We start from the raw sequence: 267,863 nt of genomic DNA, 5'->3' as shown, positions 1-267,863 counted from the left end.
ACACCGAAGCAAGACAGAGCATTTACAGCATTAAAATAGCACAAAACGCCCCAGAAAAACCAGCTACAGGCCTGAGGAGACAGACACAGAAAACTGAGAACGAGGAAATAGCTAACTTGCATTATAAATACATTTGTGCCCCCAAATTCCTGCCAACCCCAGCAGCTGAGAAGCCCCAAACTCTCTGCACCACCTCAGGGAGGCTCAGCCCAGCACAGCCTGGGGCAGCCTCCACAGGAAAGCTCCTGGCACAGGTGCTGGCCCTGGGGAGGGGCTCCCCCCCTCTAAGGAGCTCTGACTCGTGCCAGTGTTTCTTAGCACAGGGGACAATGGTTGGGGACAGCTGGCTGTGCAGCCTGGGCTCCGGGATTCCAGGGTTTCTTTCCCAAAGCAGGTCCCTCAGCAGCCTTGGTAACAACCCCCCCTTCCTCACCCTCCCTGCACCAGGAGCTGGGATCTGCACCATGGCACGAGCCAGAAGAGCCCTGGAGACTGACCCGGGGCTCTGGGGATGGAATAAATGGTGGGAAAAATGCAAAAGGCAGCAAATGACACACAGGCTGCTGCTTCAGAGTGAGGAACAACAGCTCCCACCACAAACCAGAGCTGCAGGGCTGAGGGGAAGGACTGCACCTCCCTGTAACGCCTGAGAGCATCCACTGGTGCTGAAAGCCTCACCAGAGCCTGTGGAAAGCCCTTGCCCTCAGCTTGGGGGCAGAGGCTTCCTCCTGGAGCAGCTCTGGGGGCTGATTTGCTCTTTTCTTCACTCACATCACTGCTGTTTCTGTGCTGAATCACTTGCCTGAGTGAATCTTTCTAAATTTCATGTGTGAGCACTCTGGGCTCTGTGAGACCCTGCTCTGGTGATCCCAGGATCCCTGGGGCTGGAAAAGACCTCCCCACCTTGTCCCCAGCCCAGAGCACTCAGGGCCACCTCCAGCCCTTGCTGGGACACCTGCAGGGATGGGCACTCCAAAGCTCCCTGGGCAGCCCCTGCCAAGGCCTGAGCTCCCTTTCCATGGGCAAATTCCTGCTGCTGCCCAAGCTGAGCCTCCCCTGGCCCAGCCTGAGGCCGTTCCCTCTCCTCCTGTCCCTGTTCCCCCCGGCTGTCCCCTCCTATCAGCAGAAAACAACCCTGTGCCTCCAACCCCTCACATGGAGATGCCACTGAGCAGATTCTTCCCCCACCCCCTTCTGACCCTCTGCCACCTCTGCTCCCTCCACAAGAAGAGTTCTGCCCCTCGAGGCCCAGGGCTGTGGCAGTTTCAGATGCCCTGCACTGTCCTGGCCGGGTTTCCTGCTCCTCGCCAGGGAATTTCTAATATCTGGTTTGTTTTTGGAACTGCTGATCACTGAACTGTGTTGTAACATTGTCAGAGCAGTGACAGCTTGTTCCTGAGAGATAATTGTCAGCCACCAGCCTGTCATCTTCCATCTGATGTGCTCTCCCCAGTGCATCGCTGTGTGTTCATCTCAGCTGCTTTTTCTCTGAGATCTGTTGTTTTATTGTTCCGTGACTCAGTCGTACCAGGTGTCACGTCCCACTCCTGTGTAGAAGGGAGCACCCAACAGTCAGAGGTGCCCACGGTCACCAAAGAACGGCAAAAGCCAGAAGGGTCCAAAAAACAAAGCTCACTAAGTCTTATTGTCCAACTCCACACCTGGTGTGGAAATGGGCGCATGTTCTGCCCCTACTTTGTAATAGTGGGAGCAATAAAAGAGTAAAACAAAAGAGGGAGGGAGGAGAGTGTGTAAGAGAGACTGGATAGCAAAGGAGACCAGTCCTGGCTCCAGCACTGATCCAAACAGGGTGGTCCTGGGGCACTGCCTGGGCTTGGGGGGGCATTTCTGTGGGTGAGTTTCCCCCATGGAGTTTCTTGCTCTTCATGTAAACGTGAGCATGTGCAGTCTGTCTTTCTGGGCCTTTCTGGAAATGGGTGAGGGCCTTCGGGGACCTTTGGTAGATCCCTCTCTGCTGGATCTACTCTCAGTGAGGAGTTCATGCCCACTCCTTGACCCCACTCCTGCCCTGGAGCTGTCCTTTGAGTTCTTCAGCCACCACAGCCCTGAACAGGGAACTTGGCCCCAAAACGTTGCTGCCCCAGAAAGGTGCTGTCCCTTCCCAGACAGGTCCTGGTCTAATCCTGGTTTATCTTTCCTGCTCCAGTGGACATCAGTAATCTGAGGCACAGCAATGCATTTATTCCCTTCTGCACCAGGGTCTCCTGCAGATTTTTACAGCTGGTCCTGGAGCCATTTAGCATCATCAGAAACTTGGTTGACTTGGTGTTCACCCAAACAAAAGTTGTTGAAAAGCAGAAATCATAGAATGAAAGGAGTGTTTGGTTGGCAGGGACATTAGAGCTCATCCAATTCCACCCCCTGCATGGGCATGGACATCTTCCACTGTCCCAGACTGCCCCCAGCCCTGTCCAGCCTGGCCTGGAACACTTCCAGGGATGGGCCTGGTCCATTTACCGGTGGTTCAGCCCTGTATTACATTTCCTGTGGCCTTTTCCTGCACAGACAGCGTGTTCATGGGTGTGCAGATCCCCCCATCTCCCCAAAAAACTTTCCAGGTTGTCCCATGTGATTGTCCAGACCTTGTCCTTGCAGGGGGAGCTTTGCTTGGGATGGTGCAGAGCACAGGGAATCTCTCCCTGTTGTCCTGCCTGCATCCCTGTGCACCCCCTTTCCTAAATTTGCTGCATTTTTCCACACCAGATGTTCACTCTTTGCTCTCTTTGTCACCTCCAAGCCATTTTTTGTCCCTCTCTGAGCTTGTATTTCCTTAACTGAGCATTCCAGAGTTGTTTGAGGTCTCCAGTGCCAGCCTGTGCCCATCTCTCACACACACATGGTCCCCTCTGTCCCACACGTGGTCCCCTCTGTCCCACACGTGGTCCCCTCTCCTGGTGAGTATTTCTCTGCACTGCCTCAGCGTGTTGAAGTCTTGGCTCTCTCCCTCAGCACAGAGTTTTGCTGTTCTCTGCATCCAACCTTGTTTGCACCACGCCACGAGGAGCACAAGAGCCATTGCCAGGGTCTGAAGGAAAGCTGCCTTCTCTGCTAAAGCTGTAAAAACAAACCCACAGGGCAAGTTCACAGAGAGCAAAGCTGCCACGGCTCCGTTCCCTGAGACCCTGCAAACTCAGGACAAAGCCTGTGGCCAGCAGTGGCCGTGCTCTGGCTCTGGGTTCAGTGTGCAGGAGCTGCCACAGCTCCCAGCCAGGCTGGGGACAGGATCCAGGAAGGATGGAAGGGTTTGGGTTGGGAGCGGTGCCTTGGGAAGGCTGAGCTGGACAGAGCTGGAGAATAGAGCAGAGATTTACTGAAAGGCCTTTAAGGATACACCTTGGGCAGGACAAGAGCCTGGCCAGGGCTGCACCCAAGATGGACCCAAAATGGACCCAAAATGATCACAAAATGGACACAAAATGCATGGCCGGTCACGAGGTCTCACACTTTTCTAAGTTTTGTTCCATTTGCACATTGGGGTTTCATTGTCCAATTCCAGCTGCAGGTGATGCAGTCCCATCCTTCTTGTTCTCTCCCTTCAGCCCCCCTTGTTTGTGCTTTGGGGCTGAACACTTGTCCCAGCTGTCCTTGGTGTGCAGCAGGAGAAGGATTTGTTTTGTGTCCCAGCTGTGTGCAGAGCTGAGTGAGCCTGAGTGTGAGCTCAGAGCTGCACCCTGGGCAGCACAGGGCCTGCAATACAGCAAAGATAAAACTGAAGGCATCAGCAGGGACCTTAAAACCCATCCAGTTCCACCCCTGCCATAGGCAGGGACACCTTTTTCTGGGAGAAAATGGAGTTCCAGGAAAGAAACAAACAAAAAATCACCTCGGTGTCTGTGTCAGGGGGACTCCCACCTGACTTGGGGAGGGTCAGTCCCTGAGGTTTTTGCTGACTGCAGCTCCCCGGGGGAGGCTGGAAGTGGCTTCAAGGCTGTTTGAGGGGGCTGAGAGGGTGGGAGTGCAGACTGGGGTTGTGGGGCACTGATCCTCCTCCTGCAGTGGAAACATTCCTGAACTGTTGTGTGGTGTGCTTAGAAAGCCAATCCCACCGATTCAAACACTCAGCTGAGTCACAGCAGCTCGTTTCTGTCATTAACCACAATTAGCAGGAATAAACCAGTGCCTCAGGACAGACTCTGCTGTTGCTGTGGCCCTGAGCAGACCTGTCCCACACAGTTTGGGTTAAATTTCATTATAATCGGTGCTTTTACTCCAGATGAGGACTATCTGAGCAGAAAGGAGAACTGGAGAAGGGCCTGGGGTGCTGGTGGGCGCCCCAGGGCACCGGGAGGCCTCGCAGGAGGGTGCCTGGGGTGGCTCTCGGGGGCAGCTGGGGCGATGTATTCCATCCACCCCTTCTCCACCACTGAGGAGCAGGGCCTGGAACACCTGCACCTCCCAAACCTGTGCTGTGCTGATCTCCAGGACTGCTGTGAGCAGCCTGCCCAAGACTCACAGATTCCTGAGAAGTTCTTCTCCCACTGCTGACGTCCTCACGGCCAACATCTGCTGCTGGTCCCATCACAGGAATCCAGCTGTGCACAGAGCAAAACTCGGGTCAGTCCTGGAGCACCAGGAAGCTGCAGGAGGCCAAATGTGACACCCCAGTCCTGGCACGAGCTGGGCTGGGTCAGTCGTGGTGGCACCAGCGGGTGGTGGAACCTCACAGCAGTGCTGGGGTCACAGCTCAGAAAGACAGCAGAAATTGTGTTACAAATGGAAGGGGAAGCTCCTCACCTGGTGCCAGCTGCAATATCTGCACAGACCTGGGTGATAAAACTCCTGAGAGCTGTGAATTCTCACAATGATCAGAGCCCCAGGCTGGGCCAGGGGAGGCTCAGCTTGGGCAGCAGCAGGAATTTGCCCATGGAAAGGGAGCTCAGGCCTTGGCAGGGGCTGCCCAGGGAGCTTTGGAGTGCCCATCCCTGCAGGTGTCCCAGCAAGGGCTGGAGGTGGCCCTGAGTGCTCTGGGCTGGGGACAAGGTGGGCACAGCTGGCACTGCCTGGGCTGGGAGGGCTTTTCCAGCCCCAGGGATTCTATTCTCTGATTCTCTGATTCTCTGATTCTCTGATTCTCTGATTCTCTGATTCTCTGATTCTGTGGTCTTTAAGGTCCCTTCCAATCCGGACCATTCCATGATTCCATGACTCTGTGTGCAATTTTTATGGTCAGATGTGGCTTTGTGCATCACACACCTAAAGTGGTTAATCTGGAGAAATGCCCATACCCTGAGTGATGTCACCACATAAATATTTGAACCAAACATAATTTCCTCCATTGATTTCCCTCCCACAGAAACGTCTAATGGAGAATGAGGCTGCGCCTGCTTTCTTTGCTAAAAAAAGAATGAATAAATACCTCAATAAAGTCTGAAATTCTGTAGCAGAGTGCTGGATATGCGCTGCTATTGTGCCAGGGATATCAGCAATTTCCATCAGTTAATTAGGGAGCAGCGCCCACAGGGATCAGGCAGGGGTTATCAGTGAGAACAGTTATTCTTGTGGGCACAAAGGGGAGTTAAAGATTAACCAGCAAAGCAAATGAGCTCCCAGAGATTGGCAGCTCTAAGGACCTGCTCTGTGGGTCTGCAGAGGAGCTGACAAGGGAGGGAGGTCCCAGCTCAGGTGGGATTCCTGCCTGATGGATCATCCCAGGCAGACTGGGTACGTTGTGAGACCACCACCAGACGGGTTTGCCATTGGTCTGCCTGGGGTCCCCGGGCACAAATGTAAAGAGAACCATGGAACCATGAAGAGTTTGGATGGCCAGAGACCTTATGGATCACCTCCTTCCACCCCTGCCATGGCAGGGACACCTCCCACTGTCCCAGGCTGCTCCAGCCCCAGGGTCCAGCCTGGCCTTGGGCACTGCCAGGGATGCAGGGGCAGCCACAGCTGCTCTGGGCACCCTGTGCCAGGGCCTGCCCACCCTGCCAGGGAACAATTCCTGATTCCCAAGAGCCCATCCAGCCCTGCCCTCTGGCACTGGGAGCCATTCCCTGCCTCCTGTCCCTCTGGGCTTTTGTAAATAGTTTCTCTCCATTTTGGAGGTGTTTTGCACCTTTACTGACTCTGTGATTCCTGGGGCAGGGGGTGGTGATATTTCCACCCCCAGACCTTCCCCAGGCCCGCAGATCCTGCCTCTGACAGAGGCTTCCCTCTGCTCCTCTGCAAAAGCCTTGAGGTGGATTTCCTCTGCAAAAGCTGTGCAGAGAGAACCTCTCACAGGGACTTGGCTTCTGGGCTGTCTCCCTGCTCCAGGAAAAGGAGGAATGTCACAAAAGGAAGAGGAACACAAGAAACAACCTTTGTGTGAAGTCCTGACATGGCACCAAGAGCCTCTGGGTGCATCTGGCATGGGGCAGCCTGTGTGACTGTGGAGATGGTTCCTCTCCTCGGTCACCTGGGCAGCCCCCACTGCAGGCTGAGGCCACAGGGTGATGGGGGCAGCAGGGATGGGAGCATCCTGCATCCACATCTGCATCTGCATCTTCATCTGTACCTGCATCTTCATCTCTATCTGCATCTGTATCTGCATCCTGCATCCACATCTGCATCTCTATCTGCACCTGTATCTGCATCCCACATCCACATCTGCATCCCACCTCCTTCACCCTGCATCCCACATCCACCTCCTGCATCTGCATTCTCCACACACAGCACCTGCCTCTTGCATCCTGCATCTGCCTCTGGGTTCTGCATCTCATCCCATCTCCTGCCTCTGCTTTTGCCTCCCTCACCCTGCAGCCACATCCTGCATCCCGCATCCCGCATTCCTCATCCCACACCCCCATCCCACACCCCCATCCCCGCTCCCCGTGCCTGTCCCCGCCCGTCCCGGCCCGTCCCGGTCCCTCCCGCCCGTCCCGGCCCGTCCCGGTCCCTCCCGCCCGCCCCGGCCCGTCCCGGTCCCTCCCGCCGCCCCGGCCCGTCCCGGTCCCTCCCGCCCGCCCCGGCCCGTCCCGGTCCCTCCCGCCGCCCCGGCCCGTCCCGGTCCCTCCCGCCGCCCCGGCCCGCAGCCCCGGCAGAGGGACCCATCGAGCCGCGCTCGCCGCCCGCAGCCCCGCGGGGCGGGCCCGGCCAGGGCAGCGCTGTGCGGGGTCCGGGCTGCGCTCCTGCCCTGCCAGGGCACCACGGCACCGGCCCTGCCCGTGCGGGTGTCCCGGGCTCCCCAGTTATCCTCGGGGCTCCCCAGTTGTTCCCGGGCTCCCCAGTTATCCTCGGGGCTCCCCAATTATCCTCGGGGTTCCCCAATTGTCCCCGGGCTCCCCAGTTATCCTCGGGGTTCCCCAGTTATCCTCGGGGCTCCCTAATTGTCCCCGGGCTCCCCAGTTATCCTCGGGGCTCCCCCGTTGTGGGGGATTGTGCCATGGCTAATTGTGCCTGACAGTTGTTTCCAGCAGGCTGGAAACAGCCAGAGCCAGGCAAAACTCTCCAGGTGAAGCAGAGACCAAACGAGGGAGGACAGAACTCGAGTAATTTTAAAGAGAAACCACCACTTCTGGTTAATGGCTGAACCCAGAAGTCACCCCACAGAGACCCCCCGGCAAACCCGGGACAGCTCTGCTGCCAGCTCCTTTGGGACACCAGCCAGGTGGCCCTGGCGTGACCCTGTGGGGTGAGCAGCCAGGTGTGGGGTGACCCTGTGGAGTGATCAGCCCTGTGGGGTGACCCTGTGGGGTGACCCTGTGGAGTGATCAGCCCTGTGGGGTGACCCTGTGGGGTGACCCTGTGGAGTGACCCTGTGGGGTGACCCTGTGGGGTGCCCAGCCCTGTGGGGTGACCCTGCCAGGGGCAGCCCCCTCGCCTCCGGGGCCCTCACCCACAGGAGGTGTGTGATGGTGGGGCCAGGCTGCACTCCCCAGGGGTGGCAAAGGGGCTGTCACAGAGAGCTGTGCCCTGTCCCCACAGCCACAGCAGTGGGGCTCATGGCCAGCACCAGCCAGCCCTGGCCCTCCTCAGGGTGCCCCGGACAGGACACCACCCTCACCCACTTGTTCAGCTCGCTGTGGGGACTCTGGAGGCCCAGAGCAGAGCAGAAGCCTGTGCAGACCCATGCCCAGACCCTCATTTGTCCCCTCGCCAGCTCCAGCACTGGGGTTTCCCATGTTCTGGTCTCCTCCCAGCCCAGCTGCTCATGGACTGACCTGGGCCCACACAAAGCTGCTGCCTTTAACATCTGAAGTTCCTCCAGCCCTGGGGAAGCTCTCTACCAGCCATCCCCCATGGCACACAGGGTGGAAGCAGGAGGAGAGAGCCATCCTCAGGCAGCAGGGTCTGACACAGCCAGTTAAAGCAGCACAGCTCCAGTGCAGCCTCGCCCTGAGACAGGAACAGTCAGGGTCATTTCTGATTGCCCTCAGCTCGTGCTGTGCCCCTTCTCTTGCTCCCGAGCCCTGCTGGGTGCTGCAGGGGCAGAGGGGCAGTGCCTTATCTCGGGCTCCTTTTGTGCCCCCGGTTCCCAGGGCACAGTGCTGGGCAGGGCACTCACAGCTGGGGCAGGGCTGGGGCTGCTGGAGCCCTGGGGGCTTCCTGTGCTAAAAGGTTCTAACCCTCCTGCAAGCACCACGTTTGACTTGAGACCTTGGGACAGACTCCCAGGTTTAACTGATGGCACAAGAGATGTAAGTGTGCAGTTTAAATAGCATTGTGTAATCTCACAAGGTGTAAAACCTGAATTTAAGATTTTAGTATATAGTAATACATGAGAAACAAGATAGAGGACTTTAAGCATTGTCTAAGTCCTTCTTCTTCAGCTTCTTCTTCCTTCTTCTTCTTCTTAATAAGTTTAAGTAGTTTTCTGTAATTAAGTAAAAAAGTCCGCATTGCAAGCCTTAGGTAGTCATTGTTAAGTCAATAGCATAAATAAGTGTCACTTTGTTATGAAGTAATTATCCCTTAAATAACCTTAGAAAAAGTTAAAAGCACTCCATTTTACCCCAGTTTCCCAGCTTGCTAGTTAGGCTCAGAGCTCACTGTAAATACTGTAAATAGATAAGATACAATAAACAACCAAGTCCAAACTCAATCCTTTGTTTCCCGTGTGTCTCTATCCCTACCTTGGCAGGGAAGAATAAAAGCCAAAAACCCATCCCAGCCACAAACCACAGAGAGATGAACTGGGTTAATCAGAGATGGGCCAAGCTGGGCAGGGAGGGGGCTCCCGGAGCAGTGGGGCTGGGACAGTGCAGAATGAGGGAATTTGGGGCAGGGATTTTTGGGGACAGGGTGCAGGTGCTTCCCACACCTGGCAAACACGAGTGCAGAGCCCTCCTCCCACGGGGGAGCAGCTGCCCTGAGCCTCAGCCTCGTGTTTGGGCCAAATCGAGCCTTGTAGTGCAGGGGCAGCTCTGCTCTGCCCCCTCTGCCTCTCAGCACACCTGGACCCCAGCCTAGCTTTTACCTCTGAGGGTGGATAAATCCCAGATCAGCAGAGCTCAGCACCAAACCCACACCCAGGACTGGGCATGGGCTTGGAGCGGCCAAACCCCAGCACCTCTGCTGGGAATCCCAGTCCCTGATGGGAGCAACAGGGTCTCACAGCAGGTGGGAGGTCCCAGGAGAACAAACCATGTCTGCCCCAGTCACTCCTGCTTTTCTTCTCCCTCCTGCCTTTAATCCTCAGTTTCCCTGCCTGAAAAAAGTGGATTTGCTGCTGTTGGTGTCAACAAAAAATTGTTTGTTCCTTTTGCCTCATCCCGAGGGTCTGTTGGTGCTTCTACATCCCCCAGAGGTCTGTGGTCCCCTGGCCACGAACCAGCACAGAGGTTGACCAGGAAGTTGCCACATTCCAAAGAGAAAGGGAAAAGTATTTGCTGGGGCAGTGCTGGTGCCTTCAAAGCCTCACTCAGGGCCTGTTGGGAAGGGACTTGGGAAAGACATGAGCTCCTGGGCTCACAGGAGATGCTGGGTGAATTTTGTGCCTTTCAGTCCCTGGAGCTCAGCCTGGACAGCCTCGTGCTTCCCAGCACAATCGCTTTATGCCGTGAAACCACCCTGACCCAAAAGCTCCCCAGTCCCAGGGGAGGATTGGGAGCACAGGAGGAGCTTGCCTGGAGCACACCTGGCTCAGCACCACCTCCCTGCCCTGGGCTGGGCTGGTCGGGAGGACGCTGCAGCCCCAGCCTGGCTGGGCATCGTTATCCAGTCAGGATGTGGGCAAGAGCCTGGCTAAGGCTGGACAGGGCTTGGAGCAGCCTGGGCTAGTGGAAGTGTCCCTGCCCACGGCAGCGGGGTGGAAAGGATGAGCCTTAAGGTCCCTTCCAACCCAAACCAGTCTGGGACTCCACAATTCCAAGATTCCAATTACAGAATGTTAAACATTTCAAGGAATTCTATTCATTCTGAGGAAGGCTTTATCATGCTGTGTCCTGGGTAGAAGCAAGACATGGGAGTGCAAACAGGCCCCTTTCCTGAAGGGGATCTGCCCCTGCCATGAATATTCCATGGCATTCGGGAGAGCAGCCACTCTGCCTCATGCCTCAGTTTCCCCACAGGGAGGTCTGCCTGTGGCCAGCACGGGGGTGGGGGGAGCAGGGGGGCCAGGGAGGATCGATCCCCTGGGAGCTGTTCTCCGGGTGGAGGAGGAGGAGAAGGTGTGAAATTCCCTCTCTTATGGAAACAGGAAAGGTTTCAACAGGAGCTGGCATCGGGCACAGGCCCTCTCCCCATGCTTGCAGCAGGGCAGCAGGAAGGAGGAGGGAGAGGGGCTGCACCTCGGGAAGGTCCCACCACCCCTTTGGGAATGCTCCCGAGCCTGCCACGGGCTCTGCCCCTCGGGCACAGGAGGGTCCCGAGCCCCTCACTGACACAGGAGTCCGCAGCCCGTGCTGGGGAGTGCCCTCCTGGTTCTGCTGGGAAAAACAAACCATAAATTTGAAAAGCTGGCTGTTTTCCCCGGCTGCCACTCTGGCTCAGCAGAAATGTTTTCTGCTGTGTCAGAGCATGACTCAGCAGAAAGGGGACACTGCCCTGGGGCCAGGGGCTGCCTTATCACTGCCCACAAGGCTCCTGTTTGTGCCATCCCGGTTATCAGCCCGTGCCCGGTGGGGCCAGGCCGGCACCGTGACTCAGCACCGGAGCCTGTGCACACTCATCCCACCAGTGTGTCCTGGGAGAGCCCACAAACATCCCCAAAACTGCAAAGAACAGGCTGGAGTGCTGGGCATGGGAGTGAGACCCCTCACCTCGACCTGAGCCTGCTCCTGACCCGGCCTCAGAGCCCCCTTTCTGCCTGGGTGTGTGAGGAGGAGCCCCAGCCAAAAGCACCCCCTGGGCTGGGCTGTGCCAGGGACGTGCCCTGACCCCATCCCAGCTCCGCTGCTCTTTGGGGGTTCTGCCCAGTGCCTGGTGCTGGGCAGAGCTGAGCAGGCAGAGCGAGGGACCCCAGGCCAGCCCTGACCCTGCTCCCTGCCCCAAGGTTCAGTGCCTCACCTGGGGCAGGGGGGAGCTTCCTCCAGCCCCCAAACAACCGCCCAGGCTCTGCAGAGGGATTTCCCCAGGTTCCACCCCATTTTCAGAGCCACTTGAAGAAGAGGCTGGTGCAGGTTGGGGTCAGATCTGGAGTCAGGTCAGGTCTGCCTTCCTGAAACCAGCCCCAACACAGGAACAGGTCTGGCTCCATCCATGGCCAGCTTTAAAGGCTGTAAGGGCAGAACAAGACCCTAAGAGATGTTCCTGACCCAGCTGGTCCCATGCCATGAGCAGGAGGAGAAAAGTCCTGGATGCCCCTGGAGCCTTCCTCGCACACAGGAAACCTTTGGTTGCCCCAGGACTGTGAGGTCTGGGACAGCTCTCGTGGTTCCCTGACAATGCTGGGACTTTTTGGGGAGATCTGTGATGCAGGGAACCTTCTGCAAAGCAGTGGGAGGCAGAGCCAGCTCAGCCCAGGGCAGGTGCAGTGCTGGGAGCATGGGTGACATCCCTCAGAGCTCACCTGGGCTGGGACAGAGGATGCTGGAGCCTCGCTGAGGGAGAGCAAGGCCCTTACTGAGGGGGCTGGGGTTTACCTGGCTGAGGTAAATAAACAATAAATAAATAAACAGCCTAAATAAACAACATTTGTTACCTGCTGTGCCCCCTCTGCTGCCAGCACAGGCACAGCCTGGCGCTGTTCAGGTGCTTTTCCCTCAGCACCCCTGGGCTCAGCCTGTGCAGAGCCCTGGGCTCGCTCAGCGGCCACAGGCAGGGGAGCTCTGGGGAGGGGAGAGCAGCCCAAGGCTACAGGAGCAGAGGGAAGGGCAGAATCCTCTCCTGTGTGAATCCTGCCTGTGGGCACCAGGCAGAGATGGAGGAGACCCTGAACCCCTGTGCTGTAACAGCTGTCACCCCCCTGAGAGAAAAACACGACAGGAAACCTCGGTGTGCCCCAGGGACAGGAGAGGAGAAGCTCCAGGGAGAGCTCAGAGCCCCTGGCAGGGCCTGAAGGGGCTCCAGGAGAGCTGCAGAGGGACTGGGGACAAGGGCTGCAGGGACAGGAGCCAGGGAATGGCTCCCAGTGCCAGAGGGCAGGGCTGGATGGGCTCTTGGGAATCAGGAATTGTTCCCTGGCAGGGTGGGCAGGCCCTGGCACAGGGTGCCCAGAGCAGCTGTGGCTGCCCCTGCATCCCTGGCAGTGCCCAAGGCCAGGCTGGACACTGGGGCTGGAGCAGCCTGGGACAGTGGGAGGTGTCCCTGCCATGGCAGGGGTGGCACTGGGGGAATTTCAAGGTCCCCTCCATGACTCCGTGGCAGCACTGCACTGGGGTGGCTGATGTGGTGACGGAGGTCTGTCCATCCGTCTGTCCCCGTGTCCGTGCAGCCCCTGGCGTGGCCCTGCCCGAGTCCAGGAGCCAGAGGTGCCACCGGGCCGGGCTTATCCCGGGCTGCAGGCGGGAGGGGCCGGCGCTGCCCGCGGCGATAGGGGGGCGGCAGGGCGGGGGTCCCGCTGATAGCCCGGGCCGTGCCGGGCCGTGCCGGGCTGTGCCGGGCCGTGCCGGGTGGGCCCCGGGCTCTGCGGGGCCGGGGCACGGGCACGGCTCTGATCCCTCTGCCGCCCTGGCCCCGCTGTCCTGCCCTCCCCTCCTGCCCCCCCCCGAGCTGTCCCCGTGTCCCCAGCCCAGGGCTGGGGCAGCCGCAGCCCCGGTCCCTCCCGTGCTGGGGGATGCAGCCCCAGCCGGGGCAGGGGAGAGCCGGCCGTGGGGGAAACCTGTGCCTAAGGGAGCTCGTCCTGCAGGCAGCTGGTCTGGAAAGGAAATGCTGCTTCTGCCCGTCTCTGCACGGTTCTGCCCGAGCTCTTGTGGTGGGAGATAACTCAGAAACAGTTTCACCAAAATTTAGCTTTCCCCAGACACCCTGGCTCTCATGCTCACTTTGTGTCCCTCATCTGTCACCACACTCAGCTCTGGGCACTGGGGTGGCTCTGGGCACATCCTGGTGGGTCCCTCTGCAGGGACACAGGGACAGGGGTGGACAGACAGCGTGGGGACAGGTGTCCTGCTGTGCCCAGCAGGTTCTTGGTGCACTTCTGCTGCATCCAGCCCCATCCCCAAGCAGTGTCCCCCGGGACCCACATTCCAGATTTCCTGTGAAATTAAAGCAATGCAGTGAAAGGCTCCAAGTCAATTAAAACGTGTTTGAATCAGAAGTGAGGCCCGTGTTGGGATTCTAGGGGTGACCCTGTGCAGAGCCCAAAGCTGGACCCAATGGTCCTTGCAGGTCCTTTTTCAGCAGGAATTTGCCCATGGAAAGGGAGCTCAGGCCTTGGCAGGGGCTGCCCAGGGAGCTTTGGAGTGCCCATCCCTGCAGGTGTCCCAGGAAGGGCTGGAGGTGGCCCTGAGTGCTCTGTGCTGGGGACAAGGTGGGCCTGGGGCACAGCTGGCACTGCCTGGGCTGGGAGGGCTTTTCCAGCCCCAGGGATCCTGGATTCTGTCCCTTTCAGCTCAGGATATTCCATGTTTCTATAATTACATGGCATGAAGGTCGAGCTGGAACAGTCAGAGCAAGGGGTGCTCCTCAGCTCTTGGAGTCAGACCTAAAAGATACCAAGGGTTAAATCTGGAGCCCGAAATGAGAGAATTTTGTTAGGGGCAGAGAGGAATTCCTTTTGCCTCCACTGTATTTCCCCTGATAGGTACAGCAGAGGAACAAATAGGAATGTCTGTGCTGAGAGCAGAGTGCCTGGGGCTGCAGGAAACAGCTCTCCTTGAGGGGATGACATCCAGCTCTCTGCTCTAAAATTCCAACCTGCCTGGAGTCTCCACTGTGGAGCCCCCACGCCTCTGCTGTCTGCGGTGTCTCCCAGTATCCCTGTCCCTTCCAGGGAAAAAACTGCATTTCCAGAAATTCTTTTCTACCAACCAGGCAGCAACCAGTCCCAGCCAGGGAAAGTTGTTCAAACCGTGCTGATTCAGACACACTCGTTGCTGCATTGCCCTGGATTCATCACTGACCACATCCTGAGTGGGTTTAGGGCAGCTGCTCTGCCCCTTTCCCTGAAGTCTGGGAGCATCTGGCTTTGCTCTGCTTCTCTGAGCACCCTGTGCCAGGGCCTGCCCACCCTGCCAGGGAACAATTCCTGATTCCCAAGCTCCCATCCAGCCCTGCCCTCTGGCACTGGGAGCCATTCCCTGGCTCCTGTCCCTGATCCCTTGTCCCATATTTTTCCAGGGGTTCTGATACCCCCTGCTGCCCCAAGCACCATCTGCAGGGTGTCTGCAGTAGCAGTGTGGTGGTGGGAAATCACCTGTGACCCCCATCCAACCCAAATGGGCCAGCGGGGACCTGTGGGGCAGGATGGGCTGGGGCTGATGGATAAATTCACAGGGTGGCTGCAAAAGGCCATTGCTGTGACAGACCCTCCCCATGCACAGGCCACAAGAGCCTAATCCGATTAAGTGGCTGATTCACCTGCTGTTACTGTGCCCATCTGAGGGGATTTAGAGGTTAAAGAGCTGCTGTGGGGATAAAACCAACCATTAAAGGGATCAATACAGGACAGCAGCATGGAATGGGCCTGTCTGAATGAAAATTACTTCTGCCTCTCTTCCTCCTATTTCCTCTGCCTTCCTCCTTCCCCCTCAGCTCTTTATGGCCATCATTAACCATCCATGAAAAGTCATCCTGCTCCCACACCAGCAAAACCAGACCCTGAGGGGTCACAGCGTGGGTCCAGGCCTGCAGGCTTCTCACCACAAGCCATGTCTCTCCTGTTTTCAACAGACTCCAGAAACCCAGCACTTATTAAGCACATTTAAAAAATAATATTAATGCTGTAGTTAATACTCTCCTTCAGCCTCTGTGTTTGATATTGTCCTGCCTGTCCCAGGCTCACCCTCCTGCTGCCCTGAGCCCTGAGCTTTTCCCTGCTGCTGGTGCAGATGCAGCAGGAAAGCATCATTATCTTTTCCCTTTTAAAGTTCAGCCTTGCGGAGCTGGAAATGAATCTCCTATCAGAGACGAGGCGAGGGCATTGCTAAGAACAGCCCCAGATGCAGCCTGGGTTTTAATTTCAATGCCAGGGAATTCAGGCTGCAGAGAAGCAATAAAAGCAGAGGCCACTGAGGCCATTTCTTGTCCTCCCCAGCTGGGGAGCAGCTGCCAGCCAGCGCTGCCCGGCTCACGTGATGGGAATGTCTGCCTGGGCATTTATTGCACACATTCACATATTCACACATTCCACTGCACTCTTTGTAGCTCTGTGGGATGAATTTGGACAGCTTCTGGAGCCCTGAGATCTCTTCAGGAGCCCGGGTGTGTCGTGTCTCTGCTCTGTAGGTGAGGAGCTCCTGCGGCCGGGCACCTGCGATACCTTTATCTGCCCCTCACAGCCCCACTGCCGGCTATCAGAGCCCGCCTGGCTGCTGGAAGGGCCTCTCCCACGGCCCAGAAAGGGAAAAAAAAAGAATAGTGTCTCATAGAACCCTGTGGTGAGGAGCTAAAATGTGACTACAGATGTAAATCCCCCAGCAGGATCACGGTGATGGGCTCGTGCCACTGTGTCTCCAGGGAGATCACAGAATGCCAGACTGGTTTGGGTTGGGAGGGACCTTAAAGCTCATCCAGTGCCACCCCTGCCATGGCAGGGACACCTCCCACTGTCCCAGGCTGCTCCAGCCCCAGTGTCCAGCCTGGCCTTGGGCACTGCCAGGGATGCAGGGGCAGCCACAGCTGCTCTGGGCACCCTGTGCCAGGGCCTGCCCACCCTGCCAGGGAACAATTCCTGATTCCCAAGATCCCATCTAGCCCTATGTCAATGTGAAGCCATTTCCCCTTGTCCTTTTTCTGCCTCCCCATGTAAAAAGTCCTCTCCAGCCTTCTCAGATCCCTAGACCAGTATCAGTCTGTGCTTGCAAGATTTCAGAGGTCTGGATGAGACTTGTTAAACTGCCCACAGACAGAGCCAAAGCCACAGATTCAAACAACCATGGAATGTTTTGGGCTGGATAATCACCCAGTTCCAGCTCCCTGCCATGGGCAGGGACACATCCTGACAGACCAGGCTGCTCCAAGCCCCCTCCAGCCTGGCCTGGAACAATTCCAGTGTCCATGGTTTTGTCTGGGTGCCTGACACCTCACTCATCCTGGCTGTGCCTGTCTGAGTGCGGGAGCACAGCTTCACTGCAGGCCTGGAAAGCAGGAAAACGCCTGTGCAGGTGACAGCCAGGGCCAAACAAAGCCTGCAGCCAGACCTGGTGGGGATGGATGTTGCTGATCAGGCTGTGACACGGCAGGGTCCTGCTGTCCTTGTGCAAGGCGTTGAATTCCCAGCAGGGAGAGACCACCGAAGGGTCCCACTGACACCCGTGGGCAGAGCAGAGGAGCCTGTCCGCAGCTGCAGCCCACCCTGGCATCCCACACAGGTAATCCTGGAATTAGGATTGCAGCTGGGGAGTGACCTCTGCTTCACTGGCACCATCCCTGCAGGTGTCCCAGCCAGGCTGCACAGGGCTGGGAGCAGCCTGGGGTAGTGGAAGGTGCCCTGTCCATGGCATGGATGAGCTTTAAAGCCCTTCCCAACCCAGACAATTCCCTGATCCTGAAGCCCCTCTGAGGGGCCTGTGCCTGTCGCAGGGATGGGTGGAATGTCCGTGCCTGTGGTGAACAGGCAGCAGGGCCCAAGCAGAGGGAGATAAGAGGGCCCTGAGCAGGCCTGTTAAGGGACTCACAGGGCTTTCCTCGAAGACCACACCTCAGTGCAGAGTGACCACACCTCAGTGCAGAGTGACCCCTGCCTGGCCAGCCCGAGCCCGGGACCCCCGCCCCGGCCGATGGCCCTGGGAGGGGCCGTGCCGGGGATAAAAGCGCGGCGGGCTCTGGGCTCAGCTCCGGCTCTGTTCCCCTGCAGCCCAGCCAGGCACAGCACCATGGTGCACTGGACAGCCGAGGAGAAGCAGCTCATCAGCGGCCTGTGGGGCAAGGTGAACGTGGAGGAATGCGGCGCCGAGGCCCTGGCCAGGTGGGTGAGCCCCGGAGCTGTCCCTGCCCGCGGGGCCGGGCTGTGCAGGAGGGTGACCCGCGTGTGTCTGCTGTGCCCCTTCTCTCCGCAGGCTGCTGATCGTCTACCCCTGGACACAGAGGTTCTTTGACAACTTCGGGAACCTGTCCAGCCCCACTGCCATCCTGGGCAACCCCAAGGTGCGTGCCCACGGCAAGAAGGTGCTCACCTCCTTCGGGGAGGCCATCAAGAACCTGGACAACCTCAAGGGCACCTACTCCAAGCTGTCCGAGCTGCACTGTGACAAGCTGCACGTGGACCCTGAGAACTTCAGGGTGAGCTGTCCTTGGAGCTTCACCCTCTGCCCCTCCTTCCTCAGACCCCCTCGGGGCCTGGGGGAGTTCAAACAGGCACCAATAACTTGTATTTCAGTTACCAAACAGGACGTGGCTGGCTGGAGAGGGAACTGGGGCAGGGGAAGGTTGGGAATTCGATAATGTGGGGTAATACCAGGCTCCAGGCTGCAAGCACAAAGTTGGTGACAACTCAGGGAGATGCTCTAAAACTCTGGGGACTTGTGCAGGCACAGCTGGAGAAAAGGAGCAGGATGTTGGCCTCTGCTCCAGCCTCTGTTTAAGCCTGGCTTTGGGGGTGTAGAAGGTGGACCCTCTGCTGAAGTAGGTGTGGGGCTTCCCAGCAGAAAAAGGAAAGGCAGAGAAATGTCTGGAGGCTGGAAGATGTGAGAGGAAGCAGGGATGGAGCAGCTGGATGGATTCAGGAGCACAGGACTCCTGTCCTGCAGCTGGCAGACCTTCCCTGGGGTCCCCTGGTCCCTGCTGACCTGAGCTCCCTCTTGCCTTCCCCCCTGCAGCTCCTGGGTGACATCCTGGTCATCGTCCTGGCCACGCACTTCACCAAGGACTTCACCCCTGCCTGCCAGGCCACGTGGCAGAAGCTGGTGGGGCTGGTGGCCCACGCCCTGGCCCGCAAGTACCACTAGAGCCTCGGGAGGCATCTGTGTCTGTGACAGGCAATAAAAACACATTTTCTGCAATTCTTTGTGTTCTGTGTCTCTGCGGCTGCCTGTGGGCCCTGGGGTATTGCAAGGATATAAATTTGTAGAGATTCACTGATTAGGCAGAAATTTACCCCTCCATAGTTTGCTGCTGATGTATTAAGTTGATCAAAAGCATTTTCTGCATCAGTGATGAAAACTGGTGCAGAGTTTGAAATCTGAAATGTGTAAGATCCCAAGAGCAGGGGATGAGAGCAGCTTTCAGACAGGATGGGTTAGAGCCTTTTTTGGCTCAGTGGAAGCACATCTTTTCACTGGAATTGAAAGATTCTATGTAAGCATCTCAGTTCATCAATGTTTTGTCCAGGAACAGCCTAAAAAGCGACAAGGAGAGACATGTTGGTATCTCAGAATGCTGACACCCTTGTTTTGCACGATTTAGGAATAAATATTTTGCCTTTCTCCTGATAGAGCAGGGATTTGCACTTAACCCCTCCATCCTGCACAGCCAGGCAGGCAAAGGTCCAGCCCTGCTGGCAGCACCGAGGGGCTGGGTGAAAAGAATTAGGAAACAGGGCCCAAATGTGAATCCATCTTCCCTGCAGCACAGCTTCTCCTTCCACCCAGAAAATGGGCATTTCAGCAGGATTGCAGGGGGTGGGACCACTATCAACATCCAGTTCCAGTTCAAACCCTGGAGTTTTCCAGCACACAAAGCTGGGTGGTGGGTGCACCCAGCAGCACCCCCAGGCCTGTTGGGGTGTCCAGGGCTGGTCCCAAACCAGCCCCAGAGCAGTGGCCGGGGACCTCAGCAGTGACTTTCCATCTCAGTGTCCACCTCTTGGTCATTCTGTGGCTCCTCTCCTATGGACACATCCCAGTGGTGATGGGGAGCACGTCCTGCTCTCTGGCCAGCTCCTGGAAGGTCCTGTTGCCCAGGGCTAGGGAGAGTGACAAGGCTGGGGTGCCTGTCTGGGTCACACACACACACAGAGGGTGTCCCACTCTCCCAGGGACAGTTGTCCCTCTCTGGTGTGACAGAGCAAGGGCACCACCACCAGCAGCCCACCCAACACAGGAACAGGTCAGGGGAGCAGAGCAGAGCCCTGGGTGGTGGCTGCCCCTGGACCCCTGGCAGTGCCCAAGGCCAGGCTGGACACTGGGGCTGGAGCAGCCTGGGACAGTGGGAGGTGTCCCTGCCATGGCAGGGCTGGCACTGGGTGGGCTCTGAGGTCCCTCCTAACCCAACCCTTCTGAGATTTTAAAACAGGAGCAAAGACACCCTCAGGACGTGCTGGCTTAAGACACACGGCCCTGCATGTCCTGGAGGAGAGCAGAGGTTGGCCTGGCTCCAGAGCAGAGCTGGGCACAGATGCCACGGCTGCTGATAAGGGCTCTGTAAAGCTTGGCGGGGACACTGCTGCAATCAGGGACCAAGAAACTCTGCTTGGGGCAGGAAGGCTCTCACTGGAGCTGCCTTTGGGATGGTTTGTCTCCAAAAGGGAAGGCTCTTGTCCATGGAAGGGGGGGAAACTGTGTGGCCAAGACTTGAGCAACCTGGTCTAGCAGAAGGTTCCCTGCCTAGGGCAGGGGGGTGGAATGAGATGATCTTGAAGATCCTTTCCAACCTAAACCATTCCACGATCCTGTGATTCCGGGAGCTGGGAGATCTTCCACCCACACCAGTGGGAAGAGCCAGCTGGAAGGAGGCTCGAAGGAAGGGTCCTGAGCATGGTGAAACCCACCCCAGGCTGAGAGCAGGGCCTGGTTTTCTGTCTGGGCCAGCTGGGGATAAGCTGTCAGGTGTTGCTGGGGTTGCACTGGGGGAAAGGAGACCTCCCTTTGACTCTGCAGACCACAAAGAGCTACAGAAATTGCCCCTGTTCAGCACACTGAGAGGATCATTTCCCCTCCCAGCCTGTGTCCCAGAGAGCTCCCTGAGCAGGCAATCCCTGTGCTGGGAGCTCAGCTCCCAAAACCTCCCAGCCAGGCTGCTGCCTCCAAGGCAGAAAGTGGGGAATTTTAAAACATACTTAAAATTAACTCTTTCTTATAAAAATGACTGAAGCACCAGGGCTGGGACTGTCTGGGCTGTGCTTGCCTTTGGTTTTTGCCAGGTCCCACAGGGCCCAGGAGTGCTCAGAGCTGTGCAGTCCTGCCCAGGCTGTCCCTGCCATCCTCCCTGGCCCTTGGGGGCTGTGTCACTGACGTGTCATGGACCAGGGGCCACAGCTGCAAACAGCCTCTGGCACAGCCCAGCACAGCAGACTTAAAATTTCTCCATGGCTCAATAATCTTCAAAGGCAGAAGCCCTTGGAATTCTTTCTCAGGGAGTTTAAACTCGTGTTTTTAGCTGCTAAGTGCTCTGGGGCACGGATGCAGCTGCTGGAGAGGCTCTCGGGATGCCCAGGGAAGCAGTGCCTGCCCTGCCAGTGTCCAAGGCCAGGCTGGAGAAACCGGGGACAGTGGAAGGTGGCAGGGGGTGGCACTGGATGGGCTTTAAGGTCTGGGATTCCATGATTCCATGTGCCCAGCACCCTGAGGGATTCCCCTGGCGGGAGGGGACACATGGATCCCCGGCAGGCTGGAGCCGTGGCGGCAGCCCCCCTGTGCCCGGGGCTGAGGTGATGCCTGTCCACTCCGAGGCTGAGGGGAGAGGGCCTCTCTCCCCCTTGGACAGCATCCAAGGGCGCTATCTTCCCCCGTGCAGCCCCGCTCCCTCCCCGGCCCCGAGCTGCGGCTCCGGGAGCTGAGATTAGGCCGGGCCGTGTATAAAAATCCCTGGGGCAGCCTCGGAGCCACGGCCTTGGCCTCGCTCAGGGCAGCCCGGAACCCCTCTGCCGACACCATGGTGAACTGGACAGCCGAGGAGAAGCAGCTCATCACCGGCCTCTGGGCCAAGGTCAACGTGGCCGAGTGCGGCGCCGAGGCCCTGGCCAGGTAGGTCCTGGCAGCTGCTCAGCTGCACCTGCACGGGGAAACCGCGGCAGTTCCACTGGGACACGGATCTGACTGTGTCTGTCTGTGCCCCTCCACCTCTCCGCAGGCTGCTGATCGTGTACCCCTGGACACAGAGGTTCTTCGCCTCCTTCGGGAACCTGTCCAGCCCCACTGCTGTCATCGGCAACCCCATGGTCCGTGCCCACGGCAAGAAGGTGCTCACCTCCTTCGGGGAGGCTGTCAAGAACCTGGACAGCATCAAGAAATGTTTTGCTCAGCTGAGCAAACTCCACTGCGACAAGCTGCACGTGGACCCCGAGAACTTCAGGGTGAGCCGCGCTCAGCTCCAGCCTTGGCTGGGCAGAGGGCCTGGGCTCTGGAGGTGCCTCAGGGGTCTCAGAGGGGTCTGACAGTCAGGGAGACCTCGAGAGAAACCCTGGGGCTGCCCTGGGCCTGTGCAGGGTAGGGCAGTGGAGGGGAAAGGAGAGCAGAGAGGCGTTATGGGGCTGGGATCTGGGAGAGGAGGCAGCCAGGCAGGTGAGGGGAGTGGGGAGAAATGCAGAGACAAATGTGTCTTGGTCAGAAGAAACATCGAGAGCAGGCAGAAGGGAAGGAACTGAGACAGGATTTAGGGGGAAGAGCTGAGCTTGGCTATGAGAGAGGGGTTAAACCAGAAGGGAAGAAAAGCACAGCCCCTTTGGCAGGAGGTTTCTGAGCCCAGGGACAGCCAGGGTGGGTAGGGATGGAAACCAAGGGGTAAATTCAGTAGAAGCTGAGGGAGGAGAGTGCACAGCAGGCAAAGGAAGGTGCTGGGGGGAGACCCAGCACCCCCAGGGATCCCGGTGCATGCCAGACCATAGGCTGTGCCTGGTGCCCTGCACAGGGCAGATAGAAATCTGAGATAAATCTGAGATAAATCTGAGGTAAATCTGCTCCTTGCTCTGCTGTGAACTCCCCAGAGACCCGAGTGGGGCGGTGGGGGGGGATGCGGGGGCAGCACCAGCTGACAGCTTCTTCTCCCTGCACTGCCAGCTCCTGGGTGACATCCTCATCATCGTCCTGGCTGCCAACTACGGCAAGGACTTCTCCCCCGCCTGCCAGGCTGCCTGGCAGAAGATGGTCCGTGCGGTGGCCCACGGGCTGGCCCACGAGTACCACTGAGCCTCCTGGAAGCTCCTGCCTGCAGACGCTCCCGGGGAATCCTCCCCGGCTCCTGCTGGCCTCTAATCAAATAAAGAACAGCTGCTCCAGCCACCAGGACATGTCTGGTTCCTTGTGGGAACGGGGAGGGAGGGACAGGGGGGACAGGGGAGGAAATGCTCTCAAACATGGGACAACACGAGCCACGACCTCGTTCATGCAAGTGAAACTTGTCTAAGGTGGAGATCCCGGGGGAATGTTCAGCACAAAACCCAAATAAACACTAAAAATTACCAACAGAAACACTCTGGCACTTTTTGGAGACATCAGGCAACATTGCTTGGTTTAAAGTTTTGAGACTGTCACAGAGCGAGTGGAGTGGAACTGCACAAAAATGTGCAGTGGGAGATGTGACAGGGAGATTGGGGCCATGGCTTGTAACTTCCTGCATGTGGGGTTTTGTTGGCTTGGGGGGGTTTTTAAGTCATTGTCATTCTTAGAGTAGCAAAGGCAGAATGTGACAGACACAACCATCAAGACTCAATTGTGTGGGGCCTGGAAGAACCTGGGGGTTGCATGGGGCGTGGGGCTCGTGTAAGGAGTGCCTGCCCATGGCAGGGGATGGGACTGGGTGAGGTGTGAGGTCCCTTCCAGCCCAAACCAGTCTGGGATTCTGTGATTCCATGGAACACCACAGTGTTGATTCCAGTGTTACCCCCCAGCCTGACCAGGGTCCTTTGGCCAAGCCCCCTCCTGCAGTGAGCAGGAACAAACACAAACACTTTGCTCCAAGGTGATCCAGACCCCTCAGGGCATTCCTGTGCCCCACGAGCTCCATCCCTGTGCCCTGCACCCCACCTCCAGCTGGGCACAGGAGCAGAAGAGCAGCCCCAGGAGACCCAGCTGCCTCTCCCACTTCTCAGGAACACCACTGATCATCCCTGGCTCAGGCACTGTCTCAGGCTGCACATCTGTGCAGATGTTTTTTCTTCCTGGAAAGGGTGCCCAGGCCTTGGCAGGGGCTGCCCAGGGAGCTTTGGAGTGCCCATCCCTGCAGGTGTCCCAGCAAGGGCTGGAGGTGGCCCTGAGTGCTCTGTGCTGGGGACAAGGTGGGCCTGGGGCACAGCTGGCACTGCCTGGGCTGGGAGGGCTTTTCCAATATCAGGGATCCTGGGATTCTGTGGGCTCCCAGTACTCCCAGTGTTCCCACCTCTCCTCATGCCCTGTGAGCCAACACCCTGCAGGCAGTTGGTTTGCCCTGGGTTTTAACATCTCCTTTCCAGCCATGCCTGAGCTTTGCCAAGAACTTCCTTGAGACAGGAGCTCCCTCTTGGCTGCAAGGCCTTGCTGTGGTTTTAGCAGTGTCATCCTGAGGTTAGTCAAACTCTTAAAGAGCTGATGGGAAGCAAAGGGAGAACCCAAAGCCCGACAGGTCCTGCAAGAAGAGGAGAAGGAGAAATTGGTGCATTCCGAGGGAGAATCCAAGAGCCCCAAGGCCACATCTCCTGCCTCAGGTGTTGGCACCATCCAAGGGCACCAGGGCTGGCACCTTCCCTGGGGAGCTGCTGCAGAGCTTCCCCGGAGCCGTGCTGGGGCTTTGCCTGGAGATAAAGCCACCCTCCAGCAGGGCTGGAAATCAAAGACAGGGAGGGCGTGTGTCCAGCCAAGCCCTGTGCTGCATCTGGGCACCCTGCCCTGGGGCCCCACCCTGATGCCGGGTCCCCTCCCCTGGGGTGCCGGGGCCCCCGGGGGCGGCCAATGGAGGGGTGCAGGGGGCAGGGGAGGGGCCCGGAGCAGGGGATAAAAGCGGGGCGGGCGAGCGGCTCCGCAGCGTGCCACCCTTCGGAGCAAAGCCCAGCGTTCCTCCGCAGCGCCGCAGCAGCCTCGCCGACACCATGGTGCAGTGGACAGCCGAGGAGAAGCAGCTCATCACCGGCCTCTGGGGCAAGGTCAACGTCGCCGAGTGCGGCGCCGAGGCCCTGGCCAGGTAGGTCCAGCTCCCGGGAGCCGCTCGGCTGCACCTGCACGGGGAAACCGCGGCAGTTCCACCAGAACGTCAATGTGACCGTGTCTGTGTCTCTCCGCAGGCTGCTGATCGTCTACCCCTGGACCCAGAGGTTCTTCGCCTCCTTCGGGAACCTGTCCAGCCCCACTGCCATCCTTGGCAACCCCAAGGTGCAAGCCCACGGCAAGAAGGTGCTCACCTCCTTCGGGGATGCCGTCAAGAACCTGGACAGCATCAAGAACACCTTTTCCCAGCTGTCCGAGCTGCACTGTGACAAGCTGCACGTGGACCCCGAGAACTTCAGGGTGAGCTTTGCCCCAACCTGCCCCTGCCCCTGATCCCACCAGGAGAGGGATTCACCAGGCAGGGCAGAGGGAGAGGGAGAGGGGCTGGGGTTGGCTGAGGGGGAGATGCAGAGGGACAGGGAGGGAAGGAGCCAGTGCAGCCTGGTGAGAAGGGGCTGTGTGGAGGGGCAGGGGAAGGCGGACAGGGATGGGAAGGGGAGGATGTGGTTTCAGTGAGAGAATGGAGGGGGAGAACAAAGTGAAAGCTGTTGTTGAGCAGGAAAAGGTTTGAGCCAAGGGGGAAGAGAAGGAGCAAGAGCAAAGTTTGGCACAGAGGAGAACAGAGAGATGAGTGAGGAGCAGGAGATCGCAGCTGGATGCCAAAAGCAAAAGAGGATCTACAGAGAGAAAACTGTGGCTGAGAGTATCTCAGTGGGGAATGAACCCCAGCATTTGTCCCTGGGCTGGGGCTGGCAGAAACCCTCCTGTGCCAGCATGAGCTCGTTGTTTGTTGCCAGAGTGCTCTGCAGGGCCAAGGGCTGGCTCCTGCTGTGCTGGGAGCTCAGCTGCGTCTTCTGCCTGAGAGAAACTCCAAAACCAAGCCAGAAGGGACATAGAGAAAATTAGTCCAAAAAAAACTCTGGGGAAGTTTTGGTTACTCTTCCCAAACAGTAGAAGAACCTGAACCTTCAGGGTAAGAGCAGAGACCGAGCTTGAGGTGCATCTTAAAAAGGACCTGGGGGAGGTTTTTAAGAGTGCAGATTTCCTGGAGGCTTCCCTGGGTGTGATGTGAGTGCTTGCGTGGGGACGTGCAGGGCATTGCTAACCCGAGGCTGCTCTTGTGCCCACAGCTCCTGGGTGACATCCTGATCATCGTCCTGGCCGCCCACTTCGGCAAGGACTTCTCCCCCGACTGCCAGGCCGCCTGGCAGAAGCTGGTGCGCGTGGTGGCCCACGCCCTGGCCCGCAAGTACCACTAGAGAGCCGCGGGGCCGCCCGCACGGCCAGCGCCTCTGACAGCCAAATAAAGCTCATCCTGTGAAGCTCCGTGCCTCTGTGTGTCCCTGCGGGCGTGGGGGGCGTGGGGGGCAGCTGGCCGGCTCCAGCAGGGTCGCGGGGAGCACCCCCTGCCTTTGTGCCGGGCGGTTCTGGTGGTTTGTGTGGGAGTTGCCTCTGGAAGTGGTGATTTCGGGATGCTGGGTTGATGAGGTCCTGCCACCCCCGGGGTCGCACACCGGGGACTTTGCACGGAGGAGCTACTCAGAATTTTAATGTAAAACCTGCGTGTCTGTCCTAGGGAAACTGAGAGGATTCATGTTTTTCTGGGGGAAGGATAAACAAATTGAAGACTTTAATCTACCCTGGCTCATCCCTGGCATAAAACCTGCCCAAAATCAGCTGAGTCACACAGGCCCAGCAGCCAGCTGGGTGGGGGCAGCTTTGAGATAAACATTTTGCTATCACGGCCTGTCCAGACTTTGTTTATTCACATCCCTCCCACCCTGCGCCGCCCACTCTGCAGTTTGGAGGGGCCTGATCCTGCCAAGAGCAGCGAGTTAATTTCCTGGATGTGAGTTTTGGGTGGGTTTAGGTGTCTGCAGAGCAGGACTCTCTCGGGTAGGGTTTGTTCTTGGCATGGGAAGCACATCTGAAGCGAGCGTGACGCGGCACAAGCCAGGCCTGGCTGCAGGGATGTGCTCACTCCTGAGGGAAAACGCTGGGCAAAGCTCTTCATGCCAGGGTTGCTGGCACCCAGGTTGCCCTGTGTCCTGTGTCTGCCTCACCCACATCTCTGGGCACCCCACTGCCTGCCCCTGGCCCACAGGAAGGTGTTAGGAGCCCCCTGTGACCCATAAATGCCCCCTCTCAGTCACGGCACCCAAGGGAAAAGGCATTTTGTTCCTGCTATCAAGGTGCACACTGAGAAGGAGAGAAGATGATTCTCAGCAAGTCCCAAAGGGTTTTTCTCCCTGCAGGGAGACTGGGCAGGCACAGAGTCACCAAACCCCCAAATATTTCAGGACTTTTCATTGGCCCCATGACAGATATGAATGGTTTCCTATGAACATGATTGTTCATGGACTTCAGGCAGAAATGAAGAAATGTTTGAATAAACAGATCTCCTCCTGCAGGTGGGGTGTCTGGGGGCAGGAAGGACAACAGAGCTGGAGAGGGACTGGGGACAAAGGATGGAGGGACAGGAGCCAGGGAATGGCTCCCAGTGCCAGAGGGCAGGGCTGGATGGGCTCTTGGGAATCAGGAATTGTTCCCTGGCAGGGTGGGCAGGCCCTGGCACAGGGTGCCCAGAGCAGCTGTGGCTGCCCCTGCATCCCTGGCAGTGCCCAAGGCCAGGCTGGACACTGGGGCTGGAGCAGCCTGGGACAGTGGGAGGTGTCCCTGCCATGGCAGGGGTGGCACTGGGTGGGCTCTGAGGTACCTCCCACCTCAAACCATTCTGGGATTTTCATGGTGGGCTCCAGGAGGAGAGCTGCCATCTCCCAGAGGAATCCAAGCACAGATCACAGCTGTGATTTCTATAATTGAACACTACTTCCCAATGTCTTTTCCTACCCATTTTGCCAAAGAGCAATCCTCCTCTCCTGAATTCTGCTCAGTCATTACTCTCTGCTGTTGTTGTGGACATTCCCTTCCTTTCTTTCCCAGGCAGCACATGTGCAGCTCATTCATCAAAGTTTTGTGATGCTGTGGCAGAGCAATCCATCATCCTGCTGGGGTGAACTGCCACCATTCCAGAGCTGCATGATGCAGTTCAGAGGGACTCAGGAGATTTCCATCTTTTCTAAATGAGACCTGAACCAAATTCTGCTGATTGCAACTCCCAGCATCTTTTAAAGGATTCTTATTCAAATGTTAGTCAGGAGCAGGTGAATCAGGGGACTATCAGGTGTAATTATTTTTATCTGGCCCTATCCCCACACTTATCAAAATTGCTGGAGCAGAAGAAGTCCCCAGTTCACTTCTTAGCACAAGCCAAAAATACTCTTTAAGCAGCTCTGTGCTGCCCCTGCCGGGGTTATTTTTCATGTATTTATAGGCACGGTTTTACACCTCCCAAGGGAATTCTGTCAGGAGTGGCAGCGTCATGGAGCATTTCAGGAGCCCGAGCTGGTGGGGTTGGATGCAGTCACAACATCGGCTGCCCCGGGGACGTGTCTGCTGGGATTGACACTGCAGGAAGGAGGGGGACTGACAGTGTACTGGCTCTGATGTTTAAAAGATGCTCCATCGCTTTTGAGAGGTAAATAAAGATGCTGCTTTCCCCGGGGACTGATTGGAAATTCCCGACTTGCCCAAGGAATCTGTGCTCCTGCAGGGACTATTTCAGGCAGTTTTTGGTGCCGTGTCACCTCTCAGAGGTATTTGGACAGAAAATCTCTTTGCCCGTGGCACAAAGGGATCCTTGCAGATTTCCTAGGATGTCTTTAATCCACACGGCCAGAGCAGGGACGGGACCAGCCCTGCTTGCTCCATTCCATGAGCCCCTTGTGCCGGGGCTGGCTGGGAACGGGATCGCGACTTTCCAGCCTCACTGCCACAATCTGGTGTCATGGCAACTGCAGAGTGCTGCAGAGCCCCTCAGAAACAGCAGGTGGATGTTAAAGATTCTTGATCCCACGGTGGCTTTGGAGAAAGGAAGGCTGGAAACCCCAAAGGGACTTGTCAGGGCTGATTTGCCTCCTCCTTCCTTTGTTCCACCCCCCTGCCTCCTCCCCGTTCTGTCAGTGCCCTTCTAGCCCAAATCCTGTGCAGCAGAGAGCCAGGCACGTGCAGGAATCACACTCCTGAGATGCTGCTGGGTTTCTTTCCCACCCCTCAGTCGTACCCCAGGTGCAGGAGTTCTCTGCCTGGCACAGCGGCCTCAGGACCAGACCCTTCTGCTGTTCCACTTTGCTGGCAGCGTTGTCATCGCGGCCCCCTCCACCTTCCTTTGCCCAGGTCAGGGGAGGGCTGCTGGGCAGACAGGACACCTCCTCCTTCTCCTCAGCCCTTCCCCAGCCCTCTCTCCACAAAGTTTTGCTCTGGGAACCCTTGACTCTAGTCAAGCATGAAGGAGAAGGGAGCACGAGGCTTTTGCAGTGAGTGAGTGACCAGAATCCCAGAACCGCTGAGGCTGGAAAATCCAGGGTCACAGAGCCCAGCCTGTGATGGATCCCCAGCTGGGCACGGCTGGAGGAGGTGACCTGTGACAGTTCTGGCTTCTTCTTCCCTGCCAAGGTCAGGGTGAATGACACACAGATAACGTAGGTGGATGTTTATTGTTTCTTGTTTACCAACTCACGAGCTGTGAGCTCTAAATAACGAGTTAGAGAATGCAGGTAAAATGGAGCACCTCTGACTCTTTCCAAGGTTATTTAAGCAATAATCACCCAATAACAAGGTGACATCTATATAATTTATACTTTTGACCCAATAATGACCACCCAAGGCCTGCAGTGCGGGCCTCTCTCACCCAGTTACAGAAAAACACCCAATCCCATGAAGAAGAATATGAAGAAGAAGGATGCAGACAACAACCAAAGTCCCTCATCTTGACTCACATGGCTGGAGGATGGGGCTTGTTCCCATTTTTACCCATTTTTACCAACACCACAGCAGTGGGTGATGCACAGAGTGAATGAAGCCACCGTCTTCTTTCTGTGGGATGTTGCAGAGGATGAGGATGCCTTGCTCGTCCGAGTTTGCACACTCAGATTCAAATAGTTAAATTATTTTCGTGCTGAAGGCCATTAGAGCATGCTGGAAAGCTGTCTGCTAATTTAACTTATCAAGCTAATTACTGAGCTGCTGAAGTGAGGAGTGGAGGTGCAGATGTCTGAGACGTGGGGCAGCTGAAAATACACCAATTCCATGTCTCCTGGCATGCTGATGAGTTTGGTCCCCAATTAAACAATGCCAAGTTCCCTGTTGACATAGACCAATTGAGTGTGAATTCCTTGAGTGCTGGGGGCTGGACAAGTTTAACTTCTCCCACACCAGCCCCTAAAAAGAGCAATGGGCAAGTCAGGAACCCATTAAATTCATCTCGAGGGGCATTTTGTAACTTGCTTTTAATTTTTTCCTTACAGCCCCAAAGGCCCCGTTCTGCACCCAAAGCTTGAGCCCTTTCTGTGATGATTTGTGAATTTTTATTCCACGGAGCACAGCATTTCCCGGGGGGCTGCAGGCTGGGGGTGCAGCCCTGGCTGACAGCTCTGTACGAGAGGAGCGCTGGGTCTGTGCACAGGCTGCCTGGTTTTCCTCACAGCTGCAGCTGCAGTAACAGCATTCCCGATAAGAATGATGGTTGCTGTGTATTTTCCCAATAAATATCGGCTGAACTGCCTGGCACTGGGAGCAGCTCTGGTTATAGCAGTGGCAGCAGCAGCTGGAGCAGTGAATGAACTCGGGAATGAAGGGGAACAAAAGTTCTGGGTTTGCCAAGGCCTTAGACCTGTAAGAGTGGTCTGTGCCCTCGGGGCCAGCGGAGGTGACAGATAAATTCTGGTGACTGCTGCTGTTCTGTAGCTCCTGGGAGCGCAGTTCCACAGTGCCTGTGCTGCACAGACACAAAACAGGAGACAACTGCAGCCTTTCCCCCTTTTCCTTCCTGAAGGCTGTGATGAGAGACAGCCAGGGGTGCAGGGGGGGACAGGGGGACCAGTGGAACCATGGAATAGTTTGGGCTGGGAGGGACCTTAAACTACTCTTGTTCTGGCCCCCTGCCACGGGCAGGGTCACGTTCTGGGCTCTGGAGCAGTCCCCACATCATGGATATCCCAAATCCCACAGCTAAATGCTTCTAATGAAATCCCTTTGTGGGGGAATGGGGGAAACTGGGGTTGCTGTAGAAGTCCTTTTGCTCTGCACTGACACCAGGGAGTGCATGGAGGGCACGGGGAACTCCCAGAGCTTGCACAGGACCCCAGGGCAGGCTCTGCACTGGTAACAGCTGTCCTCTGTGTTTTTGCAGGGGTGTTAAAACCTCAGTTCCACACAGAAATGTGCTCCCTTCTGCTGCAACCAGCTCTGTACAGCCCCCGAGCCCCCCGAGTGCCACCTGACTGTGGCTGGCAGGGCATCACTGGGGTCACACAGGGGTTTGGAGAGCACTCCTGCCCTCTCACCACCCTCACTGGGTGGTGGTGGGCGTGTGTAACTCATCTCTTGAGGTGGGAAACCTCATGAAGATCAGTCAAACCTGGTGCTCAACCCCAAGGCCCTGGGAAGGGTCTCAGCCTGTTGCTCATGCTCCTGGTGCAGCCTCTTTGTCCTGCCAGAGATGAAGCAGCAGATCCCACAGCAGATCCCACAGCAGATCCCACAGCAGATCCGGCAGCAAATCCTGCTCATCCTGCAAAAGATTTCACCCAGCTTGTAAAAGCAATCAGGACGTGCAGCAAAGCTTTGTGTTCCTGAGACAGCGGGATTGTGGAGTCCTGACTTGGCTGAAACAGCAGGAGGGAATTTCACCTTTGTGATCAGCTCCTGGCCAGGAGAAACCGAGTGAAAATCAGCCACTTTGAACTCCTGAAGATGAGCATGCTGGTGGAGCTGGAGGAGGTCTCTGGCTGATGAAGGGTGATGGGTTCCTTGCTGTGCTGGGCACAGGGAGCTCCCTGCTCACCTGGCAGTGGGATCCTGTGCTGGCTCTGCTGCTCCAGGAGGGAAAAGGACTGGGGAGGCAGAGGGGAAGCAGGCGGGCAGCTCACACAGATCCACCCCTGGCTGGAGAGAGCCCCCTGCTCCTTGCTCTGGCTTTCCCAGAGAGGAAGGGAGGAGCCCCCTGCACACACGGGCACCTGGGCACGGCCAGGTGATCCCTCACCTGCAGATCCGAGCGTGGAGCCGGTGCCTTGAGGAGGAGATTCCTGAACCCCTTCTGTGTGGGTGCTGCACAGCACATCCTCTCTGCTGGCAGGGAGCCTCATCCTCACTTTGGATCTATTTTTGTCCCTATTATTATTATTATTATTATAATTATTATTATTAATCATTTGCACCTCTATTTTCCTTCTTTCTGTGAAACCCCCTCAGGCTTGATGATGTTCTCCTTCTCTAGAAATGCCCTTGGCAGCAGAGGCCTGGGGGAAGCGCTTTGTGCCAGGCAGATTCTGCCTCTCGAGCCGAGCACAGCTGGGAGCCCGGGCAGTGCAGCCACGCCTTGCCAAGCACCCAGCAGCTTGTGGGTGCCAAAAAGCAGCACTGGGGACATCTGCCAGCCCAAGGGTGGCAGATTTTGCACCTGGATGTGCCTGGATGTACAATCTCGAGTGCTGTTTTCCAGCATGAATGAAGACAGCAATAACCACATCACCCTCTCCTGGCGGGGAGAGCTCTGGCAGCTCCCTGTGCTGCCCAGGAGCTCCTTCTGCACGCTGGGAAGAGATCTCAGTCCTACTCACCCACCCGAAAAATGGGCAGGAATTGTCCTTCCTGGTGGGTTTCTGGCCCCTCATCTGGGTGCAGATCCCTGCTCTGTAGGAAGCAGAGTCTCAGCTGGTTCTCAGGACCCACCGATCACATCATGGCACATCTGGCACTGCCAAGGGCAGTTTGTGTCACCCCTGCTCTGTCCTGGCTGGACAAATGCTGTGCACATCTCCCACTGACAAGAAAAAAGGGTCTGGGGGCAACAAGCTCCTGGTGACAAAATTCCTGAAAACGCTGGGTGCCCATCAAAGTGCTCAGGTTTGGCCTTATTCAGCAATGGGGCCGTTTGGCTGCCTTTGGATTTCAAAGCACCACCCCAGGGTTGTACACGGTGTCTGTGTCCCTGTGCTGGGCTCCGTGGCTCTGCCACCAGCACGTCCAGGCACCCACCCAGAGTGTCAGCACTGCCTGGGGTCCCTGCTGGCAGTCCCACCCCAGCCCTCCTGGAGGGATGGATGGATGGATGGATGGATGGATGGATGGATGGATGGATGGATGGAGGGATGGATGGAGGGATGGATGGATAGAGGGATGGATGTTGGCCATGAGGGAGCTCACATATTATTAATTACAATTAAAATAACACCACTTTTTGTGAAATCTACAGACACTGGTCATGTGTTGGCTCCTTCAGGCCCTGCAAGGCCACCCTGAGCTCAGCCCAGAGCTTCTCCTGCCCAGGCTGAGCAATGCCAGCTGTGCCAGCCTTTCCTGCCAGCAGAGCTGCTCCAGCCCTCTGCTCATCCTGGAGCCTCCTCTGGGCTCGCTCCAGCAGCTCCACGTCCTCCCTGTACTGGGAATTCCAGAGCTGGGGCAGCTCTGCAGGTGGGCTCTCACCTGAGCAGGGTGGAGTGTGTGCAGTCCATGGGGAGCAATGATCTCCCCATGACAGGTCACTCCAAATAACTGCAGCAGTGAGGATTCCTGATCTCTTTGGAAGGGTTTGTGTTCACACAGGACATTTGGAATCTGCTAGCACAGGATTGTGGCGGGTTTTGCCTTCTTTACAAAAACAAGGTTAATGCTTAAAATCAAATTTTACCATTTCCTTTCACAAGGATGGTCACTGTTCCCATCTGAACACCTTCCCATGGAATAATGGAATCATTTAGATTGGAAGAGACCTTTAAGTCATTGAGTTCCAAGCATAAGCCAAGGCCACCACAGACTCTTATCCCCAAGTACCCCTTCTTATGGGGCTTTTAAATGCCATCACACAGTCCAGGAATGCTCTTCATAAGGTGAAATCTGCAGCAGAAAGGTCTTTCAGAACTATTCAGCCTCGCAGTGAAAATCATTAGTCAGGAGAGGATTTTTTTTTTTAATTGTGAAAGGATTTTAGCAATGAGGAGTTTAACTCCTGGGAGGGGTGAACTCTGCATTCCCAGGGGTGTAGAAGTCAGACTGAATGTTTTTATGCCAAGTTCCATCACACAATTGAAGAAACCTCCTGGACAGTGATAACAAAGGACAGAATCAAGTGATTTCTGCATGAATGGATCTCCCAAACTCCGGGCAGGGAGGGAGGTTCCTCCCCGAATACTCACAGTGTTATCTCTGCTAAAATTACCCACAGCTGCAGTAAATTATGAGCACAGTTTGAGGCATATACAGAATCAAAAAGGTTGGAAAAGACCTTTGGAACAACCAAATCAAACCCATGTGGGTCAGGTTCCCTTGCCCTGGGAGGGGATGACCACCCTGTCCCAGAGGTTCTTTGTTCTCACCCCTCACACAGAGGGGTTCAGAGTGGGGCATGAGCAGGCTCGGATTGGCCACCATGGCAAGGACAGGGGGAGGAACCCCGGCCACTGGGAATTCCAGACTCTCTGTGCTCACAGGCTCTGACCCCCAGGCAAACTCTGCATTTCACCTGGGCCTGGAGAAGGCTCCAAAATTGAGTGACAGCACTGGGACTGTGGGGGTGCAGTTTGGATAGAAGGGTGTGAGATCACAGCGTGCAAAACTCAGAGTTTAAGGGGTTAGAACACAGCAATGGATAGAAAGCAAGGTGGAGGATTTAGGGCAGAGGCCAGTCCTGCTTTTCCACCTTCTCCTTCACGGCTCTGGGGGGTGTTTGGTAATTGGGTAGAAAAGTCCTCATTGTGGGCCAGGAGTGGTTGGGTATTGGGTTATAAGTAAAAATAATTGAGGTGTCATTTCGTAATTGGACAGTTTATCCTTAAAAGGCCTTGCAGAGAGAGATGGGGCTCCATTTTCAGTTTGTTGGCAGAAGTGCTGCAGCACTCAGGGTCTGTGAGACTGTAACAGAGATAAGGATTGATGAACATCTGAGCCCTGACAAGAAATACTGTCTGGAGCATTTAATCCTGACTCTAGCACAAAGAGGACAAACTCCACAGTGCCCAAAGCAGTGGGCGAGGGCTGCCTGGAGGGCAGGGGTGCAAAAGGCCAGGCTGACAGGGACGTGGGACGTGCAGGTGCTGAAGGCTTTCAGCTGGGCCTCTCTGCACAGGTCAGGCCCTGTCACCAGGAAAGCCACCACGAATGGCCCTGGTGTCCCTGCAGGCCACCCTCACCACAGGCTTTTCCCCCTGGGGTCTGAGGCAGCCCAGCTGGGCTCTGGTCCCTCTGCATGCAGAGACAGATGTGACACTGTGACCGTCCCAGCAGGGCACGGCCACCAGCAGGGCTGTGCTGGAAACCCCAGGGGTGCTCTGGGCTGGGGATCCCCCACACTCCAGGCACATTCCCGTGCTTCCCTTGGGGCTGTCAACATCCCGGGAATTGCGAGTCCTGGCAATTTTCTTCTTCACCTTCTTCCGGCAGCTGCCTCTATGGATGGTGCTCTGCCTGAAACTTCATTCTTCTGTGGAGAGCACAGGGACAGGGAGCACAGGGACAGGGAGCGCAGGGACAGGGAGCACAGGGACAGGGAGCGCAGGGACAGGGAGCACAGGGACAGGGAGCACAGGGACAGGGAGCGCAGGGACAGGGAGCGCAGGGACAGGGAGCACAGGGACAGGGAGCGCAGGGACAGGGAGCGCAGGGACAGGGAGCACAGGGACAGGGAGCACAGGGACAGGGAGCACAGCTCCCAGGCAGGCAGGGGTGATGGCACCAGAGCCCTTCCTGCAGAGCAGGGAATTGCTGCCCCAGCCCTCCATACGCACCCGCCTCCACAACTCCCGGGGGAACTCTGCTCTGCAGAGACCAGAGATGTTTTTCTGCCTGACACATCCATCCCAGCAGGGAGCTCTGCATCTCCCCCGCTACTTCAGGCGTAATTAGAGACAGAAGTCAGAGAAGGTGGCAGATTTTAACCCACTCAGTGCCCAGGGCCTCGCAAACAGGGCTGTGTTTACTGGTTTGTACCTGGTTTCTTCCAATATTTTGATTTGGAGTAAGAGCCACCAGAGAATTATAGAAGGGCTTGTGTTGGAGGGAACCTGATAGATCATTGAGTTCCAGTTGCCTGCCATGGGCAGGGACACCTTCCACTAGACCAGAATCCCAAAATCCCTGGGGCTGGAAAAGCCCTCCCAGGCCAGGCAGTGCCAGCTGTGCCCCAGGCCCACCTTGTCCCCAGCCCAGAGCACTCAGGGCCACCTCCAGCCCTTGCTGGGACACCTGCAGGGATGGGCACTCCAAAGCTCCCTGGGCAGCCCCTGCCAAGGCCTGAGCTCCCTTTCCATGGGCAAATTCCTGCTGCTGCCCAAGCTGAGCCTCCCCTGGCCCAGCCTGGGACACAGCTCTCCCTCTCTTCCTCTCTCCCTCTCTCCCTCTCTCCCTCTCTCCCTCTCTCCCTCTCTCCCTCCCCTCCCTCCCTCCCTTGTCTCAACCCTTCCCTTTTCAGTCAAGTGAACCCAACTGTTCCCAGTTAAGCTGGACCATCCCCACCTCTGGCCCTGGCCCTGCTCATGGAGGAGATGTGGGCTGGGTGTCCCCTTGGTCTGGTTGAGGTTTTCCTCCTGCTGCAGCAGGGGTGACCTGGGGCCTCAGCACTGGACATTCCAGAAGGAAAGTGGTTGCCACATTCATTGGCAAAGACAAGTGCCAAGCAAGCAGCCGTGTTCCAGCACGTTCTGTTCCCCAGCAAAGCAGCACTCCACGACTAAACTTTGGAAAACAAGATGCGAGTGAGTTTTTATCTACGCCCAGGAGAAATGCATCATGCCTTCCTGCTCCCAGACTCTATTAACTCTCTGAGAAATAAATGAGTAGGAAATACAACACAGCATTCCTGGGTGGTTCATTCATTTTTCTTTATTAATTTTTTTCTTGGCACAAAAGGAAAAGAAGGAACATATGGGAAATGGCAGGAGCCATTTGTCAGTGCCATGGCCACCTGGAAAGGGTTTAGACCCATAATGCTTCTGAAAAATTCATTCACATTTCCCAAATCACATCAGGCAGGTACAGATTGTTTTCATTTTTATGAAACTTTTTTACCCTTCTAAGATCTATTAAACCAGAATATGCCAAAAATGACAGGGAACAGGATTGCCTTGAAGTCCCAGAGGAGAACCTTTTGTAACTCACCTAAATGAAAGAATTTATTTTGAAATAAATTGGGGTTGAATTTAGCAGTGAAGGTTATACCGAGACTGAAGCTGTACAGGCACAGACTACAAAAATGAGGCGTTTTACTCTCAGCACTCGTTGGCACAGGGAAGAAACTGCACCAAACTCCACCAGATATTGCAGCCCTGGAGGCCCTGGCATTTTGGTGAGATCCCCCATCCAAAGCCATGGACAAGAGCCCCTGAGCACTTGGACCTGTCCCAGAGACACAGAGCACACAACGGGGCAGAACAAGACCACAGAGGTGGATGCTCTTCTCTGAAATGCATTTCTGCATCTGTAATGTCACTTCAGGCGGGTAATTATTTTACTGTAATTATTTTACTATAATTATTTTACTTACAGAATGATGCTATGTGCAAATTTTCTGGCAAAACTTCTGGAATGTGACTGTGCCCCACGTGAAAACAAAGAATTAAGTAAATCATCCCAAACCATCCAGCATTTGCTCTGCTCTGCCGCTGTCAGAGGTGAGAGGGGAACCAAGAGGTGCAACGTTGGGACATCTGTCTAAGTTTTCTGGGTCACTTTTCCCTTCTTGTGGAACATGACAGGTGGGGCTTGGACTCAGATGATTGCAGGCGTTTGTCCCTAAGTTTGGTGGGGGCAAACACTCTCGGAGGGAGTTTACAACCAGTTTTTGGTGGCAGCACCTCAGAGCACACAGAGGGGACAGTCCAGCACCAAAGACTCTGAGTGTAAGACAGGATGAGCAGAGCGAGGACACGGGGGGCAGCGGCCGAGCTCGGCTCAGCGGGGAGTTCTGTCAGTGACGTGGATCAAGCTCAGGATCCTCCTGTGGATCTGCTTGGTCCTCACCCCGTAGATGATGGGGTTGAGCACAGCGGGCACCAGGATGTAGACGTTGCCCATGATGACGTGGACCAGCGGAGCCAGGTCCTTCCCGAACCTGTGCACCACGGACAGCCCGATCAGGGGCACGTAGAAGGCCAGCACCACGCAGATGTGGGCGATGCAGGTGCTGAACACCTTGAGCCGCTCCCTCCAGGCCTCCAGGCGCAGCACGGCCTTGAGGATGAGGATGTAGGAGAGGCAGATGAGCACGGCGTCCAGCCCCATGACCAGCAGGATGGCCGTGAGCCCGTACACCACGCTGGGGGTGGTGTTGGCGCAGGCCAGGTTCATCACGTCCTGGTGCAGGCAGAAGGAGTGGGACAGCACGCGGGGGCCGCAGAAGGGCAGCGGCAGCAGGAGCAGGGGCAGCGGCAGGAAGAAGAGCACGCCGCGGGCCACGGCCAGCAGGCCGATCTTGGCCGTGGCGCCGGCGGTGAGCACCGCGGCGTGCCGCAGCGGGTGGCACACGGCCACGTAGCGGTCCACGGCCATGGCCAGCAGCACGGTGGACTCGACGGCCGAGAGCGCGTGGATGAGGAACATCTGCAGCAGGCAGGCGGCGAAGCTGATCTCCCGGCTGCCGAACCAGTAGAAGGAGAGGATGCGCGGCACGGTGGCGGTGGCCAGGGACAGGTCGATGGCGGCCAGCATGCAGAGGAAGAAGTACATGGGCGCGTGCAGGCTGGGCTCCAGGCGCACCACCAGCAGCACGGCGCCGTTGCCCGCCAGCGCCAGCACGTAGGCCGAGCACAGCGGGATGGCCATCCAGCACTGCGCCGCCTCCAGCCCCGGCAGGCTGGCCAGCAGGAAGGACGGGCTGAGCTCAGAGCTGTTGGAGAAGGGCATGGCCCCCACGGCCAGCGGCGCTCATGCTACGCCAGGGCGCTTCCTGCTGCAAGGGAAACACAAACGCCGCGGTTTACAAGGAGCCCTTTCCCATGGCTTGGGATCCCACGGGGCCGTTCCTGGGATTCTCAGGGCTGCCACGCTGATGCAGAGCTCCCCTCCCGGATTTTTACCCCGTTATGGCTCTCTGCAGTGACATATGCAGTGACAAAATGCTGACATTTGAGTCTGAACAGGAATCGCCTGAACTCTCTAAAAGGCAGAACACCATAAAATCAACCTTTTTGAATAATAAACCCGTCAGCTGAGCTTGTTTGCTTTTCTTTTTAAAGGACAAAATAAAAAACAATAACAAAAAAACCCAGCAGATTTTTAGTACTTTCTGTAATACTTCAGTGCTGCTTGATTTTTTCCATATGTGCCGTGCTGCCCTGTCAGAAATGTGCTCGGTGAGGCTGAAGCTGGCAGTGCTGCCTCCCACGACCCAGTCCTCCCCAGAACAGCTCACAGGCACACGCAGACAGGGATCTTTCGAATTTTTTGCACATACAAATTGGGTTTTCATCCTATGAAAAACGTATGGAAAAAACAGAATATCTGTAGCAAAAAATAATCAGATTATTCACCTTATTCTGTACGTGTAGATTTTCCAGGAGTGCCGTGATCCAAGGATAATCACCTGAAGATACATAAAAGGCTTTGCTTTAGGTGCCTTTCTATTTTCAGGCACCAGGCCAGTATCTGTGCTGGAACAAACCCACCGTCCCTCCTGCCCTGAATGGACAGCACAAGGTCAAGCACAACCTGAGCTTTCTGGTTGTTCCTTTCATGCCCAATCTGTGCAAATCAACGATGCAAAGTGGCTTTATGGCAAGCTCTGCAGGTTATTAATGGAGTTATTTTATAAGTAAATGTTGGGTTGTGAAACATGGGGTTCTTATTGCACATCTGTGGTGGAGGCCTAAAATAGCATCAGGCGTTATTCTCTGACGTGGGGCTTTTCCATCTTGGATGTATAACAAGTAGGACTCACATTGTAGCTTTTCATACCCGATTTACACACAGTGTGGGAGGACTGTTGCTGTCACTGTGCCCAAAATCTATTCCAGGGAGGATGCTGGCAGCCAAGCACTTCAATTAAGACACAAATGGAATGAACCTCAGTAATCACCAGCAGATACTGAGGCACCTCAGCTGCCAGCCCTGGCGGAATTACCTGAGCCTCACTGGAAAATTCCTGCCCTCCTGATCGTTTCCCTGAGGGAATGAGGTTGTGAGACAGGCACTGAAACAACCCCTGATGCTTCAGTTCATCTCTAATTCTCTGGCACCGATAAATGTACGCAGGTTTTCAGAAGTGGCTCAGGATTTGGGATTGCTGCTGGTGGGCAGAGCGGGTGCTGTGAGGGCCTGGATTTCTGTAGAGGTGGAAACTGGATCCATGCCTTTGAAACACCAGTAAATGAAGATTTATCTTCGTAGGGGGATCCAAGCAGCAGCCCCAGAAGTAAATCACAGAATCACAGAATCTCTGAGTTGGGAATCCAGGATCATTGAGTCCAACCTTTGACCAATCCCACCTCATCAAAGAACCATGGAACAGTTGGGGTTGGGACAAACCTTAAAGTTCATCCTCTCCCACCCCTGCCACGGCAGGGACACCTCCCACTGTCCCAGGCTGCTCCAGCCCCAGTGTCCAGCCTGGCCTTGGGCACTGCCAGGGATGCAGGGGCAGCCACAGCTGCTCTGGGCACCCTGTGCCAGGGCCTGCCCACCCTGCCAGGGAACAATTCCTGATTCCCAAGAGCCCATCCAGCCCTGGCCTCTGGCACTGGGAGCCATTCCCTGGCTCCTGTCCCTGCAGCCCTTGTCCCCAGTCCCTCTGCAGCTCTCCTGGAGCCCCTTCAGGCCCTGGCAGGGGCTCTGAGCTCTTCTGGAAGCCTTCTCCAGGCTGAACCACCCCAGCTCTTCTATCTTTCTTCTCCTCCTTTCTCCTTCTCTGCCTTCTCTCGCTTTCCCTTCCCCTTCCTCTCCCTCCCATACTTTATCTCTCCCTCTTTCATTCCCCCTCCACCCTGCTCTCCAGCTGTGCTGACAGATGTGCTGGTGAATCCCCCACACTTTTCCCTCCAACTCCCCCACAAACATTTTCTTACTGTAGCAGAGGCTCCTCGGCTTTTTGTTCCAGAGCCGTTTTGGAGAACAGCTTCAGCCAGGAAACACAGACATCCAAGGATGAACTCTGGAAGTTTTCAGAATGGGAGCAGACTCAGAATCTTCTCAGAATTCTCAATCATCAATTTCAGAATGCTGCAAGCCAGGCATCTCCACAGCAAAGCTCTTTTCTCCTGGATGCTGTTCCCTTCTGTTAATCTTCCCTGCAAGCCCCAGCTTAGATCAGAGCTTTTTGAGCAGAGCTCTCCCCTTCCCCAGTGCCAGTGGGAGCTGCTCCCCAGGCTGGGCTCCTTGGTGTTTCCCCCTGGGCAAGGGACACAGTGAGGCAATTAACACAACACAGAGCAAACCGTGGCCTGGGAATCCTCCCCTTAGGAATCTTCCCTGCCCTCTTTCTGCTTTTTTATGGAGCTGTTTCCGCATTATTTTTTTCTTTCAATTTTTTCTCTCCAGCTACTGCACATGTGGAGCAGAATTGAAAGTCTCTGATCTGGGCTGGTGAGGTGCTCCGTGCCAGGCCGTGCCAGGCCAGCTCAGGGGTGGATGCTGTCCCACTGCCTTTGCTGCTTCATCCTCCAAGGTAAGCACTGACTGTTGCTTCTTACTCTCCACTGCGCTCAAGACTGCCCAAAATGTGCTTTGAGGTCAACAGAACTTCAGCTCTGCAATTGGAGGAATGAAATATTTACAACTGGACGTGGCTCTGGTGTGGGTGACAAGGTGGGGCATCAGTCACAGGTCTGGGAGCACTTTCCCACCCCTAGTGGTTCTGTGATTCTGCTCTATGATTTTGGGACATTTCATTCTGTCCTTGTGAGGACACGAGCCAGGAGATCCATGAAACCTTTCTGCCTGCCTGGCTCAGACCCAGCCTCCAGCAGAGCAAGGAGCTGCTGGGACATGCTGCCATGTCCCACCTGTGGATGTCCCTGGAGATCTCCTCCCATCCCACTGAGGGGCACAGCCAGCACCAGCAGACCTCGGGGGGAAGGCAGCAGCACGTGGGGCTGTGTGTCAGGAAGTTCAGCCATTCCTACAGCGTTTTTGAACTCCCCCTTTGTTTTTGCCAGAGAGCTTCCAGCCCCACCAGCCCCCCAAGCCCATCCAGACACACACCTGACTCATACAGTCCTGCTCATCTGCAGCACACCCTGAAGACTTTAGGCAACTCCAACCTCATTTTTCTGCATCATACAGACAGATAAAACAACTTCCTCAAGTCTCACGACCTCTCACAACGAATAGATGGATTTTATTGCAGATGCTGCACATACATGACATTCAAGGCAGAACAATGACCGGGGCAATAATTAGACTGGGCAAGCTGGTAAGACTCAAAGACATCCAAAAGAGATGCACAAGGAGCTGTGTTCTCACTCTGGACACAAGGATGATGGTTTTTCAGAAGGGCTGAGAGTGCTCTGGGCCCCTCAGCAGGGCCTAAAGGGAAATGCTCTGTGCTCAGCTTGGATGTGTCATTAATCTCGGGGTGTCTGCAGGAAGGGGGGGAAGCACCATGCCAGGAGGACATAACACGAAAGTTCACAGCTCTGGGTTGGGGACAGCATCCCAGAGGATCTGCAGGTCTTTCCTCTGGCAGTCATCTGCAGGGATGGAGCACCAGGAGACCAGTCCACCAGCTCTGACTGGGAAACCAGGCCAAGAGCGCTGACCAAGGAACCAGCCCCAGAGGGACAGGGAACCCAGCCCCAGAGGTCTGACAGGGAACCCAGCCCCAGAGGTCTGACAGGGAACCCAGCCCCAGAGGTCTGACAGGGAATGCAGTCCCAAAGGTCTCACAGAGGACCCAGCCCCAGAGGTCTGGCAGGGGACCCAGCCCATCAGCACTGTGTGGCAGAACTGCTGCAGGAGTTCACCAGTCAGAGCCCCGCTTCCTGCAGAGCGCCCTGAGCAAAGCCTGGCGGATGTGGGTGGATTTTATGCTGTAGATAACGGGGTTGAGAGCCGGGGGAATGGTGAGGTAGGTGTAGGCCACCAAGGTGTTAACGAGGGGAGGAACGTTCTTTCCAAAGCGGTGGATCATGGACAGGCCGATCATGGGGATGAAGAACACGAGCACGGCGCAGATGTGGGAGACACAGGTGTTGAGGGCCTTCAGACACTCCTCCTTGGTGGTGAGGCTGACGACGGTCCTGATGATGAGGATGTAGGAGAGCACGATGAAGATGAAGTCCATCCCCACGGTGGATAAGAGAACGATCATGCCGTAGAAGACATTGACCTTTATGTCGGCGCAGGCCAGGTTCATGATGTCGGGGTGGAAGCAGAAGGAGTGGGACAGCTCCGTCCTGCCGCAGTAGGTCAGCCTCTTGAGCAGGAAGGGGATGGGCAGCAGCGACACCGTGCCCCTCAGCACGATGGCCAGGCCTATCTTCAGCACCGTGCTCCTGGTCAGGATGGCCGGGTGCCTCAGGGGGTGCGAGATGGCCACGAAGCGGTCGAAGGCCATGGCCAGCAGCACGGAGGACTCCATGAAGGACAGGATGTGGATGAAGTACATCTGGGCCAGGCAGGCGTCGAAGCCGATCCTGCGCGCGTTGAACCAGAGCAGGCCCAGCGTGGTGGGCAGGGTGCAGAGGGCCAGCCCCAGGTCCGTCAGCGCCAGCATGCACAGGAAGAAGTACATGGGCTCGTGCAGGCTGGGCGTCCTCCTGACGATGAACAGGATCCCGCAGTTCCCCAGCAGGGCGGTGAGGTACAGCGCACAGAAAGGGATGGAGAGCCAGGGGTGGAGGGCTTCCAGGCCTGGGATGCCCATCATGAGGAAAGCTGAAGGCTGATGGAAGGAGCCATTGAGTTCCCACGGGGTGTGTGAGTCATGCTCCATCCCAGCTCAGCTCTCACATGGCCTAGACCTAAAACAAACCAACAACACAGACTGCACGTAGCTGCACTCTCCGCTGCACAGAGGAGTGCACATCCCTCCACCTCCCCACCGGCCTCCGCAGGCATCCCTGTGCTCTTTGGGAACACTCACAGAGGGCTACACTCCTGTTTATCCGTTAAATCCTAACCTGAAGGAAAAGGACGGGCATTTTCTGTTGAAAAAGAGGGAAAATAAAACAGAAATACTTTAGAATGAAAGGGAAAACATTCCAGTGTTTCACAGTCGTCCCCAGATTCCAGAGTTTGAGATGCTCTGTGGAGTGAGCAAACGCCCTTTCCATGCTCATCCCAGCCATGACCAAGCTGCTAAGCCAAGGCTGCTTTTTAAGGCCAGCTGGAGATCAAAAGGCGTGAAAATTGTGAAAGTTTAGCCCTGACACTTCTTATTTAGGAAATCAGCACTGGAAACAAATGCAAAATTTGTTGGCACCGACACAGACTGCCCAGAGAAGCTGCTGCTACCCCCTCCCAGCAAGTGTTTAATGCCAGACTGGAGCAGCCTGGTCCAGTGGAAGGCAGCCCTGCCCATGGAGCTGTTGGAACAGGATGGTCTTTAAGGCCCTCCCAGTCCAAACCAGTCTGGGATTCCACAATTTCCAGCAGAACAGAAAATCAGCTACTCAGACCCTCCTGCTCTCAGCTCAGAAGATGGTTCCCAGGGCAAGGTGGATTTTCAGTGGTTCTCACACCCAAGCCCTGCTCATTTCACCACCTTCCTGCCAGGTGGAGGGGAATAAATGAGCAAAAGCCCACAGGGACACGGGCTGTGTGTGGTGCCTGGGACATCTGTTGGTAACAGGCAAACACAAGGCAGAGCACAAGATGTTCCAGGTTCAGAGCCCCGGGGAGATCCTGGGAAAGTCTCTGGGAATGAACTGGAGGGGAGGGGATGTGGTGGGTGTTTTACACAGGCAGGAGGGGAGGGAGGCGTGGCAGAAACCCAGCAGTGCCTGCTCTGGTGAGTTCTGCAGGGCCCAGTGAGACAGGCGGGGTGGAGAATGCCCTGGAACAGGAGATCCAGGAAAGAGGCTTGCTCAGCCCAGGGAAGAGAAGGTTTGCAGGGATCCAGCAGCAGCCTTGCCCTGCCTCCAAGGAGGCATCGAGGAGGCTGGACCAGGATCTTCTCAGCAGAGCATGGAAGAGGGATGGGAGGCAACGGGTGGAAGTTGAAATGAGGGAGGTTTAGACTGAATAAGATGAGCAATGTTTCCCATCAAGCATGGGAGCAGGTTGCACATCTCCATCCACAGAGGTTTTCAAGACCCAACTGGACAAAGCCATGAGAGCTCCCAGCTGGCCAGCATGAGGCAGATGTTCAGCCAGAGATGTTCAGAAGTCTCTCCCACATGAATTATCCAGTGAACCTCCGAGCCTGGCACAATCCAGTGTCCTACATTTCCTGTGGCAATGCTGGACAGGCTGACAGGGTCCCTGAGCCCCTCAGTGGCAGAGTGACCCGCTGGGTGGGTGGGGGAAAGCAGCAAATGCACAAGGCGAGTTAATTAAAGCAAAAAACTATTTGTGACTTCAGTCTTCCTGCACCATCCACGGGGTACAAAACTCAGGTCTCGGTGTGCCTGGGTCATGAGCCGGAGGGTTTGCTGTAACACAGCTATCTTTGAATAACAGACAATTCTTCCATGACGTATTTATTAGGTTCCTAATACGATTTTCTTCATTAGATTCTCAGCTTGAGAGTCTAATGCGACAATAAATCCTTAGCAAGGACACACATCTTACTGCTCCAGGGTAAAAGCAACACAGAGCTGATGGCACCTGGGGAGAACCCAGAGCCATTTGATTTTCTCCAGGCAGGGCAGAGCCCGTGCTGGTATCAGGATCACCCTGCTGGATGCTGAGGGGGCAATCTCAGCCCTTCCTCAGGAGAGCCTGGGCAGCACCCGGGGGCTTGGGCATGGGTGGGCAGCTGCTGCATCCCCCGAGGGCTCCACAGAGCCTGGCGGCACCAAGGGAACCTGCCCACAGGCACCTCTGCTCCTCGCTGCGGGCTCAGAGCTCCCCAAAGGTGAGAGCTGCCCCTTTCTGCCAATGCAACAGCATCTGGAGAGTGGGCAGGCCCTGGCACAGGGTGCCCAGAGCAGCTGTGGCTGCCCCTGCATCCCTGGCAGTGCCCAAGGCCAGGCTGGACACTGGGGCTGGAGCAGCCTGGGACAGTGGGAGGTGTCCCTGCCCATGGCACTGGATGGGCTTTAAGGTCCCTTCCTACCCAGACCATCCCACGATTCTGTGATCTGAGCAATGAAATCCATCTGCTGGCTCCTGCAATCACACACTCCTCAGTCACATCTGGGGCCTGGCTTAAAAACCTAAAAAATCTGAGTGTGTGCAGGGCTGTGTCCCTGAGCGCAGCTCCTGGCAGACATCTGGGACTCTCAAAGACACTGAGATTCAACAGTTTTCCAGGAATATGGAGGCGGACAAAGAGACTGTTAGAGCACCACGGAAAGAAGGGACTGGTGAGAACCCCCTGAGTCCATGGGAGATGCTTCACTTTTGAGGAAGCCTTCCCTCCAACCTGACTTTGTCCAACAGCAGCAACTCCCACCACAGTGCAACAGTTACTCAGAAATGGGATTTATTCACTCTGCTCCCCTCTGAGCTGCTCTGGTTTGCTGTGTGCCAGACACGTTACAGATGCAGATTCCACTCCCAGCCTGTTTTACCCCTCCATGTTCCATGTGTCTATGAGGGATAAATATAAATATATATAACGTATGAAATACAGAAACAACCCTTGTTGCTGTGCATTTGTATGTGAGTAGGTAACACAGAGCTCAACTTCCAGCACACGTGTCTGTCACAGAATCACAGAACCAGGCCAGGACAGACCTCCTGGCTGACTCTCATGGGATGGCAACTGCACCTTTCTCGCGCAGCCAAGCCCTGAGGAGGAAGCAAACCTCCCACTCCTGGAGGATGCCAGGGGAAAGCTTGGTGGCACCTGGGAGGTGCTGCTGAGCTGTCCTGCTGAGAGGTGTCTCTGCTCAGTGCCCGAGGTGTTCCTGCTCCCCAGGAGCAGCCCAGCCTGCCCGGGAGGAGAGGCAGCACCAGGGTGGAACCTCACCGAGGACACGGCGCCGTCCCTCCTCATCCCTTTAAAGCCACTTCCCGACTTTGTGACTGTGATGTGCACCAATAACTCAGTGCTGGGGTTTAAAGGGTTCAGCAGGGCCAGGAGCAGGGCTGGGAGCTGGGCTGGGGCTCAGGAATCTGCTCCTTCCCACGGAGGAGACGTTGCTGTTTTCATGTCGCTGCCCACCCAAGGAACCGAGCGGGGCTCAGCGAGGGGAGCAGGGTCAGCACAGGGACCCCGGGGTGCAGCCCCTACGGAGCCCAAGCGCCTGCTGGCACTGGGGACAGGACAGGACGGGCCAGCCCCGCAGCTGGGACAGTCCCCAGGGCTGGGAGAGCAGCTGGAGCTCACAGCAGGACACGGCACAGGGACACCACCCGAGATGGCAGCGGCCCCTGCACCTGCACAGCCCACCCACGGCCAGCACGGGACTGCCAGGGCCACCCTGGCACCCTGGCACCCAGGTCACCCTGGCACCCATGTCACTGTGCCACCAAAGAGTGCAGGGGACTGCCAGGGCCACACCTGGCACCCGTGTCACTGTGCCACCCTGGCACCCGTGTCACTCTGTCACCCTGGCACATGTGTCACTGTGCCACCCTGGCACCCAGGTCACTGTGCCCCCCTGGCACCCAGGTCACTGTGCCACCCTGGCACCCGTGTCACTGTGCTACCAAAGAGTGCAGGGGACTGCCAGGGCCACACCTGGCACCCATGTCACTGTCCCGCCCTGGCATCCCTGTCACTGTGCCACCCTGGCACCCGTGTCACTGTGCCACCCTGGCACCCAGGTCACTGTGCCCCCCTGGCACCCAGGTCACTGTGCCACCCTGGCACCCGTGTCACTGTGCTACCAAAGAGTGCAGGGGACTGCCAGGGCCACACCTGGCACCCGTGTCACTGTGTCACCCTGGCACCCGTATCACTGTGCCACCAAAGAGTGCAGGGGACCAGCACTGGGGTCACACCTGGCACCCAGGTCACTGGCACCCGTGTCACTGTCCCACCAAAGAGTTCAGGGGACTCCTGGGGCCACACCTGGCACCGGTGTCACTGTGCCACCCTGGCACCCGTGTCACTGTGCCACCAAAGGGGTTCAGGGGACCAGCACTAGGGTCACACCTTGCACCCTGGCACCTGTGTCACCGTGCCACCCTGGCGTCCCTGTCACTGTGCCACACTTGGCACTGTGTCACTGTCCCCCCAGAGGGTGCAGGGAGGAACCAGCACTGGGGTCACATCTGGCACCGTGTCACTGTGCCACACCTGGCACCCGTGTCACTGTGCCACTCTGGCACCTGTGTCACTGTCCCACCAAAAAAGTGCAGGGGACTGCCAGGGCCACACCTGGCACCCGTGTCACTGTCCCACACCTGGCACCGTGTCACTGTCCCACCAAAGTGTGCAGGGGACCAGCACTGGGTCACACCTGGCACCCTGGCACCTGTGTCACCGTGCCACCCTGGCGTCCCTGTGCCACACCTGGCACCGTGTCACTGTCCCCCCAGAGCTGTCTGCACTTACCGAGGGTGCGGGGGGCTCTGGGGCCGGAGCAGGAGCAGAGGGCGATCCCGTGCCAGTGTCTGTGCCCGTGTCTGTGTCTGTGCCGTGCCGAGCCGAGCCGTGTCTGTGCCGTGCCCTGCCCGTGCCGTGCCGTGCCGTGCCGTGTCCGGAGGGCAGCCCCTTTTAAGGCTGACCCTGCCCAGTCCCCCGGGAGCCGCGCAGCGCCGGCTCCCGTGCGCAAACAGCGGGAGGAGTGCGGGCGGTAAACGAGCACTTCCATTTATGCTGCTCTGCCAGCAGGCAGGATCCTCTCCCGATGGGTTATCGGTGACATGTTTATGGCTCCCGGTGATTTATGGCTGGCACTGCTACAGCCACAGCGCTGGCAATACACGTAATTTTTATTGGGAGGATAAATCTGTAGGGGAAATAATAAATTTTGTGAGAGGAGTGCTTGAAGCATCGCTCCGAGGGAATGACAGAGGGGAAGTTCTGGCTGTCTCCCCTTGACCAGTGAGACACGAAATGTTTAATTAAAATCATAATATATTGCACAATAAAAACAAATTGGATATCACAAAGGCAAACACGGCCCCAGTTGTCCCCTCGGGTGGCCCAGGAGCCATCTGTGTCAAGATGTCTTGTGGCAATAAGTTTAATTTGCCCCTCAGCCGTGGGGTGGAAACCAAATTTAATCACAATTCCTGTGCCTGAACCAGGCCAGGGACAGCAAATGGGTTTGTCTCACATGAGGTGTCTGTAGGAAATGCAGCCTCTGGCCCTAAAAGCCTTCGGCAGCTGTAAACCCATCCGTGCTGGGGCACTGCCCTCCGTGGGCACCAGGGAATTCACAGAATCCCGGGATCACTGAGGCTGGAGAAGCTGTCCAAGACCACTGAGTCTGTGCCTGAACCCCACCTTGTCCCCAGCCCAGGACACCGAGTGCCACATCCAGGCCTTCCTCAGACACCTCCAGGGATGGAGTCTGGTAAAGGTTTTCCCATGACAGGACAGGAGGAGAGGGAACGGCCTCAGGCTGGGCCAGGGGAGGCTCAGCTTGGGCAGCAGCAGGATTTGCCCATGGAAAGGGAGCTCAGGCCTTGGCAGGGGCTGCCCAGGGAGCTTTGGAGTGCCCATCCCTGCAGGTGTCCCAGCAAGGGCTGGAGGTGGCCCTGAGTGCTCTGGGCTGGGGACAAGGTGGGCCTGGGGCACAGCTGGCACTGCCTGGGCTGGGAGGGCTTTTCCAGCCCCAGGGATCCTGGGATCCTGGGATTCTGTGATTCCCTGGCCAGGCCTCCAGCCCTTTTCCTTCCCCCCCGGCCATCCCTTCCCACACTCCTCTCAGCACTGAGCCCTGAACTCTGCCCTGCAGAGTCAGTTTTGAGGGCTGGCTCAGCCTCAGGCCGTGGACGCTTCCAGCACAGGCTGCTGGTGCCAAGTGCCTGTGCCCAGCCCCCCTGGGCTCCTGGGAAAGCCCTTGGGGTTTTCTTAAAGATGGGAAAACAGCTGGGAGAGAGCTGCTCACCCCTCCCCACACACAGCAATGCCCACGGGCCTGGGAAAGGGAACTGGGCAGGGACCCAGCACGAGTGGCGTGGTGGGAGCACCAAGCAGGGAGACGCCCCTGTGGGGAGCTGGGTGTGGGCAACTCCTGGGGCACAAAGCAGAGGAGTTGTAAGATTTGGGGCATATCTGGCAAGGTGGAACTCTCTCACTGCAATAGGCGTGTGGGTGATTCCAGCAGCTGCGGCTGCCCCATCCCTGGAAGGGCTCACGGCCAGGCTGGAGCAGCCTGCTCCAGGGGAAACGGGGTGGGCTCCAAGGCTCCTCTCCAAGCAAACCTATCCCACTGAGTTCTGTTCTAATGAGCAAATTAAGAATCCTCCTCATGCCATCCCGCCACCAGGAGTGGCTATTAATGGCCACTTAGCAAGGTCATTTTCAGTTTATCATTCCCTTGGCACACGTCCCAGCATCTGGCAATCAATTCAGAGGCTTCCTGAGCCGGAGGCAGCACCTCAGCCATTGCGTTTCATAGGAAACAAAAAAATCTCTCACCTGTGGACTTGTCTGGTCATTTTACATATCCTGTGGGATCCCACCACATCCAGCAGTGATGAGCTCCATAATTCCCATATAAGCTCATTTTAAAAAGTACTTTTTGACTTGATCAAAATCATAGAAAGGTTTGTGCTGGCAGCAACCTCAAATACCTATTTATAAATATTCCTTACTATATCTTTAATATGCTGAAATTTTCATAGTGTGTTCTCCCTTTCCTGGTTCAAATACTGTGAGTGAAGCTGAATACTGATTCCATATGGATCATCTCCTTCCCATTTTTTTATCTTACAGACCTTTCCTGTATTGCTTTATTGTCTCTGCTCAGGGATGAAAATTCCTTTTCTGACAACCTCGATTTCTACAGGAGCTTCCTTAGAGTGGAGGCTGAATTGTTGTGGGTTCCTTCCAACCAACTCTTCTCCTTCTTCTCCTTCTCCTTCTCCTTCTCCTTCTCCTTCTCCTTCTCCTTCTCCTTCTCCTTCTCCTTCTCCTTCTCCTTCTCCTTCTCCTTCTCCTTCTCCTTCTCCTTCTCCTTCTCCTTCTCCTTCTCCTTCTCCTTCTCCTTCTCCTTCTCCTTCTCCTTCTCCTTCTCCTTCTCCTTCTCCTTCTCCTTCTCCTTCTCCTTCTCCTTCTCCTTCTCCTTCTCCTTCTCCTTCTCCTTCTCCTTCTCCTTCCCCTTCCCCTTTCCCTCTCTTGCCTTTCTGTTTTCTCGCTCTGCACAAGTCCCTGACAGGAGGGGACAGCCGGGGGGGTCGGGCTGTGCTCCAGGAACAGGGACAGGAGGAGAGGGAACGGCCTCAGGCTGGGCCAGGGGAGGCTCAGCTTGGGCAGCAGCAGGAATTTGCCCATGGAAAGGGAGCTCAGGCCTTGGCAGGGGCTGCCCAGGGAGCTTTGGAGTGCCCATCCCTGCAGGTGTCCCAGCAAGGGCTGGAGGTGGCCCTGAGTGCTCTGGGCTGGGGACAAGGTGGGCCTGGGGCACAGCTGGCACTGCCTGGGCTGGGAGGGCTTTTCCAGCTCCAGGGATTTTGGGATTCTGGGATTCATCATCTTCTGAACAACAGGGTGACTTCAACACTGACCAAGGAAGAAACAACAGAGGGAGATGCTCCACTGCAGCCCAGGCTCCTCTCTCGCAGCTGCAGCTCCTGCAGAGCTGAGGGCACTGGGGCAGCTCCAGGAGAGAAGTGGTGACTTCAGCTGAAAGCAGCACGAAGGTCCAGGCACAGCCCGGTGCCATCAGACAATTCCCTGAGCTGCCCCAGGCCCCCACAGCCCGTCCTGCTGAGGGAATGAGCTCCTCAGGGACAAACATTGACACAGTTAATGCCTGGCTGGGTCCATCAGGGAAATAACCTGACAGGGGGCTCAGAAAATGCAGAGGGCACAGGGAGTGAGGCCGCACAGGCAGCAGACTCCACTTGTAGTGTGCAGGATGGAAAATCAAACAGTGCCAGAGCCATCTGCAAACACTGGGGTTTGCTTGCCTGTATTGAACAGAGAGGGCAGAGAGGCTCAGAGGCACAGCCCGGTGTCACTGCCCGAAACACAGACCCGCAGCAGGCACGGCCCAAACCTCTGCCAGGCAGGACGGTGCTGCTGGCAGCTGCACATGGAAGAGACCTAAAGCTCTTAGGCAGTGTCCAGAGCAGGGACAGGGGATGGGGAAGGGTCTGCAGGGCCCCACGAGGTCACTGGGGCAGCTGAGCCTGGAGCAGCCTGAGGTCAGAGCTCCCCGGGGCTGCAGCTCCTCCCGAGGGCAGCGCAGGGACAGCTCCGGGCTCTGCTCCTGCCACAGGGACAGCACCAGGGAGCGCCTGCAGCTGGCCCAGCAGGGATTGGGGTTGGATTTTAGGGCAAGGCTCTTCCCCAGAGGTGCTGGCACTGCCCAGGCTCCCCAGGGACTGGGCACGGCCCTGAGGCTGCCACAGCTCCAGGAGCTTTTGGAATGCCCAGGGTGGGATTGTTGGGGGTCTGGGCAGGGACAGGGTGGATCCCTGTGGGTCCCTCCGGCTCAGGACACTCTGTGATTCTAAATAACAACAGGGAAGCAATAATTTCACCCTGATGGGGAGGGAATGTCAGGCAAAGCTGTGAAGCTGGGTGGTCCCAGAGCCCACTCCCCACACCCAGCTGGGCATTCCTGGACTCCTTCCCGAGGGGCTTCCTCACGCTCGTGCTTGTTCTTCCTCCAGCTCCCCACCCACAGCACAGCTCCAGCAGGAACAGCAGTACCTGTGGAGACACCTCTGCTCTGCCAAAGCAACAAAAAGGGTCCCTGAAGAGCCCACCTGGATTTCTGGTGCATTCCCAGGTGCCCAGAACGGGCCAGGTGGATCCAGGTGCTTGCCAGGGACAGGAGCAGTTCAGTCTCCTCTGCAGGAGGATTTCCTTCCTAGAAAGAATTGGTTTAAGGGTTTCCAGGTTGCCTGGCCACATCTGCATCAAGGAGGCAGGGTTGAGGTGCATGAGTGGTGCATGAATTTCACATTTTTCTTCACCCTGTTTCACAAAATTTAAAGACACCAAATTCTAGATATATAAAATTGTAGAATCCCAGACCCAGGAGGGACCCTAAATCCCACCCTGTTCCACCCCCTGCCATGGGCAGGGACACCTTCCACCAGACCAGGCTGCTCCAAGGCCTTTCCAACCCGGCCTGGAACACTTGCAGGGATATAACTCTGAAAAGGGTTAAAAGAGCCCATGTGTTTGATCTCCTCAGCAGATCTTATGTTCTGCAGTTTGAAGTAGTTTCATTCTCATGAGGCCAAATGTGTCCATTCTCCTTTATCACTCTGTTATAATGGGATTTTTGGAAAATATTGCACCAGGCATCTCACTAACAACGCAAGGAAATGAGGGCAGAGCTGTGAGGAGAGTCAGTAACAACATTATGCTGAAATTCTGCAATGATTTCTTCAAAATAAATCACTGGGATGTCATCAAACTGGTCAAAATTCAATCTGGCCAAACATTATCAGATGATTCTGCTTCCAGAAGGGACGGGAGAAAGATCCAGGGGAATTTATACGGGATACATCAGCAGCTGTGATGCTGAGTGACCTCAGAGCCTGTGCTGCCCATGGGGAGAGGGGTTTGTGTCATTATCACAGATCAGGGTCTCTGGGGGGACCCTGTGGCTCTGCACAACCCCTGACAGAGGGGACAGCCCAGGGAACAGGGACAGGAGCAGAGGGAACGGCCTCAGGCTGGGCCAGGGGAGGCTCAGCTTGGGCAGCAGCAGGAATTTGCCCATGGAAAGGGAGCTCAGGCCTTGGCAGGGGCTGCCCAGAGCAAAAGCTGAGGGTTTTCTTCTGCATGACCTAAAAAACTGTAAACACTTCCCATGGTCCCAGCCCTCAGGGGAAACCCGGGATCTGGGACGTGGGTTTGGGGTTAGGATTTGGATTCCTTGTTTGAACTGGCAGAGCATCTCAGCTCACCTTGGAGCAGGTGAGCTCCGCATCTTCAGGGATCACATCAAACCATCACCTCCTGCCACGGCACCTTGGTCCTCACAGGCAGCCCCAAATTTGGGACACTCAGTGCACATCTGGGGAAACTCAGAGGCTGCATTTTGGGGGATTTTTCTCATCTTTTGAAAAGCTCTATATCCCTTCATAGTGTCCCACATCGTGTACTTGAAACATCCAGCTCATCCTGGCCTCACTGATGACCTGCTGCATTCTCAGGGCTGAGATTACTGTATGAAATCTGTTCCCTGGAGCCAGGGGCTGCTCTGTCTGCTGATGGGGATGTGGAGGCATAAACAGAGGATTTTGTGTCCTCAGACTAGGTCAGAACATCAGTCCATGTCCAATTCCCCAGAGGAAGCAAACTCTCCCAACGACCTGTGACCGCCCTCAGGATCATGCCATTCATGTTGGATTACAGGAAAGTTCCCTGGACTTTCACAGGACAGTGAAATCCCAAGATACAGAAGCAGAGGAGCTCAGGGGCTGACCCTAAAACAATAAAAAGGACAAATATCTCAGTGGAATGCATCAGAGTGTCCCAGATCAGACCCTGGTTCAGAGTCAGTCTCCTTAACTTCTTTAACTCTTAGCACCCGTTTTTTGTGTCTTGCAGAGCAGAGGAAATTTTACTGGTAAGAAAACCCTGCTGCAGCAGAGACACTTCTCCCTCTCTGGGGAGAAAAACTCTTTCAAATCCATCAACACAAGCCCAGCTGAACCTCTGGTGGGGCTGTGTGGGGTCAGCTGATACCAAAGGAATGTCAGCCAGGGGACTAAAATGTGAGATTAGTACAAACCACAAATGTTGATCAGAAGAAGAATGAAGAGAGGCAGTGTCCTTTATTCATCATCATAAACAGGTTTGGGCTGGGAGGGACCCTAAATCCCACCCAGTGCCACCCCTGTCATGGCAGGGACACCTCCCACTGTCCCAGGCTGCTCCAGCCCCAGTGTCCAGCCTGGCCTTGGGCACTGCCAGGGATGCAGGGGCAGCCACAGCTGCTCTGGGCACCCTGTGCCAGGGCCTGCCCACCCTGCCAGGGAACAATTCCTGATTCCCAAGAGCCCATCCAGCCCTGCCCTCTGGCACTGGGAGCCATTCCCTGGCTCCTGTCCCTGCAGCCCTTGTCCCCAGTCCCTCTGCAGCTCTCCTGGAGCCCCTTCAGGCCCTGGCAGGGGCTCTGAGCTCTCCCTGGAGCTTCTCCTCTCCAGGGGAGCCCCCCCAGCTCTCCCAGCCTGGCTCCAGAGCAGAAGCTTCACATCCCTGTGAGCATCCAGGAGCTCCTGAGCCAACCCAGTGTGCTGGTGCTGGCGTGAGGGGGATGTTGACAGCTCAGACTGTTTGCTGGCAAAGTGGAATTTTGGGATGGCAAATACATGTGCAGGTCCAGGGCTGAGGAAATGCAGGTGGGGAAAGGCAGCGACAGCTGGAAAGCACTTGAAGAAAAACTGATCTGTCCATTATTGCTGTGGGCGCTGCTGTGGAAAGTCAAACAGAGCAAAGCAAACAGCGAGGGCTGGGAAGGCTCGAGGTGCTGTCAGTGATTAAATGGGGGCAGCGCAGGGCTGGGAGCTGGGAACAGCTGGGGAACAGCCAGGTTTGGGGGGAGCTGCCAGAGGGGAGCTGCCAGGGGGGAGGGAGGGAGGGCCCTGAGGGAGCACAGGGCATGACCCATGGCCTGGCTCATCCCACAGGGAGGGCAGCAGGGCCAGGAGGGGACTCTGCCCCTCTCCTCTGCCCTCATGAGACCCCACCTGCAGAGTACCCACCTTTGGGGCCCCAAAACAGGGACATGGAGGTGCTGGAGCCAGTCCAGAGGAGACATGGAGATGCTTCAAGAGGTGGTGCCTCTGCTCTGGAGCCAGGCTGGGAGAGCTGGGAGTGCTCACCTGGAGAGGAGAAGCTCCAGGGAGAGCTCAGAGCCCCTGCCAGGGCCTGAAGGGGCTCCAGGAGAGCTGCAGAGGGACTGGGGACAAGGGCTGCAGGGACAGGAGCCAGGGAATGGCTGCCAGTGCCAGAGGGCAGGGCTGGATGGGCTCTTGGGAATCAGGAATTGTTCCCTGGCAGGGTGGGCAGGCCCTGGCACAGGGTGCCCAGAGCAGCTGTGGCTGCCCCTGCATCCCTGGCAGTGCCCAAGGCCAGGCTGGACACTGGGGCTGGAGCAGCCTGGGACAGTGGGAGGTGTCCCTGCCATCGCAGGGGTGGCACTGGGTGAGATTTAAGGTCCCTTCCAACCCAACCCGGGATTCCCTGACTGTCATCAATGAAGGAAAAGCCAGAGTAGAGCAGCCTCAGGCCGAGGCTGTGCACAGACAACAAGGGACAGCAGTGGGACACTTAAGTGTCTTCCCCTGTTGCAGTCCCCTTTAAATACCCGAATTTTCAGGAGATTGGTGCTCAGCCCTTTGGGAGGCGCCCCAGAGGTTCTCAGCAGGGCAGACAAAGCAGGGCCCGGGGTTTGTGCCGGGGTAGGAGGAGAGGCGGGATGGAGCCGGAGATCAGCCGGGGTCGGGGCCGGCTGCTGCCCATGGCAGCACAGGGAGCACCCGGGGCTCCTGCAGGACAGGGAAGGGAGCACGGAGGGGCGGGATGGGGACAGGGACGGGTCCACGTTTGTGCTGAGCCGGGTGCGGTGGGACCAGAGGAGACAACCCCTCCCTCAGAGAGGAGAGAGCCCCACTGAGGGCGAGTCGGTGGCGATTCCTTCCCCTTTGCTTTCAGCTGGGCACAGTGGGTGATGTTTGAGGGAGCTTTATCAGCAAGACCTGCGGGTCAGGGATCCAAACCAGCCCCAAGGGAAGGAAAATGCCATTTGTACTTCTCAGCTCCAACAGGATTTAATGGAAAGGAGGAAATTCAGAGGCTCAAATAAGGGAAAACCTGAATCCCAGAATCCCCAAATCCCTGAGGCTGGCAAAGCCCTCCCAGGCCAGGCAGTGCCAGCTGTGCCCCAGGCCCACCTTGTCCCCAGCCCAGAGCACTCAGGGCCACCTCCAGCCCTTGCTGGGACACCTGCAGGGATGGGCACTCCAAAGCTCCCTGGGCAGCCCCTGCCAAGGCCTGAGCTCCCTTTCCATGGGCAAATTCCTGCTGCTGCCCAAGCTGAGCCTCCCCTGGCCCAGCCTGAGGCCGTTCCCTCTCCTCCTGTCCCTGTTCCTGGAGCGCAGCCCGACCCCCCCGGCTGTCCCCTCCTGTCAGGGACTTGTGCAGAGCCACAAGGTCCCCCTGAGCCTCCTTTTCTCCAGCCTCAGCCCCTTCCCAGCTCCCTCAGGAATTCTCCAGCCCCTTCCCAGCTCCCTCAGGAATTCTCCAGCCCCTTCCCACCTCCCTTCCCTGCCCTGGACACACTCCAGCCCCTCCAGGGCTCTTCTGCCTGGAGGAACACTGGACACTGAAGGTGAAATGATGAAATAATGATGAAATGATGAAATAATGATGAAATGATGAAATAAATGATGAAATGCTGAAATGCTGTCCCCCTGCCCTGTTGGGAAGCTCCCCTGCAGGTTCCAGCCTCTCTCTTGGGTGCTGGCAGCCCCTGCTGTCCTGGGCAGCCTCAGGAGGCAGCAGCTGCGATGCGCAGCGAGAGGAGGTGGGGGCAGCCCGGGGCATTTCCAGGGCAGTGCTCCTGCCAGGCTCTCTGCCAGTGCAGGTGCATTTAGAGCCTGTTACCACCTCCAGCTGAGCACTGCTGGTGCAGCAGCTCAGCCCAGCCCTCCCCACGGCTGCCAGGGGAGAGGTGTGGGGCTCTGATCAGCTGGGAGTGAACACTTCTGGCAAAACCAAGAGATCAGATTGATTAAAATTTGTCTCAGATGCCTCATAGAATCCCAGACTGGTTTGGGATGCAAAGGACCTCAGAGCCCACCCAGTGCCACCCCTGCCATGGCAGGGACACCTCCCACTGTCCCAGGCTGCTCCAGCCCCAGTGTCCAGCCTGGCCTTGGGCACTGCCAGGGATGCAGGGACAGCCACCACCTATTCAGGAACCACTTGAGGGAAGGGGGGAATTTGTAACTATTGACCAAGGAGGACTTTCAGGGTGCCTTTCCATCAGCACAGAATCAGCACAGGAAGGTTTGGAGGGACCACAGAGATGGCCCTGCCCCAAGCCCACCTGCAGATTCACCATCAAAAGGAAGATTTAGTAAAGAGATTTGCCCCCAGCACTTCCCTTACGCTCTGTTTGTTGCTTCTGCCAGGGACTCCTGTAAGTTCTGGTTTGAATGAAGCCCTCACAGAAACTTTCAGAGGAACACCACCCCTGCTTCCTGCACTGTCCCAGGTCATCCGGATACAGCACAGAGAGCACTACAGCTTAATTAGCAAAGCACTACGGGCTTAATTAGCACGGCTGGTTTGATAACCAGAATGACTTGGCAAGAGCAAACAGAGCTTGGAAGATTACAACAGATTGGATTCAGTCTGCTGACGGGAAAAGAAGATTGAATGAACTTCTCCAAACAAGATGTGTTGTAAAACGTATGAGTTTGTCTGTGTGATGTTTAACCTAATCATTGTAGTGAAAATCACTAGCCTTCCTAGAATGGTATATCAGCATTTGTAACCTCAGTAAAAACGGATTCTGATGGCTGAATCACCTTCCCGTGTCTCTATCCATCGTCACCAGGTGACAGCAGAGGACACGGGCAGGGCCAGCCCTGCTGCTCCCTTGACTGGAGCATTTCAGCACCCACAGACCCCGCGGGGCTGCCCTGGCACTCCCAGCCGTGTCTGTGTCCTCCAGGGCTGTGAGCACCTCGGGAATGCCCACAAGCTTTTCCTTGTCTTCTCTGAACCAACAGCGCCGTGCAAAAATGGGGGAAAATAGAGATTTGGGCCGTGGATGGGGAAAAAATAGCAAAAATGACGTAGGCAGGAAATTCACGGGTTTCCACCCTGCTCTGTGAAAATTTTGCGTTTGGGAAAGTGAAGTGATGCAGCCCTGGTGCCTTCCTGCCCTGGCTGCCCCCTGCAGCTCCTGGTTCACACCCGGGGAGAGTTTGGATCTGTGTATTTGCAAGTGTGTCTGTGTCACACTTAGAGAGAGAGAGACATACAGAGAGAGAGAGGGACTAAATACCAGGAAACGAGGGTAAGAGCAAGCCCCAAAAGGTTCCTAAAAAAAGAGCACAGACCAAGAAACCAGTCAAAGGATTCACAGAACCACCACGGAAACACAGAATGGTTTGGGTTGGAAGGGACCTCAAAGCTCATTTCCTTCCACCCCACCTACCGTGGTTACACCTTCTGATTCATAACCAGAAATGGTATTTGGTTTGGTGAGGTTTTTAGGGTTTTTTTGGTGGTGATTTTTTTTTTCTTATTTGATAATGTGATGGATTTCACACACAGGCAGTGAGTGATGGGTGCAGAGCTGGAGGGGGGTGTGGTGCTCCCATTGTCCAGGGCTGTGTGAGCCTCCAGCTGCCTGTTCCAAACCTCTGACAGGGCTGGGAGTGCTCCAGGCTGCCCCTGCATCCCTGGCAGTGCCCAAGGCCAGGCTGGACACTGGGGCTGGAGCAGCCTGGGACAGTGGGAGGTGTCCCTGCCATGGCATGGGTGGCACTGGGTGGGCTCTGAGGTTCCAAACCATTTTTGGATTCTATAATAAAACCAGGACAAGAGCAAATGGCCTCAGGCTGGGCCAGGGGAGGCTCAGCTTGGGCAGCAGCAGGAATTTGCCCATGGAAAGGGAGCTCAGGCCTTGGCAGGGGCTGCCCAGGGAGCTTTGGAGTGCCCATCCCTGCAGGTGTCCCAGCAAGGGCTGGAGGTGGCCCTGAGTGCTCTGGGCTGGGGACAAGGTGGGCCTGGGGCACAGCTGGCACTGCCTGGCCTGGGAGGGCTTTTCCAGCCCCAGGGATTCCAGAATCTGCACAGCTTTGGGCAGCTCCTGGCTCCACCTGTCCACATCACCATGGGCAACATCTACACCGTGGTGCCTCCTGTGCCCACCCCATCAGCTGTGGGGTGGGGACCGAGCAGATCCACACAGGAGGATCCTGAATCCAATTAAAGATTCCCGTTGGGCCAGGCCCAGCCCTTGGGGAGGTTTGGGGATGGGAAAGGTCCCTCAGCTGTCCCCGGGCACAGAGAGCTGGGATTTACAGAGAGCTGGGATTTACAGAGAGCTGGGATTTACAGAGAGCTGGGATTTACAGAGAGAGAGCTGGGATTTACAGAGAGCTGGGATTTACAGAGAGCTGGGATTTACAGCTGCTCACCCTGGAGCAAAGCTGTGCTGTGAACCAGCGCAGGGGCTGCAGCAGAGGGTGCAGCAAGGAGTGCAGCAAAGGCTGCATCAAAGGCTGCAACAAAGGCTGCAGCAGCCCAGCAGCTGACGGGTCTGTGGGGGCACTCCAAGCCTGTCAGGAGCCAGCACTCAGCTGGGCCGTGTTCCTTCCCTTGCAGCACATCCCAGTGCACCCCTGAGTCACACTCAGCACAAAACATTCATCTGCATTTGACCACGGTGTCATCTTTTTCTTGCATTTAATCTCTGAATATAATTTAGAAATTTGTTTTGGGGAGAAGCAGTAATCAATTGTAATAATACAAATAAATAATATTCTAAATTATAATTTAAATAAAATATTTAAAATAATTAATAAATTAAAAGATCAATCCTACTTTGTGGAAGTAGAAAGCTCAAGCACAAACCAAATCAAGAGCTTCATTTCCTGAATTAGGAACAAATTAACTCATTATCCACACAGCAAAATCATATTTGCAAACAGCAGCTCAAGATGCTTGTGGGGAAGTGTTTTGGGGGGGTTTGGCAAAGGAGGGGGTGCAGGGTGCCCAGGAGGGAGCTCTGGGCTGTCCTGTGCCAGGCACAGGTAGTTCCACACGGATCAGTAACAAATTCATCACAAAATCGTGGAATCATGGATTCCCAGAGTGGTTTGGGATGTGAGGGACCTCAGAGCCCCCCCAGTGCCCCCCTGCCATGGCAGGGACACCTCCCACTGTCCCAGGCTGCTCCAAGTGCCAGCCTGGCCTTGGGCACTGCCAGGGGTGGGGGATTGGGGTGTCTGTGTAAATGTATTTATTACAAAGGGCAGAAGATATCAACCAGAGCAGGAAGATCCCTGAGGGGTCTGCCCCCCGAAGGGCCCCACGTGAGCAGGTTCACCCCCAAGGAATGAATCCACACCGGATCTGTTCAGCTCATCACCTCATCTCAGGGCTCTCCTGTGATCCCTCAGACCCAGCACTCTGGGGAGAGGGAGCTTCATAGAGAGCCTCAAAACCACCCAGTCCCATCCTTTCCTGTATGAGCAAAGCTCAGTTCCTGCACAGCTAAATCGGGAACCTCCCACAGGTGTGAAAAATGACTATTTATATAATTTATTTATATATTACATATATCTAGTTAAATATGCTATTTGTATTTTTCCCTTCTTAACCACAGGCTCTGTGCTGGAGAAGGAGCTGCTGAGGACACCTTGGGGGAAGCAAACACAGATAAAAAACAAAACAAAACAAAACAAAAACAAAAACAAAAAAAACCACCAAAACACAAAACCCTGCTCCTCTCAGGGCAGCAGGGGCCACCTGGGTGTGGGGATTTCTTACCTGCTGGGCTGGGATGGCAAGAGCTGGATCAGGATTCAACAGTGGGAGATTTGCTCTCTGATACACCTTTTGTATCAGTACAGATTTATAAATATTCCACTTCTGCAGTTTCTTGTTCTAAGGCTTGGGGGAATTTAAGGAAGTAGGAACATTAAATCAGTGGAAATATTATGGATTTCATTATCTTCAGCCTGTCTCAGTGCTGCTGATTTGTATTTGATCTGTGAATCAGCTCTGCAGCAGCCCCACACATCAATAACTAATTCAGGCAACAGAAATTATGTCTAAGTCATAGGAGGACAAACACAACTGAAAAGACATTAAAAAAAATCAGTGTTCTCATGTTCTCTCGTCTCGAATTTGTGTTCTTCCCCATGAGCTGGGAGCTGGTCTCCCTCAAAATCCCCAAATCCCTGGGGCTGGAAAAGCCCTCCCAGCCCAGGCAGTGCCAGCTGTGCCCCAGGCCCACCTTGTCCCCAGCCCAGAGCACTCAGGGCCACCTCCAGCCCTTGCTGGGACACCTGCAGGGATGGGCACTCCAAAGCTCCCTGGGCAGCCCCTGCCAAGGCCTGAGCTCCCTTTCCATGGGCAAATTCCTGCTGCTGCCCAAGCTGAGCCTCCCCTGGCCCAGCCTGAGGCCGTTCCCTCTCCTCCTGTCCCTGTTCCTGGAGCACAGCCCGACCCCCCCGGCTGTCCCCTCCTGTCAGGGACTTGTGCAGAGCCACAAGGTCCCCCCTGAGCCTCCTTTTCTCCAGCCTCAGCCCCTTCCCAGCTCCCTCAGGAATTCTCCAGCCCCTTCCCAGCTCCCTCAGGAATTCTCCAGCCCCTTCCCACCTCCCTTCCCTGCCCTGGACACGCTCCAGCCCCTCCAGGGCTCTCCTGCAGGAGCCACAACTGGACACAGCCCTGGAGGTGTCACACAGTGCCAGCACAGGGGACAATCCCTGCCCTGGGCTGTGCCCACACTGGGGCTGGGACAGTCCAGATGCCATCGGCCTCTTGCCCACCTGGGCACTCCTGGTCACATCTGGGCACTCCTGGCCTCACATCCAGCCGCTGTCCCCAGCACCCCCAGGGCCATTTCAGCTTCCCAGCCCCTCTGCCCTGGCCTGCAGAGCTGCAGGGACCTGTGGTGACCTGAGGGCAGGACCCAGCTCTTGTCCTTGTTGCAGCCCCTGTGCTCTCAGGGCTGGAGGAAGGGGACAGAGCTCTGCCCTCGTGTAGGGATCAGGGGATGGCCCCGGGTTTAACTGGGCTGTCCCCTGAGCTCGGGCTGGGCAAGGGGAGCCCCTCCTGCAGGAAGGGGTGCCACGATCCAAGGGCTGGGGCTGGTGTCTGTGCCAGGGCCATGCTGGGGACGGGGCATGGCCCACAGCCACCCTGTCCCGTGGGGAGGGTCACAGCCGGGATGGTGACACAGAATGGTTTGGCTCCTCTTCCTCCCCCTCACTGAATGTCCCAGCAGCACCCCCCGAGCTGGGGTGACCTGCAGGCCCTCAGCTGCTCCCCAGCACTCACAATGAGCAGAAATGCAGCCTGTGAAGCTCAAACACGGGTGTTATTTACCCCCAGCTCCCTGGCAGCTGAATAACCTGAAGTTTCCCAGTTCTGCATGGGCTGACCCTGGCACTGAGCACTGCCAGGCTGCCAAGCAGGTTTGTGCTCACTGTAGCTGTGACCAGCTGAAATGTCACTGCTTTCACCTCAAATGTATTGAATGACTCAATTCCTTAACTTGGAAAGAGATGGGAGACATTTAAAGGGAACTGCTGCAGCACTGACGTGTCTGGGGTGCATTTTTGTTCCTCACGTGCTGCAAATTTGCACGTTCAGATCACAGAATTCCAAAAGGTTTGGGCTGGAAGGGACCTTAAATCCCACCCAGTGCCACCCCTGCCATGGCAGGGACACCTCCCACTGTCCCAGGCTGCTCCAGCCCCAGTGTCCAGCCTGGCCTTGGGCACTGCCAGGGATGCAGGGGCAGCCACAGCTGCTCTGGGCACCCTGTGCCAGGGCCTGCCCACCCTGCCAGGGAACAATTCCTGATTCTCAAGAGCCCATCCAGCCTTGCCCTCTGGCACTGGGAGCCATTCCCTGGCTCCTGTCCCTGCAGCCCTTGTCCCCAGTCCCTCTGCAGCTCTCCTGGAGCCCCTTCAGGCCCTGGTAGGGGCTCTGAGCTCTCTCTGGAGCTTCTCCTCTCCAGGTGAGCCCCCCCAGCTCTCCCAGCCTGGCTCCAGAGCAGGGGGGCTCCAGCCCTGGAGCAGCCCCGTGGCTCCTCTGGACTGGCTCCAGCACTTCCACATCTACCCAGGGTTAAAACATTCCCCTGTATAGACCCAGCATCTGTTTGGCATCTTGGTGCTGGGACAGACATCACCCACGCAGTGGGAGCAGTGCGTTTGTTTATCATTTCTCTTTCTGGCTGTCCCCAGGCAGCTGCTTCTCCCCCGAGATGATTCAGTCCCTCAAGTCCCAGCAGTGATTGGGGAGATAGATCAGCCTCCTTAAGACGCTCGGGTGTTTCCATGCAGGGCTTTGTGCAGGCTGAGGTGTTGCTTGTGGGAGAGAAGCAGCAGCTGCAGTGCTGTGGGTGCAGGCAGGAGCAGGTCCCACACCATCCTGGGTATGTCTGCTTTTACTGTTATCCTGGTGTTGGGGCAGCGTTTGTAAGTGCAGTGCCACGCTCTGAGCCAAGTTCAAACTTCAGCCAAATCAAGGTGGAGTATGGGAGGATCCCCCCAGAAAAGCTGTGGCAGCAGTGCCAATATGTCTGAGGGCTTTGGCTCTGATGGAGTTAGAGCTGCTTCATCGCCTCCAGACATCCCAGATTCAGTGGATTTGGTGGTCAAGACCTGCCAGTCACAAACCTGCAACCACCACTGGCTGCCTCATTTAGGTTAATTACAGCAGTGCTAATTGCCTGGCTCTTCCCTGGTTCTCTGCACCCCACACAAGCTGCAGACACGCAGTGTGACCTCTGCCAGTCCTGTCACCTGGGCTGACCTGCACTCCCTGCTCTGCTCCATCCTCCTGCTGGCACACATGGGAGTGGCACACACGACTGGGAAGAGAACTGCTGGGCAAAGTCCTGAGCTCTGCTGGGATACAGGCGTGCAGCAAGGGAAAACGCTGCCCTGGGTGCCTTGGGGTGAGTTCAGAGTTACAGCAGGGGGAGAGCCCGAACCCCCCTGGCTGCACCCACCTGCCAGGGAGCTGTGGAGAGCCAGAGGGTCCCCCTGAGCCTGCGGGAGCAGCTGCTCCAGGTGGGATCCTTCACACAGGGCTGGGACCTGGCACTGGACACCTCTGTGTGTGTGTGACCCTCCCTGAAGGAGAGTCAGTTTGGATGGGAGCTTGGGAATCAGGAATTGTTCCCTGGCAGGGTGGGCAGGCCCTGGCACAGGGTGCCCAGAGCAGCTGTGGCTGCCCCTGCATCCCTGGCAGTGCCCAAGGCCAGGCTGGACACTGGGGCTGGAGCAGCCTGGGACAGTGGGAGGGGTCCCTGCCATGGCAGGGGTGGCACTGGATGGGCTCTGAGGTCCCTCCAACCCAAACCTTTTGGAATTCTGTGATAAGGAAATAAGGCTGGAGCAGCACTGAGAACCAGAACACCCAGTAAAGCTGAGCCTGGCTGAGCAGCATTATTCAATAACCAGGAGGGCTTTGTTACCCAGGATGAAGAGCAGGACTGCTGCCCAGGGGATCAAGTACCTCAGAGAGGGAGGAGGGAGGGAGGAGCTGTTTCTTGCCAAGCTCAGGATTACAGGATCTCAGACATGTTTGCTCTTTCCAAACAAACAATTCTGGCACGAGACATTTCCTGCTGGAGTGGCTTGTGCCAGCTGCAGGGTCAAAGCTGCCAGGCTGGAAACAGAGTCCTCTGAGCAATAAACCATCATCAACACCATCGTCTGCGCAGCGTTGTCACAATATTGGCTGTGCAGTGCTCGGCCTCATGTGGCCAACAACGACTGAGCCAGGCTGAAAAACCTCTTGGTTTGTGTCCTTGACTGCAGCCAGGCTGAAAAACCTCTTGGTTTGTGTCCTTGACTGCAGCCAGGCTGAAAAACCTCTTGGTTTGTGTCTTTGACTGGAGCCAGGCTGAAAAACCTCTTGGTTTGTGTCCCTGACTGGAGCCAGGCTGAAAAATGTTTTGTTTCATGTTGTGGGGAGGACTCAAAGTGACTTAGAGGAGAGATTAAACAGTTCTGGGGTCAAGGAAGTCAAATGCCTGGAAAGCCGAGGGGATGAGGTCTGGCCCGTTGTTATTTCGGCTAAAGCAGAGGGTAGAAGTGCCTGAGAAAATTCCCTCCCATTCCCAAAGTGCCAGCAGCCTGGTTTAACCCTTCCATGTCAGCGCTCCCGTAAAACAGGACAAGACACAGCTCTTCCTGCTTCTGCCAGGGCTGGAGGGGACACGACACTGCTTTTCCTTTCTAACACAGGGGCAGGGGCCCCGTGGGTGGGGTGCCCACCCAGAGAGGGGCTCCAGCGAGGTGATTTGGGGTTGGGCTCCAGCAGGAACAGCCCCACAGCTGGCAGAGCTCCTTCATCGGGGCTCCAGGCCGGGGAAAGCCTCAGGCCAGGGAAAGCCTCAGGCCAGGGAAAGCCTCAGCCCGTGTGCAGGAGGTGCAGGAGCATCGGCTCTCACAGCAAACCTCCCTGGGCAGCACATGCTGAGGGTGCAGGGCACACCCCAGCTCCCAGGGAGGGTCAGACGGACACAGCAGCCCAGAACACGCTGTGGTTTCACCTGCACGGGTGAGCAGAGCCCTGCTGAGCTCACCCTCCCAGCGCTCTGGGTCTCCTTCTCCCACCTCAGGGTTTTATACTGGTGGAAAATGAATGTGCTCAGCCTTGAGCTTGTTCCTGCCAGACTGTGGAGGGGAGGGAGGGAGGCAGAGGCCAGTGGGATGGGAGGTGAGAAAGCCCCCCCGTGTTCAGGCTCAGACCGTGTGAGCTTGTGCCCTGCCAAGGACAGCTTGCTCTGCACTGGAAAGCTCCTGGTGGATGATCCTCCAGGCAATTTCTCCAGGTCAGTCTGGTGTGTCAGCAGGACCTGGAGTGTCAGCACTGCCTGGTCTTTGCTGCTTCCTGGGGAGAAGCAGCAGGAAAATTTTCAGCACAAATGCAGGTGTAGATCCTGCCCTCTACACTCAGACTCTCCTGTCCCTCCAGGACAGTTCTCTGGAGTTTCTATGTTACCTTCAAGCTTTTCCCATGTGAATAAACCTCAGAAATTGGTATTTTCCTCTGCCTGCCTGCCTTTGCAGGCTTCTGTCATGGGTGGGTGACAGAAGGAAGACAGAGCAGCAAAAGGGAATTCCATCATCACATTTAATGTCCCAGAGCACTGTTTTGCTCATCAAATTTGGAGCAATTTCCTGTGTTGGGCCCATTGAGAGAAGCCAGGGCTGGAAGCTGACCTTGCTCTCCTTGTTCTCTCCTCTTGCAGCTCATTTCAGGATGTCAGCTGAGCCCTGGCAAGCAACCAACAAAGGAATAAGCCCTTAACAAGCAACAGACTAAAAGTCCCTTGGTTATCCATGGTGGCACAATCTGAAACATCAACTTCTTCCCCTCACAGGAACCTCCTAGCCACAACAACCCCATTTATTCTGCATTTCTGACCCATTTCCCCTACCTGGTCGTCACAGAACCCCTGAATCCCTGATGTAGGGAAAGCCCTCCCAGCCCAGGCAGTGCCAGCTGTGCCCCAGGCCCACCTTGTCCCCAGCCCAGAGCACTCAGGGCCACCTCCAGCCCTTGCTGGGACACCTGCAGGGATGGGCACTCCAAAGTTCCCTGGGCAGCCCCTGCCAAGGCCTGAGCACCCTTTCCATGAAGAAGGGATGAGATTTACACACTGTAATAATTATGTGGAGTCCTGATTTGGCTCTTGCACTGATGCAGAGTCCCCATCTTGTCCCCCTGGTACCTCAGGACTCCAAATTGGGTGTGTATTTTTAAACATAAATGAAGATTCTCTAGAATGGCTTCTGATCCCTTCAACAGGAGCTTCTCCTCCTTCATCCTGGTGGGCGTCCCTGGCCTGGAAGCTTTCCACACCTGCCTGGGCGTCCTTTTCTTCTGCATCTATGTCCTTGCCATGGTAGGAAATGGGGCGGTTCTGCTGGTCCTGGGGCTGGACAAGGCCCTGCAGGCCCCCAGCCACCGCTTCCTGGCCATGCTGGCGGTCACCGACGTGGTCATGGCCACGTGCGTGGTCCCCAAGATGCTGGCGGTGCTCTGGCTGGGCTCCGCCGAGATTGGCTTCGTGGCCTGCTTCGCGCAGATGTTCCTGGTGCACTCGGCCACGGCGCAGGAGTCGGGCGTGCTGCTGGCCATGGCCGTGGACCGCTACGTGGCCGTGTGCCACCCTCTGAGGTACCACAGCCTGCTGACGGGCCGTGCCACCGTCGGCGTCGGCGTGGCCGCGGCGCTGCGGGCCGCGCTGGCCATGGCTCCGCTGGCGGCGCTGCTGGCGGCGCTGCCCTACTGCGGCCCGCGCGCGGTGCCGCACTCCTACTGCGAGCACATGGCCGTGGGCGGCCTGGCCTGCGCCGCGCCCGGCCCTGCCCGCCTCTACAGCGTGGCCTGGTCCTCCCTGACCGTGGGGGCGGACGCGGCGCTCATCGCCGCGTCCTACGGGCTGATCCTGAGGGCCGTGCGGGGGCAGCGCTCCTGCCGGAAGGCCCTGAGCACCTGCGGGTGCCACCTCTGCGTGGTGCTGCTGTTCTACGTGCCCGGCATCGTGTCCATCTATGCCCAGCAGTTCTCGGGTGCCGTGGCCGTGCACACGCAGGTGCTGCTGGCCGACCTGTACCTGACGGTGCCCGCCGTGCTGAACCCGCTGGTGTACAGCGCGAGGAGCCGGCAGATCCGCCGGGCCCTGCTCAGGGCGCTCCTCCCCGGGAGGGTCTGTGCCAGGGGCAGGCGCCCGTGGCTCTCCAGGCACGCTCATCTCGGCGAGGGCAGCCCCAGCTGCCTTCCCAGCGAGAGCAGGAGGTGAGCAGGGGCTGGGGCAGGGAGGACTGGCCGGCTTCAGTGAACCCCTGCTCCAAGACCAGAGTTATTTGGGACTGGGGGCAAGAGCACACACCAGCTCCTCTTTCCCTTCCTCCTCTCCGGGTGACACGGAGCAGCAAGAACCCCCCTCTGAGTTTAGAGACGTTCCCAGTGCCAGGACAGCCCTGTGATAATTTCAGGACTCCGGGTGCATTTGTGTCAGCACAAGGTCCTGATCCAAATGGAGAGATTTCTTCTGTGCTGTCTTCTTTAGTCCCCCTGGACTATCCCAGAGGTTCTCCTCTCTCACCTCTCTTGTATAAGAGGCTGAGAGGATCATGGATTGTGCCTGAGCTTTTCCAGGTTTCTGGGTGTTGATGGAAACTGAGCGTAGTCAAAACTGAGCTCTTCAGAGCCCTCTGTCCCAGCAGAGTCCCAGAACCACCATGGGTGTGAGGGTGGACGAGGAGCAGAGGGATGAGCTGGGGGCTGTATCCACTGGGAGCCCTGCACTGGCACAGGCTGCCAGGGAAGTGGTGGAATCACCATTCCTGGAAGTTCAAATAGCGTGTGGATGTGGCACGCGGGGATTTGTCAGTGGTGGGCTTGGCAGTGCTAGGGGAATGGCTGGATTTGATGGTCTGAGAGGGTGTTTCCAAACTTAATAACTCCGTGATTAATGTAAGGATTCCAAGGAAATCATCAGGGACGGGTGGTTTCCTCTGAAGCAAAGCAGCGGGACAAGTCCCATCCTGCCCAGACACATCTGGGGCAGAGCTCCACAGGGTCACCCCCAAAGTCACGGCATTGAAAGAGCTGGGTGCAGAATTCATTCCTCTGACCTCTTCTGGGTGTCCTGGAGCAACCTGGTGATGTCTGAGAGCCACCACGAGGAAAAGACCCTGCTGTGGCTGCCCTGGATCCCTGGCAGTGCCCAAGGCCAGGCTGGACACTGGGGCTGGAGCAGCCTGGCACAGTGGGAGGTGTCCCTGCCATGGCAGGGGTGGCACTGGGTGGGATTTAAGACCCCTTCCAGCCCAAACCAGTGTGTTCTGTGATTTTATGACGGTTCTGACAGCTCCCTTTGAGGTCTCTGAGTCACCCGGCTGTGCCATGTCCCGGGAGTGTCCCGGTGGCAGCTGCTCACCCGGAGCCGCGGGCAGGGGCAGCGCTGCTCGGGGTCCCTGGGGCTCACACCCCGACTGACGGAACCTCTCCCTCGGCAGAAAATGGAATCGCGTTTGTTTGGCAGCGGCTGTTTCCTGCAGCCCGCGTCGATTGCCGTCATTTAATTTGATTCCAGCCCTTTCCCTCTCTATTGACCAAATCACCTGTTACGTTCCTGGGCTTTGTGGTGGCTCTGACGTCGGGGTTACAATTGCAGCTCCTCACAGCAGTCCCTGTCCCCAGGGAACATCCCGGGAGTGCCCGCAGTCCCTGCGGGCCAGGGCTCCTGGAACTCCAAGCACCTCTGGAGATGCTTTTCCTCCCATGTAAATGATCCTGAACAGCCGCTCTGTTTGTTTTATATTTTAGCAGAGGGTGTTTAACGTCGTTCAAACCTGCCAGCCAAATAAATGACATTAAGAAATAAAGTTCTCTGATTGTCTTTCTCTCAGCGAGGCCGGGACCTGCCTCCTCCCTGCAGAGGACAGATCCCTTTGCTTTTATCTGACCTCTCCACTTAACAGCTTCCAACTCTTATCGGGTCACAGAGTCTTGACAAGGTGCAAAAATGAAGAGAGATACTGGAGCTGGTGAGTGGAGATGAGAAACCGCAGCACTCTGGGCCTTCAGTTTGTGTTAATTTTGTATCTTTTAATTTCTCAAGGGCTCTGCCATAGGGGTTCACTGGCCATGAGAAGGCAGGAGAGGGATGCCCCGGCCAGGAGGAGCAGACAGACAGACAGTGTTAGAGAGGAGGACAAGCAGGGGGTTGTAACCCTGAGGGGGATCAGCACGCGTGTGCCTGTCAACAGATGGACATTCTCCTCCACCTCTGCATGCCCACAAGCATGGACAGCCCAATTTCTTCCAGGCAAGAAAAGAGAAAAGAATGGGGAGAGGCTGTCCTGGGCACCAAAGGAGGAGTTTGGGGATTCCCAGGGAAGCAAGGAGGGAGGCAGCAGAAATAGAGAGGGATCATAAACCCATGAAATCACACAAGGTTTGGGTTGGAGGGACCTCAGAGCCCACCCAGTGCCACCCCTGCCATGGCAGGGACACCTCCCACTGTCCCAGGCTGCTCCAGCCCCAGGGTCCAGCCTGGCCTTGGGCACTGCCAGGGATGCAGGGGCAGCCACAGCTGCTCTGGGCACCCTGTGCCAGGGCCTGCCCACCCTGCCAGGGAACAATTCCTGCCCATTATTCCATCAGAATCTCTGCTCTGTTAATTTAAAGCTGTTCCCCCTTGTCCTGTCCCTGTGTGTCCATGGAATGCCCAAGTCTCTCCGGTACTGGAGAGCCCAGCACTGCACGCAGTAGTGCAGGTATGGCCCCTCCAGGGTGAGCAGAGGGGCAGGTTCCTGTCCCTGTCCCTGCTGGCACTGCTCCTCCTGGTGCTCCTGGCCAGCCTGCTGCCCCCAGGCCCCTCTCTGCCGGGCTGGTTTCCAGCACAGAACCTGTGCTGGTTCTGGGCTCGTTCCCCAGCCCTGGCAGGACTCTGCTCTCGTCCTGGCTGAACTCAGAGGTTCCTGTTGGCCCATTTCTCCATCCTGTCCCTCTGCACACCAGCACAGCCACCAGGTGAACCTGATGCCTCTGCAGATGCTTGGAAAGGCTGGTCCTGGCTGAGAAATCCCACTGGGGGTGGTCAGGATGTGTCCCCCGGTACTGTGACTCCACTGGGGGAGCTCCCACTGCCCGGCAGGGCTGAGCTCTGGGCAGTGAGGATCTGCTCCCTGCAGACCCAGCACCAGTGACAAACCAGCACTGGGGCAGCTGGGAAGTCTGGGGAACAGCAGTTCCCAGCACCATGGGAAAGTGGGCAGGGCCCCGGTGGCAGGTGCTCAGGATAGGGGTGACATGGGGCAGTGGTGACACTGAGACAGTGGTGACAGGGGGCAGAGGTGACACTGGGGCAGTGGTGACATGGGGCAGAGGTGACACTGGGGCAGTGGTGACAGGGGGCAGAGGTGACACAGGGCAGAGGTGACACTGGAGCAGTGGTGACAGGGGGGCAGCTCCTGGGTCTGGGTTCATCCAGCCCCAGGTTCCTCCATGAAGGAGCCCCGAGGAAAGAGGCCCTTTCCCATGTTTACCTGCAGAGGAGCCTGAGCCCAACAGGCACAACAGAGTAATGAGCCTCGGGACAATTCCAGCTGAGCCTCGGGACAATTCCAGCTGAGCCTCGGGACAATTCCAGCTGAGCCTCGGGGCAATTCCAGCTGAGCCTCGGGGCAATTCCAGCTCTAAGTCAGGCTCCCTTTCTAGTTTGGATCTCCTTTGGGTGAAGTGTTGAAAGCAAACAACAGCTCAGCCCTGCAGGTGCTGGGGCAGGGTGGGCAGGGGGGCACAGAGTCCCTGCCAGGGCGGGTTGGGGCAAGGGTGGCTTTGGGCAGTGACCCCGGTCCAGCCATGCAGGGAAGAGTCTCTGCTCCCTCCAAGCTGGGTGCAGAGTTGCAAAATTTGCAATGCCAGCATCCCTGAACCACCACGGCACCTCGAGATCATGGAATCACAGAAGGTTTGGGGTGGAAGGGACCTTAAAGCCATCCAGTCCCATCCCCTGCCATGGCAGGGACACCTTACGCTGTCCCTTGGCTGGGGACACTGGTTTGGCAGCAGCTCCCTGGGCAGTGCTGGGACAAACCCCTCAGGCACAGTGATGGCACACAGAGCCAGCAGTGGCGTGGCAGGAAGGAGCTGGGCGAGCAGGGACAAGTTCCAGGTTTCAGCAAGGCCAGCACTGCCTGCCTGGGGCCCAGGCTGGGCACAAGCCCCAGCTCCCCCCATCCTCCTGCCCAGAGCAGCCCAGAACCTGCACCACAGCCCGTACCCCCGGCCCAGGTCACTCACAATTAATGCTTATTTAATTACAGCTCAATTATTGCACTCCTGTAGTGTACAGCCTCCTTGGGACCTGCAGCACGAACGGTCCTGTTTGGCACCACCCAAACTCAGCTCCGGCGGTGGGGGCTCAGCCTTTCCCATTTACCGAGGCATTTTTAGCGCTAGAACTGCCTCAGCCCTGGGCTGGGTGTGGGGAGGGCGGCTCGGGCCTTCAGAGGAAAGCTCCTGCTTGGCTCCTGCTCTGGGCAGCAGCAGCGGGCCCGGGGAGCTGCAGGGATCTGCTCCCGCGGGATGGAGGGGAGGAGGGATGGACCTGGCAGCAGGAGGGGCTGGGGGCCCCCCCGGGACACGACGGGCACCGAGGGACTGTGAGGCACAAACACCGAGGGACAGCGGGGCACAAACACCGAGGGACAGCGAGGAACAAACACCGAGGGACAGCGGGGCACACACACACACCGAGGGACAGCGGGGCACACACACACCGATGGACAGCGGGGCACACACACACGCCGAGGGACAGCGGGGCACACACACACCGAGGGACAGCGGGGCACAAACACCGAGGGACAGCGGGGCACACACACACACCGAGAGACAGCGGGGCACACACACACACCGAGGGACAGTGGGGCACAAACACCGAGAGACAGCGGGGCACACACACACACCGAGGGACAGTGGGGCACAAACACCGAGAGACAGCGGGGCACACACACACACCGAGGGACAGCGGGGCACAAACACCGAGAGACAGCGGGGCACACACACACACCGAGGGACAGTGGGGCACAAACACCGAGGGACAGCGGGGCACACACACACACCGAGGGACAGCGGGGCACACACACACCGAGGGACAGCGGGGCACACACACACACCGAGACAGCGGGGCACAAACACCGAGGGACAGCGGGGCACACACACACACACCGAGGGACAGCGGGGCACAAACACCGAGGGACAGCGGGGCACACACACACACACCGAGGGACAGCGGGGCACACACACACACCGAGACAGCGGGGCACAAACACCGAGGGACAGCGGGGCACACACACACACACCGAGGGACAGCGGGGCACAAACACCGAGGGACAGCGGGGCACACACACACACACCGAGGGACAGCGGGGCACACACACCGAGAGACAGCGGGGCACACACACCGAGGGACAGTGGGGCACAAACACCGAGGGACAGCGGGGCACACACACACACCGAGGGACAGCGGGGCACAAACACCGAGGGACAGCGGGGCACACACACACACACCGAGAGACAGCGGGGCACACACACCGAGGGACAGCGGGGCACACACACACCGAGAGACAGCGGGGCACACACACACACACCGAGAGACAGCGGGGCACACACACCGAGGGACAGTGGGGCACAAACACCGAGGGACAGCGGGGCACACACACACACCGAGGGACAGCGGGGCACACACACACCGAGACAGCGGGGCACAAACACCGAGGGACAGCGGGGCACACACACTGAGGGACAGCGGGGCACACACACTGAGGGACAGCGGGGCACACACACACTGAGGGACAGCGGGGCACACACACACCGAGACAGCGGGGCACACACACACCGAGGGACAGCGGGGCACACACACTGAGGGACAGCGGGGCACAAACACCGAGGGACAGCGGGGCACACACACACCGAGGGACAGCGGGGCACACACACACACCGAGGGACAGCGGGGCACACACACACACCGAGGGACAGCGGGGCACACACGCCTCCCTCTGGAGAGGGCACGGGCAGGGAGGGGAGCAGAGGTGTCCCAGCGCAGAGCTGGGGGCTGGAAAGGAGTGAATTCCCGGAGGTTTGTCTGGGATGAGGCACCAGGGCCATCCCTCCATTGGCGCTGTTGGCGGGGACGGTCCCCAGCAGCCCGGCGGTCCCCGGGGAGCATCGGCGGTGACAGAGCCGTAAATTGGTCCCCGGGGGGCCGGCCGCAGCCGGCAGCTCTCGATGCTCCCGGGGCCAGAGCTGTAATTACCAGCCCGCTCGTTAGCGCTAATTGGACTCTCCCAGGAAGGGAACCTGATGGAAAAAACATAATAAACAAAGTTCATTTGCTTTTAACTTTGGCTTGTTAGGAGCCCGGGGAGAGGAGTGAGTCAGAGGGACGCGGGGCCGGGGAGGGGACGCCGCTGCCCCCGCCACCGTCACACGCCCCGAATGTCGGGCCAGGGCGGGGGACGGGCCCCGGGCCCCGGGCCCCGGCACGGTCCTGCCGGGGCAGCAGCAGGTCCCCGGGACAGCGCGGCGATGCCGAGCCCGGCTCCACGGCCGGCGGGCACCGGGTGGGCTCTGGGGTCGCACCCGACCCAAACCATTCCGTAATTCCGTGAACTCTTCTCCAGCAGCACTCGGGCCCTTCGGAGCTGCCGGGGCCTCTGCAAGGGGGGCTTCGGGGGGTGTCACTCGGAGGGACCACAGAGCCCAGAAGGCCGCCCTGCCCCGCTGGTGCTGGTGACGATGATGGTGATGATGCCGGTCGCACTGCCAGGTTGTCTGCGAAGGAACACAATCCATGGATGCCTTTCCCAGCCTCTTCCCTGTGCCGGGGCGCGCAGCAGCCGCGCCGGGCCGGGAGCACGGCGGTGACACCGCCACGGCACCGAGCGCGGACCGCAGGAGGCCCCTCCTGGCCAGAGGGCAGCACTGCCACCCACTGCAGAGCCAGCGCCTCGCTGGCACCCCCTACCACCTCCCCGCATTGCCATCCCCTGTCCCCCTGTGCCACTCCCCTGCCACCCCTGCACTGCCACCACGTCCCCACTCTCTGGCGTGGGCACAGGGGCATCAGGGTGGGTTTGAAAAGCAGGAGTCTGCCTAAGAACAGCTCTGACACTGCTTGGGAACAGCCCTGAGCATGGGATTGACCTTTTCTGACCCAAGTCAGAATCGTGGAATCACAGCAGAGTTTGGGTTGGGAGGGACCTCAGAGCCCATCCAGTGCCACCCCTGCCATGGCAGGGACACCTCCCACTGTCCCAGGCTGCTCCAGCCCCAGTGTCCAGCCTGGCCTTGGGCACTGCCAGGGATGCAGGGGCAGCCACAGCTGCTCTGGGCACCCTGTGCCAGGGCCTGCCCACCCTGCCAGGGAACAATTCCTGATTCCCAAGAGCCCATCCAGCCCTGCCCTCTGGCACTGGGAGCCATTCCCTGGCTCCTGTCCCTGCAGCCCTTGTCCCCAGTCCCTCTGCAGCTCTCCTGGAGCCCCTTCAGGCCCTGGCAGGGGCTCTGAGCTCTCCCTGGAGCTTCTCCTCTCCAGGGGAGCCCCCCCAGCACTCCCAGCCTGAGCTGATCCCCTGAGCTCTCCTGGCCTCGCTCAGGTGGGCTCTAGGCTGTGGCTCTCCTGTGGCAGGTCCCTGTGCCTTGGGGACACTCATGGCATGGAAGCAGCCAGGACAGGCTCTGTGGGGCTGTTTTTTGGGTCACTTTGCTCCCCCTGTTCATGGCTCTGGCCAGGATGAGCCCAGGATGAGACTTTGGAGTCTCCCAGCCTCTGGGGATAATCACAGGGACAAACCTGGATAAACACTCCCTGGTGTGCTCCTCCCTCCCCTGCCCGGCTGCCGAGGCTCTGAGGGATCCTGTGCTCCACACGGAGCAGAGGAAGCTGTGGAAAGGATGCAGGAGCAGCCTCAGCTTCCATGGAAACCCGGAGCAGCTCACAGGAATGCAGAATCCAGTGCCAGGCACGTCCCTGGAGGCCCCACACGGCGGGAGCTGGGAATGCAGAGGTGCCCGACCTGCTCTGGGGTGCAGGGGGAGCAACAGCAGAGACAGAGACTGTGGGGCACACCATGGGGATTGTGGAGGAGAACCCAGCCTGGTGGAGGGGAGAGGGTGTGACATGCACCCGAGCCTGGCACCCAAACTGGGAGATGCTGTCCAACCCAGCATGAAGCAGGCAGCAGGGGACAGGAGACCTTTGGGCCGGGGAAATCCTCCTCACCCGAACACCCCTGGGTGCTGGCAGAGCTCTCCAGCAGGATACAGCCAGAGCCCACCACCTCTGCTTGTTTTCCATTCTGGTGTTTCCTCTCAGGGGTGAGGCTGCAGCTCTTGGAGCTGGAGCACAAAGGGACAAACACCCAGAACTGGGGGCTTTGGGACCCTCCCTGTGCTGCGGGGCAGATCCAGCCCTGTGCTGGACACCTGGCCATGCACCTCTGGACAGGCACCTTTCCCAAATTCCCTGCCTTTGGGACTTGTTTGACACCACGTCCTCGCTGGGGGGGCCACACGGGCCGGCCCCTCTCTCCCTCTGTCCCTCTGTCCCTCTGGCCTCAGCAGTGGCCTCGGTGGCACTCGTTTGCCAGGGAGGGAACCCCACTGACCCGGGGCTGGTGCAGCCCTGGCACATCCCCGTTTCCAGATTTTGTGTCGGCTCCTCCTCATTGCACTCGGAGAATTGGGACAGAGGGAAATGGTCAGAGGCCAGGGCCCACAGCCACCGGTCACTGTTCCCAAAGGGCCTGAGGGTGCCTCTGCACCTGCTGGGAATGTCCAGCCTCTCAACCACAGCACTCACCCACACCCCTCCCTTTCTCTGCAGCAGTTTCACCTCTTCCGTCCCTTAATCAGAGTATTTGCTTTGGTTTATGTCAATTTTTAAGTATTTAATTATTTCCACAATATCTTTGGTCGGGTTCTCTTACTTGAGTCCTCCCCCTGCAGTCAGGAATTTTCCCCAGGGACTTTGGCTCTTTTGTTCTAATTGTATTAATGTCATAATTAGCCTCAGCCTGACTAACCCTAAGCACCCTCTGTGTGTAATGTGTGTCTGTGCTTATAAATCCCCTGCCAAATCAGGGCTGGATTTCTCCCAAGCCGCGCTCCTCTGTGACTCACGCAGTGAATCAGGGAATGGCAGGAGGTTTGGGAGGGGATGGGCTGGTTGGTGTCTCCAGGTTCTGTTTTCTGCAGGTCCTGGATTCACACCTGGCAATTCCCCCATCCCCTCACTGCAGCACAGCTTTGGGTGAACAGGGACCCAGCCAGGGACTCTCCTCCACCTCCTCAGACCCCTGACCCAAAATTTGGGGGGGCCCTGGGGAGACCTGGGCTGTCTCTCAGGTGCTGGAGCACTCCAGACTGGCTGCTCCTGCCTGACAGGTTTGCAGGGGCATCCCCAAGAGCCGGGAGCAGCCCCCGCGCAGAGCCTGCCCCCAGCTCAGCCTCAGCAAAACCATCCCAGGCCTCCCAGCACTGAATTCCCGCCAGGCATCTGAGCCTGGGCCAGAACTGATGAGCAGTTCCACGTCTCCACACCTCCAAGGTGCTGCTGTGCTTGGGGACGGGGTTTGTAGGGAAGCAGGAGGGAGCGGGAGACGAATATTAAACCCAAAGAGCTGCTCAGCAATATTTTATGCTTTTACTGAGTTTGATTTCAATGCCTATGGGAAAAAGAAAAAAATCCTGGGCAGTGCAAGGACTCCAGGGAATTAGTCTTCCCCCGGCATAAAAGCCTCATATTTTATGGAACAGAAATGAGTTCTGTGCAGACAGGGAGGTCTGGGAGCACCTTGCTCTATTTGCCAGCTGATATTTCTAAGTGTCTACAGAAAGTTGGGAGGACTGTGAAGTGATGCATAAAAAATTGTAATTTTTAAAATAGGAAAATAGATGGGAAAGGGCCTGGGAGTGGGGGGAGCTCCTTGTTTTCCTGCTGCATTGCGGCTGCAGAGTTAAGGATCTCCATTAGGCTTTGCTGCCATAAATTAAGAAGCATCAAACACACATGGATAAAGAGGCAAGGAAAAAGGCAGAGATCCACAGCTCCAAATCAGGGCTCTGAGAGAATTCCCAGGCAGAGCCCAGGGCTTCAGTGGTGGGGTGAAACCTGGGGCTGGGAGCCAGCAAGGGCTGCTCACACCCTGGAGCAGGAGGGGGTTCAGGTGACCTTGACAACAGGGCACAGCCCAAATCCACAGAGTGAAACCTGGCCAAAAGCAGGGGAATTCCAAACTTCGTGGGGAAAGCACGGATGCCAAGGGAAGAAGTCCCCCAGAGTGTCCCTCCCCTGAGGAGCTGAGGAGCAGGGTCCGTGGCAGCTCTTGGAATATCCCCTGGATCCTGGCTGCAGGCACACGATCCCAAGGCCGTGCTGGGCTGGGCTCAGCCAGAGGCTCCTGCCCGTGCCAGGTGTCCCTGGGGCTGCAGGGACAGGGTCCCATCAGCGTTCCCTTCCCTGCATCCCCCCATCCCCGGCCCCCAGCCCAGCCCGTGCTGCTGCCAGCAGAGGATCCCACGGGAGCTGGGCAGGATGGATGCTGTGGGCACGTCCTGACAGCCAGAGAGGTTCGTGTACGGGGCAGCCTCAGCTCTGGGACAGTTTCCCCAGGAATGGGTTGAAGCTGCCAGACAGGAGAGGTCCAGCCTTGGGAGCAGCACAAATACACAGAGATTCCCAATGCCACAGGCCTTAGAGGGAAAAACCTGGGAAAGGCTGCCCACGCTGGGAAAGGCTTCCCATGCTGGGAAAAGCTGCCCACGCTGGGAAAGGCTGTGTCCATCAGGTGCTGCCAGTGCGGATGGACAGCAGGAATTACCCTGCAGGTGCAGGTCTTGCTGCTCCCCCTCATCCGGAGGTGATGAAGTTCAAGGCTCCCATGGACACATCCCACACACCTGGAGATGGAATAACTCCCACCTTCCACAATTGTCCAGTTCTGGGTCCTGCAGGGGAGCCCCAGAGGGGCTGGAGCACATCCAGGGCAGGGACGGGAGCTGGGAAGGGGCTGGAGAATTCCTGAGGGAGCTGGGAAAGGGAATGGAGAATTCCTGAGGGAGCTGGGAAGGGGCTGGAGAATTCCTGAGGGAGCTGGGAAGGGTCTGGAGAATTCCTGAGGGAGCTGGGAAAGGGTGGGGAATTCCTGAGGGAGCTGGCAAAGGCAATGGAGAATTCCTGAGGGAGCTGGGAAAGGGAATGGAGAATTCCCGAGGGAGCTGGGAAGGGGCTGAGCCTGGAGAAAAGGAGGGGCAGCGCCCCCCGGCGGCCCCGCGCGGAGCTGCAGGACCGGCACCGGCACCGGGGCTCAGTGCTGGGAACAGAACCGGGACCGGGGTTCGTGAGCTCGGGACAAGGACCGGGACCGGGGTTCCTGTGTCCCCTTCGGGACCGGGGACGTTCAGATGTCCTTCCCTGCTGTCCCTCGGCCTGGAGAGGTTTCTGCGGGCAGGGGGTTCTGGCAAAGCACAACTTGCGAGGGCTCCCCCACCCGCAGCTCTGCTCCGGCATCTGTTTTGTTTAGATAAAAGATAAATCCCTCCCACAGCACTGGGAACCCTCTGCTGATGCCAGCTCCTTGCTGTTCTCCACAGATCCTCATCGTGTCCCAGCGTTTTCCTTTTCTCGGCTTTCCCAAGCCCGGGGTGGGCACCTGGGCAGGGCCGAGCTCCCGGGGCACCCGAGCAGCCCCCAGCTGTGGGCGGACCCCTGGCAGCTCCCTGTGCTCTGTCCTTCCCCCTGTGCTCTGTCCTTCCCCGAACCCTGCAGCTCCCTGTGCTCTGTCCTTCCCCCTGTGCTCTGTCCTTCCCTGAGCCCCGCAGCCCTGCACAGCCCGGCAGTGACACGGGGCCAGCCCCAGGGGACAGAGCTGCACCTGCCACCCCTGAGCGGCCCCTGCCCCTCCAGGGCCTTTGGAGTGACCAGACAAGCTGGCAGTGGCCTCCCCAGAAGCCGAACAGGTTGCTGACTGGAGGATGTGGTTGGCTGTCAGCTGTATTTACTGTTGTAGGCTTGCCTCAGGGGCTGCCTGAGGGGGGTCGGTGTGCTGGAAAAGGAATAAAGGGGAAAAGCTGATGGGATGGGAAATTCAGCCTCTGCCTCAATGTGCATGCACTGGCTCAGCTTCAAGGACCTGTTCCAGGTGGTGTTTGGAAGGGGCCTGCAAGAGAGATGGAGACTTTGGATAAGAGATGGAGAGATGGGACAAGGGGGAATGGCTCCCTGCCAGAGGGCAGGGCTGGATGGGCTCTTGGGAATCAGGAATTGTTCCCTGGCAGGGTGGGCAGGCCCTGGCACAGGGTGCCCAGAGCAGCTGTGGCTGCCCCTGCATCCCTGGCAGTGCCCGAGGCCAGGCTGGACACTGGGGCTGGAGCAGCCTGGGACAGTGGGAGGTGTCCCTGCCATGGCAGGGGTGGCACTGGGTGGGCTCTGAGGTCCTTTCCAAGTCAAAGGGCTCTGTGATTCTGTAGCAGTGTGAGCCCCAGTCCCTCTCCTGTCGGAGAGCAGCAGCTCCAGCTGGCAGTGAGAGTTTCTTGGTGTCACAGAGCAGAGGCGCTGCCCCGCCGGCCTGGCAGGCACAGAACCCCAGGCTCCCCTGCCTGGCACAGCCCAGAACACCATCAGCCTGCTTCTCCTGATTACCTGTAAGCTCCTGCACTCGGGGGAGGTGGGAGAGCTGGGCTTTGCTGGGGACCTGTCCCTGCACAGCTGCAGTGACATCCAGAGAGCCACGGGCAGCAGAGACCCCGGGCTGGTGTGGCACAGCCCTGAGCTCCTGGCGGTGCCGTGCAGGGAACCAGCCGCAGGTTTTGGTGCAGCTCTTGGCACAGGGCTCCCTCCACACCAAGAGCTGCAGCCGTAAGGGTGGCACAGCTCCCCTGGGGAGTGTCAGATGTAACCAACAGGGAAGTCGTGACACAGAGCCCCCAGAACAAGCAGTGGGGCATCGCCCCGTGTAATCATAGAGAGCTTTGGGCTGGGAGGGACCTTAAAACTCACCTCATTCCAATCCCGCTGCCATGGGTAGGAACACCTTCCCACATCCCTGGAGAGATGGAGGGGGGGAGAATTGAAAGGGTAAAAGTAAGTAGCGCGTGGGTTTTGATAATTTATTAATTAGAAATTAATTCCAAGGCTCCTGGAGGGGAGTCTCCGCAGCCCCTCTAGTAGATGTGCCTCCTTGTCACCAGCGGGCTGGCGAAGTGGACGTGGCGGGTGCGGCGGCGCTGCCTCTGCCGTGTCCACCAGTCCGCCACCGATTGCCTCAGGGAGGAGCAGAGCTGCAGGAGGCCACACCCTGCCTCCCTGCCGTGCTCCCTGGCCTCGGGCACCTGCTGCCGGGGCCTGGGCAGCGACAGAGATGCCCTGCCCCGAGCAGCGCTGGCGGTCCTGCCCCGCCCCGGCGGGCCGATGCTGCACCTTGGTGCCACGGGGACAAAAGTCTGCACTTCTCCGGGCGGGGGGAACCAGGCCATGGAGTTGCTGTCTTCCTCCAGTTCCAGGAAGCTTCTCCTGTCTCGTCTCTTGGACTTGGCTTTGTCCCTTTTGGCTGCGCTGGCCGTGCCCGCCTTGGGCCGCTCCTCCCCGGCGCCCCGCGGGGACTCTTTGCCCCCCAGCAGCCCCGGCTCCACGGGCCCCTCAGCCCTGCAGCCCCTCTGCATCCTCGGCCGCTGCGCCCGCTGCGCCTCCAGCTCCCTGTGCCCCTCGGAGAGCGCCTGGGAGGCTTGGATGAACCTCGGGTGAAGGCCTTGGGGCATCCCATGGCACCATCCCTGGAGCTCCAGGTCACCAGCACAGGCCGGTGAAGAGATTCCCCGGTGACTTTGGGGTCTCATTGGTGGGAATCCAACCCTGGTGGGGTGGCAGAGGCTGAGACTGTTGTCTGCCAGGACAGATTGTTGTGCCCAGCACTGTCTGCTCCTGTGGGGCCCCTTTTGTAGCCTGTGTGACATCATGGGACAGCCAGAGTCCTCTTTGTGACAGCCAGAAATCCCTTTGTGACACCCAGGAGCCCACGGGAGAACCCTCAGAGCCTTGGGCACAGGAGTGTGAGAAGAAACTTGGGAGATAATAGAAAGAAATTACAAAAAATTGGAAGGCAGAATACAAACAAGAAAAGAGAAAAGAAGTGATGTGATGGGGAGAGGCTGTCCTGGGCACAGCGACCACTAAAGGAGGGGTTTGGGATTCCAGGGAAGCAAGGAGGGAGGCAGCAGAAATGGAGAGGGATGGCCTTTGGAAGGAGGGGCAGCAAAGCAGGAGGTGACAAGGATGTCCTCAAGTCCTGCAGAGGAAAATGAGAAGGGTCAAAGCCCCACTAGAACTGAAGGTGCTTACTGATGTGAAAAACTTTGAAGCTTTTACAAATAATACCCTAGGGCTTGCTTTGGTTGGGATACTTGTTTTGTTTGTTCGTTTTTTCATTGCTGAGAGGAAATTTCATTGAGACGAAGAATGAGGAGAACCTGAGGTACCAAGGGATCAGCTCTGGGAGAGCCAGGCGGTGCCTGAGGAGCCGCTCCCTTCCAGGCCCGGGGCTGGGCTGGGCAGGGCCGGGGCGCTGCCGTGGCGGGCACAGCCGCGGCCGCTCGCACCGGAACGCTTTGCTCCCGCGGCTCCGCAGCGCCGGCGGCAGCGGGCTCAGCGCCGGCGGCAGCAGCACGGAGGGAGGCGGCGGCTGCACCAGGCTGCCAGGCAGCCCCCGAGCCGGGCACGGAGCTTGCCCAGGGCCCGGCCCGGCCCCGGGCCCCGCGCCCGGCCCGCGGGCAGCGCCTGCGGCGGCAGCACCGGGCCCCACCACGGGTCAGAGCTCGGGATGCTGAACGCCGGCCCCAGCGAGCTGCTGCTGCTGCTGCTGCCGCTGCCCTCCGAGCCCGCGGCCTCGGCGACCACCACGGCCCCGGGGATGAACCAGGCCATGGCCGTGCGGCCGCCGCCCTGCCCCGGCTCCGGGGAGCCGCCGCTGCCTCGGCCCGCGCCCTCCGCTGCCAACGCCGGGGCTGTGCCCGCCTCGGGCCGCTCGTCCCCGGCACAGCCCCGCGGGGACTCCCAGCCCCCCAGCAGCCCCGGCTCCGCGGGCACCCCCGCCCCGCAGCCCCTCCGCGTCCTCGGCCACTGCGCCAGCTGCGCCTCCAGCTCCTGGCGGTGCTCCTCGAAGAGCGCCCGGGAGTCCCGGCAGCTGCGGATGAACCTTGGGAAGCGCCTCCCGGAGCTCATGGAACCGCGTGGGAAGCTGCCCTGGCGGGCTGCAGCTGCCCAGCACCCACCCGTGTGCCCCTGGGGGGCCCCATGGCTCCACTTTGATAGCCTGGCTCGTGGGCATGTCCCCTTTGTCAAGTGGCACTCAGATGTCACACAGGGGTCTCTGCCTATCCTGTGATGTCACACAGGGGACTCTCGCTGCCCCACAGTGTCACAAAGGGGCTTCTGCCCCCCTGCTGGGGCATAAAAGGGACCATGGGACACCGTGACAGCACAGACTGGCATCACCAGAGCCTCTGCCCTCCAGCAGGGCTGGAGCCCCTTAACTGGGGCCCCACAGGTCACTGGGGAGCTTCCCCGGCCTGTGCAGGTGACAGGCACAGTGCCATGGGCTTCCTCGACATCCTCACCATGGGTGAGCTGGTGGCCATCACGATGGTGGTGCTGCAGCTCATCTTGGTCACTGTCGTGCTCCGGGACAAGTGTCTGTGGGTAGGTGGCCTCTGCTGTGCTGTGGGGCTGGGCCGTGTGGGTTTGGGCTGTTTGTGGCGTGCACGGCAGCGCGGAGCGTTCCGGAGCTGGTCTGGGCTCACCCGTCCGCGCCTCTTGCAGAGGATCCACCACAACTCAAAGCACCCGAGCCCAGCGAGAGGCCGGCAGCAGGGGCAGAGCGGCGTGGACAGGACACGGAGCTCAGCAGGCGTGGAACTGCCCCAGGGCAGCACCCCACGCGGTTCCATGAGCTCCGGGAGCCGCTTCCCAAGGTTCATCCGCAGCTGCCGGGACTCCCGGGCGCTCTTCGAGGAGCACCGCCAGGAGCTGGAGGCGCAGCTGGCGCAGTGGCCGAGGACGCGGAGGGGCTGCGGGGCGGGGGTGCCCGCGGAGCCGGGGCTGCTGGGGGGCCGGGAGTCCCCGCAGGGCTGTGCCGGGGAGGAGCAGCCTGAGGCGGGCGCAGCCCCGGCGTTGGCAGCGGAGGGCGCGGGCCGAGGCAGCGGCGGCTCCCCGGAGCCGGGGCAGGGCGGCAGCCGCACGGCCATGGCCTGGTTCATCCCCGGGGCCGTGGTGGTCGCCGAGGCCGCGGGCTCGGAGGGCAGCGGCAGCAGCAGCAGCAGCAGCTCGCTGGGGCCGGCGTTCAGCATCCCGAGCTCTGACCCGTGGTGGGGCCCGGTGCTGCCGCCGCAGGCGCTGCCCGCGGGCCGGGCACGGGGCCCGGGGCCGGGCCGGGCCCTGGGCAAGCTCCGTGCCCGGCTCGGGGGCTGCCTGGCAGCCTGGTGCAGCCGCCGCCTCCCTCCGTGCTGCTGCCGCCGGCGCTGAGCCCGCTGCCGCCGGCGCTGCGGAGCCGCGGGAGCGAAGCGTTCCGGTGCGAGCGGCCGCGGCTGTGCCCGCCACGGCAGCGCCCCGGCCCTGCCCAGCCCCGGGCCTGGAAGGGAGCGGCTCCTCAGGCACCGCCTGGCTCTCCCAGAGCTGATCCCTTGGTACCTCAGGTTCTCCTCATTCTTCGTCTCAATGAAATTTCCTCTCAGCAATGTAAAAGCAAACAAACAAAACAAGTATCCCAACCAAAGCAAGCCCTAGGGTATTATTTGTAAAAGCTTCAAAGTCTTTCACATCAGTAAGCACCTTCAGTTCTAGTGGGGCTTTGACCCTTGTCATTTTCCCCTGCAGGACTTGAGGACATCCTTGTCACCTCCTGCTTTGCTGCCCCTCCTTCCAAAGGCCATTCCTCTCTACTTCTGCTGCCTCCTTCCTTGCTTCCCTGGAATCCCAAACCCCTCCTTTAGTGGTCACTGTGCCCAGGACAGCCTCTCCCCATCACAACACCCACCAGTCCTGGAGAGTTTATTGTCACCCTTCCCTTCCCTTCCCTTCCCTTCCCTTCCCTTCCCTTCCCTTCCCTTCCCTTCCCTTCCCTTCCCTTCCCTTCCCTTCCCTTCCCTTCCCTTCCCTTCCCTTCCCTTCCCTTCCCTTCCCTTCCCTTCCCTTCCCTTCCCTTCCCTTCCCTTCCCTTCCCTTCCCTTCCCTTCCCTTCCCTTCCCTTCCCTTCCCTTCCCTTCCCTTCCCTTCCCTTCCCTTCCCTTCCCTTCCCTTCCCTTCCCTTCCCGACCCCGGGACCAGCCTGCCCTGTCCAGGGTGGGCAGCAGCTCCAGAGCTCCTGCTGGGCCCTGCCCTCTTTCCCGTGGGAAGCCCCACACCCCTCCCCACGGGGAGCCCCCATCAGGGGCCTGATCCCCTCATGCCTCCCTGGCCCGCCCTCACCCCGGGCAGCTCCCTTGTCGCGGGCAGCAGGAGAAGGACACACTTTCCTGGTGTGGTTAATAACTGGTTTATTTCCAGTTTCCTGGGTTTCTCGGGTGCAGGATGCTCAGGGGGCCGTGGGTGCCCGCTCTGGTGCAGCCGGACGGGGGCTGGGACCCCTCGGCCCCGCAGCTGGGGGGTCTCCCTGTCGGGCACCTCCTCCCCAGCGATGGTGCAGCTCCCGCCCTGCAGCTCCGGGGGGACCGGGGCCGTTTGTGCCACCCTCGCCGGGCACCGCAGCCAACGCCGTCCCTGGGGGTCGCCGTGCTGGGTCTGCAGAGCCGTCAGGCAGCGTTGCCCAGGACCAGCACGCTCATGAGGAAGACCATGAGGAAGAAGACCCACATGAAGAAGCGGTCCATCACCTTGGCCACCTTCTTCCACTCGCCGGTGCGGCGCTGGTTGGCGCGGTGGCGCCGGAAGCAGCCGGCGATGTAGCCCACGTTGCTCAGCAGGGCGTCGTGGTGGCACAGGCAGTGGTCCCAGGGGCAGCCCCGCGCCTCCGTGCCCACCCGCCCTTCCCCGGGGCTTTCCCCCGGTCCCCCGGCGTCCCCCACCCCTGCCCGCCCGCCCAGAGCCCGCTGGGGGCTCTTGCAGCTCTCGCCCACCTCGTAGACGCAGCAGAGCCGCGCCATGTGGTGCAGGATGAGGCGGCGAGCCCAGGGGGGCACGGGCCGCGCCCCCGGCCCGCAGTGGTGCACGTTCATGATGAAGATGGTGAGCGCGGTGGACGCCGTGATCATGGTCATGGTGGCGATGTAGTACTTCCCTGCGGGGGCAGCGGGCGCTGGCGGGGGGCACGGGGGGTCCTGAGCCCCACAGGGGCCCCGCTCCCCCCGTGCCACAGTCCCGAGCCCGGCCCCGGCACGGCCCGGCCCCGGCACGGGGCTCACCGATGAGCGGCACGCTCTCCGAGGGGGGCATGCTCTCGGCCACCAGCAGCTGGAACACGGTGAGGGCCAGCAGCACCGTCACCCCCAGCGACACCTTCTCCCCCGAGTCGGCCGGCAGGTAGAAGCCCAGGGGCGCCAGGAAGGAGACCATGATGCAGGGCAGGAGCAGGTTGAAGATGTAGAAGGAGGCGCGGCGGCGCAGGAGCAGGGTGTAGGTGACGTCGGGGTAGGGCTCGGAGCAGCAGCCGTAGGTGATGACGTTCCTGGTGGCCGGCATGCCCAGCACCTCCCACTCCACGTTCTCCACGAAGTCCGTCAGGTCCCCGGAGTCCAGCTGGTTGCGGAGGTCGATCTGGTTCCCGTTGTAGGTCCAGGAGCCGAAGGTGAGGCGGCAGCGCTGCCCGTCGAAGGGGAAGTAGGACACGTCCACCTTGCAGGAGCTCTTGGTGATGGCGGGCGAGTCCCACATGATGTGCCCGTCGGAGCGCAGCACCACGTTGGTCTCCATGGAGCCGCCGAAGTGCTCGTCGGCGCTGGGCGGGGAGGGGCGGCCGTGGGGCCACAGCCCCTCCCCGCGACACTCGCAGCCCCTGGCTGTCCCCTCGGCGGCGGGGGTCAGTCCCAGGCACACCGGGCTCCTGCCAGCACCCCCGCCCCCCATCCCCCTGCACCCCCCGCTCCAGGACCCTCCCTCTCGCACCCCAAGGCTGGCAGCAGCCCCCCAGCCCCGGCCGGCCCCTCGGCTCCGGGAGCAGCTGGGGGCCGAGCACAACGCACTTGTTGTAGAGGGTGATGTCGGGCCGCCAGACGTAGCTGCTGGGGATGCGGATGCTGTCGATGCCGCCGTACTCGTCCTTGTCCCAGGTGAGGTGGGCGTCCAGCCAGGTCTGGCGGACCCACAGGTAGGAGGTGAGCACCTGGTTCCTCTCGTCCTGCCGAGGGGAGAGGGCCGGTGTGGGGATCCCGGTGTCACCCCCGCTCCCCTCGGCCCCAGCCCGGCGGCCTCTCCCAGTGCCCCGCGGAGCTGAGCTGGATTCGAGGGGGTCGTGCTGCTTTTAGGGGGCAGCGGGGCTGTCTGCAAAGCGGTCTGGGCTGACTCGAGGGGGCTGGGCTGGTTTGGCGGGTTCCGGGCTGGTGTCAAGGGCAGCGCGGGGTGGAGCGGGAGCCGCTGCGGGAGCGGAGCAGGGTGCCGGGCCGTGCCCGGCGCTCACCATGTCGATGATCTGGGACAAGGTGACCCGGAGGGTGACGTTGAGCGCCCGGTCCGTGTCCTCCACGGGGCGCAGGGCGCTGGAGTAGTTGGCGAAGAGGTCGTGGAGCAGTTTGTAGGCTAACCTGCCCTGCGCCCCCCGGCAGCCTGGGGAGACCCGGAGCGGGGCCTTGGAGGGGCTGGGGCGCAGCCGGACCCCGCCCGAGGGATCCCCGGGCCGCGGCCGCGGGGTCCCTCCAGCAGCCGGCAGGGACAGGGAGCACGGCGGGACCCCCGTCCCTCCTCCCCGCCAGCCCGAGCCCCCTCCCCGGGATTCCCTGTGTGTGGGGGATGCTGCTCCGGGACCGGAGGGGCGTCCGCGCCCCTGGAGCCCCCCTGCTCACCCGGGGCCGGGAGGACGCCGGCGAGGCAGAGGGCGAGGCACAGGCGAGCTCCGGGCTCCATCCCGCCGCAGGTCCGGGGACACGGGGGGGCCGGGTGACGTCAGGGCGGGGACAGGGCGGGGGGGCACGGCCCTCGGCACCCACGGCGAGGGGTTACGGTGGGTGACCCCCGCGGGCCCCGGCTGGGAGGGGGCAGGGGCCAGGATGGGCTCCGGGTGCAGCCGAGCCCCTTGTTGGGTGGGTTTGGGAGGCGCTGGTGGCGGCCCCGCCGAGCCTGTCGGTGCCCGGCCCTGCCCCGACCCCGGGGACAGCGCGGGGGACACGGGGACACCGTGGCGGGCACGGGGACAGCGTGGCGGGGCAGGAGCCGAGGGCGGCCGGTGCAGCCCCGCAGTGGAGTGACCCCCGTGCGCAGCGAGGGACATCCCGCTCTCCGGGCTTAGGGGAGAGCAGGGAAGGGGAGAGGCGGATCATTCCCAGTGGGAAGAACATCCCGGGAGGCTGAGGGGCACGAGCCAGAGCAGCGAGGGGCAGCGGCGCCCAGCGCGGGGGTGCCGGAGCATCCCCCAGCTCCAGCCCCGGGGAATCCGCAGGCTCCTCTCCCCCGGCGCCTCCTGGCACCTTTCCCACGCCGAGCCCCGGCGGCAGATGCCGAGCGGTTTTGAGGCCGGAGGTTTTGTTTCCAGGCGGTGAATTATTCATCCCAGCCCGTCCCGCCCGGGCCGGAGCCGCCGGGGCCGCTCAGGCCCAATTACAGTAATGGAAGGAGGCGAAGCCGCAGTGACCCGGCCCCTGCACAGCCAGTGTCACCTGAACATGCCATCGGCCGGGACAGGGACACCTCCCACTGTCCCAGGCTGCTCCAGCCCCAGTGTCCAACCTGGCCTTGGGCACTGCCAGGGATGCAGGGGCAGCCACAGCTGCTCTGGGCACCCTGTGCCAGGGCCTGTGCCCACCCTGCCAGGGAACAATTCCTGATTCCCAAGAGCCCATCCAGCCCTGCCCTCTGGCACTGGGAGCCATTCCCTGTGCCCTGTCCCTGCAGCCCTTGTCCCCAGTCCCTCTGCAGCTCTCCTGGAATCACTCTAAGTACCAAAAGGCCATACATCTGTTTTATCTGGATTCCCCACAATCCATCCTGGAGACAAGAGACTTTTTCTCCCAAGATTCTGAAGGAGCCTCCCCTGATCCCCACTGAAGGCCAGGTGGGATTGTACCGGACACTCCTGGGCTGTCCTTTCCCCCCACCCACGCAGCCCAACCTCCCTGGGCTGACACAGCAAAGGACACACAGACCCACAAACCCAAACCCTGCCTTAAAAACCAAAGGAACCCAGGGGAGTACTATAAACATTTTATTTATTGTTTTCAAAAAGACAGGAAAATAATCTAGAGCATTTATTTATATTTTTTAGATAAAAACCTTTCGATACTCCTCATGCATGAAGACCTTCTGTGCGCGCGGGGCGGCGCCGGGGCAGGAGCGCGGGGAGCGAGCGGAGCCACGTCCCAAGGAGCAGCCCTGCCTCGGCTGCTGGTCCCGGAGCTAGTCCTGGCTCAGGCCAGGCTCAGGCCCGGCTCAGCGGTGGCTCAGGCCTGGCCCAGGCCCAGCTCAGCGCGGGTCAGTGCGCGGCCAGGGCCAGCTCGCGCAGGTAGGCCTGGGTGAGGCCGCGCAGCTCCTCCAGCGCGTAGTCCTCGGGCATGGGCAGGCGGCCGATGTGCGGGGCCAGCAGGCGCAGTGGCACGCGCGGCTCCGCGGGCTCGGGGCCCGCCTCGGTGCCCTGCTGCAGGCTCAGCACCGCCCGCAGCACGTTGGCCACGCGCTTGGCCATGTCTGCAAGAGAGGGACGGCGCTGTGCCTGTGCCGCTCCCGAGCGCCGCGCGGCAGAACCGCCACGGAGGGGTGGGACAGAGCCGAGGGACCGCGCTGTCCTCGCCCCGTTCCCTCCCTCAGCACAGCCCCACAGGGAAACAGCCTCAGGCTGGGCCAGGGGAGGTTTAGACCTTGGATACTGGGGACCCCAAAGGGTTGAGGAGGCTCAGGGTGGGGGTCCAGCTCTGCTCCCACGGAACAGGGACAGGAGGAGAGGGAACGGCCTCAGGCTGGGCCAGGGGAGGCTCAGCTTGGGCATTGAGAAAATTCCTTCCCAGATGGGGTTGTGGAACCCTGGCACAGCTGCCCAGGGAGGTGTTGGAATCCCCACCCCTGGAGGGATTTCACAGCTGTGCGGACATGACACTTGGGGACAGGGGTCAGTGGTGGCCTTGACAGTGCTGGGGAATGGCTGGACTCAGTCTGAAGGGTCTTTTCCAGCCTAAATGATTCTGTGAGTTTGGGATAAGGGGCAGCCCAGGGGCCAGCCAGGCCGGGCTGTCACATACCTGACTGTGCCAGGCGGTCCTTGGCGTTGTGGCACTGCAGCTGCTCTATCCTGTTGCACAGGGACGTCACTTTGGTGTGTAACCGCTCCAGCTCGTAGGTGGAAACATCCAGCTGGAGGCAAACAGCAGTCAGCTCCACAGGCAGAGCCAAACCCACCCACCCGGTGACACTACACCCAGACCTGCCTGAACTAACACCAGAGCAGGGCAAGGGAAGCCCGGACAGGAATCTGGGGGGATGGACAGACACTGCTGGGTTTGTCCCATCGCTTTCCCTTGTCACTGTCACACCCCCACAGAGCACACCTGCAGGGCACAGCCCACCCCTCGTGTGACAGCAGATGACAAAGCCCTGTTTCAGGGATGCCCCATGCTCTGTTTGAAGTGCCTGCCAAGGAGAAGCACCAGCTCCCCTCACCAGTCAGGCTCGGGGAGGGCAGCTGCCCTACCTGCTGAATCCTGTCCAGCATCTCATTCACACGGATGTAGTCGAGGTAGACCAGCCCCGCCAGCTCCCAGTCCTGGATGAGCGCGCTGCGCTCCGGAGGCGCCAGGTCTTCCAGGAATCCTTTCAAGTACTTGTAGTTCTCGTTGATAATTGCATCTGGAGACAACAGGAGTTAGAACAGAGGCCATCCCGACCCCACAGCAGGGACACCACAGATCAGGGAACAGAAGGCCACTGCTGCCTGTGTTCCCAGAGGCCCCTGTGCTCCGGGAAGGTGGGGCTGTGCAGCAGGGAAAGCACTGCCCTGCTTCCCTGCCTGCCCAGGAAAGGCACCATGCCAGGTATCCAGGGAGAGCTGGTTTGGAACTGCCAGGCCCTCTGTGCTAACTCTGCTGCTCCAAGCCCAGCCTGATCCCTGCACTAGCCACCCCAGGGCTTGGAATCATCAAGTCCCATGGGTTTGGGTTGGGAGGGACCTTCAATATCATTCAGTGCCAGCCCTCTCCACTTGCCCCAAGTCCCTCTGCAGCTCTCCCAGAGCCCCTTTAGGCCCTGGCAGGGGCTCTGAGCTCTCCCTGGAGCCTTCTCCCCTCCAAGTGAACACTCCCAACTCTCCCAGCCTGGCTCCAGAGGGGCTCCAGCCCTGGGATCCCACTCTGACTGCCCTGTGTACTGCTCAAAGGACAGGATGCACGAGGAGCAGCGAGACCCACCTGAGGCCAAGTGCCTGACAACCAGCTTGTGGCACTGGTTCCAGTGGCCAGCCTTGAAGAGGAACAGGGCCTCCTTGTGCTTGTCGCCCTCCATGCGGGCGCGGACGGCCTTGGCCTCGTGGATCCAGCGCGGGGGCACGCAGAGGCGCTGTGTCAGGAAGGCCTCCTTGGCCCACGACTCGGGCGTCTCGGCCAGGGCGCAGTGCCGGCCCAGCAGCTCCCGCACGGCCTTCTCGCGCCGCCTGGGGACACACGGGACCTGTCACTGCACCTCCTCACCACAGGGACACCTCTGCACGGAGCAGGGCACGGAACGAGACCGGCACCAGGGCTCCTCCCACCCCAAACCAGCCCGGGATTTTGGGATCTTCCCAAAGGGCACAAAGACCTCAATGTGCACAGCTCCATGTGGGAGAAGCCACTACCACCACAGCTCCTTGTAACTGACCCCGTGTTATTTCAAAGCCCAGAGCAGTCCCACAGGGTCACTCTCTGTGTGTCCAGCCCCAGGACAGTCCCACAGGGTCACTCATGGTGTGTCCAGCCCCAGAGCAGTCCCACAGGGTCACTCATGGTGTGTCCAGCCCCAGGGCAGCCCCACAGGGTCACTCATGGTGTGTCCAGCCCCAGGGCAGTCCCACAGGGTCACTCATGGTGTGTCCAGCCCCAGGACAGTCCCACAGGGTCACTCCCTGCCTGTCCAGCCCCAGAGCAGCCCCTCAGGGTCACTCTCTGTGTGTCCAGCCCCAGGGCAGTCCCACAGGGTCACTCATGGTGTGTCCAGCCCCAGGACAGTCCCACAGGGTCACTCATGATGTGTCCAGCCCTAGGACAGCCCCTCAGGGTCACTCTCTGTGTGTCCAGCCCCAGGACAGTCCCTCAGGGTCATTCCCTGCCTGTCCAGCCCCAGGACAGGCCCTCAGGGTCACTCACGGCGTGTCAGGCTCGTGCAGCATGACGAACACGGCCCATTCCCACAGCCCCTCGCTCTCCAGCTGGGCAGCGTAGCTGGTGTTGAGCACGCCCCAGCTCTGCTGGGACAGGTGGCAGTAGTTCAGGGCCCGCAGCACCTCCCACAGGTGCCAGCTGAGGCGGAAATCCAGCGGGTCAGACGTGACACTCCGGGGATCCAGCAGCTGGTCAAGGTCATAGGACCTGGAGAGGGAAGCTCTGGTAACTGAAAGGGCTGACTGTGCCCACAAAATCAAACCAAATCCCCTCCCTTCATCCCACCTCCACAGGGGGTTCAGTGGGGTGGTTCGGTTTTCTTTTTGAAGAAGAAAATAACGGTATTTACTGCTAAAACTCTTTTGAGAATTTTACCCACCCAGACTGTCACCCCCCTTTCCTCTGTACGTGCTCCCCTGCAGATTTCTCACTGCATCCAAAAAGGCAGCTACAGAGAAGCCTTCCCGGACTCTTCAGACACAGAAAGCACCCAAAGCCCCACAAATGTGCCCCAAAGCTTGAGGTTCCCCATCTCTACCATCCCCAGGTGTTTGACAGCACCTTCTGTCAGGAGTACATGTGGGGCTGACTCTGGACTGCTCTAAGCAGCTCAGGCTGATTTCATACCCCTGGTTGGTCACCTCAGGAAGTCACTGTCTGATCATGACTTTTCTAAATACTTACTGAACTCTTTGCCCACTTACCTGTCACTGTAAAGCTTCAACAAATGGAAGCAGACATCTCTCAGGGGCCTTCCTCCATTGTCATCTTCTTCAATGACACACCCAGAATCTTCCAGGTAAGGAGGCAGAGGACAACAGGCGTATTTTTCGAACTCTGAGGTGTTCTAGGGAGATAGTTTTAACAGTAAGTTTAAAGATAATGCTCTGAACAAAACCGAATTCCACAGCTCAGCAGCTCAGGAGAATCTTTCTGCTCCAAAGAAGGTGCAACCAACTGCACCTGCAGTTGGAACCTCCCCAGAACGATAGACCAACATGAAAAACCTGAACCCAAAATGCTTGGGCAGCTTCATGTCTCACACTCAGCTCTTAAAAACCCCTGCCTGGAGGTACAGCCAGCTCTCATACACACCCTGTATTCCTAAAGGATTTCATAGCTGGAAAACCATGTAGGCCTTGATGGAATGAGGCAGGTGCATCCCAGGGAGCCTTCTCTGTAGCTAAGCTGGTCTGGGCAGCCACGAGCAGCACTGAACACAGAGTCAGTCAGAACAATTAACTAAGAACTTCTGATACAGCTGGGCATTTAAAAGTGCTCAACACTATGCACACTAAATATTGAAGCAAACATCAGTGACAAATTTCCAGATTCGCTGCTGTGCTTAGGCTGCCTTGAGGATGGGGCTGAGCTGGCTTTAGTTAAATGATTAAACATGTTTTTCAGCAGAAGCCTTTGTCCTGCTGCACACAGAGCTGAGAGCTCTGCAGTAACACACAGGGCTCTGCATAATGCATGGAGCCACAGCGTGTGGGACAGTGTCTGGGGGGCACACACAGGGTGTGGGGCACCACGGGCTGCTGGACAAGTCAGCTGAGGATTAGCGACCCCATGAAATGAAAATGAAAACAGCCTGAAAAGGCCTTTCCTGCTGTTGGCCACTGTCCCTCTTCTTAATTTTGTCCAGCTCTCAAACAGCTGGACAAAACCTGGAAACACTCCATAAATGGGTTTTCCCCACAGAATTTATGATTCTATAGAAACACAGAATGGTTTGGGTTGGAAAGGACCTTAAAAGCGCATCCAGTTTCAACCCTTACCATAGGGACACCTTCTACTATCCCAGGTCACTGCAAGCCCCAGTGTCCAACCTGGCTTGGGATGCTTCCAGGCATGGGGCAGCCACAGCTTTGGGGCACCCTGTGCCAGGGCCTGCCCACCCTCCCAGGGAAACAATTCCTGCCCAATATCCCACCCAGCCCTGCCCTCTGGCAGTGGGAAGCCATTCCCTGTGTCCTGTACTCAATCCCACATTCAGCAATTCCTGGCCGCTCACAGGAGCCCCTGAAGGCTCCTCTGGGCAGGAGGGAGTGACCCACCTGAAAGGCCGACTCGTACATGGCCAGAGCCCTGGAGATGGAGGCCGTGGGGGGCAGCAGGTACCAGAGGTGCACGGCCACGCAGCGCTTCCAGTCCAGCAGCGAGCACACGTTGACAGTGATCCTCTCGGAGAGCTGCCACACCTGTGCCACACACCACGCTCAGCACAGGGCCCGGCGGGCAGCGGCAGCACTGCCAGAGCAGCCCCTCCCTGTGCTGTGTGGGACGGCTCTGAGGGGTGGGTGGGAGTGGGAACCCTGGGCACTGAGAATTTGAGGCTTTCTATGCTGACAGGCATTGACCCCCAAGAGAACATTACATCTGATCTGAGACCGTGGAGAAGGCTCCAAAATTGAGTGACAGCACTGGGATTGTGGGGGTGCAGTTTGGATAGAAGTGTGTGAGATCACAGGGTGCAAAACTTAAGAGTTTAAGGATTTAGTATATAGCAATATATATAAGGCAAGATGGAAGATTTAGGGTACAGGCTAAGTTCCTCTTTCACCTTCTTCATGGGTTTGGGTGGCGCATTGTAATCGGGTGAAAAAATCCACATTGCGGGCCAGGGGTGGTTGGTTATTGGGTTAAAAGTAGAAGTGATTTAGGTGACATCTCACAATTGGACAGTTTGTGCTTTAAAGCCCTTGTACATACAGAGTTAGAGGCATTTCCCACCCTGCTGGCTGAACTCCCAGCTGTGGGGCTGTGGCACAGGTCAGAGTCAGTGAACGCTGAGTCGGGACACACGGACTGCGTGTCCCGGCCCTGCAGCAGGAGGAGGTGACACGGGGAGCCCGGGTGCCCTTACCGGCTTGCCGGCGAGCAGCGCGAAGAGGCGCAGGCGCTCCTCGGGGATGAAGCGGTCGCTGTGCAGGCGGTGCCAGTCCACCAGCTGCAGCGTCAGCAGCTCCCGCACGGGCTGGCTCCCCGCCAGCTGCGACAGCAGCAGCGCCAGCCGGTGGTCACCTGCGGGGACACTCAGCCTGCACACCCCGCCCTCGGGCACAGCCTGCAGCCACGCCAGGCTCTGCCTGGGGAGGGATCCTAAAACCCAGCCCCTCCCAGCCCCTGCCACCAGGTCAGTTGCTCCAAGCCCCATCCGCTGGGGGATGGAACACTTCCAGGAACGGGGAGGCCACAACTCCAGTATTTCTTATGAAATAAACTACTCCATAAACACCTGGTATCACAGACAGGGATAAAACCTGCCAAAAGGCTCTGAAAATACACAGTTTTTAACCCAAATATAAAATGTCTGAAGTTCAATTAAAAAGATCATTCATTAAAAATTCAAAGGAGTGACTATGAAAACTCCCAGTTCCAAATGTACTCCAGCAGCACTGCCTAACTAGGGGTAGCTGGCAGAGCCAGAGTGAAGGGGACCAGGGAGTCCAGCAGCAGCCCCTACCCAATCTTCAGGTTGGACATTGGGGCTTGGAGCAACCTGGGATAATGGAAGGAGTCCCTACCCAAGTCTGGGCTCTAAAGTCCCTTCCAACCCAGCCCATTCCATGATTTTGTGGTCACTGACAAAGAACATTCCACATGCAGAACAGCCAGTGACTGTGAGCTCTCTAAGCTGAAACTCTTTTTTTACTCTCCTCAGGTAGGACAGATGTCCTCAGAGAAAACCAAGAGATTGGCAGCTTTCTGGACAACAACTTTGAAATTTCTTTTTAACCTCGTGCTGGGTCAAAGTGCTGTTTGTTTGGTAAAAAACAAAATCCCAAATCCTCTTACTATATCCCTTCTCCTCTACACAAAAGCTGTGATTTAGGAACCTTACAGAATCACAGAATATCCTGAGCTGGAAGGGACCCACAGGGACCATCCAGTCCCACACTGTCCCTGCCCAGACCCCCAACAGTCCCACCCTGGCAGCGCTGTCCAAAGGCTCCTGGAGCTGTGGCAGCCTCGGGGCCGTGCCCATTCCCCGGGGTCTCACCTGCCTGCTGTGCCAGCCTGCAGGCCTCGCCGATCCTCTTGCCCGTGAGGCAGCTGAAGACGGCCTCGACGTGGCCGCCGTGCCGGGACAGCGACACCTCGTCGTCGATGCGCGCGGCCGCCGTCTCCGACAGCCAGCGCGAGAAGGCCCTGCGCCGCTCCAGCGCCAGCACGTACTCGCTGGGCTCCTCCAGGCTGGCCTCCAGCTCCTTCAGCGTGCCCCAGATGGCCTCACACAACGTCCACGCCAGGCACCAGTGCTTCACAACCGCTGTGGGACACACACCCAGCATCAGGAGTGGAAGCACACAACTCAGACGGGCTCACGTGAGGATAACCCTGCAGGGCTCACTGTGACCCCCAGCCCAGCCCTGCAGGGCTCACTGTCCCCCCCCAGCCCTGCAGGGCTCACTGCCCCTCCCAGCCCAGCCCTGCAGGGCTCACTGTGACCCCCCAGCCCAGCCCTGCAGGGCTCACTGTGACCCCCAGCCCAGCCCTGCAGGGCTCACTGTGACCCCCAGCCCAGCCCTGCAGGGCTCACTGTGACCCCCAGCCCAGCCCTGCAGGGCTCACTGTCCCCCACAGCCCAGCCCTGCAGGGCTCACTGTGACCCCCCAGCCCCGCAGGGCTCACTGTGACCCCCAGCCCAGCCCTGCAGGGCTCACTGTGACCCCCCCAGCCCAGCCCTGCAGGGCTCACGGTGACCCCCAGCCCAGCCCTGCAGGGCTCACTGTGACCCCCCAGCCCTGCAGGGCTCACTGTCCCCCACAGCCCAGCCCCGCAGGGCTCACTGTCCCCCCCCGTGTTTGGCAGGGACTGCCCAGGGAGCTTTGGAGTGCCCATCCCTGGAGGTGTCCCAGGAAGGGCTGGAGGTGGCCCTGAGTGCTCTGGGCTGGGGACAAGGTGGGCTTGGGGCACAGCTGGCACTGCCTGGGCTGGGAGGGCTTTCCCAGCCTAAACCACTCTGTGAAAAGGGTCATTCCACACTCACTCTCTGCCATAGTGGGATCCTCAGATGCTTTCCTGGCCCAGTCAGCATAGTCATGGATAGCAGAAACTCCAGGGTTGGGGGCCAGGAGAGGACAGGCCTCATCCATGTGGACAGTGCTGTGCTTCAGCTTGATCTCCAGAGGGGTGAGATACAGCTCCTTGTCTCTGTCCATCTTCCATTGTTCCAAGCTCAATTTTTCCACGTGAACTTTGAAAGGGGATTCTGTGAGTCTGGAGGAAAAGAGGAGACAGACCAGGTAGCAAACATTCTGCAGGTTCTCCATGCAAGTGGAGCAGCTCATCCTGCAGCTTGTCCTAATTAACAGACAGCAAAACATGACCCAAGGCATGAAGATCCTGGGCAGAGTCTGGGATTTGGAGCCTAGCTTTGAGACCCTGAACAACCTGGGGCAGTGAAGTATCCCTGGCCACAGCAGTGGGCTGGAACAAGATGGTCTTTAAGACTCCAAACCCAACCCTTCTGTGATTTGGCGAATGAACCGTGACTCACTGAGCTCTGCAGAGGCAGCGTGCACACCTTCACCCCAGCACTTCACACATGCTGGAGAACATCCAGACAGGCTTCCCAGAGCACTTAAATGGTGGGACTGGGTTATATTCCAGTCTAGTTCAGGTATGCAGACCCTAAAGGCCCATGTGCTGCTGGATGCACAGGCGGTGTGAAGGTGTCTGGGAACTCAGAAGCTGAACAAGAACTCCCTCAGGTAGAGCAGATGTCCTCAGAGAGAACCAAGAGATTGGCAACCTTCTGGACAACTCTGAACTTTCTCTTTAGCCTTGTGTTGGGAGAAAGTGCTATTTGTTTGGTAAAAAAATCCACCAAAATCCTCTTACTATGCTATTCCAGGATTTGACAGGGATATTTTTGTGGAGAAGGGCCATGAAGGAGCTCTCCATGGCTAACACCACTCCTGCATGTCAGAAGAACAGCGACCTGCTGCCAGGATCCTGTCAGCCATGAAGAGTGAGCGTGTCACACCCACCCTGAAGGAAAGCACTACTCACGATTTGGGGGCAACGGGCGTTGGCAGGAAGCCGTATTCCACGGGCTCAAAGGGAGCATCCTCCACGTCACTCGAGCCGCTCAGCTGATCCCCACAATTGACCAGCGTCCAGTTGGGTCCCCAGCCAACGCGGAACGAGCGGCCCATGAAGAGTCCCATGTCCATCAGGAGCTTGCCCTTGCCGTAGGTGATGGACCTCTCCAGAGGGACCAGCCCGCGCTGCCGGCGCGCCCCGACCGTCTTTACCTGCACCTCGGGCACGGCGGCGGGCACGGTGAAGGCCGGGGCCAGCGGGGACGGCGCCGGCCACAGCGCGGCACTGGGGGGGCTGCCCAGCGTCCTCGGGGCCCTGGCGTCTGCCACGGCGGCGCCCGGCGCCTGGAAAAGGGCGCTGGCAAACTTGGACTGCAGCAGCCCGGCAGCTGACGGGGAGAAGCAGAAGGACGTGTCAGTGGAACGGCACCTGTGCTTCAGGGGACATCTCTGGCCTTGAAAGGGATTTCAGGAATTCTCAGAACAGCAGCAGCAAACGTTTGGATGGTGTGAGGGAACACGGAGCCAAGTGTGACTGTGAGCAGCGCTGAGTCCCACTGAACCCCAGCACTGCCCACAGGAACACACGGGGTGCTCCCAGGAACCCCACCCAAAGCGGGCCATTCCCAAAGGAGCCCCTAAGTTAAGGCTGGAATCAGGACATGAGAACAGAAGTGGGGTGTCACACGGAGCAGCAGGGCTCAGGCTGGCCCCACACACACCTCAGGTCTGTCCCTGTCAACTTCGTGGGCTTTGAATTGATTGACAGATCTGCATTGGTGGGTTTCCTCAATCAGGGAGCGCCCTCCTGGCTGCTCCCTGAGGCATTCCTCAATATTCCTCAATATCCTATTGAGTGGAAAGCACCGCGTAGTGGGTGCACTGCGTGTAAGGGGCCAGGTTTGGGCAGGGGCTGCCCTGTGCAGGTCTGGTGCCCACAGCAGACTGACCACAGGCCACCTCCAAACCAAGCTGCAAAGTTGGTGCCTCTGGGAGATCTAAAAAGGGGGGAAAACCCACTCAAGCAGGAAAAAAATAAAACCAAAAAGAAAGGAGTGAAAAGAGCAGTGCAAGCATCAGAGGAGGAGGTGAGGAGGAGCTCCAGGCACTGGAGCACTCACAGCCCTCAGGGCAGGGCTCATGCTGAAGCAGGGAATGAACAGAGGAGGAAGGAGTGGCAGGAGGAATTGCTGCAGACCCCAGGATTTTGCCTGCTCATGTTAAAATTCACCTTTGTTCACACAGTCTGTGGTATCTCCACCATACCTGAGTGTCTTTTCTGTCCTTGTGATTTTGAAATGGGAAGCCTCGGGGAGCAGATCTCTTGGGAAGTGTCCATCTTGATAACTGGCTTCCCAGGATAATCCAGGATCAAATCCAGGTCATCATCATCAGCAAGCAAGGAAGCTTTCATGATCTGAGGATGTGGGAAGCCAAGCCAGAACATCAGCAATGCCTCCCACAGCTCACTAAGCTCATGGAAACAGCTCTGCCCACCCCAAAAAACTCCTACAAGCAGCACATGACCAAACAACACAGCCATGCTGCAAACATTCCAAGGAACAGTGGAGGCACAGCTCAGGCTTCTCGCCTGACGGATGAGGTTCTACAACTACTTGTTCAATAGATGTAAAAAACTGTAAAAACCACTTGTACAATCAGAGCACAGGACTTGTGGGGGTGACATCCCACAATAATTCCGATCTATTAGATCTTAGCTCTGTCTGCTGTTTGTCAGCTTAAGGAATAACTTCCGGTCTATTCCTGTTACAGGTAGAAGTCCAAAAGTGTTCAAGGTTCTGTTCTTCCATAAAAATTACAAAGGGCTGAAGGAACAGGAGCCAGGGAATCGCTTCCCAGTGCCAGAGGGCAGGGCTGGATGGGATCTTGGGAATCAGGAATTGTTCCCTGGCAGGGTGGGCAGGCCCTGGCACAGGGTGCCCAGAGCAGCTGTGGCTGCCCCTGCATCCCTGGCAGTGCCCAAGGCCAGGCTGGAGCAGCCTGGGACAGTGGGAGGTGTCCCTGCCATGGCAGGGGTGGGATTGGATGAGCTCTATGGTTTTTCCCAATCCAAATCTTCAGTGGTACTGTGAAATAAAAGCATCAACACCAAGCCCCAAATCAAGACCAGTCACCCCAAAACATTTTTCCCTCCCAAGGCAGAAGGGGCCCAGTGCAGCTGCTGTGGTACCAGTTCAGCTCATCCCAGTGCCCACAAAGCAGAGCTCTGAAGGCTGAACTCTGGCTGTCAGGTGCTTCATGTCAGCACTGAGCTTTCCACGTGCGAGGCTTTCCCAGAACAGAGATGTGGCGTGTGAGCTCAATACCCCTCCACGGGATGCACTGATCGTTACAAGCCGGTGTGTAAACACCCTTGGGGAGGCAAATGCATCCTTGAGAAGTGCTCCACTCATTTCCCAGGGCCCCTCCTGGCGAGGGGACGGGCAGGACACTGACCTGCAGCACGTAGGGGTTGATGCCCTGGGTGGACGCGATGTGCGTGGACGCTGGCACTGCCTCCTGCTCCTCGGCCAGCTCCTCTGCCAGGGGCTCGTGGGCTGGCTCCTGGGTGATGTCTGCCATGTCACTGTCCAGCTCCACCACCCTGCCCAGCTGCTCCAGCTCCAGGGGCTGTGGATACAGAGGCCAGGTCACCCCCAGAGAGCACAGCTGGGCCAGGACAGCCGCAGCTCCCACCAGCACCCACGGGCGCTGCCGAGCACTCCTGGCTCTGCCAAGGTTCCACCCAAGGGCAGGGATGGACACACAGAACCTGCAGGGTGTCCATGCCAGGGAAGGAGCAGTCCCGGAGCAGCGGTGCCCTCCTGGAGTGTTCCCAGTTCTGCCATTCAGTTTAGGAAAGCGCTCTTCAGCTTGCCAGTTCTCATGTGCCCAGGCAGGGAGAGCTCCATGTGCCCTGCCTCCCTCCCCTCCCAAACCCATTCCCTGTGGCACAAACTCCAGTCACAGGCCTACATCCACAAAGAGCTGCATTTCACAGTTACTGTGAGGGTGGGCAGCCCTGGCACAGGGTGCCCAGAGCAGCTGTGGCTGCCCCTGCATCCCTGGCAGTGCCCAAGGCCAGGCTGGACACTGGGGCTGGAGCAGCCTGGGACAGTGGGAGGTGTCCCTGCCGTGGCAGGGGTGGCACTGGGTGGGCTCTGAGGTCCCTTCCATGGCTAACTGCTCACACGGGCTGTGCTCTGGCCCAGCTCGCTCTGTGGGACCTGAGCTCCCCTGCACTGGTTTGATTCCAGTTTAACTATCCCATGGCTCAGCTGTGTCCTGTGAAAGCCTCACGCTTCCAGCTTCCCAGAAAAACCACAGTGCAGGCCACTGAAGTGATGCAAAAACAGGAGCGAGGAAACCCAGGCAGGGAGGGTCCTGGGAATCCTGCTCAGGAATTAAGGAGCACATTCACAAGGCTGTGCTTAGCTCTGCAGATCCAGCCAGGATGAGGAGAAGGTGCTCAGCTGAGGTGAAGTCACCTGGGGGTCTGTAAGGACAGAACTGAGTGGCAGACACAGAATCTGAGCCTGGCCCCGCATGTGGAACAGATTTACAAGTCAAAATATGGTTACAAACACACAAGTTTCACTGCTCCCTTCATTGGGCCTTAATGCAGCAGGCTCCCTTGCAACATTAATAAATTCATTAATATTTAACTTAGGGAAGACAAAACAAAATCCAAGTCTAGATACTAAATGCTTCTTACAGCCCAAATAATAGTATTACCAGATGTGTTTGACACCGAGAGTTTAGGAAGTTTTAAACAATACTATGAGAGTTTTGGGAAACTAACTGATGTTTTTTGCTGATTTCAGAAATTAAAACCTAAGTTAATGTTATGCAAGTCAGAGAGGTTAATGAACCCGGAGGGGGTTTTGCTAAGTACAGTGGATTATGCAAGAATGTTTCAAAATACCAGAGATATTTCCAGTATTCCTGAGTGTTTAAAACCTCAGCTCCGGTCCCCCCAGACTGAACATGAAGGAGGGAGGGGAGCTGAAGTGATGCTGTTGGGCAGCCACGTGTGCAGCTCCAAATGCAAGTAATTAAGGATCTCCTCCAGCAGAGGCACGAATGAGTGGGTGTTAATTAGCTGAGGAGCAGGGAGAGCTGGAGCTGGCCTACACTACAGAATCCAGCCGAGCTGGCAGCGCCCAGCCTGTCCCAGCAGCAGGGTGTGCCCAGGGAGCAGTCGGTGCTTCTGGGGGCCCCTCTCACTGCCTGGGGAGCTCTGCTCTCCTGCCACACCGAGGGGCAGCAGAGACTCACAATGGGCACCAGGGGAAAGTTATGTGTTACAAACACAGAACTACTGAGGTTGGAAAAGCCTCTGAGCCCACCAAGGCCAACTGTCCCCCAGCACTGCCAGGGCCACCGCTGGGGACTGCACCCCAAGTGCCACATCCACAGGGCTGTGCAATCCCTCCAGGGAGGGACTGCACCACTGCCTTGGGCAACCTGTGCCAGGGCTGGACAGCCCTTTCCAGGATGAAATTTTCCCAATACCCAACCTTAATCTCCCCTGGCACAACTTGAGGCCATTTCCTGCTCCGCCCTCCTGTCAGGGAGCTGTGCAGAGCCACAGGGTCCCCCCTGAGCCTCCTCTTCTCCAGGCTGAGCCCCTTTCCCAACTCCCTCAGCCTCTCCTGGGGGCTCCAGCCCCTGGACACGCTCCAGCCCCTGCAGGGCTCTTTCCCAGAATTGGACACAGCCCTTGAGGTGTCACAGTGCTCAGCACAGGGGACAATCCCTGCCCTGGAGCTGTGCCCACACATGGCTGGGACAGCCCAGGGCCCACTGGCCTCTTTGCCCTCCTGGTATTCCCAGAGATTTGGATCAAACACTGCCTGTGGATCAAACACGCCTGTGTAAGATGGGCCCAGCACTGAGGATGTTTTGCAAAGGTTTAAAGCAGTCACATCCAACACAAATATGTTGACAAAGCCAGCATATAGCCAGCCTTACAAAAAGTATTGTTTTAATAAAAATAGAGCACATTCTTAGAATAGAAAGCAGACAGTCTTGCACACTAATGGTGGTAAAGGCAACTGAGTGCACAGCATCACTGTCCAGGCAGGCAGCACACGGCGGTGGCATTACGGGCGTGCATTTAATAGTCACAAAAACAAGGGTTCTTCCAGAAGAGGTGCAAATCTGCCAAACTCAGACTAGAATTCAAACAAGAAACAAGGGTTGAAAGCCTCCCCGCCCCATCCACAGGCTGAAATGTCAGGTGTCTCAAAGGAAAACAACACGCAGCCACTCAGGCAGAGTTGAGCAGAGTTTCTGCAAGGCTTCACTCTCCAGATTGCACGTTACTCCAACCACCCCCTTCCCAGGCACCAGCTATTCTCCAAATTCCACGTCATCAACCCTCTTTAGTCACTGTTCTCCTTCTACCTGAGCCGGGGGCGCTGGTTTGCCGTTCAGGGCCATCTGCTGGGGCAGCAGGTGCCCTGGGGGTGGCACAGGAGTGGTCTTTAACTTCTTGGTGTCCACTTTTGAAGGATGATCTTCCTCTTCCTCATCTGAATCTTGCAAGCCATACTTGGAAAAGTGTGCTACCTGTGTTAAGGAGAAAGACAAACATGTCACAGCTTGGAAATGACATTTCTGGAAGGCTCAAACACTGGGCAGGTGTAACTGTGCCCTATACAGATATCTTAACACCAGACTCTTGGGACACCTGCAACAAGTTCAGCCTCTCTATCTCAGGGTTGCTGTTCCCTGAGATTCTCCTTGGGGTTGCTGTTCCCTGAGGTAATCAGGTTTTTGAGCCTCTCTTGCCCAAAAGGTCTCACGCCGGAGCCAGAGCAGACAAGCTGAGTCTGCCAGTCCATGTTTCCAAGGTTGTTTATTCTTTCATTATCTCTCAGTTCTTTCTCAGCTCTGCCAGGCCTCCCTGGCAGGGTACATTATCTCAGTTCTTTCTCAGCTCTACAGGGCGTCCCCAGCAGACCAGGACACGCGGCAGGACTGGGGCGGGTCAGAAGGTCCTGGACCCTTTGTATCATTTCTCTGACCCAACCACCTTCCACAATGCACTTTTTATTTACAGAATCTTACCAATACTCACTACCTATGTTAACATGTCATTTCTACTCATTGGTCTCATCACAAGACCAATCCTTGTGATCCAACTCAGCAGAAAATGGGGGATGAAAACAAGAACAAGGAGGACAGGACCACTTCCCAATTCCTCCATCTTGCCTCTTCAAACCCATATACTAAAAATCCTAGATTCTACATTTACACTCTGTGATAAACTAACTACTGCTTATTTTGAATTCTCTTGGCTTGTGATTCTTCACACACTGTGGGCATTCACTCCCATGGCCAGGGATCAGAGGCAGTGTCCTCCTGGGCTCTGTGTGAGGCTGGCTGAGCCCCTTGTACAGATCCCAGACCCCCTGTCCAGGCTCCAAACCCTCCAGGGTAGCCAGAGGGATGTCCTGGACTCTGACATTTCTACAGACCAAAACCAGCTGCTCTAGGCAAGTCTGGGGTCACAGTTTCATCACAGAACTGCAGACTGGTTTGGACCCTAAAGCTCATTCATTCCAAGGGCAGGGGCACCTTCCATTAGTCCAGGGCCAAGCCCCATGCATGCCAACCCTGCACACTCCAGGAAGGAGAAGCTGCTCTGGTGAGGACAGTCCTTCAGACAGCAGCTGCAGTCAGCAATGCCCAGAGGCCGCAGCAGGGCAGGGGGCTCACCTTGAAGACCCAGGAGCCGGTCTCGGGGCGGTACTCCTTGAAGCGGGCGCCCTGCCGGCGCGACACGGCCTCCAGCCGGCCCTCGTAGTTCACCTCGGCCAGGCGCTCGGGGCTCTTGATCAGGCACCGCGACGTCTTGTCCGTGGGCCACACGCCGTCCAGGGTGACCTCTGCCCGCCTGCGGGGCACACACCGCCTCAGAGACACGGCCAGGGGCACGGCCCCGGCCACGGGAACTCCCAGGGGCTTTAATAAACCCAACTTGTGCTTCAGAAACCTGCACCCAACTCCTTAATGCTGTGAACTGAATGCAGCATTTGGATCTGTCTCCTGGTTGCAGCCTGCAGACTGCCAGGATTTTAAACGTCAATCTTATCTGACACTTACCTATTTAACCCTTCCCCGATGGGAGGCTTTTTCTCGTCATCAGGGTAAACAATAACTTCTTTTCTCCGGATATGTACAATCTCATCCAGGTTTAAGTTGGTTAGATTTACTTCTCCTTCAAAGTAAATTGATCCATAACCTGGCAAAAAACCACAAAAAGTCACAACTAAATTGCCTGTGAAAAGTGATGTACCAGAGAGCCCAAGTTCTGCTGTGCTCCTCCTGTCCCCACCCAGCCCTGTCCAGTGTCCCAAGCAAAGTGACACCTCCTTCCCCCCGAGGAAACTCTGGAGGAACATCATCAACTTTGACACCAGTAAAGGCTGGGAGAGCTGGGGGTGCTCACCTGGAGAGGAGAAGCTCCAGGGAGAGCTCAGAGCCCCTGGCAGGGCCTGAAGGGGCTCCAGGAGAGCTGCAGAGGGACTGGGGACAAGGGCTGGAGGGACAGGAGCCAGGGAATGGCTTCCAGTGCCAGAGGGCAGGGTCAGACAGGATATTAGGGTGGAATTCCTCCCTGTGAGGGTGGGGAGGCCCCAGAGCAGCTGTGGCTGCCCCTGGATCCCTGGCAATGTCCAGTGCCGGGCTGGACAGGGTTTGGAGCAGCCTGGGATGGCGGAAGGTGTTTCTGCCCATGGAATGAGATGAGCTTTAATACCCCTCCCAAGCCAAACCAGTCTGTGATACTGGGATTGACTGTATCCTGAAATCTGACAAACTTCAATGCAAACTGCTCCCAAGGCAAGGGCACTGGTGACAGTCAGTCTGAGGGTGTGGAACTCAGGGTCTGTAGCTCCAAGGTCCCCGGATCAGGGTGAAGGCCCAGCAGGGCCGGGGGTCTCACCCCTGCGGCCGATGGTGAAGTCTGTCACGATACATTCCTTCCTGTCGTTGGTCAGCCGGGCCAGCTCCTCCAGGGACGGGATGGTGTAGTAGCCAGCTCGAGTCAGAACAATCCCTGCAACACAATATTCCCTGAGAACAGGGCTGGCAGCAACGTACCGGCATTCCCAGACTGTCATCCCACTTCTTCTCCCAGCCTGAACAGCTGGGAGCCTCGGAGGAACTGAGAACCGGGGCACCCAAAGCCAACAGACACCAGAACTCCTCCATTCCACAGCCTCCAGAGCACATTTACACCAACTGCTCTGGCAGGTTCTGCCAGCCCAGGCACCCACCAGAGAGGAGCAGGTGTGCACGCAGGGAAGGCAGAAGGTGTGCAGGGAAGAGAAAAATTGCAAAAGCATCAACACTTGAAGGAAACACTGTCCCAACTTTAGTAGCCTGGGGCCTCAGGCACCAAAGACCAAACTGCAGCTTCTACACTTAACATGCTCCAATCCGTCTTCATCTATTAATTTGTCTAATCATCTTCCTATTTCCCAAAAGCATTTTTCATCTACAAAATGTCTTAAGCGACATTTCTCTTGCACATATCACCTGCCAGTTTCCTTACATGCCACTTAAGTAATACCTTAAGGATTAACAGATCTTTTCCCTTTACCTTCTCAAGTTTAAAAAACTCCAACACACATGATAAAATTAAATGCTGACTGACCCAGCAGATAAAATTTCTGCGCTAGGTAAGAAAAGCAAGACCTGTACTCTGGTGGAAGGAGGAGGAGGGCAGAAAGCAACAGCTGAGGCTGTCACGGAGCAGAGAACGGTGCAGGCTCACCTGCAGGGTGCCGCTGCTGCCCGGGCTCGGCCTCCTTGTCCCACTCCTCCTGCAGGGAGTCCTCCTGGAAGGAGGCGTCCTCGCTGCTGCCCTCCAGGCCGTTGCGCAGCGCCGCGCGCATGTTCAGCGCCACGATGGTGTCGTCCACGCCCGCGGGGGGCTTGTGCCCGCTGCCCTCCAGGGTCTGTGGAATGGGCTTGGCGATGGGGTTGGTGTAAAACCTGGTCACCTCGTGGGGCTCCTCCTCGTCCTCCCGCTCCCCGTCCTGCCTGTGGTTCTCCTCGGGAGGCACCGACAGGAAGAACCTGGGCAGAGGAGGGATAATGTGAATGATTTGCTTCCACGGGACTTACACCAACGTTCCTGTGCAGGGCCAGGGGCTGGGCTTGGATGACCCCTGGGGGTCCCTCACACTCAGAAGACTGTGATTCCATGATTAACATCCTGCTCCTTCCACACAAAGAGCAAACAGGACCACACAAACTGCAGTGCCAGTGATTATTCCCCTCCCCTCTGCCACTGAAGCTCCCACAAGCACAGTGGTGGGACTGGCACGATGCTGGGGCCTAAGGCACATTCCCTGTGCAGACCTCAGGCTGGAGAGGAGCCTCAAGAAGGGGTGTAACAGCAACCCCACAGCTCCAAACCCTCTGCCCACAGGGGCACAGCGACCTCACTCCCACAGCAACTCTTGGTTTAGTAGGTTTCAATAAAATAAACATGGTGAGCTGGGCAGGAGTATTTTTCCAGACTCTGATTAGAAGAAAACCAAGGCAAAAATCAGAGTTCAACTGAAATATGGCCACAGTTTCTTTAGAGGAGAGTGGAATTCTGGCTTTTGGGGGGAAGATGCAGCCTTAGAGGTTCCTCATTGTAATCTGTACAAAATACATATATAGCAAACAGAAATATGAGACATGAGGATCAGTGGAGCTCCCTTGCAATTCCCACATCACTGAGGACTGATCAGGAGAGGTTCTTCCCTCAGAGTCAGGTTTAGCTGACTCTCATTCCCCCAAGGAATGTCCAGGTTTCTTGCTACAGAGAAGGAAGAGAGACTCATCCCGAATAGAAGTCCCTGCCCTCTGACCCGGATTTTGGGTGGGGTGACCTGGCAGTGCCCACACAGGAAGAACACACGGTTAGGGCAGGAGGAAATGCATCTCCCAGGAGGTGAGCTGCTCGCAGTGAACAGGGAAGTGGCATGCTGAACAGAAGTGTCTGCTGTGCACAGGGATTCAGGGCCAGGCAGCAGCAGTGTGCCCTCCTGAGCACAGCGCCCGCAGGGGACGCGCTCACCTGTCCCCGTTCTCGGGGTACTCCGACGGCGACGCCAGGTCCTCGTTCTCCCGGCTCACGGGAGAGAACAGGTTACTGCTGCTCAGGTTCTTCAGAACCAGCTTCTTGATGCTCTTCCTAAAAACACACCAAGGAAGGGAAATTAGCATCTATCCACTGCCTAAGTATATATCTCATACTTCATTCAGATGCTCCAGGGACCAGGAACCAGCTCAAAGACCTGCTCCCACACCCAGGATGGATCAAGTCTCTCATAAGAGGCCCTAAAATTTTTTGGAATTCCATTCAAGGCTCTGGTTTATACAGAGGTGTAAAAAGCACGAGCTAGTGAAAGGCTCAAAGCCCAAGTTCAGCAAACCACACCAAATCAGCTTTTCTAGAAGCACAGAAGGTCTGGCCCACAGGCGCAGGTTCATTTTACTGCATGGTCACTTTATTCTTTTAGCTTTTTGTTTCCACTCAACTCCAAACCTTTCAAAACCCCCTTTCCATTGGACTGCCACTGATGTAACTAAAACTGAACCCAAAGCTTCACTCGGGCAGACCCACAATTTATTTTTCACAGAAACATCTGTGGATCTGAAATAGAACCAGGGCTAAAACCACCAGAAATGTGTCCCCATAGTAAGGGCATGAGCAAACTTGATGACACACCCAGTCAGGAGCAGGAAATATTACCCTGTGCAAGCTTTCCTTGTAAGAATTCCTGAATGACTTCATAGGAGCTTTGCTCCCATCATGGGCTGACCTCATTTTACAGCTTGTTTGGCTTCAAGAGTTCAAGCTGAACCATTTTACCTCCTCTACAGAAAACAGTTCTAGTGAAGTCTTACTGACAACTTGTTATTGTTGTTCCAATCTGACCAGGGCACGAAATCCTGAGATTTAGAGTAACACACAGGGATTTACAGAAGATTCACACAGACACAAAAGGCAGCTCACTTTGGCATGAAGGCTCCGTTGGACAGGGAGGGCTCGTCATCGTCCAGCCCGTCGAAGAGCTGGGACTTGGCCGAGCCGGCCGACTGCAGCGCCTTGGGGCGCACCCTGGTGGCAGGCCGGGGCGTCAGCTTGTAGTGCGTGGGCGTGGTGAGCGCCTTCTGCGCCGCCGGGTTGGTGGGCTTCAGCCTCTGCAACACAAACACGGACACCTGAAACCCCGGGGCAGAGCCTCAGGGTGCTCCAGCCCGGGGCCCTGAAAGGCAAACGGGGTGACAAGGGGAAGCAGTAAATGCACCCAGGTTAGAGGGCTCCATGCACAGCCCCAGCCCTGGGATCCATGTGCATTCCAGGATCCCAGCTGCCAGGCAGGACTCAGCCCCAGCCCCAGCCTGGATCCATGTGCATCCCTGGGCTCCAGCTGCCAGGCAAGACTCAGCTCCAGCCCCAGCCTGGATCCATGTGCATTCCAGGATCCCAGTTGTCAGGCAGGACTCAGCTCCAGCCCCAGCCTGGATCCATGTGCATTCCAGGATCCCAGCTGTCAGGCAGGACCCAGCCCCAGCCCCTGGAATGTGCACGGGGGCAGCAGCCACTTAGAACCTCTCCTAACACCTCTAAAACTCGGGAAGTGTTTGTTCTATCACTCTTTGAACAAAGCAACAGGTAAATGTTTCTCAGAGACTCTCAGAGGTGTCCTAAGCAAAGCACTGTAATTATTCCAGTCATTAACAACAATCCATTCCCAATCAGCAGCAGTGGGCACAGGAACTCCATAGCCAAGGCTGTGATGCAGGCAAAAGCAGGAAATCATGGAGTGGTTTGGGTTGGAAAGTCCCTTAAAGATCATGGGCAGGGAACTTTCCACTGCAATAAAACCAAGCACTTTGTGTCCTGGAGGGTAAAAAGCCACTGCAGCCCTGGGAGAGCACAGGGTGCTCACTGTGCATTGAAGGGTTGCACACAGAGCAGAGTCATTTCAGCTGCCACCCACCCTGAGGTCAGTGCTTACCTCCTCCTTCTTCTTGGGGTCTGACATGGGGTTTCTGAAGAGCGGCGAGTCCCCGAAGGGTGAGTAGGCCAGGCTGTTGAGGTGCTGCTGGAGCACAGCTTGCTGGGCCGCAGAGGCATTGGGGTCTGTCAGAGCTACAAAAGGAGCAGCACTTCAGTTTGAGAGATCTGGGACCAGAACCAGGGCAGGCAGAGACACAGCAGCTCTCAGAGCACCTCCTTCCTCCATCAGTGTGCAACCATATCCACTGAGCTCTCATGGGTGAAAGGCTGAGGGCACACAGAGCTACAGAGCAGTGGAAAGAGCCTGGCCTGCCAGAATATTCAACTAATGCAGCTGGCTTCTGGAAAGGTGTGCAGGGAAAATACTTCATGCAGAATTCTGACATTACTGCTATCACAACCATACAGATCTAGAGTCCCCTCTACAACGGATTTTAAATATTGTCTCTCTGTCTTAAAGCATTTCACTTTAAGTCCTGTTAAAATGCTCTGAGACTTCAGCTCATAAAACATTCAAGGCACCAAAAGCAGTTTAATTCTAATTCCAACAAAACCAGTGTGAATGTGGGCATTCCCAAAGAAAACAAAACCACTCTGAGAGCAACAGCTTACTGTCAGGGTCTGCAGGAGGGGAGCTGGAGACAGCTGGGCCTTTATCTGTCCCAATGGCACAGCATTCCTGTTAATAAAGGCCCCCTAGGCCTCTCCCATCTGGAATTACTGAAAAAGCCAATGCTGCACTTCCCTTGCTTTTTTGTGCACATCTATTCTTGCTGCCCCAAGTTCAATGATGGGAAATGTTACTAATCCTGAAGACAAAGCTCTAAAGTAAGTGCAATTATTGGGCATGCAAAGCAACTTGGAATTCTTTTAAAAATGTACACATAAGTAGCAAAAAAAGGGGTCATGAACACGGTCTGCACTGCGACTGAGAACAGCAGTGGCCTCCAGGAGATGCTCTGCCCTCCCAAACCCTTTGGGAGGGGTGTGCTCCTGTGCTCAGGCACAGGGGAACAGGGCAGCAGGCAGCAGGCTCATGGCACTCACCTACAGCAGGCTGAGGGGCCCCAAAGCCCAGGGTGGCTGTGGATGTGTTGAATCCTGGGGCTCCAAAGGCTCCTGTTCCCAGGGTTCCCCCCAGCTTTGGCTGGGTGTTTCCAAACAAGGACGTCTGTCCTGCCCCCAGAGCTGTGACAGGAGAGGTGACTGTCATTTACCACAGGACTGTGACACATTTGCAGGCACAACAAAGGATCAGCTCCTTATCAAACTGCAGAAAACACTCTGCATGCCCACAGATGCTGCAGGCACTCAAGCCTTGTGACCACAGCAGAGGCTCTGAGCACAGAGGACCTCACCAGCCCCACCAGTGCTGCCCAGTTCCTACCAGTCCACTGGGCACTGTGCTAAGAAGCTCCCCTTGGAGCTGCCCTGAGCCATCCTGGCTTGCAGCTAGAACATGCCCAGCCCTGCCCCAGGGCTGGAGCTGCCCAGAAACGAGCTGGGAAACTGCTTACCTGTTCCAAACCCTGTTCCTAGTCCAGTGCCCAGAGTCCCCGTCGCAGGCTTATTTCCAAACAAGCTATTTCCAGCAGTGTTGGCACCAAAACCTTCGACAACAGAACAAGCAGCTCATTGGAGATGAAATTAAAACCATGCATTTCAATAAATAAGCACCACAGAGTCCAAGAGCCCTGCCAAAGTCAAATTTCTCACTGTTTCCAGCAGCGCAGTTAAACTGGCAATCAGCAAGAAGGGACTTTACTGGTAATAAACACACTTTAGTTATGAACACAGCATCAAAGCAGCACAGAAAAATGCTGGTCTGCCTCCTTAAGCTTTTCAGTTTGTTACAAACTTCAAAGTTTCCCTGAAAGGCAGAGCTGACATGATGCTGCTCTATCTGGCAACACAGTGAAATGTGCTGGGGTTGAGTGCCTGGAGAGAAAAAACCTCATTTCATGGTGTTTATACCACACACTCGTTTCCCTGACCCTCACCACAAAGCAGGTGGGAGCTCAGATCTGCACAGCTCAAGGGCACGGCTGTAGCTGCAACAGGGCCACCCCACATCTGCCATGAGCTCAGTTCTGCTGCAGATGCTGACCCCATGCCACGCTTGGTTAGTACACAAAGCCAGGATTACACTGAAAAACTGCAGGTGTGCACCAACCCCCTGGAACCCGGCCCCATTCCTCCTATGAACTGCTCCACAGGCAAACCAAACCCACACTGCAAAGGCTGGGCTCCAACCAGCCCCAACAGCCTGGTGGGGCCACGGAGACCCTGACCAGCAGAACTGAAAATCAAAAGCACCTTCCCCACCCCTGGGAGGCTTCCCCAGGACTGCTCACCCATCAAACCCTGCTTGCCAAGGTGCTGCCCTGGTTCAGAGCACCAAGAACTGCACTGAGCTCGATTTGGGAGGGACCTAAGAGATCACCCAGTTCCCTCGAGTTCCCTGTCTATCCTGGCACACAGCAGGCTAAAGGCATGGCAGGCCCCACTGCCTTCAAATAACCAGCACAAAACAGAACTGCGGGAAAGGGATGGCAGGATCCCTCCTACTCACTCTGATACACTGTTCTGTTGCTCTGAAATCCAGAATTAAAAAGGCAGAAGAGATTTCAGAGTCCCATGAAAGAAGCTGCCAATTCATTCATCCCTACACATTCCTCCTGCTCAGTCACTCAGCCACCATCAGTTCTCACATCAGAGGCCACCAGGAACACACCACCAGTTCCTCAGGCCTTGGGTCCTCCACACCACCAAGGACAACAGCAGCCACCAGCTAAACTGGAGCTGACTCATTTCACCCTCACTGCGGTGCAGGATCTCCTGACACCTGCCCAAGCTGGGGATCTCTGGTTTTATTCCCATTCTCCCAGTGCTGCTGTGCCAACACCAGGTGTTCACAGCCCCCTAACAAACCCCTCTGCTCCCCAAATCTTTGGTTTCAGGAATTTTCAACCACAGAATTATACAATGGTTGGAGCTGTAAAGGACCTCTGGGTGTCCCCAGTGCAGCCCCTGCCCAGGCAGGGCCACCTGCAGCAGTGACACAGGAACGTGTCCAGGGGTTGGGATGTGTCCAGAGAGGGACACTCAGCCCCTCCCTGGGCAGCTGCCCCAGGGCTCTGCCCCTCCATGGAAGGAAGTTCTTCCTCAGGCTGGGCTGGAATTGTTGTGTTTTAGTTCCTGGCCATGGCTCCCTGTGCTGTCCCTGGCACCACTGGGAGAGTCTGGCACCACCCTGACAGCCTTGGAGAGATGGGATGGGATGGCTGGACACACTGAGGGGATATCTGCACACTGATGGGATGGGGTGGGATGGCTGCACACACTGCTGGGATGGGATGGGATAGCTGCACACACTGCTGGGATGGGATGGGATAGCTGCACACACTGCTGGGATGGGATGGGATAGCTGCACACACTGCTGGGATGGGGTGGGATAGCTGCACACACTGCTGGGATGGGGTGGGATAGCTGCACACACTGCTGGGATGGGGTGGGATAGCTGCACACACTGCTGGGATGGGGTGGGATAGCTGCACACACTGCTGGGATGGGGTGGGATAGCTGCACACACTGCTGGGATGGGGTGGGATAGCTGCACACACTGCTGGGATGGGGTGGGATAGCTGCACACACTGCTGGGATGGGGTGGGATGGCTGCACACACTGTAGTGGGATGGGATGGCTGCACACACTGTAGTGGGATGGGGTGGGATAGCTGCACACACTGCTGGGATGGGATGGGATAGCTGCACACACTGCTGGGATGGGATGGGATGGCTGCACACACTGTAGTGGGATGGGATGGCTGCACACACTGTAGTGGGATGGGGTGGGATAGCTGCACACACTGCTGGGATGGGGTGGGATAGCTGCACACACTGCTGGGATGGGGTGGGATAGCTGCACACACTGCTGGGATGGGGTGGGATAGCTGCACACACTGCTGGGATGGGATAGCTGCACACACAGGTGGGATGGGATGGGATAGCTGCACACACTGTAGTGGGATGGGATGGGATGGCTGCACACACTGTAGTGGGATGGGGTGGGATAGCTGCACACACTGCTGGGATGGGGTGGGATAGCTGCACACACTGCTGGGATGGGGTGGGATAGCTGCACACACTGTAGTGGGATGGGGTGGGATAGCTGCACACACTGTAGTGGGATGGGGTGGCTGCACACACTGCTGGGATGGGATGGGATAGCTGCACACACTGTAGTGGGATGGGATAGCTGCACACACTGCTGGGATGGGATGGGATAGCTGCACACACTGCTGGGATGGGATGGGATAGCTGCACACACTGGTGGGATGGGATGGGATAGCTGCACACACTGCTGGGATGGGATGGGATAGCTGCACACACTGCTGGGATGGGATGGGATAGCTGCACACACTGCGGTGGGATGGGATGGGATGGCTGCACACACTGCGGTGGGATGGGATGGGATAGCTGCACACACTGCTGGGATGGGATGGGATGGGATAGCTGCACACACTGCTGGGATGGGATGGGATAGCTGCACACACTGCTGGGATGGGATGGGATAGCTGCACACACTGCGGTGGGATGGGATGGGATGGCTGCACACACTGCGGTGGGATGGGATGGGATAGCTGCACACACTGCTGGGATGGGATGGGATGGGATAGCTGCACACACTGCTGGGATGGGATGGGATAGCTGCACACACTGTAGTGGGATGGGGTGGGATAGCTGCACACACTGCTGGGATGGGATGGGATAGCTGCACACACTGCTGGGATGGGATGGGATGGCTGCACACACTGCGGTGGGATGGGATGGGATAGCTGCACACACTGTAGTGGGATGGGATGGGATAGCTGCACACACTGCGGTGGGATGGGATGGGATAGCTGCACACACTGTAGTGGGATGGGGTAGCTGCACACACTGGTGGGATGGGATGGGATAGCTGCACACACTGCGGTGGGATGGGATGGGATAGCTGCACACACTGCTGGGATGGGATGGGATAGCTGCACACACTGGTGGATCCCTGCAGCAATAGGCAGCTGCTCACAGCTGCACATCACGAGTCTGACTGTAACAGACCCACTCTGGCTGACCTGGCCTGCTCTAGAAGCCCCCAGGGGAACAAAGACCTCAGCCCTGGGTGCAGACACATCACTGCCCACAGACCTGGGCAGTGCAGAGATTCCTGACCAACAGGCTTCCCAAACCCGGGAAATTCAATCTGGCTCTAAAGGAAGCCTGGAACAATCCAGCGGGTCACTGGCTGCTGCTCAGGACTCACAAGAGGTCTGTGCTGTGAGTCTCATCTCCAACCCACAGACCTCCTGTTCCAGATCCCCTCTCAGCCCTCCCTTCTCCAGACTGACCAGGCCCAGCTCCCACAGTCTCTCCTCACCAGAGATGCTCCAGACCCCAAATCATCTCTGTGCCCTTCCCTGGACCCTCTCCAGTAGCTCCCGGTCTTCCCTGAACTGTGGAGCCCAGAAGTGAACAGGACACTCCAGATGAGCCTCCCTGGAGCAGAGCAGAGGGGCAGGATCCCCTCCCTGACCTGCTGGGAATGCCCTTCCCAAAGCTCCCCAGGGTTCCAGGGGCTCTCCTGGCCATCCCAGGCTGAAAATTCTCCTAAGGACTCACCAAAACAGTGGCACTTGACTGTCTACTTCCCGAGTCAGGGAGCCCCACCAGGAGCAAAGGCACAACCCAGCACATTTCCCTGTGGCAGCACTGTTGCTCACCTGACAGTTCCAACTACAATACGTAGCTAGTACTCTGTGCAGTGTGTGGTACACACAGTACAGATCTAATGATTGAAACAACACTTTTTTCCCCTGTTCCCAAACTGGCAGGGTTTGTGGGGTTCCTAAACCCAGTGCAGGTTTGTTACCGAAGAGGCCCCCGCCCGTGGTGGTACCGAACGAGGGAGCGCTGGTCGTGGTGGCTCCAAATCCAGCAGGCTTGTTCCCAAACAGGGTCTGAAAGGAAAACAGCAGCAGGTTGGAAACCTGGGTTTGGAAACCGTGTGGAAACAATGCCACAGCAATTATATCCGTGTCTGGCTGCAGGCAAGGAAGCACAACTCAAGCCAAGCACAGCTGAGCCTGCCCAGCCCGCCCTCCCACAAGTGGGGGTTATCCCAAGCCCCCTGCAAGACCCCCAGAAGAGCTGTTAGGGTCAGACCCAAGGGCCTTAAGGGACTTGTCCAGTCTCAGTGATCCTGTGATTTCTGCCCTGCCAGAACCAAAATGACTGAATATCAAAAACCAAGGTTGGTTTTGGTCCATCACAGCTTACAACCTCTATCTCCAATCCTGTGCTGAGGCACCCCCAGGCACTGAGGACCTCAGCATCTCCTGCTGCTGTCATCACTCCACACATCACTTGTTAACAATTGACTCCACTACACCTGCCCATCCTCCAGTTCACAGCAAACCACCTGACTCTGGTACCTCAGACATCCTAATTCCAAGCTAACACACCTTCCTTGCTAACACAGCACCTACAACAGGGCTCAGCTCAGATTTCTCTTTACCACAAAGGCACACACATACCGAACCACCAACACCAAATCCTGTGTTGGCTTGTCCAAACAGGCCAGTTCCCGTTCCAAATCCAGTCCCAGCATTTGTATTGGCAGCTGTCCCAAAAAGGCCTCCAGGCTGCGAGGGCTGGGTGACCCCAAAGAGACCCTACAAACAGGAACCAGGTTAAGGTAATGCTCCCAGGCTTTTCCAAGTCCAGCACTGACAACAACAGATCCAACACACAAAATCAAGCAATAAAACAATGCTACATTTGCCCTCACGCTGCGGGAAGAGGAGGGGTGAAGAGCATTCCAGAAGCTTCAGTCCTTCTCCATGAAATTAGTTACAAAAAGGAAATGAAAAAAAAACAACAAAAATTTATGCACCAGGATTTAAAGGATATTGGAACTTCCTTGTTGCTTTGAGCAAGGGAGATGGAAAAGAAACATTTCACAGGGTTCTCTGGGAGAAGTCACAACAAATTCACAAAGAACACAGGACATCTGGAGCCAAAGCCTCCAGCTATATAACAAGTTACAACTACATAGAATCTTCCTGTCACAAAAGCCCACAAAGGTTGCTCATTCTTCACCAGAAAGCCCGGGATCTGAATTCCCATACAAGGTTAATCATGGATGACACCATCAGTGTGAAAATGATCAGAAGCACTGGAGTTGCTAGAGAGAGGCAGCTTGAGGAGGTGAGTGGGTACATGATTTGTGAGCAGCTGGCTGTTCTCCAGCTGTCAGCAACAAAGCTGCCTGCCAGGAGGTTCCTCACCCCACTGCACCCTGCCTTCACCACGCTGCGGAGGAATGGGAACACCCAGTCCTGCAGCCCCTGATCCCAGCCCTTACCATGGTGCTGGTGTTGGGCTGGCCCAGCGTGCTGGTGCCCCCGAAGGAGAAGCCGGTGTTCTGTGTGGTGGTGGCCTGGCCGAAGGGTTTGTTGAACAGGCTCGTGGTCTGCGACTGCTGCCCAAAGAGCCCCCCGGTGGTGCCAGTGCCGAAGCCGGTCGTACCTGGGACACCAACAGAGTGAGACCCCCAACCCAGCACATCCCACCTCAGCACTCACACAGGAAACAGTCACAGAATGTCCTGAGGGAAGGGACCCACAGGAACCATCCCGTTCCGCCCTGTCCCTGCCCAGACCCCCAACAATCCCACCCTGGCATCCCAAAGGCTCCTGGAGCTGTAGCAGCCTCAGGGCTGTGCCCATTCCCTGGGGAGCCTGAACAGTGCCAGCACCTCTGGGGAAGAGCCTTGCCCTGATCTCCAGCCTGAGACTGCCCTGGCCCAGCTGCAGCTGCTCCCTGGGTCCCATCTCTGCTCATCCAACAACACCTCCACTCCTAAAGCCTGGAGGATTTGGATCTGTTTACAGTCAAATTTCACAAACACAAATACCCATTATTAGAAAAAATCCTTCCCTGTGAGGGTGGGCAGGCCCTGGCACAGGGTGCCCAGAGCAGCTGTGGCTGCCCCTGCATCCCTGGCAGTGCCCAAGGCCAGGCTGGACACTGGGGTTGGAGCAGCCTGGGACAGTGGGAGGTGTCCCTGCCATGGCAGGAGTGGGATGGGATGAGCTTCAAGGTCCCTTCCAACCCAAATCATTCTGGAATTCTATGATGTATTTATTTTCAGTTTGCAAAACCTAATAAAAAACCAATTGCTGTTTGAAATTTCCCAAGGGAAAGCAAGAAAATAGATTCCTATGGCAAGGAGCTCCAGCAGTGAATGTCTGCAATGCAACCAGCACAACTCTGAGCTCACAGCAGTGTTTCAGCATTTTGCATCGCTGAGTTTTAAACGGAACAGAGTATTTGCACATGCACTCACAGGAACGCCAGGGCCAGGCAGTACTTACTGGTTCCAAAAGCAGTTTTATTCTGTCCATAGGAAAAGCCTGTATTGGTAGTAGAAGAGCCAAAAAGTCCCGTGGCTGTGCTGGACGTGGCAGTGGAAGAGCCAAACAAGCCAGCAGTCGCTCCTGCTCCCACAGGATTCGTGGGCCCTTTCCTATTTGCCTGGTAGTCTTCCAAGCGCAGTTCCTAAAGGAAAATCCAGCTCTTTTACATGGACAAGGGCAGGCAAGTGTCCTTCCCACACTCACACAGCACCTCAGCTTCACCAAGGTGAAGGCTCAAGAAAAGCTGCAACACCCACATTTTTAAAAGTAAGGACACCAAAAATGGGACACGCACATAGATACAGGTTTGGGCTTCAATTTGACATCCCAGACTTTTTCCAGATCTGTTTATAAACAATCTGTTTTGAAGGGTCAAGCAAAGCAGCCCAAACGGGAAGGCCTCAGGTTAAATCCTTGGGAACACCAGTTTATAACAAACAACTGAGCTCTGTCTGGGATCCTGCTGTTATCTCCACAGAGCAGGGCTGCTCCCAACAGGATCTCATGTCCCTGTGACAAGATGGAATTTCAGCTCCTCCAGACCTGCATTAAGCATTAAAACCCAACTGCAATTAACGTGGCGTTGCATTAACTGCTGTCCTTGACCACAGCCCCCGTGTGTGATGCAGACATGGAAGGCCCATCAGTATTTCCCATGAACAAGCACAGACATCTGTATCTGCGGGGCAGAGGGGCCTAGGGGAGGCTGTGGCCCTGCACTGACCTCCAGGGACTTGCTCTCGTACTCCTTCATGGCAGTGATGCACTGGTGCTTGGTGTTGATGTTGGTGCTCACGCCAGACTTCACCATGGTGTCGGTGCCGGTCGGGGGCTGCCGGGAGGGGAGGAAGGGGCACGTTAAACTCCAGACACACCTGGGAACACGGCCAGAACCCCTGCACATCCCGGGAAATCCACACCCAGCACAGAGCTGAGGCTCCGTGTGACTGCTCTGACCAGGTGAGACCTCACCTGCAGAGCTGCCTCCAGCCCTGGGCCCACAGCAGCAGGACCTGGAGCTGCTGGAGAGAGCCCGGAGGGGCCACGGGGCTGCTCCAGGGCTGAGCCCCTCTGGGGCCAGGCTGGGAGAGCTGGGGGTGCTCACCTGGAGAGGAGAAGCTCCAGGGAGAGCTCAGAGCCCCTGCCAGGGCCTGAAGGGGCTCCAGGAGAGCTGCACAGGGACTGGGGACAAGGGCTGCAGGGACAGGAGCCAGGGAATGGCTCCCAGTGCCAGAGGGCAGGGCTGGATGGGCTCTTGGGAATCGGGAATTGTTCCCTGGCAGGGTGGGCAGGCCCTGGCACAGGGTGCCCAGAGCAGCTGTGGCTGCCCCTGCATCCCTGGCAGTGCCCAAGGCCAGGCTGGACACTGGGGCTGGAGCAGCCTGGGACAGTGGGAGGGGTCCCTGCCATGGCAGGGGTGGCACTGGGTGGGCTGGGAGGTCCCTCCAACCCAAACCTTGTGTGAGTTCATGGTTTTATGATTCCACCATTATTTGTACAGCTGAGGCCTCACCCAGGCATGTTCAATGATGATCAACAGTGGAATTTGTGCCAGGAACACGCAAAACAACTCCCAGCAGTTTTGCTTTCGGTTTCACTTTAAAAGCAGTTTACTTCAGCTTCTGACACAAACCCTGCTGCTTTGCACGAATTTCACTCTCCCCTTTTTAGCAGTGCTATGAAAGCACAAATCAGCAGCACTGCACGAGCACAGGCAGCACCACAGCTCTACCCCAAAGCCTCAGTCTTACATCAGCTCAGTCCAGAAATGAAGGGGGGTGAGATCTACATGAACAAGTTTTTGGGGAAAGAGTCCCTCTTCCAGCAGGCCCCAGCCAGCCCAGCTCCTCAAGGCCTCTCTGCTGGGCCAGCTCCAGGTCCAACTGCCACAGAACTGGGCAGCAGTTACTGAATCCTGTCTTAAAGGGGACTCGTCCAGAGGCAGGACACCACTGCTCCCCTTCCAGGGCCCATTCCCAAAGCCAGGCTGGCTCAGGAGAGCTGTGCTGACTCTGACCCATCCCAGGATGTCTCTAAGGCTTTTGCTGCCAGCATTTGCCATGATCACCTTGAATTCCACAGCACTTCCTGGGAAGGCTCAGCTCTAAGAGCTCCTTTAGTCCTCCAGCGTTAGCACAGCTCTGAACCCAGCAAGCCTGAAATTCTCCAGTGCTGAGAAGGGACATTCCCAAATCATTTCAGAGCACTGGCACATGAACTCACTTCTTCACCTCAGTGACCAACACATCACACAAGCAACTGCAGAACTGAACGCCTCCCACAGTGACCGGGCTGGATTAGAAGAGAAAGCAGCACTCACATTAAATTTAATAGTCGTGCCAGTTGGGGCAGCAGTAAAGCTGGTTGGGCCAAAGAGAGAGCCAGATGTGCTCCCAAAGGGGTTGGAAGTGGTGTTGGTGGTCCCAAAGAGCCCTCCACTGCTGGTGCTCGTACCAAAGTCTGAAAAAGGCATAAAAAATAACATCAGTATTAAACCCAAAGTTTGAAACTTAAACCCTAATACCTTATTTGAATTAGAATAATTTGGTTTGAAAATGGAAAAAACATCTGGGAAAAATAATTTGACAGCAAAGCTGGAAGCTGATGGTGCTGCTAGTGCAGTTCTGTGCTGCAGAAGGGTCCCTAACTCAGCACCCCAGAAACACCAGACAAACCACAGCACCCAGATTCCTTCTACTCCCAACAAGTATGAGAAAAATTATACAGTGATTTTATAATAAAGACAATCAGTGAGGCTCCTTTTCTTTGTTCAGAAGGGGCTGGAAGCAGTTGCTTTTGCTTCATGAAATTACAGAGGAGTTTAGCAGCATTCCCTATCTCCTCCTGCCACAGACAAACCCAACTGTAACTCCTCTGCCACAGGATAAAAATCTAAAATCAAACAGCATCAAGACAGATTTCAGCATAAAAAACCCCAGCCAACCACCTTTGGCAATTTCTTTTAAAATTTAGGGCTGGAATCACAGCTACAGATTGAGGAGCACGTGGGCTCCTCCCTGGCTGCTGTGGGCACAGGGATGTCACTGCATCCACCAGGAGAAACCCCCCAGCCCCACCCTGACCCCTGTCCCCGCCCCCAGGGACATCCAGCTCCCGCTGCTCTCCCATCCAGCTGCACAGGGCAACCAGTTTCACTCACTGCCAAACCCAGCTGGTTTGTTCTGTGCAAAGGCATTATTCTGGGATGAGAAGAGGCTTCCACCAGTGCTGGTGGTTCCGAAGAGGCTGTTTGATGTCCCAGTGGATGTCCCAAACCCAAAGCCAGTGCTGGTGGAGGAGGTGGCCGGTTGGTTGAAGGTGGTCGACCCAAACAGCCCTCCTGCAGACAGAAACAGGCTGTTAATCCCTGACAACCTCCCCTGCTGGGGGCTTTGCAGGGTTCCCGTTGTTGAGGTTGGGGAGGGTGTTTGGCTATCTGCATTCCCCATTCCCAGGTTTGGGGCTCCCCAGAGGGTTGTTTGGCTGTTGCATTCCCCATTCCCGGGTTTGGCTGTCTGCGTCCCCCATTCCCGGGTTACGGGTCTCCCAGAGGGCGTTGGGCTGTCTGCACTCCCCATTCCCAGGTTAGGGGTTCCCCAGGGGACGTTTTGCTGTCTGCGTTCCCCGTTCCCAGGTTAGGGGTCCCCTGGAGGGTGTTTCGCTGTCTGTGTTCCCCATTCCCGTGTCTGGGCTCCCCGTGCCCGGGCAGTACCTGGCTTTGTCTGCACTCCCCATTCCCGTGTCTGGGCTCCCCGTGCCCGGGCAGTACCTGGCTTTGTCTGCGTGCTCCCGAACAGGCTGCCCGTGTTGTTGTTGGAGCCGAAGGCCGAGGTCCCGAAGGCTCCCCCGCTGCTCGTTCCAAAGCCGGCATCTGCGGGCAGAGCCTCGTGAGCGCCCCGGGCTGCAGCTCCACAGACACCCTCACAACACACAGCTCGTCCTTCCCAGCCCTCCCAACAGACCCCCTGCTCATTTGTTCCAGCCCCAAAGCACCCCAGCCACGCCAGCTTCCCTACACGCTCCGTTTGCCACTCCTCCTACAGAAGGAAGCTTCCACAGCAGACATGGACTCCTTCCTGGTTGTCTGCCCAACCAAAAAGCTTGGGGTGAAGCCTCAGGCTCCTGAACCTCGTCCATGCCAGCTGGAGCACCCAGTGGCTCCCCAATTCCATCCCACGAGGCACTACCACCTCCATGGGAATTTTCTGAGCTGTACTCCAAGAAAAGACACCTCATTAAAAACCACCTTGGATATTTTACTTACTTTGCCCAAAAGTTGAAGTTGTCCCAAAGCCGGTGCTGCCTCCGAACGGAGTTCCAAAGGATTTGTTAAACATTTTTGGGATATATCCGGTTTTCTTTCCAGACCTGGAAAGCAGAATTCAGGTTTTATTGAAAGCTCATGCTGGCAGGCTCATTTTCCATCTCCCTCATTGCCGAGGGCAGCAATCCCACCAGAATCCTGCAGCACCAACCGCATGGCACTGAGCAATTCCAAACCCTGCCAGAACCCCGGGGGGTTCAAGGACACCAACATTCCAGTGACACCACAGCTAAGGAGGTGTCACTGAACATCAGCATCCCTAAAAAAGGTGTCACCCTTAATTATGGCTGGAGTTCCTGCCCATCTCAGCCCGTGTCCCGGGCTGTGGCGATCCCATGGAATCTGGGGCGTTTCCAGGACTGATTCTCCTGTTCCACCCTCTTTGCCAACAGCCTCAAACAGGCCAGGGGGGATGCACTGCACAGGGGTGACAGGAGCCCGCACTGCCTCTGCTCCCCACGTCTGCCCTGCCAGCAGCTGTGTCCAGGGAGCTCTGCGGGCCCTGCTCCCTCTCCAGCCCAGGGTTTATTCACAGCACACTCCCTGCTGCCTCTCCTCAGCACAAACTCTGCTCCCACTCTGAGTTTGTCAACACATCCAGCACAATCCCACAGCTCCTCAGGCACCTGTCAGGGAACTGAGGGGTGTTTTCCTGCAGCTCCACCACTGAAAACTCCACATTAGCCAAAACACGGCAGATTAACAAAAAAACAAAACAAAACAAAACAACCACACCAGTACTACCCCCCAAAAAATTCACATTACCCCCAAAATGGCAGTACTAGCAACAACAAACTAGAACTAGCAAAACAAAACACCATATTAACCCAAAAATGTCACATTAGCAAAATTGCTGATGTTAAAAAACCCACAGTACTTCCCCCCAAAATGCCATGCTAATCAAAAAAAGGGTGTAATGATGCAGGAAAAGCCATAGTAGCCAGAAGAAAATGACAAAACTAATCAGAAAAATTACTAAAATAATGCTCTATCAACAAAAAAAAACTACTGTTACTGCACTCCCCTCCATATTGAGCAGGAAATGCAGGAATTCCCCCACATTCCCAGGAACTCCCTGGCAGCAGCAGCCACACAGAGCACTAAGCACAACTAAGAACATCAGCAATCCAAGAACAGCCCGCACCAGGAGCGTTCCCAAAGCCAACAATTCCAGCTCAGGCCAAAGCTGCCCTTTCCCTGTGCCCAGGTTTGGCAGCTCCCCCAGCCAAGGCAAGCTCACAGGGACTGGGCACTGCCTCCTGCAGTGAAATCTCCACATCCACCTGCCCATCCTTTCAACTGAAGCTTTTGTTTCCCCAACATCAACAGCACTTTCTGGGAATGGCCAATCCAGACTGGGAGCAGCCACAGCCTTCCACCATCCCTGAACAGCTGGAGACTAAATCAGCCCAGAACAACCAGCCCAACCCCACACAACCCTGACAGAAGAACTAAAACCATGATTTGTGTCACATCCAAATATTCCAACAGACACGCACCACAATTCTGCAGTGTTAAGGGTCTCCACACCTCCACACACAAATCCTTACAGGCTTCCTTCGTCGCAGGAAAAAGAATTTCAGTGAAATTCTGGTAAAAGCCAGGAAAAACTGCTCTGACAAACTCTCAGAGCTCCCCAAGCTGAGAGGGGCTCCTGGGAGAGCTCCTCTGGCACAGGGCAACATTGCACCCTGAGCCCTCCTCACCTTCTCCCATGGAATCCCTGAGCTGGAAAAGCCCTCCCAGGCCAGGCAGTGCCAGCTGTGCCCACCTTGTCCCCAGCCCAGAGCACTCAGGGCCACCTCCAGGTGACACCTGCAGGGATGGGCACTCCAAAGCTCCCTGGGCAGCCCCTGCCAAGGCCTGAGCACCCTTTCCATGAAGAAATTGCCCTTGGTGGCCAAGCTGAGCCTCCTATCAGGGAGTTATGACAGTGGTAAGGTCCACCCTGTGCCTCCTTTTCTCCAGGCTGAGCACCCAGCTCCCTCTCCATCAGGACCTGTCCCCAAACACACCTCCCCATTCCTATGGAATATTTTCAGCCATCTCCCTCTGCCCAAGTGACACTCTCCCTTTCAGGCCAGATAAAAATCACCTGCACTTTCCGGCTCTCCGATGTTGTGACTCTCAGCCTTATCTGGAAATTCACAAGTTCCTCATTTCCTGTGGTTCCTCTTTTCTAAGTCACTGCTCTCCCATTGTCCTGAGAACACTAAACGCCAAACTACCTAAGAAAAAACCTGAAGAGTTATTGTCTAAGAAAAAAGGAGTTATTTAAAAATGAAAGATTTCACTCTCCCACCACATGCATTTTGTTCACACCCACCCCTCCTTCCCTGCACCTCCAGGGCTGGGTCCAGTTGTGGCTCCTGCAGGAGAGCCCTGGAGGGGCTGGAGTGTGTCCAGGGCAGGGCAGGGAGCTGGGAAGGGGCTGGAGAATTCCTGAGGGAGCTGGGAAGGGGCTGGAGAATTCCTGAGGGAGCTGGGAAGGGGCTGGAGAATTCCTGAGGGAGCTGGGAAGGGGCTGGAGAATTCCTGAGGGAGCTGGGAAGGGGCTGAGGCTGGAGAAAAGGAGGCTCAGGGGGGACCTTGTGGCTCTGCACAAGTCCCTGACAGGAGGGGACAGCCGGGGGGGTCGGGCTGTGCTCCAGTAACAGGGACAGGAGGAGAGGGAACGGCCTCAGGCTGGGCCAGGGGAGGCTCAGCTTGGGCAGCAGCAGGAATTTGCCCATGGAGAGGGAGCTCAGGCCTTGGCAGGGGCTGCCCAGGGAGCTTTGGAGTGCCCATCCCTGCAGGTGTCCCAGCAAGGGCTGGAGGTGGCCCTGAGTGCTCTGGGCTGGGGACAAGGTGGGCCTGGGGCACAGCTGGCACTGCCTGGCCTGGGAGGGCTTTTCCAGCCTTACTGATTCTAGGGTTCTGTGAACTCAAGAGCTAGACAAGAATTAGTAAAACTCGAGAGTATTACACAACACCCCTCTCCCACTCGCTGCCCCCAGCTGAGGGGGGACCCCTCGCGCCAAAGGGCTCTAATTGAAGTTTAACAGCAACAGCACATAACGCCCCTAAAACCACCCAAAGAAACCCATGTCTTCAACATAACTTTAACTCACATGTAACCAGCCTAACTTTAAACTACGACTAATTACCACGACAGTAAATAACTCCCGGCCCCGGGGCCAGCCGGGCCGTTACCCGCATCCAGAGCCGCGTATCCCCCGCGGAAACACCCGGAATCTCCAACCGGACCCGCAGCGGGACAACCACAACGGCCTAAGAACCCCAAACGTGAGCAGGTACTCCCGAGACAGCCGGGGCAGGGCTGCCGAGAAATCCCGCCCGCCTTTCCGCCTCCCTCCGGCCTTTCCTCCGTCCCAGGGCCTCCCCGCGCTCCCCCCACCGCGGAGGACCCGGTCTCCCGGCACAAAAGGCCTGGCGGCGGCGGCGCCACAGCCGTGCCGGGCAGGCCGCGGTGCTCACCTCACGTACCGGGCAGGGCAGCCGTAGCAGGCCGCGGCGCTCAGCGCGGGTGCCGGGAAGCGCCGCTCGCAGCGGCCGGGCCGGGTCGGGCCCGCGGTGCCGCCGCCGCCTCACGGGGCCGCAGCTGCGTCACAGCCCGCGCGCGCACTCCCGGCCTCCCCCGCGCGCCGCTTCGACACCGCCTCGGCCCCGCCCCGCCCGTCGCGCTTCCGCCTCCCATTGGCTGCGCCCCTCTACCCTCGCCCTGAGCTCAACGCTGATTGGGCGAAGGGGGTGCCCCGCACTGAGCGCCCATTGGCCGGAGGAGCAGAGGAAGGGGCGGGGCTTATTGCCGCGGAAGGGTCCAGAACGGCCCGTGTCGCGGCCCCGCCCCGACATCCGGGGCGTTTGAGGAGGCGGGGCTTCTGCCGCGAGGACCAATCGTGTGTCGCGGCGCGCGGGAGCTGGGCCCCGCCTCTTAAAGGGGCCGCAGCGGGGTTGGGGGCGGGGGAAGAAGAGGAAGAGGTGGAAGAAAGGGAGGAAGAGGAGGAGGCGGAAAAGGCGGAGGAGGCGTGGTGGGGCTGCCGGGCCGGGACATGGAGCAGCGCGACGGGGGCTGAGCGGTGAGGGGCGTCTCGGGGGTCCGCACGGGGTTTAGGGGAGGGGGTCCCAGGGAGGGTCTCTGGGGGATGTGGGGTGCCTGAGGGGTCGCTCGCTGCGACAACCTGCGGGTCCTGGGCAGGGGGCACCTGCGGGGAGCTCGGGGGAGCGGCAGTGCCCGGGGAGGGGGCTCTGGGGGGCTCTAAGGGGGTGTGGGGTACCCGGGGCATGGCTCGGGGTGGTGCCGCCCCTCTCCTGCAGGACGGGGGGCATTCAACACGTGATACGAAGTGTTTGCCTTTTATTTGCACTCTTTTGGGGGAGGGAGGGCAGAGGCTGCGGGTTCCTGCTGTGGGTGTCCCCACGGCACAGGGAGCTGTGGCCGAGCCCCCCGAGGGAGGGCGAGGCTGTGGGGGGCTCCATGCCCGGGCCCCTTGGGGTTTGTTTCCTCGATGTCCCGGGGAGGGGAGCCTGGGCCGGCCGGGGACTCCCCTGCACACCCCGTCCCGCCCTTTGGAGCTTCCCTTTCTCTTTGCTTTTATCCTGAAATAATTCCCCCTCCGTGCCCAGCAGCGCGGATGGGCTGAGCTCTGCTCTCTGCGGCCCCCGGTGACCGGGTCCCGTCACCGGGTCCCTTCCCCCGCTGTGGGGCGGTCTGGCGCTGGCAGAGTGGCCGTGCTGCCCCGGGGCACTGCCCAGATGGCTCAGGGATTGTCCATAAATCGGATTTGTCCCGCAGCCGGGCGGTGCTGAGGTGGGGTCCGTGCCAGCCTGATCCCTCGGGGCTGAGGGGAGCCCTGGGCCGGGGGCACCCCTGTTCTGGGCGTCTGCCGGGCTCCAGGGGTGCCCGTCCCAGCCTGACAAGCCCCGGCTTCGTTGTTGTGTGGGGCTTCTGCTGCCCCGATCTGCAGCCGGGGTGCGTGGGGTCATGGCATGTCCTGAGCTGAGGGACCCACAGGGACTGCCCTGCCCAGACCCCCAATCCCACCCCGGGCATCCCAAAGGCTCCTGGAGCTCTGGGGCCGTGCCCATTCCCTGGGCAGTGCCAGCACCTCTGGGGAAGAGCCTTGCCCTGATCTCCAGCCTGAGCCTGCCCTGGCCCAGCTCCAGGCGGTGCTGCCCGTGCAGGGCCGGGAGTGGCGGGGCGAGAACGGGCTGTGGAGCCGGGCTGTGCCGTGCCGGGCTGTGTGGGAGCCGGGCTGTGCCGTGCCGGGCTGTGCCGTGCCGGGCTGTGCCGGAGCCGGGCTGTGCCGTGCCGGGCTGTGCCGTGCCGGGCTGTGCCGGAGCCGGGCTGTGCGGGAGCCGGGCTGTGCGGGAGCCGGGCTGTGCTGGGCTGTGCCGGAGCAGCCGCGGCTCCCGGCGGCGCCGACAGCTCTGGGCCGGCTGTGTCAGCGCTGCCCCGAGCGTAGGGAATGGTCTGGATGGATCCCACGGGACAGGGTTCACGTGCCCTTCCTGCCAGATCCCTCTGGAGGCTGCAGGGACCGGCCCTGCTCTGCCTCTGCTCCCTGCTGTCCGTGAGTCTGGAGGTTCCTGTGTCTCCACAATGGGATTTTCTCTGGCTGCCTGTCTGTGCTGCCCATCCCATGGCCGTGGGGTCACACGGGGTGTGGGACTGAGCCGTGTGTGTGGGGCTGAGCTGTGTGTCTGTGTGGGGCTGAGCCGTGTGTCTGTGTGGGGCTGAGCTGTGTGTCTGTGTGGGGTCACACGGGCTGTGGGGCTGAGCTGTGTGTCTGTGTGGGGTCACACGGGCTGTGTGGCTGAGCTGTGTGTCTGTGTGAGCTGAGCTGTGTGTCTGTGTGGGGTTACACAGGCTGTGGGGCTTAGCTGTGTGTCTGTGTGAGCTGAGCTGTGTGTCTGTGTGGGGCTGCACTGTGTGTCTGTGTGGGGCTGCACTGTGTGTCTGTGTGGGGCTGAGCTGTGTGTCTGTGTGGGGTCACAGGGGCTGTGGGGCTGAGCTGTGTGTCTGTGTGAGCTGAGCTGTGTGTCTGTATGGGGCTGAGCTGTGTGTCTGTGTGAGCTGAGCTGTGTGTCTGTATGGGGCTGCACTGTGTGTCTGTGTGGGGCTGAGCTGTGTGTCTGTGTGGGGTCACACAGGCTGTGGGGTCACATGGACTGTGTGAGCTGAGCTGTGTGTCTGTGTGGGGCTCCACTGTGTGTCTGTGTGAGCTGAGCTGTGTGTCTGTGTGGGGTCACACGGGCTGTGGGGCTGAGCTGTGTGTCTGTGTGGGGTCACACAGGCTATGGGGTCACACGGGCTGTGGGACTGAGCCGTGTGTGTGGGGCTGAGCTGTGTGTCTGTGTGGGGTCACACGGGCTGTGGGGATGAGATGTGTGTCTGTGTGGGGTCACACAGGCTATGGGGTCACACGGGCTGTGGGGCTGAGCTGTGTGTCTGTGTGGGGTCACACAGGCTATGGGGTCACACGGGCTGTGGGGATGAGCTGTGTGTCTGTGTGGGGTCACACAGGCTATGGGGTCACACGGGCTGTGGGGCTGAGCTGTGTGTCTGTGTGGGGTCACACGGGCTGTGGGGCTGAGCTGTGTGTCTGTGTGGGGTCACACAGGCTATGGGGTCACACGGGCTGTGGGACTGAGCCGTGTGTGTGGGGCTGAGCTGTGTGTCTGTGTGGGGTCACACAGGCTGTGGGGATGAGCTGTGTGTCTGTGTGGGGTCACACAGGCTGTGGGGCTGAGCTGTGTGTCTGTGTGGGGTCACACAGGCTATGGGGTCACACGGGCTGTGGGGCTGAGCCGTGTGTCTGTCCCTGCCCAGGGCTGTGTCATGCTGGACAGAATCCCAGAATCTCTGAGTTTCAAAAAGCCCCCCAGGTTCATCGAGCCCAGGCTGTGACTGGTCCCCACCTCGTCATCCTGCCCAGAGCAGGCCCGAGCACCCCAGTCAGGCATTGGTTTATCTATTTCCAGGTGTCCAAGATGTTGCAGGTCCCGCTACCGCTGGATCGGGACGGGATCCTGTTCCGGCTGCGTTTCACCACGCTGGCTCTCGGGACTGTGTTCTGCCCCCTCTTTGGCTTCCTCTTCTGTGTCATCTGGTCCCTGCTCTTCAACTTCCGTGAGACGACTGCGACGCACTGCGGGGTGAGAGACCCCCTGGGAAAGACCCGTATTCCTGAGGGGTGACAGAGCTCCTGTGTCCTCTGGGCTCCTCTCCCTCCTTCTGGGCTCTCTCTTTGCTCTCTTGGCCTCCTCTTCCTCCTCCTGGGCTCTTTGCTCTCCTGGCCTCCCTTCTCCTCTTGGGCTCCTATCCACCTCCTGGATTCCTCTCTCCTCTTCTGTCTCCTTCTGGGCTCCTCCCTGGGGCTTTCTGAGCTCCTCCCTGGGGCTTTCCCACCACAAGTGTTACAGGATCCAGAACAAGCTGCATTGTTCCATTGTCCTTGTGCTGCCTCAGGACTGGCAGCAGCAGGTTTGGCTTTGTGCTGGGACTGAAGGCAGTACAGGCTGCTCAGGCTGGTGTCCGGGCTGGGCACGCTGGGGGTTACTGCAGTGAGGAATAAAGGTGGGGAAGCTGAAGGGAAACGCATCGTCCTGGGGAGGGTTGGTCCAGAGCTGCTGCCCCCAGGTCTGCTGGAGTTCAGAGGAGCCACAGGAGTCTGGGCAGGGCGGGCCTGGAGCTCCATGCAGGATGAGATTGGGCTCCTCCCCAGGGCTTTCACCCAGCTGGATGAGCTGGGAGCTGGGAATGGAGGGCAGGAGTCATCTCACACCACACGTTTAGCAGGGCCTGGAGTGCCAGGAAATGGGGAATGGCTTGCAGTGCCAGAGGGCAGGGCTGGATGGGATCTTGGGAGTCAGGAATTGTTCCCTGGCAGGGTGGGCAGGCCCTGGCACAGGGTGCCCAGAGCAGCTGTGGCTGCCCCTGCATCCCTGGCAGTGCCCAAGGCCAGGCTGGACACTGGGGCTGGAGCAGCCTGGGACAGTGGGAGGTGTTCCCAAGCCTTAAGGTCCTTCCACCTGAGACCATTCTGGGATTCTGTGGACAACCAAGCGTGTAAAGGCAAGAAACCTTCGCAGGTTCCTGGGCAGGGCCCCCAGCACCCCGCGAGCTGCGTGGAGCCCCAGCAGGGCTGTGGGATCCGTGACCCGTGGGATGGGCCGGGGGCGCTGCCGCGATACATTCCCGAGCTTTGGGAGTAGGAATGAGCTCACTGGGGATTTAAAGGAAGGACAGTTTCTGTGCGAGGCTGTCCCCACTCACCCGTGTCCCCACAGGTGCCCAACTACCTGCCGTCCATCAGCGCGGCCATCGGCGGCGAGGCCCCGCAGCGCTACGTGTGGCGCCTGTGCATCGGCCTGCACTCGGCGCCGCGCCTGCTCGTGGCCCTGGCCTACTGGAACCACTACCAGAGCTGCCACTGCTCCCACCCCCGCTACCTGCGCCTCTGCCACCTCACCCTGCTGCTCAACCTGCTCGAGAACTTCGCCCTCCTCATCCTCACCTACGTGTCCTCCACCGAAAACTATGGTAGGTGTCACACCCTGCCTGGGCCCTGCCCCGCTGAGGCATTCCTGGGGCGCTGCTGTGCAATGAGACCTTTGCAGAGAAAAGGCAGCTAAAGACCCCCAGAGAGTCCACCAAAGTTAGTGGTGTAGAGGAATGATGTGCATGACATGCAGATAGCCGAGCTCTTCCTACAGTTCTTGTTGAAGCCGTGGGTTCAGGCTGGGGATGGAGCCTGCACCAGGCCTTGGCACTCGGTGCCCCCCGTGTGCCGAGTCCTGCTCTGGGGGAGAGGTGGGCAAGGTGGGTCAGAGCTTGTCCTGCTTCCCCTGCATCCCACACCTAGCCCGGGCTCTGGGCTGGCTCTGCTCCAGCTGCCCTCACACACCCTCCCCAGGAATTTCTGGGGGAAATTTCATGGCATCACAGAATGCCAGACTGGTTTGGATTGGGAAGGGACCTCAGAGCCCACCCAGTGCCATCCCTGCCACGGCAGGGACCCCTCCCACTGTCCCAGGCTGCTCCAGCCCCAGTGTCCAACCTGGCCTTGGGCAATGCCAGGGATGCAGGGGCAGCCACAGCTGCTCTGGGCACCCTGTGCCAGGGCCTGCCCACCCTGCCAGGGAACAATTCCTGATTCCCAAGAGCCCATCCAGCCCTGCCCTCTGGCACTGGGAGCCATTCCCTGCCTCCTGTCCCTGCAGCCCTTTTCCCCAGTCCCTCTGCAGCTCTCCTGGAGCCCCTTCAGGCCCTGGCAGGGGCTCTGAGCTCTCTCTGGAGCTTCTCCTCTCCAGGTGAGCACCCCCAGCTCTCCCAGCCTGGCTCCAGCCTTGTAGTAGTTTCTGGAAACAGAATCAGAGTTTTTCAGGTTAAATCCATGTCCAGAGCCCGGCCACGAAAGGCTGGCATGTGGTCTCATCTCAGAAGAACATAGGAGCCAGTGCTGATCTTCAGCTGCTGTTTCATCCTAAGATCTGGAGGAGGCACCAGGGATTAGCTGAGAGCACTGAGGTGCAGGAGCCAGCAAGGTGATGCTGTTGCAGTGGGAACAAACCCCGTGCTGGGATGTATCAGCAGGGCAGTGTTGAGTTGGCTTTGCCTGCACAGTGGGATGGTGATGGTGGATACTGTGTCCAGCTGTGGGCTGCAGAGGGACTTTGAACAAAGAATGCAGTGCCAGGAAATGGGGAATGGCTCCCAGTGCCAGAGGGCAGGGCTGGATGGGCTCTTGGGAATCAGGAATTGTTCCCTGGCAGGGTGGGCAGGCCCTGGCACAGGGTGCCCAGAGCAGCTGTGGCTGCCCCTGCATCCCTGGCAGTGCCCAAGGCCAGGCTGGACACTGGGGCTGGAGCAGCCTGGGACAGTGGGAGGTGTCCCTGCCGTGGCAGGGGTGGGATGAACAGGTTTTTAAGGTCCCTCCCAACCCAAAGTGTTCTGGGCTTCAGGGCTGTGGTGCTGTGAGCAGCATCCCAGGATCTTCCCCAGCCTTTGGGGTGAGGCTGTTCCGTGGTGGAGCCCAGAGACTGGGATGGCTCCTGCTGATGGAGGTCAGTGGTGTGGGACCTGTCCCTGCCCAGCTCACCCTCCCTGTCTCCTGCCAGCATTCCCTGTCCCCATGGCAAAGTGTCCCTGCCCCCCTTGTGGCAGGGTCTGCAGCCTGACCTGCCCCAGGGCTTCTCCAGCTTGTCTGCCTGGGCCCCTGCCCTTGGAAATCCTGGTGCTGCTTTGAGCTTTGGCTGCCTGGGCCAGCCTGGCCTGGCCCGGTGTGAGCCCTGGGAGGGCAGCCCGAGCTGTGGCTGTGCCAGGAGCTGGGGCTGACCCACTTCCTGGGATCCTCCTCCCAGACTAATCCCGGCTCTGGGGAAAGTTCCAGCCCTGAGCTGCCGTGCTCAGGTTAATCATCCCTGCAGGGCCCCCTCTGACCTCACTGCCCTGCTGGTACCTCCCTCCTGGCATGGACAGGGCAAGCAGGGACGGGCATTCCTGCTGCTCAGGTGCTTGGGAATTCAGCCCGAGGTTCAGTTTCTGGAGAAGGGCTGGGAAATCCTTTTCAGAGCAGCACTTATGAAGATCTCTCATCTGAAGGTGCAGGGGTTGTGTGGGGTTTGGGGCCTCGGGAGCAGCTCTGGCTTAGCCTTGCCCCAGCTGCTTTCCCAGCCTGATCCTGTACCTGGGCCAGTCCACAGCTGCACGAGGCAACCTCAGTGCTGCAGATGAGGCTGCTGATGTTGCTGATGGGCAGGTAGGTAATACAGGGGGCCAGAAGATGACTTTCCTGGATTTTGGACTGGCTCATTCTGCATGCCCCCTCCCCATGCCTCAGTTTCCCCATCTCTAGAACAACAGTGGCAATGCTGAGCTGCTCCCAAGGGTCCCTGAGTTTACAGCCGTGTGAAGTGATGGTCCCAGAGCACATGAACACCCTCCTGGCATTTTAGGATAAGTCTTCCAGGCCCTTTACCCCCTTCCAGGGGGCCCTGAGGCAGCACGAGCAGGTTATGGAGCTGTGCTGTGCCTGTCGCCTGCAGAGACCCCACTGGAGTCCCAGCATCACTGGGGTGCTGGGGCTCCCAGCAGAGCACAGAGCTTCCCAAACCCTGCCCCACGTTCCCCTTGTGCTCCTGGCTTGGATTGAACAGGAAACCTGTTGTTTGTCAATCCAGCAATCCACGAAAATGCCTTCATCGTGTTCATCGCATCGGCCCTGGGCCACATGCTGCTCACCTGCATCCTCTGGAGAATGACTAAGAAACACACAGTAAGTCCCGAGGTACAGACACTTTCCTTCCTTCTCTCTGCTGGGAGCTGGGAGGGGGCTCTGGGGCCATGCTGGGAGCTGGGGGGGGCTCTGGGGCCATGCTGGGAGCTGGGGGGGGGCTCTGGGCTGGCACTGGAGGGCTTTGGCTGTCCTTGCTTGTGAAATAACTCTGGGCAGGTGCTAAAGGAGCCAACAGCAGCAAGTGAAACAGGAGAAATCACCAAAATCCATTATTTGCCACAGCAAAGTGGGAAGGGAGAGTTTCATTTCCTGTTTTCTGGTTTTATCATTGAATCACAGAATGGTTTTGGTTGGGATGGGACCTTACAACCCATCCAGTCCATCCATTGCCATGGCAGGGACACCTCCCACTGTCCCAGGCTGCTCCAAACCCCATCCAGCCTGGCCTTGGGCACTGCCAGGGATGCAGGGGCAGCCACAGCTGCTCTGGGCACCCTGTGCCAGGGCTGCCCACCCTCCCAGGGAAGGATTTCCTCCCAGTATCTGATTGTTTTCATGTAGAGATCACATTGGAAAGCACTGTTGGCACTCCTGTGGATTGGAATTGCCCCTCCCTTCTCCATGCCTGTTTCTAAGCTGAAGTTGGCTTCCCTGTGCTGGGAATTGCTGCTCCTGCAAGCTGGGAGCAGCGGGCAGCAGGAGTTGTTCTCCCTTTGCTCCAGAATGCCTCTGAAGAGCAGGCTGGCTCTGGCTCTTTTTCTGGGGAGGGGTCAGGGGCTGCAGGGACTGGCTGGGGGGCAGCAGGTCTGGTGGAGGATCCAGCTAGGGGCTCCTGGCCCTGCTGCCGTGGTGCAGCTTCTGTGCCGTGCTGGTTTGTGGTGTGAGTCCTGGGCCATGGGCAGGACTCCCAGGTTTGTCCTGGGTTATGGGGCAGGTGGGCAGGACATCCAGGCTTGTCCTGGGTTATGGGGCAGGTGGGCAGGACATCCAGGTATGTCCTGCACTGTGGGCACTGACAGGGGACAGTGGGCACTGTGGGACATCCAGGTTTGTCCTGCACTGTGGGCACTGACAGGGGACAGTGGGCACTGCCGGGGGACATCCCGGTTTGGGGCTGTGTGGGACCTGCTCTGTGCCACGTGGCTCCTGCACGCTTGGCTTCACCTGTGGGTCTGGGCTCCTCTGTCCTTTCCCTTTGGGATGCTTCTCCCCAGCTGATCCCGGTGCAGCCCTGGTGGTCCCGGTGTTAAATGGGGAGGGGCCCCAGGCTGTGTTGCCCCAGGAAGGTGACAGTTTGCAGGGCAGAGCCCTTGGGAGCTGTGTGCCTGTGCCCCAGGGCTGGGGGCTGGCCCAAGGGACTGAGCAGGGCTGTAGGGCGGGTGCTGTGCCTGGGCCGTGTCCCAGCAGGATGAGTGCTGGGGGCCCAGCTCTGCAGGCCCAGCTCCTGCTCTGTCACTGCTCCTTGTCCTCCCCTTCGCCAGTTCACCGGGGCTGTCCCTGCTGCTTGCTCCAGAGACCTGGGAAAGAAGCTTCCAACAGTTTTAAGACCCCTTAGGAAAGGGACTTGTGGAGATGCTGAGGCTCTCCTCGCTCACTGGGAAGTGATCTGTTCCCTCTGGTGACACGGGAATAGTGTCACAGTCATTCCTTGGCAGCTTTCCCACGGCTTCCTTTATTTCTGTCATATTGTTCTGGCTTGCCTTTTTTCTGGGTGAGCCCTCCAAGGCCCCGGATCTCCTCCCATGCCACATCACCCACTGGGGCTGGTTCATCTCCCCTGCAGTGGGAGATGAGCTGAGACATCTCAAATCCTGCGCTCAGCTTTGGGCCCCTCAGGGCAAGAGAGACTTCGGGGGGCTGGAGCATGTCCAGGGAGGGGAATGGAGCTGGGGAAGGGCTGAAAGGGCTCAGCCTGGAGAAAAGGAGGCTCAGGAGGGACCTTCTAGCTCTGCACAGCTCCCTGACAGAAGAGGGCAGCTGGGGGGGTCGGGCTCTGCTCCCAGGGACAGGAGGAGAGGGAACGGCCTCAGGCTGGGCCAGGGGAGGTTCACATCGGATATTGGGAAAATTCCTTCCTAGAAAGGGCAGTGCAGCCCTGGGACAACTGCCCAGGACAGGGGTGGAGCCATTCCTGGAGGGATTTCACAGCTGTGTGGGTGTGACACTTGGGGACATGGGTGAATGGTGGCCTTGGCACTGCTGGGGAGCAGTTGGGCTCAGTGATCTCAGAGGGATTTTCCAGCCTCGTTGGTTCTGTGACTGCTCGAGGACTGGAGAAATGTGCACATCCCTGGGGGAAAGGGCAGGGCACATGGTGACACCTTGGCTGAGCATGCCACCACCTGGCACAGTGCCACCACTGCTCCCTCCTCCCATCCCGGAACAACCCTGCTGGTGCAGGGGAGCTGCCTTCGGGGCTGCGGGGTCCCCCCAAAGCTGGGGGTTTCCCCCAGGAGACAGGAGCCCTCCAGGGCCAGCCCTGAGGCCACGGGGGGGTGCTGTGTCCCTGTGCCAGCTCCAGTGTCCCTGTGCCAGCTCCGGTGTCCCCGCCAGCTTCGTGTGGCGCCACAGGATGGAGCTGTCACCCAGGGCAGGAGGGTGACGGATGAGGGAGGAGGAGGAGGAGGAAGGCGCCGCGGGGTGACACAGCTCCCAGACCGGCTGTGTCGGGGTGAAGGGGGCACAATGCTTGTCACACCACCAGGTGTCACCCCTGGCTAAGGGACTGCTGGTCCCCGCAACTGCCGTGTCCCCTGTCGGTGATGTGCACTGGGCTCCTGCCGTGAATCATTCTCACGGATCGCCCGGGCCGAGCGCCGTCTCCTGGGGCCTGTCCCACTCTCTGCCTGAAGTCCTCGGGCTCCAAGCCCTCTGCTCACGGCTGCTGCCCCTGGCAGGCTTGGCACAGTTCCTGTGGCACCCGCGGCTTGCTTGGCTCGGCAGGGCGGGACAGCGGGACACAGGCAGTGCCACTGCCACGTCCTTGCACATCCAAGGGCTTGGGCAGTGCCAGTGGCAGCCCTGCCACGTTCCTGGGGCTGTTCTATGCCAGGGCACAGCTTGATCCCCCGTGTGCATCACGGCACCTTGGGGCAGACTGGCTCGGTTTGTGTCCCTTGTTCACGTTTGCTGCCCGCAGCCCTGCAGCTGGCGATGGCAGGAGGGGACAGGCAAGGGATGGATCCGGTCCCACGGTGTTCCATACCTCCCTCCTCAGCAGAGGGTCCCCACAGGGTTCAGGTTCTCCAGGGCCAAACCTGGGACCATGTCCAGGACAAACTCCGTGTGGGGAGCTGGGGAGCTGGCTCTGTCTGGAGCAGGGAACTGGGGCGCTGTGCCTTCCCAGCCCCATGCCTGGCACCCCTTTTGGTGCTGCTGGAGGGGGTGAAGCTCCCCAGGGCTGGCAATGCAGCAGGGACAGGAATTGGTCTTGCAAAAGCTTCTCCTCCAGCAGGGCTCCTGTTGCAACTGCTGCTGTGCGAGGGCAGGAAGGTGCAGAGGAACTGGTTTGCAATGAGGAAGTACAGACGGTTACAGGGTGGCAAATGCTGAGAGAAGGGAAAAGAAGGCTCTGCAGGAGGGCAGAAACGAGAAAGCAGGAGACAGAAAAGGAGGGGAAAGGCAAAGCAGAGGAGAGAGATTCTGTAGAAAAGGGAAATGGAGCCTGGGAGCCTTCAGCTGTGGCTGATCACTGCACCCTGTGCTTGGCGCTTGGCCGTGGTGTGGCAGTGCCCACCTGGGCTGGCAGCTCTGCTCTTCCTGGCTGGCTGCTCACCCTTAAAACCCTCCTTCCCCCAGCCTTGAGGCACAGAGCTGGGCAGTGGGGCAGAGCAGTTTCACTTCTTGTTTGCAAACACATTTTTTCCCTCCAGCTCAGGGCTGGTGGCCTCAGCAGACACCAGTGTGGGCATGTGGTGGCCACCAGGCTGGCTGGCTCAGGCCCATCAGAGGAGGCTACAGAGCTGCTCTGAGGGCTGGAGCTCTGGAGTCAGGCTGGGAGAGCTGGGGGGGCTCACCTGGAGAGGAGAAGCTCCAGGGAGAGCTCAGAGCCCCTGCCAGGGCCTGAAGGGGCTCCAGGAGAGCTGCAGAGGGACTGGGGACAAGGGCTGCAGGGACAGGAGCCAGAGAATGGCTCCCAGTGCCAGAGGGCAGGGCTGGATGGGCTCTTGGGAATCAGGAATTGTTCCCTGGCAGGGTGGGCAGGCCCTGGCACAGGGTGCCCAGAGCAGCTGTGGCTGCCCCTGCATCCCTGGCAGTGCCCAAGGCCAGGCTGGACACTGGGGCTGGAGCAGCCTGGGACAGTGGGAGGTGTCCCTGCCGTGGCAGGGGTGGCAATGGGTGGGCTCTGAGCTCCCTTCCAGTCCATGCTGTGGCCAGTGGAGCTGGGTCTCCCTGGGCTGTGACCCACAGCATCGCACTCCCCGGGCATCCGCAGGGCTCAGGGGCTGAGCCCAGCCCAGGCTGCCGGCAGTGCAAAGGCACGGGGGGCTCTGGGACACAGCCCCCCTGTCCCCTGGGCCCAGCTGAGCCCCTGGAGCTGGAGCAGGGTGGCTGAGCCGTGCGAGCAGCAGGACCACAAGCGCCTTGGTGACCACGCGTGGTTTCACCCCAGCTCCTCGCAGCGCCCCTGGGAGCGCTGGCGGTGCCTCAGACAAGCCAAGCCCTCTATAAATAGCTGAGCTCTGCATGGGGCCCTTTGGCTCCGCGCTCTGCAGGGACCCGGAAACGCTCGAGGGGAGCTGGGGCTGGTGTGTGACACAGCCCTGCAGGGGCCACTTATCCCCAAAAGGGATGATGGCTCCGGGGCAGCAGCAGTGCCTGGGCGGTCCCTGCGCAGTGAGCTGCTGCCTTTTGAGTTAGGATCACTGTCCCCATCGGGAACTGGGGGTGGGCACAGTCCTTCTTCCTCTCTGTAGCAGTGGAAGAAGCAGGAAAAGCTCCTGTGCCTCCTGGCTGGTGGCTCACAGCAGCCACCCCTCAGAGCTGAGTTTGCAGGGCTTGGGGCTCCCCCAGGGTGGGGGAAGGAGACCCCCAGTGCCTTCTGTGGGAGCAGCACCCCAGAGTGTCCCCGGGGTGGCTGCTGCAGCCGCCTCTCCCCCTGCTCCTGCCTCACCTCGGCGTGCCGGGCAGTGTGTCTCAGCTGGCCCGCCAGCTGGGCACTAAATATAATCCCCCGTGCTTTTCTGGGCCAGACTCACCCGCGGCCACGGAGGGCTGGGGTGGCTGTGTGACACCGGGGGGCTTGCAGGGCCCCGGTCTGCCTTGCCAGGAGGAAGTTGGCAGCCACAGCTGTGCCAGCCCGGCAGCCCCAGCCAGGCCACGGGGGAGCCTGGCACCAGCTCAGCTTGGAGCACCCTGCCCTTGGGATTTTCTTATCCCCTTTTCCTCACAGGCAGACAGAGCTCGGTGGCTTCCTGCCAGGCTGCTTGGAGCTGCCAGCTCCTCTGCAGGGCTCTGACCTGGGGACTCCTGGTCCTGTCCAGGCTGAGCAATCCCAATTCTCCCAGTCTTTCCTCACAGCAGAGGTGCTCCATCCCTCTAACCTTGGTGCCACCCTCTGGCTCCCTGGGATGTTCCCAAGTGGGGGATCCCCACAAAGCAGGGGCAGTGCCTGGCACTGCTGAGCCCCGAGCAGGGCAGTGGGTGCAGCCCACACCAGTGAGGGGATGAGCAGCTCCTCTCCATCCTGCAGCTCCTGCAGCTCCCACCATGCTGCCCGCAGCGTGGGCTGGCCCTTGCCCTCCCTCCTGCAGCAGGGCAGGGGCAGCACAGCAGCCCCCACACCCCACTGTGGTCCCTATGCACCCCAGCAGTGCCTGGGCACCCTGCCCGTGCTCCCGCAGGGACCTTCTCCAGGTGCCAGCTTCCGAGCCAGCTCTGCTCAGCATCGTGGCACGTCACCTGTGCCACCTCCTGGGGACCTTGCCCTGTGATCCCCTGGCACTGGGCTGAGCCAGCCGTGCCGTGCCATTAGGGATTAACACCTAATTATCCGTGTGATAATCCTCGCCCAGACCGGGAGAGGGGGAGCTCAGGGGCACCCAGAGGTGCGGGGTCACTGTGCTGAGCCCAGGCTGGCTCCCACAGGGCCATCTCAGGGTCCCGCAGCAGGACGGGGGGTTGGAGCTGCATGACCGAACTGGCCTCTGCCCCAGTGCTCCCGGGAGGAGCCGCTGCCTGGTGGCCCCGGTGGATCCCTGTCGGTCCCGGTGGGTCCCTGGCGGCCCCGGCAGGGCTGCGTGGCCCCGGTGGATCCCTGTCGGTCCCGGTGGGTTCCTGGCGGCCCCGGCAGGGCTGCGTGGGCGCGGCGGGGCCGTGCCGGGCTCGGCGCTGCCGTTTGCCGTGGGAGCGCGGTGACAGCGCGGTGACAGCACGGTGGCAGCGGCTGTTCCGAGCCGCTTTTCCGGTGTGAAACTCGGGGCTCTGCCGCTCCCGGGGCCGCCGCCGCTGCTCCCAGCCGGGCTGCGCTGCCGCTGGCGCCGGGCCCGTCCGTGGCCGCGGGCAGGGCTAGCCCGGGCGCAGCGGGGCGACACCCGCGCGTCCCGCACCGTGGAGCGCCCGTCACTCCGTCCTTCCTCCCTGGGCTTTCCTCCCTGGCCGAGCCCCTGGCACGCGTTCCGGGGGTGATGGAAAGTGTGATGGGGCAATTTACATTTTCCTTGTTATCAGCGCTCCCTCAGAATGGAATCTTTGTCTCACGTGAAGCGTCGGGCCAGGGGGAAATTCCCCTCCCACGTGTAACAGCCCGGGCTGTCTGCGGCATCCCCAGCCCCTTCCGTGGGGCTGACCCCCCTTGCAGCCCCCTGCTCCAGGGCTCCCCTGCACCCTCCCTGGGCTCCAGACATGGCTTGGGGTTCCTCTGCCCCCCGGGCTGTGGGATCCTTACCCACGGCCCTCAGTGTGATGGGAGAAATAGAGGAAGGGACCTGGAGCTGGTTCCTGCTGTGGCTGCTGGGGGTCACTGCACCCACAGCCCCCAGCTTTGGGGTGCTGGGCAGTGGGTGGGGGAGCCCATCACAGGGGACAGGCCTGGCCCCTGGGGCGCACAAAGGCTGAGCTCTGGGGCACAGAAGCAGTGAGCTGGGGCTGTGGGGTTGCTGGCAGCATCCCCTTGCTCTGTTCTGCCCCGTCAGAGGTGGTGCTGGGGGGCAGGATGGGGCCCCTCCAGTGCCAGGGCGTGCTGGGCGAGCTCTCCAGCACACACCCGCCCCGGCTGCCGCCCCTTCATGTGGTTTCCTCCTCCCTGCTGCTGCTGTGGGTGAGGAGGTGCAGCACCCGGTGAATTCCTCATGCTTGGGGCCACCTGGGCCAGGGGATCTGCCTCTGGTAGAGCCTTGGCCCATCCTCGAGGAGTCCCCTGAGCACCCCAGCACTGGAGGCCCCATATTTGCTGGGACCCTGTGGTTCCCTCACTCCCTGTGTCTTCGTGTAGGTGTGAGCCCTGTGTGCCCCCGGGCACAGCCCTGCCAGAACCACCCCTGGGCCTGGCCTGGGGGGCTCTGCACAAGGAACCAGGGTGCAGAGACCCCAGGGCTGTGAGGGGCCAGGGCAGAGCTTCCCTGGGATGGGATGGGATGGGATGGGATGGGATGGGATGGGATGGGATGGGATGGGATGGGATGGGGATGGGGATGGGATGGGGATGGGGGTGGCTGCTCTGGCATTACCCAGCCCTTGGCCTCTTCCAGGAGCGCAAGTCATACAAGTGGAAGCAGCTGCTCTTCTTCTTCACCTTCATCACGTTTGCGTTCGCCGTGTGTGTTTACTTCCACCACAACTGGTACTGCGGCCCTGGAGGTGAGGGGGCTGCCTGGGGGCCATGTGGGGAGGGGGCTGGGTGGTCACACAGTCACTGAATCACGGGGTCGTTAAGGCTGGAAGAGATCCCTGGGATCAGCAAGTCCCAGCTGTGCCCCAGGCCCACCTTGTCCCCAGCCCAGAGCACTCAGGGCGACCTCCAGCCCTTCTGGGACACCTCCAGGGATGGGGACTCCAAAGCTCCCTGGGCAGCCCCTGCCAAGGCCTGAGCACCCTTTCCATGAAAAAATTTCTTCTGATATCCAAAAATTCTTCCTGATGTCTGACATCCTCCTAATGTGATGCCTTGCCTTCCAAATCCCAGCCCAGGGAAGCTCCAGGTGCACAGCCACCCTTCTTCCCTGGTGGGAGTCGAGCCCCCCAGCCCCTGCCCTGCTGCCCCAAACAGGTGGCCCAGAGACCCCCCAGCTCGCGGGGCAGATGCAGCTCCCCCTCACCCGCTGTGTTTCCCCCACAGTGTACACTGTCTTTGCCTTCCTGGAGTACCTGGTTGTCCTCTCCAACATGGCCTTCCACATGACTGCCTTCTGGGACTTTGGCAACAAGGAGCTGGTGGTGAGCTCGCTGCTGGAGGACAAGCACTTCTAGGCAGCCCCGCTGCGGGGGCTGCTGCCGTGCTGCTGGGCCGGGCTGTTTGCTGTGCAGCTGCTGCGAGATCGTGCCGAGAGCCAGGAGCGCCAGCTGCACCTGCAGCTCCTGCTGGGACCCCGTCCTGGCTGCTCCACGAGGGCAGGGAGGAGCAGGGTCCTGCTGCCTGTCGCTTTGGAGGATGCTCCAGGGAGAGCAGGATGCTGCTCCTGCTATCAGGGCACGGGGGTCCAGCCCTGCCCTGTCCTTTCTTGGCCCGGGGGGTCTCACAGTTCCTCCTTCAGGCTGGGGGTCTTGGGGCAGGTCCTCAAAAAGGGCTGGTGGCCTTTTGGGCTGGCTTCAGGCACTGGTGTCCCACTGGGCTGGGCCAGGGTCCTGGCCCATCTGTGCCTGAGTTCCCGGGAGGGAGCAGGAAGGTGCTGGGCTGTGCAGGGACTGCCTGGAGCAGGGTGGGAGTACACAGGACAGGGCAGGTGCTGGGAGCATCCACACCTCACTCCTGCCTGTCCCAGGAGCCTCCCCAGCAGCACAGGCTGCTCCAGGGGTGCTGTGCCATTCCAAGACGGTTTGAGGAGGAGGGGTGAGTGTGCTGGTGCTGGAGCTCTTTGCCCCAGTGTCCCCATGGATTCCCCTGTGCCATGGGGCCGGAGCTGGGAACCGCTGGGGTTCAGCACTGCCCCCAATGTGCAGCTCTGGCTGCTAGGGCACAGGGGACATGACTGGATGGCAGATGGGGGATACAGTGTCCCCAGGCTCCTCCTGCAATGCCCCTGGAAGGGGCAGCTGGAGCTCTCTTGATTTTGGGGAGGTCTGCACTTGCCAGGGCTCATCCCACCGCACGCTTGGCCAGGAAGGACCAGCGTGGGTCCCTCCCTGCCCTTCACCTGGGCACAGCCACCCCTGAGAGCCCCCTGGGATGTCCCACCGCTCCTCCCAGGGCTGGGCAGAGCCTCCTCCAGTGGGAGCTGGCAGAGCTGGGGCCGGGCTGGCTTCGAGCGGGTCCTGCCGCACGTGTCCATCGTCACTGTCCCCATCCATGGGCTCCATCCGTGTCCCTGCATGCGTGTGACGCGCTGCGCCGCAGCGCCTTGGCTTTGAAGTGGAAATAAAGCACCAAGTATTTTTGTGAGCTCTCGGCAAACTCCACAGCATTTCCACCTGGCCCAGCCTGGCACGGCCCTGGCACAGCCCGGGCAGGGCCGGAGCTGGAATGGGGTGCAGGACACGGACCCCGGGCACCGGGGCTGGAGTGTGGGAGGTGGATCCTGGGTGTAGGATCTGGGGTGCAAGGTGTGACCTCTGGGGTGTGGAATCCTGGAGCTGGGGCTCAGGATGCAGATCCCTGCAGGGTGTGGGTCACTGGGGCATGGAATGTGAAGCCTGGGTGCTGAGGTGCAGGCTGTGGATCACTGGGGTGTGGAATGTGGATCACTGGGGTGCAGGGTGTGGATCACTGGGGTGCAGGGTTTGGATCACTGGGGTGCAGGGTGTGGATCACTGGGGTGCAGGGTGTGGATCACTGGGATGCAGGATGTGGATCACTGGGGTGTGGGCTCTGCATCCTGGCTGTTGGGGCTGTGATGTGGGACGTGGCCCCTGGGTGCCGGATGAAGCCTGGGAAGGTTCAGCGAGGCTGGGAAGCTGCCAGGAGCCGGGCTGGAGGCGTGGGGCTGAGCCCACCCTGCAGCTGGCGGCCCCGCTCCCCGCCCAGCTCCAGGGACTGCTGACTGGGCTGTGGATCCTGCAGATCTTACAGATGCTGTGGGGCCAGGGGCTGGCACAGCCCCGGGGACAGAGCCTGGGGCTAGGAGGGCTGGGCTGGCACTGCCAGGGCAGGGGCAGGGCAGCTTCCAGGGGCTTGGTTCCCCCTGTCCCAGGCCATGGTGGGGCCCTGCCCTCGCTGCGGCCGCCCCGGGAGCAGCTGGGAGGGGAAGAGCCATGAGCTCATCCTGCTGTGCTGGGCCAGAGCAGGGCTGTGTCCTGCTTGTGTCATCATGGGGTCCCCTCCCCATCCCAGCACCCACTTCTACACCAAACCCCACTGGGGTGGCACCTCGCCAGCCCCACACTGCGAACAGGACATGACCCTGGAGATCCCCACAGGAGGAGCAGGACATGGCCATGGGGATCCTCACAGTGGGAGCAGGACATGGCCATGGAGATCCCCAGTGCAGGGCCAGGACATGGCCATGGAGATCCCCACAGGAGGAGCAGGACATGGCCATGGAGATCCCCACAGCAGGAGCAGGACATGGCCATGGAGATCCCCACAGCAGGAGCAGGACATGGCCATGGAGATCCCCACAGCAGGAGCAGGACATGGCCATGGAGATCCCCACAGCAGGAGCAGGACATGGCCATGGAGATCCCCACAGCAGGAGCAGGACATGGCCATGGAGATCCCCACAGCAGGAGCAGGACATGGCCATGGAGATCCCCACAGCAGGAGCAGGACATGGCCATGGGGATCTCCACAGTGGGACCAGGACATGGCCATGGAGATTCCACCTGGGCAGAGCAGGACAGGGCTGTTGGATGCCCATGGTGGGAGCAGGATTTGGTGCAGCCAGGACCCCCGAGCCCCTGGCCTTGCATTGCCCCTGGGGCCGTGTCCCGTCGCTGTGGGCTCCCCGGGTGGGGGTCTGGAGTGGCCAGGCTCTGCAGCAGCCTCGGGAGGCTCCTCGGGCACGGCCATGGGAGGGCTGGAGGCTGGAGCCCCCCAGCCCTGCTGCCCCCCAGCCCCGCTGCCCCCCAGCCCCGCTGCCCCCCAGCCCCACTGTCCCCAGCCCCACTGTCCCCAGCCCCACTGTCCCCAGCCCCTCTGCCCCCCAGTCCCGCTGTCCCCCAGCCCTGCTGCCCACGCCTGCCCCCAGCTCTGGCTGAAATGGCAGCAGGGAACAAAGGCGGCTTGTGGCGGGCACCGGGTCTCTGCCCTTCCTGCAGGAAGGCCCCGGGACCGGACAAGGGGCCCGTGTCCGGATCTGGCTGCCCTCCAGCACGTGCCGGGGGGGTGGCGAGGGGGTGGCGAGAGCGGCTGGGGATGCCACCCGTCCCTTGCTGCTGCCATCGGCAGCCACAGGACACGGGGACCCCCAGGACAGCCCTGGGCATGGCAACACAGGGCTCTGCCCTCCATCTGCCACCCCAGAGACGGGGCTGGGGTGGGTGGGGGCTGCCCAGGTGGGGACCCCACTCGTGTGCCAATTCCTGCAATGTCCCCATTCCCACATAGTGCAATGGCCCCATGGCCACCTCCTGCACTGTCCCTGTTCCTGTCCCTTACAATGTCCCCAAGCCCCCAGGTGTGAGCTCAGCTGGGCACAGAGATGGTGGGGTCAGGACTGGCCGTGGCAGGGACATCCCAAGCTTCCCCTGGCAGTTTCCCCTGGAAGAGAGCCCTGGCAGGCACCATGAGCACCCTCAGCTTTGCCCTGGCCCGGTGAGGGGTCCCAGCCCAGCTCGGGCTGGTGACACCCATGTCCCTCCAGGGAGTGTCCCTATGCCCAGGAAAGGTGGGTGCACATGGGAGAGCACAGGACACAGGGGTCTGGGCAGGTTTTTATTTAAGGAGAAGCAACCTCGGGGGCAGCTGGTTACAGGTGAGTCCTTCCCTGTGGAGCTCCAGCACCAGCCAGGGCAGGAACTCTCTCCTCTGGCCACACTGGCTCTGCCCTCAGCAGGGCTGCAGGTCCCTGGTGTGGGGGGACACCTCACCCCAAACACCTCCCAGGAGCCCTGGTTCCACCACCGGGATCCCAGGGTATCCCCGGGATCCCATGGGGCAGTGCCAGCAAGATGCTCCGGGCTGGGCGAGTGCCAGGGCTGGCACAGAGGGCTGGGGACCCCCTGTGCCCCAGCTGGTGCAGAGCGTGGAGGTGGCAGGTCCCCGTGGAGGGCTCGGGGTGACAGGTCCCAGCAGGGTGCTCAGGGCTGCGGTGGGGTTGGCCCACCCCGGGCACCCCCTTCTCAGGAAGCGTTGCTGTGCCGGGACGGCAGAGGCGGCACCAGAGAACGCTGACAGCCGGGGCGGGGTGGGGCGGCCCCGGTGCCCCCGGGGCGGGCACAGTTAGTGCAAACGAGGTCTGTATTATCAAAGCTGGAGGCTCGGGGGACACCGGGGTGGGTGGGGCAGGAGTGAGGGGGTGCCGGGGCAGGATCGTCTGTGGGCAGCCCCGTCACAAGAGCACACAGGGCCTCTTGGGCTTGGCCGGGGCGGGGTTGAGCACGGCCCTCACGGCCTCGGTGAACACATCCTTGATGCCCTCCTGGTTGAGCGCAGAGCACTCCAGGTACTTGACGGCGCGGATCTGCTTGGAGAGGCTGATGCCCTGCTGGGTGGTGATGGGCGCCTGGTTCTGCTCCTTGAGCCTCTTCATGGTCTCGGGGTTGTTCCTCAGATCCTTCTTGGTGCCGACGAGGAGGATGGGCACGCTGGGGCAGTGGTGGCACACCTCAGGGTACCACTTGTGCTTGACGTTCTCGTAGGAGGGCGGGCTGGCGATGGAGAAGCAGATGATGAAGACGTTGGTCTGGGGGTAGGAAAGCGTCCGCAGGCGGTCGTACTCCTCCTGGCCGGCCGTGTCCCACAGGTTTAGGTTAATAGTCCTGCCGTCCACCGTGTTCTGCGCGCTGTAGTTGTCGAACACGGTGGGGATGTACTCCTTGGGGAAGGCGTTGGTGGTGTAGCAGATGAGCAGGCAGGTCTTGCCCACCGCCCCGTCACCCACCACCACGCACTTGATGCTCTGCATCCCGGCGGTGCTGGCGTCCCTTCAGCAGCCTGTGGGAGGAGAAGAGGCTCAGGGAGGGGATGTTCCAGGGCTGGGTCACCGTGGTGCCCCCGCTGGGACACCCCGAGGCCGGAGGCTGCTCAGGGATCACACCCCCTTGGCTCACCCACCAACCCAGGGTGAGCTTCCCAGGCAGGCACATCCCCCCGACAGAGACCCCCGGTGGGGATCTGCCCCCCGTGACCCTGGGACACACAAGTGCCACCATGGCCAGTGTGCATGGGGACCGCATCGTCTCCATGGCTGCATCCTCGGCAGCCAGGCTGTGGCAGTGCCCTGTGTCATCCCGTGCCATCCCACGCTGTGCCCCCAGCCCGGAATGGGATGGAGGGCAGGGAGTAGGGAGCAGGGGCTTATCTGTGCTGTGGCAGCCCCTGGGCCGTCCCCATCTGTCCCAGCCCCGGTGCTGCCCACACCGAGCAGGGCCAGCGCTGGTTCTGGCGGGCGGGGGCCGGGCTGGCTGTGCTGGAGCGCGGCGCTGGCGCGGCCCCGGAGCCAGCGTCCGCTCCTGCAGCTGTGTTTATCCCCAGTCCCGGCGCGCGTTTTCCTTCCTCAGGTTCCCTCTGCAATTCCCATCAAGGGCCGCATCCTGCTCCCTTCCTGCTGCTGCCGGAGCCGGGCGCTGCCAGCCCTGCCCAGCCGAGGCGGGGGCGCCCCGCCGTGCTGGGCTGGGGCCGTGCCCACCCTGGGGCCGCAGCCCTTTCCCACCGGGCTCCCGGTGCCCAGCCATGGGATCACACCGGGAGGATGGGAACCCCACCGTGCCAGTGACGGCAGAGAAGCCGCAGTGTCCCGGGGTGCTGGGCTGGGGGTCCCCGTTCCCGGAGTCCCCCGAGGCTGCGGGGCTGGGGGTGGGGGCAGGGAGGGCGCCCCCGGCCCGAGCCGCAGCCACTCCCTGTCCCCTCGGATGGGGAAGTCGCTCTTCCTCTTCCCGCCCTGACACGCGGCTTCCTGCGGCCGGGGCTGTGCCGTGACCCCCGCCCTGCCTGCCCGCGCCCCGGGACACGCACCGGGGCCGCCAGCAACGCCCCGCAGCCGCCTCCGCCTCCCCGGGCAGCTTCAGCCTCCCCGGGCAGCCCCCTGCACATCCCTGGGGCGTGCACGGGGAGCAGCGGGGCCAGCACAGGCGGGCCCCGTCCCCACCCCCGCAGGAAGCCGCCTGCGGGTCCCAGGGGGACACAAACAGCCCCGGCCTTTGGCCTCCAGTTCGGGAGGTTTCCTCCAGCAGTTTCGGCAGCTGCTCAGCCGGGGCAGGCGCAGGCAGCGGCACCCCCTGGGCTGCGGGGCTCACACGGACACGGGGCCGGCCGGGGGACAAGGGACACACGGATGGCAGCAGGAACAGAGGAGTGATGGGGACAGGAGCAGAATCCAGACAGTGGGATCTGAGTCAAGGAGACCAGGACAGTGGGAGAAGGAACCGGAGCAGGAGGAGCTGGAGCGGGACGGGGGAAGGAAGTGGATCAGAGCAACGGGAGCAGGAGCAGAGGGAGAAGGAGCAGGGCAGAGGGAGGAACAGGGTCAGGGTCATGGGACCAGGATCAGGGCTCCAGGGTCAGGACTGTGGGAGACCGAGGTCCCTGCATGGGGCCACCCTCGGGCACGTGCACCTTCCACAGGGCTGTAAGTGCCACCCACGTCCCCTGTGCCCCTTCTGTCCTGCAGCCACCCCATCCCTTCGCCCAGGGCTCCCAGGGCAGCCCCTGGAGTGGGACACAGCTGCCCCTGTCACCCCAAGGCCCCATTTGGCCCATGTGACTCAGTCTGGGCCCCCAGCAGCCCTGAGCACCAGCCTGGCCCTGTGCCCATCCCACAGTGGGACACGGCACACACTGCTCATGCTGAGCCCAAACCCTCCAAACTGACTGTGGGCACCTCGGGATGAGCTGCACCTGGCAGGAACCATCCTCATCCTCACACTCATCCCCATCCCCATCCCCATCCTCATCCCAGCGCAGAGGAAACACTTGTGCCCATGAGAGCATCATCACCACGACACAGAGAGGAGGAGGGAAAGGAGGAGGAAGAGGATGAGGAGGAGGAAGATGATGAGGAGGAGGGGCTAGAGGCCAGGGGTCACTTCTCCAGCACCCCTGGGGTGTGGAGGCCCAGAGTGCCCCAGGTCTGTCAGCAGCACTCAGCAGACGTGGGCACACGCAGTGCCCATGCTGGGGCCGTGGCAGGACCCGAGGGCTCACACAGGAGTGCTTTGGCTCCTGCCAGCCCTGGCACTGCCAGCACTGGGTACGAGGTGCCTGTGGCACAGCGAGGGGACCTGCAGGCACGGCCCAGGCTCACAGGGCAAATGTCTCTCTGAGGAGGGGGCTTGGTGTTGGGCAGAGCCCCCGCAGCAGCCCCGAGTGTGTCTGGGTGCCAAGGAGGGGGTGTGGGTGCCAGGGGGCCCCGGCTCTGTCACGACCAAGGTTTGCAGCCACAGCCATCACATCATCACGGTCCTGATGGGTCCCCACTGCCCCTGGAGGATGAGGAGGGACCTGTGCCCTGCCTCCTGACCCGCTGGGCCCCCGTGTCCCCCAGCACGGGACAGGGGGTGGGCAGGAACCCTGCCAGAGGAGCCCCATTCCAGGGCAGGGCCAGGGGCTGCCCGGTGGCATCCTCGTGGTGATGCCACTGGAGATCACCCGTGTCCCCGCAGCCATGCTGGGGCTCCCGAGGGTCCTGCTGCCCTGGGGGCCAGCATGGGCCAGTCCGGGCACACTGGGTGGGTGCCCTGGCCCTGGTGTGCCCCCGCCGCCTGCTGCCAGCTCCGCTGCGGCACAAGGCTAGCTCTGTTCTCCCAGGAAATCCGCGGCCCGCAGCGCATTTAACCCCTTCTGGCCCGCGGGATGCCGGGGTCAAAGTGGCCCCCTGGGGCTGAGGGGACAGCCCGCAGGGACACAGCCCGTGGGGACACAGCCTGTGAGGTCACAGCCCGTGGGGACACTGCCTGTGAGGTCACAGCCCGCAGGGACACAGCCTGTGGGGACACAGCCTGTGAGGTCACAGCCCGCGGGGACATAGCCTGTGGGGGACACAGCCCGTGGGGACACAGCCTGTGAGGGACACAGCCCGTGGGGACACAGCCTGGGGGGACACAGCCCGTGGGGACATAGCCCGTGGGGACACCCGTCCCTTCCCAGCCCCATGGGAGGGGGCCCGGAAGGGAGGGTGGAGCACGGGGGCCGCACCGTGCCAGCCCCGGGGCCCCGGCCACGCTCCGCACCGCGGTGCCACCGGGGTGGCCTTTGGGGTGCTGGGAGAGGAGGGGGCGGCCAGGGGGACTCTGGGTGGCACACAGAGGTCCCCCCTCCCACCGCCACCCCCTGGCACGGGAAAAGCGACTCATCTCTTCGGCAGAAAAGGGAAGCAAAACCCTCTGCCAGCGCTCCCGGCCGGGGCAGCCCCCGGGGGTTTCCGCCGGGGAAGTGGAGCAGCCGCCCCCGAGAGCTGCCTGTGCCTGTCCCACGGCCCCCAAACCTGACCCAGCCTCCCTGAACCGGCCCTGCAGCCCTCCCCGCACCACGGCCGCCAGCACCTCACACCCACCCTGCGCCCCACCCTGCCCCGGGCACCCCTGGGACGTGCCCAGGCCCACCCAAGGCTGGGGGGCACCAGCCCCACTCCCCGGGGTCACTCCTCTCAGCACAGCAGTGTAACCCTGGCCCTGCTGCCAGCTCAGCAGCAGAAAGAGGAAATTAATAAAACTACTCAAATCTCCAGATCCCAAGCAGGACCCACGGGGATCCATGGCCATGGTGGGGACCCAGGGACCCCCCAGGGGCCCCTCAGCTCTGCCCCAGGCTCTGCCGTGACAGCTAAAATAACTTCCATGCTGAGTCGGAGGATTTTGATTTCCCTCATTTTCCAGCTGTCGTGACTAATTTCCTCATTTTATTTCCCTCCCAGGCCAGGTCCCTCTCTGCCTCTCGCCACGGCCACTCCCAGCCCTTGGCCTCTGCTCCAGGTGCTGCCAAAGCTCCACAGCTCCAGGGCTGGAGCTGGATCCAGGCCCCTCAAGGGGATGTGGTGACCCCCTGTGTGACCTGGCCACTGTTTCCAGCAACAGAGTGCTGGAAAGAGTGACATCAGGGGGAGCCTGGGAGGGAGGGAGGGAGGGAGGGATGGATGGAGGGATGGATGGATGGATGGATGGATGAAGGGGTGGAGGGATGGAGGGATGGATGGAGGGATGGATGATGGATGGATGGATGGAGGGATGGATGGAGGGATGCATGGATGCATGGATGGATGGATGGATGGATGGATGGATGGAGGGATGGATGGATGGATGGATGGATGGATGGATGGATGGATGGATGGATGGATGGATGGATGGATGGATGGATGGAGGGATGGATGGATGGAGCCAGGTAGGCCAGGCCAGGCTCCCTGGCCTCCAATGGAGCTGCTGGCAGGTCCCAGCAGCACGGCGCTGCTCCGGCACTGCTCTGGGCCATGGCCAAACCCAGCTCCCTTCCAGGCACGAGGGCACTGCCCACACCTGCACCCACGGCCAGCCCCGCCCGGCACCACCACAGCTGCCCACAGGTGCTCCCGGCGCCGCGGCCCCGGTGCCGGCCCCGTCCCACCACACTGCCACCACAGCCTGTCCCCAAGGGCCACAAACCGAACCTCAGTGCCTCAGTGGCTTCTCCTTCCCACGAGCCAAGCAGAGGAAGCCAGCAGCCCCCAACCCCAGCACCCATCCACACCCCCAACAGGCTCTAGGGGACCGTGGGTGTCCCCACGCTGACTGAGTGACCCAGTGACCCCGGGGGACAACCGGGGGGACCCCATGACAAGCACCCACCACAGGCACCCCTGCCACAGGGACAGCTCCGGCAGGTCCTGGCTGCTGCACGTGTGACAGCGCCTGCAAGGGCTGTGTGGGGTCAGTGCAGGGGGGCTCAGTGTGTCAGAGGAGGGGGGCCGGGGGGGGCCGGAGCAGTGCGGAGCAGTGCAGGGGGCCAGTGGGTCAGTGCAGGGGTAGAGAGGGTCAGTGCCGGGGGTCGGTGGGTCAATGCCGGGGGTCGGTGGGTCAGTGCCGGGGGTCGGTGGGTCAGTGCCGGGGGTCGGTGGGTCGGTGCGGGGGTAGAGGGGGTCAGTGCCGGGGGTCGGTGGCTCGGTGCGGGGCCGGCGGTCCCGCGGGCCGTGCGGCGCTCCCCGGTGTCAGCGCAGCCCCTGCAGCGCCGGGCCGGCGGCGCGGCGGGGGTGCGGCTGCAGATTCGGCGGGGCCGGGGGTCCCGCCGAGGGGGTCGGGCCGGGCCAGTTTCTGTCTCCGCTCTGTCCCGGCTGCTGCCGGCCCCGCTCCGGCCCCAAACTCCGCTCCTCCGGCCCCCCATGGCCCGTTATCCCCAGCTGTCCCGTTATCCCCGGCTGTCCCGTTATCCCTAACGGTTCCGTTACCCTCGGCGCTCCCCTTATCCCCGGAGCCCCGTTATCCCAGCCCCGCTCTCCCCGGAGCTCCGTTATCCCAGGCAGTCCCGTTATCCCCCGCTGTCCCGCTCCGGGCGGGTCCCGCTCCGGGCGGGTCCCGCTGCCGCCGCCCCCGCCCTGGCCCCGGCAGGCGGCTCCCCCCGCCCCCGACTGGACCCCGGCCCCGCGGGGACCCCCGGCCCCTCCGGTGCCCCCGGCCCCGCACTCACCCCGGGGCATGGCGCGGCGGCGGGCGCGGGGCCGGGGCGGCAGCGGCAGCAGCACGAAGAGCAGGACGAAGAGGAGGAGGAGGAGGAGGAAGTCTGCGGCCGCCTCCTCCACCGCCCCGGGCGGTCCCGCGGAGAAACTTCCCCCGCCGCGCCCGGCCCCCCGCGCCCGCCGCTTCCTTCCTCGGCCCCGGGCCGGGCAGCGCAGCCCCCGCGCCCTCCGCCACCGGCCCCGGCTGCGGGCGCCGGGACGCGGCTGCGAGCGGAGGCTGCGGCGGGTTCGGGGCAGGACCCCGGGACCGCCCCGGGCAGGGACCCGCAGCCCCCGGGGCCGGGGGGGAACACGGACCCTCCTCCTTCGCCGGCTGCCTGTGCCCCCCGCACCCCCATCCTTGAGCCCCCCACCCTTGAGCCCACCTCTGACCCCCCCACCCCGCCCCTGGCACTCATCCCTGACCCCCCCCTCAACCCCTGACACCCCCTGGGCCGGCCCGCCCCCGCTGGGGACAGGGCTGGGGACAGGGACACCCCGGCACGGCCCTGCCAGCCCGGCGGGACCGGAGCTTTGGGGGTGAGGGGGGTGACAAGGGAGGGGAACCACCCCCCTCGGGGCTACCTGGGGACTCGGGGCCGCCGGCGGGGGGCAGGGGACACCCCCTGCCCTCGGAGTGCCCCGGGGGGGCGTGAGGATGGGGTGACAGCACAGGGACACCAGCTGGCCCTGCGGGAACTGGGGCCACCCTGCTGCACCCCAAGGGGGAGTGGGGGGTCCCGGGGCCGCTGCGGGAGTGCCCCCCCGAGCTGAGTGCCCCCCCGAGCTGTGCTGTGTCAGGGCTGGAGCAGCCTGGGCACTGGGAGGGTCCCCCAAGGGTTTGGTCCCCCAGGTTGGGAGTCCCCATAAGGGCCAGGTTCCCCCAGGAGCACCCGCAGCCCGTGGGGGTCCCTGGGACTGGGGGGGCTTGTGGGGGTCGCCCAGGGATGGAGGGGAGGCAGTCCCTGGCAGTGAGCAGCCTGTCCCCATCCTTATCTCGGGGTCTGCAGGCGTGGGACCCCCACCCACACCCGGCACCTTCCCCAGTGGCAGGACAAGGACCAGAACTGGCACCCAGCAGAGAGGGGACAGAGGCCAGCCCCGTGTGACAGCCTGGGCAGCCCCCAGGCTGGGGGTCCCCACGAGGGGCCAGCCTGGGACCCCCAGCCCACAGTGGGGCACCAAGCTGGGAGGAGCCTGCTCCAGGGACAAGGGTGTCACTGCTGGGAGCACCCCGGCCGGAGTGGGACAGGCTGTGAGGAGTGGGACTGGATGTGAGGAGTGGGATGGGATGTGAGGAGTGGGATGGGATGTGAGGAGTGGGACGGGATGTGAGGAGTGGGACGGGATGTGACCTTTCTGTCCCCCCTGTGGGCTGCTGGCCTCTGGGCACTGGTGGCACCAGCCTGGCGGTGGCACCGGGAGCACGTGGCCCTGGAGGTGTCGCAGCTCCGGGAGGTGTTGAAATTTCCTCACTGCGAACAAGGACGCACGTGCTGGGACCTCAGGATGTCTCTGCCCAGAGAGCGGGGCGTGTGACATGTCGCGGTGTGTGCCGTGTCGTGGTGTGTGACACGGTGTGTGTGCCGTGTCGCGGTGTGTGTGCCGTGTCGCTGTGTGTGCCGTGTCGCTGTGTGTGCCGTGTCGCGGTGTGTGTGCCGTGTCGCGGTGTGTGTGCCGTGTCGCGGTGTGTGCCGTGTCGCGGTGTGTGTGTCGTGTCGCTGTGTGTGCCATGTCGCGGTGTGTGCCGTGTCGCGGTGTGTGACACGGTGTGTGTGCCGTGTCACGGTGTGTGTGCCGTGTCGCGGTGTGTGTGCCGTGTCGCGGTGTGTGCCGTGTCGCCGTGTGTCACACGCCACCCCGGCCATTCCCGCTGTGGCCGCCAGAGGTCGCTGCGGGCCTGCGCCGTGCGCGCGCGGGCGGTCGCGGGGGCGTGGGCACGCGCCCGCCCCGTTGGCTCCGCCCCCAGTGGGCGTGACCGGATTGCTCTTGGCCACGCCCCCGTCAGCGCGCGGCGGCGCCAGGGCCCGGTGCGTAGGGCGGCGCGCGGGGGGGGCGGACGAGACCACCGCGGCAGCGGGGGGGGGAGCGGGGCAGTCCAGGCACAGACAGAGCTGGGTTTTCCGGGCGGCACCGCTGCGAGAAGGCGGCGGAGGGACGGAGCGGGCCAGGGAGACGCTAGCGGAGGTGACGGAAGAAGGGCGATCCCGGCAGAGAGGCGAGAGGCCGGCGGGGTTATCCCGGGAAGAGACCACTGAGGACGGGGGGACTGGGGCTGTCCCGGGAGAGACCACTGCGGCGGGGGGGAGGCTGTGCTGGGAGAGACCACTGCGGGGCGGGGGGGCAGAGAGTTCCGGTAGCCGGTGAGCGGCCGCAGCTCGCGGCGGTGCCGGGTTAGCCGGGACGATCGCGGTAGCCGGGATAACCGGGATAACCGGGACACCCCGCGGCCCCGCAGCCGGTGCCGATGCCGAGGAGCAGCTGACGGCGGCGGGGACGCGGAAATGGAGCTGCGGCCGGGCCGAGCCGTGCGGGCGCTGTGCGGCCTCTTCCTCCTCCTCCTCCTCCTCCTGCAGCATCCCGGCCGCGCCGAGCGGGCCCCCGGCTCCCAGCTGGACGACTCTGCCATCGCAGGTGAGCCCCGGCCCGGCGCCCCTGCCCGCCCCGCTGGGCTCGGGCGCTGCCGGGGAAGGCCCTGGCAGCACCCCCGAGCTCCGTTTTGGGGCCGTTCCTCCGGGTTTCGGGCAAGAACTGCAGTGATCCCCGGCCCGGATCCGCTTCGGCACCTCGCGAAGACAGAAATAACCCGTGCGTGTTACTGCAGCGGGCTCCGGCTGTTTAGGTCAAAAGTTTTACATTTCAGCTCATTTAAGAGATTGCGCTCCTCTTCGTTAAGGCGCACCGACTGCGAGCGGTTCGCAGGATTTAAGAGTGTTAATGTTATTTCGCGTTGTTACGCTCTGGTAGCGGGGGGCTGGCAGGGAGCAGGGGATGGTGCCGGACATTCCGGGTTCAGCTGTTCTCTGAGGGCTCTCCCGGCTCTGGCACCCCAGAGCTGCTTCTTCCCCTGCGCTCCGGGGCCCGGCGGGTCCCACCTGAGGAGCGCGGGCGGCACAGCCCCGGGCACCGCTTCCCCCGTTCCCCCCTCCCGCACCCCCAAAGCCAGCTGCCCAGCCAAAAGGGCAGGAGAAGCCAGGGCCCCGCGGGTTTCCCCCGTGAGCCCGGCTGTGGCACCTCGGTGGGCTCCGTGTCCTTGTGGCAGAGCCCGAGGTCAGCGGGACCCGCCGGCAGTGCCGCCGTGTGCGGCCTCAGCCCCGGGGCGCGGGCGCAGCTCCGGGACGGCCGAGAGCCGGGCCCCGCTCCCGGGGCACCCCGAGCCCCGCTGCCGGGCCGGCCGAGCCCGGGGCAGCAGCCGAGGGTTCCTCGGGCCGGTGTGCGCGGGCCGGGCCAGGGGAAGGTGTGTTAGAGCCATGTTCGGGTGTCGGGGTGGAAGGCGCCGCAGCCGCGTCCTGGGCAGCGCTCGCTCCGTGCTTGGGGCGTGTTGGGCCCGGGCCGGGGAGCGGGCCCGGGGGCGGTGGGGTCGGCACAGCCGCGGGAGCTCGCTGTGTGCTGCTCCGGCCGGGCACGGGCTCTGGGACTGCCGGGCACGGGCTCTGGGACTGCCGGGCACGGGCTCTGGGACTCGCTGTGTGCTGTGTCCGGGACGAGGGGCTCCTCATCGCCTCTCCCCGTGCATCCAGTCTGCTCCACTAAGGAAACTGGATCTCTGCAGTCCTTCTGAAGCAAGGTTTGTGCCTCCAAGGAATTTCCATTGCGGTTATTTTTGGAGGCCCTGCAGAAGTGTGGCAGCCTGGGTGATTCAGCTGCTGGCTCTGCTCTTGGCCGCGGGCGGAGGCAGCCCCAGGGCCCGGCTCGCAGAAATTCCCCCCGGCACGGCTGTTCCTGCTGGACGGCTGCTTTGGGTCACTCTGGGCCGTGTTTTGGTTACTGCTGGCTTCCCAAGCCCGCGAGGGATTAATGACTGCCCACAGGTTGGAGCCCCGAAGGTGCAGGAGCGTGGTCAGGGAGGGATTTGTGTCCCCTGCCCGTGTCCCTTCCCCGGGCAGGCTCCCTGCCCTCTGCTGCCGCAGCTCCGCGTGTCCGCCGAGGTCTCCCGGCCCTTTGGTTGGAGCTCTTTGCGCTGTTGTTCCCGGCTCACAGCAGGGAATGTCCGCAGCCGGCACAGCAGACACTTTTCCTGGTGTTTTCCCTGGAAGCAGGAGGTGTTGGCTGCTCGCTGTGAGGCAGAGGTGAGTGCTGGACGCCGTTTTGAAAGTGAAAGCGCTCGGCTTTGACACATTTTCCATCGTGCAAAGGTGCTTCTCCTTTGTATTTTTGTTTTCATTAGGATGGCAGGATTTTAATGATGAAATGTTAGCACCGGAGAGGTTTTTCAGGTGATGCACGGAAGTGTTTGCAGAGAGCAGCAGCCTGAGCTGCAGCACTTGTTGTGCTGCTGAGGTTCCCCTGCACACTCAGGTTTTACAGAGCATTAGTGAATGATCCCGATTCCTGGGATAGATTTTTAAGCGAGAGTTTAAAACGGGTGGGTTTATCCGTGCAGGAAAAGCAGAGTTGGTGACTGAACCCTGGGGAAAACCGGATTTTCTCCTGGCTTTGACTCACTCAGAGGTGAATTGAGGCGCTAATCTTTGATCTCTAATCTTTTCCTGCCGATCAGGTTGAGCTTTGGTTCCAGTCGCAGCACAGGAGCCATTTCGCAGCACGGTGTGGGGTTTGGAGCCCAGGCCGGCAGGAGGGGCCCCGGCCTTGCCCCGGGCCAGGTTCGGATCCTGCCTGTCACAGGATGTGTGACCGGCCCCACCGTATTGTTTGCACCGCCCTGGTTATTTTTAGCCCGAATTTGTCAGGCTGCAGCCCGGCCCCGGGACCTTTTCACACCCCCTAAAAGGGGCAAACTGGACTTTCAGGGATTTTTTCCCCTCTTTCTGTTCATTTGCTGTAATCTGGCTGTTGCCCAAATCAGCTAGGTTTTGGTCCATTTTCTGGTTCTTATCAGAACATCCTCCAGGGTTGTGGCCAATGTTTTACACGAGTTTTATGTGGGCCATCAAAAATGTGACTCATTGTTTGGGTCAAAAACCTTAAATTTCATTCTAATTTAAAATACTAATCTTGCTCAGTTGACTCTTCCTCCTTAAATCACATCACCTGGAGGCAGTCTGTGGGATTTAGGGTTATTTTTATTTGATTGTTTGCCTTCTGTGCAGCCCCAACACTTCCAGGTGTGTTAGTAGGAGATCCAAGGAAAACTGACTGGAGAGGTGGGGGTTTGGATGGCTGGGGCTCATCCCTGGTTCCCTTCGTGGTGCCAGCTTCCACCTGCAGATCCAGACCCACCCCATCTGCAGTGTATATGGAGGTGCTGCCAGTCTGCATTGCCCTGAGCCTCGTTTAATTGTGTGTGGAATTCCTTCCTGTGGTCTGGCATCCACAGGGATGTGGGGCCCTGTTCTGGCACCCTGAGGCCAGTCAGGGATCGTGGCCTGGGTTTTCCCTGTTCCCTGCAGCAGTTCAGAGAGGGGCTCTGAACTGTGTGCTGGGATTGAGGCGTTTTTGGGTGATGTGGAGCTCCTGCCTCAGGGCGTGGCGAGGGCTGGGCTCTGGTGCGAGGCTGGCACAGGTTTGGCAGCTTTTCCTCTTTCCACAGCAGCTCCTCTTTTCTCTTCCTTTCTCCTTCTCCTGCCCTGTCTCCTGCTTCCCTGTTTTGATTCCTTGATCACAACATTTCTTGAGTCATCCTTGCTCTTGTCTAAGTGATAAAAAGCAAGTTTAAAAGCACCCTGATAGTGTCCAAAGCTGGAGGGCTGTGCTCAGGGCTATTCCTGCGTTTGCCTGGAGCACCTTGAGGTGCCCTTAAACCCAGGGAACATCCTGTGGGACAAAGTGACTGTGAGGAAGGGGGCTGCAGCCACAGGCTGCTGTCACTGATTCCAGAGGGGACAACGTGAATTTCTGGGTGAGGAGGCTGTGCCCAGGCCCTGTCTGTGCTTCCCATCCCAGGGCCTAGGGGTTCACTGGAAGGGAATCCTTCCCTGCTGCAAAACCTCTGCCTTGGGAAGTGATGGGTTTGGGCCTGAAGCTTGCAGTGAAGGCTTTTGGCATCTGAGGAGCTTCGGAAGATCAGTGGCGGCTCATCCTGCAGGCTGGGAACAGGCTGGGTCCCCATCCCTCCACGGGCCTGGCAGAGCTCATGGGACACAGCCAGCTTGCTTTGATAAAATGCCTTTGAAAGGAGAGTTTGCTGTTAAATTAATTCCTTTAAAGGGGTGCACGTTCATGAGTAGAAGTTGCACCTGTGAGTAGCAGCCTTGGGTTGGGCAAGGGAGGTGAAGCTGTTGTGAGAATGCTTGGAGAGCTCTGCCAGGAAACAGTCCAATGTTCTTCCCTAGCTCAGTTGGAAGCCCCAGTGGATTGCACAGCCTTGGCTTCCTTCGGGAATGAAACTCATCTCGAGGAATTGCCATTCTGAGAGGTGGAAAATTTGTGTTTTGGCAGCAAACTGGCCTCATGTGGAGGAGGAGGAGGAGCAGGGCCGACTGGGCAGCACTGGGGCTGCTGGGGAGCTCCTGGCTCCCTCCAGCTCATTCCCTTCCCTGCTTGGCCCAGAAACTTGGAGTAATGCTCAGCTGGATCACAGAGAGGATCTTAATTTAATTTCTTGTTAGATTTATTTATTTACTCCCTTGGAAAGCAGCTGTGTCCTGTGCCCCTCGGGTGGTCCCTTCCCCCAGGAGCGGTGCAGGGGGAGCTGCTGGGACACTGCCTGCCCTGGGGGGGCTGCAGGGAGCTCCAGACCAGGCTCTTGGGGTTGGCCTTTCCCACTGTGGGCCAGGGGTACACACATCCACCCGGGAAGTCCAGGGCAGCAGTCCTGCTGTCCTTTCCATCCTTTGCTCTCAGGAGGGGATGGAGCAGTAAATGTGTGAGGAAAGGAGCTCCTGACGTCTCTTGTGGTGCATCTGCAGGGTCTGAGGTGCTTTGGTGGTCCTGGAGCGGAGCCTTATCCCAAGAGGAGTGAGAAGGAAAAGCACTTTGTGTTTCTCTGGCCTGCTCAGTTGGTGTTTGGCTCGTGGGCTGCTCGGGCATGTTGGTACATATCAATTCCCTGTGGGAGATTTCTCCTCCTCTGGGTAGGGGCTGGAGGGACAGGTGAGTGTCTGGGACAGCCCGGGGGAGCTGAGGTGCCCTCCCGTGGTGTGTAGTTCATGATCTGCCTGGGATTGGGGGAGGGAAGGGAGATAAAAGGCCATCCTGGTATTTAGGGGCTGCCCAGGGAGCTTTGGAGTGCCCATCCCTGCAGGTGTCCCAGGAAGGGCTGGAGGTGGCCCTGAGTGCTCTGGGCTGGGGACAAGGTGGGCCTGGGGCACAGCTGGCACTGCCTGGGCTGGGAGGGCTTTTCCAGCCCCTAGGATCCTGGGATTCTGTGATTTGTTAGTAAAAATCCCTTTCTGCAAGCAGGTGGCTGAAAAGCAGCACTTTTCCCTGAGGCTGTCCCTGTCCTGCAGCTTGTCCCACTTGGAGGCTGTGCTGCTGGAAAGGGCTGGCAGTGGATCCTGTCCCTGGAGCTTCCCAGGGTCAGTGCCAGGCTTGGACACCCTTCGGTGCTGGGCTGTGCCCAGCCTGGCACTCTGCTCCCCAGAGCCCTAACTGCACAAACCCATTAGTGTTAAGAAAGCTGTTACCCTTCATTAATTAGCTTTGCTTTAAATCCAGAGAGGGAGAAATGATCTCCCGAGCTGGCAGAGCAAGCAGGAGAGTTGTGGCTCTCTCTGGGTAGCTCTGGCATTCCCACTGGAAAGGCCCTTTGGGACCAGGGTGGTTCCTGTTCCCGGCTGGTCCAGCTGTGTGGATCCCTGCCGTGGCTCCCTGCCGTGGCTCCCTGCCGTGGAGCCCAGCCATGGATCCCTGGAGGGGCAGGAACCTGCTGGAAGCAGGAGATGGGACCTTCACTTCACTGCTGTTGGGTGAAGGTCTGGGGACCCTCCGTGCCCCCAGCTGGAGGAGATTCCTTCACCCGCCTTGTGTCAGTCAGGTGCTACTGGCAAGAAATCCTTCCCTGGCAGGGTGGGCAGGCCCTGGCACAGGGTGCCCAGAGCAGCTGTGGCTGCCCCTGCATCCCTGGCAGTGCCCAAGGCCAGGCTGGACACTGGGGCTGGAGCAGCCTGGGACAGTGGGAGGTGTCCCTGCCATGGCAGGGGTGGGATGGGATGGACTTTAAGGTCCCTCCAACCCAAACCAGTGTTGGATGCTGTGAATAATGGGGGTTTGGCCCCTTTTCTGCCTGCTCCCTGTTAGCAGGTGCAGCCCTGGGAGCTGCTGCTTCTCCTTGTGCCTTCCAGACTGTCTTTGCTGTGGAATTTGGGGATGTTTCCTGTGGAGGCAGCGCTGTCGTGCTGAGTCGTCTGCTCTGCTCCCATGGCTGGTCCAAGCTGGGCTCTCTGGAACACTTTAATTTTCCCTCCCCCTCGTTTCCCCAGCCCCTGCAGCCGTGTCTGATTAATTTTCTGGCACCTCCGGAGCTCTGGTTCAGGTTTAGGAGCTGGTGCTGGCAGGGACAAAGGACTCTTTAATTAAAGCCATTGCTCTGTCACTCCTGCAGCACATGGGAGCCGTGAGGAGCTCCTGCCTCACGCTGTGCCTGTGCCATGGTCTCACCAGTCAGAGGAACAATTTCTCCCCAGTATTCCTCTAACTGTGCCCTCTGGCAGTGGGAGCCATTCCCTGTGTCCTGTCCCTCCATCTCTTGTCCCCAGTCCCTCTCCAGCCCTCCTGGAGCCCCTTTGGGCCCTGGCAGGGGCTCTGAGGTCTCTGCAGTAATCCTGAGGATACAATTCACGATCAGGAGCAATGGCAGGACTGTGCCCAGGAGCTTTTGCTGGCAGTGCTGGCCAAGGTCCCCGGCTCTGCAGTCGATGAAATCCTTCAGAGGAGCATGGGGAAGTCGTGAGGGAGCCGCGCGTGGTTCTGTCCCGGCCTGTCCCTGCCTGCTCCTTTTCCCTCCATGAAATAGTACCAGGATGTTTGTTTGTTTGGATTATGGACCTATTTTTAAGTAACCTATTTTTTCCACTTTGGAAAATGCATTAACTCCCTGTGTGGCATGGACATCTGTGGAGTCTGACTTTGGGAACCACCGAGTGCTCCTTGGAAGTCTCTCTCCAGCCTCAGTGGTTGCCTCTGGCACACAGAGGTATTTTTTGTATGTAAGTGTTTATCTTGCTGAACTTTGCTCCAAGGGCCATTTGCAGGATCCACAGAGGCACTTCCTTGGAAGTGCACTTTATCCCACCCAGGAGCTCTGCATGATCTCAGTGCCACCGTCCCTTTGCCTCCTCTGGGATCTGGAAATTGCTGATCCCAGCAGCTCTCAGACAGTGGAAGCAGCAGCAATGCAGTTGGAAACAGGGATGTTTGGTAACACACACACCTTTTGCAGGAAAAGACACTATTTTTGTAGCCCAGTGTTTGTTTTTCTCTGAAGGACGGAGTTTTAAGGTCAGTTTAATTCTTCTCTACAGCTTTAGAGCTCCAGTGCCGTAAATTCGGCTGTTCTGGAGGATAAAAACACAATAAACAGGAGAACTTGAGGAATGTTCCTCTCCGAGTTACAAAGGAACAGCTTGCCGGTTGGAACAGCCTGCCCCTTCCTAGGCAAGGGAGGCTTTGGATTGCAGGAAAGGGAGGAATAATTCAGGATTAAAGCTGCTAAGCAATGCATGTGTTTAGATGTGTGAGAGTGCCAAGACATAATTAATGGGTGAGTAAGCCAAAGGGGAAAAAAGTTATTTTTTTAACTGTATAGAGATGGATGGAGTATAGAAACTAATTTTTGGGGAACAGAAATAATTCTGGAAGTCAGCAGCTGTTGTTGTTCGGGGTGCCTGGGTGGGTTTGTTCCAGCGCTTGGCAGCTGGAAGGGGAAAATCCAGGTGTGGCACCTTGTGCTGGCCTGAAGGGCTGTGCTTGTCCCAGAGCAGCTCCAGGGCTGCAGGAGAGGTGAGGAGCCCTCCAGGCCAGGCAGGCTGTGCAGGGATGATTCCCCTTCCTCCTGTGTGTGATGGCTTTTCCCACCTGCTGGGGCCGAGCTCAGGGTTGCTCCTGAGGGAAGTGATCCCATCTCAGGCAGGGCAGATCCCCCTGGAGCTTCCCAGCTTCCTCCTCTGGATGGCATTTCTGGGGCTGGATCCCAGTCCAGGGACGGAGTGTTGATGGGGAAATGGCTGGTGAAAGGTCTGAGCATCTTGGAGCCTTTTGGGAAGGCGACAGCAGTTTGGTGTTCCTGGGCTTTCACAGTGGGGCTGGCCTGTAAACTGCAAATTTGAGGAGATGTTGGTTTCTTTTCAAACCTGGAAAGGATCAGGAAGGAGGTTCCCGTCCATGCCACGCTTTTGTCTGTGGGGTGTGTGGATGCAGGTGACTGCCTGGGGGCTCAGGTGGGTTTGTCCCCAGCAGGACTGGGGCACAGACACAGCACAGCTGCAGATGCTCCCGGGGCTTTGGGGTTGGATTGTGCCAGGCTCATCACAGCAGCCCCGTGCATCTCTGCCTTGTCCTGATTCCCAGGGTCTCAGACTTTTGTCTTCCCAGCTCGCTGCTGGAGCCCAGGCTGGCTCTGGCTGTGGGTGTCCCAGGTGTGAGGGACCCTCTGCTGTGGTGCTGGCACGATGAAGAGGTTCCTCATCTTCATCAGGGAGTGGCACTCCTGCAGCCGGGCCTGCTGAGGCAGGAGTCAGCTAACCAAGCTGTGTCCTGGGGGGCTCTGGATGAAAGAGGATATACCCCTAAAGTGTGGAACTGGGGAGTGTGGAAAATAGGTTGGAGATGCTGATGGATTTGTGGGAATGGTGGTGGGAGCACACCTGGCAGAGGGATCTCTTGGTGGGACAGGGATGGGGGCTGTCCCCATCCCATCCCGAGCACTGCCCTCCTGGCCTCTGGTCCTGCTGCTCTCAGAGGCTTCCCGTGGACCACACTGTTTCCTGGAGATTGGCACTCTGGAGATCTGTGTATCCTGGAGATACACAGGTTTTCCTGTTCATTTCATTTGCTGTATCATCAACAAAAAACGAGGGTGGAAAGGGATATTTGGGGGCATGAAGTGCTGTTCTTCCACACTGCAGGATGATTCCTAGAGAAGTTTTCCTGACAGGAATTGGTGTGAGAAGTGGGGTTGCTGGTTATTTTTTTCCCCATCTTTTATTTTTCCTCTTGGGAATGGAGAGAAAAACGCTTCATGCTTAAAGGGTGAGGCTGAACCCTTGGAGTTTGTCAGGGCAGGAGCCCTGATGGGAATGTCTGGCATTCCTGTGCCATCCTGAGATGGATATCTTCAAAGGTTTGCTGGATGGGGCAGAGCTCTCCCTGCCACCCCTCCCTTCCCAAGGGCTGGCCTGGGGGATGCTCCTTTGGCACTGACCCCTCTGGAGCTCCCTGTGCCCAGCAGCTGGGGACAGGGCTGGGGACAGGACAGGACAGAGCTGGGGACAGGACAGGGCTCGGGGCTGGGGACAGGACAGGGCTCGGGACAGGGACAGAGCTGGGGATAGGACAGAGCTCCACTCAGTGCTGGCCAGAGCCTCCCGCTTTGGAGAACTTGTCCAGCTGGTTTGTTTTTCATCCCGGGGCTATTTTCAGCTGCTCAGCCTAACAAGGTGAAATGGCTGAGATGCTTTCCTGCTCACTGGGACTCTGCTGGGGGGAGGTATCCTGCTATCCCTCTATCCTGCTATCCCCCTGTCCCAGCTCATCCCAGCAGGGTCTCTGCCGTACCTGTGGCTCTGTACTGTGTTGGCACCACTCAGGGTTCTGGAAGAGCCATTTGGGCTCTGCACAGGGAGCCCCAGTCCCAGCACTGTGAGGCCCTGGTGCCCTGCTGAGGCTGGGAACATGGGCAGGATGCAGGACAAAGCCGAGCTCCATGTGGGAGAAGCAGCAGGAAAGCCAGGGTCAGCACGGGCCTGCTGTGCCCGCAGGGATGGGGGATGTGCTGCTCTTGGGTCCTGCCAGGAGCAGTGGAATGGGGGTGGAGGTTGCCTGAGATGTAGGAAATGGGGGACATCTCACCCCACCTCATCCTTATTCCCTCTGAAAAGGTGTAGTGGGTTCATTCTTGTGGTTCCTTTGGGGTTGGGAGGAACTCAGCTGCTGTTCACTCAGGGAACTATTAAAGCAGACCCAAGTCTTGCTCTGTGCTTCACTCAGGTGGCTTCTTCAGCCTGTGCCATTCCCTGTGCTGGGAATGTGGCCTGCAGCCCCTCAGATTCCTCAGGGACTCTGCGTGTTTAACCCAGTGGTGCTGTGGGGTGAGGGAGTTCCAGGCTCCCAGGGCAGGATGGAAGTGCAGAGATCCCAGGGTGTGCAGGAGGTCACCTGGCAGGGCAGGGACTGAGGCCGTCCCAAGGGCAGCGAGGTGGCCCAGCCTGTGGCACATCCAGCGTTCCTGGGAGGGCTGGGGCTTCGCTGACACCTGCCCTGGCTCTGGCAGTGAATCGAGCACCTTCTGCATAAAGAAACACGAGAATGTGTGTTGGAAAGGAAGGAAAAAGGCTTTATTGTTCAGTAGTCTTTGTGTCAGCATTGGTAGAAATGCTTAGGAAGGCTTTGGTGCACAAGGTGAGAAAGGGCTGGGTTTGCTGGAGAGGATCATGGAATTATTTAAGTTGGAAAAGCCCTTGAGAGTTCAACTAAGCCCTGTCCCCAAGTGCCACAACCACAGGGTTGTTAAATCCCTGCAGGGGTGTGATTCCCTCCCTGCCCTGACAGCCTGGGCCACTTGTAATTAGTTTGGACAAGAATTTTCAGGGAAGCTGCAGGGAAGTTCTCTGTTTGCAGCAGAGGAGGGAGAAAAGCCCATGGCTCCTTTTCCCCTTTATGCTGCAGCCGGAATTTTTTCTGCCTGGAGGATATAGAATGTTTTTTTTTTCCTGATTAATGAGGTATTAAAAAAGATCCAGAGGAGTCTGGGCTCGTCTTTCTGAGTCACCTGTGTGTTTTTGTTAGGATTTGGCAGGGAGCTTCCCTGGTAGCCAGAGTTATCCCTTTGGTAAACACAGTCCTTCAGCGTGGCTGTGGCTGGTGCTGAATGCTGAGTCAGCCCAGCCCAAGTGACATAACCCAGAATTTCACACTCTGACAGGATTTTTGCATGCCAGTGTACCCAAGTGTTGCTGCTCAGACCCCGGGGCTGCTGCTTCTCCAATCCTGGAGGACCTGCAAGGAATTAGCCCTGAATAATGAGTTTAAAGAGAGATTTGGGTGAATGCTGAGCTCTTTGTCGATGGTTTGGTTTGCTGGTGCCTCCTTGGCTCTGGGAGTGGACAGGGGTTAGGAGGGATTTATCTGTGCCCTATCGATGACTAAACTTAGTCCTGCGTGTTCTGGCTGGGGGGAAGTGCTGCAGAGGTGACACTTCTGCTCTTGGGAAAGAAATACCACCAGTGCAGCCAGAGGCTGCTCCTGTGCTGGTGCTGGTCAGGAGAGTCGATAGAGAGAAACTCAACTTCCTTTTTTGGGTTTTGGGGATTTTTTTTTTTGAAGTCAGCTGATGTAGCCTGAAAGTACAAGACTGAAAAAGTAGCATTCATTTTTCCCTACAAATGTTTTTTTTCCCTCCACATGGAGTTGCCAAAACTCTGGGCAAATGAAGGTTCCAGCCAGGTGATCTGGGGACTGGGATTGGCAGGGATGGGCTCTGCTCTCCTCCAGCAGGAAGAGCAGCTCCAGCCCCAAAGCCCTGTTCCCTGGGCTGACCCCACAGCAGAGCTGCTCCAGCCTGGGGTCCCTGCACAGGGAGGACCTGGAGCTGCTGGGGAGATCCAGAGGGGCCACGGGGCTGCTCCAGGGCTGGAGCCCCTCTGGGGCCAGGCTGGGAGAGCTGGGGGGGCTCCCCTGGAGAGGAGAAGCTCCAGGGAGAGCTCAGAGCCCCTGCCAGGGCCTGAAGGGGCTCCAGGAGAGCTGCAGAGGGACTGGGGACAAGGGACAGAGGGACAGGAGGCAGGGAATGGCTCCCAGTGCCAGAGGGCAGGGCTGGATGGGCTCTTGGGAATCAGGAATTGTTCCCTGGCAGGGTGGGCAGGCCCTGGCACAGGGTGCCCAGAGCAGCTGTGGCTGCCCCTGCATCCCTGGCAGTGCCCAAGGCCAGGCTGGACACTGGGGCTGGAGCAGGGAGGACAGTGGGAGGTGTCCCTGCCATGGCAGGGGTGGCACTGGGTGCATTTCAGTGTCTCAAGAAGAGACCAGGTGCAGGATTTTTTGAATTTAACTTTTAAGCTGTTTATAACAATATAATGTTCTGTGAAGTCCTTTTTTTTTCAGTGAAAATATTTTTATGAAAATATTATTATTTTTATATGAAAAATATATGAAAATATTTTATTTTTAATTCACATACAGAAAGCTGCTGTTCTCAAGTTTGGTGGCTGATGTCATGCAGAAAGTCTTGGTCCCTCCCACATGTGTTTGGGAATAAGAATCTTTTCCAATAAGCCAAGGCCACTTTCTCTGATTTGAAGCCCAGCTCACTGTGCTGGTCTGTAATTACCCTCTGGTAAATGAAGTGTTCTGTGTTCCACGCAGCCACAGACACTGCGCTGGATTCCCGGGCTGGCCCCAAACCCTTGCAGGCTGCTGTTTGATCCAGCCGAGCTTTCTGTTCTGTGCTCTGCGTGCTCCACACTCCGAGCCTTTGCTCAGGGGGTTGCAAGTTCCAAGGCAGCTCCTGGTGAGAGCTGTCATTGCCAGGGCCCTGCTCCCATCGGGAATATTCCCAGTGCAGCGTGCCCAGGCCTGGGGATGGGAACAAGGAGGGGATCCTGCTCCCAGAGCCCCTCCCCAAGGCACTGAGCCGCCCTGTGAGCACACTCAGCTCTTCCCTTTGTGCCCAAGGCTGTGCCAGGTCCCTGAGGGGAGGGAGAACCATTGTAATCCCAAGGCAGGACTGGGATTCCTGTGCTGGGAATGGCTCCGTGAGCCCTGCTGGGGCTCAGCCATGCACAGAGCTCCCTCCCTCTGCCTCCGTGTGCTTGCAGGATTTATGGAGCCCTCGGGAAGGTGCCTGAGGAATTTATTTCTTTGCCCCTGCAGCGCTGCTCCGGGCACTGCCTGTGCCATGGATCCCTGCAGGGCCCACGGCTCTGCCCTCCCGTCAGCCATTCCCTACCCAGTGATTTATCCCTCCCAGAGAGACCCCGTGGGGCATTCTCCTACTGCAGGAGGGTGTGGGAGGGATCTGTTTGTTCAGCCCCTGCGGAGGGGTCAGAGCCAGCCCCTCTCCCTGGCTGCGTGCCCGGGTGCTCCAGGAGTCCCGGGGCATTGCAGAGCTCTGGGGCAGCAGCAGCAGGGTGGCACCAGGGCACGCCCTGGGGCTGGTGAAGGAGCACCACCCCACAGCCCTGGGGCAGGAAAAGGTGATTGTGCAGGGACCTGGGACGAGGCACAGAGGGCAGGGCTGGATGGGCTCTTGGGAATCAGGAATTGTTCCCTGGCAGGGTGGGCAGGCCCTGGCACAGGGTGCCCAGAGCAGCTGTGGCTGCCCCTGCATCCCTGGCAGTGCCCAAGGCCAGGCTGGACACTGGGGCTGGAGCAGCCTGGGACAGTGGGAGGTGTCCCTGCCATGGCAGGGGTGGCACTGGGTGGGCTTTAGGTCCCTCCCAACCCAAACCAGTCTGGGATTCCATGGCTGGGCTGTCACAGTCTGACTCCAGTGACTGGGATTTGGAAACTGCCCCTTTCCTGCCTCAGCTTCCCCTAAAACTGACTCCTCTGCACAGGGCTCAGAGCAAGGGCACATTCCAAACCCTGCAGTGCCTCTCAGCTGCCTGGGGGAAGCCACAGCTAAATCATGGTTTAGGAATGATGGGGAAAAGATCTTCTGGATGAGAACCCCAGATCTACTCAGATTTGAGGACTTTCTGGACAATCTACACTGTGTTCCCAGGTGACTCTGGACAGTCTCAGGGAGGGTTAAGCTGGGTTGAGCACGGGCAGTGGAGCAGCAGCTGTGGGGTGGCACTGGAGCTGGGCTCAGGAAAGGTTTGGGGGTTTCCTTCCTTGGGTTCTTGCTTACACAACGTCAGTTTAAATTCCTGAACTGCAACAGGGGTTGCATCATGCCAGAGCTCTTCCCTGTGTGTTGAGGATGAAGAGTAAGTTGTCCAAGGAGTTCCCAGCTTGTCTTTTGAATCCTCTTTCTTACTGCAAAGGGCTTCGAGATTTTTGGAAAGTGTGTTCAAGGAAGGAGCATCTGAGGTTTGGGATCACTCTGAAATCCCTGCTGTTCCTAAAGCACAAGTGGCCATGTGGGTCCTCACCCTGGTCCTCAGGGAAGCCAGGTGTGAGAGCTGCCTCTCCATGTGGGTTTTTCAGGCCAGGGGTGAGGTTTCAGGAGCTGCTGAGCTGGTGAAATTGCCACTTGTTGTCACTGGGAAGCATTCCTGCATTCCCTCCTTCCCTCCTTCCTTCCTTCCCACCTTCCCTCCTTCCCTCCATCTCTCCTCCCCTACTCCCTTCTCTCCTTCCTCCTTGACAGCACAAGAGGGAACGGCCTCAGGCTGTGCCAGGGGAGGCTCAGCTTGGGCAGCAGCAGGAATTTGCCCATGGAAAGGGAGCTCAGGCCTTGGCAGGGGCTGCCCAGGGAGCTTTGGAGTGCCCATCCCTGCAGGTGTCCCAGGAAGGGCTGGAGGTGGCCCTGAGTGCTCTGGGCTGGGGACAAGGTGGGCCTGGGGCACAGCTGGCACTGCCTGGGCTGGGAGGGCTTTGCCAGCCTCAGGGATATCCTGGGATTCCCTTCTGGCTCCTGTTCTCACTCCCAGTTTCATGGCCTAGAAGTGACATCTTGCATTTTGTGTCACCTTTTGCTGGCCCAGCACTGCTGGGACCCTGCTGGGATGAGGAGCCCTCAGGGTTCCAGTGCTGCTCTTGTTCTGTGTTTGTTCTAGAAAATTCCTCTTTCCCTGATCACCCTCAAAAAACAGCCACTTTAGGAGAGGTGGTTCTTATCTGAGGGGTGAATCTCCCCACTATCTACAAAAGTAGCATTTCCATCTTCCAGTGTAGCAAAGCATAAAATTCCCAATTTAATCCTGGTTCCACAGTGACTCATTTCAAGACTTTCTTTTTAAGTTGTTTTTTTAGTAACAACCTTTTCAGTGAGGCAGCTCCAGGCAGGCAGGGCTCATTCACTGCTGGCACGGCACTGCTCAGAGCTGGGGTGGGCTCCTTGTTTTCCCTCTGGATTAAGAAACAGCAGCTCTCACTTTGGGGCAGAAGGTTTAGAATTCAGGAGTACCTGCCTCGTACCAGCACGTTTGGGATCATTGCTGTTGGCCCATCCCATCCATGGATGATTTTTTCTATCTGAGGGAGCCACCTGCAGCTGGTCCAGGAGGGATTGGGGTTGGATTTTAGGGCAAGGCTCTTCCCCAGAGGTGCTGGCACTGCCCAGGCTCCCCAGGGAATGGGCACGGCCCCGAGGCTGCCACAGCTCCAGGAGCCTTTGGGATGCCCAGGGTGGGATTGTTGGGGGTCTGGGCAGGGACTGGGTGGGACTGGGTGGTCTCTGTGTGTCCCTCCAGCTCAGGATATTCTGTGATTCTCTCATTCCTCTGGCCCTGATGCAACCCAAAGTGTTCATGTGTGGCTGGCAAGGAAGGGAAAATATTTTACAACTGCTGTTTTCCTAGTGTGAATGATCTTTGCCTGCCAGAACAGGGATTTATTTTCAGTTGTGCCACTGGTGCTGCCCTGAATTGCTGCTTTTCACACTCTGCTGCCCTGTGTGCTGCGTGGTGTCCCCTGGCAGTGACTGGGCATGGGGAAAGGACGTACCTGGGGCTTGGGTGATCTTTATAGTGACACTCAGTGGAAAGAAGATGTGTGAGGTTTTCTGGGAAAGAGTCTTTTTCCTCCCCCTGTGTGAGTGGAGGTCGGGATTTTCCCTCGGGAGCAGTGTGACCACTGTCCTGCAGCCTGTCCTGCAGTGAGATTGTCTTTCTTTCTTCCTCACTGACCTGGAACCCCTTGTCCCTGTCACTTGTCCCAGGTGGATCTGATAGCATTCCATTGCTGAGGCACTGCACAGGCAGTGCCTGGCACATCCAGGATCCCGTTCTTCTTCCTGGGTTCCCAACTGTGGCTGTTTGGTGCCTGGAACAGAACAGGTCTGTGAGCACCAACAGTAACAAACCTTGGCTTTGTTGTGGACTTGTGTTATCCACAAGCTCCTTCCTCCTCTGCTCCTTTCCTCCCTGTTCTTCCCACGCCTTTGGCTTTCTCCTCCCTGTGCCAGGATCCACATCTGCCTTGGGTCCCCCTTTGCTGCTGCCCTGATCCTTGTGGGAAGGGATGATACAGGAGAGTGGCTTCACTTGAGTTTGGGGAGGTAGAGGATAACGGGATCACTGGGAAGGGTTTTTATTCACAGAGAAGTCAAGGTGATGGTTGCAGGCTGTTGTTGGGGTTGGATAATCGAGGTTAGGGTTTTCCTGCAGGATCAGCTGTAGGGGATGGGCAGTGCCTCGCCCTGGCAGGGCTTTGCCCTCTTGGAGTCCTGTTCTTCAGTGGAAGGGAAGGACTGTGCTGGGAAACCACGAGCTGGCTGCAGCAGGGCCATGTCCCAGGCGTGGGTGCTCTGGGAGCAGCCCATTCCTCCTGCCTGTAGGAAAGGCAGATTGTGCAGCGTGTGCCACAGCCAAGGCAGAGGCTGTTGTCACCCTGCTTCCTGCTCTCCGGGGCTCCTGTGAACATGGAAACCATCAGTTCTTGGCGAGACTCATGAGGGATAAATAAGGCCAGAATTGGGAGAAGCTGTCCTTGTACGGCAGCGTGGGAATGGTGCCGCTTCCCTTGGATTAATTATGCAGCAGCATGTCCAGGAAGGGAACAGGGGAGTCCTAGAGCTTGGGCTGCTGGGGAGGAAGGGGAGGAGGCCAGGAAATGCAGGGAATGGCCTTTGGAAGTTCACGCTGCTCTTGGGCACGGGGCGCCCTCAGCCATCCCGAGGCTGTGAAGGTGACACGGAGCCAGGCTGTGAGCCTGGAGTTTGGGGCAGCTCTGAGCTCCCCATCCTGGGCCTCCAGCTTGGAATGGACACGGAGCTGTGGGAACGAGCCCACAGGAGGCCATGGGGATGCTCCAAGAGCTGGAGCCAGGCTGGGAGAGCTGGGGGTGCTCACCTGGAGAGGAGAAGCTCCAGGGAGAGCTCAGAGCCCCTGCCAGGGCCTGAAAGGGCTCCAGGAGAGCTGCAGAGGGACTGGGGACAAGGGCTGCAGGGACAGGAGCCAGGGAATGGCTCCCACTGCCAAGACCATCTTGGATGGGGCTGGAGCAGCCTGGGACAGTGGGAGGTGTCCCTGTCCATGGCAGGGTGGCACTGGATGGGCTTTGAGGTTCCTCCCAACATGAGCCTTTCTGCCATTCTATGATTTCTCATAAATTCTGACAGCAAGGGGGGAATTCTGTACCTCTGTTACCTTGTCAGAGCTACCAGAATTGTTACTCGTGTATCCGAAGCTCTTGCTGCTCCAGGTGTTCCTTGCTGTGGGTATCACAGATCTGTGCCCAGAGCTGGCACTGGGAATGCCCGGCTTTGGGCAGGCAGTGCTGCAGGATTGGATCTGCCGGCTCTGGGCTGGCAGGATGGGACAGCAGGAATGTTGTGGGATTTTCTTTGACTTCTAAGCTTCCTTTGGCATCTTCAGTTTTTCACGCAGGGATGACTCACTCATCCATTATGTGGTTTCCTGACTTTCAGCAATTTCTCTTTCACTCACTGATGATGGGTTTGGATCCCAGCGTGTGGCATTCGGCGCCGTGGGCTGGGGCTGCCTGGAGCGGTGACTCACGGCCGGGACAGGCGCTCACAGGGGCTTGGAATCCTTCCCACCCTCACTGGGAACCTTTCAGAGTACACAGAGCAGCAGCTGTGGCTGCCCCTGCATCCCTGGCAGTGCCCAAGGCCAGGCTGGACACCGGGGCTGGAGCAGCCTGGGACAGTGGGAGGTGTCCCTGCCATGGCAGGGGTGAGACTCGATGATCCTTGAGCTTCTTCCCAACCCAAACTGTTTGGGGATTCTGTGAAAATTGCTGGAAAGCTGGTGTGGGCCATGGGATAATCCCGTGTCCTTGCAGAGTGGGAATAGTTGATCTTGGGTCCCTGGATCAGGTGCCACAGCATTGTCCAGTCCCATGGATTGCTCTGGTGCACAGCACTGCCAGGGCTCTGCAGAGCATTCCCAACACGTGGAATCACAGAATCCTGCAGTGGTTTGAGCTGGGAGGAATCACAGAGCTCATCTGAGCTCATCTCAGGGACACCTTCCACTGTCCCAGGTTGCTCCAAATCCCATCCTTGGACACTTTCAGGCATCCAGGGGCAGCCAGAGCTGCTCGGAGCCAAGGTCCCACCACCCCCACAGGGAAGAACTTCCCCCAGTCTCCAGTGTAACTCTGCTCTCTTAGTTTAAAACCCTTTCCCCGTGTCCTGTTACTCTCTGCCCCTCTCCCATCAGTTTTGTGGCTGCAGTTTTAATGATTCAGTTTTGTTCCCCGCAGTGGGGCAGGAACGTGTCAGCAGTCAGGTCACTTGGTTTATGGTTATGAAGTAACCCAATCTCCAGTTATTCCAGCTCCTCAGAACTTCCCTGCCCACGGGATATTTTGGCTGCCGCTGCTCCTCTGGAGAGGCCCTGACGTGGTATTTTGGAGCTGCCCGTGGGCAGAGCCGCTGTGCCTGTTGGGTGGTACCAGAACAAGCTCTGCTACCTTATTGTTCAGCAGAGAAGTGTCCCCCAGGCCTTGGGCCTGAGGGAGGCAAACACATCCCTCCAGAAGGAGATGGGCAAAGCTGGCACTTGGAGGGCAGAGCACCCCAGCCAGAGTGCCCAGATCTGCCCTGGGGAGGCTTGGGAGCCACAGGGAGGGTGGAGGCATTCCCAAAAACTGCTGGACGTGGGGTGCTTGTTCACAGATAGAGCGGATCATGTGTTGGGACAGCATGGGCAGGGGGAGGGCTGGGCACTGCCAGGACAGCAAATCCTGGCGTGGTGTGGCATGGTGGCATGTGTTCCCACTCCAACAGAAAAAGGCCGTGTGTTTGGGAGGGGGTGTGTGTGATTTGGGGGAGTTGTGTGTGTTTGGGGGTGTGTGTGTTTGGGGGGGTTGTGTGTGATTTGGCGGTGTGTGATTTGGGGGATTGTGTGTGTGATTTGGGGGATTGTGTGTGTGATTTGGGGGGTTGTGTGTGTGATTTGGGGGATTGTGTGTGTGATTTGGGGGATTGTGTGTGTGATTTGGGGGGGTTGTGTGTGTGATTTGGGGGATTGTGTGTGTGATTTGGGGGGGTTGTGTGTGTGATTTGGGGGGTTGTGTGTGTGATTTGGGGGATTGTGTGTGTGATTTGGGGGGTTGTGTGTGTGATTTGGGGGATTGTGTGTGTGATTTGGGGGATTGTGTGTGTGATTTGGGGGGTTGTGTGTGTGATTTGGGGGATTGTGTGTGTGATTTGGGGGGTTGTGTGTGTGATTTGGGGGGTTGTGTGTGTGGTTTGGGGATTGTGTGTGTGATTTGGGGGGTTGTGTGTGTTTTGGGGGTTGTGTGTGTTTTGGGGGTGTGCGTTGTTTTAATGGGGTGGAAAGAGTGAAGCACTTGAAGAAAAGGGTGACAAAGTTCTGATGGGGGTACTGGGTGGAAGGCAGGGATGAAAGGGCTGCTGCTGCTGCAGGGAAGGGATGTTTGGAGGCAATGGGCTGACATTAAATCAGTAAATTGGTGCATGGAGAGGATGAAAAAGGCTGATTGCACTCAGTAATGAGAGAATTGATGGTAGTAAGTAAGTGCTGAGCGTGTGCCAAGGGAAGGAGCCTATTTGGGGAAGGGATTTTAAGGTTTTAATTGAGTGCAAGTTCATGACTGTGCAATAACCTCACTTGGCTGCTTAATTCCTTCCCGTGGCTGTGTTCAGCTGTGCTGGTGCTGGGAGGCTCGTGGATCACAAAGGGCTTCCTGCTGCATCTCTGTGACCCTGTGTGGCTTTGTCATGCTGATCCTGAGACACCGGGGACTTCCAGAGCAGAGGAGACAGGATTGGCCCCAGGAACTGGGTACAGCCTCTTTCCCTGGGCACTCTTATTAAATGGTTTGTGAACATTTAGGGTTGAACCTTCCAGCAGAGACACCCCAGGGCGTTGGTGCTTCTTTCAAAGTCTCTCAGAGATCAAACAGTCCAACCTCTGCTTGGATTTACATTTTTTCTAGACTGTTTAATCTGAGTTGTTCAAGGGTTTGGTTTTTTACATCATGCAAGGTGCTCCCTTAGAGGAAGAAGGTCTCTTTGAACTCCTGCTACAATTTCCGTAGTCCTTGAAGGTTGGAGAAGGCTGGGGCTGGCTGGGGGTGGCACTGGATGGGCTTTAAGGTCCCTCCCAAGCCAAACCAGTGTGGGATTCCATGGAGTGGGAAACCGGCTGAGTGCAGTGGATCCCTGCTGTCCCAAGGGTGATGGGAACACAGGAGCAAGAGCACGGGAATAATTCCCAGTTGAGCAGATACTTGAGCTCTCTCCTTTGTCTGCTCTGAGCAAACTCCCTTCAGCTGCCAGGTTCTACATCCAAACCTGCCAGGAGAATCACTGTTGGAGTTCCCACTCTGTAAGGGAGGTGGGAACAGGGGTGAGGTCTGTGCTGGCCATGGAATCCCAGACTGGTGTGGGTTGGGAGGGACCTCAGAGGCCACCCAGTGCCACCCCTGCCACGGCAGGGACACCTCCCACTGTCCCAGGCTGTTCCAGCCCCAGTGTCCAGCCTGGCCTTGGGCACTGCCAGGGATGCAGGGGCAGCCACAGCTGCTCTGGGCACCCTGTGCCAGGGCCTGCCCACCCTGCCAGGGAACAATTCCTGATTCCCAAGAGCCCATCCAGCCCTGCCCTCTGGGATCCTGCCTGCCCGGAGCAAGGCTTGGTGCCCTGGCTCTGCACCTCGCAGGGAAGGAGTTTGCCAGGAGAGGAGGTCAAAAGGAACAGGAAAACGAGCATGTGCTAAAATCCTAATTCTGACTGATAAATCCATGTAAGTTTTTGAAGGAAAGTGTTTATTTGTGACTTCCAGCTGTGCTTGTGACTGAGTGTGGTGGGTTAGACCTGGAGCCTGACAGTTCTCTCTAGTAACCAAGCTGTACACTCAGAGTACTTTCCTGACAGTGGGAATGGCTGGGTACTCTCGGAGCTCCATCAGGCTCTGATTTTTTGGGAATCAGAGCTGGAAACCCGGGATTGTTACTGTGCCCTTTCACCCTTGCTCTCTGTGCTGCTGCTCTGCAGCCTTGCAAGATGTCAGGCTTCCCAGCTATTCCTTACCGCTGCAGAGGGAATGGAAGTCTCTGGATACATCCCTCACAGTTTAATGCCTTCGTTAAAATTCCTGAAGTTGTCCTTGGCATTTTGTAATTGAAACCCGGAGTTCCAGGGGAGGAACCCAGAGCACGGAAGTTCAACCGAGCCCTTGTTTACACGGGTGAAATATGTAAACAGTTCTTTTTCCCCAAATATAGGGCTTTTTGCCTTGGCTGCCCTCCCGGTGTTTATAAAAGCCAGTTATGTAAATGACAATTGTAATAATTAAGCTGCTGTTTAGTGCTGTCCCCACAGAGCTGCAGGGGCTGTTAACGAGCTTGGGGCATTATTGAAGATAATGGGACCTCGAAGAGGGAAATGAAGGGAAATTAAACAAACAAAATCCTCGTTAGAGAGAATCTCCCGTGAGAAAGGAAAGGCCTGCTGTAAAATGATGTTACCGGGGAGCTCTGGGATCGTCCCCTCCAGCCCTGCTCAGGCAGAGCCGCTGGTCCAGGGCCGTGTCCCGTTGAGTTTTGGGTGTCTCCATGGCTGGAGCCTCCACAGCTTCTCTGGGCAGCCTGTGCCAGCCGGGACCACCATAGGACACATCTTTGTCATCTGTCATAAAGCCACCCTGAACTGCCTCCCATGGCAGCTGAAAACGGCTTCACATTGCACCGGGGAGGTTCAGCCTGGAGATTGGGAAGAATTCCTGAATGGGAAATGTTGTCCAGCCCTGGCACAGGTGGAGTCACAGCCCTGGATGGATTTCACGGCCCTGTAGATGTGGCCCTTGGGGACATGGTCAGTGGTGGCCTTGGCAGTGCTGGGGAACAGCTGGACTCCAAGGGTGTCCAAGGGCTTTTCCAGCCTCAGTGTCTCCGTGAAATTCCAGCGCTGCTTTAGCACTTAGGCCTCGGTGTCCTTGGTGATCTGGGTGGTGGCACCTTGGGGGGCGAGGCTGCAAAGTGCCCGTGGTGGGGACAGCGAGCCCCGAGGGGTGGTGGAGGGGAGGGCGGCAGGAGGGACAGAAGGGAGGCAGGAGGGATGTGAGGGCGGCTGGAGGAATGTGTGCCCGGCCCGTGTTGATGTGCCCGGGTTAATGGCCCATCAAGGACACCCCTTGGAGGGACAAGGGACTCTTTGTTGTGCAGGGCAGATGCAGCCATGGAGCTGATAGTGGGGAGATAAAGAGCGGGCGGGGACCCACGAACAGCGGGATGGAGACAGGAGGTTCGGGGTGACTCAGAGAGGCGGGGTGGGAGGGGAGGTGCTGGTGTTGTTCCTCAGGCTCCAGGAGTCAGGGATGGGAGGTGCTGGTGTTGTTCCTCAGGGATCCAGGAGTCAGGGATGGGAGGTGCTGGTGTTGTTCCTCAGGGATCCAGGAGTCAGGGATGGGATGGGAGGTGCTGGTGTTGTTCCTCAGGGATCCAGGAGTCAGGGATGGGAGGTGCTGGTGTTGTTCCTCAGGCTCCAGGAGTCAGGGATGGGAGGTGCTGGTGTTGTTCCTCAGGGATCCAGGAGTCAGGGATGGGAGGGGAGGTGCTGGTGTTGTTCCTCAGGCTCCAGGAGTCAGGGATGGGAGGGGAGGTGCTGGTGTTGTTCCTCAGGCTCCAGGAGTCAGGGAGGGGATGGGAGGTGCTGGTGTTGTTCCTCAGGGCTCCAGGAGTCAGGGATGGGAGGTGCTGGTGTTGTTCCTCAGGCTCCAGGAGTCACGGCCCTGCTGAGGACTGGGCAGCAAGTGTCTCTTGGGGAAGCTGCTGCAGCAAAAATCAGGGCTGGATGGTCTGGAGAGGAAAATTTGCTTAAATAAAGCCAATTTTACGCTCATTTTGAGGCTTTTGTTTGCTGAAGGTGTGTTGTAATAGCCTGATTGCGGTATTCCAGGCCTGCTTGGACAGGGCTTGGAGCAGCCTGGGACAATGGAAGGTGTGGATGAGCTTTATGGTCCCTTCCCACCCAGAGGATGATTCTGTGCTATGATCTTTAGCCTTAATCTTCCATCAGTCTTAGGCAAAGTGGCCGGTTCTGGTCTTTGTTCCTTCCTTTGGGTATTCCTGCAGCCCGTGGAGATAACAGGGAGGGGATGAATAGCCTATCCTGGCTGCTGAAATTCAGGGACCATTCCCTTATCAGTTCAGGGTTGTCTGCTGATTAAATCACTCGTGCCCCATATTCAGGCTCTTTCTGGTCTTGATGAAAGCGCCAAATTCCTCCCTGAGTTTGGTTTAATTGCTCTTGATGGTGTGGTTGGTTATCAGCACCTGGCAGCACTTGAAACCTTTGTTTCATTGCTCTTGCTGCTGCTCTCAGTCAATCTTCATTCCTGCCATTTGTGCTGGAAGTTCCCAGGGGCTGTCCTTGGGTGGCAGGAAATGTGGGCGAGATCCCCTCAATCCTGACTCCCCCAGTACTTCATCCCTTCCATACTTCATCCCTTCCATACTTCATCCCTTCCATACTTCATCCCTTCAGGTCTCTTTCCCTGGGTGAACCCTTGGACAGACGTGAGCCAGGGCTCAGGAGTTCCGTGGTCAGGAGGGGGTTAATCTGAATAAACCCACTTTTACAATAACGGGACCTTCCCTTTCTGTAATCCAAACTTTGCTACAGCGTTGCAACAGCAACAGGCTCGGAACAAGACAACCATGTAATATTTTGGGAGATATCTTTTAGCCTGGCTTCATTTTTCCTTCTGGGGACGGGTCCAAGGACAGCATAAACTCCGAGACCATCTCGTGTCCCTGCCTCGGAGATAACGGGAGGAGCCAGCACAGAAAGGGCCAGCACAAAGTTCTGAGCCACCAGAAAACTCCTGCAGGGTGGGAGAGGAGCCCCAAACCTCGGGACACCCCATGTGCTCCCGAGGTCCGTGTGATTCCCTGTGCCTGGTACCACTGCCAGCACCCTTCAGCAGCTGGCCAGGGGCGGCCTGGGGGAGCAGACGGCCCTGGGGAAGGTTCCCAGTTCACTCACTGGTTTGGTCACCAGTTCACAGCGCTGCTGGACACCCCTGGCCACATGAGTTAGCATGGAATGAACTTCCCGAGGTTTGGGAGGCAGCAGGACACCAGTCCTGCCTCTGCAGGAGGCTTTGTCATTGTCCAGGTCCTCTTGTCAGTGGGAAGCCATTCCCTTGTCCCCAGTCCCTCCCCAGCTTTCCCGGGGCCCCTTTGGGCACTGCGAGGTCTCTCGGGTGTCTCTTCAGGTGAGCACCCCCAGCCCGTGCAGCACCTGCCCTGCCGCACTCCATGGCCTTGGCATGGTCCCAGCTCCCCGTCCTGCCCAGTCCCTCGGGATTGCCCATCCCTGGCTCTGGTGTCACCACCTGGCAGTGCCATGCACGGGCTGCATCAGCCCCGTTTGGTGCCTGCGTGGACTCGGGCACGCAGCAAAATGTAAAGTGTTGGTCTTGGAAAGCAGAAAATCCTGTGAAAAGCAGCCAGAAGAGCCCGTTCCATAATCAGGAAGGAGGGAAGGGCTTTAATTGACGTGTTTTATAAACACACAGCTCTTCCTCCCCAGTGCCAACTGCAGCAGCCTCCAAGGGAGACCTGGGGCTGGGGCCTGGGCAGGAGCCCGGCCCTGCTGGGAGAGCCCCGGTGGGGGTGTGGAGGGCAGGGTGAGGGGGCTGCCCTGCCCTGCCCTGCCCTGCCCCGGTGGGGGTGTGGAGGGCAGGGTGAGGGGCTGCCCTGCCCTGCCCTGCCCTGCCCCGGGGGGGGTGTGGAGGGCAGGGTGAGGGGGCTGCCCTGCCCCAGGAGGGGCTGCAGGGGTCACTGCTGCTCCCTGACTGCCGTGTTTGCCCCTGCAGAGTTCTGCCGCATCGACAAGGCCCTGTGCCACGACGAGGACGAGCAGCTCAGCTTCGAGGCCGTGCGCAACATCCACAAACAGATGGACGACGACGCCAACGGCAACGTGGACGTGGAGGAGAGCGACGAGGTCAGTCTGGGGCCGGGCCCTGCTGGGGGCTGCTCTCACCACCAGGCTGCTGTGGCCAGGGCCTGCAATTGGGCTTGGTGCCTCCTCAGCATCACAGGGGCAGCCACGTGTCACCTTGAGATGATCCAAGTGGTGTCCCAGCACTTCAGCACTGCTGGCTGGGGCTTTTCCTCACTGCTGGGGGTTTGTGGCCACTTCAGTGTTGCCCAGAGACGCTGTGGCTGCCCCTGGATCCCTGGCAGTGTCCAAAGCCAGGCTGTATGAGGCTTGGAGCAGCCTGGGATAGTGGAAGCTGTCCCTGCCCATGGAATTAAATGAGCTTTAATATCCCTCCCAAGCCAAACCATTGCATGATTTTATGTTTACTGCATTCTTCCATCAGCCAACTGAAGCAGTTTCAATCGTGTGTGCTCACTGCAAAAAAAGGAGCAGCGTTTTGTTGTGTCAGCCTTGGACATTTTAGCTGATAAAGGATTGAAGAGAAAGGAAGTTGTTCTTTGTGTACACAGGCACCAATGGAAATAAGAGTCTGCTGGGAAAGGGAAAGCTCTTTGTAGCATTGCCTCAGTTGTGGTGGGTGCTTGTTGGAGGTGAGGAAATCTGTCTTCTATGGAGAACTGGCAGCTAAACAGGGAAGTCAGTGTTGGAAGCTGAGAGGAAACGTGGGTGCAGGGATGTGTTGCCCCTCAGGTAGCTCTGCAGTCCCAGGTTACAGAATCCCAGACTGGTTTGGGCTGGAAGAGACCTAAAACCCATCCTGTGCCACCCTTCCCAGGGGCAGGGACACCTCCCACTGTCCCAGGCTGCTCCAAGCCTCATCCAGCCTTGCCTGGGACGCTGCCAGGGATGCAGGGGCAGCCACAGCTGCTCTTGCACATGCAGCCATCACAGTGTCCCTGTGGAGCAGTGACAGTCCCCAGGGACACGGAACAGGCCCTTGGTGCCGGGAGCTGCTGGTTTTGGGTGGCTGTTCCTGGCTTGCAGGGCTGTTCCCTCTGCCTCAGTCCCACTTGAGTGAGTAATGAGAACAATTGAAAAGTTTCCAGTTGCATTTCCTCCACCACATGAGGTGTTTCCCTGGAGGCAGTTCCCCGCACTGAGTGGCTGGAGCTGCAGCTCAGCCTCTCCCAGGGGCTGGGGCAGCCTGGGGCAGCCCATTTCAGCCCTTGTGTGCTGCTGCTTGGCATTGAATTAGGAATAAGCCTCTTTTCCTTCGGGTTGGGCAGAACTGGCAGTTTTATGTCTCTGAGCAAATCCTGCCCCCACTCCCCCTGGAATCACTGGGAGCAAAACACTGCTGGGGATGTGTGCTCCGAGCCTTGGCACTGAGACACTGCCAGGCTGGGAGGAATTCAATGGGTTTTTCCAAGAGGCTGCAGAATCACTGCCTTGGTGCTCTTAGAGCCACTCCTCAAACCCCTCTGAGCCGGATCGGAGCAGTGCTGAGCCCTGGCAGGGCTGCTCCTGCCCCAGCACCTCTGCTCTGCTCTCAGGAGGGCAGCAGGGCTTGAAAAGGGTCTGGAGCACGGGAGAGGGCTCAGCCTGCAGAAAAGGAGGCTCAGGGGGACCTTTTGGCTCTGCACAAGTCCCTGACAGGAGGGGACAGCCGGGGGGGTCGGGCTGTGCTCCAGGAACAGGGACAGGAGGAGAGGGAATGGCCTTAATTGAACCAGGGGGAGTTCAGGTTGGGTATTGGGAAAATTCCTCCTGGAAAAGGCTGTCCAGCCTGAGTGGGGCAGAGGGGCAGAATCCCAATCCTTTTCCTGCTGCCCCATGCTGAGGGATCAGCCCAGGGGCACAGGGATTTCAGCACTTGTGGCTGGGGAGTGTGGAGCTTTCCCCACCAACCTGCAGCTCCTTCTCCCCAGGGCTGCTCCCAATCCAGTCTCCCCCAGGCTGTGTTTGGGCTGGGATTGCCCCACCCAGAGGCACCTGCACTTGGATTGTTGCATTTACAGTTGGACTCAATGATTTGAAGTCTTTTCCAACCTCAGTGATTCCTTGTCCCTGGCATTCCATACATCAGTTGCTGCTTTACCTCTGCTAAGCTTTCATTGAAGTTGCATTAAGTTCACCTGTCAATAAGCTCTGGAGCCACGGAATGAGGTATTCCAGGAATTTCCCTCTCTGAGCCAGCTCCTGCTGGCTTCTCCCTGTCAAGGTTATCACTCTCCCGCACATGGACCCTGCAGTCAGGTTCAGCTCCGGGCTGTGGTGGGACAGCTGCTGGGGGATTATTGGGAAGAATGCAGGAGGCTCAAATTTAAACCTTTTACGGGGTTCATGGACTTCCAGGATGGCCTGGCGTGGGAGGGACTTCAAACCTCATCCAGCTCCACCACCTGCCATGGGCAGAGACACCTTCCATTATCTCAGACTGCTCTAAGCCTGGTCCAGCCTGGATTCGAACATTTCCAGGGATGGGCATTTTCCTGTTGGTTGAGAACTTTATATTTTCATTTATTATTTTGGCTCCTACCCTCTGGGGGTAAGTGATGGGAATATTTTGTTTGGACTGAAACCCCTGCCTGGGCAGAAGGGGGCACACAGACAATGCTGTTTTTAAAATAAAGTATGGGTGGAGTTTTGTCCCACAGCTTCGTGCTGCCCATAAGTCATCCTTGCAGTTTTCCTGCTGGGAAGTGAATTTTCAATGAAGTTTCAGATGACATCAGTGGCCTCGATTGAAGTGAAAGAACTGTCCCTCACGGGGAAATCTCCTAATTAGGGATCTATTCCTGTCCCCACGCTCACAGCCCGGGCAGCTCCGGCAGTTTGGGATGTGGGTTCCCGGTGCTGGCGGATGCTGCCAGCCTGGTTTCCTCAGGAAACAAGGTTTGTGTGGCTGCTCAGCCTTTCCCTGGCTCCTCCCGGTGCTGCTCCTGTGCCTGGGGTCAGTGTGGGGAAGGGGCCTTGGGGACAGGAGGTGTCTGTGGCTGTGCTGGAGTTGGCAGCTCAGGAGGGCTGAAGGTGGGGACACAGTGAGCCCGGGGCTGGCCCTTGGACCCGGCACAGCGCGAGCCGCTGCTCCGGAGGGAGGGAGAGAGGGTGGCACACATCCAGGGGTGTGGGAGGGATGGGAAGGTTTGAAAAATCACTCCAGTAGCTGGAGTTTCTGCAGATAAAAAATACACAAAACAGGGTTCAAGGAGAGTTTGGACAGTGTTCTCAGGCACAGAGTGGGATTGTTGGGGCTGTGCAGAGCCAGGACTTGGACTTGATGATCTTTTTGGGTCCCTTCCAACTCAGGAGATTCTCTGATTCTATGGAAAAAACCCACCAGAAAATCCCATTTTGGGGATCTGCTCATTTCTGAGTGTATCTTCAGCCAGCAAGTTCATCCCAGTCCCTCTGCAGCTCTCATGGAGAGGACCTTCAGGCCCTGGCAGGGGCTCTGAGCTCTCCCTGGAGCTTCTCCTCTCCAGGTGAGCACCCCCAGCTCTCCCAGCCTGGCTCCAGAGGGGCTCCAGCCCTGGAGAAGCCCCGTGGCTCCTCTGGATCTCTCCAGCAGCTCCAGGTGCTCCTGCTGTTGGTGCCCCAGAGCACCAAGATCAGCATTCCCAGGCTGAGCCTTCCCACTGTGATCCCAGCTCATGCTGTGTTTGTAGCAGTGGTTCTGGGCCTGTTGCTTTTGGCTGGTTTGGCCATGGTTTGTCTTTCCCTGAACTTGGTGGGGAGACTCAGGACTGGCTGAGTTTTCCTTCTGCCCTTGTGGATTCACAGCCTGGCTGTGTCTGCATGGGATCTTGGAGATGGTTCATGTGGGACCTTGGAAATGCTCTGGTCCACTCTCTGTCCAGGAGTCAGAGCTTTGGGCGTCTCCACGCCTGGGATCAGTGGGATCTTTAACCCCTGGAAGTGCTGCTTTTTAGTGGTTTGCAAGCAGGTCAGTACTCTGCACAGTGGCTCTGTGTTAAACCGGGCTTTGGAATAGTTGGGATAGTGGAAGGTGTCCCTGTCCGTGGCAGGGGTGGGACTGGGTGGTCTTTAAGGTCCTTCCCAACCCAAACCAGTCTGGGATTCCATGATTTTGTGTTTTCCCCAGAAGGTACTGGTGGCAAATGTGCTTTAAGGTCTCTTTGGGCTCTGGTGGGCTCAGCTCAGCTCCTCCAGCCCCATCCTATCGGGACATCCCCCCCAGCCCAGCTCCGTCCCCTCTGCCTAGTCCTTGGGATTTGTTTTGGCCATGATGAGTCCCAGGGAAGCTGAGGGATCACTTTTCCTTTCTGTGCTCCCGAGCTAAATTTACAGAGCAGCAGCTGATCCCGCTGCCGGGAGCTGGAGCGGGGCCGGTGACATCGGTGACATTGCCACACTCATGACGTCACCCGCCGGGGTGGGCACAGCTGGAGCCCCCAGGCCCTGCTGAAACCAGGCGTTCTCCCAAATTCCCCCTTGGTCCGAGTTTCCTGCCAGGCAGGAGGGGAAGAGGGGGAGCCCCAGGCTGGCACCCCCGGGATTTGCCTGCAGGGGATTTGCCTGCAGGGGATTTGCAGGGAGCCGGAATGTAAAGCTGCCCTGTCTGATGTTAGAACTGCACCTCCACATCTAAGGATGTTTACTGTGTGCACATAATCCTGCCACACATGGAAGAGCCCAAAGATGAAGCTGCCTGTGTGGGGATCATGTCCTGAGGGGCAGGAATTATCCTTTCACTTGGTTCCATCTGTGGGATGTGAGTGCTCCTCTGTCTGCTGGGGGATTTCACAGACTGGTTTAGGTTGAGAGGGACCTCAGAGCCCACCCAGTGCCACCCCTGCCATGGCAGGGACGCCTCCCACTGTCCCAGGCTGCTCCAGCCCCAGTGCCCAACCTGGCCTTGGGCACTGCCAGGGATGCAGGGGCAGCCACAGCTGCTCTGGGCGCCCTCTAAGTTAGGATACATATATTTATCTATATTTTTCAGTGGAACTGCCTCTCCTCCTGCCCATGGCATTTGTTCCAGCTTGGATTTGAAGGTGCAGATCAAATCCAGTATTATTTTTTGAGTTCTTACTCCAGTGACATAAGGCTGGTTCTGTTGTGCCACTTGAGTGAATTTTCAAGAATCACTTGAGTGATTCTGTAATTCGAATGAAAGTCTGGAACCCAAAGACCCAAGGTTCTGATTAATTATCCCTTCTCAGTGTTAAAATGAATTTAAGGTATTTACTTACTGAATATTTCCTGGCTGGTCTATAAAAGGTAGATGTGTATATCTTATATATCTAATAGATCCATTCTTTTAATTATTCAGATTTATTTTGATATCCCATCATAATTATTACTATTCAAAATTTTTTATACTCCTCATGTCCCTAAAAGATGAACGAAAGGCTAATCCTGTTGTTAATTCCTCTCCTAGTTCTTGAGGGAAGACTTGAATTACCATGACCCAGCCGTCAAGCACAGCACTTTCCATGGGGAAGACAAGCTCATCAGTGTGGAGGATCTCTGGAAGGCCTGGAAAACATCTGAAGGTAAAAAAGGGGGAAAAAGCCAAGAAATCCTTTCCCAAGAGTGCCAAAGTGTTTGGATTTCAGATGCCCTGGGCAGGATGCAGCTCTCAGGAGGAGTGTGCTGCTTTTCCTTCCTTGTAGCAGGCCTTGTGCTCTTCCTCTCCCTTTCTGAGGTGTGCATTCCCAGGATTTCCTCAGCCTTGGTGCTTCCAAACTGTTCATGGTGCACCTGAGCATGGCCACCAAAGTACCAGTTAGCATTTTGTACCTCTGCCCTAGAAATGTGGGTTAAACAGAGCCAAATGCTCTCCAGTTCCAGGTTCCCCTTCAAACACCCAGTTTCAGATGGAATTTTAATGGGGTGATAACATCCTAAATATTCACTAGAGCTGCCTGGGAGCTTTCCTGCAAGTTGTGTTTTCCTTAGGAGAAACTTTTTGAACCTGAACAGCTCCTTCACAGTGAAAAGCAGGGAGAATAAAATCCAGGGAGTGTCATCAGTAAGTCCATGTAGAAATAACTTGTAGCTGTTCCAAAATGCTATTATTCATCCCAGCACCCAGGGAAGTGATGGGAGTTCAGCCTTTGGTGAGAAACTTCCTGAAATGTGGGAATCTTGGAACAAACTTTTAAGGTTGGCAAGTGCTTCCCCAGTGCTTTCACTCAGAATTCCACAGATATTATTAATCCATTTTTTCCGTGCTCCTCATCTCTAAAAGAGGAGTTGTATCTACATCCATTCCTTGAAATGCTGGATATCGGTCTTCTAATCAGTTCATCAGCCATAGAAGTTTCAGTTTCTCATTTGTGTCCTGTTTGTATTTGGCTTTTCTGTATCAGCCCTTACATTCCTCTGGGTGGGCCGTGCTCTGTGTTTAGAGCTGTGGATCCAGCTGCAGGGGGGCAGCAGGAAGGGCTCCCTCCCATTCCTGGGCACTAAATGGGCACTGAGGGGCAGCATTTGCTGGATTGAAAGCACAGTGGGGCTGTGCAGGAGAAGGGAACGCTCCAGGGAGAGCTCAGAGCCCCTGCCAGGGCCTGAAGGGGCGCCAGGAGAGCTGCAGAGGGACTGGGGACAAGGGACAGAGGGACAGGAGCCAGGGAATGGCTCCCAGTGCCAGAGGGCAGGGCTGGATGGGCTCTTGGGAATCAGGAATTGTTCCCTGGCAGGGTGGGCAGGCCCTGGCACAGGGTGCCCAGAGCAGCTGTGGCTGCCCCTGCATCCCTGGCAGTGCCCAAGGCCAGGCTGGACACTGGGGCTGGAGCAGCCTGGGACAGTGGGAGGTGTCCCTGCCATGGCAGGGGTGGCACTGGGTGGGCTGTGGGGTCCCTCCCAATCCAAAGCATTCCATGATATCTGTGTGATGTATCCAGAGCTGTGTATCCCAGACCAGACTCTCTCCCATGGTGGTGGGCAGGGATGTATTGAAAACTCCTGTCCACATCACTCAGGAGTGGCGCAGCTGCCCAGGACAGGGATGGAGTCACACCCTGGGGGGGTTTCACAGCCCTGTGGAGGGCACTGGGGAACATGGTCAGTGGTGGCTTTGGCAGTGCTGGGCATGGTTGGCCTTTGGGGGCTCAGAGGGATTTTCCAGCCCCAAGGATCCTGCCCTTCCATGACTCTGTGTCCAAGGAGTGCCTCGTGTAAGAAATATTTATCCCATTACAGGGCTGTTTACAGATGGCTTTGCCTGCAGTGTATTCTGCTGTCAGATGGGAAAGGGTAGAAATCGTTAAGGGATGGAGGAGAACGTCCCTTGATACTCGCCAGGTCCCTTCATTACTGAGCTGCCTTGGCTCTGTCCCTGCCCCTGGCACACGCGGGACCTGCCCGTCCCTGCCAGGCCTGCCGTGGCACCGTGGGTGTCCCAGGCTTGGATTTAGTTCCTGCTCTTGTTTTCCCTTTCAGCAGTTTGTACATCTGGTTAATAGAGTAAGTGCCTGGTTTCTTCTGAAGGGTGGGCTGATGTCATGGAGTCACAGAGAGTTTGGGATTAAAGCCCACCCAGTGCCAGGCAGGGACACCTCCCACTGTCCCAGGCTGCTCCAAGCCCCAGTGCCCAGCCTGGCCTTGGCACTGCCAGGGAGATTTGAAGTCTAATTTGGGAGAGTGAACTGAAGTCATGAGAGTGGAATCAGGCCTGTAGGGAAGGTCTGCTCCTTGCTGTGGGTGTGAAAAGCAGCTGTGAGGGGCACTGACATCCCACAGGGATGGGGTCCCTGGGCCTGTTGCATTTGTTTTCAGGCCATTGCTTTTTCCCCCATCCGTTGCTGCTGTTCCTGGTCACATGTGGAAAGTAAAAAGACACTTCTGCCCCTTAATTGTCGCAGAAGATCAAGGCTGTGGTGCCCTTATGAGATTCTGGTCTGATGGATTGTTCCCTGGGTGGGCCTGGCTCTGCCAAAGCCATGGAAGTGATGCCAGATCAGGAGGAGGAGGCAGGGCAGGGTCCTGCTGATCTTGGTGCTTGATTCTCAGGGACTTCTTCCCAAAACAAACACCTGCAGATGTGGAAGTGAGAGAAGCCAGAGGCTCTGGAGGAGCCCCAGGCTGGCAGTGCTGGTGATGGAGCCCCGGGCTGGCAGTGCCGGTGATGGAGCCCCGGGCTGGCAGTGCTGGTGATGGAGCCCCAGGCTGGCAGTGCTGGTGATGGAGCCCCGGGCTGGCAGTGCTGGTGATGGAGCCCCGGGCTGGCAGTGCCGGTGATGGAGCCCCGGGCTGGCAGTGCTGGTGATGGAGCCCCGGGCTGGCAGTGCTGGTGATGGAGCCCCGGGCTGGCAGTGCTGGTGGCTGGGATGTGGCCTCGTGCCCCATGGCAGGGCGCTGGGGATGCCACCGTGCAGGGCCTGTGGCTTCTCCCACTGCTTCCATGGTTAACACCCTGCTCGTGCCCACAGCCACAGTGTCCCCAGTGTGTGGGACAGTGGCCAGGAGCTGTAGGGAGCTCCCTGCAGCCAGGGCAGCTCGGTGGCCTTGTCTGTGCCACCCTTCAGCTGAGGGCAGTGTCCATGGGGATGGCACCTTCCTTTGAGCCTCACTCAGCACTGGGCTCTGCCTCTGCTCCCTCAGCTTCATCAACTCCATTAGCTCTGAGCTCCATCTCTGAGCCCTCCTATCTCCACCAGATGCTTCGTCTCTCCCAGATGGCACATCCCTCCTCTCCCTCACCCCTCACTCCCTGCGGGAGGCATTGGGCTCCCTGGAGCTTGGGGAGATGGTTCTCCTGCTCCCAGGCCAAGTCAGGGTTCATACTGCAGCAGAGCCGTGCAGCCCTGCCATGGACAGGGACAGAGGATGATAAATTAAAGTGTAACAAAGCCCCCCCGTCCAGTAAAAACACCTGCTGTGTCCCAGGACAGGTTGGACGGAGCTTGGAGCAGCCTGGGACAGTGGAAGGTGTCCCTGCCGTGGCGGGGGGGCTCTGGATGTGCTCTGAGGTCACTCCCAATCCAAATTAATGTGTTATTCTGGGATGGTCTTTGCCTTCAGAGCACTGCTGTAAGTACAACACAACAAGGTGGCAAAGGCAGGAGCTGGGTTTCCCAAGGTTTCGTCACTTATGGCTCTGGAGCTGCTTGACAGCTCCAAAAATAATCCACAGATGCCCAGGGGAGGAGGTTAAGGAGCAAAGTTCACCTGGTTCACCTGGGCTGCAGCACCTGCTCCACCTCCTCCCACAGATCCTTTCTCAAGCTGCTTCCAATCGTTTCTTTCCGGCATCACTCCATGTGCTCTTTCCTTGGTCAAAGCTCAGAGGGAATCCCAGAATGGTTTGGGTTGGAGGGACCTCAGAGCCCATCCAGTGCCACCCCTGCCATGGCAGGGACACCTCCCACTGTCCCAGGCTGCTCCAGCCCCAGGGTCCAGCCTGGCCTTGGGCACTGCCAGGGATGCAGGGGCAGCCACAGCTGCTCTGGGCACCCTGTGCCATGGATCTGGAGCAGGGGCTGAGGCTTTAGGAGCTGACCTCAGAATTCCTGGCTTTGAGCATGTGATGAGGATGAACATTCCCTGTTGGGAGTTTGGAGGCAGCAGGATCACCTGGCTGGTAGAAATCAGAGTGATCCCTGCTGTCCCCTGCCAGCACTTTGGGTGTTGGCCCTGCCACGGTGCCAGGCCTGGGCTGGTGCTGTGGCAGGAGGTGGAGCCTCTGCTGCTCCTCTATCTGATGGCCTCATTGCATGTTTTAATTTTGGGAGCTGGGAGCACAGGGGAAGGCAACCCTGGGAAAGGTGTGTTGTGACAGGGAAAGCTCCAGGCAGCTCTTCCCACGCCATGTGTGGTCACCTGGAGTCTGGGCAAAGATAGACCCATGAGGGGGAGGCTGAGGTCCTGCAGGACTGCCTGGAGTGTCCCAGAGCCAGAGGGCAGGGCTGGGTGGGATCTTGGGAATCAGGAATTGTTCCCTGGCAGGGTGGGCAGGCCCTGGCACAGGTGCCCAGAGCAGCTGTGGCTGCCCCTGCATCCCTGGCAGTGCCCAAGGCCAGGCTGGACCCTGGGGCTGGAGCAGCCTGGGACAGTGGGAAGTGTCCCTGCCGTGGCAGGGCTGGCACTGGGTGGGCTGTGGGGTCCCTCCCACCCAAAGCTGTGACTCTCTGCTATCTCAGGCACCCACACTGAGCTGTTGGCCTGTGTTGCTCTCCGCAGTGTACAACTGGACGGTGGAGGAGGTGGTTCAGTGGCTCATTTCCTACGTGGAGCTGCCCCAGTACGAGGAGACCTTCCGCAAGCTGCAGCTCAGCGGCCACGCCATGCCCAGGTCAGTGCCACGTGTGGGTCAGTGCCACGCCTGGGGTCAGTGCTCACGGTGTCCCCAGGGATGTGTGCAGGGGAAGAATCAGGGCCTGGCAGGAGTCAGCTCCTCTCGTCATCTGGAGTTCCGTGGCACTGCCCAGCCTGGTTCCTGTTCTGCTCCAGTTGTGAGTGAAAAGTGGGGAATTTTGGGGTTGATTTAGGGAATCAGGAATTGTTCCCTGGCAGGGTGGGCAGGCCCTGGCACAGGGTGCCCAGAGCAGCTGTGGCTGCCCCTGCATCCCTGGCAGTGCCCAAGGCCAGGCTGGACACTGGGGCTGGAGCAGCCTGGGACAGTGGGAGGTGTCCCTGCCATGGCAGGGGTGGCACTGGGTGGGATTTGAGGTCCCTCCCAACCCAAACCATTCCATGATTCCATATTGAGAAATGCTGGGTGGGAGTCAGCCTAAACTTGTAATGGGTTTGAAAAACCTCAGTGCAGCTCTTCTGGATAAAGATTCCTGTTGCTGGAAAGGAGACTTTTCACCTGACTGGGAAGGAGGGATTACCTGGGGATAAAATGAGGATGTTTTTGAGGCAGCACAATGTGCATCCACATTCCTTCCAAGGGAGAGCTGTGGTTTATGGTCTGTGACACAGGATGTAAAGGCAAGGAGACTTGGTTAAAAAATAGTTATTAGTGATTGGTAGGACACTAAAGGATGGGTTTGGATGGGAAATCAGTCCCTCATGCTGCTAGGTTAACGAATTCGGCCTGGCCCTGGTTTTTCCTGCTCTCTCCCAGTCCTAAAAATGCTGCAGCAAAGTGTCCTAGAGACACCGTGGTTCAGAGGCAGCAGCAGTGAGGGCTCTGTCCTGGCAGCAGGGAGCTCCCAGGCCCTGGTGTGTTGCCGGTGCTGGCGGGCGTGCCCACAGCTCGTTTTCCCGTTGTGCAGGCTGGCAGTGAACAACGCCACCATGATGGGCACGGTGCTGAAGATGACGGACCGCAGCCACCGGCAGAAGCTGCAGCTCAAGGCTCTGGACACGGTGCTCTTCGGGCCCCCTCTGTGTGAGTACCCAGCTGCAGCTGCAGGGGGCTGCTGGGACACAGGGGAGGTGTTTGGGTTAAAGCACATTCACTGCTCAGTCTCGGGCAGTGAGAACTCCTCAGCACACACGCCAGGGGATCGTGGCCAGTGGCCACACAAGCACAGGTTACAAGGGCTTTTAAAGGTTTGTCAGTCAATAAGCTGCTGCCACACAGATTGTTTTAACTTTCACACCAGTGGCTAATTAATTAAACTGTATCACACGTCCTGTTTTAACTTTCACACCAGTCGCTACTTAAACTGTATCAGATGTCCTGCCGCAGTGTGGGCTTTCTTATCCAATCCTATGGCGACACACAAACTATTTGCTACACCTTTAAACTTCTTACTATTTCTATAACTACTTTTATATCCAAACTTTAAAACCTTAAAACTTTCCACTACCTAGCTTAATATGTTTCTGTCTAAACTACAAATCCACATTTTAGCTTGTGGTCTCTAAATTTTGAAGCCTTTTCCAAGGTCTTGGTTGAGGCTGTACTCAGTTCTGTGTTTGGGCCTGCATGCGTGAGGTTCCAAGAATCTTCTGTGCCTCGATTTCCCACCAGGGTTGGGAAAGACCCCCAAGGCCACCAAGTCCTTGGACATGAGGTTCTGGGATCTGTGTGTGCACAGATTGGGCACCAGAGCCAGACCTGGGCAACCCAAACTGCCCAGCACAGCCCCTCCCAGGGAACTCATCCCAGCACAGTTCCCTGGAGCAGGAACAGGCTGTTCATGGATTTGTGGGAGCAGCTCTGGAGCCTGGAGGCATCCTGGGCATCTCCCACTGTCCTGCTGGCCTCTCCTGTGTGCACAGGGTAAAACCTGCTGCTGTTCTGTGGTGCTGCTGGTGAGGGGTGAGGTGTGGGGGCAGTGATCTACCTGTGCCCAGAGGAGCTGCTGCCATGTCCTGGAATTCTGTCCTTGTGTCCTGGAGCTCTGCCATCACTCCTGGGCTTTCCTGGGCTCCCCTGTCAGGTCCTGAGGCTCTGCTGGTGACTCAGGCTGTGAATTGTCCACCTCTGGAGGAGGGAAGGAGCAGCAGGCTGGATGGGAAGGAGTTTGGGATGGCTGGTGAGAGGCCCTGGGCTCCTTTGATGCTTTATCAGGATCTCAAGCTCTCTGATGTGTATCTCCACGCTCCAGGTGCTCCCTTTGCATCCCTTTGTTTCCTCTGGCTCTTTTGTTCCCTCTGGCTGGAGTCTGCTCCCTATTAAAGGTGCTTTTGTCTCTCCTTCTCTGGCCTGGCTTTCTCCTGGGCTTTGGCTGCAGAGGGGTGCAATCCTCCCTTCCCTGCTGCCCATGCTGGGGGATCACCACAGGAGTTTTGGGGTCCCAGTGCTCATGGCTGGGGCATGTCTGGCCCCTCTCCAGCAGCCCCAAGCCCTTCTCCCCAGGACTGCTCTCCAGCCATTCCCACCCCATCCTGGGAAAAATGCCTGCACAGTGTGAATCATGGTGTGGGGCTTGGGAGCCACAGGAAGGAAATCACCAGCCTGGGTTGTACAATCAGCCACTTCTGCTCACAGTTATTGAAAATCCTCTTTTTGTATGGGCACAGTTTGGTTTTTATTTATTGCCTGTGTTAAACATGAAGCTTTTTGGTGAGCTGGTGGCCTGGCCAGGGCTGCTGGAGCTGTCCTGGGTGAGCTCCTCCAGCAGTGGCTCCAGCCCAGCGACTCCAGCGCTGTGCTGTGTAAATGGCAGAGCGAATGGCTTGTCCTGGCTGGGGATGAAGGTGTGTTCCCCACGCTGGAGCTGTTCTGTTCTGCCCTGCAGCTCCCGGGCCCTGCAGCCTGACCCCGCCAGGGTCACGGAGATCAAAGTGTGCAGGGGAGCGTGGTGCCCGCGCTGCTCTGAGCCAGGCTGCTCACACGCCTCTCCTCCCCTCCTGGAGGCTTTCCAGGCAGGGCTGGACAGGCCTTGGAGCAGCCTGGGCTCCTGGAAGGTGTCCCTGCTCACAGCAGGAGGTGGAATGGGGTGAGCTTTAAGGTCCCTCCCAACCCAAACCATTCCATGGCTCTATGGCCGTATATACAGGGCGTGTGAGAAGAGGAAATACACTTTCAATCTGTAGCTGAGGGAGAGATTTATCCCTTTTCAGAAGGTAAAATTTGCTGGTTTCTGGTCATCTGAATGGCTTTGTCTCCAGTCATTGGGAGAGGTTGTTTACCTAAAGCAGTTCCTTCTGGAATGGATTGCAAAACACCTTTCAGGAGCCACCAGCACCTGGCAGCTTTGGGAACTGCTCAGTGACCTTGTCAGCTGCAGAGTCTGCTGTACAGCTCCTTTCCCATGGCCAGGGGAGGTGGCTCTGGAGGGGACCTGGGCTCTGGGGGTCTCTGAGCTGCTGGCAGTGGGATGTAGTGCACAGAGTTTAAGGGTTTATCTCCTCTCTTGAAGCTCTGTTTGCTACAGGTGTGAAAGCGTTGAATAAAAGCAGCCTCAGTTGGAGCCCCAGTCCTCCTGCAGGCTCCCAAATCCAGAGACACCCTGCTGTCTGTGGGGATCACAGCAGGTGGACACAGTGCTGTTCCTGCTCCTGAGGAACGCTTTTCCCAACCCAGGGCTCCAGGGGTGCGTGTCTGGCTCGTGGCAGAGGTTTCAGCCACTTTCCATGGCCAGTTTCCATGTAAATCTGCAGGCTCCTGCTGTCCCTCCAGCTCTGGTTCCTGCTGCCATTTCCAACAGCAAACAGGTCTGACCACTTCACTCTGTAATTAATCCAAGTGCAAGGGAGCGTGGTACAATTATAATCTAAGCAAGGTGAGGTGATTCCTTCTTCTGTGTCTGTCCCTTTGGGGTCCCGTTCCTGTGGTTCAGGAAATTATCTGACACAAAATAGCAAAACTTCAAATGAAACGTGGAATTCCACTCTGATTTGGATGTGAGGGACCTCAGAGCCCACCCAGTGCCACCCCTGCCATGGCAGGGACACCTCCCACTGTCCCAGGCTGCTCCAGCCCCAGTGTCCAGCCTGGCCCTGGGCACTGCCAGGGATGCAGGGGCAGCCACAGCTGCTCTGGGCACCCTGTGCCAGGGCCTGCCCACCCTGCCAGGGAACAATTCCTGATTCCCAAGAGCCCATCCAGCCCTGCCCTCTGGCACTGGGAGCCATTCCCTGGCTCCTGTCCCTGCAGCCCTTGTCCCCAGTCCCTCTGCAGCTCTCCTGGAGCCCCTTCAGGCCCTGGCAGGGGCTCTGAGCTCTCCCTGGAGCTTCTCCTCTCCAGGTGAGCCCTCCCAGCTCTCCCAGCCTGGCTCCAGAGGGGCTCCAGCCCTGGAGCAGCCCCGTGGCCCCTCTGGGCTCTCTGCAGCAGCTCCAGGTCCTCCTGCTGTTGGTGTCCCAGGGATGGAGGCTCTGCTGGTGCAGCTTTGCTGCTTTTGAACTTGGGAGAGAACTTTTTGTAATTTCAGCTCTTTCTCTGCTGCTCCTCTGCCTGGGCCAGACCGAGGCCACTTCACAAGCCTCAGATTGTTCCTGTGCAGTTTATTGTGATTTAAATCCCTCTGGATTTGTCCCTGGCCTGCAGCAGGGCAGGCACAGCCTGTTCTGCACCCGTGTGGCTGCTCCCAGCACCAGGCAGACCTGAGCACACTTGACACCTGCAAAGGCTGCAGGAAAAGACCTGTACACCGCAGCAAACATGCTTCTCTACCCTTGTCAGTTCGGGTTTTTTGGGAAAGGAGGGAGAACAGGCACGGTTTTATCACAGACTGATTGTTCCGCTCCACTGCAGGACTTTATGTCCTGCTGGGTTTGTAGCTCTGCCTGGGCTTTGTGTTTGAAAGGTGAAAAGATTGAACAATGGGGGAAGGTCTGGAACTGCAGGAGGGTTGATTTGGATTAGATACCAGAAAAAGGCATCTACAATGAAAGTGAGAAAATGAAGATGCTCCCAGGGCTGGAGCCCCTCTGCTTTGGGGTGCCAGGCCAAGGGGGAATGGCTCCCAGTGCCAGAGGGCAGGGCTGGTTGGGATCTTGGGAATCAGGAATTGTTCCCTGGCAGGGTGGGCAGGCCCTGGCACAGGGTGCCCAGAGCAGCTGTGGCTGCCCCTGCATCCCTGGCAGTGCCCAAGGCCAGGCTGGACACTGGGGCTGGAGCAGCCTGGGACAGTGGGAGGTGTCCCTGCCATGGCAGGGGTGGCACTGGGGGGGATTTAAGGTCCCTCCTGACCCAAACCAGTCTGGGATTCCATGCTTCTACATTTACATCCAAGCTTAGTTTTCCGTAGAGTTTCCTCTTCCGTGTGTCTTTGGCCAGTGCTGGTGAAGAGGTGGGATGTGTGCCAAGCACGGCTGGCACAGGGCAGGAGGGGGGTCAGGTTGGGGTGGGGCTGGCAGGGATTGCTCCAGGCAGCTCCTGGAGGTGCTGGGCTCTGGGCTGCAGTCAGGGAATGGCCCCAGCAGGACAGAGCAGAGCTGTGCTGGCTGTGGGAGGGTGGAACACAAAGCACCTGAACACGTCAGCCCCGCTGCTCTCCAGCTGGGAACTGAGAGGATTCAGACTGAGGAAAGTGCAGCCACTTGCCAGGACCTGCTCCCTCGGAAGAGGATGTTGTGATAATCCATCCGGAGGGGGGAGTGGGGCCAGCGCTCACCTTGTTTAATTCTGAGTGCTGAATTTACTCTGGGTGTTTTCAGGGAGTGATGGATCACATGTGGTGGGGGAGATGCTGCTTGGATGTCCCCTGGGTCTGTGGGGAGGGTTCCTGTCCTCTCCATGTGCAGGGAAAGTCTCTGCATCGTGGGCAGGGGAGCAGCAGCACTGTCCCCCACGTGTCCATCTGGTGTGGGGCTGCTGGGCAGCCCTGGAGCCAGGTCAGCCCCTGCTGCACTCTGCCTTTCCAATTCGGGTCTCCTCCTGTGTCCCTCCAGCTCTGCCCGTGTGACAGATGTGGCTAAGATGTGATCAGAGAACAGCCTGGCTTGGGAGGGGCTTCAACTCCCATCTAATCCACCTTGGGCAGGGACACCTCCCACTGTCCCAGGCTGCTCCAGCCCCAGTGTCCAGCCTGGCCTTGAGCACTGCCAGGGATCCAGGGGCAGCCATAGCCTGTGCCAGGGCCTGCCCCCCTCAATATAGATATTTTTTCCCTGTATCTGGTGTGAATTGCCTGTTGTTTTGTTCAGAATCAGTGGATCCTGATCATTAAGTCCCAGCTCACTGGACTGAGCAGCTCTTTTTGGCTTTTCCATCACACACTTGATTGAGTTACAGGAAAAAAAATCTGCTTGACTCATCTTCTTGGGCTTTGTTTAGCACTTGAGTCCCCACTTAATTACTTTCATCCTCTCACATGCACCAACACCTTTTTTTTGAATTAACTGTTGAAAAAGGGAGTTTCCATTCTGAGTTGTGATTCTGATGGAAAATTTGGCAGCTTGACAGTTGGACACTTGAGCTGCCCCAGCGCTGTGATCTCAGCGGTGTTTTTTCAGGCAATTATTCTGTTTTTAGTTACCTGTGCTGCCCTGTGGGATCACAGCCATTCTGGAGGGGTTCCTATGTACAGTTCCCACTGTACCACTTATTGCCACGCAAATTGAAGCTGGAAGACTTGGAGTTTCATCTTTTGATGTTGTTGTGTCTCCAAATTGAATAAATGTTGCCAAGCTTATGGTTTTCCCCTTAAATACTGACACAGCTCAGCTTTTCCCTTGCTGAATCCTGTGCCACTTACAATTCCTGCAAGGCTCCCCTGAGTTCTGCTGTCCCACTCTGGTGCAGGCCAAGCCCTCTGGAGTTTTCCACCGTGATCCTTTGACTCCAGCAGTGTCTCTGGTCTCTTGCAGTGACTCGTCACAACCACCTCAAGGACTTCATGCTGGTGGTGTCCATCGTCATCGGCGTGGGCGGCTGCTGGTTCGCCTACATCCAGAACCGCTACTCCAAGGAGCACATGAAGAAGATGATGAAGGACCTGGAGGGTCTCCACAGGGCTGAGCAGTCTCTCCATGACCTACAGGAGAGGTAGGTTCCCACTGTCCATCCAGCTGGAGCCCTCAGTTCTTCCTGCGCGTTCCTCATTCTCTAGATTTCAGGAAATGCTTGTTTTTAGCTGTGGTGGTGCCACACAGCCGAGTCAGCCCCTTCCTCAGGGACCTGGCAGAGCTGCCAGCAGCCTCTGGAACTTGGATGGGGGCCTGGCTCCTCCTGCAGGGACTTGTGGACCCGGCTGTGTGTAAAGATCTTTGTATTCAGTCACAGTCACAGAACCAGGAAATGCTTTTGGTTCAAAGGGACCTTGGAGTTTGTGTGGTCCCACCTCCTGCCATGCAATCCAGCTCATGTGGAATTTGTCATCCAAGGCTGTTTCACCTTTGGCTTTTGATTGGGGAAAAGCATGTTGGAGCAGTGGGAGCAATCAGAGGATTTACTTAACCCCTGCTGAATTCTTGTTGTATGGGGAAACAATGCCTGAATCGAAGGGTGTTGCTTGGAAAGTGAAAAAAATACATCATTTTGAAGTATTAAATAGGATTACTTGGGCTGTTGGCATATGGATCAAATCCTGCAGCCTCAGGAATGGGATCCCTACTCCCAGGAATCACTGCAATGGTTCCAGTAAAGCTACTGATGGGAGAACGTGCTCCAAGAGACCCTCTGGACACAGGGATCTTCTGGGGCAGGGAAGAGCCTTCAGCCCTGGTGATGACAAACCCATGGTGTGCTCTGGCAATGGGATATTTTAAGGGCAGATTCAGCAAATAACAGGGCATGATAGTCTGGGGCTGCAACGATTTTCTGTGAGGTTTCAGTGTAGTTTGGGAGGATAAACCTTGACTAGGCTGCCTGTGAGCTGCTGGCTGCATTTGCAGTGCCTCCTCTGAACACGGAGGTTGATCCCAGGTTTGATCCTTTGTCTTGGCCAGTCACGGGGCGTGGTGAGGGCCCTGTGCCAGCAGCAGGATCCGAGGATGCCAGGCTGCCCTGGAGAGCTGCAGTTTTGGGAATCTGTGCAGTGTATCCCCGGGTCTGCAGCTCATTTCTTGCCTGTGAGCCCATGAGAGCCTTCAGGGGTTCATCCTGCCCGTGGGTGTTGCTGGAAAGGCTCCTCCTGTTCCACAGGAGATGGAGCCAGCGGGTGTCTGTGAGCAGAGCCCCGGGGGAGCTCCCAGCTGATGGAGTCACACTGGGCATGTTCCCCTGGCACAGAGTCCACTGCCCTCTGTGGCTCCAGTCCACAGCTGGTTCCACAGCCTCGTGGAGTTTTATCTTACAGCTTGGAAAGACTCCCAAAGAAAGTTTGATTTATTTTTCCTGCATCTGGAAGGAGACAGGAATCCCTTCTCGGTGTCCATCCCTGGAGCAGCAGTGTCCAGGGCAGGAGGGCTCGGCTGGGTGTCACCTCCGAGCTCCAAACTGGGAATGTGCCTGTGGGGGGTGACCTTGGGCGCTGCTGCCGAGGGCAGAGCCACGTAAACAAGTGGATGTTCCTGGGAAGTTCAACTAATGCTCTAAAGCCCCTCAGGAAGAAACACAAAACCGCTGCTACTCGGCACAGCCTTAAGCCAGAGCAGCTTGGGAGGGCTCGTCCTCCTCAGAGGGCACCGAGCAGGGTGCTGGGAGGTGAACTGGGGACCTTGGGAGGCCCCTTGAGGGGAAATATTACTTCACTTCCTCATCCTTGCCCAGCACAATACAGCTGGGGTCTTCAGCTGCCACAGGAACAGCGAAAACTCTGGACAGCCCCAGTGCTCCTGGGCTTGTAGAGAAGTGGTGCTGGAGTTCCGCTCAGAAACTTCTTTTCTGAGAGATGGAAGGGCTCTGCTGTGCTGGCTAGGTGAAGATCAGTGCTGAGCAGACTTCTGGAAGGCATGGGATGCCTCTCCAGTGCCACTGCTGCTGGAATTTGCTGAGCAGCTCAGACACACTCCTGAGGAGTTGGGAATGTTCATACCAAACCCCAGTCTTTAGTCATCTTCATCTTTATTCATCTTCTTTGAGAGCATCCTACAGCAGTGACACTTGCCAGTCCATTAAATGACTCATCTAGATTATCAAGTCTTGGCACATCCTACTGAAGCCCAAAAGGAGTGGGCAGGTCTGTTTTGGAGAAGTATGGATTGTATAAAGAGCTGATAGTATGGAAGTTCCTGGACTGTGAGCCCCCGGGTTGCCCAGAGCAGCTGTAGCTGCCCTGGATCCCTGGAAGTGTCCATAGGAAGCTTGGACAGGGCTTGGAGCAGCCTGGGACCGTGGAAGGTGTCCCTGCCATGGCAGGGTTGGTCTCACCCGCTGGTTCCTGGTGCTGGGGACGGTCTCTTCTGACCTGCCAGAGCCGCTGCCTCGGGCCCTGCCCCGGGCCAGGGGCAGCAGCCGGGCCCGGCCCTGTGGGAGCGCACGGGGCTCTGGCGGTGCCGCTTGTGCAGCCTGTGCAGGTGCCTGGGGATGGCCCCGTCCTTGCGTGCTGGCCCTGCCCCGCTCAGCTTCCCGTGGGCGGCAAAGGCGCCGAGGCCGCGCTCGGTGCCCCGGCTGTCATTGCTGCGGGCACTGAGGAGCCGCGGTGCCCGGGCAGAGCCCTGAGGGACAGCCCTGGTGCCCGGCCTCCCGCGCCTCGTGGAGCCGCTGCCCACGAGTGCCTGGCACGTCCGTGCCGCCAATTCCTGGTGCCCTGGGCAGCGCAGCCTGCAAACCCAGGGCTGTGCCCTGTGGGGCTGGGGCTGCCGTGCGGGAGCGTGGCCAAAGCCCCTCAGGGCTCTGGGCACAGCAGGGGCCACAAGGCCACAAGTGCGGGGCTGCTCCGTGCCAGTTCCTGCCTGCTCCACCATTGTTGGGCTGCCGGGGCTGGCCCTTTGTGACACGGGCGCTTCGTGTCGGGGCCCTTTGTGATGTGGGACATGGTGGTGGCCAGAGACCCTTGTGACATCAGGGAGCCCCGCCCTGGCTGAGGGTATCCAAGGGGCGCAGAGCCCTGCGGTGCCCAGTCCCAGGAGAGCCGCTCTCTGAGGAGGAAGCAGCTCCCTGCATCTCTCTGTGCTAGAGGAAGGACAACAGAAATTGTTAAAAAGATGGACAAGGAGAAGGGGAAGCCCAACTCCCAGCCTGCCCAAGGCCAAAAGCTGAGCCTGCAGAGGAGGCGAACAGTGAAGGATGAGGCAGGAAGGAGAGGCCAGTGGATGGACAGGCCCAGGACCTTTGCCCTGCCAAGGGAGCCATCTCTGTCCCACACCTCCTCCTCCCCCTCGCTGATGCCCATCAAGCTGCCACCAGTGCAGCTCGGGCAGCCAAAGGTGGGACCCCAAAATCCTGAACACCTCAGGGTCCCACAATTGCAGCTCACACGGCCACAGGCAGCACCTCAGGGCAGCCAGAGCCAGACCCTGTCCCTCCGTGGGGACAGGCTGCCACCGCTGCCACTGCTGCCACTGCTGCCACCCCTGCCACGGGTGACAGCCCTGCCCTGCCTGGTGAGCCCCAGGGACACTCAGAGCTGGGGCACAGAGCTGGGCAGTGCAGGGGAGAAGGGGCCACAGCCCTGCAGCCCCTGTCCTGGGCTGCCATACAGCCCCGTGCCCAGGGTGTTCCTGCCCCCGCTCAGGGTGGCCCCGGGGGTCACAGCCCGTGTGTCCCCGAGCTGGCAGCGGCTGCCTGTGCCACCCATCCCCTCGGGGGCTGGTGCTGTGAAATGCAGAATCACGGGCACAGCACCAGAGAAACAGGAAAATGGCATCGAGCTCTTCCAAGGGGACAGCAGGAGTGAGCAGGAGCTGTCCCCAGTGGAAGATGACAGCGAGCTCTTTCCAGTGGACAGCACAAGTGACAAGGAGCTGTCCCAAGTAGAAGAGGCCATCGAGCTCTCTCCAGGGGACAGCAACACTGAGCTGGAGCTGTCCGAAGTGCAAGAGGCCATGAAGGACATTTCAGGGGACACCACAAGTGACCAGGAGCTGTCTGAAATAGAAGAGGAGATCGATGTCATTGCAGGGGACAGTACAGGTGACAAGGAGCTGTCCTCAGTGGAGAAGACCCTTGAGGTCATTCCAGGGGACAGCCTGAGTTGTGATGAGCTGTCCTCAGTGGAAGAGGCCATTGAGGCTGTTGCAGGGGAATGCCTGAGTGACCAGGAGCTGTCCTCAGTGGAAGAGGCCATTGAGGTCACTTCAGGGGATAGTACAGGTGACAAGGAGCTGTCCCCAATGCAGGAGGCCAGTGAGGTTGTGTCAGGGGGCAGCAGAGGTGACCAGGAGCTGTCCTCAGTGGAAGAGGCCCTTGAGGTCATTCCAGGGGACAGCCTGAGTTGTGATGAGCTGTCTTCAGTGGAAGAGGCCATTGAGGTCACTTCAGGGCATAGTACAGGTGACGAGGAGCTGTCCCCAGTGCAGGAAAACATTGTGGTCATTGCAGGGGACAGCCCGAATGACGAGGTGCTGTCCTCAGTGGAAGAGGCCATTGAGGTCCCTTCAGCAGACAGCATCATTGACGAGGAGCTGTCCCCAGTGCAGGAGGACAGTGAGGTTGTGTCAGGGGGCAACACAAGTGACTGGGAGCTGTCCCCAAGGGAAGAGGACAATCAGCTCTCCCGAGGGGACAACAAGAGTTACAAGGAGCTGTCCCTGGATGAAGAGCAGCTTGAAAAAGAGCCGCTCCAAAGGGAGAGTGACAATGACAAAGAGCTGTCCCAAGGGGATAACAACAAGGATGAGAAGCTTTCCCCAGAAGACATCAAACAAGACACAGAGCTGTGGTTTGGGGAAGGCTGTGATGTCCAAGACACATCCCCGTGGGAAGATGACAAGGAACAGCTCTCCCATTGGGAAGGTCACGAGCATGAAGAGCTCTCCCTTTGGGAAGAAGATGATGACACCAAGCTGACAAGGAGGGCCCTGCTCGGTGGCATGGACAGAGATTCAAGCTCGTCACCAGAACTGCCAAAACTGGAGGTAGTGTCGAGGCATCAGAAGGTGCTGGAATGGCTGGAAGCCCATTTCCCCAACAATTATGGTGCCGAGGAGGAGAAAGAGAAGAAAGCCCTCAGACACCAAAGACGAGTCCATCACAAACAGTGCAAGGACAAGGTGGAAGAACAGCGGCGAGAGCTGTTGTCATCTCTTGATTCCAGTGAAGATGACAATGTGCTTTGCAAAGGGAAGCGCTGCAGAGCTGAAGAGGTGTCCGAAGGGGAAGTTGCCATCCAGGACAACATCTGGAACAAACCCATGTCATCTCTTGGTTCCAGTGAGGATGACAACGTGCTCTCCAAAGGGAAGCTCTGCAGAGCTGAAGAGATGTCCGAAGGGGAAGTTGACATCCAGGACATCATCTGGAACAAACCCTTGGGCTTGCTGGATGACGAGGAGCCCCTGGAGGGACCCAGCTGTTCCAGGCATGTGGGCACAGAGGTGACAACAGAGTCACTCTGTGCCCTGCCCAGCGCCTCTCCCACCCTCTGGAGCCCCTCGGTCCCCGAGCTGGCAGCTGCTACCCCGACCGGAGAGACTGAGGAGGAGCCCCCCGAGCCTGTTGCTCTGGAGGACCAAAAGGCAGCAGCTCCCTCTGTCCTCAGTGAGGAGAGCACATCACTGGGGACATTGAGCCCGCTCATGGTGCTCTTCAATACTCCGGCCAGCAGCCAGGCTCAGCTGTGCCTCACCCAGAACGTGACCAGAGGGACCCTGAGCAAGGCTGTGCTGGAGATCGATGCACTGAGGCAGCAGCAGGAGGCACAGGACGCCCTGGAACAATGGATTGGTGCGGAAAGGGAAGCAGCAGTTGGAGCCAAAGGGGAAGGGAGCCCGTTCTGTGGCCTGCACAGCACCCCCGGCCCCTGGCCTGCCCAGCTGGGAGCCCAGGCCCTCCGCGGGCAGCCGGCTGCCCCCAGGAAACGTCGCTCCCGCTTCAGGCGGGCGCTGCGGGGGCTGTGCCGGGGCTCCTGCCTGAGGCCACGGCCCGAGGAGTAAAAGTCAGGGCAGCGAGAGCAGGGATTGCTCCCGGAGCCTCCCCTGCAGGGCTGCGGCTCTCACTGGGCGGCAACACCAGCGGGAGTTGGGTCACAAACGAGAAGAGGAGGAAGAGGAAGACTAGCACAGAGAAAACAAAGACAATGACGAAGAGGAAGAAGGTGATGAAGAAAACGAAGAAGGTGAAGACAAAGAAGATGAAGAAGACAGGATAAAGAAGATAAAGACGATGAAACTGAAGATTAAGACGACAACAAAGACAAGACAAAGACAATAAAGACAATGAAGACGAAGAAGACAAGAAGTTGATGAAGATAAAATGAAGAAGAAGAGAGAAGATGAAGGCGAAGAAGCAGGAGAAGAGGAAGAATACTTAAAAAATGCATAGAAGAAAAATAATAGTTATAAGAGTAAGAATTTTAAAAATACATAGAAGTAGGAGAAGAGGAATAAGAATAAGAATTTTAAAATATAGAAGTAGAAGAGCAATAGGAATACGAATTTGAATTTAAATACACATAGAAGAGGATAAATAAGAATTTGAATTTTATAGTGCATAGAAGAAAACAAGAGGAGTAGTAAAAAGAAGTAGAGTAGCTAAGAATGTATTATGAAGAAGATATCTAATAAATAAATAAAATTACCAAATAATTTGTGTTTATGACATTGTATATTTACATTACGGTTTATGATACTAAAAAATGAATATACATGTTATATTTACAAGATATTATTCCCGAGAAATTCCAGAGAATTTCTGATTCTTCTTACTGAAGAATCTGTGTATTTTCGACTAAAGTTGGTAAGGCACAAGGGAAGAGTCTCCAGATTTCCTTGGCTGTCTCGCAGAGGCCCTGAAGTGTTTTCCCCCTCAGTGCCAGGGAGGGCCCTGGCAGCAGGGAGTGCTCAGCCCCAGCAGCAGCGGGAGAGTTCCCGGCTGGGCCGGCAGGGCAGGGCTGGCGCTGCTCTCTCGAGGCAAACTGGAGGCGCGCGTTGAGGCCGGCGCAGAGAGAAGCGTGCTGGGCAGCCCTTGGCAGCAGGGCTGTGCAGCCGGGACAGCCAAGGCAGCACAGCCCCGCTCGGATGCTGCCCATGGCCAGGGAGGCGGGCGGGCCGTGCTCCTCCCCAGCGCTGCCTGCCTGCAGGTGCCTGTGCCAGGCGGGAGGGGCTCCCCCGCTGCAGCCCCAGCCCAGGCAGCAGCAGCTCTGTGCTGCTCCTGACAGATCCCTGCGGCAGCAGCTGCACGGGGCTGTGCGGCCAAAGCCCCCAGCTCAGCGCACACGCAGCACTGCAGCAGCAGCAGCGCAGCCCTGGCGCTGTCCTGGTGCTGCTGGGCAGCCCCACAGGGCTCAGTGCTGAGCAGCCGTGCCTGGAGCCCGGCCTTGGCACCTCCGGCCTCGGGGCGCTCCTGTGCTGCTCCAGGGCAGGGCCTTTCTCCGGGATTCTCTTTTCTTTCTTCTGGCATAACTTGCACACAATCCCTGAATCCCTGAGGCTGGAAAAGCCCTCCCAGCCCATCGAGTCCCTGCTGTGCCCCCTGCCCACCTTGTCACCCTGCCCAGAGCACTGAGTGCCACGTCCAGGTGTCCCTTGGACACCTCCAGGGATGGGCACTCCACACCTCCCTGGGCAGCTCTTCCCAAGGCCTGAGCACCCTTTCCATGAGGAAATTGCTCCTGGTGTCCAACCGGAGCCTCCCCTGGCCCAGCTGAGGCCGTTTCCCCTTGTCCTGTCTCTGTTCCCTGGGAGCAGAGCCTGACCCCCGCGGCTGCACCCTCCTGTCAGGGGCTACAGAAGGATTGTTCCTTTCTTAGGCCCTCTCCTCCTCCTCTTCTTTTGGCTTTCCAAACCCAAACAAGGATCACTGAAGGATGACAAATCCCACAGGAGTGTTTGGGACTGGATGTTCACCCATTTCTTCTGGCCACAGGGACACCCAAGTGTGTCCCTCCTGCCTTGCCCAATATCCAACAGCAGGGAGGCCCTAGGCCAGCGTTCCTCTGTGTGGGAGCAGCAGGAGGGAAGTTTGAGCGCTTCTGCAGCCCTGAGACAGGGAAAGGCAGCAATTCTCCTTTCTTTTTTTCTTTTCCACACCAAAGGAGTCTCCTCCAGTGGGAAAAGGAATTGTTCAAGCTGGAGCTGCCCTGTGCAGCTCCTGCCCACAGGAGAGACCTGGGGGACGCCAGCTCTGCTCCCACCTGCAGCTTGGCACTTCAAAGCTGTGTCAGGAGAGGGAAAATTGGAGAGAAAACAGATTATCCACAACCACACTTGACCTGTCTCCTCTCACCCACCGGGCTTGCAGCAGGTTCTGCATAAATGGTGCAGGGCAAGGCTGTGAAATGAGGAGGAACTCTGATTTTACTCCTTGCGTGCTGCCGTGCAGCCTCGGAAAGGAGAGGAGCTTTGTGCACGTCTGAAGCGGGTGAGACCTCCGGGAGTTCCACATCCATTCTGAAGCCTTGTACCCAGCTGTGGATTTTTACCCTGGTGTTGCTTAATTTTGCTTCATTTTAAATACAGCGGATCACAGGATACAAATTTAAAAGTTCAAAAGGCAAGAATAACAAGGGACAAAACTGTTTAAGTTTTTTCTAGCACAGGATTTTCTTTTATTAAGTGTTTTGTCAGGGGAGATGTTGCTACTATCTCTTTATGACTTTTGAGCCACATGTACTTCTAATTAGACCTTTCTAGGATTTGGTATGCCTTTGAAGACCGGTGCAGAAGAGAGTAGTGCGATTAGAAGTGTTTTTCTATCCCAAGTAGACTAAAAAAGTCGGTGTTTTATCCCATCGAGACTAAGCCCTGTGTGTTCAGTGTCACATCTCACACAGCTGGGCCCTGTGGCGATGGTGCCGCAGCCGAGCGCAGCCTTGGGGCCGCTGTCCCGATGCATTTGGAAGGGCAGGGACACAATGTGGAGCGCCGTGTGTCTTTGTGCTCCGTGTTTGTGCTGCCTGTGCGGGCGGAGCGGGGCTGGCGGGAGCCGCGCTCCCCTCAGAGCCCCTGAGGGCGGCAGCAATGGCGGCGCCGCTCCCTCAGCGCCCGGCCCGGCCCCGGCGGGCGGGGAGCCCTGGGCAGCGCCCTGGGGGCAGCAGGGAGCGAGCCCCGGGCCCGGGCTCTGTGCCCGTGGCGCCGCAGAGGCCGGGGGAGAGCTGCAAGAGCCGCTGCCTCGGGCCCTGCCCCGGGCCAGGGGCAGCAGCCGGGCCCGGCCCTGTGGGAGCGCACGGGGCTCTGGCGGTGCCGCTTGTGCAGCCTGTGCAGGTGCCTGGGGATGGCCCCGTCCTTGCGTGCTGGCCCTGCCCCGCTCAGCTAAAAATGACCATAATGACCCCTCAGCTGTGCCCCCAGATCCCACGGCTGCCAGGCGGGAGGGGGACACGTCATCAGCGTGTCACTTGTGCGAGTGGACATTGGGTGTGGGGCACGACAGGACCCAGGGCTGTGCCAGCAGGACGTGTGGGGTGTCCTGGTGGCTGCAGGGCTGTGCCGGCCTGTGCAGGTGTCAGACACGTGTTTTCGGTTCTGCAGCAGCTCTTTGTCACCATCATCTTCACTTTGGGACAGCTCCATGTCTCTACTGAATTCCCCTTGGTAATGCTCTTGGCCCATGGTGTCTTCCCCTAGGGACAGGTTTTGGTCTCTGTTGAATTCCCTTAGGACAGCTTTCAGTCTGTCTCCTCTTCCCATGTGACAGCTCCAGGTGGGTGCAGTCTCCCCTGGCACAGGTGACACTGAGGTCCTCTCTGACAGTCTCTGCCCAGCTACTGCCCTGCCAACCTCACAGCCTTGCTGGGAGCCTCAGCACAGGCCAGCTCCTCAGGGAAGATCCCACTGATCCGTGGAGATCCAGGCTTTCATTGCTGCCACCATTTCCCAGCTGTTGCCATATATTCCTGCTGATTCAGTTCTGTCATGGGAAAGAATAAGAATGTCCAGGCAAGATTAAGAAATCTGAATTTGCAGGATTTTTTGGGGGGAACATGGAGCCATCTCATCTGGGTAGTCTGATGTGCTCTGGCAGATCTTCCCCTCCTTTGTTTTATCAAAGTCTTCACTTCAGTGCAAATACCGAAAATGGAGCTTAATTTGAGACTCATTAGAGGCAATCCGGATGCGCTTTGGAAAATGAAGAAAATGCATCCTGAGTATTTGATAAACGAATAAAGCCGAGGCTGAGCAGTTGACAGTTTCCTTTCTTCCCAGCCATGGTGAAGTTTCTCCCTGGAATCCCCCAGGGCAGGGCAGAGCAGGGCTGGGCGCGGTGGCAGCCCCGGCCCCCGGCTGCCCGCGCTGTCCAGGGAGCCGGCCCAGCACTGGCTCTGGCTCGCTGTGTGTTCCAGGCTGCAGAAGGCGCAGGAGGAGCATCGCTCCGTGGAGGTGGAGAAGGTGCACCTGGAGAAGAAGCTGCAGGACGAGATCAGCATTGCCAAGCAGGAGGCACACAGGCTGCGGGAGCTGCGCGAGGGCACCGAGAACGAGCTCAGCCGGCAGAAATATGCGGAGCAGGAGCTGGAGCAGGTAAGGGCTCACCTGGGGGGATGCACCCCCACAGAGACGTGGCATTGAGGGCAGTGCTGCTTCATCCCTCTGGGGAATCATGGACACACAGACTGCCTTGGACCTTAAAGCCCACCCAGTGCCACCCCTGCCATGGCAGGGACACTTCCACTGTCCCAGGCTGCTCCAAGCCCCAGTGTCCAACCTGGCCTTGGGCACTGCCAGGGATCCAGGGGCAGCCACAGCTTCTCTGCTCTCACTTGAGTGGGGCAGAGGGGCACAATCCCAATCCCTTCCCTGCTGCCCACACTGTGTGCTCAGCCCAGGACTGAGGGGTTCTGGGTCCCAGTGCTCATGGCCAGGGCCTGTGCAGCTTCTCCCACCAATCCGCAGCTCCTTCTCCCCGGGGCTGCTCCCAATCCATTCTCCCCAGCCTGTGTCTGTGCTGGGATTGCCCTGACCCAGTGCAGGACCTTGCCCTTGCTCCTGGCTGAGCTCTGTGAGGCTGGCACGGTCCCAGCTCTCCAGCCTGTCCAGGTGCCTCTGGATGCCCCCTCCCTTCCTTCCAGTGTGACCACAGCAGCCAGCCCTGTGTCACTGGCAGTGTGTGGGGCTGTCCTGGATCCGTGTCCCTGTCACCAACAAAGATATTTCCCAGTGCCAGTGCCTGTCCTGGCTCCCGAGGGACACCAGTTCTCACTGCTGTCCATCACCCCTGAATCCAGTCACGTTGCTGCTTTTCTGTCTTTGCTATCCCACTCCCCTTTGTGAAGGAAAAGCCCCAAGTCTCTCTTCCATAGTGTCCATTACACAGTGTCCCAGTTGCTGCCACAGTGCCACACAGGGCAGGTGCTGGCACCTTGTGACATCCCAGCAGGAGCAGAGGGCTTGGACTTGTCCTGGAGCTGCACCCTCTGGGATTTCTGAGTCCCTCCCCAGTCCATACAGTCTCTGTGTGTGTTCATGGTTTTAGGTCAGATTTGGAACGAGTTCTGTTATGTTCTCCACGTTTTCTCATGATCACAGGGGTGTGTAAGGGTTGGGTTGGGAAAGCTCTCTAAAACCATCAAGTCCAGCCATTCCCCAGCACTGCCAAGGCCACCACTGACCATGTCCCCAGTTGCCACATCCTGTTAAATCCCTCCATGGGTGTGACTCAACGTTGTCCTGGGTAGCCTGTGCCAGGGCTGACAACCCTTTCCATAAGGAAATTTGCCCAGTATCCAACCTTTACTCTCCCAAACCTATAAGGAAGTTAAACCCACAATCCCAGTAGCTACTTCTTATCTCACCTGAGGGACAACTCTCACCTGGCTCTCAGTTACAGATCAGTTTAAACTGAAACTGGGAGCCAGAGCTGCATGGCCCAGGCATATCCTTGGATATTCCAAGGTCATGTGAGTATTCTCCCAGTCTTTTTTGCCACTATGGAGCACAGGGAAGAAAACAAGGCAGGAATCCCCTGGCAAGGCAGGACCAAGTGTCCTGGGAGCCATGGGGCCGTGCAGAGGTGCAAACAGCAAAGTCCCTTCCTGCCTGGGGCAGCAGCAGCCCCGAGAGCTGCAGTGCCTGTTCCCAGGAGTGCTCTTATCCAGCCTCCCTCCTGGGGCCATGCAGCCTCTCCACGGGCCTGGGCTGCCTTTCCCTGGCGTGTCCCTGCTGGCACAGACACTGGGGCAGAGTGCTTTGGGCACAGGCAGGGCTGGGTGGCCTCAGGTGGCCCGGCCAGCTCCCGGCTCCGGAGAAGCCCAGCTCTCACCCCTTCCACTTCCCCCTGCATTCCCATTGTAAGGAGCCCGGGAAGCCGGCGCTGACGTGACCTCTGTGGTTCCTCAGGCCATCAGGAGGTGAGTACTGGAGTGTCCCACCTGACCACTGTGTGACCGTAACCCCAGCACCGTGCCAGCACCTCCAGGACACTCGTGACATTAACCAGTCACCCCCTCTGACCCCACATCTCCTCCCAGTTCAACTTATTCCCTGCTCCCAGGGAATATTAACCGAGGCCTCCTCCTGCACCAGTTGATTCTTGTCACCAAAGCCACACTGGAGGGTGTGGATGTCCTGCTGGAATTGGGTGTATGGGATGGAGAAGTGTCCTGTTCCAGGATCTTCATCCATCCCTCTCTCCTCACTGGGTCACCCTCCACAGACCACAACCCCAGTGAGGCCACAGACCCAGAGAACCCTGAAATAATTGTACAATAGAATCCCAGAAAGTCTGGGTTGGGAGGGACCTCAAAGCTCATCGCATCCCACCCCTGCCGTGGCAGGGACACCTCCCACTGTCCCAGGCTGCTCCAGCCCCAGGGTCCAGCCTGGCCTTGGGCACTGCCAGGGATGCAGGGGCAGCCACAGCTGCTCTGGGCACCCTGTGCCAGGGCCTGCCCACCCTGCCAGGGAACAATTCCTGATTCCCAAGAGCCCATCCAGCCCTGCCCTCTGGCACTGGGAGCCATTCCCTGGCTCCTGTCCCTGCAGCCCTTGTCCCCAGTCCCTCTGCAGCTCTCCTGGAGCCCCTTCAGGCCCTGGCAGGGGCTCTGAGCTCTCCCTGGAGCTTCTCCTCTCCAGGGGAGCCCCCCCAGCTCTCCCAGCCTGGCCCCAGAGGGGCTCAGCCCTGGAGCAGCCCCATGGCCCCTCTGGGCTCTCTCCAGCAGCTCCAGGTCCTCCTGCTGTTGGTGTCCCAGGGCTGGAGGCAGCAGGGCTCCCCAGGGCTGGGGGATCTCACCAGGGCAAAGTATAACTTTTAAAAAATTTCCTTATAAACTGTTGCTCTCAGTTATCCAAACGAGATCTTAAATATCTTCCCAGGAGAATGGAGGCACACAAAATAACTCCTGTTTGCACGGATTCCCTGCAGAGCCACAAGGGTTTGGGTCGTGGACACTCATTTTAGCCACTGATCCTTGCCTGTTCCACAGCACTTCCCTTTCCCACTATTCCCTAAAAACATTGTTCCTGTGAGTGTTACGAGCACTCCTCTACCCCAGTGACACATTTCCTACCCGTGTTTTCTCCGTATTCCCAAATCCCAGATGCCTGTGGGTGATGGTCAGAGCTCTGCTGAGGTGGGAGCAGCACCTGACACTGCTGGTGTCTGACAGGAAAAGCCAGGAAAAGCCTGGGGTGTGGGACTGAATTTGGCACTCAGGGACTGATTTAGGCAATTTTATACTGAACAGCCCTGAATCACACACGAGTGGTAGAAGTGTTTGACCTCTTATGTGTGGTGCCTCGAGGATGCTCTTGGGTGGATGATCCTTCTGGATAAAATACAGAGTTTCAGAGTATCTGCCTGTACCCCGGGGCTCTTGGCTCCCTAAAACCTTCCCTGGGCTGGGCTTGGTGAGACATGACTGAGTTAAAGAACACACTCAAGGAAAAGCTCCAAGTGTGAGCAATCCTTCACAAAAATGCTCCTCTGCATCCGCCCACCGCTGTGAGGGAAAGGGCTGTGTCCGTGGGCTGGATGTGCAGGAGCAGGGAAAGCTCTGGGAGCGCTTTGGGTGGGAGGCAAAGCTGTTGTGCAGTGTGAAGCCACACCTCTCCCCGAGCTTCAGGGTGCCGTGGTGGCACAGTGCCCATCCCTGCAGTGTGTCCCGGGATTGTGTGTGCCATCCTTCCCTTCCCTTCCCTTCCCTTCCCTTCCCTTCCCTTCCCTTCCCTTCCCTTCCCTTCCCTTCCCTTCCCTTCCCTTCCCTTCCCTTCCCTTCCCTTCCCTTCCCTTCCCTTCCCTTCCCTTCCCTTCCCTTCCCTTCCCTTCCCTTCCCTTCCCTTCCCTTCCCTTCCCTTCCCTTCCCTTCCCTTCCCTTCCCTTCCCTTCCCTTCCCTTCCCTTCCCTTCCCTTCCCTTCCCTTCCCTTCCCTTCCCTTCCCTCAGGGCTTGTTGGGCTCTGGGGCGGTGAGAACCTCTCACAGGGTGGGCACTGCAGGAGATGAGTTCATTCGTGATGGTCTCCACCACTAAAGGCTTTTCTGTGAGCCCAGTGTCCAGCTGGCTTCTGATCCTGTGTCTGTGGGATGTCAGGGTATGCAGGAGCCTGGGCTGGGGTGGAAGGAGAGCTCCCAGGAATGGCTGATCCAGCCAGGCTGTTTCTTTTCCTGACCAGCAGCACATGTTTTGTGTCTAAATATTTTTCTCACTTTCTTCAGTGTGGAAGTTGTCTCCTGACGAGCTCCCTGGGCTTGGCTGGGAGCTGTGGTGAGACAGGGATTGCCTGCAGGGTCCTGTCAGGGATTCTGCCTCCACAGGAGGATCTGGGGGATTTACAGACAGGCAGAAAGCTCTGCAGAGGTTTGCAGAGGCTGCAGAAAACCCCCAGAGCGTCCTCTCTGCGAGCCTAATTCCCTTTCAACAACGTCATGCACCGTGCCATTGGCTCCAGAGGGTTTTGTGGTGGCTCATGGCAGAGGAGCTGACGTGGAGGGGTCGAGAGGGAGCACAGCATGGTGCTGGCTGGGAATTTCTGAGGAAGGAGCTCAGCTGTAGGACGGCAGGAATCGTCTGTGGGAGGTTCTGGTGCCTGGAGCAGCAGCCTGGCGTGTGGGTGGCTCCTCTCCTCTGGTCCCCAGGATGCCACTGCTCCTCCAGACTTTTCCTGCTGGCAGGCCTAAGATGAAGCAGCCTGGGCAGTTTTTTCCTGTTTCCCGTTGCCTGGGAAGCGGGGTTGGCAGCAGAGGGGGACAAGCTGCAGGAGGGCCGTGTCCCCACGCTGCTCCACGGTGTCCCGGGCACTTCCCCGCAGGTGCGGATGGCGCTGAAGAACGCGGAGAAGGAGCTGGAGTCCCACTGCAGCTGGGCAGCCCCCGAGGCCCTGCAGAAGTGGCTGCAGCTGACCCACGAGGTGGAGGTGCAGTACTACAACATCAAGAAGCAGAACGCAGAGAAGCAGCTGCTGGTGGCCAAGGAAGGGGTGAGAGATGGAGCAGCCTCGTGCTGGGTCCGTGGGGGAGGTTTGGGGAGTGAAACCTGGAGAGCTGAATTCTCTGTATCTTCTTTGTCTTGTGGAATTGTGGAATCCCTGGATGGGTTGGGAGGGGACCTTAAAGATCATCTCATTCCATGGGCAGCAACACCTTTCATTATCCCAGGCTGCTCCAGCCCCAGTGTCCAACCTGGCCTTGGGCACTGCCAGGGATGCAGGGGCAGCCACAGCTGCTCTGGGCACCCTGTGCCAGGGCCTGCCCACCCTGCCAGGGAACAATTCCTGATGCCCAAGAGCCCATCCAGCCCTGCCCTCCCTCAGCTCAAGGGCAGTTTCTCTCTTCAGGCCTTAAATTTGCATCTTGTGAGAGTGCAGCACAAGCCAGGTGTGAGCAGGGGCTGAGGATGAGGGTGAGGGTGAGGATGAGGATGAGGATGATGCTCCTGAGCCATGGATTCTCAGGGTGGGCAGGTCCCAGCCTGGGTGCAGTTGGAGCCCTGGAGCCCTGGGAATTTGAGCAGGGATTGCTGCCCTGGGTGCTGGGTTAGCAGGAGGCTCTGCACCTCTCAGCACAGTCCCTGCTGCAGGTGAGGAGCATGCACAGGCAGTGGGATGCTGTGCATCCCGAGATGGTGGTGGTGAATCACCGCTCATTCCCAGGCTGGAATGTTGTGTGCCAGCCCTGAGGGATGAGCCCAGGGAGCTGTTGTGACTCGTCCTCGTCCCCATGGCCATATGGAGCCAGCAGAGCTGGCAGGAGGGAAAGCTCTGTCTGCTTTAATCTGCTTTGACTGGAACATTTTAAGATTCCAACAGTTTTCCTTTGGCTGTGTCAGTTCTTGCATCCACATCCTTGGCTTTCCTAAGTCCCAGGTTCATGCCACTGGAGCTGGGAATGGAAGACCTGTGGGAGGAGACTTAAATTTTTGGTACAACACAAATTCAACCTCAAACCAAAAATCTTCCCCAGCCCAACATCCTTTGGGCATTCCTGGGGTGTGTTTGGTAGTTATTCATGGGCGAGACAAGCCAATGTGTGAGAGCCCTTCACTGAGGTACCTGGTTCATGGAATCATGGAAATGTTTGGGTTGGGGAAAACCTTGGAGACCTTCAGGTTCACCTATTCCCCAAACGGTGCCAAGGCCACCACTGCCTCATGTCCCCAGGTGCCACATCCACAGAGCTGCCAGGGATGGGGACTCCAATTCTGCCCTAAAAGTTCAGCCTTTTCAGTTCAGTTCCCTCTGATTTTTGGAAACTGGGAGAAGGGAGCATGAACTCCCCAACCTGCTACTTGCTGCTGGTGAATTCCTTACCCCGGTGTCAGGGAGAACAACATTCCTCAGTGACAACACCATTCCCACTATTCCCACATGTGCAGGCAGCTGCAGGGACTATTCCTGTCTCAGCCCATCCAGGTTGTCCGTGGCCTGGAGGAAACATCAGGTTGTCTTCTTTCTCTGACTTTTCTCTGTTGATATTCCAGGCTGAAAAGATCAAAAAGAAGCGAAACACCCTTTTTGGGACGTTCCATGTTGCTCATAGTTCCTCTCTGGATGATGTCGATCATAAAATCTTAACTGCAAAGTGAGTGTCAGCTCAACACCTCCCTCATCCCTCCCTCTTCACCCCTCCCCTATCCCAGCAGGAGTCTCCTCACCTCCACAGGGGCTTTGGGGCTCATTTTGCTGAACTCCCATTGTGCTCCATGACCTGGGGTTGGACTTGCTCCTCTTCATCAATAACCTGATTTTACCTGTGAGAAACAAGGGATCACAATTACATGGAGCAATTAGAAGTCCTGTCAAAACGAGGCTGCAGGATGCTTAAGGGATTGTCATGGAATGGCTTGAGTTGGGAGGGACCTTAAATCCCACCCAGTGCCACCCCTGCCATGGCAGGGACACCTCCCACTGTCCCAGGCTGCTCCAGCCCCAGTGTCCAGCCTGGCCTTGGGCACTGCCAGGGATGCAGGGGCAGCCACAGCTGCTCTGGGCACCCTGTGCCAGGGCCTGCCCACCCTGCCAGGGAACAATTCCTGATTCCCAAGAGCCCATCCAGCCCTGCCCTCTGGCACTGGAAGCCATTCCCACTTGTTATTAACCCCAGATACTTCAGCTGCCGCTGCATTTTTTAATTGCTGTGTTCCTGGAATGGGAATGAGCAGTGTCTCAGATTTCAGGATACACAGCTGCCCCCACGGACTCTGCTGCAGGTGGTTTGGGGGTGTTTCCCCTTCCCTGCCCGCATTGTCCCTGTGTGTCCTGTCCCCAGACAAGCCCTGAGCGAGGTGACGGCGGCGCTGCGGGAGCGGCTGCACCGCTGGCAGCAGATCGAGCTGCTCTGCGGCTTCCAGATCGTCAACAACCCCGGGCTGCACTCGCTGGCCTCGGCCCTCAACATCGACCCGGGCTGGATGGGCACGCCCCGGCCCAACCCCTCCCACTTCATCATGACCGACGACGTGGACGACCTGGACGAGGAGCTGGTGTCACCCATGTCCATCCAATGTACGGCAGCGCTGGGAACAGGCTCCTGGGAACGGGGAATCCCTGGGAATGGGGAATCCCTGGGAACGGGGAATCCCTGGGAATGGGGGCTCCCCCTGGGAATGGGGAATCCCTGGGAACGGGGAATCCCTGGGAATGGGGAATCCCTGGGAACGGGGAATCCCTGGGAATGGGGGCTCCCTGGGAATGGGGGCTCCCTGGGAATGGGGAATCCCTGGGAATGGGGAATCCCTGGGAACTGGGACTCCCTGGGACTGGGGAATCCCTGGGAATGAGGGCTCCCTGGGAATGGGGGCTCCCTGGGAATGGGGAATCCCTGGGAACGGGGAATCCCTGGGAACCGGGCTGTGAGGCTCCCTTGGAATGGGGCTCCTGGGAACAGGGAATCCCTGGGAATGGGGCTGTGAGGCTCCCTGGGAACAGAGGCTCTGGCTGCTGGGGTTGGGGGCTGTGACACCCAGCAGACCTGGATCTGTAGTTCACCTGCATCAGGAGGGATTAATTGATCCACGTTGGGGTTTCCACACCCAAAGGCCACAGTTGGTCCATCAGGGTCAGGAACATCCCTACCAGGCCAGGCCCCACTGCTGGGGTTGTTTGGAATTTGTTGATTCCAGCAGAACTGGTAATTTAGAAATTGTTAATCATCATTTCATTCTATCTGTGCTGTTCTGGTCAACTCAGTGATTTAAACATTTACCAAAAATTCCCAAGCAAAGGCATGGGTAGACATGGCAGTGAGACAGGAAAAGGGATTATCCCGAGTTCCCCTTGGCCTGAGCACTCTTTTGGGATTTAAAGGACTCAAAGCTGCCCCCTCCTGAGGCACAGCTGGACCTGCATCCTGCACCATTCCGGGTGGGAGCAGCAGCCTGCCAGCCTAGGGACCTGTTAAACATTCCCTGGAGCAGAGGCTGGATCCCCAGCTGTGTGCAGGGCTTGGGGTCACCCAGGGGGACCTCCCGTCCCTCTTTGTTGGTGACAGCTCCCAGGGTGGCTGTCCCTGCTCTGCCAAGCCCAGACCCCACGGAGGGAGGGCTGAGCACGGCTCACCCTGTGCCTGTGGTGCTGCAGGTGCTGAGCTCCTGGCTGGCTGACACTGTCACCTCCTGCAGCAGCGGGGAGTCAGCCCTGCCTGCTGTTCTGCCTTCAGCTGGCCACATCCTGCCTTGCTTCTCCCGAAAGGGCATTTTCCAAATGCTTTCCCACTGCGTATTGCACGAGAGACTGAGAGCTGAAGAGCACTGGCAGGGGCCTGGGGACACAGGAGCAGCACCTGGCCAGGGCACAGCACCCTGATCCGGGCACTTTGATGGAATCATGGAATCACAGAGTGCTTCCACTGGGCTGGAAGGACCGTAAAGCTCATCCCATTCCACCCCCTGCCGTGGGCAGGGACACCTTCCACTATCCCAGGCTGCTCCAAACCCCGACCTGGGACGCTTCCAGGGCTCCAGGGGCAGTCCCAGCTGCTCTGGGCCACTCCGGACAGTTTAATCCAAGCCAGGGCCGTTCAGGGGAGCAGGAGGGATGAGCAGAAGGGTCTCAGGGCTGGCACTGTGTGCTGCAGGAGGTGCCCTGTGTGCCAGGGGCACGTCCCCTCGGCTGTGGGGCTGGGGAGGGGTAGGGGCAGGCACTGAGGGGGCTCAGGGCAGGGCCAGCACGAGGCAGAGCTTTGGGTAGTGCAGGAGGAGCAGAGGTACCTGCGTGTTCCCAGGGCTCTGCAGACAGGGGTGTTGGAGCCACAGTTTGTGGGATCACGTGTGCCTGGGGACATTAAAGCTTCAGGGAACGGAGACCTCCTGCTCTTTGTCATTACCAGTCACCATCAGAATCGAGCCAGACATCTCTGCCAAAGCCCTGGCACAGCCCCAGCTGGGCACTGATGGCAGAGGTGCTTGAGACAGTCCCAGGTGACACCTGAGGGCCTCAGCTGGGCCTGGTGTGAGCATTGAGCCCTGATTTCAGCCTCAGCTTCTTCACACTTGAGACGGCTCGAGTGAGACATTTCCAGTTCCATCATCCCAGAAGTGGGCAGAGAGCCTGCCCCCCTCCTGCCCACCCTCCTGCCCACCCTCCTGCCCACCCTCCTGCCACCCTCCTGCCCGCCCACCTCCCTGCAGGTGACACACCCTGTGGCAAGCACCGGGCACTCCAATCATCAAAGCCAAGGGAGCCTTTCCCTGTAGGATTTTTTTCCTTTGTGTACAAACCCTGCCTCAGGAGAGCAGTGCCAAGTTTCTCCTGCCCAGATGTGTTGCTGAGGACCCGTGGTGCTTCTCCCAGTAAATCCCATCTCTCTCTTTCCTGTTCCCACCTGGCTGCCCCCCCAGATGCAGCCTGGCTTTTCGGGCGCAGGTTCAGCGACCGCTCCTCGCTGTCCTTGGAGGATCAGTCCCTCTGGAAATACCCTGGTTTGGTTCTCTTCAATTATATTTTCATTTTTTTATTCTGCCCTCTGGCCTTCTTCTGGACTAAAATACATCCACCAATTTTCCGTCTTTCTGGCACAGGAACTAATGAATGTGTCTCTCCTCACTGAGCCATCGCCACCTGTACTAACCCAGGGAAGAGTCTGGTGGGATGAAGAAGAATCTCAGCTGCAGCTCCCACGTGCTCCTGGGTGTAGTTAGGGAATCTGGAGGGTTGGACTCACTCTGGTTTACCCCTGAGGTGGAGATTAAGGACAGGAGGAGGTGACAGCATTCCCTGTCCCATCCCACCTCCTTCCCTGCTGCCCCATCCCTCCCCACAGGTGCTGCTAGTACCCTCAGAATCCCTAAATAAACTGAGCAGTGCCACCTCTGAGGGAAACCTGTCCCCTGGAGCCCCAGGGCCATGGAGAAGGCACAGAGCCCCTGGCCTTGGCTTCCTTTGGAGGCCTTCCCCTGGGGAGCACGGCCAAGCGCCGGCTGCCATGGGATGGAGGAGGTGGATGGAGCCTCCTGCAGGGAGGGCTTTTCCTTGGGATCCTGGGCAGGTAATTTGGGGAATGTTGGTAAAACGTGGGTCTGCAGGGAAGTGGTGGTCTGGGAAGCGAGGTCCCAGCCTGTACTCCAGGGCTCATCCCAGGGTAGGTCTTGGAGAAGGAGAGCACAAAGGTGGGAAGTACTGAAGTACTGAGTTGGGAAATGAGGGCTGGAACACCACGAAAAAATCAAGGAATCTTTAGGGAAAAACATGTGGCCCCAGGGAAAAGGAAATCTGTATCAGAAACCCATCACCTCAGTGAGTCACTTTGCAGTCAGATCCCTGTGAATCCCCCACAGTGACATTCCCAAATTGGAATTGCAGCTCTGGAGCAGAAAAAAAATTATCTTGCAATAGAAGGAGGATGATGTAAAATTCCAGGTTCATGGATGGGCACTGTAGAGAACAAGGAGCAGCAAACCTGAGCAGTGGGAAAGACTCGCATTCACCTTGAGAGTGTAGAAACAGCCAAATTGCCAGTGTTATTCCTTCTTATTCCTTCTTCCACTGGAAATTGTCCCTGTGGATCCTTCAGTCCTGAGTCGTTCTGCCAGAGGGGCCCTGTGTGTCCAGCTGGGAGTTTCCAGAGCAGGGATTGCTGGTTCTTCCATTCCCAAAGGAGCTCTCCTCCTCCATTTCTGAGCTTTCCTGTCTCTGCATCTTTTTAACCCATTTGTACATTAATTTCTTATGCACATAAGAAATCCTGAGCAATCCTGAACACCTTATCAAAGGAGGAACATCTTGTATGGAATGGCAGCAAGGGGATGGAATGAAGGCAGCCTGGTTGGCTTGGGATGGGGCTGCAGCCCTGGGATCCCCTTTTCCATGATGGGGGGAGCATTCCCAAGGCTCCAGGCAGGGGAAGGGGCCTCCCCTGGCTCTGGGGGTGACCCGGGGGCAGGTGTGGGGCACAGGCAGCTGCTCAGGGATTGCTGGGCTCCAGTTCCAGCCAGGTGTGACCACAGGGCTGGAGAGATCCCAAGGAGCTTTGAAGACAGTTCAGGAGCTGGTGCTGGGGCTCCAAAGGACATTCCCACGTGGTTCCCCAAACCAAGGGGAATTGGCAGCCAGAGGAGAATATTTCTCAGGTTGAGTCTCTCTGATCAGTGGTCATGGAACAGGCTGGGAACAGGTGAGGCCACTCTGGGGCCAGAGTCACCAGCTGAGGCATGGAGGAATCAGGCATGAATCCCAGAAAGTCTGGGTTGGGAGGGACCCTAAATCTCATCCCATCCCACCCCTGCCACGACAGGGACACCTCCCACTGTCCCAGGCTGCTCCAGCCCCAGTGTCCAACCTGGCCTTGGGCACTGCCAGGGATGCAGGGGCAGCCACAGCTGCTCTGGGCACCCTGTGCCAGGGCCTGCCCACCCTGCCAGGGAACAATTCCTGATTCCCAAGAGCCTCAACTCCAATATTTTCAACCAACCAGGGAACAGCCCCATCCCTCTAAGTGTCCAGGACCAGGTTGGATGGGGCTTGGAGCAACCTGGGCCAGTGGAAGGTGTGCCTGCCATGGCAGGGGTGGGAAGAGATGATCTTTAGGGTCTCTCCCACCCCAATTCCCTGTATGATTCCATGCTGCCGTGCTTTGCTTCTGGTGCTGCCCCTGCACAGTGGTGCCAGAATTGAGCAGAGCTGAGCTCTGGGAGTGGAGCTTCAGGTGCCAACATTGACCTGCTTTCCTGGGGCTCCTGCTGGGGCTGTGAAGGTCCCACCCAGGCAGCAGGACTGGAGCCATGAGGTGTCTGTGAGGGTGGGATGGCCCTGGAAGCGGCCAGCTCTTGGCTCTCCAGGAGCCGGCTGGTGGCTCCAGGTGGGATGAGTCAGCAGCCAGTGTCTGCGTCAGGCAAGATGCTCAGATAAGGTGTTCAGAGGCACCGACATCAGCAGTGTTGGACTTTCCATGGGCTGGGCATTAATCCAGCATGTTTAGCACCAGCTTAAAGCTGCTTCTGCATTAAACGGGCCTTAACTGCTGGCACCAGGTGGGACAGTGCTGGTGGCACAGGGACAATGGGCCAGGAGCAGTGGGGTGGTGATGGTGCTGCTGGGGTGGTGATGGTGCCAGTGGGACAGGGATGGTGCTGCTGGGATGGTGGCAGTGGGCCAGGAGCAGTGGGGTGGTGCCAGTGGGCCGTGGCAGTGCCACCGTGGTGGTGCCGGCGCTGGTGGAGCTCCGTGGGCCGGGCAGGGCCCTCACTGTCCCCTGTGTCTCGTTGCAGCTCCGGCCTTGCCCAGCACAGTCCGGCAGCGCCTGGTGGAGCCGCAGCACGGCCACGGATCGCAGAGGTTGGTAGAGAGTCTCGTGCCGGGGCAGCCCGAGGCGGGCCCCGCGGCCCCGTTCCGGGCGGGCCGAGTGTCCCTGCGCCGAATGCACAGCCTCACCTCCGGACAGTCCTTCAGCTCCGACCTGCCCGGCTCCAGCCCATCGCCTGCCTCCACCTCCTCCACCTCCTGCTCCTCATCCACCACCACCGCACCTGCTCCTGCTTGCCATGTCCACCCTATCTATTACCATCACACCACCTCTTATTTCCTCCAGATGGATTCCATCCCCGACCTGCCCCCTCCTGATGTCACCTCTGGAGTTCGCTGTCGCACTGGGAGCTTTGGGTATATTGCTGTTTCTTTTCTAGCTGCCTCCTGCCTGCTGTGCCTCAGAGCTGGTGCTTGCTGGGGTGCTCTTTCTCTCACATTCCTCCTGCCCTTTTCTTTCGGGCCTTCGTTCCATGATTTATCCACTTTTGTTCCTTCCACTGCTCTCCCGAGCCGCTGGAGCCTCTAAGGAGGGTTCCACGGGCCATCCCCATGCCCACGAGCTCAGTGGGGGCGTTCCCAAGGGGCTCTGCTGTTGTTTGACTGTAGCTGAGCAAATGAGAGTTCCCAGGTGCTCGGTATCCCCTAAACAAGGGGATGGGAGAAGGGAACAGAACTGATCACCAAACTCGACCTGATTTGAAGCCTGGGCCTCCTCGGGGTCCTCACAAGTGAATTGCAAAGGGAACGTGATGGGTGGGGACCACCAGGTAGCAGTTGGAGAAATCTGGGATGGTTTTCAGAGGTGCTGGAGTGGCAGTTCAGGAATATGTTCTGCAGTGACTGCCTCTGGGCTGCTAGGGGTGAGGAACGGGGGTGTTTTGGGTGAGGAATGTCTGAGGAGGGAGTCGGAGCTGCTCTTGTTGGCTTTAGCTTGGTCCCTTTCAGTTGGCTCTTTGGAGAGCTGGTGCATCCTAGGGACTGCTTATCCTCCATCCCTAAATCCCAGAGCTGTCCCAGGTCACCGTGCTGGTGACAGGGAGGAGCAGGAATCCTGCCTGGTGCTCCGAGGGCCCTGACAGCCCTGACAGGAGTGCCCTGACAGCCCTGACAGCCCTGCCCTGTGTGTCCCCAGCCCAGGGTCAGGTTCCTCGGGTGGCTTTCACCCGAGGAGATCCCGGACATCCTCGTCCCAGGGGTCAGGGATGCAGCCAGTGCCCGGGTGTTGTGTGGGATCCCCCTGGCATCGGGGCACTGGGATGTGTGCCCGTGGCCTCAGGTGTCCCTGGCACTCGATGCAGGCAGTGGGAAGTGACCAGGGAATCCTGTCCCTGCCAGGTGCTGCCTGTGGCCCTGGACAGGTCATTCCATTTCTGCTCCATGCTTTCTCCATGGCAAAATTTAAAGCAGTCTCCTAATCCTCAGTATTGGGGAACAGACTGCTGGGAGAAGGCTGGAAGTCTCTGGGTGAGGCAGAGGATGGGGGAAACGTCCTTCCACCATTATTTCTCCAGGCAGGGAAACACTCCCAGTCACCACATCTTCACCCATCCCAGCACGCTGCCCCTTTGTCCCCTTACCTGTGGGTCCCTCTGCCCTCAGGTGCTGGGATCTCTCCTGGCCTTGTTCACAGTCTCTGGTTTGGATGTTCCACCCCTCCCTGCCCCTGGTCTCAAAGCTGAGCAGCCCCAGGCACATTCTGGAGTCTGGAATACCGAGGGGGAAATTCCTGCACCTGCTCCACCATGGAGAATTGAAGAGCAGCATCTCAGTTAATTCAGTAATGGTTGGCTGGGGATAATGAGAAGCAGCGTAATTAATTAACTCCTATCAGTGGGAGCTCAGCTGCAGCTGTCCCAGTTTGACTGGTAAAAGCTGGGAACACTGCTGGTCCCTGCTTCCATTGCCTCCCTGACTGTGCAGGAGGGAGGCTTATCCTGGCAGCCTGGGGCTCATGTCCTGTGTCCAAAATAGCTGTTTAAATGTAATTTATTTCCACCTGAGGCCCGTGACACATGGAATTCCTGCCTGGGACAAAGCCTGAGTCCCTGCAGACCCGCTGAGAGTGGCAGAGGGAAACGGGATCCAGTGTGGGGACCCCAGGGAGGGAAGGGGACGATGCCAGAGGTGGTTAGAAGGGCATAAGTGTTGCCTCCCCTGGTCAGAGCCCAGCTGGTCACCACAGCAGGACTGTCCTCTCCCTGCTCCCAGGCCAAAGCCTGGTCGGTGATGCAGGAGAAGCGATGGAGTCAGAACCTCCCACCTGGGATTTGCTCCAGCTGCAGCACAGCAGGCAACTGCCCCCACCTCATCCATCCCTGCCGAGCAGAAATGAGGAGTTGGGCCCCCAAAGACGTGGTTTTGTCGCTGTTAATTGTTCTATCCCACTGCATCATTAGCAGATCCTGCTTTGATGCATCCCTAAAAGCGCCGCTGCCGGGCCGATGGATTGCTGCTCCTCCTTGATATCCCCGTCCCCGAGGCCTTTCCATACATCCCTCGAGCTCTGCAGCCTCCTGAGGAGGCTCAGAGGGGCCCTCCAGGGAGTCACTCCAAGGACCAGAGCAGAACCCCAAAGATTCCTGGCCCCCTTGGCAGAAGGAATGTGCCACCCTGATGCTGGGGGCTGCTGGAGCTCTCCAGCCTCTCCCACGTCCAGCAGATGCCAAGGCTGGGCAGAGCTCAGAGGAGAAACATCTCCAAGGAGCTGCCCCCGAGCAAGGCTGGGGGTCGCTGTCTCCGGAATCCTGCCGGGTTATCCTGGCAGGGAGCCACTCCCTCCACTGCTCACTCTTTGCTTCTCTTTTGCAATTGGCTTCAGAGGATGCGGCGCCAATAAGGTCAGAGCGGTTCCGGGCCGGAGGCGGCTGCGGGATCGGGGGGTCCCCGGGGGGAGAGGGGCTGGGGGGCTGCGTGTGCACAGAGGTTTCTGCTGCCAGTGCCTGCCTCGGGTGGAGAACTCATGGAGATGGGAGTGAAGCACCAAATCCCCACGCCCAGGCCCTTCTCCAACCAGGAAGGGAGGCGGCAGCCAAAGCGCAGGGAAGGGAGAGGGTCAGGAATGCAGGGAAATGAGTAATTCACAGCTCCTGCAGGGTGGAAGGGAGGAAGCTGCTGTTGGGTTTGCCTTGAGGCTCAGCCCCACAGCGAATGGGGGAATTTGCCTTAAGAAAAGCCTCGGTACCACACGCACAGAGCCCGGCAGCCAAGGGTGCTCCCTTGGAGAGCCAGACACAGAGGGATGAGGCACGAGGGTTCTGTGAGCTCTCTGGAGCACACCCAGGGCTGCCCCTCGGCCATGCTGGGCTGGACCCGAGCGGGAACACCCAGAGAAATCCCTCACAGGCTACAGGGCTGGGGAAAACCAGGTGTTTGTTCTCCATCCTCCTCCTGCTCCTCCCCTGCTCCTCCTCCACTCCCAGGCTTCCTGTACTCCAGGCTTTCCTTATTCCATGCTTTGCTCTCTGCTTCTTTTGTTGGCCATCATCATCTCCTCACCCTCCCTCCCTCCCAGCTTGGGCGGGTCCTGGTGGGTGGGAGGAAGCGCAGGAGGAAGCAGATCCTGCTCACCTGAGGCAGGTGAGCGCTGCCAGGGTCGCTGTGTGGAGGTGGTAGGAGTGCCTGGATCCATGGAAAAGAGCAGGGAGCACTGCTGGGATGCAGGAAGGCTCAGGCTCCCAGGTATTTCCCTGTCCAGCTGCTGCTCTGTGGTTTCCAGGAGGGATGAGCTGTCAGGGGCTCCTGCTGCTCCACAGAAACACTTCCTCTGATCCCTTCCTGGGATCCCATCAAGGCCAGCCGTGTCCTGGGAGAGCTTTTCCTCTTGAAAATGTGCCATAACAGTTCAGGAGCATAATCCACATGGAAATCAGTGGGATAGAGGTCAGGCCTTGGCTGAGCCTCATCCGGGATGAAGGCAGTATCCTGGGAATGCTCTTTCCTCCCTCTTGTCCTGGCATGGACTCAGGATGTTCTCTCCTCTTGCTGTCTCTGACCCAGCCAGTGTGATCCCAGGAATCCTGTCCCTGCTGTTGTGCTCTTCCTTGTGGGAACCACCAGAAGGCTCCTTTGGAGCTGAAGAAAATCCCACAAGTTCCTGGCCATTGGTGTTGAGCTCCCAAAATCAGCCTGGGGGTGCCACAGTAGGAATGCAGGAGGTCCCTGTGCCTGTGCCAGGTGTCCTGGTCTGCCGGGTGTCCCTTGGAGTGTTCCTGGCATGGTGGGTGTGTTCGGTGTGCCAGGATGTCCCCGGACCCTGGCACAGCAGGGTGGCACTGCTGCTGCTCTGGTGGGTGCTGCTGTCACCAGCTCTTCCCTGTGTCCTTCAGGAATATATTCCTGAGTTACAGCTGGAGATACTGTGCATGAGCAGGGTTAGCTTAGACCACTGGAATATTTGGGAATTGTGTGCTCTTGGGCATCAGCTCCTTCAGTGCCCCCAGATGAGCCCAGAGGGATGAACTGGAGCGAGGTGGAGCCCTTGTGGTACATCCAGTGCAGGGCCAAGGACCCCGGAGAACAGCCACGCCAGGAATGGGGACATGGCCCATTGCTGCAGGGAGGGTGGTGCCAGGAGGTGACACGGTGGCCGCAATGTCACCGAGGCCCTGGCGGCCACTGCTGTCCTGCCTCCCGTGGCGTGGGACCAGCTGTCCTGGGATCGGGTTCCCAGTCTGCCCTCCGGGAAGAAAACCCTCCTGGAGCAGGGTGTGGCTCTCCACACGCTGCCAGCGCTGCAGGATTGCTCTGGTCCCTGCTGGACTGAAACCCGCAGGGCTTGTGGGAGAGGGAGCAGCTCTGCCCAGCCCAGCAAGGAACACTCGCCCTCTTCACACATCCTTGAAGTCTCCTCAGTGGAAAAAAATCCATTCTTTTCCTGCATTTACTGCTCTCTTGCTGTTTTGAAGGATTTATATCACTGACCGTCACCCAGAGGGCTCCCTGTGGGATTGCACAGCCAGAAGGGCTGGGCTGGATTTCCTGCAGAAGAAGATTCTTTGGTGGAGTTGGGACACTGACTGCGAAGAGAGCAGGTGTTGTGTGCCTCCATCCCCAGCCAGGGCATGCTGGGTCCCTTGGGGCTCTCCCACCTCCTCCAGGACCTGAGACCGGAGTAACACTGCATTCCTGCCAGGATCCGATGCTGCCTGCCCCTGGTCCTGGCTCTGACCAGCACCATTCCCGTGCCAAGGTTCTGCCCCACAGCCTCGCTCCCTCTCCCGGCTCTGCTGGGACCCAGCTCCTGCCACTGGGCTGGTGCCAACCCCTGCAGCCAAAGTCTGCTTTGCTTTCCTGGACAGGGGGCACTTTCCAGGGGTTTGTGGAGGAAATAAACCTCTGGAAGTGGGTGTTCTACCATGGCAGCACCTCCGCAAGGGCTCAGCAGGTGCAGGTGGGAGCTTATGCCACCTTCCCTGGGAGAGGAGTGTCCAGGCAGGAATTCCCACAGAAATTCCCCTTTGCAGGTGTGGTAAGCCATGAGTGAGAAACATTTGGGAAGAGCAGGAGATTGCTGAGCTCCTTGAAGGAGCTGCAGGCTGTGATGGCAGTGCCATTCCACGTGCAGGCAGTGGCAGCATCCCGAGGTGTCCCAGCCCAGGTGTGTGGGCGTGTCCACGTTTTGGGAGTCAGCTCCAACCACCCGTGTTCAGCCCTGCTGTCCCATGGCTGCTGCTGTTATCCCAGTTATCCCAGTTACCCCAGTGACAGCCATGGGCCACCAGCCACGACCGTGACCTTCCGCAGTATCCGCTGGTGGCCCACACGTGTGATCCATGGCAGTTGTCTCCCTGGAGGGGCTCCAGCTGGGGATTTTCACCATCCGGATCGTTCCCTTCTCGTGCTGCTCCCCCACGGGCTGGGCTCATGAGGACAAGGACAGTGCCAGCAGTGCCTGGGGCTCTGCTGCTGGGGAAGAGGAGCTGGGGTGTTCTCCACGGCTGGGCTGGGCTCCATGAGGACAAGGACAGTGCCAGCAGTGCCCGGGGCTCTGCTGCTGGGGAAGAGGAGCTGGGGTGTTCTCCACGGCCGGGCTGGGCTCCATGAGGACAAGGACAGTGCCAGCAGTGCCCGGGGCTCTGCTGCTGGGGAACACGAGCTGGGGTGTTCTCCACGGCCGGGCTCCCCCAGTGGATGCGTGGCTCAGTCCCAGCCACCCGCAGGGTCTCATGATACCCTTCTCCTCCCTGTGTTCCTGTGGAGCTGCTGAACAAGGGCCCGACTTTATTCCATGGGTTTTTTAAAGAAATGCAGAATTGTTCCAGTTTGAGGAGAATGTTCATGGCCTGTCCAGCCTCCCCGTGCCGGGACAGCCGGGTGCCATCGCTTCTGTGGAGAGCAGTGAGGAGTGGCCAGGACTGGGACCAGCACTGGAAAACATCAGCAGTGACAGGGACACAGATCCAGGACAGCCCCACACACTGCCAGTGACACAGGGCTGGCTGCTGTGGTCACACTGGAAGGAAGGGAGGGGGCATCCAGAGGCACCTGGACAGGCTGGAGAGCTGGGACCGTGCCAGCCTCACAGAGCTCAGCCAGGAGCAAGGGCAAGGTCCTGCACTGGGTCAGGGCAATCCCAGCACAGACACAGGCTGGGGAGAATGGATTGGGAGCAGCCCTGGGGAGGAGCTCAGGATTGGTGGGAGAAGCTGCACAGGCCCTGGCCATGAGCACTGGGACCTTAAATCCATGTGCCCTGGGCTGATCCCACAGTGTGGGCAGCAGGGAAGAGATTGAGGTTGTGCCAGGCTGGAAGAGCTGGGGGTGCTCATCTGGAGAGGAGAAGCTCCAGGGAGAGCTCAGAGCCCCTGGCAGGGCCTGAAGGGGCTCCAGGAGAGCTGCAGAGGGACTGGGGACAAGGGCTGCAGGGACAGGAGCCAGGGAATGGCTCCCAGTGCCAGAGGGCAGGGCTGGATGGGCTCTTGGGAATCAGGAATTGTTCCCTGGCAGGGTGGGCAGGCCCTGGCACAGGGTGCCCAGAGCAGCTGTGGCTGCCCCTGCATCCCTGGCAGTGCCCAAGGCCAGGCTGGACACTGGGGCTGGAGCAGCCTGGGACAGTGGGAGGTGTCCCTGCTGTGGCAGGGGTGGCACTGGGTGGTCCTCACGGTACTTTCTCAGCCAAACCATTCCATGATTCCTGAACATCTCTCCAGTTCTGCCTGGACCTCTTCCCAGGTGCCAGCTCTGTTGAGGAGGTTTTCCCTTGTCTTGCTGGTCTCTTCAGCTGCCTGCAGGCTGATGTTGATGGTGGTACGGTAGGAGATGCAGTGCCAGGTGCCAGGCAGGTTCGGTGGCCATGTGCAGGGCTCTGTGCCAGGAGCAGGGATCAGGGGGGCTGCAGGGCGAGGGACAGCTCAGCACCTCCCATCTCCTCTCTCCCCCTTCTGCTTCTCTTCCCGCTCGCTCCTTTCCTTTCCATCTGCCTCCCATTCCGCAGCACCCTCCTGTGCGTGGGGCAGGGCCGGGCCCCTCACCCCATCCCACCCTTGCCGTGGGATCAGTGGGAAGCACCGGAGCTCCGGGCCCGGCTGCCCGGGTGTGCCGTAGGGTCCCCGGGGCCAGCAGCACCCAGGCGGGAGAGCGAGCTGTGACTTGTCATTTCCCCGTGCTCCTGCCTCCCAGTCTCCGAGGGGCTCCGGGAGCCCCTCTCGCCCCTTGGCCGTCACCGGTAGGCACAGGCTGGGCACAAACCACGTGCAGCGGCGGGGCTGGGCATGGCTTCGTGTGGGACGCCCAACCTCCAGTTCCTCCGCCGGGATTCGAGGTTGGCACCGGCTGAGCCGGGCGGGGCGGGGGGCGCGGGTGCACACACGGATGGGGCAAGGGCTGAGGGACCCTCCAGGGAACGTGGGGACACACCGGGCTTGGGGCGGGCTGGGAGCGCTCTCAGTGCCACTGGGACTCACGGGGGACGAATGGCCTGGGGGTTGTGTCCCCGCTCCCTCCCACTGCTCGGGGTGCGGGCGGTGACCCCCTGACCCTGGGGGCACCGAGGAGGGCAGGGCCGGGGGCAGGGGCTCACTGCAGGCCTCTCCCCGGGGTCACCGGGGGTCCCCTCAGCCGCTGCTGCCATCCGCGTGTGCGGGCCAGGCCGGCCGGCACTGACGCCGCTCTCTCTCCGCCCTCTCACCGCAGAGATTTAACTCGCTGCGACTCCGACTCCTCCATCCCGCACCTGAGCGACCACCAGCGCCTCCCCAGCTCGGCGCCCAAGCTGCTGGCTGCCCGGCCCACGCTGCTGACCCGCTCCATGGAGGAGGCTGTCCCCGGGGCCCCCGGCGCGCCCACCCCCAACGGCGGCAGCCGGCACGGGGAGCCCTCCGCCCTGGCGGCCTTGCAGGAGCGGCTGCCCGAGAGCCCCATGGTGATGAAGAAGATGATGATGGTGAACCACGGCATGGAGAAGTCCTCCAGCCTGGGGGAGATCAGCCACCCGACGGCCGGCAAGCCCAGCCACTCGGATTCGTCCCGGTCGCACAGCCCCAGCTCCACCGACCCCGACACCCCCTCCCCCACCTCTGACTGCCGGCCCAGCGGCGCCAGGAACACCCGCATCCCGCAGCTGGCCGCCAAGAAGAGCCCGGGGGACGAGGACAGCAGCCTGACGGGCGACGAGGTTGATGTCAGCCAGATCAAGAAAAAGTTCCCCCTAAAGATCTTCAAGAAGCCCAAGAAGTAGGGGGGGACCCCCCCGGACGTGTCCCGCCAGGCCCGGGGCCGGCCGTGCACCGGGAACGCAGCGCGGCCCCGGCACCCCTGAGTCACCCCCAGCGCCGGCACGGGAGGAGCTATTTAAACTTATTTATTTCCTCATCTCCGAGACGAAAATCCGCCACGCCGCCGGCTCCCCCGGGAGAAGAGCCGCCCTGCCCTCCCCTCCGACCGCTGCGGTCCCGGCTTTGCTGTGCATGGCTTCCAGTTACTCCTGCTCTGCTCAGCCACGCGGCCTTTGGGTTTGGTTTCAATGTGGTTTTATTTTTTTTTTTAAATTTTATTTTTTATTGTTGTTATTAATTTGTTTTCCTGCCTCCTCCGACTTTTGCACAGGCTGACGGAGGGCCGGGGCGGTGCCGGCTGCCCCGCGCTCCCCTGGGGTGACTCAGGTCGCAGCGGTTCTCCCTCCTTTCCCCGAGTCAGGGCTGCCCCTGGGAAGGGGATCCCCTCCTGAGCAGCTCCCACAGGGGGAGGACTCCGCCCTTGCCGGTACTTGTGTGTCCCCCACTGCCCTGCCCAGTGCCTGGGGGAGGTTGGGACACAGCGGGAGCAGCCCACGCCTGTCCCCGGCTCTCCTTCCCCGGGCACCCTCCCCAGCCCCCCAGACTCCGTGCCCTGGGGAGCGCCTGAGGGCCCTGGTGACAAGGGACAGCGAGGCAGGGCCATCCCGAGGGTGTTGGTGCAGAGCCAGGTCCAGCCGCCACATCCGCACAAAGAGGAGGGGGCTCCCGGGAGCAGGGCCCGTCCCCTGTCCCCTGCCCCCTGTCCTGGCTGGGCAGGGCCAGAGGGAGGGACCAGGACACAGCGGGGCTCTCCAGGGCAGGGGACAGGCTGTGCCCGGGTGGCAGGACCATGACAGAGTCCTCCCTGCCCTGGAGCAGGCCGGGTGCTGGGGCTCGGTGCCCTCCCGAGGGACGCAGGAGGCTCACACTCACACAGGCAGTGTCCCCTGCCCTGAGGCCACCGGCGTGTCCCTGGCTGTGCCCGCTGCCAGCACAGCCTGGCCCGGCTCTCAGCCTGTCCTGAGCCACTCCCAGGGGCTCTCCCGTCCTCCCCCAGCACATTGGGGGTCACATCCTGCTGCTCACAGCCCCCGGCTCACCTCGGGCTGTCCCCATCACAGCCCCGGCCACTGAGGGGATCCCCAGTCAGGGCAGCAACTGTGCCTGAGTGCCACTCCCTGCAAGGGCCGAGCCTGTCCCAGGGGATCAGCCCTGCCCCATCCTAGGGAAGAGCACAGTTCCATCCTTGGGATGAGCCCTGCCCCATTCCCAGGGATGAGCACAGTCCCATCCCAGGGCTGAGCACAGTTCCATCCCAGGGATGAGCCCTGCTCCATTCCTGGATCCTGCTCCACCCTGAGGGATGAGCCCTGCCCCGTCCCTGGCCCCTGCCCCACCCCAGGGCTGAGCCTTGCTCCACCGCCTTGCCCCCTCTCCCAGCTCCTCCAGGAGCAGCCCCCAGCCCCGGGGCTGCCAGGGGCCCCAAGCCCCCTCCCACCCCCCTGGAGGCGGCTCCCTGGCACCACATGAACCCCCGAGCCCAGGTCCCTGTCCTCACCACCCCACTGTCCCCAGACCACCATCCCACACATCCTTGGGGGTCCGGAGGGGGCTGCTCCTGCCGAGGCAGAGGAGGATGCACAACGGGGGGAGGAAGAGGAGGCTGGGCCGGATGCCGAGAGGCCCCGGGGCCTTGCTTTATGCCAGAGTAATATATTTGTGTCTTGACAATTCAGGAAGGGCTACAAAGGTGTTTTTTGTTCCGTAGGTGGGAGTTAAACAATTTCACTGTTGCTTTGGGATTAGTGAAAAATTCCTCTCAATGACTTTAAGTGCCTGCATTTCCCTGGGGACGGGGGGACGCGCTCGGCCCCGCAGCCGGGGCTGCTGCCTGGACACCCCGGTCCGTGGGCACCCCGATTCCGTGGGTACCCCGATTTGTGGGCACCCTGATCCCATGGGTGCCCTGATTCGTGGAACCCCGGTTCCATGGGCCCTCCAATTTATGGGGACCCCGATTCCGTGGGCACCCCGATTTATGGGCACCCCGGTTTGTGGGCACCCCACTGTCACAGGCAGGGTCCCCCAAGAGCGGGGCTGGCGGGGTCGGGGCCAGAGCTGCTGGTGGTGGCAGAGACCTGTGGATGCTTCTGGAGAAGGGGTTGGGGATCCACCAAATGGCAACTGTTGACGCATCTGCCAACTCTTGATTTAAGGTGGTTTTTTGTTTTGTTTTTGTTTTTTTGTCATTTCATAAAACTTTTCAATCCAATAAAGCATGTAGTCTATTTTACGAGCCGCTGGGTGCTGCTCTCTTCTTCCAGCCCTCCCCAGGCTTCCAGCACAGTGGGATTGGCATTGGGTGCCTGCAGGGGATGTGTTCCTGCCCAGGTCAGTGGGGACACAGGGACACCCCGGCTCCCCCCTGCACCAGGGCCTGTGATCGTCCTCTCCCATGGGAACTGGATCTCAGCTCCACAGGCACAGTGGGCACGGGGCTGGATCCACCCCAGGGGCATCCTGTCACTGCCACTGCCATGGGGACACTGCTGGCAGCCGGGACAGGGACAGGCAGCCACCCCCAAACTGCCTCAAGAGATGTCACAGCTCCTGCTCACAGAGTCCCCAGAAACACCTCAGAGGTGCAGGGCACTTCCAGGAAAAATAGTGAAATATGCACTGGGCTCAGTGGTTGGCATCTGCTGGGATTTGGGATGGTCCTGTCACATGGGGAGGCAGCACCATCCCATGGGATGTGCCCCCGCAGCTCCCGGTGCTCCTCTCCAGGGCAGTGACATCTCCATCTCCACACGCCCTGTTCTCACCAGCACCCCTCTTGGAGGGGATCCTGCCCCCCTGCAGCCTCAACCTGCCCACATCTACCCTGGAAAAACACATTTACCGAGGCAGAAATCAGCATTCCCTATTGCCCCAGCATTCCCCAAGCCTCTCCAGCTCCTACACAGCCTTTTCAAACCCCACAGGCCCTGGGGCTGGCTCCTCGTTAGCCTGACGCTCATTAGCACTCATTAACACTCATTAGGGCCGGCTGCCTCCACGTGTGCATCCAGGGAATCTCCAGCGGGCTCTGGCAGGGCTCAGGACACGGGCAGTGGCACTGGGGTGTCTGCTCTGCCCTTGGGCCTGGGAATGGCTCTGTCCCCAGCCCTCCTGTCGGGGTAGGGATAGAGTCTCCATTTCCCTGTGGGAGCAGGGATAGAGTCTCCATTTCCCTGTGGGAGCAGGGATAGAGTCTCCATTTCCCTGTGAGAACAGGGATAGAGTCTCCATTTCCCTGTGGGAGCAGGGATAGAGTCTCCATTTCCCTGTGGGAACAGGGATAGAGTCTCCATTTCCCTGTGGGAGCAGGGATAGAGTCTCCATTTCCCTGTGGGAGCAGGGATAGAGTCTCCATTTCCCTGTGAACAGGGATAGAGTCTCCATTTCCCATTGGGAGCAGGGATAGAGTCTCCATTTCCCTGTGAACAGGGATAGAGTCTCCATTTCCCTGTGAACAGGGATAGAGTCTCCATTTCCCATTGGGAGCAGGGATAGAGTCTCCATTTCCCTGTGGGAGCAGGGATAGAGTCTCCATTTCCCTGTGAGAACAGGGATAGAGTCTCCATTTCCCTGTGAGAACAGGGATAGAGTCTCCATTTCCCTGTGGGCAGGGATAGAGTCTCCATTTCCCTGTGGGAGCAGGGATAGAGTCTCCATTTCCCTGTGAACAGGGATAGAGTCTCCATTTCCCATTGGGAGCAGGGATAGAGTCTCCATTTCCCTGTGGGAGCAGGGATAGAGTCTCCATTTCCCTGTGGGAGCAGGGATAGAGTCTCCATTTCCCTGTGAACAGGGATAGAGTCTCCATTTCCCATTGGGAGCAGGGATAGAGTCTCCATTTCCCTGTGAGAACAGGGATAGAGTCTCCATTTCCCTGTGGGAGCAGGGATAGAGTCTCCATTTCCCTGTGGGAGCAGGGATAGAGTCTCCATTTCCCTGTGGGAGCAGGGATAGAGTTTCCATTTCCCTGTGGGAGCAGGCCCCAGGGCTCCTTTCAGCAGGGCTGGGGGAGCTGAAGCCTGGCAGTGATGCTGAGAGGTTTGGGGATCTTCACTGAGGACTAAAAGCTGGGTAAGAGCCAAGTCCTTCCTTGCATCGTTAAATAATGCCATGAAGGCAAAGCCAGCAGAGTTTGCAGCAGCACGCGGGAGCCTTCGAACATAAAGTCCCAAGCAGGAGCAGCAGTCACAGCAACAGCAGCAGCATCCGTGTTTTCCTGAGCCCTGTGTGTGTGTTCTCAAAGCAGTGCATTTTTATTCTATTTTTAGCCAATTAGGTACTTAAACAGATTTTCTGTAGTCTTGCTGGGCCAATCCTGAATTAAGATTAATGTGCAGCAATATTTGTAAATTTTTACACAAATTCTACACATCTAGCTGTATCTGTTCCATCTAGGAATTTCCAGCAAGGCTCCATTATTTTTGTTATGGCTAGAATTTAATTAACTTTGCAAAAGGCAATGTAACTTAACCTTTAAACTAGGCTTTAGGGCTTCTCTCAGTAGCTAATACAGGCACTTAAAATTCTCCATTTATTTAAAACCAAACTTGCATTTCTACCTGTTAGAAATGAGACTCTTGACACGGCCAATATATCAAGTAGCAATTCAATTTAATAATTGATTAATTAGCCTGGTAAAGTGTGAGCAAAGACAGCGCTGGGTACAGTGGAAGGATTTTCTCTTCTGACTGCACACCCATTGCTGGAACTGCTGGGATTTTATTTGCTATATTCATACATATTCATAGGCTTTTCTCAGCAGTTTCTATTTCCAATTTTTAACATCATTATTCAATACCTATTATGGTCTATTTTAAATTTCAATATTCTAGGATATGTATCCCAGGGGGTGGGGTCCAGCTGCTATTTTCCAGGTCTGTCAGTCTCTGATAGTGATGTTCAGTTTTCCTTTTTCAGGAGCCATAAATCAGCGGGCTGAAATCTTTTCTTCCGTATCCAGGATGTTTTTCTTTTTTTTACCAGTCTGTGAGAAAGCCTTTTTACATTCTAAAGCTACAGTTTAAAATTCTTTAATACAAAACAAGCTTCTAAAGTTATAATTCAAAGACACTACAGAATAACTTGATATTTATAATAGGTAATTGCAAGCAAAGTTTGTTCAAAACCTTCTTCCATGGTTTCCTCTGTTGTTTATTAGCACTCATTTTTGTAACTGTCTCATGGCCGTGTTCTACAATTACAATTACACAGACTCTCTTTATTTCCCTGACACCAAACACAACTTTGTATTTCACATGCACCAGCAATAAACCCCTCAGTTTCCAGCCCTCTGAGCTCTGGGTGTCTCTGAGGCCCTCAGGTCACCCAAGGGTGCCTCGCCTGGTGCTGGTCACGGCTCTGCACGGAGCAAACCCGAGTTTCAGTGTGGGGACACATTCGGCTGAGGGGACTCAGCCCAGCCCTGGGGCTCTGGGAGCCGGGAAGAGGCACCTCAGAGGCTGCAAACACAAACAGGAGACGCTCCCTGCCAGTCTGGGCTCAGCTCCTGGATCCCAAGACACTGGCAGCGGGATGGGAGAGGAGCTGATGGGGTTTGGGGCTGGATTCTGCACAGGAACCGCAGCAGTGCCCTGGTAATGCTGCCCCTGAGCCCTCATGGGACTCATGGATCCATGGAATGGTTTGGGCTGGAGAGACCTTAAATCTCATCCCATCCCACCCCTGCCATGGCAGGGACACCTCCCACTGTCCCAGGCTGCTCCAGCCCCAGTGTCCAGCCTGGCCTTGGGCACTGCCAGGGATGCAGGGGCAGCCACAGCTGCTCTGGGCACCCTGTGCCAGGGCCTGCCCACCCTCCCAGGGAACAATTCCTGATTCCCAAGAGCCCATCCAGCCCTGCCCTCTGGCACTGGGAGCCATTCCCTGGCTCCTGTCCCTCTGTCCCTTGTCCCCAGTCCCTCTGCAGCTCTCCTGGAGCCCCTTCAGGCCCTGGCAGGGGCTCTGAGCTCTCCCTGGAGCTTCTCCTCTCCAGGTGAGCTCCCCCAGCTCTCCCAGCCTGGCTCCAGAGGGGCTCCAGCCCTGGAGCAGCCCCGTGGCCCCTCTGGGCTCTCTGCAGCAGCTCCAGGTCCTCCTGCTGTTGGTGTCCCAGGGATGGAGGCTCTGCAGGTGCAGCTTTGCTGCTTTTGAACTTGGGAGAGAACTTTCTGTAATTTCAGCTCTTTCCCTGCTGCTCCTCTGCCTGGGCCAGACCAAGGCCACCTCGGGAACCTCAGGTTGTTCCTGTGTTCGTTGGACACCTCCGGGGACGGAACTGCACCACCTGTTGGGCAGCGGGATCCAACGTTTAATTACACATTTCCCGCCTGGGCCTTGATTTAGGATAATTAAAATGACACAGTTATTGTTGTGGCGTTCTAGGACGAGGGTGTTTTGTCCCTTCGCGGACTCTGTCTTTGGCGCCCTCGGCCCCGTCCTGTCCCTCCGGCTCCTCCCCTGGAGGGGAGGGGAGCGCCGGCGCCGCCATCTTTGAAGCGGGCGGGTTTCGCGACGTTCCTCGACGGGGCAGCGATTCCCGGGGGGAAAGCGGGGAGAAGATCGGGATGAGGGGCGGGATCGGTGTCCGCCGGGAGCGGGGCAGGCAGCGCCGGGAGCGGGGCAGGCAGCGCCGGGAGCGGGGCGGTGCGGGAAGGGACGGGCAAGCGGCCGTGCCCGGACGCAAGATGGCGGCGGCGGCCTCAGCGGGGCGGGGCGCGCGCGGCGGGCGCGGGAAGCGGCGGGCGCGGAGCTGCCGGGAGGGACCGAGGGCGCTGAGGGAGACCGAGAGGGACCGGGAGGAACCGAGGGGACTGAGAGGAACTGAGGGAGATCGAGAGGGACTGAGGGACACCCGCCGCCACCATGCACGTCGTGAAGCGAGGTGAGCGCTCCCCCCGCCCCGGGGTGCCCCCGCTCCCCGGGGGTCACGCACGGTACCGAGTGTCGGGGATGGGGGCACCGTCCTGCCTAGGGCACCCCGGTGTGGGCATGGGACCCCGCGGGTTTAGGTGTCCGTCGTGAAGGGGAATCCCTCCCCCGTTCTGGGGTTCTCTCGTGGCGCATGGGAGGATGGGCTCCCTCTGCTCTGGGGGTCCCTGCATGGCAGCCAAGGTAAGCAGATGGGAATGCCCCCATTTTGGAAGGGGAGGTCTCTCCTGAGCCCTCCTCAGCTCTGGGGTACCTTGTGGCACATGGTGTGAGGGATGAGCCCTTTGGCTTTGGGGTCCCCCTCATGGCACCCGCAGAGAGCAGGGGGTGTCCCCCTCTCTTAGGAGAGTCCTGCATGGCGGGATGGGACCCCCTCAGCTCTGACGGCCCTGCCGGGAGGAGAGGGGCTCTCCTCAGCTTTGGGGGAGCCAGAGCCAGAGAGCTCCCCCAGGCACCAAGGGTGAGGGACGAGAGCTCTCCCTTTGGGTCCAATGGGCTTTGGGCTTGGTCCCCACCCCTCTGGTCCCAGGGGTGCTGGGGGGTGACCCTCGGCTGGGTCCCCACCCTGGGAATAATGGGGTTTGTTTGGGGTCCCACCGCAGTTTGAGGTGGGAATTCTTGGGGTGGAGGAGGAGCTGCCCCTTTCCTTGTACCCCAGCCAAACAGGCTGGCCCTGGTGATTCCCACACCCCATTCCCCACAGGAGGGGCTGAGCAGGGGCAGGCTGTGCTGTACTGGTCCTTACTGGGCAGCACTGGTGTGGCTGTGAGGGGCAGGCTGTGCTGTACTGGTCCTTACTGGGGCAGTCTGTGCTGAACTGGTCCTTACTGGGCAGCCCTGGTGTGGCTGTGAGGGGCAGGCTGTGCTGCCTGGTCCTCACTGGGGCAGTCTGTGTTGAACTGGTCCTTACTGGGCAGCACTGGTGTGGCTGTGAGGGGCAGGCTGTGCTGCCTGGTCCTCACTGGGGCAGTCTGTGTTGAACTGGTCCTCACTGGGCAGCCCGGGTGTGCTCTGTCCCCAGACGGGCGCCAGGAGCGGGTCATGTTTGACAAGATCACGTCGCGCATCCAGAAGCTCTGCTACGGCCTCAACGCCGACTTCGTGGACCCCGTGAGTGCCCCTGCCCCAGCCCGGCCTCTCCTGGGCAGGAGCCGAGTGGGATCCCAGGCAGGAGTTCCCGGCGTGTCCTGTGTGGGTTTGAGGATTCCTGTGGGTCCCTTCCTGCTCAGGGTGTTCTGTCATTCCATGAGCTCCTGGCAAACCCATCCAGAATGTGTTGCTTGTGATTTTCTGTGTTCTGAGGGGTTTTGCTTCCCAGGTGGAGGGGAAAATCCCTTTTCCTGCCATAGATCTCTTTTCCCTCAAGCCTTGGGGAAGCCCTTGAGCCCCTGGTAGTTAAAAACAAAGAGTTTTGTTGCTCCAATTCCAATATTTTGGATTTGGTAGGTTGCTCCCAGTGTCAGTTGGCAAAGCTGCAGCAATGCCACATGGAAGCAGTTCTGGGTCCTGTTCTGGTCAAACACCAGGACAGAATTCCCTGCCATTGCCACATCCCTGCTTGGTGTTCTGAGCTGACTTGGGGTGGGCATTGATCCCACTCATGGAGGCTTCTCCTTCCAAAGCCTGTGCCCAGGATGGCTCCCTGTTGGATTCACTGATGTCTGTGAGATTTTTGTGCAGGTCTCAGACCCAGTCTGGCCATTTGGAGTCACCAGTTAAGGCTCTTCCCATCTCCCGAGTTCTCATGCTCCATTCTCCCGTCTGAAATTCCACCCATCAAACAGTTGCCACTGGTCCTGTACCAAAAGTCTTTGTGAGGGACAGCAGGAGGAGGACACTGGTGACTTGGTGACCACAGCATGAGGTGTCCTCCCTTGCCTGAAAGGACTGGGAGATGAATCTGAGGACAGAAGTCAAATTCTGAGTCCTCCTGCCTCCTTGTGCCCCTGAATTCTTATTTATTCTACAGTCCTGTGTGACCTCTTTTCCTGGAGCTCAGTTTCTCCTTTGGGACTGGGATCTGCTTGTGCCAGGAGCTTCCCAGGCCAGCAGTAACCCTCCCAAAGCCTGTGCCAGTGTTCCCAGGGAGGCAGGAAATCTCACGGGTCGTGCAAAAGTAGCAAAGGTTGACAAAGGTTCAGTGGAGATTGGTCAGTCCTACTGCCTGGAAGCCGTCCTTACACACAATCCCAAAGGGTTGGGGTTGGAATGGAATTTCAAGCCCACCCAGTGCCAGCCCTGCCATGGCAGGGACACCTCCCACTGTCCCAGGCTGCTCCAGCCCCAGTGTCCAGCCTGGCCTTGGGCACTGCCAGGGATGCAGGGGCAGCCACAGCTGCTCTGGGCACCCTGTGCCAGGGCCTGCCCACCCTGCCAGGGAACAATTCCTGATTCCCAAGAGCCCATCCAGCCCTGCCCTCTGGCACTGGGAGCCATTCCCTGGCTCCTGTCCCTCGTCCCTTGTCCCCAGCCCCTCTGCAGAGCATTCCCAGCTCTCCCAGTCTGGTGTTGCAGTTTGTCCCCTCCTCCCGCCCAGCCGGCGGTGCCGTGGGCACTGGGGTCCCTCTGCACTGGGAGCACTGGGAGCACTGGGAGCACTGGGGCTCCTGACCAGGCCTTTCCCCCCTGCAGGCACAGATCACCATGAAGGTGATCCAGGGGCTCTACAGCGGGGTGACCACGGTGGAGCTGGACACGCTGGCCGCGGAGACGGCGGCCACGCTGACCACCAAGCACCCCGACTACGCCATCCTGGCCGCCCGCATCGCCGTCTCCAACCTGCACAAGGAGACCAAGAAGGTCTTCAGTGGTGGGTGAACCTCTGCAGCTGCTGGGGGACACAGGGAGAGGGCTGGAGCACAGAAACGTGGGGATCTCTCACGTGTGAGCTCCCGAGGGCCCAGGCTGGCTGAAAATGCCGTGCAGATGAAAGCCACGGGCCTCCCAGGGCAAATGGAACTGCCTGGGTTATGAGAAGCAGTGTAGAAATGGAATGGTGGAAAATGGATTGACATCAGCTTGCACCCACTTGCCTCCCTGTTTGTTTTTTCAGTGGGGTTTTGACAGAGTTTGTGAGAGAAGTGGATTGTTCGGGGTGGCAGTGCTGGCAGAGGAGCAGTTGTGTGTTTGAAGGGCTGGAGGGGTCATTTCCAAGGATGGGCATTCCTGCCCTGTCCATCCCTGGATCCAGGTGCTGCAGGGCAGGCCTGGACATGTCCTGTTCACGTCCCTTTCCCACAGATGTGATGGAGGATCTCTACACCTACATCAACCCTCACAACGGGAAGCACTCCCCCATGATCTCCAAAGAGACCCTAGACATTGTTCTGGCCAACAAAGATGTGAGTACTGGGTTTTTCTCACTTCTGAACTACTGCACTGAATTTTGAACACTTAAATAATTTCCTTTTCTTATTTTTCAAGCAAGCCGTGTTTGTTCTAGGGTAAAAAAGCCAACACAGAAACCAGTGCAGGGCATGAGTGGAGAGTGTAAGAGGGGATGTAGGAGTTTTCTTCCTCCATGGATGTTTTTGCAGTAAAATTTGTTTTCTTGGAGGTTCCCATTGCCATGATCAGCACAAATAATTAATTTGAGAAAAAGTGCCTTGTGCTGGGGCAAAGTGAGGCAGCAGGGGAGGGAGAGAAGAGATTTGGGTTCAGTTTTCAGGTCATTCCAGGTCTGTGTTCTGACCAAGAAGTTCCTTTTGTCCTTTGGTTCTGTTTCATTTTTTTTGTCCAAATAGATTTCAGTAAATCCAGCTAAAAGCTGGGTGCCAAAAGGTTGTTGGAGCTGTGTTTTATTGTTTTGAGGGAAGTGCTGCTCCTGCATCATTCCTGTGCCCTGGTGCCCCTCACACCCCAGAGCTTTGGGCCAGGAATGCCAGCAGGGATGAAAACTGTGACACCTTGTGAAATTCAATTCTGTTATTTCCTGCCAGCGCCTGAACTCTGCCATCATCTACGACAGAGACTTCTCCTACAACTACTTTGGCTTTAAGGTAAAGAGCACATTGCTCCTGGCTCTGTTGGGAGGATGGGAATGCTTGTGGAATTGTGTGGACTGGGCCCAGGGGACACAGGAGGAGGTGGGACAGCAGCAGGGCTGTGAAGGTGAGGGGCCCTGCACAGAGCAGCTGCCCACGGGGATAACTCGTGGGGTTTTCCTGCTGCTGGAATATTTGAACTGTTGGGCTGTTTCACGGCAGATCACACTGAGTGTTGTTGGATGCCATCCCTAAAGGAATTACTCTAACCCTTAATGAGCCCTAGAAGGGGTTTTTGCCTTTCCCATTGTTCAGTGAAGCCATTTTCTCCGTGTGTCACCCCACACGTTTATCCTGTCCCCACAGCAGCCCCGGGGGCTCTGCTGCCCTCACCCAGCTTTGCTCTGGGTCTGACCTGGGTTAGGGCTCTGGAGGGCTCCACTGTCCACAGCTCTGGGCACTCCAGAGAGGTCCTGTGAGTCCAGCACAGGGTGGAACCTCGTGCTCCTCACTCTGTAACCCAAAACAGTCTGGAACCTTCCAGTGGATTTGTGTATTTTCAGTCATTAACCATCTCATTAAGCTCACAGAGGAGGAGCAGAGTGCAAGGGTGCTGAAGCCTGAGATGAGGGGTGTGGAGATGATTAAGTTTGGAATTAACAGGGTTTTTAAAAAAAATTAAATCTGCCTATCTGCTAAAATCCATTCTCTCTTTTAAAGACTCTGGAACGTTCCTACTTGCTGAAAATCAACTCCAAAGGTAAGGGCTGTTCCTAGTGCTGAGCACTTCTTAAAATATGTGAGTTAGCTTAAATGAAATTAAACTAAGTTTAGGTACTCTGCTGTCAGTGAGGCAGGCCCTTGGCTTGGGACACCAGGAGGGTCAGAGATTAATTATAATGTCATAAAGCTGAAACATAATTGGATTCTGGAGTGCATATTTGGTTGGATTTAACTGTTAATACAGGTGGGGGTTTTCCCTCCTCCATGAGGGCAGTTGAGCCTTGGAGCACATTGTTCCTTGAGTTTTTCAAAGCCTGATGGGATGAAGTCCTGAATAAACAGGCCTGGTGCTCTTTGAGAAGGAGTTGGGCTGGAGAACTCAAGTTCTTCTAACCCAAATCACTCTGATTCCATGAAAACTCTGGCTCCAAGTGTCCCCCTGCAGTGTTTGGGGCTTGTTGCTGTGGCCTCTGTGGCTGTCACATGGAATCTTCTTTCTGCCTGCCTTTCTGGGAGTGCCTGGTGGGTGAGAGGCTGGGCATGCCCCAGCCGTGTGCCTTGGCATCCCAAAATCCCTGGGCTGATCTCCAGTGTGGGCAGCAGGAAAAGGGGGCTTGGGCCCCTCTGCCCCACTCAGGTGAGACCCCACCTGCAGAGCTGCCCCAGCCCTGGAATTCCCAGCACAGGGAGGACGTGGAGCTGCTGGAGAGAGGCCAGAGGAGGCTCCAGGATGAGCAGAGGGCTGGAGCAGCTCTGCTGGCAGGAAAGGCTGGCACAGCTGGCATTGCTCAGCCTGGGCAGGAGAAGCTCTGGGCTGAGCTCAGGGTGGCCTTGCAGGGCCTGAAGGAGCCCCAGGAAAGCTGCAGAGAGACAATTGCCAAGGGCTGCAGGGACAGGAGCCAGGGAATGGCTCCCAGTGCCAGAGGGCAGGGCTGGATGGGCTCTTGGGAATCAGGAATTGTTCCCTGCCAGGGTGGGCAGGCCCTGGCACAGGGTGCCCAGAGCAGCTGTGGCTGCCCCTGCATCCCTGGCAGTGCCCAAGGCCAGGCTGGACACTGGGGCTGGAGCAGCCTGGGACAGTGGGAGGTGTCCCTGCCATGGCAGGGGTGGCACTGGGTGGGCTGTGGGGCCCAAGGCAGCCCTGAGTTCCTGTCTGTGTGTCCCTGCAGTTGCTGAGCGTCCCCAGCACATGCTGATGAGGGTGTCCGTGGGCATCCACAAGGCCGACATCGACGCTGCCATCGAGACCTACAACCTGCTCTCGGAGCGCTGGTTCACCCACGCCTCGCCCACGCTCTTCAACGCCGGCACCAACCGCCCCCAGCTCTCCAGGTGCTGCCCCTCTCCTCTCCCCCTGCATCCTGGGCAGGGCAGGGGCTCGGGGTCACACCTGCTCAAGGGAGGCGCTTGCACGGCCTCTGAAAAGAGCAGCTGAGCTTCTGGGGGTGTTCTGTGGAGTTCTGAGCAGCTGCTGTCAAGTTTTAGCTGTTTCTGGGGGAAAACACCCAGGTTTCTGTAAACCCTAGAGATAAAGGGAACCTTTGCATGGCTGTATCCTGTTGGGAAGTTCTTGATGTCCATAGGCTGCTGCAGGTTACCAGAGGAATCCTGGGAATTTTTTTCTAAAAGCAGCAAGCAAAAGTGATAGGTTTATGATACCATATATATGAGGAAAAAGGTCATATTTTATTAAGGTTTGTATCAGTGTATTGGGAAAAGGTTCTTCCCCCAGAGGTGCTGGCACTGCCCAGGCTCCCCAGGGAATGGGCACGGCCCCGAGGCTGCCACAGCTCCAGGAGCCTTTGGGATGCCCAGGGTGGGATTGTGCAGGACCAGAAACTGGACTCTGCTCCTTCCAGCTCAGGATATTCCATGATTCTCTGATTAAAGCTGTTTGATAGCACAAGGTCTCAGCAGCACAAGTATTGCTCCTGATGTTTTCTGTTTTGTCCTTTATCCCACGCCTGTGGAATTGCTTTGTGGGACACGCTAAAGGTCCCGTGTTTGCCCTGGATTTTGCAGCCTAGCGAAACCCTTAGGGGTTTTCCTTCTCATGTTTCCCTGCTGAACCCCTTTGTTTCCTTCAGCTGCTTCCTGCTGTGCATGAAGGACGACAGCATCGAGGGCATCTACGACACGCTGAAGCAGTGTGCCCTCATCTCCAAGTCTGCGGGGGGCATCGGCCTCGCCGTCAGCTGCATCCGCGCCACGGGCAGCTACATTGCTGGGGTGAGTGCCAGCACAGCACACTGCTGCTGCCCCAGGAAAGGCCTCCTCTCTGCCTGCCAGACCCGTGCTGCCCCAGGAAAGGCCTCCTCTGTGCCCCCAAACCCGTGCTGCCCCAGGAAATGCCTCCTCTGTGCCCCCAAACCCGTGCTGCCCCAGGAAATGCCTCCTCTGTGCCCGCCAAACCCGTGCTGCCCCAGGAAATGCCCCCTTTCTGCCCACCAAACCCGTGCTGCCCCAGGAAATGCCTCCTCTGTGCCCGCCAAACCCGTGCTGCCCCAGGAAAGGCCTCCTCTCTGCCCGCCAAACCCGTGCTGCCCCAGGAAAGGCCTCCTCTCTGCCTGCCAAACCCGTGCTGCCCCAGGAAAGGCCTCCTCTGTGCCCACCAAACCCGTGCTGCCCCAGGAAATGCCTCCTCTGTGCCCACCAAACCCGTGCTGCCCCAGGAAATGCCTCCTCTGTGCCCGCCAAACCCGTGCTGCTCTCACTCACCTCACACTGCACTCAGCCTCCCTCAGTTGGCCTAAGGCAGGAAGGTTGGTTTTCCTCGGTGTTTTGGCTTCCTAACAGGAATCCTTACAGAAAGAGGCTCTTATTCCACTGTTTGGTCAGACAGTTCCAGTGTTTATCTGTTGGCAGAGACTTGTGCACCAGCCCTTTGCCTTTCTGTGTCTCCAGCTGCCCCAGACCATCCGTGGATGTGTTTGGGGTTTCTTGTCACAGAGTGTGTAAACCCTGCAAGCCTTCAGGTGACAGAATGTAGGGGGAAGAAGTTAGGAGGAGTATTTTATTAACTCTGGGACACATAGCTGATATGTACGTTTTTGTCAGAAGAAGTGTGGGGAAGGGACCAGGAATATTTGGTGGTGATCAGTGTAAGAGCTCTGCAGATGAGGAAAGACCCACAGGAGGTGCAGGCCAGCCCTGCAGGGAGCTGCATTTCCTGATGGTTCTCCTGTGCCTCTGCAGACAAACGGGAATTCCAACGGGCTCGTTCCCATGCTGAGGGTCTACAACAACACCGCCCGCTACGTGGACCAAGGTGGAAACAAGGTACCTCAGTGAGGGTCCAGAGGGGACAGGGTACCTTAGTGAGGGTCCAGAGGGGATGAGGTACCTCAGTGAGGGTCCAGAGGGGACAGGGTACCTCAGTGAGGCTCCAGAGGGGATGAGGTACCTCAGTGAGGGTCCAGAGGGGACAGGGTACCTCAGTGAGGGTCCAGAGGGGATGAGGTACCTCAGTGAGGGTCCAGAGGGGACAGGGTACCTCAGTGAGGGTCCAGAGGGGACTGAGTACCTCAGTGAGGGTCCAGAGGGGGCAGGGTACCTCAGTGAGGGTCCAGAGGGGGCAGGGTACCTCAGTGAGGGTCCAGAGGGGGCAGGGTACCTCAGTGAGGGTCCAGAGGGGACTGAGTACCTCAGTGAGGGTCCAGAGGGGACTGAGTACCTCAGTGAGGGTCCAGAGGGGATGAGGTACCTCAGTGAGGGTCCAGAGGGGACTGAGTACCTCAGTGAGGGTCCAGAGGGGACTGAGTACCTCAGTGAGGGTCCAGAGGGGATGAGGTACCTCAGTGAGGGTCCAGAGGGGACTGAGTACCTCAGTGAGGGTCCAGAGGGGGCAGGGTACCTCAGTGAGGGTCCAGAGGGGGCAGGGTACCTCAGTGAGGGTCCAGAGGGGGCAGGGTACCTCAGTGAGGGTCCAGAGGGGACTGAGTACCTCAGTGAGGGTCCAGAGGGGACTGAGTACCTCAGTGAGGGTCCAGAGGGGATGAGGTACCTCAGTGAGGGTCCAGAGGGGACTGAGTACCTCAGTGAGGGTCCAGAGGGGACAGGGTACCTCAGTGTGGGTCCAGTGGGGACAGGGTACCTCAGTGAGGGTTCAGAGGGGACTGAGTACCTCAGTGAGGGTCCAGTGGGGACAGGGGACCTCAGTGAGGGTTCAGAGGGGATGAGGTACCTCAGTGAGGGTCCAGAGGGGACTGAGTACCTCAGTGAGGGTCCAGAGGGGGCAGTGTACCTCAGTGAGGGTCCAGAGGGGACAAGGGACCTCAGTGAGGGTCCAGAGGGAGCCTCGGGCCATGGGAAGGTACCCACACTGGGAAGGGCTGTCCCATGAACAGCAGGGAGCTGATGGAGCAGTTGTGGGTGACACAGATCACAAAAGGGCCTTTTCCCCTTGTGTTGGTATCTGGTGTTCCCCGGTGTTGCCCCCAGTTCCCAGCTGTTTGGGGTGTTGTGGGCACTTGGAGCAGGGCAGGAGGTTTCTTTCCAAGGCCAGTTTGTTCTGATCCAGATTGTTCCGTGTCCCAGAGACCTGGGGCTTTTGCCATCTACCTGGAGCCATGGCACTTGGACATCTTTGAGTTCCTGGACCTGAAGAAGAACACAGGGAAGGAAGAGCAGCGAGCCAGGGACCTGTTCTTTGCACTCTGGATCCCTGACCTCTTCATGAAGAGAGTGGAAACCAACCAGGTTGGTTACACACGGCCAAGAACTTGGCTGGTGCAGAAAAGGTCTGGTAGTGGAGGAGCAGGTGAGCAGCCCTGCAAGGAGCTCAGGAAGGGCTGCAGAGCTGCTTTGCTCCTTGTTCCTTCCAGGACCTTCCTGGAAGAGCTGCTGCACCTTGTTTGAGAACTTGGCTGTGCAGCTGGAGAGTGGAGCTAGGCAACTCCAGCTTGGTGTTTTGTTTCAGGGCTTAATCTTACAGCCCATGCCTTGTTCTTGGACTCTTGGGCTGTTTTGACTCTGGGGTTTCCTTAAAGCATCAACCTTTTCTCAGTAAATTGTTTTTCTTATGCCTGTTTGTATTTCACAGAATCTTAGATTGGTTTGGCTTGGGAGAGACCTAAAATTCATCTTGTTCCACTCCTGCCATGGCAGGGACACCTCCCACTGTCCCAGGCTGCTCCAGCCCCAGTGTCCAGCCTGGCCTTGGGCACTGCCAGGGATGCAGGGGCAGCCACAGCTTTAATTAACAGAGTGCCTGGAGATTTCCTCTGAATATTTTTTCCCCTTACAGGACTGGTCCTTAATGTGCCCAAATGAGTGTCCTGGCCTGGATGATGTGTGGGGAGAGGAATTTGAGAAGCTCTATGAGAGGTAAGAAGAGTGAGCAGAGCTGTCAGGGCTGCCATGCTCTCCCAGAGCTGCCTGTGTCCCTGGGCCGTGGCACAGGTTTGTGAGGGGCTCAGAGGTGGCCACAGGGCTCGTTGTCAGGTGGATAAAACTGTGAGGATGGGGATGTGTCCTTGACACTGTGAGCTGTCAGGGTGGAGCTGTGTGTGAGGGACCCTTTCAGCCTGTTAGAGGGACACTGTCCCTGTTAGAGGGACATCCCAGTGCGTGGCTTTGTGTGGAATTGCTGTGGTGAGGGATTTATTTCCCTTAAACAAGGACAGTGCTGCTGCCCTGCTGTGAGGGCTCCCAGTGCAGAGCTCAGCAGTGAGGAGGCCTTGGCTGCCCCGAGGGGTTGAGGGCACTCCCTGCATGCTGGGCTGTGGGGCTGACGGCTCCGTGTGCGTTGCAGCTACGAGCGGCAGGGCCGCGTGCGCAGGGTGGTGAAGGCCCAGCAGCTCTGGTACGCCATCATCGAGTCCCAGACCGAGACTGGCACCCCCTACATGCTCTACAAGGACTCCTGCAACAGGAAGAGCAACCAGCAGAACCTGGGCACCATCAAGTGCAGCAACCTGTGCACCGAGATCGTGGAATACACCAGCAAGGACGAGGTGGGTGTACTCCCGGGGCAGCTCTCTGGGAAGGGAGCAGGCACCTGAGGAACTTCTCACCTCAGTGCTCACAGCTCTTCACTGGCTGTGGGTTCCCTTCCCGCTGCTGTGGAGGATTTGGGATGGCACAAGACACCCTTCAAAGGGAAAGCAGCAAGGACAATTCCTTCCAGCCCAGACCCTGCTGGGATTCTGTGTGAGTCTGGTTTCCAGGCAGTAGGACTGCCCAGGGCAGGATTTTTCTGGTCACACCAATTTCTACTGAACTTTCCTGAGTGGTTGTTACCTTTTGCACAGCTTGTGACGTGCCAGAGGACCGAGGGTGCACTTTGGCAGCGTGGCAGGTCCCCTGGCGGGTTGTTTCTGTGCAGTTTGGGGCAGAGCTGTGTGTCCCTGGCCCGTGCCCAGTGGGTCCCTGTGTCTGCCCACAGGTGGCCGTGTGTAACCTGGCCTCCATCGCCCTCAACATGTACGTGACCCCCGAGCACACCTACGACTTCAAGAAGCTGGCTGAGGTCACCAAGGTCATCGTCAGAAACCTCAACAAAATCATTGACATCAACTACTACCCTGTGCCCGAGGTGAGTGCTGGCCTGGGAGAGGGCTGAATCCTGCTCAGAGCAATCCCAGGGCAGTCTGAGACACAAGGAGTCACAGGGGACCTCCACAGACCTGTTGGAGCTCTGTGAACAGCCTGTTCCCGGTGGGACCTGTCAGTGCCTGCCTGAGCTGCAGCCCAGAGCAGTTCCACAGGGAAGCAGTGGTAGGAGAGCTTCCCACTCTGGTTCTGCCACTGGAGTTTTTTAGTGTGTGAGGATTTCCGTGAAGCACAGACCAGTGCTAGGAACAGAGTGGGAAGTGGAACAGAGAGAAGGATCCTGGGAAGATTCTGAGAAAGAGTAACTCATTTTGGTTGGTTTTACAAGTCCCTGAGAGGGGGGCAGCCAGGTGGGGGTCAGGCTCTGCTCCCAGAGAGCAAGGAAAAGGACACGAGGAAATGGCCTTGGACTGTGCCAGGGAAGGTTTAAATTGAACATTAGGAAAATAGCAAGAGCTGTCCAGCCTTGGGACAGACTGCCCAGGGCAGTGATGAAGTCCTCATCCCTGGAGGGGATTTAATATCCGTGTGGATGTGGCACCTGGGGACATGGTTGGTGGTGGCCTTGGACTGCTGGGGCACAGCTGCACTTGGTGGGCTCAGAGGGATTTTCCAACCTCAGTGATGCTGTGATTCTGCTCTGTTAAATGTCTTCATTTATCAGAATATGCTGAGTGTTCACTCCTCAATCCTGCCTCCCTTTGCTGTGTTAAACAATCACAGTCTGTGCCAAGGTCTAACTCACTCTGGGCCTCAGCAAGCAGTGGCAGGAGGGAAGGTGTCGATGCAGGGCTCGTGGCTCGTTGAAGCAGGAGGCTTTGCTGCCTTCCCAGCGGGTCCCCAGCTGTGCTGTCCCCGCAGGCAGTGCAGGAGGGAAGGTGTTGATGCTCATGGCCTGTTGCAGCAGGAGGTTTTGGTGCCAGGGCCCTTTCCAGCTGTGCTGTCCCTGCAGGCAGTGGCAGGAGGGAAGGTGTGGATGCAGGGCTCGTGGCTCGTTGAAGCAGGAGGTTTTGCTGCCTTCCCAGCGGGTCCCCAGCTGTGCTGTCCCCGCAGGCAGTGCAGGAGGGAAGGTGTTGATGCAGGGTTCATGGCCCGTTGCAGCAGGAGGTTTTGCTGCCAGGGCCCTTTCCCCAGCTGTGCTGTCCCCGCAGGCGGAGCGCTCCAACCGGCGGCACCGCCCCATCGGCATCGGCGTGCAGGGCCTGGCCGACGCCTTCATCCTGATGAGGTTCCCCTTCGAGAGCGCGCAGGCGCAGCTGCTCAACCAGCACATCTTCGAGACCATCTACTACGGGGCCCTGGAGGCCAGCTGTGAGCTGGCCAGGGAGCAGGGCCCCTACGAGACCTACCAGGGCTCCCCGGTCAGCAAGGGGGTGAGTGCAGGGCTGGCACGGGAACAGCTCTGCAAAGCTGGTCCTGTGCCTGGCTGGTGCAGAGACCCGCAGGGACCTGGTCCATGGCCAGCTGGAACTGAGTCAGCCGTGCCTGGAGCCAGCAGGGACATCCCTGTCCAGGGGACACCAGGGACATCGCCGGCCAGAGGGAAGGGACTGTCCCACTCTGCCCTGGGCTGGGGCAGCCTCACCTCCAGCGCTGGGGACACTTCTGGGTGTCTCAATAAAGGATCAGAAGCTGTTGGAAAGAGTCCAGAGCAGGGACAGGGGATGGGAAAGGGTCTGCAGGGCCCCACGAGGTCACTGGGGCAGCTGAGCCTGGAGCAGCCTGAGGTCAGAGCTCCCCGGGGCTGCAGCTCCTCCCGAGGGCAGCGCAGGGACAGCTCCGGGCTCTGCTCCTGCCACAGGGACAGCACCAGGGAGCGCCTGCAGCTGGCCCAGCAGGGATTGGGGTTGGATTTTAGGGAAAGGCTCTTCCCCCAGAGGTGCTGGCACTGCCCAGGCTCCCCAGGGAATGGGCACAGCCCTGAGGCTGCCACAGCTCCAGGAGCCTTTGGGATGCCCAGGGTGGGATTGTTGGGGGTCTGGGCAGGGACAGGGTGGGATTGGATGGTCCCCGTGGGTCCCTACAGCTCAGGATATTCTGTGATTCTCTGATTAGAGAAGACAAGCAGCCTCAGCCTGTGCTGGCTGTGCCCTGAAGCAGTCACAAGATGGAGTGTTAGGTCATACCAGAGCTTTACTGAGATCTAACTGGAGAGAATTGAGAGGAATAACAGATCCATTTCCAATGGGATTTATAAAACATGGAGAAAAGAGTGCCCTCTCTAATTTGGACCAAACTGTGTTCCTCAGATCCTTCAGTATGACATGTGGAATGTCACCCCCTCTGACCTTTGGGACTGGAAGGCTTTGAAGGAGAAGATTGCCAAGTGAGTAACCCTGCATGGTTTGTAGTTGCTGTCAGATAAAACCCAGAGTGGCCTGGGTGAAGAGGACCTCACAGTCCATCCAGTGCCAGCCCCTGCCATGGACAGGGACACCTTCCACTGTCCCAGAGTGCTCTAAGCCCCATCCAGCCTGGCTTTGGATATGAATTTATCTGTCCACTGAGAACCAAAGGCGGGGTCCAAGTGTGAAAACAGCCCCGTATTTCTTCTCCCCCAGCAGATCTTTCCTCTGAGCTGTATTTTGGGTGGCTTTCTTTCATTTTTGTGGTTCCAAGGCCGAGGAGCCCACCCTCACTGCTCTGCATTAGCTGAGCTCTAATTTCATTTTGGATGCATCCAGCAGGAGGATTTGTGTTCCCATTAAACAAACGTAGTGAGGAGTGAGCCTTGAGCTGGCCTTGGGGGCTCTTCCCTGCTGCCAGGGAACATCCTGAGCCTTGAACACCCTGAAGACAGGAATCACTGAGGTGTGAAGTGCCTGTCATGAGCTAATCCTGTCTGTTTGGCTCTAATTTTTAAATGTGATAAATCTGTCCCCTGTCCTGTGTGTGGAGAGGTTTCAGCCTCCTCATGGGCTGCTGGTTCAGCTCTGCCTCAGGGCTGTGGGTTGTGCAGGGCCTGGCAGATTGTGTTCCCTGCACCCCATCCTGTGCTTCATTTGGGGAAGCCTCTGATGAGAGATGAGAATAGCAAAGCCGCCAGTTCCACTTCACTTGTCCCCAGTGCCAGTTCAGTGGGGCTGCCCTTTCCCTGTGAGCGATGGGAGGCTTTGCAGGTTACCCCGGGTTTCCCAGCCCGGATTTCCTGGCTCTCCTTCCCTGCCTCCCCTGGCTGCAGCTGCCTGACTTTGCCTGTTGTCCCCAGATACGGTGTCAGGAACAGCCTCCTCATTTCCCCCATGCCCACGGCCTCCACTGCCCAGATCCTGGGCAACAACGAGTCCATCGAGCCCTACACCAGCAACATCTACACCCGCAGGGTCCTCTCGGGGGAGTTCCAGGTGAGCTCTGGGGAAGAGCTTTGCTCTTTCCTCGCTTTTTGTGGCTGAGGGGGACAAGGGGAGGCCTCACACCTGGGGGCTCAGTTCAGCTGGGTGTCTGTGTCTGAGCACCAAGGGACCTGGAGCACTGCGTGCTGCAGGAGTCCAGCTCTGTGTGTTCCACCATGGAATGGGTGAAATTATAAACAGGTGCTGCTTTTGGCTGGGAAAAACCTTTGTGGGGCCTCGGGGTGGGCTGCAGGAGTAACTGCTGAGGGGGGTTGATGTGATGGAAGGGACATGGGAAGAGTGGCTGAGACCAGTCCTGAGAACGAGCTGTGAAGCCCTCAGGGGTCTGAAGGGGCCATGGAAGAGCTCCACAGGCTCAGAGGGGTCTGTCAGGAAAGGGAGTGAAGCCAGTTGAGTTCTGGAGGCTGGACTTTGCAAAGACCCCTCTGGAGACAGGGGGAGGCTGTCCCTGTTTGGGAGGTGTGTCTGTCCCCTCTGGGGTGTCTCAGTGCTCTCCGTTCCTCCTGGCTGCAGGATCACCCCACACAGGAGTGGGGAGGTGGGACAGGATCACTGCCCTCCCTCCCTGTGTAGGGCAGTGGCACAGGGAGCCCAGTCCCAGCAGGAAAAGGTGGCTGTGTTTTCTTCCCACTACTCAGCCTGCCCCTGTCCTGTTCTTTCTCCTCCTGACATCAGTCTTGATTGTTTAAACCTTCTTTAGGAGCTCAGGTTGTGGCCAGTGGCCCTACAACAGCATGAGCTCCCCTTTTCCCACCTTTTGGAGTTCCTCATGCAGGGCAGTTCCATGCAGCCCCCTTTCTAATTTGCCATGTCCAGCAGAATCCCAGAATGATCCTTAAAGATGATGGATTTCCAGGCCCTGCCATGGGCACAGACACTTCCACTGTCCCAGGCTGCTGCAAGCTCTGTCCAGCCTGGAACAATCCCAGGGGTGAGAGTCTGTCAGGAATGTGCAGGATCTTGTTCAACCATTTAAAAACCTTTGGCTTCTGCCCCTGGCAGGTTGTGAATCCCCACCTGCTGAAGGACCTCACGGAGAGGGGCCTGTGGAACGAGGAGATGAAGAACCAGATCATCGCCCACAACGGCTCCATCCAGGTACAGAGCAGGGCAGGGGCTCCTGCCAGGCACGTCCTGCTCCTTCTGGATTCCCACTTCCCAGGAAGATGAGAAAGGGGTGATTTCATAGCAGGGAGTGTCCTGAGCTGTAGGGACACACAGGGACCATCCAGTCCCACCCTGTCCCTGCCCAGACCCCCAAGAATCCCACCCTGGGCATCCCAAAGGCTCCTGGAGCTGTGGCAGCCCCGGGGCCGTGCCCATTCCCTGGGAAGCTCTGGGGAAGAGCCTTGCCCTGATCCAGCCCGTCCACCTGTAACTGCTGAGGGGGAGCTGAGGGTGTTTGCCTGTGTGCTTGGAGCTTGCAGACACAGGATGTCCAGAGTAGGCCACCAAGTTGTCAGAGGGATGGAGCACCTCTCCTGCAAGGAGAGGCTGGGAGAATTGGGATTGTTGAGAAGGCTCCAGGGTGACCTAACTGTGGCCTTCCAGGACCTAAAGGAGCCAGCAGGGAACATGGAGAGAGACTGTTTACAATGCCTGGAGGGACAGGAGCCAGTGAATGGCGTCCAGTGCCAGAGGGCAGGGCTGGATGGGCTCTTGGGAATCAGGAATTGTTCCCTGGCAGGGTGGGCAGGCCCTGGCACAGGGTGCCCAGAGCAGCTGTGGCTGCCCCTGCATCCCTGGCAGTGCCCAAGGCCAGGCTGGACACTGGGGCTGGAGCAGCCTGGGACAGTGGGAGGTGTCCCTGCCGTGGCAGGGGTGGGATGAGGTGAACTTTAAGGTCCCTCCTGACCCAAACCATCCTGAGATTCTGTGTTTGGATTCAGGGACAGAGCTCAGCTGTACAGGCTCAGTTCCAGTCAGGATTGCTGGAGCCCAGCAGTGACTGAGGAATTCCATGTTATAAATAGGGATATCTGGACAGTCAGTGCTTTCCACACTGGAAAACTCCTCCTGTTCCTTGCAGAACATCCCTGAGATTCCCGATGACCTGAAGCAGCTCTACAAGACCGTGTGGGAGATCTCCCAGAAGACCATCCTGAAGATGGCTGCGGACAGAGGGGCCTTCATCGACCAGAGCCAGTCCCTGAACATCCACATCGCCGAGCCCAACTACGGCAAGCTCACCAGCATGCACTTCTACGGCTGGAAGCAGGTGCAGCAGGGCTGCTGGCCCTCAGGGGGCTTCCCTGGGGCTGGAGGTGCTTCCACACACACGGGAGGCTTCACTGGGGCTCCTTCCACACACACGGGGGGCTTCACTGGGCTGGGGGTCCTTCCACACACACGGGGGGCTTCACCTGGCGCTGGGGGTCCTTCCACACACACGGGGGGCTTCACCTGGGGCTGGGGGTCCTTCCACACACACGGGGGGCTTCACCTGGGGCTGGGGGTCCTTCCACACACAGGGGGCTTCACCTGGGGCTGAGGGTCCTTCCACACACAGGGGGTTTCACTGGGGCTCCTTCCACACACACAGGGGGCTTCACCTGGGGCTGGGGGTCCTTCCACACACAGGGGGCTTCACCTGGGGCTGAGGGTCCTTCCACACACAGGGGGTTTCACTGGGGCTCCTTCCACACACACAGGGGGCTTCACTGGGGCTGCGGTCCTTCCACACACACAGGGGGCTTCACTGGGGCTGGCGGTCCTTCCACACACACGGGGGGCTTCACCTGGGGATGGGGGTCCTTCCACACACACGGGGGGCTTCACTGGGGCTGGCGGTCCTTCCACACACACAGGGGGCTTCACCTGGGGCTGGCGGTCCTTCCACACACACAGGGGGCTTCACCTGGGGCTGGGGGTCCTTCCACACACACAGGGGGCTTCACCTGGGACTGGGGGTCCTTCCCCACAAATGGGGCTCCACCTGGGACTGGGGTTTCTTCCCTACAAACAGATCATTAGCTGGGGCTGGGTTCTTGTTCCCAAAAACAGGGGCATTATCTGGGACTGGGGACTTGTTCCCAACAAATAGGGGCAGTACTTGGGACTTGCGGGGCTTGTTCCTAAAAAACAAACCCCAGCTGTACCTGGGGCAGGGGGGCTTGCTCCCAGCAAATGGGGCCTGGTGAGTTTGGCACACAGGGCCTGCTAAGCCCTGGCAGAGTTGGTCTCAGCGGTTCTGGCAGGGCAGACGGCCGTTCCCTTCCAGGCATCCTGCTCTCCCTGGGGTGCCTGCAGAGCTGGGGTGGCTGCCTGCTCTCCCTGGGGTGCCTGCAGAGCTGGGGTGCCTGCCCTGCTGCTGCAGCCTGAGGCTCTCCGTGTCCCTAGGGCCTGAAGACCGGCATGTACTACCTGCGGACAAAGCCCGCTGCCAACCCCATCCAGTTCACCCTCAACAAGGAGAAGCTGCGCGAGAAGGCGTCCAGGGAGGAGGAGGAGAAGGAGAGGAACAAGGCAGCCATGGTGTGCTCCCTGGAGAACAGGGACGAGTGCCTGATGTGTGGCTCCTAAGGGGTGCCCACGGCTCCGGCACAGCCGTCCCGCCTGGCTGGAGCTGCCGGCATGGGAGTGCCTGGAATAACGTGAGGATGCTGGGGCTGGGAGGGGGGTGGTGTAGCTTCCCCATCCACAGGGATGGGCCACATGGATGGGGTGAGCATTGCTTTAGTAGCTGGGCTTCCCAGGGATTTCTGTGCTCTGGCGTGGCCTTCCATGGAACCCTGCAGGCAGGACAGGGGACAGGGAGGTGCTGTGCCACTCACAGGTGTGTCCTGGGCACTCCAGACTGTGCCTTGCAGTCCCCAAAGACTGTTCTCGTGTCCCAGAGGGAGCAGCAGCCCTGGCTGGGAACCCCCAGGGTGGGTGTGCTCAGTGCCTGCCAGGGCACAGGAGCAGCTGTGTCCAGCTGACACACCCGCAGTGTCCCCACCCTGCCACAGCCTCCTCCCACTGCTGCTCCCTCTCCTTGTCCCCTCCTCTGGCCTTTCCAGAAAGCCTTTGGAAGGAGCAGATGGGTGGAAGGGGTGTTGCTTCCTGGGCTCTTCTCCCTCAGCTGGTCGGGGCAGAGCCTGGCACTGGCTGAATGTGGGGCCAGGAGAGGCAGAGCTGCTGCCCTGCATTTTATTCTGCATTAAAGTCACTGGTTCAGTCTACTTGCTCAGGCAGTTTCCTGGCAGGGGTGCCAGTACTGTCCTTGGCCACAGGTCAGGTGCCATCTTGTGAGGCCACGTGCCACTGGTGAGGGTCACCTGCCATCTCTTCAGGGAGCTCCACTTCTCCACCCCAGGTAGTTCTTAGATCTTTTCATCCTCTTACCAGTTTACTGCTCCTGTTCTCACTCCCTGCTGGAACTCAGTGGGGCTTCAGGCAGTTGTGCAGTATTTATTGAACCCATGAACCACAACCCACCCCAAACCCAACCTCAATAAAGCAGGGAATGTCCAAGGAGTGGCTGGTGCTGTCCTGGAACACTTTGTGATGGAAAATGAGCGTCTGTGCAGACGGGCTGGTGCTGTTTGTCCTGCTGCTTTCCATGGGGACATGGGGACACAGAGACACGGAGACACTGTCCCTGTGCACAGCTCCCTGGCAGGAGGGACAGCCAGGGAACCGGGCTGTGCCCCGGGGGCATGGGAAGGGGGAACGATCTCGGGCAAGTGCTGGGGCTGTCCCTTCACTGAGCCCCGGTGCCGGTTCTGTTCCCAGCACTGAGCCCGGTGCCGGTTCTGTTCCCCGCACTGAACCCGGTGCCGGTGCCGGTTCTGTTCCAGCACTGAACCCCGGTGCCGGTTCTGTTCCCCGCACTGAACCCCGGTCCCGGTTCTGTTCCCCGCACTGAACCCGGTCCCGGTTCTGTTCCCCGCACTGAACCCCGGTGCCGGTGCCGGTGCCGGCGCGGGTCCTGCAGTTCCTCGCGGCGCCGCCGGGTGGCGCTGGTGGCGCGGCCGGAGCAGCACCGGGGCCCCCCGTGTGTCCCGGGCTGTCCCAAACGTCCCCAGACGTTCTCAGATGTCCCCAGACGTTCCCAAACGCCCCCAAACGTCCCCAAGCCTTCCCCAAGTCCCCGAAGCCCCGGGCCCGGAGCAGGCTCGCTGTGGGTCGGTCCCGGTTCCCCCTCGCGAGCTCTGCCGTCTCCCCGGTATCCCCAAGGGTCCCGCTGCTCCCCGGGGAGCCCCGGCAGCACCGCCCTTCTCCGGCTCCGCTTCCCCGGCCGCCCGGGGCACGGGGATGCTCCAGTTTTCCTCGGGCTTGGAATGTCTCCAGCCCCGCCGCTGTCCCCGGCAGCTCCGGCTGTCCCCGCACACCGGGGGCACTGCGGGGTCCGGGGCACCGCGGGGCTGCGGGCACAGCCTCACCGGAGCTGCAGCCCCCGGCAGGGGAACGGGGAACGGGAAACGGGGAACGGGGCAGGAGACGGGCACGGGGGACAGGGCAGGAGAGGGGGAACGGGATAGGGGCACTGGGGAAAGAGCGCAGGACACTGGGGGACAGCTCGGGACAGCTCGGAATGGGACAGGGCCACTGTCCCTAATAAGACAGAGGGGAGAGGATGGGACAGGACACTGGGGGACAGGATAGGGCACTGGGTGACAGGAGAGGGGCTCTGGGGGACAGGACAGGGCACTGGGGGATAGCTCGGGACAGGGAGGAATGGGACAGGGGCACTGGGGAAACAGGATAGAGGGGAGAGGATGGGACAGGGCACTGTGGGCACAGGACAGGGCACTGTGGGGACAGGACGGGGCACTGTGGGGACCAGACAGGGGCACTGGGGGACAGGGTGGGTTCTGGGAGACAGGATGGGGCTCTGAGGGACAGGACAGGGCACTGTGGGCACAGGACGGGGCACTGGGGGACAGGACAGGGCTCTGAGGGACAGGACCGGGCACTGTGGGCACAGGACGGGGCACTGGGTCCTTGCTGGTGCGTTCCTGGGAGCTTCGTGCCCAGGCTCTGGGGTCGCTGGGGCGGTCCCATCTCGGGCAGGGATTCGCCGTGCCCGGCTTGGGCTAAATTCCGAGGAGCCCCTGAGCCAGGAGCATTCTGCAGGTTCCCCCAGGTGCTCCCCAGGTTTCCCTCCCAGGTTTCCCTCCCAGGTTTTCCTTGGGACCCTCTCCAGGCTGCCGGTGGCCGTGCCAGCAGCCCAGTGTCCCCAGTGTCCCCAGCTTGCCGGGACGTGCCTGGCGTGGCCGTCAGGCTGCGCTGCTGCTCACGGATCCGCTCCTTCCCTCGGCTCGCTCGTTATCCCAGGTAACGCGGTTCGGGAGCCTGGGAAGAGCTCCCAGCCCGGGAAAAGGGGATTTTAGCAGGAATCCTGTTACCTGTGTCCCTGGCTGAGCCTCTGGAGTTGCTGGCTCGTGGAAAATGCTGGCTTGGGTTGGTACGGAAGTAACAGGAGATAAAAATAAAAGAAGGATTTAATGGAGACAAATCTTCAATGTCTTCAGGAGAAACGCTGAGGAGCTGGAGCGTGTCCAGGGCAGGGAAGGGAGCTGGGAAGGGGCTGGAGAATTCCTGAGGGAGCTGGGAAGGGGCTGGAGAATTCCTGAGGGAGCTGGGAAGGGGCTGAGGCTGGAGAAAAGGAGGCTCAAGGGGGACCTTGTGGCTCTGCACAAGTCCCTGACAGGAGGGGACAGCCGGGGGGGCCGGGCTGTGCTCCAGGAACAGGGACAGGAGGAGAGGGAACGGCCTCAGGCTGGGCCAGGGGAGGCTCAGCTTGGGCAGCAGCAGGAATTTGCCCATGGAAAGGGAGCTCAGGCCTTGGCAGGGGCTGCCCAGGGAGCTTTGGAGTGCCCATCCCTGCGGGTGTCCCAGGAAGGGCTGGAGGTGGCCCTGAGTGCTCTGGGGTGGGGACAAGGTGGGCCTGGGGCACAGCTGGGATTTCCTGGGCTGGGAGGGTTTTTCCAGCCCAGAGATTTTGGGATTTTGTGATTTTGTGGTCTGTGTCTGCTGCTATGACATATCCAGCAGCAAACACTGGAGGGAAAGGCTGGAAGTAACTCAATTGTGATTTCTTTTCTGGATGTGACCATTTTTAGGCACTTAGAGGAGCAGACTCAGGTTTATTACAGTTTATTGGATCACAGTTGTGCTCCCAGCAGCAATTCCCATTCAAAGAACAAACCCACCCACCAGGCCTCTGCTACAAATCCACCTGGCACAAAGAGTGAGGAGCTGAAATAGAGATGGAGAATGGGGAGATCTCCATGTTTCAGGGAGCAGGTGGGTCTTCAGAGGGCAGGAATGTTCCCAGCTGGAAGGGTCTCACCTCAGTGTGCCATTCCTGGAAGTCAGAGCGAACAGTTCTGGAGAAAATTCCTCCTGCAGAATGAATAAACCACAGTAATGAATACAAACATTGTACAAACATGGGGGGGGTACTCACAGAGTCTGTCAGGGGTAAAATTACTCCAAAGCCCTGAGGAAAAACCTCGGGACTGGACATGATCCTGACTTTGCTACAACCCCTGCAGTGGTGTGGAGACACACACAGAGCCTGGTGCTGCTGCAAGGCCTTATCAGTGGATATCATCCACCCTTTATCAGCTCAGCTGCTCCTTTGGACACCATCCCATCCCATTCCCATCCCATTCCCATCCCATCCCATCCCCATCCCCATCCCCATCCCCATCCCCATCCCCATCCCCATCCCCATCCCCATCCCCATCCCCATCCCCATCCCATCCCATTCCCATCCCATTCCCATCCCATCCCCATCCCCATCCCCATCCCATCCCCATCCCATCCCCATCACCATCCCCATCCTCATCCCATCCCATTCCCATCCCATCCCCATCCCCATCCCCATCCCCATCCCCATCCCCATCCCATCCCATTCCCATCCCATTCCCATCCCATCCCCATCCCCATCCCCATCCCATCCTCATCCCATCCCCATCCCCATCCCCATCCCATCCCATTCCCATCCCATCCCCATCCCCATCCCCATCCCCATCCCCATCCCCATCCCATCCCCATCCCCATCCCCATCCCCATCCCCATCCCCATCCCATCCCATTCCCATCCCATTCCCATCCCATCCCCATCCCCATCCCCATCCCCATCCCCATCCCCATCCCCATCCCCATCCCATCCATTTGATGGTATTTGGAGACTTTTCTTCCTTTCTAAAGTGGAATTCCATTCCCCATTAGCTTGTCAGGGGTAGGTCCCAGTCCAGTAGCAGGGGTTGTCTCAAAACCAGTGAATTGTGAGGATTTGGGAAGAAGTGTGTGAGATTTGAGTCAGGATGGTTTTCACATTTGTTAGTCTTTCAAATGGGATTATACCCAGCCCAGGCAGTGCCAGCTGTGCCCCAGGCCCACCTTGTCCCCAGCCCAGAGCACTCAGGGCCACCTCCAGGTGACACCTGCAGGGATGGGCACTCCAAAGCTCCCTGGGCAGCCCCTGCCAAGGCCTGAGCTCCCTTTCCATGGGCAAATTCCTGCTGCTGCCCAAGCTGAGCCTCCCCTGGCCCAGCCTGAGGCCGTTCCCTCTGCTCCTGTCCCTGTTCCCTTGAAGGATCCCCTGAGCCTCCTTTTCTCCAGCCTCAGCCCCTTCTCAGCTCCCTTCCCTTCCCTGGACACTCTCAGCACACCAGAACTGTCCTGGTGCCTCCAGCCACTCCCAGAATTCAGAGTTACCATGAAGCTCCACAATTACCCCAAATGCTGCCCTAAAAAATGAACATTTGGAGAGGTGCCAGGCCCTGAACTCTGATGTTTATGATCACACCACGCAGGCGATGCTTCCTTTCACCAAGGGGGGACAATGAGAAGCAAATGACAAAAGCATTTGATTTTATGTGTGTGGTCTTCATCAAATTAGGAAAAAAAAAAAAAAAAAAGAAGAGGCTCGGCAGGCAAGGGGAGTTTGCAGGAGCATTAAAGAAATGGATTTTTGAAGGGCCTTGAAAGGGGCTCTGTGAAAGGGGGAGACGCCTGCCTGGGGTTTGCAGGCAGAGCAGGGGAGTGAGGAGCAGCTGTGCCCAGCTCTGTAACCAGCCCTGAACCTCTGGGGATCCCTGCAAAGGCTCCTGGTGTGCAAACAGGACCTGTCTGAGGTCCCCCAAGGGGAGGTGTCCCCACAGGCTGCTGTTTACACCTGGAAATCTGTGACAGCATCCAGCCACTGCCCTCAGAGGGGTTTGGGGTTTTTCCCTTCTTTTACATGAAAAGTAGCTGGGATTGGCACGTGCAATAATTCCAACTTCTCCTCTTCCCTGAGCTGGGAGTGATCTGGCACTGACACTGCTCAGTGCTGGTTCTCATGGTCCTCTTTAAAGTTTTTTGCACAAGTGGAGAAGGTAAATACTGATGGATAATTAAATAAAAAGGTGCTACAGGTGCTCTCTGTACAAGGCCCTGCACAGCCTTTCACTCTTAATCAACTCCACACCTGCTAAGGCTTCTCTCTGTTGAAATTAAACCAAATTAGTTCCCTTATTCCACACAGAAAATGTCTAGTGAACATGGGAGTGGCTCAGGTGCCATAAATACAAATGAAAGGTCAGTGTGGAGCAGCTTCTGGCAGTGAAATCCTCATTTAAAAGGAGTGATGATCCCACTGATCTTCTCCCTGTCCTTCTGGAGATCAAATTCCCAAACCAGCAGCAGCCACTCAGACCTCCCCATGGTGCAGGTAAAGTGCCAACCCCATCAGTCACTAAATAAAAATGAAATTAAACTAAATTATTTCCTCCATGGGCTCTGGCCAAAAGCTCTTGAGCAGCTCTCCAGAAAAAGAGATGGCAGAGGAGAGGAGGATTTTTCCAGTTTCAAAGTACAAGGAATATTTCACTGTTCTCCCCTTTTGTCATCTCATTAGGAGAACCAAAGGCTTCCCCCTTTTCCAGTCTCCCATTTGCATTTATAATAACGCGTTGCCATGGCAAATCCTGATCGTCCTGGACTTGTTGGGTGGAATCACATCCTTACAGGAGCTCGAGGAGGGAAGGAGCCCAGCCGCAATGGGTGCACCTGGAGCTCCTCCCGGCGGGACAGGGGCAGGCTGGCTGTGTCACACCGAGGCACAGAGGGCAGCAGGAGCTGCCTTTTGTCCCCAGCTCGTGCTATGAAATGTGGGATTAGGGAGGGAACAGCCCCCCCCTCCTTGGGCCATTCAAGAGCAGCTTGTTCCCAAATTTTGTGACAAGGAGGCTTCTGTTGAGGGCCCCACTGACAGCACCGGCCACACAAAGGGCTCCAGGGGTTAATTAGGACCAGGTAATGGGAAGGATCCAGCAGGGACACGTCCCCAAATGTCCCCACTGCCACCAGCTCCTCAGCCCGGGGTGGCACTGGGGTTTTGTCAGTGGGCCTGAGCACCAGCACTTGGTTCCCTCCCTTCTGCTGGGGAAGATAACGGGGCCACTTCCAGCCAACCTGGCAGGGATCAGCCCCAGGGAACCCAGAGTCCCCCAGACCTCCCTGATCCTCCTCCTCCTCCTCATTCATCCCCAGGGCGTCAAATCCGGCATCAGGGACTGTCCCCTCCTCACTCCAGGACAGAAGGAAAGATTGTCCCTGGATCCCTGGCAGTGTCCCAGGCCAGGCTGGGCACTGGGGCTGGAGCAGCCTGGGACAGTGGGAGGTGTCCCTGCCATGGCAGGGGTGGCACTGGGTGGGATTTAGGGTCCCTCCAACCCAAACCTTTCCGTGTTTCTGTGATTTCAGTGAAGATAATGAACTATCCCCCAAAGAAGGCGATGTTGTTGTTGATAATTTAAGAACCCCCCTCTGCCCCCAGTGCTCTGGGGATAAAGCTGGGTAAAGCCTCACCCCTCACATTTGTCACTCCCCCCTGGTTGTACTGGGGGTGGTGGCCCTGCCCCAGCTCCTGCAGAGAGCTGGAACCTCCCCTGTGACCTGAGCTGGGGTCAGGGGTGGCCCCAAACCACAAACATTCCTGTGACCCGCAGTGGGGACGCTCTGGGCACTCCTGGGCCACCACAGTTCTCTCTCTTGGCACTCAGCTTGGGCAGCAGCAGGATTTGCCCATGGAAAGGGAGCTCAGGCCTTGGCAGGGGCTGCCCAGGGAGCTTTGGAGTGCCCATCCCTGCAGGTGTCCCAGCAAGGGCTGGAGGTGGCCCTGAGTGCTCTGGGCTGGGGACAAGGTGGGCCTGGGCACTTCACAGCTGGCACTGCCTGGGCTGGGAGGGCTTTGCCAGCCCCTGGGATTTCAGGATCTGTGGTATCTGCAGGGCGCTGTGGCTGCCCCACCACAGCAACCCCAGCCCCTCCTCCAAGAGGATTTTCCATGCACTCTCCTCCCGTAGCCACGAGCCCATGGCAGGTGGCCACCCCACACATCCCCTCCTGCCACCCTCGCACCCCCAAAGCCCAAATCCCCCCTTCTCCCTGTTCAAGCGTGCAGAGCCTGCTCCTGCTTGGATGGGGAAATTCGGAATTGCTGCACGGAGTAAAGGAAGGGGACAGCCAAGGCCTCACCTTCACTCCAGGGGAAAGATCATCTCCCCTTTCCTGCGGGCTGAGAGGAGGAAAAGGGACTTTGGGAAGCTCTTTTTCATCGGAGACTGACTCGGCAATTAAAGCTGACTCTGCTTATTCATTAGATCACGTTAAAAACCGCAGCAAAAGTGGAGGGGGAACTCTCTAAACAAATTTGGGCCGCTCTGCCCTCATTCAGGGCCAGTTAGGAGCCGTCAATGCGCTCCATTTGTGCCCTAACTGCTCCTGAAGCGCGGCCAGATGGCTGCGGTAAAACATCTTTTTCGTGCTTAATTTGAGGCACTGATGGCCCCTAATCAGCCGTGTGGGGATGAGCCCCCTAATTGATGACTAATGAGTCACGTGCCTGCCCGAATTAATCCCGGCAGTCGCTGGCGCTGCCCTGCCGGGTTTGGGGCCGGGTTTGGTGCGGTGGCGGCGCCGCTCCTCTCCCGCTGTCCTGGGCACGGAACGGGCACGGAACGGGCACGGCAAGAACCGCGGGATGGCCGGAGCTGTGGGAAGGGATTGGTGTTCCCCGGGGCCAGCTGGCACTGCCATCCCTGCCCGTGCTCATCATGGAATGCTTTGGGTCGGGAGGGACCCTAAATCCCACCCAGGGCCACCCCTGCCATGGCAGGGACACCTCCCACTGTCCCAGGCTGCTCCAGCCCCAGGGTCCAGCCTGGCCTTGGGCACTGCCAGGGATGCAGGGGCAGCCACAGCTGCTCTGGGCACCCTGTGCCAGGGCCTGCCCACCCTGCCAGGGAACAATTCCTGATTCCCAAGAGCCCATCCAGCCCTGCCCTCTGGCACTGGGAGCCATTCCCTGGCTCCTGTCCCTCACCCCTTGTCCCCAGTCCCTCTGCAGCTCTCCTGGAGCCCCTTCAGGCCCTGCCAGGGGCTCTGAGCTCTCCCTGGAGCTTCTCCTCTCCAGGTGAGCACTCCAGCTGAAACGCTGCCACGAGGCTTTTCCTGATTCCCCAGGACAAAGGAAGCAGGGAGGAGACGTCTCTGCCACCTTCAGCCCCTCAGGGCTGCACCTTTCTCTCCCTGGATCTGTGGCTGCCGATCCCTGCTCTGGGTTTGCTCTCCCTCCGTGCCACGGCCGCTCCCAGTGCCAGAGCAGAGAGGGAGCTCGGTGCTGCCAGCCCGAGGGGGGCTCGGTGCTGCCCGTCCCTCTCAGCTCACCAGGACGGGATGCCCCTCCCGTGCCCCTCCCGTGCTCCTCCCGTGCCCCTCCCGTGCTTTCCCGGGGGTTTTCCTGGCAGCTCCCTGAGCAGACTCTGCAGCTGTCCCCGGGAGACTTTGCTGCATTCCCAAATTAATGTCCCTGCTTAGATCAGGACAGAAACTGAACTTCGGGAGAATTCTGCAGTTCGTTTAATCAAAGCAGATACTTGTGCTCTGGCACTTAAAATAAGTAAAAACCAGTCAATAATGACTTGTCTGGTGTTCATTAGGGCACAGAAACATTGGCACCGTGTTATTTTTCCATTGCTACCTCTGAGCCTTTCATATGGAGGCTGGATTGATTATCCCTATCTGTCAGAAGCATCCAGCTCTGGCATTATTGACCTTATACCGTTAATTGCACAATTATCTTTCAACTCTGCAATGAAGTGCTGCTCATTCTTATGTTTTGAATTTTAAAAAATCTTACTGTTGAACTCCTGGGCACGGACTTCTAGTTGCAGTGAATAAAAATCCCCATTTCCCTTCTTCCTCACACTAATAAACATCCCTGGGCTGTGTCATCTCTCTGTTTTTAAAGGGAACACGGTTCCAGACTGGTTCAGCAGCACAGAAACATTCCAGGTACAGGTGCTGCTCCGTGGGGGTCTTGGACAGCTACAAACAAGAAGGTAAATTTACATCGAGAGGGTTTCAGTGCTTGAAATTAAAAGGTGAAAGGCTCAACAGCACTGGCATGGAAAATGGTTCCAAAATGTTGTGGTGACCAAGGCTGGAATTGTCCCCTGTGCAGAGGCCCCTCCAGGGCTGTGTCCAGTTGTGGCTCCTGCAGGAGAGCCCTGGAGGGGCTGGAGCGTGTCCAGGGCAGGGCAGGGAGCTGGGAAGGGGCTGGAGAATTCCTGAGGGAGCTGGGAAGGGGCTGGAGAATTCCTGAGGGAGCTGGGAAGGGGCTGAGGCTGGAGAAAAGGAGGCTCAGGGGGACCTTGTGGCTCTGCACAAGTCCCTGACAGGAGGGGACAGCCGGGGGGGTCGGGCTGTGCTCCAGGAACAGGGACAGGAGGAGAGGGAACGGCCTCAGGCTGGGCCAGGGGAGGCTCAGCTTGGGCAGCAGCAGGAATTTGCCCATGGAAAGGGAGCTCAGGCCTTGGCAGGGGCTGCCCAGGGAGCTTTGGAGTGCCCATCCCTGCAGGTGTCCCAGCAAGGGCTGGAGCTCTCCCGGCTTTGAGGGAATGGGGAGCTGTGGTGGGAATTCCCAAGGAATGGGGAGCTGTGGTGGGAATTCCCAAGGAATGGGGAGCTGTGGTGGGAATTCCCAAGGAATGGGGAGCTGTGGTGGGAATTCCCGTGGAATGAGGAGCTGTGGAGGAGCTGAGCACCAGGCCCAGCCCTGTCTCTGCCCCTGTGTGGGGAAGGGGCTCTCCAGGCCCCGTCCTTGGGACTCCGACCCTGCCCAGGTGGGGCCGGGGCTCACAAGTTATTTCAAACACGTCCCGGGATTATCCTTGTTTGTTACTTCCAAACCACGCTCAGCTGCTATTTTGGGGCTTTGTGGAATGATGGTCATTATGTGATATTGCAGCCAGCTATTATTCCTGCTCCGGCTTTAATAAATGCCTGGCAGATTTAATAAAACTGATCCAGATTTAAAGTGTCCCTCCGGTGATAAATCACCTGGTGAAAATTTCCCAGCCCGCTCCTGCCCCGGGATTTCTACTCAGTTCAGTTCATTAAGTGAAGTCAGTCACTCTGCCTGATGAAAATCAAGCTGTTTCCACCGAGTTTGTGCTTAGCCGCCGAACAAAGGAGCCCCTAAATCTAAATAATTACAGCTAATGATTAATGCAATTAAAAACGTAAAAAATACTGCAAACACTTTGAATCGGCAGGTATTAACGCTCATTGAAATGAAGGCTGCAGAGCCCCGGGATGTGGGAATTGGCTCCACCAGGGCGTTTTGGGCTTTGGGGAGGGCGAGGGGCGCAGCAGCTCCGGGGCAGCCTCGCCGGGGGTGCTGCCCGCTCCCCTTTAGCTGGGAAGGAAACAACGCCTGAACCCCTGGTTTTGGGTGTTTTCCCCCCAAACAGGCGGCAGCAGGGGCGATTTGCCCCTCCAGACGCGGGCATGGGGGACCCCCAGCCCCCGCGGCAAAGTAACCCTTTGTGTGCCAGGCCGGCCCCCGCTTTGTCCCCGGCCCGGGCCGGGCCTGTATAATGACCAGACTGTTTCATTAGGAGCACAATTCCCCGCCGGAGCCAGCCCAAACAACTCCTGGGAGCGTTTGTGAGCGGAATGCCACCGGGGGGTGAGTGGCACACAATGGGCACCGCCACAAGTGCCCCGGCCGGGCGGGCGCGCATGCAGAGCGCGGATTAGGGGGTCCCACCCCGGGTCAAGTGTCTGAGGGGAGCTGATAAACACCCCAAACCTGACAACAGCTTTTCCTTTCTTCCTGCCCCACTCGTTAAGTGCCCGGCAAATCTCCTGAATGGCCGGGCTTTACGGGCCCTTTCTGCAGGAGACGCTCCTCTCCATTCGCTGAGGGCCGCTCCAGGCGCTCTCCGGAATAAATTTGCTCCGCATCCCGCACAAAAAACACCCCCGGCCCTCCCCCTCCGCCTCCTTCCTGCGGCCTTTGTCTCAAGGTGTGTGAACAAGGGGGAAAAATCTGGGCTGAGAAAAGCGAGATCCAGTTCCCCCCGCGGATTAAGTCGAGCACTTTGAAGGTTGGCTGAATGACTGACTTTTCATCTTAAAAAAGGAAAAAAAGTTGCAGGGTTTGGGGGTTTTTCTCCCTTGGTCCTACTTTCAAATAAATAAATATATTCTCTTCTGGTATTTTCACCAGTTGCTGGGCTGGGAATCTGGCAGGGATTCTCTCATCTGGGAGGGATGGACTGACAGAAACCTCGAGCCCCTCCAGTGTCCTGCGGCCGGTCCCAGCCCTCACCGGGACAGACGGAGGGGCACGGGATGGATCCAGGGCACCAAAGGGCACAGCCAGGGCTGTCAGGGCAGGTCTCTGCCGGGACAGCAGGAACCTGCAGCGTTCCTGCTCTGCTGAGCCCTGCAGAGCCTGGAATATGCTGGAAGGAGGTGATCTCCGAGCCCCTGCCAAGCCAGGCCATGCAGGGGGGACTCACCTGGGCGTGAGAGGGCTGGGGACAGCAGAGGTGACAGCAGAGGTGACAGCAGAGGTGACAGCAGAGGTGACAGCAGCCTCCACCCTGCACTGCTGGTGCCTCTCCCTCTTTGCTGTGCCAGGCCCAGGCATGGGCTGATGCCAGGCTCTGGAGGATGCAATCCTTCATCCCGGTTTAGGTGCCAGCCCACCGTGGGACAGGTGGAAAAGGCACAGAGGAGCTGCTCGTGGGGAGAGCTCCTGGTGGGCAGCCCAGGTCCCACGTGTGTCCCTCCCTGCTGCGCTGCCAGGGGCTCCTGCCTGGGCTGCTGGGGTGGTTTTGTTCCTGTGGATGGAGCTTTCCCAAGCTTTCCCGGGCCTGGGCCCCTCCTGCACAGACCCCTGGGGTGGGCATGGAGCCTGTGGGGAGCCCCGACCTCCCTGCAGTGCTCAGCCAAAGCCCCCCTGGGGAATGACCCGACTGGGGGTTTCCTCTGTTTGCAGATGGAAAAAGAGACACAGACACCTCCCAAAGGGGGTCAGAGAGCGGCAAAGTGTCCCTGTGAGAGGACACTCGGGGCTCTG

The 267,863-nt window shown here is 58.4% G+C and overlaps 12 protein-coding genes across 32 annotated transcripts; 7 read left to right on the top strand and 5 right to left on the bottom strand.

Moving 5' to 3' along the window:
- Window positions 1-11,123: 11,123 nt before the first annotated feature.
- Window positions 11,124-18,485, top strand: LOC134548474 (hemoglobin subunit beta-like). 5 transcript variants are annotated; one of them, XM_063393356.1, is made up of 5 exons: window positions 15,698-15,771; window positions 16,728-16,856; window positions 17,342-17,452; window positions 17,544-17,766; window positions 18,303-18,485. In XM_063393356.1, the coding sequence occupies exons 3-5, from the start codon at window positions 17,361-17,363 to the stop codon at window positions 18,429-18,431; spliced, it is 444 nt and encodes a 147-aa protein (XP_063249426.1). In that variant the 5' UTR covers window positions 15,698-15,771; window positions 16,728-16,856; window positions 17,342-17,360; the 3' UTR covers window positions 18,432-18,485. The 5 variants fall into 5 exon arrangements, with proteins under 5 accessions (XP_063249427.1, XP_063249424.1, XP_063249426.1 ...); XM_063393357.1 differs by lacking the exons at window positions 15,698-15,771; window positions 16,728-16,856 and adding an exon at window positions 11,124-11,255; XM_063393354.1 differs by lacking the exon at window positions 16,728-16,856 and having other exon boundaries at window positions 15,576-15,771.
- Window positions 18,486-21,223: 2,738 nt separating this feature from the next.
- Window positions 21,224-22,634, top strand: LOC134548473 (hemoglobin subunit beta-like). The gene is made up of 3 exons (XM_063393352.1): window positions 21,224-21,386; window positions 21,493-21,715; window positions 22,419-22,634. The coding sequence occupies exons 1-3, from the start codon at window positions 21,295-21,297 to the stop codon at window positions 22,545-22,547; spliced, it is 444 nt and encodes a 147-aa protein (XP_063249422.1). The 5' UTR covers window positions 21,224-21,294; the 3' UTR covers window positions 22,548-22,634.
- A 1,710-nt stretch (window positions 22,635-24,344) lies between these two features.
- LOC134548472 (hemoglobin subunit beta) lies at window positions 24,345-25,858 on the top strand. The gene is made up of 3 exons (XM_063393350.1): window positions 24,345-24,513; window positions 24,614-24,836; window positions 25,667-25,858. Exons 1-3 carry the CDS (start codon window positions 24,422-24,424, stop codon window positions 25,793-25,795), a joined length of 444 nt encoding a protein of 147 aa, XP_063249420.1. The 5' UTR covers window positions 24,345-24,421; the 3' UTR covers window positions 25,796-25,858.
- A 10,577-nt stretch (window positions 25,859-36,435) lies between these two features.
- Window positions 36,436-48,334, bottom strand: LOC134548470 (olfactory receptor 51E2-like). Of its 5 annotated transcripts, none has more exons than XM_063393345.1 (4): window positions 48,193-48,334; window positions 40,649-40,734; window positions 39,119-39,171; window positions 36,436-38,538 (listed from the first exon to the last, which is right to left on the bottom strand). In XM_063393345.1, the coding sequence occupies exon 4, from the start codon at window positions 38,490-38,492 to the stop codon at window positions 37,542-37,544; it is 951 nt and encodes a 316-aa protein (XP_063249415.1). In that variant the 5' UTR covers window positions 38,493-38,538; window positions 39,119-39,171; window positions 40,649-40,734; window positions 48,193-48,334; the 3' UTR covers window positions 36,436-37,541. The 5 variants fall into 5 exon arrangements, with proteins under 5 accessions (XP_063249415.1, XP_063249417.1, XP_063249418.1 ...); XM_063393347.1 differs by having other exon boundaries at window positions 36,436-38,535; XM_063393348.1 differs by lacking the exon at window positions 39,119-39,171.
- On the bottom strand, window positions 41,890-48,334 carry LOC134548469 (olfactory receptor 51G2-like). 3 transcript variants are annotated; one of them, XM_063393342.1, is made up of 2 exons: window positions 48,193-48,334; window positions 41,890-43,543 (listed from the first exon to the last, which is right to left on the bottom strand). In XM_063393342.1, exon 2 carries the CDS (start codon window positions 43,513-43,515, stop codon window positions 42,541-42,543), a length of 975 nt encoding a protein of 324 aa, XP_063249412.1. In that variant the 5' UTR covers window positions 43,516-43,543; window positions 48,193-48,334; the 3' UTR covers window positions 41,890-42,540. The 3 variants fall into 3 exon arrangements, with proteins under 3 accessions (XP_063249412.1, XP_063249414.1, XP_063249413.1); XM_063393344.1 differs by having other exon boundaries at window positions 41,890-43,464; window positions 48,193-48,318; XM_063393343.1 differs by having other exon boundaries at window positions 41,890-43,566; window positions 48,193-48,308.
- A 16,014-nt stretch (window positions 48,335-64,348) lies between these two features.
- LOC134548706 (olfactory receptor 52I1-like) lies at window positions 64,349-69,806 on the top strand. Its single transcript, XM_063393596.1, has 2 exons — window positions 64,349-64,438; window positions 66,746-69,806. Exon 2 carries the CDS (start codon window positions 67,283-67,285, stop codon window positions 68,300-68,302), a length of 1,020 nt encoding a protein of 339 aa, XP_063249666.1. The 5' UTR covers window positions 64,349-64,438; window positions 66,746-67,282; the 3' UTR covers window positions 68,303-69,806.
- Window positions 69,807-85,591: 15,785 nt separating this feature from the next.
- Window positions 85,592-88,151, bottom strand: CHRNA10 (cholinergic receptor nicotinic alpha 10 subunit). The gene is made up of 5 exons (XM_063393595.1): window positions 88,057-88,151; window positions 87,675-87,820; window positions 87,241-87,395; window positions 86,464-86,996; window positions 85,592-86,339 (listed from the first exon to the last, which is right to left on the bottom strand). Exons 1-5 carry the CDS (start codon window positions 88,115-88,117, stop codon window positions 85,855-85,857), a joined length of 1,380 nt encoding a protein of 459 aa, XP_063249665.1. The 5' UTR covers window positions 88,118-88,151; the 3' UTR covers window positions 85,592-85,854.
- A 1,247-nt stretch (window positions 88,152-89,398) lies between these two features.
- On the bottom strand, window positions 89,399-127,075 carry NUP98 (nucleoporin 98 and 96 precursor). 4 transcript variants are annotated; one of them, XM_063393340.1, is made up of 34 exons: window positions 126,900-127,075; window positions 125,518-125,650; window positions 123,363-123,466; window positions 122,868-122,969; window positions 122,259-122,438; window positions 121,419-121,558; window positions 119,823-119,930; window positions 119,057-119,240; window positions 118,045-118,208; window positions 117,215-117,352; window positions 116,551-116,638; window positions 112,158-112,250; window positions 111,688-111,828; window positions 110,639-110,772; window positions 109,630-109,817; window positions 108,688-108,804; window positions 107,389-107,693; window positions 106,555-106,668; window positions 105,714-105,852; window positions 105,327-105,504; window positions 104,010-104,174; window positions 101,058-101,231; window positions 99,867-100,017; window positions 98,569-98,989; window positions 97,544-97,773; window positions 96,554-96,823; window positions 95,417-95,574; window positions 94,608-94,751; window positions 93,252-93,394; window positions 92,533-92,754; window positions 91,600-91,841; window positions 90,888-91,042; window positions 90,439-90,550; window positions 89,399-89,890 (listed from the first exon to the last, which is right to left on the bottom strand). In XM_063393340.1, exons 3-34 carry the CDS (start codon window positions 123,433-123,435, stop codon window positions 89,679-89,681), a joined length of 5,385 nt encoding a protein of 1,794 aa, XP_063249410.1. In that variant the 5' UTR covers window positions 123,436-123,466; window positions 125,518-125,650; window positions 126,900-127,075; the 3' UTR covers window positions 89,399-89,678. The 4 variants fall into 4 exon arrangements, with proteins under 4 accessions (XP_063249410.1, XP_063249408.1, XP_063249411.1 ...); XM_063393338.1 differs by lacking the exon at window positions 125,518-125,650; XM_063393341.1 differs by lacking the exon at window positions 125,518-125,650 and having other exon boundaries at window positions 116,578-116,638.
- A 289-nt stretch (window positions 127,076-127,364) lies between these two features.
- Window positions 127,365-144,197, top strand: PGAP2 (post-GPI attachment to proteins 2). Of its 4 annotated transcripts, none has more exons than XM_063393334.1 (7): window positions 127,365-127,501; window positions 130,407-130,580; window positions 131,715-131,967; window positions 133,389-133,490; window positions 134,607-134,701; window positions 142,351-142,459; window positions 142,938-144,197. In XM_063393334.1, exons 2-7 carry the CDS (start codon window positions 130,416-130,418, stop codon window positions 143,066-143,068), a joined length of 855 nt encoding a protein of 284 aa, XP_063249404.1. In that variant the 5' UTR covers window positions 127,365-127,501; window positions 130,407-130,415; the 3' UTR covers window positions 143,069-144,197. The 4 variants fall into 4 exon arrangements, with proteins under 4 accessions (XP_063249404.1, XP_063249403.1, XP_063249406.1 ...); XM_063393333.1 differs by having other exon boundaries at window positions 134,607-134,713; XM_063393336.1 differs by lacking the exon at window positions 133,389-133,490.
- A 1,977-nt stretch (window positions 144,198-146,174) lies between these two features.
- On the bottom strand, window positions 146,175-153,641 carry RHOG (ras homolog family member G). The gene is made up of 2 exons (XM_063393332.1): window positions 153,504-153,641; window positions 146,175-147,848 (listed from the first exon to the last, which is right to left on the bottom strand). Exon 2 carries the CDS (start codon window positions 147,817-147,819, stop codon window positions 147,244-147,246), a length of 576 nt encoding a protein of 191 aa, XP_063249402.1. The 5' UTR covers window positions 147,820-147,848; window positions 153,504-153,641; the 3' UTR covers window positions 146,175-147,243.
- A 1,903-nt stretch (window positions 153,642-155,544) lies between these two features.
- Window positions 155,545-232,208, top strand: STIM1 (stromal interaction molecule 1). 5 transcript variants are annotated; one of them, XM_063393329.1, is made up of 13 exons: window positions 155,545-155,561; window positions 155,990-156,165; window positions 180,729-180,859; window positions 186,204-186,318; window positions 190,949-191,060; window positions 191,989-192,104; window positions 197,921-198,098; window positions 208,375-208,552; window positions 213,276-213,443; window positions 214,943-215,043; window positions 215,731-215,966; window positions 221,165-221,555; window positions 229,332-232,208. In XM_063393329.1, the coding sequence occupies exons 2-13, from the start codon at window positions 156,036-156,038 to the stop codon at window positions 229,873-229,875; spliced, it is 2,400 nt and encodes a 799-aa protein (XP_063249399.1). In that variant the 5' UTR covers window positions 155,545-155,561; window positions 155,990-156,035; the 3' UTR covers window positions 229,876-232,208. The 5 variants fall into 5 exon arrangements, with proteins under 5 accessions (XP_063249399.1, XP_063249396.1, XP_063249398.1 ...); XM_063393326.1 differs by lacking the exon at window positions 155,545-155,561 and adding an exon at window positions 155,593-155,718; XM_063393328.1 differs by lacking the exon at window positions 155,545-155,561 and adding an exon at window positions 155,733-155,749.
- Window positions 232,209-236,672: 4,464 nt separating this feature from the next.
- On the top strand, window positions 236,673-255,965 carry RRM1 (ribonucleotide reductase catalytic subunit M1). Its single transcript, XM_063393325.1, has 19 exons — window positions 236,673-236,849; window positions 237,918-238,006; window positions 239,528-239,705; window positions 240,137-240,237; window positions 240,835-240,894; window positions 241,600-241,639; window positions 242,772-242,934; window positions 243,690-243,831; window positions 244,798-244,881; window positions 246,139-246,300; window positions 246,848-246,927; window positions 247,355-247,556; window positions 247,988-248,137; window positions 249,306-249,527; window positions 250,404-250,480; window positions 251,363-251,498; window positions 252,510-252,605; window positions 253,537-253,725; window positions 254,847-255,965. The coding sequence occupies exons 1-19, from the start codon at window positions 236,831-236,833 to the stop codon at window positions 255,027-255,029; spliced, it is 2,373 nt and encodes a 790-aa protein (XP_063249395.1). The 5' UTR covers window positions 236,673-236,830; the 3' UTR covers window positions 255,030-255,965.
- The last annotated feature ends 11,898 nt before the right edge of the window (window positions 255,966-267,863 follow it).

The sequence above is a fragment of the Prinia subflava genome, chromosome 3 (genome assembly GCF_021018805.1).
Source record: "Prinia subflava isolate CZ2003 ecotype Zambia chromosome 3, Cam_Psub_1.2, whole genome shotgun sequence".
NCBI lineage: Eukaryota > Metazoa > Chordata > Aves > Passeriformes > Cisticolidae > Prinia > Prinia subflava.
The sequence above is the reverse complement of the archived record's forward strand: the minus strand, read 5'-3'. Positions and strand labels throughout refer to the sequence as shown.

Coding starts and splice junctions, on each gene's coding strand:
- LOC134548474 (XM_063393353.1), top strand. CDS start 17,265: ATGGCCCTGGGAGGGGCCGTGCCGGGGATAAAAGCGCGGCGGGCTCTG. Junction 17,453..17,543: donor GGCGCCGAGGCCCTGGCCAG/GTGGGTGAGCCC, acceptor TTCTCTCCGCAG/GCTGCTGATCGTCTACCCCT. Junction 17,767..18,302: donor TGGACCCTGAGAACTTCAGG/GTGAGCTGTCCT, acceptor TCCCCCCTGCAG/CTCCTGGGTGACATCCTGGT.
- LOC134548473 (XM_063393352.1), top strand. CDS start 21,295: ATGGTGAACTGGACAGCCGAGGAGAAGCAGCTCATCACCGGCCTCTGG. Junction 21,387..21,492: donor GGCGCCGAGGCCCTGGCCAG/GTAGGTCCTGGC, acceptor ACCTCTCCGCAG/GCTGCTGATCGTGTACCCCT. Junction 21,716..22,418: donor TGGACCCCGAGAACTTCAGG/GTGAGCCGCGCT, acceptor CTGCACTGCCAG/CTCCTGGGTGACATCCTCAT.
- LOC134548472 (XM_063393350.1), top strand. CDS start 24,422: ATGGTGCAGTGGACAGCCGAGGAGAAGCAGCTCATCACCGGCCTCTGG. Junction 24,514..24,613: donor GGCGCCGAGGCCCTGGCCAG/GTAGGTCCAGCT, acceptor GTCTCTCCGCAG/GCTGCTGATCGTCTACCCCT. Junction 24,837..25,666: donor TGGACCCCGAGAACTTCAGG/GTGAGCTTTGCC, acceptor TTGTGCCCACAG/CTCCTGGGTGACATCCTGAT.
- LOC134548470 (XM_063393345.1), bottom strand. CDS start 38,492: ATGCCCTTCTCCAACAGCTCTGAGCTCAGCCCGTCCTTCCTGCTGGCC.
- LOC134548469 (XM_063393342.1), bottom strand. CDS start 43,515: ATGGAGCATGACTCACACACCCCGTGGGAACTCAATGGCTCCTTCCAT.
- LOC134548706 (XM_063393596.1), top strand. CDS start 67,283: ATGGCTTCTGATCCCTTCAACAGGAGCTTCTCCTCCTTCATCCTGGTG.
- CHRNA10 (XM_063393595.1), bottom strand. CDS start 88,117: ATGGAGCCCGGAGCTCGCCTGTGCCTCGCCCTCTGCCTCGCCGGCGTC. Junction 87,396..87,674: donor TGTCCCAGATCATCGACATG/GTGAGCGCCGGG, acceptor TCCCCTCGGCAG/GACGAGAGGAACCAGGTGCT. Junction 86,997..87,240: donor GACATCACCCTCTACAACAA/GTGCGTTGTGCT, acceptor CTCCCCGCCCAG/CGCCGACGAGCACTTCGGCG.
- NUP98 (XM_063393340.1), bottom strand. CDS start 123,435: ATGTTTAACAAATCCTTTGGAACTCCGTTCGGAGGCAGCACCGGCTTT. Junction 110,773..111,687: donor GGCCCCTCAGCCTGCTGTAG/GTGAGTGCCATG, acceptor CTCCTTTTGTAG/CTCTGACAGACCCCAATGCC. Junction 106,669..107,388: donor GCAGCAGCGGCACCCTGCAG/GTGAGCCTGCAC, acceptor ATTGTGTTGCAG/GGATTGTTCTGACTCGAGCT.
- PGAP2 (XM_063393333.1), top strand. CDS start 130,416: ATGTTGCAGGTCCCGCTACCGCTGGATCGGGACGGGATCCTGTTCCGG. Junction 133,491..134,606: donor GATGGCTCCTGCTGATGGAG/GTCAGTGGTGTG, acceptor TTGTCAATCCAG/CAATCCACGAAAATGCCTTC. Junction 134,714..142,350: donor AACACACAGTAAGTCCCGAG/GTACAGACACTT, acceptor GGCCTCTTCCAG/GAGCGCAAGTCATACAAGTG.
- RHOG (XM_063393332.1), bottom strand. CDS start 147,819: ATGCAGAGCATCAAGTGCGTGGTGGTGGGTGACGGGGCGGTGGGCAAG.
- STIM1 (XM_063393329.1), top strand. CDS start 156,036: ATGGAGCTGCGGCCGGGCCGAGCCGTGCGGGCGCTGTGCGGCCTCTTC. Junction 192,105..197,920: donor GCTCTTCGGGCCCCCTCTGT/GTGAGTACCCAG, acceptor GGTCTCTTGCAG/TGACTCGTCACAACCACCTC. Junction 213,444..214,942: donor TGCTGGTGGCCAAGGAAGGG/GTGAGAGATGGA, acceptor TTGATATTCCAG/GCTGAAAAGATCAAAAAGAA.
- RRM1 (XM_063393325.1), top strand. Junction 242,935..243,689: donor AACCGCCCCCAGCTCTCCAG/GTGCTGCCCCTC, acceptor TGTTTCCTTCAG/CTGCTTCCTGCTGTGCATGA. Junction 246,928..247,354: donor TTTGAGAAGCTCTATGAGAG/GTAAGAAGAGTG, acceptor TGTGCGTTGCAG/CTACGAGCGGCAGGGCCGCG.